At 43.7% G+C, this 241,377-nt stretch overlaps 8 protein-coding genes and 1 long non-coding RNA gene across 25 annotated transcripts; 5 read left to right on the top strand and 4 right to left on the bottom strand.

The window, feature by feature from the left end:
- The first annotated feature begins 311 nt into the window (after positions 1-311).
- Positions 312-3,024, top strand: XCR1 (X-C motif chemokine receptor 1). The gene has a single exon (XM_081164236.1). It carries the CDS (start codon positions 874-876, stop codon positions 1,909-1,911), a length of 1,038 nt encoding a protein of 345 aa, XP_081020362.1. The 5' UTR covers positions 312-873; the 3' UTR covers positions 1,912-3,024.
- A 7,224-nt stretch (positions 3,025-10,248) lies between these two features.
- Positions 10,249-81,892, top strand: FYCO1 (FYVE and coiled-coil domain autophagy adaptor 1). 4 transcript variants are annotated; one of them, XR_014000936.1, is made up of 19 exons: positions 10,249-10,343; positions 14,695-14,860; positions 15,893-15,999; positions 17,045-17,170; positions 30,974-31,080; positions 33,326-33,469; positions 35,801-35,894; positions 36,781-39,411; positions 40,578-40,670; positions 41,932-42,050; positions 45,824-45,991; positions 50,950-51,099; positions 51,760-51,959; positions 52,182-52,326; positions 75,867-75,962; positions 76,702-76,912; positions 77,459-77,568; positions 78,582-80,931; positions 80,963-81,892. XR_014000936.1 is itself a non-coding variant. In XM_081164325.1 (19 exons), the coding sequence occupies exons 3-19, from the start codon at positions 14,806-14,808 to the stop codon at positions 78,661-78,663; spliced, it is 4,638 nt and encodes a 1,545-aa protein (XP_081020451.1). In that variant the 5' UTR covers positions 10,289-10,343; positions 14,264-14,534; positions 14,695-14,805; the 3' UTR covers positions 78,664-81,892. The 4 variants fall into 4 exon arrangements, 3 of the variants coding, with proteins under 3 accessions (XP_081020452.1, XP_081020450.1, XP_081020451.1); XM_081164325.1 differs by adding an exon at positions 14,264-14,534 and having other exon boundaries at positions 10,289-10,343; positions 78,582-81,892; XM_081164326.1 differs by having other exon boundaries at positions 52,209-52,326; positions 78,582-81,892.
- Positions 61,117-68,277, bottom strand: CXCR6 (C-X-C motif chemokine receptor 6). Of its 6 annotated transcripts, none has more exons than XM_081164810.1 (4): positions 67,988-68,277; positions 66,891-67,030; positions 65,500-65,583; positions 61,117-63,010 (listed from the first exon to the last, which is right to left on the bottom strand). In XM_081164810.1, the coding sequence occupies exon 4, from the start codon at positions 62,987-62,989 to the stop codon at positions 61,946-61,948; it is 1,044 nt and encodes a 347-aa protein (XP_081020936.1). In that variant the 5' UTR covers positions 62,990-63,010; positions 65,500-65,583; positions 66,891-67,030; positions 67,988-68,277; the 3' UTR covers positions 61,117-61,945. The 6 variants fall into 6 exon arrangements, with proteins under 6 accessions (XP_081020936.1, XP_081020934.1, XP_081020937.1 ...); XM_081164808.1 differs by having other exon boundaries at positions 66,971-67,030; XM_081164811.1 differs by lacking the exons at positions 66,891-67,030; positions 67,988-68,277 and adding an exon at positions 66,190-66,868.
- Positions 79,262-84,869, bottom strand: LOC308570293. Its single transcript, XR_014001089.1, has 2 exons — positions 84,765-84,869; positions 79,262-82,530 (listed from the first exon to the last, which is right to left on the bottom strand). It is a non-coding gene; the product is annotated as an uncharacterized lncRNA (long non-coding RNA).
- A 155-nt stretch (positions 84,870-85,024) lies between these two features.
- LZTFL1 (leucine zipper transcription factor like 1) lies at positions 85,025-94,293 on the top strand. Its single transcript, XM_081164908.1, has 10 exons — positions 85,025-85,164; positions 86,652-86,776; positions 87,110-87,304; positions 87,667-87,727; positions 88,643-88,711; positions 89,359-89,424; positions 89,525-89,602; positions 90,891-91,064; positions 92,047-92,150; positions 93,233-94,293. The coding sequence occupies exons 1-10, from the start codon at positions 85,162-85,164 to the stop codon at positions 93,249-93,251; spliced, it is 894 nt and encodes a 297-aa protein (XP_081021034.1). The 5' UTR covers positions 85,025-85,161; the 3' UTR covers positions 93,252-94,293.
- Positions 94,294-97,303: 3,010 nt separating this feature from the next.
- Positions 97,304-128,733, top strand: SLC6A20 (solute carrier family 6 member 20). Of its 6 annotated transcripts, none has more exons than XM_081164612.1 (11): positions 97,304-99,830; positions 114,329-114,469; positions 116,240-116,331; positions 118,495-118,722; positions 119,391-119,501; positions 120,984-121,225; positions 121,806-121,968; positions 123,646-123,850; positions 124,276-124,435; positions 124,677-124,842; positions 127,055-128,733. In XM_081164612.1, the coding sequence occupies exons 1-11, from the start codon at positions 99,731-99,733 to the stop codon at positions 127,181-127,183; spliced, it is 1,737 nt and encodes a 578-aa protein (XP_081020738.1). In that variant the 5' UTR covers positions 97,304-99,730; the 3' UTR covers positions 127,184-128,733. The 6 variants fall into 6 exon arrangements, with proteins under 6 accessions (XP_081020738.1, XP_081020740.1, XP_081020737.1 ...); XM_081164614.1 differs by lacking the exon at positions 97,304-99,830 and adding an exon at positions 102,806-103,197; XM_081164611.1 differs by lacking the exon at positions 97,304-99,830 and adding an exon at positions 105,101-105,932.
- On the bottom strand, positions 128,598-134,245 carry SNRPD1 (small nuclear ribonucleoprotein D1 polypeptide). 2 transcript variants are annotated; one of them, XM_081165031.1, is made up of 4 exons: positions 133,829-134,245; positions 131,016-131,092; positions 129,505-129,696; positions 128,598-128,768 (listed from the first exon to the last, which is right to left on the bottom strand). In XM_081165031.1, the coding sequence occupies exons 1-4, from the start codon at positions 133,840-133,842 to the stop codon at positions 128,692-128,694; spliced, it is 360 nt and encodes a 119-aa protein (XP_081021157.1). In that variant the 5' UTR covers positions 133,843-134,245; the 3' UTR covers positions 128,598-128,691. The 2 variants fall into 2 exon arrangements, with proteins under 2 accessions (XP_081021157.1, XP_081021158.1); XM_081165032.1 differs by lacking the exon at positions 133,829-134,245 and adding an exon at positions 133,596-133,642.
- A 3,513-nt stretch (positions 134,246-137,758) lies between these two features.
- SACM1L (SAC1 like phosphatidylinositide phosphatase) lies at positions 137,759-170,140 on the top strand. The gene is made up of 20 exons (XM_081164630.1): positions 137,759-137,987; positions 144,891-144,988; positions 146,523-146,597; positions 147,490-147,617; positions 148,160-148,309; positions 149,444-149,503; positions 151,411-151,444; positions 152,754-152,855; positions 154,816-154,901; positions 155,269-155,355; positions 156,621-156,689; positions 156,770-156,849; positions 158,262-158,360; positions 160,284-160,422; positions 160,955-161,024; positions 161,122-161,194; positions 162,489-162,582; positions 163,116-163,208; positions 166,360-166,417; positions 168,087-170,140. The coding sequence occupies exons 1-20, from the start codon at positions 137,950-137,952 to the stop codon at positions 168,221-168,223; spliced, it is 1,770 nt and encodes a 589-aa protein (XP_081020756.1). The 5' UTR covers positions 137,759-137,949; the 3' UTR covers positions 168,224-170,140.
- A 1,156-nt stretch (positions 170,141-171,296) lies between these two features.
- LIMD1 (LIM domain containing 1) lies at positions 171,297-224,231 on the bottom strand. Of its 3 annotated transcripts, XM_081164572.1 has the most exons (10): positions 223,852-224,224; positions 222,978-223,134; positions 221,302-222,799; positions 195,452-195,553; positions 181,043-181,110; positions 178,846-178,908; positions 177,745-177,875; positions 176,633-176,684; positions 174,676-174,744; positions 171,297-173,291 (listed from the first exon to the last, which is right to left on the bottom strand). In XM_081164572.1, exons 3-10 carry the CDS (start codon positions 222,776-222,778, stop codon positions 173,151-173,153), a joined length of 2,103 nt encoding a protein of 700 aa, XP_081020698.1. In that variant the 5' UTR covers positions 222,779-222,799; positions 222,978-223,134; positions 223,852-224,224; the 3' UTR covers positions 171,297-173,150. The 3 variants fall into 3 exon arrangements, with proteins under 3 accessions (XP_081020698.1, XP_081020699.1, XP_081020700.1); XM_081164573.1 differs by lacking the exon at positions 222,978-223,134 and having other exon boundaries at positions 223,852-224,223; XM_081164574.1 differs by lacking the exon at positions 171,297-173,291 and having other exon boundaries at positions 174,642-174,744; positions 221,302-223,134; positions 223,852-224,231.
- Between the last annotated feature and the right edge of the window lie 17,146 nt (positions 224,232-241,377).

Raw genomic sequence — 241,377 nt, 5'->3', positions numbered from 1 at the left:
ACATCTCCCGCACAATGCAATCTTTATAATAAATTTGTCAGCAAATTATAACCTTGTTTCATGTGTTTCTTTTATACTTAATAGTGAGGATTTTCATTGGAATTTCTTCCCGCTAAATAGTGCCATTCGTCACTCTGAGAGATACTATTGACAAAAACTCAGCCACCCTTGCACTTACTACTGGGTTAATGTCAGACATATAGAATCTGATATTTTCATGGTGCTGTGATGTTAGACTACCCAAAAAAAGGGAAAGCATGCTTGCCCAATATTATTCATCTTCTTATTGAGGAATCCCTGCTAAGCTCCCAAAGAGTCCCAAATTTCCCTGAAATGCAATTTTTAAAGCATTGCTTTGAAATACTATGAAAAACATAAAGTATATACAGTGGTACCTTAGAACTCAAATGGCTTGACTCCCGAACAAATCGGCTCCCGAATGCTGCAAACCCGGATGTAAGTGTTCTGGTTTGTGGATGTTTTTCGGAAGCCGAGTGTCCGACGCGGCTTCCGATTGAATGCAGGAAGCTTCAGCCAATCAGAAGCTGTGCCTTGGTTTTCGAATGGTTTTGGGAGTCGAACAGACTCCAAGAATGGATTAAGTTCGAGAACCAAGGTACCACTGTACTACAATAATAAATACAAACTATTTACCACCACCACCATCCAGACTAATTTAAAAGAAGGTATATTTAGTACAGCTAACTTGGTACAATAGCAGAACCGATTAAATTTCACTTCCTGTTTTGAAGTTTGTATATTTGTTTCTGGTGTCCTGGTTTCTTTTTCAGTTTTCCACTGACCGCAGTGAAAGTTCCTTTCTTGGAGGGGTTTTTATCCACAGCTTCAGAAGTGGACAAGCCCATCCAGAAGATGGAACCGATGGACTATATGCTTGAGGCAACCCCAGATTATGATCCAGCAAATTATCCTTCAGTCGAGTCTAATGTGTGCGAGATGGGGTCTGTTTCCACAATTACGAATATGTTTACCAGCATCCTGTATTCTCTCATTTTTCTCTTCAGCCTGCTAGGAAATAGCCTTGTCTTGTGCGTCGTAATGAAATACGAAAGCCTCACCTCCTTAACAAACCTCTTCATCGTGAACCTTTGCATCACTGACTTGACTTTCTCTTGCACGCTCCCCTTCTGGATTGTGTACAATTATTATGGATGGATTTTTGGCAATTTCCTCTGCAAAGCTGTGACTGCCATTTTCTCTATTAGCTACTATGGTGGTGTCATCTTCCTGACCATAATGACCGTCCTCCGGTACCTGGCTGTGATGGATCCCTTGTCATCACTGAGAACTCAGACGAAAAGGTGCGGAAAACTGTTGAGTTTGGCCATTTGGGTGTGCAGCGTGTTAGTTGTGGTTCCTGAGATTATTTTTACCCGCGTAATACCTCACAATGGCGTACAGTACTGCGACTACGAAGGGGAATCTATTTGGAAGCTGGTGGAATTGGGCCAGCAATCTGCCTTCTTCCTATTTTCCTTCGCGATCATTGCATTTTGTTACATAAGGATGCTGAAGATCCTGCTTCGACAGCGGTCTCAAAGGAGGCACCGGACCGTAAGGCTCATATTTGCTATAGTGCTGGTCTTTTTCCTGAGCTGGGCACCTTATAATGTGCTTGGTTCTGTGTACGTTTTGTCCTTTCAGCAGTACATTGTCCTACCCTGCGAACAGTACAGGCAAGTTTTCTTTGCTTTCGACATCAGCCGCAAAATAGCCTATGGCCACTGCTGCCTCAACCCGGTGCTCTACGTCTTCGTCGGAGTGAAATTCAGAAGGCACCTGAAACTCCTGTACAAGCATTATTCCCCTTGCCACAGCAGGATCCCACCTTCCAGCCCCAGAGCTCATTCTTTTCACATGAACCCCTACGAGGATGCATCAATGTACTGAAGAAAAGGCCGCCTGAAAAAGGAAGAGTCTAATTGACCCAGCCAGCCTAACAAATAGATGAATGGCCACAACAACAATTGTCAATTTGCAACATCTTCTTCCTCTCCAGAGGAGGGAAGATAATATCATGCTTGGAATTGCTTCTGTTTTGCCAATAACATATATTGGGGATCAGTCTTTTCTCTGTCTTTACCTCTGCTAAAAATTTCAGAACTATAAATAAGAATCTGTATCCATACAGGATAAATCAATCGTCTTTTTGTTTTCAAATAGTCAAATATTACTCTAATCCCTGAAATGTTTAAATGATCCAGGTATTGTTGTGTGATAAATCAAAACTTGAGATATTAGTAGCAAGGTGTTTCCAGACAAGGGGTGTGTGTGTTAATATTGTAAATATGTCGCTAAGATATTGAATGGGTGTTGCAGCAACATGTCTTGCTATTTTTTAACTAATCGGGGGGTTTTCTCAGAAAGGCTAAATCCAGGTGAAATAGTGGTGGGCAGGAGATGCAGGTTGCCATTTTGATGCCAAGGAACCTGCAAAAACTTGCATACACAAGGAGCTCCCATCCCACAATAAACAGCCATATGCAATTGCATATTTGACCCAACATAGCTACAAACACATGGAAACTCCCAGACATGAATTCAAATCTTGCATGCAGAAATTAGGAGGAGCAGAGTTTTGTCTATGTGCTGTTATATGTGGACAAATTTGAAGAAGGGGGGTGGGTGCTATAGTTCAGTGGTAGACGCAGATGTTTTACATGCAAAAGGTTTGATGTTCAGTCCCTGGCTTTTTCAGGCAGGGCTGGTAAGAAGACCACTGTCTGGAGAAGTGATTTCTGTTAATGCAGACAATACTGAGCTAAAGAGAAAGACCGAATGTCCGACTCAGTATAAGGCATTTTTTTGTTTTCCAAATGCAGGCTGAAGTTTTCATTCAGAGTTAGGATAAGGGTAAGGGTTTGACCATTAAGAAAACCAACTACTAATTTGCAGCACTGTGGTTGAAATATGTCCCTCTTTGAGTTCACTTGAAATGGTGGCAAACCCTTCCACAATATAACCTCTTAAAACTTGTTTAGTTCTACAGTGATACAGCATATATAGAGTATATATTTAAAAGATCTGTACTTTTGCATTATGAATGTCTGATAATTGTAGAAAGCTGTTCAGTTCCGATTTAAGGCATTTTAACCTTCACAGTTTCCATGATGAAAAGGATTTAAAATGCATACTCCATAAGTACAATGAACAAGTAAGCAAAAATAGCATTATTTTAAAAATTGCATTGTTTTGGTTTTTTTGCTATTCCTAATAAAGTGTTTTTGAAAACTAAAGATGTGGTTTTTGAGCAGCATTTTATGCTTGGACATGGGCTCTGGTCATAGCTACTGCCAGTCAACATGTCCCCAAATAGATTCAGGTAGGTTGCTGTGTTGGTCTGATGCAGTCGAAATAAATAAAAATAAAAATTGTCCAGTAGCACCTTATAGACCAGCTAAGTTTGTTCTGGTATAAGCTTTCGTGTGCATATGAAGAAGTGTGCATGCACACAAAAGCTTATGCCAGAACAAACTTAGTTGGTCTACAAGGTGTTACTGGACAATTTTTAATTTTTTTAATTTTTATGTCCCCAAATAGTGCTTCAGGTTAAGAACTTTTATGTCCAAGAAATAGTGCTTCAGGTTAAGAACTTTTATGTCCAAGAAATAGTGCTTCAGGTTAAGAACTTTGCTTCAGGATGAGAACAGAAATCATACTTCAGCGGCACGACAGCAGCAGGAGGCCCCATCAGCTAAAGTGGTGCTTCAGGTTAAGCATAGTTTCAGGTTAAGTACGGACCTCCGGAACGAATTAAGTACTTAACCCGATGTACCACTGTATGTTAATAAAAACACCTTAAGCCTAGTTCAGTAGCAAACTTTCAGCCACTGCAGGTGTTTCCTCTCAGATGTTGCATGCATGGCCAGATGTCCCAGCTCGCTACTGTGTTCTGTACCACCTGCAGCCTCCAAGGTAACCTTAAGGGCAGCCCAACACACAATGAATAACAGTAGTCAAACCTGGAGGTTATCAGTGCATTGGTTACAGTGGCCAAGTCATTTCTTTCCAGGAATGAACATACCTGGTGTTCCAGCTCCTTCATGTCATGCACAGACACCCTTGACAGAGATGTAGCTAGGTGTAAGTAACTAGCTCTGAGAAACAGAGCTGTCATCAGCTTCTTTATGACATCTCCCCCTAAATCTCCTCATTATCTCCAACAGTGCCTTCATATAGATGCTAAATTGCATAGGACAAAACAGTATCCTATGGCAGTATCCTATACAGTGGTAACTCTGGTTAATAACTTAATTCGTTCTGGAGGTCCGTTCTTAACCTGAAACTGTTCTTAACCTGAGGTACCACTTTAGCTAATGGGGCCTCCTGCTGCTGCCATGCCACCGCTGCGCGATTTCTGTTCTCATCCTGAAGCAAAGTTCTTAATCCGAGGCACTATTTCTGGGTTAGCGGAGTCTGTAACCTGAAGCGTCTGTAACCTGAGGTACCACTGTACTGTATAATTGCTGAGGTACAGTCACCCAATGCTACTCTCTGAAATCTGCCCTGCAGACACAAGTTGAAACAGTCTTTCAGTGCCCAGTCTCCACAACTCCCAGTCCATAGATCTGATCCAGGAGGGTACCAATGGTATCAAAAGCCACTGTGAAATTGAGCAAGAGAATCAGGACCATACTCCCTGCTTACATTTCCAATAAAGGTAATTCATAAGGCAGCCAAGACCAATTCCATCCCAAAACCAGACCCAAATGGGTCTGGTGTGGAGAACAGTTTTTGTCCACTGGACCAGATCACAGACTCTCCAAGTGTTCCTATTTTCTAGGGATGGTCCCTGATTTAGAGAAGCCATCCTGGTTTCTGACTTGATCCTGGAATGTCCCACTTTTCCTTAGGGTGTCCCTATTTTCATTGGGAAAACGTTGGAGGGTATGGAGTTATCCGCCCCTCCCCCCCAAGCCAACTGAAGGCAATCCTGTATAGGGAAGCTTTTTTAAAAAAAGGTTAGTTTTTTATTACGTTTTTATACATGTTGGAAGCTGTCTGGAGTGGCTGGGGCAACCCAGTAAGATGTGTGTGGCATAAATAGTAAAATTATCTTTATGGAATGGGATGTCCCTATTTTCATCGGAGAAATGTTGGAGGGTATGAGATCAGTATCGCTGCAGGCCAACTTTGACAGGTGGGCAGGACCACCCATCTGCCAATCATCTGCCATCATGATGATAGCAGGTGACTGATACATGAGCAGTCCTGCCCAGCTGTCAAAGGTAACACCCCACCCCCAGTGGGGAAAGTGGTCTACTTTGCTAGTGCATTTCCTACAGCAGCAGTACATGAAAAGAGTGTTATACAGTGGTACCTCGGGTTAAGTACTTAATTCGTTCCGGAGGTCCGTACTTAACCTGAAACTGTTCTTAACCTGAAGCACCACTTTAGCTAATGGGGCCTCCTGCTGCTGCCGCGCCACCAGAGCACAATTTCTGTTCTCATCCTGAAGCAAAGTTCTTAACCGGAAGCACTATTTCTGGGTTAGCGGAGTCTGTAACCTGAAGCGTATGTAACCTGAAGCGTATGTAACCTGAGGTACCACTGTACAAGTTTCCTCCTTAAGTTCTGGATACATGTTTTAAATGCAGGAAAATACTAGTAAATGACCTGAGGATTGCTTTTGCTAGTTGAAAAGCAAAGCAAAAGTCTGTGACTGCTTACCACAAGATGTTAAGATGGTCAAGGACATCCAGCATGTGTGGTGAGGGACCACAGTACATCTTATCAACTTGATACCGTATGGTTTCTGTTCCTAGTTTTCATAAACATTTTTCTTGAGAATCCACAGCCTCCCACAACCCAACTGGATTTTAATGCTTATCACTTCTTTCCAAGCATGTACTGTAGCAATGATACGAGAGAGATCTGTGACTGTTGGCTGAAATTTGCAAAACAAAACTATTCAAACTTTTAAAAGAACGAAGGTGGGTGCTAAAAATATACACCTCAAATGTCAAAAGCCATATGTACAGTGGTGCCTCGCAAGACGAAATTAATTCATTCCGCAAGTTTTTTCTTCTTGCGAGTTTTTCGTCTTGCGAAGCACAGTTTCCCATAGGAATGCATTGAAAATCAATCAATGCGTTCCTATGGAAACCGCCTTCAGACCAGGTCCGGGGACAGTCTGTCCCCCGACCTCTTCTGAAGGCTGGGGGGGGGGGACAATGGCTTTTCTTCCCACCCCCAGAATTTTAAAAAACCCCGGGACAGTGGAGGACTTCTCCGCTGTCCGGGGCGATCTTAAAATGCTGGCGGGCGGAATTTTAAAATCGCCCCGGGACAGCGGAGGGCTTCTCCGCTGTCCGGGGCGATTTAAAAGCCTCTGGGAAGGCAGGCAGGGGGGACAAAGACTTTCGCCCCCAGCCAGCCTTCAGAAGAGGTCCTGGACCTCTTCTGAAGGCGGGCGGGGGGCGAAAGTCTTTGCTCCCCCCCCCGCCTGCCTTCAAAAGCCCTCCGGGACAGCGGAGAAACGCAGCGCGTTTCTCCGCTCTCCCGGGAAGGCAGACAGGGGGGAGCAAAGACTTTTGCCCCCCGCCGGCCTTCAGAAGAGGTCCAGGACCTCTTCTGAAGGCCGGCGGGGGGCAAAAGTCTTTGCTCCCCCCCGCCTGCCTTCAAAAGCCTTCCAGGATAGCGGGAAGCGCTTCCCTGCTATCCCGGACTGCTTTTAAAATGCTGGCGGTGGGGAGCAAAGCCTTTCGGCCCCCGCCGGCCTTCCTGGACCTCTTCTGAAGGCCGGAGGGGAGGGGAGGCTTTGCTCCCCACCGCCAGCATTTAAAAGAGGTCCCCGGAGATTTCCCTATGGGCTTTCTTCTTGCGAAGCAAGCCCATAGGGAAATTCGTCTTGCGAAGCAACTCGCAAATGGAAAACCCTTTCGTCTTGCGGGTTTTCCGTCTTGCGAGGTACCACTGTATATCTGAAGCTTCTTCAGCCTTCACTGAAAGCTTTGCAATGAAAGTAACCTTGGAAAAGGGCAAGGCTGTCCTATTAACTTGAGTAACAAACTCTGAAGGTGTCGGGAGGGACTTATCCTGGCCAAACAGCAGTGACAATAGCATCAAGTTTACCTGAAACTGCCATGACTGAAAGGGAGAAAAGAAAAGGAGAAGTCAAAAGAAAAGAAGAACTGGGCAGCCCACACCCAAACTGGACAACGCAAAGTGAGAATAAGTCACAGGAAGTGTTAGACAGGTTTTATTTTGTCTTGATGTGTTGTAAACAAAAACTGCCCTTTTCCCTTATGGGGTATCCAAGAGCCCATATAGAGTCCTTACATAGGTTCCCTATTGGTAGGAGAAGATAACAGAGGCCAACCAGAGAATAATGAGAAGCAAAGCAGCTAGTAAGCTTGATGTTTATTGATCTGTTGCAACAGGGTGCTCCCCTCACACGCAGGAGAGAGGAGGAAGCCAGAACAATGGCACGCAAGGCCTTATAAAGACTTTTGAAATTCCTATCCTGTAGATCAAGACCACCCCCAGAAACATCATACATACATCACAGAAGGGGTGTGACCTAAGACCACCCCTCAGATACATCATATCTACATCACAGAAAAGGCGGTCTTAAAACAGAAATTTGAATGTTGTTTTTCTCCTGTCGTTGTTTATCTCCTGTCTGGCAGGTTACTTGATTGGATTGCCTGGGGAGCCTGGCCAGTCTTTTGTAATGATAAATACTTAGTTCCTGGGCCAGGTCACAGGCTCACACCTTATTCATATCTTAAATGTGCCCTTAAGACAGGATTTGTGAGGAAAGAGACAATGGGGAGGTTTCCCACTTTGACCTTGCAGAGAAAACATTTGCTCAGTTTGGGAATCAAAAATGGTTCCAGGTTGGTCTTCCTGTGCTGATCTGTGTACGTGCTTGGTTAGTACATTTATGAACATTTCCATATATCTAAGACCTCAAAATTCCTATCACAGATGCATGGTTAAAAGAGAACAATCAAGACATGGAACTTGATGCGTTACTGGCCTATACTGAACTACATGTATGTTCCTCAGTCAGAGATGAATGAAATAAACTCTTTGTTGAGTCATAGAAAAAACAAACATCTCCCAAAGTTTTACCTGCAGATTACAATTTTACGTAACAACGCATAACACAAGCCAGTGTGTGCACGTTAGCCTGTCAAAACAGGAGACCCAAGTTCAAATCCCCAGTCGGCCACAATGTTCACCTTGGCCTTAGGCCAACCTGAGTTGTTGTGAGAATAAAACCAAGGGAAGGAAAGGTGGAATATAAATGTAACAATGTTCCTTTCGCATTCATGGACCATTTTCCCGCTCTTATCCAGCTCCTGTTTATTTCCAGTTTATTATCACTATCTTTAAAAATACCAAGCTTTTATCATTCTTTTTCTTTCAACATTTCCCCTGGTCATTCTCCCTCAGAGATTGAAGACCTTCCATGATCCGTCCCCCACTCCTTTCACTTATTTACTTTCTCCTTTTCCCACCCCAGGCTCTCCATTTCCCAGAGTGGCTGCCCAATGCAGCCCTAGTCCTTAATGGAACTAACGTTAGTGTTATGTACTGCGTTGAATAGGATCCAGAATGCAAAAGTCTGATTGGTCCTAGAACAATAGGATTCAGAATGCAGCAATCTGATTGGTCCTAGAACAATAGGACCCAGAATGCAGCAGTCTGATTGGTCCACAGGAGCCATCCAATCCAGCTCCAGGTGGAAGTGAATCTGCAACCTGATTGGCCTACAGGAGAATCCTGGAATTAGCCAATCATATGGGGCCTTTGTGTAAATAATGTATATAAAGCAGACATTCTGGGGGAAACTCCATTCCTCCTCACCACTATGAGCTGAATAAAGAGCATGAAATCCACTCTCGACTCTGAGTATATTTCAGTTAGTTAATGTTAATTAACATTAATTAGTTAATGGGGTAACTGTGCCCCTAAAGGACCATATGAGCAGCCTGGGAGTCATTTTGGACTCACAGCTGTCCAAGCCTACCCAGATGCTTGCAAAGTCTAGATAATTTTAATCTGTTTTAGTATTTTAACTTCTGTGTTTTAAAGTAAGACACTGGATTGTCTCCATTTTATCGTTTCATATTGTAAACCCCTTTGAGGTGTGTGCGGGTTTTTTTTTTAATATAAAAAAATCAAGCGGCATATAAATATTGCAAAATAAATGAAAACAAAAACATTTTCAGTGGAGCCTTTGGCACAACCCCTCAGTCCCCCAAAGCCCCAAGCTCAGACTACAACCCCATAGGCTAGGGCTTAGCAAACTTGGGTCTCCAGCTGTTTTGGGGGTCTTTTTGGATTACAGTTCCCATCATCCCTGACCAACGCTCCTACTAGCTTGGGTTGATGGGAGTTGTAGTCCAAAAGCAGCCCTACGCCATCGTAACTGGAGCAAAGCCCTGCTGTACTCAGAAGGAGACTTGCTACTGAATAGAAACGTTTAAGGCTGCACTGGCAAGCCTGTACTACTACAACAAACAAATCCTTCCGTTGCCTTCCACACAGTCTCGAAAACTCTTGTCTGTGAGGGAAGGGCGGAGGGATATTAAACATCAGCAAATGCATTCACAAAATTTAATTTGCCATTCTTTTATTGATGGAATTCCCCCCCCCCTTCCAATTTTTTGCTATAAGCATCCTGGCAGCTGTTGTTGCATAAAGGAATACTTTCCTTTGGTTGCCAGGTATATATAAAAATATATAAAAGGTTGTCAGAATATATAAATCTGGCAAGACTCATAGCATTCATAAGAGGACAATGGTACCAAAAATTATTAAAAGAATAGGAATGTGCTTAAGAGTATATGAAAAAACATTGTTCTGGAGTAAGCATATTGGTATGTAATGAATGATGCTTTGCAGGGTTAAAGAAAAAGAAAAATGATGTAAAAAGTATAAAGATAGAGGTAATCTACATTAGACACAACAAATTAGAAACAGTAAAATTTTTGAGGTCTTAAAACAAAGGATGATATGTGTATATGTATGTAATGACTAGATTAGAATGAAGATATGGTTTTATTTGTAGATGTATGCTTTTTCTGCTTTTTGTGTGTTTTTCTTTCTTTCTCATTTGTATAGTTTTATTTCGGACTCAGTGCTTGTAATTTTTGTTGCAAAAATTACATTGCATTGAAAATAAAAATTAAAAAAGATAAAAAAGATAAACATCAGCGAATGCGGTGTAAGGGTTAAATTAAAAAACAACAACAACAGGAGGGCAGCCGAGAGGCATCATGGGAGTTTGCAGGCCTCCGGGGAATCATGGGAGTTGTAGGAAAACGCCAAGGAGCGTCTCCCTATGTCATGGCCGCCTTACGTTCGAGGTAACGTACTTTGTTCTTTCTGACAGGGTCGCGGTGCGTCTCTCCCCTTTCCCCGCTTTGCCCAGGCAGCCTTGGCTGCCCTTGTATTTCCGTCGTCTTGTCAGGAAAGCGGCTCTCAGGCCCACTAGGCTGGGCAAGAGTGTATATATTATTATTTTTTGTGGGGTGGTGAGGGTAACTTTAAAACCAAAAACTTTTTATTTTTTATTTCCACTTGTTGCTGCTGCTGCTCTTTTCCCAGCCTCCTCTCTTCTCCCCTAGCGAGAAAAGGATGTCACTTTGATAAACTGAAGTGAAAAGGGGAAAAAAATAATCCAATAATTTCACGCCATCTCTTTTTATTTGTTTTTTAATCTTAAAAGCAGCTGATCTGCCTTACTGCCTTTTCTTTCACTTCGAGTTCCTGGGGCGTGTGTGGAAATAATAAGGATCACAATCTTATTAGCGATGAAATCACTTCGATTGTGTTTTAACTCTCCCAAAGTGGGTCGGGGATGCGATGCCTTTTATTTATAACTCCCGTGGGAGAGTATCCTGTAGGTTGTGTAACAGGCGCAGCTGAGGGGGGTGGGAAAATAAAAATAAAGTGTTTTTCGTGTCTCGTTCAGATCTGTCATAGGAAACAGTAAACAAAGAGTGTGGGGCAGAGTGAGGTGCTTTTTTTGGTTTTTTTGGTTTGTTTTGTTTTTTTGGCAGGGCAAACGAGAAGATGCAAATGAAAAGCATTCTCTGGCAGCCTGCCCACCCTGCTCCCTAGGCGTATAAAATACTCAGAATCAGCTGCTCATCCCTTTCTGTTGTGGGCTAACAGGCCCAAACCACAACTGGGGCGATAACCAAAATGTCCAAAAAATAATAATTAGTGAGTAAGGCTTTCCACTTCTCCCGAACTGCCCCTCAGCGCAGGCTGGATGGTAATATATCAACAGTAGAGGAACGACAACAGCAAACAAAATGGGCTTCATAATAATAATAGTGATAGTTTTATTATTTATACCCTGCCCATCTGGCTGGGTTTCATGCTGATCCTGTGCACGTGCTTAACTCAGAAGTACGTCAAGAAGCTAAGTCGAGATTCGTCCATTGCAGGGGGCGGGGGTGGACTAGATGTCCCTCAGGATCCCCTTGCAACTCTGCGATTCCACGATTCTAAGCTTCACAGGGCCCAAATGGCAACGGTTCCCACAAGATTTCTCCCGTCGCTCACTGTCTCAGCAACCCCGATCTCATTTCCTTCCCAGCTGTTTGTGTCGCACGTTAATTTCGTGAAGACAGCCACTTCAGAAACAAAAGTTCTGCTTTCTTCCCCCGTGTATTTGATTATTGTTACACTTATCTTCTACCTTTTGTTCATGGAGTTTGGGCATATGATCCTCCCTTTATTCTTAACAATAACCCTGTGAGGAGGGTTAGGCTGAGAGACAGGGGCTATAAACCCAACCTGGTTAGCTTCGTAACTTGAGCTTCGTTCTGGTCCAGCTCCAGTGCTCTAACCATAACATCACACTGACTCTGTCTCGCTGTCATTCTGCTTCTTAGCAGCTGTATACTTTTAACTCCTAGTCACTGTATTATTTACTCTTTGGAGAAGTGCCAAAAAGTAGCAACTTGTTTATTTCCACTTAAATTTCTTCATTTCAAAGGGAGTTAACTTTGATTTTTGCAATTAATTTGTTAGAAAGGACTTGGGGGAAGCTGCTGGTGAGTCTAAAAATGTGTTCCACCTTGTTAGATTTTAAAAATGCTGACATGTAAACATTCAGCAGCCTACTAATCCTGCTGGCCTAGTTTCTGCCAGATGACAGGGTGTTGCTAGCCTCTGCCAAAACAGTGAAGTTATTGTATCACTCCATGTATACCATTCTTATGATTCACGTCTGAAATACAGGTATAATAATTCCCTTCTGGAATTGTATCACTTGTTTGCTATACAGTTTGTGTTCTTTTTTTAAAAAAATCAGAAATCCCCAGCTAACTGCCTTTTATATTTAGCTGAATTTTGCTACATACTGAAGATGCAAAAGTGACCTTATTCCTATCTATCTGAGCAGTGTATATAAGGTCTTGATGCTGGGTCAAGATGCTGGGTCAAGATGTTATCGCTCCTCTCGGTTTCAGGCTTTCCATTGTTACAGATGAAACATCCCATTTCCCAGGCTTCAAAAGTGAGCAGGGCTAATGGTGGTATAGAAGAGATGACCCAGTTGGGTGCATTTTTTAGGTTCAAGACAATTTCTCAGCAGAGGGGATGGAATAAAAATGTTGCTAATATGTCAAAGGTTTAACAGTCAGGAGTTTATTCTCTCCTTAAACTAAAAAAATGGTGCACCCTTCAGTAAAAATGAGTCAGATCCCCATCTAGAGATACCATAAAAACACATTTTGTTGGTGATTTTGGAGGAAGCCAAGAAGTGGTTGAGAATTTAACAGAGCTCTTTTTCCTGAGGAAAGTGATCACACCAAGATAAAGTACCAGAAGCATATCTTAAAATTACATTTCAGGCATGTTTCAACTAGTTACTATATTGTGGTTGAAATAGTGTGATGTGAAACTCTCTGAGGGCAGTGTTACCCCTCTGTATACAAGCAAGCTGTGAACCATGTGCCTTAAAGAAAGGGGTTTTGAGATTTATTTTGTTCATGAACTAGGCTGTGTTTTCATCTGCTACTTACACTGCCTGCTTATGATTTAGATTTTTTTAAAAAAATTACATTTTGCTTGATTGTCTTTAATTGCATTTAGGTTTATGACAACTTTGCTGGATGTAGGTTACTGTCACCACATTTTACAAGTGGGAGGCTAAAGCAGAGAACTCCCCAAGAAACTTCATAGGGGAAATGTCAGGCAGTCTCTATGCATCAATGAATACAGGTACCACGTTTATGCTGGGTGTTGCAAAATAAATAGATTGCCCTTTCCTCGCTCAGGGCTGCTGCCCTGAAGTAAGTGAGGGAAACAGTGGCCCCAAGTGACTTCCAGGCAGCAGCCCCAGGAGCGCACGTGAATCACTTTCTCTCTCCTTCCCATGTGCTCTCCTTTTTAAAGCGGGGTGCTCCCACATCTCCCCCACCATCTTAAGAGTAACTGTGATTCTGTAGTAAGAGTTGGGGGAGAGATGCATTTAAACCTTGCTTCTGGCAGATGGTGGTGTTTCTTCTATCTGCCACTTGTCTCAGGTCAGTTACACAGCACCTAGCTCCAGTGTTAGAAGCTGAGATATGGAAGCTAGGAGCTAAATGGCAGCTGAAACCGAGGTTACGGGTGCAACAAGAGACTGTCTAGGCACATTTTTTTATAACAAGAATACAAAGCTGAAAATGAATGAATGCAGCTAAAATATTATGTTCATTTTTCACATGGTCTAGTCCTTCCCCTGCCCACCCCCCTAATATTCTTAAGAGGGTCTCTTCTCCCGTCTTTAGCTGGAAGTGGGGAGGCAGAAAAGGGTCGTCCTTTCCTTCCACTCTTTAGTTTTACTCTGAAATCTTAGGTGCAGTACTGCGCCCAGAGCTCTGAAACTGCTTGCCTTAATGAAATTCCCTGTTGCAAAATGTGCCTAGAACAATGGGAGTTTCGAGCACTGCATATCTCTTATCAATGTGAACCGCCCTGAAATCTGAGGGTATAGGGTGGTACATAAATTTTAACAAAACAATCAATGGCCTCTGGCAGTATTTTTATTTTATTATTTATTAAACTTAGTGGTTGCTGGGATGGTGGTCTGTATCGTCTGAAACACATATTTACAGTTGTTGGCATTGATTTATAGTTTTAAACAAAAAGTGCAAAGTTCTAATTTTAATCTGGCAGCTCCTGATGTGGCTATAACATTGCATGACTTATCATACTTCTGACTACTACCACTGCTCACCACGTGAGCAGTCACCTGACTACTGTGGCCTTTTTGATTGTGTCGCAGGTGATGAACCTCACCTCTGGTGGATCACTGACTTTGGGAGTCCCCTGTAAAACCCAATTTTTCCATTATGAATGCAACCACTTTGAACACATCGAAGGCACATTCCAGGGAGTATGGGGTGGGACGCTGAAAACTACCATCGAATCTAAAAGTGAATGAGCTATGAGTTGTTTCTCTTTTGACGTTCACTTCTATGCAGTGGCTCAATTTAGATTTCCACTGAATGAACAGAGAAGGAAGGAAATTGTTCCACCGATAAGAAAAAATAAAGGTATTGTTGATGATTCTTATGAGGGCACTACCTTTATTAGACCAACAAAAATGTTAAAAACTATAGTGCAGTAATCATGATTTAAAAATCAGAAATACCATAATAGCTGCCTGTAGCAGAATTTGTAAATACGAAATCTTTCTCTTCCCTTCCCTTGCAGATGCTGCAAAGACAACTAATTGCTGCTAACCAAATGCCCACCAACCATACAAATTTTGCCCTCTTTGCATAGCTGGCTGAGGAGTCGCGTGGTGCACCTTTGCTTTCAGCAATGGCCAGAAGTGGTGAAGAAAGTCAGCTGCAGAGGATTATTCGGGATTTGCAGGGTAAAATGCTGTCTGGGTGTGATTGACTCATTTGTTGTATCGTGATGTGAATTTGTGCTTCTGTGGGAAAGAGAGAGACAGGAATGTTGTTGTGTTGGAAGAGAGGCTACAAGAAACAGAGGGCAAGAATTGTTGTTGTTGAATGAATTGATTTATAGACAGCTACGCAGCATAAAGCAATTGAAGTGGGGTAAATGATAAAAGCAGAATAAAACATAGAATCATGTGAAATTGCTTGCCATTCAAATTGGCTGTTTTCTCCAGGCTACCACAAATGCTCCATTTCTTCCACCCTGGTTTTTTTTTTTAAGTGTAGAGACAATTTGCACAGGGAGCTACTGCGCTCAGGTTTCAGCAGCCTGTGTGTGGTATCCAAAACGTTGCCATTTTTGTTAACTGCCTTGAGGCATGTGCAAAAGACAGGATATGCATCTCTGAAATAACAAATAACCCTGCCGATGATGTCTCAGGTGGCCCGTTTCAGACCTGCTGAAGGGAACATTTCAATGGGAACTTCTCACGCTCCCTGTTCAGCGTTATAGCCTTAAACCAGAGCATAGGGAAAGTTACTTCTTAAAATGTAGGTACAATGTGATCTAGGTGAAATCAGTGGCTGTGTTTGGACATCGTAAGTTATCACAAGGGGAATGAACCAGAATGAAACTTGGGTTTGTGTCCTCACTCACTTCTCCTGTCCCATGGCTGGAAGGAGTTTGGAAATGTCAATTTCTGCTTTTGGTTAGCTACAGCTTTGTTTGTCATCTGAACCAGGAGCTGTGGTTAAATACTTCTTTCTCCGAACCTTTATTAGGCAACTCTTGCAAATCTTGCCAAGTTCACATCAGTATTGCCCTGACCAATGTATTTTTTCCCTCCATTTGTGGCATTTTATGTTGCCTGAACTCTTGACCCTGTGTAAGACGCTGTATGAAACATAAAATATATTGATGAACATAAAAGAGATTATCGTTTCAGTTATTCACATTGTTCCTGTTTAAATTCACAAATGGTGCTTTGTGTTTTTCTCCAAAGATGCTGTTACAGAACTGAACAAAGAATTTACAGAAGGAGGAGAACCAATCACAGATGACTCTATCAGTTTGCACAAATTTTCCTACAAGCTAGAATACCTTTTGCAAGTAAGTAGTGTTAGCATTTACAAGCAGACTGTTTCCTGAGAGCTTTCCCTTAAAGTAGCTAAATGAAGAGGCTGATAACCAGAATACATATTAAGAGTTGTTAACCAGGGAACTGGCCAAGGAAAATCTACATATTAAAATGTGTTAAAAGGTCAAAGAGCATTATTATTATTATTATTATTATTATTATTATTATTATTATTGGAATATTGTGTAACTTGTCTTTGAAAGTGCACCCTTTTGCCTTAGAACCGTAACGGTACATGTTACTGTGTGTTCTAAATCTCATTCATTAAAACAGAATAATCAACAGGATTAAGTATGTAAAAACAATTCCCTGGGTTCTCTCGCATTCTGCAATGACCAACAAAACCCGCAACCCTCCAGAATGGGGCTATGCAAACTGGTGCAGACTCAATTTGTGTTGTCTTTCATTGAATTCTGTGACACAAATGAACATCTTACACTTGTTCAACTAAAACCAGTTCATGATGCTTGCCCACGATGTTCAAGTCAGGAGAATGACATGTAGTTTGGTCAGTGTGCTAATTTTACTAGTTGCTGAAATGGGATAACCATTTTTAGGTCAAACAGCTTTGTTGCACTGTCTGTTTCCATAGTACAGTGGTACCTCAGGTTACATACGCTTCAGGTTACAGACTCCGCTAACCCAGAAATAGTACCTCGGGTTAAGAACTTTGCTTCAGGATGAGAACAGGAATCATGCTCCGGTGGCACGGCGGCAGCAGGAGGCCCCATTAGTTAAAGTGGGGCTTCAGGTTAAGAACAGTTTCAGGTTACGAACAGACCTCTGGAATGAATAAAGTACTTAACCCGAGGTACCACTGTATTTATAAACAAAAGTTTCATATTGGCAGTGTTAGCCTATGTTAATTCATCCAGTGGCTTTTAGGTCTGTTCAGAAATCCCAGTGGTTATTGGTGGGAACACGCTTCACTTTTCTTTGAATGCTTACAAAGAGAGCAAGCGATGTTTTGGCAAATCATCCGTTTGAAGTTACCCTTTCCCCTTTTCTCTTCCAAAGTTTGACCAGAAAGAAAAGTCCAGCTTACTGGGCAATCGGAAAGACTACTGGGATTATTTCTGCGACTGTCTGGCAAAGGTTAAAGGAGCCAATGATGGAATACGCTTTGTGAAATCTATTTCAGAAGTAAGTGAGGTGCATGGATCTGTCATTGGGGCCATGCAGCATAACGTTCTGACAGGCCAGTCTAACTTGGATGGGTGATGCTGGAGCAGAAGCTGTAGATGCCAGTGGTCCTGCTATCTAGGCTCCCTAATATGAAGCCTTCCACCAATTCCTGAAGCTCCGTCCTTTTGCACAGGATATTTCAGTACTTGTGGTATGGTGCTCTAGGGCTACTACATCTCTCTTTTATATTTATATATATATAATTTTTATTGAATTTTTGAAAATATTTTATACATATAAAACAAAATGATCTCCAACATTAAGATACAGAGTTCTTTCAAACCCTTAGACCTCCTTCCCTCCCTCCATGGGTTCCATCTTTAAGATTAAATTTACTGCATCTTTTACCCTTACCTATCTATTAAGGTAAAGGTAAAGGGACCCCTGACCATTAGGTCCAGTCGTGGCCGACTCTGGGGTTGCAGCGCTCATCTTGCTTTATTGGCCGAGGGAGCCGGCGTACAGCTTCCGGGTCATGTGGCCAGCATGACTAAGCCGCTTCTGGCGAACCAGAGCAGCGCATGGAAATGCCGTTTACCTTCCCGCCGGAGCGGTACCTATTTATCTACTTGCACTTTGACGTGCTTTCAAACTGCTAGGTGGGCAAGAGCAGGAGCTCACCCCATCGCAGGGATTTGAACCGCCGACCTTCTGATCGGCAAGTCCTAGGCTCTGTGGTTTAACCCACAGAGCCACCCACATCCCTTCTGTCTATCTATTATATAACCATAATTACCATAAAATAAAATTCCACATTATAAGTGTCTTTACATCCCTGCCAAAGATTTTAACTGTTTACAGTGGTCTTTTAAATAAATTACAGATTTACTCCAGTCTTTCGAAAATACTTGATCTTCCTGGTTTCGAATCTCCCCAATACATCTTTCATAGCTGTTAATAAAATCATATGGGCTGACAACTTTTGAGTTGGGAAAATGACAAGGACTTATATCAACATATATATTTAAATGTAAATATGGTCTACGTTTTGATAGTGTGCAACAAATGTATCTTCACCCCTCTCCTCTTTAGATTCCTGACCTTCATTCAGACTGCAGGCCAGGAAGGGCCAAGTCACATGATAGATTCATTTTCCTCATGTGATCAGTCCTGACAGTGGTATCTCCCCCTTCCACATTTGTCCTTCTGAGCATGTGCCCAAAGATGTTAAGAAGTGCTCTAATGAGCAGATGATCACGTGGCAGCCAGCCCTTGTTGCTCACTTCTTGCAAGCTACAGAAACACAATGGGTTGTATGTCTTTCTTCCTCATATATTTTGATGGGCTGGATCCTGCTATTACACTCCCACCTGCACTGAACTTCCATCAGGTGCCAGGGTTTGTGGTTCCCCATCCCGACACATAATGAGCTTCCTTAAGTCAATAATAATGGTTGGAATTTTCCCGCCCTTTCAAACAGAATTAACACAAACTAAAGAGCATTTCTTTAGAAGTGTTCACTGTAGTCCTTGGTTCAAAAGTAAACGTCTCCAAATAATAAAGGGCAATTGGTTCTAGGGAAGCTTCAGGGTTTGCAAAAATGGAGGGGTGCAACTGACAGTCAACATACTGGGGGGGAGGTACTTAATATTTGTATAGTGCTATCTGTGTGCTTGGTGATCTACAAAATACCACAGGAGGAGTCCCTGCCCTAACAGTGTAACAGCTCAGTTATGTGCAAATTAACAAATAACCTCAGGTAAGGCCCTGGAAATCATTGTTTCAGTTTCAGGTGCTCAATTGTCCCCTTATTCTTATTGCCACCAATATAAATTTGGCCCCTATCAATGACGCCCATGAGATTTTCTCTCTCAGCAGATATTCAACATAAAATTAAGATGACCTTCCTCGTCGTTTGGCGAGCCAAGTCAGACATTTGCTGACAAGCTCTAGCATAGAAATTATAGAACATAAATAAACATTACACAGTGTAATGGGATGATTAGCTGCTTGTGCGTAAAATCGTGCTCCCTCAGAGTTTGTGCGGCTCCACAAACCTCTGTGTGTGACAGAGCTCCTCAAACATGTCTGCTCTTAGTCACTCGTAGAGTCTGACAGTGGCTGTCTGCGGAAGCGCTTCCAGCAAAGAAGCTCCTTAACGGAAACGCGTCTCCTGGACTCACGGCGTGACAGTTTCCGGCGAGGTGTGGGTCTCCCTATGGGAGACTCAGATACCTCCCCACTGTTCTCGCTGGAAGCGTCTCTGAGCCCTCCCTCCTGCTCGCATTCCCTCAGAGATCCACTCCTCCCCCTGCTGGTTCCTGCTTCAGCTGTTGAGTCTCTTTCTTCCTCCCTGAGCCCCTCCACCACCTGATGCTCCGATGGCAGTTCCCTGACATCCACCTCCCCTCCAGGGCCCCCCTCACCCCCTCCCATTTCCTCTCCTCTGGGAGGTGAAGGGTTAAAACCCCGAAAAGAATCTTCTTCATCTTCAGACGTCTCGAACAATTCCCTCCATCGATCGCCGTCCTGGCTCGCTGAATCCTCCTCCTCTTCGGAATCTGTGAACCCCTCCAACTCCTCTTCTTCGTCGGTGGTGGCAAAGTATTCCCTCCGGAACCTCGCTACAGGCTGAGGTTTACGTGGGAACCTCTGATGAAAAGTTTCTATTAAAACTTCGTCATTGACATCCTCTGCCCTAACCCAGGTGTTTTCCGACTCCGGTTCCCCTTCCCACATTACCAAATACTCTACTTGATCTCCCTTCCACCTGGAATCGAGGATCTCCGCTACATGGTAGCTGTGTTCCTTCTCCTCCATTGCTGGCCCCCTAGTGACCCTCCCTTCTCTGTCCCCTTTATACGGTGACAGCAACGACCTGTGGAAAACTGGGTGCAGCTTCATGTGGTTCGGTAACCGGAGTCTGAAAGCCACTGGGTTGACCTGCTGCATGACTTCAAATGGGCCCAGCCTTTTGGGTCTTAACTTCTTACAACCCCCTTTGAATGGCAACCCTTGGGTTGACAGCCACACCTGGTCCCCCACCCTAATGCTTTCACCTTCCCTTCTGTTTTTGTCTGCCTGCCTCTTATATTCCTCCTTAGCCCTGTTTAAGTTGAGTTGGAGCTGGCGATGGATCGCTTCCATTTCTTCAACGAACTGTTCTGCAGCTGGAACGCTCCAGTTCTTCCCTTCCCCCCCTGGGAAGGCTCTGGGATGGCACCCGTGATTAGCCAAAAAGGGGCTCATTCCCGTGGACACGTTCTCTGCATTGTTGTAGGCAAATTCTGCCAACGCCAGCTTCTCCACCCAATCATTCTCTCTGTCATTCACATAACACCTCAAATATTGCTGGAGAACACCATTAGCTCTTTCCGCCTGCCCGTTGGTTTCTGGATGACGGGCCGTTGAGAAATTAACCTCTACATGCAGTAAGCTCATGAGCTTCCTCCAGAACCTGGAAGTAAATTGTTTCCCTCCCTCCTGAGACCCCTGAGTTTGTCCTGGGCGTATTCATCATGCACCGTTCCCTCTACCAATTCCCTTTGCCCCACCAATGCCGCCCCACACACCCAGCGGTCCTCTGGAATGACATGGGTCTCTTCGGGTGCTCCCTCCCCCTCCAAATATTCAGGTTTGCGTGAGAGAGCGTCCGCCCTAACGTTCTCTGGGCCTGGCACGTAACAAATCTCAAAGTTAAACTTGGAGAACTCCTGGGCCCATCTCAACTGCCGTTGGTTGAGCACTCGCGCAGTTCTCCAATACTCTAGATTCTTATGGTCCGTGCACACTTGCACCTTATGTTGTGCACCAATTAGCAGGTGCCTCCATTTCCGGAAAGCCTCATGAATAGCAAGAAGTTCCCGGTCGTACACCGTGTAGTTCCTCTCGGATTTGTTCAGCTTTCGCGAAAAGAAGGCACACGGTCGCCACTCTGACTCCTCCTTCCCCGGCTGCAGAAGAAGCACCGCCCCTATGGCTCTGTCAGATGCGTCTGTCTCGACCCTCAGCTTCCTTTGTAAATCCACATGCAGAAGTTGTTCTTCTGAGGCGAAGGCCCTTTTCAGTTCCTCAAACGCTCGCTCCGCCTCCGCCGTCCATACAAACTTCTTTTTACTGCTGAGACAGTCCGTAATGGGCGCCGTCAGGTGGGCGAAGTTTCGGATGAACTTACGATAAAAGTTTCCAAACCCTAGGAACCTCTGCACATCCTTCTTGGTTTTGGGTGTTTTCCATTCCAGCACTGCCTGCACCTTGCCGGGATCCATGGCCAATCCCTTGTCTGACAGGCGGTACCCCAGGAATTCCACCTCCTTGGTATGAAACTGACACTTCTCCAGTTTCACCCACAGCCTGTTGGCTTGCAGCCTGCTCAACACTTCTCTGACGTCTCTCACATGTTGCTCCTCATTCTCCGAATACACCAATACATCATCTAGGAAGGCCACGCAATTCTTGTAGAGCAAAGGACCCAGTACGTGGTTCATAAAAGATTGAAAGCACGCTGAGCCTGCTTGTAATCCAAAAGGCATAACGAGATATTCAAATGCCCCCAAAGGGGTAAACATGGTGGTTTTCCATTCATCCCCTTTCCTTATACGTATCAAGTTGTACGCCCCCCTTAGATCCAGCTTTGTAAAAATCTTTCCCTTCCGCACCCTGGTCAAAATATCATCAATCCTGGGCATAGGGAAAGCCACTGGTTCTGTCACTGCATTTAACCGCCTGAAATCACATACAAGTCTCGGCTTGTCCGTGTGCTTTTTATCCACAAAAAACACTGGGCTACCCCCCGCTGCTTTGGACTCTCTGATGAAGCCTCTCTTCAGGTTCTTGTCAATGAACTCTCGCAACTCCTGCATTTCTCTGTCTGACATGGCATACAACTTGCCTACAGGAAGCTGTGCTCCAGGGAGTAAATTGATCTGGCAATCAAAGGGCCTATGCGGGGGTAGTTGGTCAGCTTCCTTCTCGCTGAACACGTCGCTGAGATCTGCATACTGTGGTGGTACCTTCACCTTCTCCATTACTTCCGTCCCTGCTAGGGTGGCGTGGGCCCCTGCTGAACCCTTTTCCCCTTTGCAGTGTTCTAAGCAATGTGCTGAACCAAAGGAAACCACTCTTTGATGCCAGCCCACCAGCGGATCATGTAGCGCTAGCCAGCTCATTCCCAAAATAATGGGAGCGCCTCCCAAGGTGGCCACATTAAACGCTATCAGTTCTGTGTGCCTTGCCACCCTCATTATCATTGGGACTGTCTGCAAGCTGACTCCTCCTCCCAACAACTCCCTGCCATCGATCGTGGTCACCTGCAGGGGGTTGCTTAAAGGGATCGTCTGTATCTGGTGTTCAGCAGCAAACTCCTTGCTCATAAAATTGCAGGAGCTGCCTGAGTCCAACAGCGCCTTTATTTTTAGGGGGTGTCCATTTTGCAGCTCTAGCGATACTTCAATCACTAGAGCAGGTTGAGGAGCGTCTGGCACGGGCACTTTCACTGCTCTTTGGCCTGGCTGCAGTGCCCCGACTGTGGCAACCAGGCGTTGGCTTTTACCTGCTCTGTTTCTCCCTGCTCTCCTCCCTCAACAGCTCCCACCATCCCTTGCCATTCCTTCCTCTGGGGGCAGACTCTGGCAAAGTGGCCTGGCTGTTGGCAGAGATCGCATTTCCGGGCGCCCTTTCCCTCCTTCTTAGCCCCCTCACTGGGTTTTGAAAATGCGCGCGCGCGCGCTGTTCCGATTTCCATCGGCTCTGCCGGCGGGAAAGCTGGCTCAGGAATGTCTGGAATGCGGAACTCCTTCCAACGTTCCCCTCTCCCTTCCCGCCTTTCCAAGGCTCTTGCCTCCTGACGCGCTCCTATGGTCAGCGCAGATTTGGTCAGCTGATCCATAGACACCGCCCTGGGGCTCCGGGACAGCTCGTCTTTCACAGCCGAAGAAAGACCTTCTTCAAATAGCATCTGAATGGGTGCCGCCGATAAATCCCAACCCAATCTGTGAACCAGCATGGTAAACTCAGTCCAGTACTCACGGACAGATCGGCTTCCCTGCTTGCAAGCCATTAGCTGTCTGCGCACCACCCCTTCCTCAATATCGCTGGAAAACATGATATCCATTGCACGAAAGAACTTCATCGTGTCCTTTAGGACGTCATTGTGCGTTGCCATTAGGGGTCGAACCCAGTCCCGCGCCCCTTTCTCAAGATGCCCAATTACGAAAGCAACTCGCGATTCCTCATCAGGGAACTCATCAAACTGCACATTAATGGCATATTGCATCTCTGTCCTAAAGGCATGGTAATCCTTGGGGTCCCCCCCAAACTTCTGCACCAATCCTGGTACCTTTCTGGGGAATTGAGTGGCTCTCCCCTTCTTGTCTGCATCCTGAGCCCTTCTCTCCTCAAGCCTCGCCGTCTGCAGCGCAAGTTGGACTTCCAACGCTCGGTATCTTTCTTCCAAGCTTGGACCAGCTCCAACCCCTGCTCCTCCGGTTCCGGCTGGGTCGCTCATGATGCTTTCTCCTGCACAGGCAGCGTACAGAGACTGTCAGACTGCTGTAATGGGATGATTAGCTGCTTGTGCGTAAAATCGTGCTCCCTCAGAGTTTGTGCGGCTCCACAAACCTCTGTGTGTGACAGAGCTCCTCAAACATGTCTGCTCTTAGTCACTCGTAGAGTCTGACAGTGGCTGTCTGCGGAAGCGCTTCCAGCAAAGAAGCTCCTTAACGGAAACGCGTCTCCTGGACTCACGGCGTGACAGTTTCCGGCGAGGTGTGGGTCTCCCTATGGGAGACTCAGATACCTCCCCACTGTTCTCGCTGGAAGCGTCTCTGAGCCCTCCCTCCTGCTCGCATTCCCTCAGAGATCCACTCCTCCCCCTGCTGGTTCCTGCTTCAGCTGTTGAGTCTCTTTCTTCCTCCCTGAGCCCCTCCACCACCTGATGCTCCGATGGCAGTTCCCTGACACACAGATTCCATCTGTCTTAGGAAAGGGGAACACCAGCAAATCTACTGCAAAGCATTTGAGATGGCAACACTTTGAATCTGGCCAGAGTAAAATGCCAGTGGCTACATATAGATCCTTAAAGTAAGCAGCAATTGAAAAGGAGCATCATAAGACAGTGGCGTAGCATGTGTGAGCCAAAAGGTGTTGTAAGGAAACATCCCAGAGGCTTTTATTTACTGGGGCTAATGCAGAATCAAATCCCATTTGAAGAAGGGAATAGGGTTTCGCAGTTCAGTGCAACAAGCTTTTTGAGGCAACAGACTTTGTCTACAGTGGCTATCCTCAGGTAAATACTTAGGCAGCCCTGCTACCATCTTAAAGATCTTAAGCCAAAGCTTTAAGACTGCTAACCAAGCTCTCAAAAGGGCACTGCCCTGCTTCTAATAATATAACTAGGTATATGTAAAGAAACACAAGAAAAAATAGCTTGGTTGCATTTTCAATTTGATGACACTCCCTTCTCAGCTCCTTTACGCAGCTGCTATCTGAGAACTGACAATGAATAGCTTCAGGAATATACTGACCCCCTTTGGTGTAAAAGAAACAATGTAGTAGAATGACTGACTGAAGCTTCCTAAGAAGCAAGGGTGTTATGATGGGCTGGATCCTGCTATTACACTCCCACCTGCACTGAACTTCCATCAGGTGCCAGGGTTTGCCAGAATACCACCCCCAAATAGTGGAAATTTTAATCTATTCTATAATTTAGTGGTTTAACACCCAACTACACTGCGAAAACTTCTTTTAAAATACCAAAATCTTTTATTGTCTAGCTGATCTTTGGACAATGGAGCTTGCAATAAAATGAAAACTTAAGACATTAGCTGCCTTATCCCGGGTCTGGAGTGGAAAGAATAATAGCAGCATTGGTATAAAGTAGAATACAAGCTTTCCTATTGCTTGGTTTTGGTCATTTAAGACATTTTCAAGTTCATTTAAGAACAGATTAAGAAGCCTTGCTTAACTCCCTTTGACATGAGGATATTCTGGGTGAGCTGTCCGTGATTGCAACATCTAATCTGTAAAAGACTTACTATGCAAACCGTCATGAGATAGAAAAGTCTTTTATCATCAGCAGGAATGTTGTCCAGGTTCTGCCATAGCTTAACCCGAGACGGAACTCGGAAGCTTCCTTTTGATCCATAAAGACAATAAAAAGGACCCCTGCATATTTTTCAGTGTGATGAGAAAACCCAAAATAATTATATTGAATTGAGCTGTTCTTTCTAGATGCCTCTTGAGAGTCAGCGAGTAGATTCTTGAACTCAAAAAAATGAGTTCATCGTACCTAGTATATGGTGTCCCGTAATAGATAACAAGATAATGGATGTAAAGTTTCCTGGATCATTGACTTGGCCATTTCTGAAGATGGGTACTATTGTTGCATTCTCCTAACTAGAAGAAATCATCCCAGAGCTTTGTTTGTAGCAAAAAGGGCAGCCAATAATGGTGATTTAGTTTAATAAGCTCCACAGGGCTACAATATATCCCTAGAGCCTTCCCAGTCGTAAGCTGATTTGCTTATAGAAATAACTTCTATTTATAGTAACAAGGTTCCACTTTGGTATGCCTGCAAGTACAGCATCAGATGCAAGTCCATCTGGGGCCATAAAGATGGGTCTAAAATGTCCCTCCCAGACCTGTGCCAAAATATCATGGTTTGGAGCTTGAGATCAAGAGCACAGAGCTTCTGAAACCAGCTGCCAAAAGTTTCTTGAAACATTCTTGAGATAAGCATTTAGAAGCAGTGACTCCGAGTAAAGTTAGCTGTGACAGTTTTGAGCAAAACAGCAATGCCTTATATTCTTCTTTGAGCTGAAAACAACTAGGGGGAGGATAACTTCATCTGGATGCCCTGTAGCAAATCTTAGTGCCCTTTTCACAAAGCAGCACTCTGCCTCGAACCATTGGGCACCATCAGAATGATTTAAACCAAAACTCCTACAGGAAGGGTTTAAATCTAGTATTCTAACTAGCTCCTGTATTAGCTCCTCATTTTCCACAATAACAACAGGATAGCAATTGCTTAGGAAGTAATATACTGTAATATAAATGATGTTAAAAGATATTACGAGGTCTTAAACGAGGTCTTCTGGCCTGGCTTCAGATTTGATGGAGGCCTTTGGCAAGGTATCTTCCACCCAGCAATGTTGATGTGTGTGGCCCTGCTTTTTCAATAACCTTTAAAGCCCCGTTGCTGAAGCCTAAGGCTGGACTGCTGCAGGTTTCTCTTTTCCTCCAAATTGCTCTCGGTCTTGCCCCCCAACAAAGTGCCCATTTGCAATGCAATGCTGGGCCCCAGAGAACCACTGGCAGAAGCATTTGGGGAGAAATAGAGGTGGCTGCTGTAGTTACTGGGCTTGACTCTTCTCAAGGACAGCTGACTGTCCTTATCTCCCCCCAGCAGGCTTACCTGGCAGTAGGTAGCAAGGACATTGCAATGAATGGGACATTACAGCAGTTTCGTTAACAGAGGTAAAGGTAAAGGGAGCCCTGACCATTAGGTCCAGTTGTGACTGATTCTGGGGTTGCGGCACTCATCTCGCTTTATTGGCTGAGGGAACAGAGGAGGACCCCCAAATTGTAGTTCAAGGGATAGTGATGTTACAGTTTAAATGAAGAACAAAAGATTATTAATCTATTCCAGGATTCTGCTGTCCAAAACATCTGGAGGGCACAAGGTTGGCAGTGGCTGCCCTTGGTAGAGCAAGCGTTCATGAATTTGCCTACTCTTTCTTTTTTCCTTATTGAAGGAGAATTATCTGCCTTGAACCATCCATTCAGTCTCCTGCAGTGCTTTACTTTCTCCATATTCTTATTGACAGCGTCCCACCTTCATTTAGGCAAGATTTTTTCCAAACTCAGTGCTTAGGCCTGTAGGTGGCATTATACACCCAACCCATATTAGTTAGTAGACTTCTATCCTGTTCTTCAGGCCTGAAGCCTACCAGAGCTAGGCTACTATTTTGTTTCAGCTTAAACCTTCCTCCATCTTTGCCTTTTGAGAAGGATAGCAAGAATAAGTGGCAAGTCTATGGAGAGTCACCCACAGCCGCTTGCTGTTAATTGATAGATTAGATTAGTTAAGAGGATGCTTCTAAAGGGGTTTGAGATATGTTTACTAAGTCTGCTAGTAAATCTTTGATTTCATGTATACAAACAGGAGTTGCAATGTCCAATAGATGAATATCATGGTGAAACCAAGTTGAGAAGGGTTAAACATAATGAGCTAGGGAAGCATAGTATTTAGAAGAATCTATTATTATTATTATTATTATTATTATTATTATTATTATTATTATTATTTATTAATTTCATTTCTATACTACTTTATATTTTTAAGGGGGAAAATCTCAGACTGGTTTACAACACATTCAAACATCAAATAAAACAATCCAGAATAGAACACTACTGAAGAAAGTCAAATATAAAATATACATTCAGAGCAACATAATTAACAGGAAACTAAAATTTTATCTTAAGATTTCAAAATAAAACATTACGAAGGAGGTCAACTACAGGATGCACATTTAATGCAGCAAAGTTTGTAAAATGCATGTTTCCAATACTTCAAAGATCGCCTCTCCCAAAATGAACCAACCCAAATTCTGTGATAATCATCTGAGGCCCTTCACTGTTTGCCTCCTCCGTGAGATGTCCAAAGGGCCACAGCACAAGAATGGGCCTTTTCTGTGGTGGCTCCCGCTGCACTAGTTGGACTCTTTGTGCTAGCTCCTGCTCCCATGGCTGTTTAGTTGAATCTGGCCCAATAGCTCTTGAAAACCACCCCCAGCTTCACTAGAATCTCCCACTTCAATGGCAAAGGGAGAACTGCATGGAAATTGGTGTGGGATATGACTAATGTTTCCCCTGACCTTCTTGAGTAAAATCCAGAGGTGTTTAGACATGATCCATGTGGAGAATGGCGAAGTGTGAAAGTACTATGATTTCTACAGATAACATTTTCATCCATCTTCTCCAAGAATGAAGTTGCAGGGGGAGGTGAGAGAGAACCTTTTCAATATTCTGGGAAGGCTGAAGGCCGAATTTTCATTTGAGACCCCAGTGCTTTCTCTTCTCAGTTAGGTTTTGACAATGTTGATGTGGCCTAGACTTCAGGCAATCTCCCCACTTGCTTGCAAAAAAAATAAGGACCTAGTGTAAGGTTCGTGATTGTCTAACAACTCCAGCCCTATCAATGTAAGACTAGAGATTACCGTATTTTTCGCACCATAGGACGCACTTTTTCCCTCCTAAAAAGCAAGGGAAAATGTGTGTGCGTCCTATGGAGCGAATGCAGGGGGGAGGCAGGCGGGAAAAGCCCTCAAGAGCCGCACGCAAGCTTCGTGCGCTCTTGCGGGCTTTTCTCTAGGAGGGAGAAGGGACTGACTGGCTGCAGCAGTCCCTTCTCCCTCCTGGGGGAAAAGCCCCCAAGAGCGGCACCCTCTTTAAAGGCTCCGCGGCTCCTGCGGGCTTTTCTACGAGGTGGGGGAATCCCCCCACCTCCCAGAAAAGCCAGGAGAAGCCGCACAGCCCCTTTAAAGAGCGGGCGGCTTCTGCGGGAGTTGGGGGAAGCTGCAGCAGATTCCCTCCTCCCGGGCTCCCTTTGAAGCGGCAATGTGGGAGGGGAGCAGCTTACACTCGTGTAAGCATCTCCTCTCCCACTTTCCTGCTTCAAAGCAACCACGGAGGAGGGAAAGAGGGGACCCATGGATCCTCTTCGCTGCTCGAGGCTGCAGCAGATTCCCTCCTCCCGGGCTCCCTTTGAAGCAGCAATGTGGGAGGGGGGCAGTTTACACTCGTGTAAGCAGCTCCTCTCCCACTTTCCTCCTTCAAAGCAACCACGGAGGAGGGAAGGAAGGGGACCATGGATCCCCCGCTGCTGGAGGCTTCAGCGGATTCCCTCCTCCGTGATTGCTTTGAAGCAGCAATGTGGGAGGGGGGCAGTTTACACTCGTGTAAGCAGCTCCTCTCCCACTTTCCTCCTTCAAAGCAACCACGGAGGAGGGAAGGAAGGGGACCATGGATCCCCCGCTGCTGGAGGCTTCAGCGGATTCCCTCCTCCGTGATTGCTTTGAAGCAACAAAGTGGGAGGGGAGCAGCTTACACTCGTGTAAGCAGCTCCTCTCCCACTTTCCTCCTTCAAAGCAACTACGGAGGAGGGAAAGAGGGGACCCATGGATCCTCTTCGCTGCTCGAGGCTGCAGCAGATTCCCTCCTCCCGGGCTCCCTTTGAAGCAGCAAAGTGGGAGGGGAGCAGCTTACACTCGTGTAAGCAGCTCCTCTCCCACTTTCCTCCTTCAAAGCAACTACGGAGGAGGGAAAGAGGGGACCCATGGATCCTCTTCGCTGCTCAAGGCTGCAGCAGATTCCCTCCTCCCGGGCTCCCTTTGAAGCAGCAAAGTGGGAGGGGAGCAGCTTACACTCGTATAAGCAGCTCCTCTCCCACTTTCCTCCTTCAAAGCAACTACGGAGGAGGGAAGGAAGGGGACCATGGATCCTCTGCTGCTCAGGCTGCAGCGGATTCCTCCTCCTTGATTGCTGGGAGTTTCTCTGGGCAGGAATTCCCTCAGCTTAAGTGGGGTGGGGGAAGTGTGGCAGGTAGGGGGGGTACTGAGAGACACATGTCTCTCAGATGAAAATTGGGAGTGGGCATTGTGTGAAGTGGCTGTGGATCTCCTGCCGCAGAACTGTAGGACTGTATAGAGTTGGGAGGGCCACCCAAGGGTCATCTAGCCCAGCCCCCTCACAATGTAGGAATCACAGCTAAAGAACGCCAGGCAGATGGTCCCCCAACCGCTGCTTAAAAGCCTCCAGTGGTGGAGACCCCAAACACCTTCCGAGGTCATAGAATTGCAGGGTTGGAAGGGAACCCCAGGAGTCATCTAGTCCAGCCCCAGTGGACAGCAGGCACAATCCATCCCGTTGCACAAGACTAAAGATGCTGTGCAAGGCTAAAGAAGAAGCCAAGGCAGTGAGCGGGATGGATCGCGCTTGCTGCCTTGTCTTCTTTAGCTGCACTGGAGAGGTTTAGCTCCTGGCTGGAGAGGTTGCGCGGCTATGGATCCCGTGCACTGTCTTGGCTTCTTTGCTCTTTGGGGCTGGGGGGGGGGGAAACCCGGGCTTCCCCCGCAGCCCCGAGAAGCTCTGGGAGAAGTGGACAGGCTGCATGCAGCCTGTCCGTTGCTCTTTGGGGCTGGGGGGGGGATAATATTTTTTTCCTTGATTTCCCCCTCTAAAAACTAGGTGCGTCCTGTGGTCCGGTGCGTCCAATAGAGCGAAAAATACGGTACTTTGCTGACTTCTGGTTTTTAATGCTAAACACTTGCTGGGTAGAATGTGGCCCCGGCCTGGTGTAACACTCTCTCACAAGAGACCAGGGCCCTGCAAGTTTAGACATCCTTCCGCAGGGCCTGCAAGACGGAGCTGTTCCACCAGGCCTTTGGTCAGGGTTCAGCCTGACTCATTTTCTCTTTGTAGAAGAACAAGTGCAAAGGAGGTTTCCCAGCCCACTCACAGGTCCTTATAATATCAGTGGAAACAGTTGGTCCTGGCGAATATTAACCACTTGCAATTTTAACCTGAGGATTGTCATTTGTCCAGTTTTAACTTTAACTTTAATTTATTTGAATTAATTTTGGGATGCATTTTTAATTGATTGATTGCTTGTTTTTATGCATATTGTATTATGTATATGATGTTAGCTGCTCTGAGCTGGGCTCCTGCCGGGGAGGGTGGGGTACAAATGAATTTTTATTTTTATTACTGATCATTATGTCCTAATTATCACTTTTTTTCTGTGATTGTCTTTTCCACCCCCAGCTGAGAACATCCCTTGGTAAGGGCAGGGCATTTCTCCGTTACTCCTTAGTACACCAAAGGCTTGCAGACACTTTGCAGCAGTGTTTTATGAATACCAAAGTAACAAGGTAAATGTTGCTGTTGTTTTGTTCAACATTTATAGGATGTCTACCAAATGGTACAGTGGTTTTATAACAACTGTCTCTGTTAGTAGCTTTGCATTCTGCTAAGAAAACCGAGAAGGTGAAAAGAGGAAATGGGAATTGCAACGGTGGGAATGGGAAGTGGTGAACCATTAACAGGAACCACCAAGTGTGTGGTTTTAATTGGCCGGTGGCCAGGGACTTTTGAGAAAATCATTTGGTTATGCGTTTTATTGTAGCAGTGATTACAAATGTGAGATGACTTATTCCTCTGAATGCCTGATTTAGAAAAGGACATAAAGTCTTTTTAAGATGCTACAAACTTTGGAGGCTGTGGCGATCACACAGGGTCCCTGGACGCTTAACGGTCTATTGATCCCTGTGCCACCACTGTGCTCACTTCCCCGCTGCCACCAACCCGTTACTCTCGGGTACACACTGAGTCCAGACAGTTGTTAAAAGTGAACCAAATAAACAAGTTTATTTTATAAACATTAACAAGTTTATGGTTTCTCAGATAATATTCCTGTCAGTATCTTAACTTTAGTTTCTTTACCGGCCTATACCTTCCTAATACCTTCTGACTGATTATCTCAACTGTTTGACTGACTCCTCTTATCAAATTCTCTCACTCTCTCACATCAGACTAGCCAACCCACAGACTTAACCTCTCTGTCTCTTCTAACTCCAGACTGTCTTCTCAACCACCCTAACTCTTAACGCTAACTCCTCCCCTTGGGTTCCCATTGGTTTGTCATTTTACAATTAGTTAACCCTTTCCTTATGAACCCAGCATGATGTCACACACCTAGGAGGGCAAACACCACAGAGACCAACACCTATTACGTCAGGTGCACAATGAAGCCATCGCGAACTAGATGAAATTGTCTCTAACATAACACAAGCCCTTCTGGATCTGACCCCCTATCTAGTCCAGGGTTCATGACAAATAGGCATTGATAGCTTAGACCTTCATGAATTTGTCTACCCCCCACCCTTTAGAGCTATTTAAGCTGCTGGCCATCATCACAACTTGCAAAAGTAAACAAACCTCATGACACAATCCATTATAGAACTGTCTCCTGCTTTAAAAAAATCTGAGCCTCACTCAACTGATTAATTTATTTTATTTGCATACAGAACAATATTTTCACACTAAAAGGGGTGTTCCTTTTTTGGTGATGTATTGCAGCAAGTGGGCACCACCTTATACGCGACATTAAGACCATTTAACAATTTGTTTGTTTGTTTTTTAACGTGCTTCCCAGTTTAAATTGCTGACTCTAACTAGCCAGTTAATTGACTGAGAGTTGTTAGTTGTTTTCGTATCGCACAGACTGGGGCATCTTTTTTGGTGTGAGCGTGTCGTTGGGGAGGTATTTCTTAATGGGTGGGGGGAGTAAAATTTGCATCTAGTTTTAAAGAGCTGATCTTGGACACATTCATTGTTACTTTGCAACAGTGAAATGTCCTTTAAAACATCTCTTGCGGTTACATTTTTATAGCCCCTAGTAACTAAAGATGTCAATCCTGAAAAGAATATTGATATGTCTCAAATATTGTTGCGGGATGCAAGGGGAAAAGACTGTCTCTGCGTACCCTAAATGTCAGCCAGGGGAATGAAGTAAACAGAATGTGTGAAATATGTGGGGTGTGCTGCATACAGTCTAAATGTCTTCCATTAAGCCTGTGATGGGTCCTGGCTTGGTTGATCTCCTGCCAGCTTCCAGTGTGCAGGAGGGTGACTCGCTGGTGGGAGCCAATAGAAAGCCCCAAAACACAACATTCCAAGGATGGGGTGGGGTTGAGCCAGGCCAGGATCTGTTGGTCCTGAGGCAGTCTCATTGCTGTTGTGCGATCCAGGACCGATCATACTGCCCCTGCCCCTTCTGCCATGAGTGCAAGGGTTATGGATGCAGTCGTGACCCCTCTGCTCCACAGAGTGGAGGGAGAAGTTAGGACTTCACCTGAAGTCTCCTCCATCCTTTTCACTGGGACTTCGTTTCAACTCGTTTTGTAGAATTGTATGCTGTGGACTCATGCAAGGATTCCCTGTGGAGCAGCTCTTTCATTTGTGGTAGAAGAGCTGCGATGAAAATGGAACCACGCAGCATTTTGGGGAAATACATACCGTAATCAACAATGCAGTAGTCCTGATATTCACTTGCAACTTGTTGACAATTATCGATATGAGCTTTTTGCTTACTTACTGCAATCCTTGTTTCTTTAGTGACTGGTACTATGCAAGAAGTCCCTTCCTGAATTCAAAAATGAGTTCTGATATTGTTGGTCACCTCTACGAACTCACAGAGGTTCAGTTTGATCTGGTGTCTAGAGGCTATGACTTAGACTCAGCATGGCCCACGTTTGCCAGGTAATACAAACCAGCTGTTAATTTCTATAATTTGTACGCTTTTGTCAGGGGACTGCCATCGGAACAGGGAAGGGAGGCAGGGGGTCATTGGGATACAGGGAACCTCCGAAAATCTTGCGAAGCAGTTCCTCTTCCTGCGGTGGGGAAAGCCACCCCTCCAGTGGGGAAGAGGGGAAGGGACCAGAGGATGCTGCTGGGAGCCCCAGCGCCACCCCCTCATCAGTCTGAGGGTGGGGAAAGCCACACCTCTGGGGTAAAGGAGGGGAAAGGGCTAGAGGATGCTGCGGGGAGCCTCAGCACCGCTCCTGGCCAAGTTGGCCAGGAGGGAAACACGCCTCTTCCGTCTTCCTCCTTGCGCAGAGGGGTGAAACGCAAAGAAGTAAGGAAACGGCTGGGGGTGACTAAGTTCTTATGTTGGGGGAGGACCCAGAAGGGACCACTCCCGGATTCTGCTAGAGATTGAGGCAGACATGAACTTTGTGGTTCTGCACTGTAAATAGTTTTGCACCAAAATAAAACCTGTAAAAGACAGGTCAGAGTCCTGCCTGGTTACTCACGAGCAACCACCATTGCCATCTGACAGCTTTAATAAAACATTTTGGGACTTTAGAATATATTAAAACTTCAGTATTTGAATCGTGGGTCAGATGAAACTTACTGTGGGTATTATACTGATCACCCTGCCGCTCCATCAATGTTCTATGAAGTCCTTCTGACGTGTCATGTCAGATGAGACCACCAAATGGCCAGCAGAAAATAGATTTGCTTCTAGACCTAATGACTAAATTAGCAACGACACTCTTTTTAATCATGGTTATGAATTTATATGACTTGGTGTGTCGCATCCAGCTCTTACAGCGAGATAGCATCTTCTGCTCATGTCCTCTGACTTTCGACAATTGAATAAGAGGTGCATTAATTCTGAGGGGCTTGCTGGGCAGCGAATAAATTCCTCTTAATGGAAATAAAGGTCACAACACATTTCCCCCATCATTTCCCCCCTTTTATTAATAAATAGCGAATCTGTTCAAGCTTCATTATGCTGATGTTAATTTATTTTATCCAGTGGAAGAGATAACATGTCCCTCTTTGTTGCCATTTGCAGTGTATGGTCATAGTTCATAAGCATTGCTGATAGCTCTGTGTACATGGGGTATAATTGATGTACTATCAATTGTATTGTCCTGCAGGTTGGAACAGCATCATCACCATCATTGTTATTAACATTTAAGAAGTGCAAAAACAAGAATAAAATAATCGAAAAAAGAGCAGATCCAACTTAACCCCACTAAAAGAAAAACGGGAGATTAATATGCAAAAGCCTGGAAGACCAAGAATGTTTTTGCATGGTTCCCCAAGGCAGATAATGATGACTCTAGGCATGCCACCCTGGGAAAGCATTCCATAAATGGGGAGACACCACTGGAAAAGCCCTGGCTGCTGAATTGTGCAGCAGCTGCAGTTTCCAAGATGTCTTCAAAGCAGCCCCACATACAACACATTGCATCTTATTTATCTATATCAGGGATGGGAACCTCTGGTCTGCAGGTTGAATGTGACTCTCGAGGACACTCAGTTCAGCCCTTGGAGCTATCTCCAGGCCACAGTAATCACTGGCCCTGCTCTCTTCCCTCCTCAAGTGCTTTTGCCTGCCTGGGCTGTGTCCTTGAGCTGCAGTAATGCTTTTTGCTTTCCTGGATGGCAGAGTGTGTGCGCAGAAACTGCTGACTTTCACTTGGCCAGAATGTAGCCGTTGCCCTGCCTACCTTTTCCTACATTTCCACCCACCATTGGCATGGGGCCTCCAAATAGTCGATCACAAAGGAATCTGCACCTTTGGGATGAACCCTTATCAATATCTACCCTCAGTTTCTATGCCCCTATACACCAAGGACTTCAATTTAAAACCTCACCACAAAAATAGAATAAATTATCATGTAAACTCTGATTTCCCCAGCAGTTTGGAACCAGCAGCACAAATGCAAATTATTACCCTGCTTCTGAAGAGCATTCAGGGTCAGCTTTTGTAGAATTTGAGGGTCAGTTCCTCTCTGTTCCATTATTGTATGTACAAATTTGCTGCTTTGATGGTGTAGTCGAGGAAGTTCTCTTGTTTTGTTGGAACAGAGGGGAAGAAGGTCCATGTATAGTGCTGCTAGGCAGAAAGCAGCACCTCACATTGTAACGGGGGGTAATAATGCCAAGCCAGAGCAAACGGAGGGATGTGCTTTTAGTAGATAATTTCAGGGCGGAAGCTGTTCAAAATATGTGCATGGTGGCGGTGGTGGTTTCTTACTTTCTAAAATAATTAAAACCCTCTTCCATTTGCAGGAGAACATTGCCTTCATTTGGCTCCTCAGCTTACCAGTGGAGGCCTCCAAGCCGCACTTCAAGCATGAGTAGTTTGGTGAGCAGCTATTTGCAGGTAATTATATTGACAAATGACTACATGTGCAACTGTGGCGATCACACAGGGTCCCCGAACGTTTGATGGTCTATTGATCCCTGTGCCACCACTGTGATTGCCTTTTCGCTGCCACCAACCCATTTCTCTTAGGTACACACGGAGTCCAGACAGTTGTTAACATTAACAAATAATCAAATTTATTTTTATAGGCATGAACAAGTTTATGGTTTCAGTTATTTTTTCTTGTCAGTTACTTAAATCTTAGTTCCTTTAATGTCCTATACATCCCTAAAAACTTCAAACTGATTATCCCAACTAACTATCTGACTCCACCTAACAATTCCTTTCACTCCCACACAACACAACACAATTCAACTAACCCACAGACTTATCCTCCCTCTTCCTTCTCCAACTCCCCAACTCTCAACTAACTTCCACACAACACCGACTCTAACTCTAACTCCTCCTATCAGTTTCTCTCTCCCCAATCACATCAAACTCATTTAACCCTTTCCTTATGACCCACCTAGGAGGCAAACGCCACAGCAACATTTCCTTATAAGAGCAGCAATAGTGCTACTGTTAGTCTTCCTTATGTGTAATGACCCCTTACCATTAGACTGAACATACGAAGGGGAAATTACGGTAGAATCCACTTGATGTTATTTTTCTAATTGGTCACCTGAGAGGAACTGACTCTGTGTTCCTCATTTAGCTGCATGCCATTGTAAGTTGATGCAAATAATAGCCCTACTGTTCTGGTTTAATTGTATATTGTGATGATTTCCTAGCCAGAGGCTTCTTCATACTAATCTGAGGTGGATTCCAAATGCTGAATATACAATATATACCAAAGAGGCATCTCTTCTTCTAACTAAAACCATTTTTCTTCTGATTTTCTTAGACCCAAGAGATTCCCTCCAGCCCCAATGGGAATAGCTTTTTAACTGCTGAGCCTCTTGAGGGCCTTGATGAGCTACACGTGGAGCTGGACCAGGCAGAACTGCGGCAGAAAGAACTGCAGGATCGGATCCAGCATCTAGAAAAGGAAAACCAGGAGCTCAAAGCGGCCATCAGCTTTGAGAAGCAGCAAGCGCAAACAGAAAGAGAGAAGAGCAGGAATATCAGCGAGGAGAACTCCAGGCTAAGGAAAATGCTGGGGGAGGTGGAGAAACAGCGTGAGATCTCCCACTGCACTCAGGACACCATTCAGGACCTCCAGAAGTGCCTGCAGACATTAGAACTGAATGCAGTTGAGAAGCAAAAAGAATACTGTGCAAGGCTGGAGGAACTGGAGTCTGGGAAAAAGGATTCTGACTCAAAGCTTCTTCTCTCGAACCAAGAGCTGGAAGCTGCAAGGGCTTTGGTGTCCACGAAGGATGTCCGTATCAGTGAGCTTCTGGCCAAATTGCAGTCAGGAGAGCAGAAGAATGAAGAACTTGTCGTCAAAGCCAATGCTCTAATGAATGAAAAGGCACAACAAGCCACCAGTCAGTTTGAGTCTGCACTGAAGATTGAGGATTTGCTGAAGAAGCTTAATGAAGCAGAAGAGGCAAAGGCCAATGCTGAGGAGTTAAATAATAAACACCTTTCTCTGCTTAAGATCGCAGAAGAGCAACTCCAGTTAAAGGAGGAGGCACAGAAAGAGTTTGAATCAAAACTGACGAACCTCACTGTCAACTGCAAGGAAGAATCTGAAAAACTTTGTGGTGATCTGGAAACTATGGCAACTAAAATGGCAGACCTTCAGAAGGCATTAACAGCAAAGGGCCATGAGGTGGCTGATCTTCAAATCCAGTTGAAAGGTTTGTTGGAGTCCATAAAATCCTTGGAAAAAAGCCTTGAAGAGGAAAAGAAAGAGAAGACAAAACTTGAGAGTTTGGTCACGCTTACAAAAACAACAATGGAAGAAGAAGTAAAAAACACGATGGAGCAACTTGGACTTAGGGAAATTCAGCTTTCGAAACTAAGTCAAACAGTGAAGAGCTTAGAAGAGCAAAAGAGAGAACTTATTTCTGAAAGAGAGCATCTCAGAAAGACAATAGAAAGAATGGAGGAACAGGCCACAGAGCAAAGCTCCTCACTGAGAATGATCTCTGAAGGAAACGAGAAGCTCAAGTCTCAGAATGCAAAGCTGCAGCAAACCAATCAGAAGCTAGAAGCGAAGCAAAGAGAGTTGGATGCTTCTCAATCTTCTCTGGAGGCTGAGGCTGCCAGACTGAGAGCCTCCGAGAAACAGCTCCAAAGCCAGATTGAAGATTCTGTGGTGTCCGTGGATGAAAAGGAGAAGAAACTCCGGGGACAGAACAAGCTGCTGGATGAAAACCTGCAGAATGCCACAAGGCAAAACCAAGTTCTGGGAGAAAAGCTGGATGCCCTGCAGGCTGATTACCAAGAACTGAAAAAAAGTGAAGAAGCTGCCAAAGAGTCCTTAACTGCGCTGCAGACAGAGCTCCAGAACACCAAAGAGCATGGCCTGCAGGTGGAAAAGAGCCTGTCCTCCTCAAGGGAATATGAAGGGTCTCTGAAGTTGCAGCTCAAAGAGAAAGAGGAAGCATTACAAGACTTGGAGAGCCAGTGCAAGGAGCTACAAGGACAGTCGGAGAGGTGCAGGAAAAAGATGGAAGCCCTGGAGGCAGAAAAGGCAAAAGCAGAAAAAACCTGCCTCCATCAGACAAAGGTGATTGAGTCCCTTGTTTCTGAGAAGGCTTCTGTGGAGAATGCCCAGTTGGAACAGGCATCTTGTCAGGAGAGAGAAGCCAAAGAACTGGCTTCAAGACTGGCCCTTTCGGAGGAACAGTTGCGTCTCAACCAGGCAGAGGTGTTGAGACTTCAGGAGGAAATGGTGGACCTTCAAGCCAAGCTTCGACAGGCAGCAGCAGAGCAGCAGAAGCTGCAAGAAGAGTTGGATGTTGGAAGGGCTGTTCTGAGCGAGCAAAAGACCCTGGCCCAGCAACTGAAAGAGCAAGGCGAAGTCCTCAACAGAAAGCATGTGAAGGAAATGCTTCAGTGTCGCCAGCGAGAGGAAGTGCTGCAAAAGAAGTGGGACCAGGAAGCCCAGCAGAAGGTGGAGCTGGAGGAGAACGTGCTGAGCCTCACAGAGGAGCTGTCCAAGGCCAAGCAGTATTTGGAAGCAGTTAATGCAGAAAACGTGGAGATCAAAGACCTCCTCCACAGGACCAACACGGACATGGCTGAGCTTGGCATTCAGATCTGCAGTCTGACATCTGAAAAGGCAGAAGCAGAAGAGAAACTGTCCCAGCTCATGGAGGAACTCAGAACTGCCAAGGATAAAGCCACCAGAGAACGTGAGGAGCTTCAGCTTGATCTCTCAAGACTCACTCAGGAGAAACAGGAATTGGAAAGCAAACTGGAAGAGTCTAGGGTTTGCAACGCCGCTCTCCCTAGCCTGCAAACTCAGCTGGAGATGGCAGAGAAGCATCACCAGAAGCTGCAAGAGACCAGCAAAGAGGAGCTGTCTGCAGTCAAGTTTCAACTGAGCACAGAAATCATAAACCACCAAACAAAACTTAAGGTAAATTAACGTAAACAAGTCCTCATTGCTAAAATAAGACCCTGCACACACTTTCCTGAGAAGGCATCCTGTTGATTTCAGAAGCACTTCTGATTAGACCTGTGTAATGGTTGTATTGGGACACAGGTGGTGCTGTAGGTTAAACCACAGAGCCTAGCACTTGCTGATCAGAAGGTCGGCGGTTCGAATCCCCATGACAGGGTGAGCTCCCGTTGCTTAGTCCCTGCTCCTGCCCACCTAGCAGTTGGAAAGCATGTCAAAGTGCAAGTAGATAAATAGGTACCGCTCCAGCGGCAAGGTAAACCGTGTTTCTGTGCGCTGCTCTCGTTCTCCAGAAGCGGCTTAGTCATGCTGGCCACATGACCCGGAAGCTGTACACTGGCTCCCTCGGCCAATAAAAGCAAGATGAGCGCCGCAACCCCAGAGTAGGCCACGACTGGACCTAATGATCAGGGGTCCCTTTACCTTTAATGGTTGTATTATAGTGTCATGGTTATGAGAATCCTCATCAAATGAAGAATTAAAAGCACTGAAAACTTGCAATCCAGATTTGTCGCTGCCACCGCCCAGGCTCTGTGGAATGGTAGAGTTACTGCTGCATCTGTAGCCTGGCCACTCACAGCAGTTCAATTTGGGGTGGTAGGCAGATTGGGCCCAATCCCTGTGCCAGTTCCAGCCTGGCACAGCAACTGGGCCTGAGGTATGTTGAAAAGTGGTGAGGGGAAATTCTTCTCTCACCAGGTATCCCTGCATATTGGCCCCACCACCTCCACTCCTGGTGTCTGCACATTTAGCATGAAGGCCTGGAAAGGACTTCACAGCATGTTTTGGCTGAATCTGTCTAAACGCCTCCCCCATTATCAACCCTTGTCTTCTCAGCGTTCCTGATCACGACCTGGGTATCAAAGCATATTCAGCGGCGCATCCTTAGAAGCTCAGTTTGACACCCCCTCTGAAACACACACACACACACACACACACACACACACACACACACACACATTCTTTTGAATGTTTAAAAAGGGTGATCATTAGCCTCGGATTTATTAAAGCATGTGGCTTTAAGAAGGGGAGGAACCGTGTAACTCTTTGTTTTGACAAACAGATAACTTCTCTTTAAAAATAATAATAATCAACGCTGATGTGTGTTTTATGGGTCCTGCCAGGCTCTCAGTGAAGACTGCGAAAAATTAAAGCAGGAAGTTGAAGAGCAAAGCCAGCAAGCACATGTTGCAAAGGAAGCACTCAAAGAACTGCAGGTTGGTCCATGATCTGATTGAAATAAGACACTCACTGAAGCAACTCTCTCTCTCTCTCTCTGAGGCTGACAGTGTGCTTCAATGGTGAATATGCGCTGACACTTAACAGACAGGAACCTGAATACAGCAAAAGTGGGTGAGGTGAAACTATGGCCAAGATACAGAGATGCAAGCCAGCATGTTCTGTGCTTGCATACATATTTTTTAAAAACAAATAATATGCCCTTGAACCCTGTTTTCAAGCTGCATAGAACTTGGCATATGATCTCCTTATGCATATAGATCACCCTGTAACATCATTGGGCTCCGATCTGGTGGAACACTCTGCCACAAGAGACTAGGGCCCTGCGGGACTTGACATCTTTCCGCAGGGCCTGCAAGACAGAGCTGTTCCGCCAAGCCTTTGGGCACAGCCTGACTCCCTCCTTTGGCAATCCTCACAGAACTCTACCCAATGGTTGCCATCAATTTGATTTGAAGTAATTTTTTTTTGAATGAAATGTTTTTAAAATGTTGTCTTATTTTATTGTTGTTAGCTGCCCTGAGCCCGGCTTCGGCTGGGGAGGGCAGAATATAAATTATTATTATTATTATTATTATTATTATTATTATTATTATTATTATTATTATTATTATTTATCACCCTGCCATCACCCCAGGGTCCAGCTGATTTCCTTTTGCCCTCTGGCTGAAACAGGAGCCCAAACACTGGAAAATAAGAGACTGCAGCACGAATATAGCCATCTGGATTTTAGCTTTCCAAACAACCCATTGAGTTTTAGTTTGTGTTTTAATTGTGTTTTGACTCTTTTTGTACACTTGATTGCAGCTAAAAGGGCAAAAAGCAACGTTTTTACAAGTGTTTTTTTAAGAATTGTTACAGTTTTTATCGTTTTATATTGTGTTGAATGTATTTTTAAAATTGCTTTATCAGTTCATAAAACTATAACAATTCTTTTAAAAAAAACTTGTAAAAACATGTTGCTCTGTCATGGGGTGTCCATTAGTTTGCTTTCTACTAATAGCTCTTGGATCTCAGCATCTCTACTTCCACTGTTGGTGATTACTGAGATGTGGTTACTTAGATATCACCAAAGCCTTAGAGAGCTTTGGTGATAACAAAAGGTTAACACTTTGAATATACCCTGCAACCACATCCGTGCAGATCTCAGTTAGCAAATTTATTAAAGATTTTGAATGGAATCTGAAAAGCCTTCTATACATCTCTTTGTTATTTACCTTTTTAAAATCATCTTCCTAGGCTGTGAAAAGAGATCTGTGCACGGAATTGGACCTGGCCATGGATCAGGTGACAGAGTACAAAGCAGCCCAGCAAAAAAGAGACGAGGAGGTGACACAGCTTAAAGAAGACCTAAAAAGGTAGAAACTTTGTTTATCCTGTTGTTTTTTATATAAAAAGTTTTAAATCGTGCAAAGAGAGCTGATGTAGCGTAGTGACCAATTAGAGGCTAAGCTACAAATCAGAAAGTTCTCCGTTAAATCTTTTTGCCCTGAATTCGCTCAGTGGCCTTAGGCAAGCTGCTATTGCTTAACCTCAACCTCACCATCATCGGTATGGGAGGATATTACCGTATTTTTCTGTGTATAACACGCCCCCCTGTATCACACGATCCCTATTTTGGGGGGCTACAATTTTAGAAAGTGGGGGGAGACGGCCAAGAGTTGTTGAGCTTTTTTGGGGGAGGATTGCCCCCAAAGTTGTTGAGTTTTTTGGGAGGAATGCCCAAAGTTTTTGAGGTATTTGCGGGGGGGGGGGGGTGCCAAAAAACACTCACCCGGCTGATAAACGCTACCAAACGTGCAGAAGAAGCAACAGAGCAGCTGCCGGCGAACTGAAAGCAGCCGGCATTCGCACGCCCAACTGCCGCAGCGCTAGCCAATCCACAGCAGCAATCTCAGCAGACTCCATTCTCCCACCCAATCACAGCTGACAAGCTATGACTCATGCCTGCAACCATTCGCCAGCACCAGAAAAATCACTATCCGTGTAAAAGACTACCCACCCCCAATTTTTATCCTTCTTTTACAGTTAAAAAAACCTTGTCATTTTTTTAATATATAGATTTTTATTAGGGTTTTTTTTTTAACATATCGTTCTCAACAGTAATTAAACATACTTTTACATCTTATTCAAATTTTTGACTTCCATCAATCCTGTCTGAAAACTTTCCAATCTAATCTCTTAGTATGCATTTCTTATCTTCCCTATTACATTTCAAACCCATAACCAATATCTCTATCTTTTTCTACTTTGTAACACTTCATGTATTTCTCCTTACAAAACTTCTTGTAGTCCTACCAGCGTAATTTGTTGAATACAGTTGCTCTTCAAATAATTTATATACTTCTTCCAATCTTCTGTAAATCTCTGGTCCCTCAGGTTTCGAATCCTTCCTGTCATTTTGTCTAATTCTGCATAGTGCATTAATTTCGTCTGCCATTCTTCTTTCGTCGGAATTTCTTCTTGTTTCCATTTCTGGGCTAACAATACTCTTGCTGCAGTTGTTACATATAAAAACAATTTAACATCTTGCCTATTAATGTCCTGACCTATAACACCAAGTAAAAATGCTTCTGGTTTTTTAAAAAAATGTATATTTCAACATCTTTTTCATCTCATTATATATCATTTCCCAGAAGTTCTTTACTTTTTTACATTCCCACCACATATGATAAAATATTCCTTCTTTTTCTTTACATTTCCAACATTTATTATTTGTCTTATACATTTTAGCTAATTTCACTGGTGTAATATAAAATCTAAGGGACGTGGGTGGTGCTGTGGGTTAAACCACAGAGCCTAGGACTTGCCAATCAGAAGGTCGGTGGTTCAGATCCCCGCGACAGGGTGAGCTCCAGTTGCTCGGTCCCTGCTCCTGCCAACCTAGTAGTTCGAAAGCAAGTCCAAGTGCAAATAGATAAATAGGTACCGCTCCAGCGGGAAGGTAAACACCGTTTCCGTACACTGCTCTGGTTTGCCAGAAGCGGCTTAGTCATGGTGGCCACATGACCCGGAAGCTGTACGCCAGCTCCCTTGGCCAATAAAGCGAGAGGTGCGCCGCAACCCCAGAGTCAGCCACTTCTGGACCTAACGGTCAGGGGTCCCTTTGCCTTTAATATACCATCTATACATTGTCTAATACAGTGTTTCCCAACCTTTTTTGGGCAAAGGCACACTTGTTTCATGAAAAAAATCTCGAGGCACACCACCATTACAGCCCCGTGACGTCAGCGTGCAGTGTCACGCTGGGAGGGACATGAATTGCTAGCAAATTACATAATCACCTCCTTGAGGGCTGGCTCATCTTCTCCGAAGGCAGAACCCCATTAATTAACAGCACAGACTCACACCATAGCCAAGACGAGGGGGGAAAACCTCAGTCATGCACAGTCATGCACATGTGGGGGCTAAATGAGGACGAAGACCGGGCAGAGAACAGGGTTCAAATCACGCCACCTGGCCAGGACAATCCCTGGGTGCTCCCTTGGGCCACTCGCCTGACCCACCTCGCAGGGCTGTTGTTGCGAGGATAACACGGGGAGAACCACGCGCGCCCCCGGGAGCTCCTTGGAGGAGAAAGCGGGCGATGAATGCAATGCACGAAATATATGAGAGGCGACCAGGTTTTGCAGGTGAGGGGCCCCCGCCAGCCTCCGCTTCCAACACCCGGCGCAACGACGCCGAAGTTTCCCCCCGGGCTCGGCTCGGGGAGCAGCGCTGCTCCCCCCCGGCTCCCCTTCGCCCTCCCGGCTCTCTCTGCCTCCCACTGGGGACCCCCCTCACCTGCCAAGTCCGGAGCGCCGGTGGAAGTTGCATGCATGCATGCAGGGCGCCGCGTTGCCATTGCATTGCACTGCACTCCATGCAACGCCTGCACGCATGCATTGCCTTGCACGCCCGCCAAGGGGTCTCCCCGCGGTCCGATGCGTCCCCTCCGGCGCGGATGCAGCATTGCAAAAATAAAAAAACCCCGACGCAGCCCTACCTGGGGGGCAGCCTCCGCCGCTCCGCCTCCGCGGGAATCCCCGGGCTCCATCCTGCCGCCCGATCTCCGCGGGGGCGCAGGCAGGCTGCGCGGGGGCTGCGCGGAAGAGCCCCTGCCCGCCCGGCCGCCGCCGCTGCGCTCATTCCATGGCCGGGAGAAGAGCGCTTCAAACAAAACGCCCGGCCCGCCAGGCCACGCTGGGAAACGTAGTTCGCGCACCCCCGGAGCCCAAGGGCGAGGGGACTACGGATCCCGGCAGCCCCCGCGCCGGGGACGGAGGGGGAGAGGCCGGGTGCAGGGATGGAGGGACGGGTGGGCGAGCGAGTGAGTGAGTGAGTGGCAGCCGCCAAGCCTTGGCCGAGAGCCAGGAAGGGCCTCCCCGGAGGAGGAGGAGGAGGAGGAGGAGGGAGGCGCAGAGCGGGAGGGAGGGAGGGAACCCCAGGGGTCATCTAGTGACGGCGCCCCAATTGAAAATTTGACTTTTTTTAAAAAAAATCTTTCGAATTTTTTAATTTTTCCCGCGGCACACCAGGCAACATCTCGCGGCACACTAGTGTGCCGCGGAACAGTGGTTGGGAAACACTGGTCTAATACACAGAAAAGTACGGAAATACCGGTTTATCTTTCAGCATGGGTGGGCAACCTCCGACCCATGGGCCTAATTTGGTCCACCAGACATTTCCATTTGGCCCACCAGGCCATTTTGGTCAAGCCACGCTCACCTGCCCTACACCTGATGTCATAGCACTTTGAGGTCCACCTAGGAGCTGATTGTCAGGACTCTGCAGGGCTCTCCACAAGCACCAACAAACAGCTGGCTCCTGGTGTTTGAGGAGACCCCAGCACAGCAACAGCTGAGATTTGCAGCACAAAGAATAAGACTCCAGATCTAAAAAGTCTAATATATGGAAATTAACCCCCCCCCCAGATGAAAAACAAGCTCTCTCCTCCACGGCTAGCATTATTATTATTTTGAAAACCTGCCATGGTTCTAATGATTCATTATATGCTCTTGAGAATGAAGGGAAACTAGAAACAATGTTGTGATATAGCTGTGCTGTGTGGGAAAGACATTAATCATAGTACTAATTGAGGTATGACTGAGGTCAGGAATGGTTAAAGATTATAGATATATATATATTTAAGGGCTCAAATGGAAGTCAACAAAGCAAATGAGCAAATTCAAGACTACTGCGAGAAACTCAGCAAGACGAGAGCAGACCAAGAAAGCAAAGAAAGGAAATTACTGGCTGAACTCGATGACCTAACAAGAACAAAGCAGTTCCTTGAAGAACGGTTAATTGAACTTCTCAGGTTGGTAGCTTTATTGTTAAATATTTCTAACCTGGATGGAAAAATCTTGTCTTTTGATCCCTGGCACGTTCTGCAGCAGAACTAAAGAAAAAATTACAGTGTAAGCCTAAACAAGCAAAATCAGAAGTAACTCCTACTGAGCTCAGTTGGGTTTACTTCTTAGCAAATGGTGTTCAGGATATTAGGATAATCATGATTATGGTCTTTTGTGGAATGCTGGAAGTGACAGACTTTCCAAACCCTTAAAAGGTAAAGGGACCCCTGACCATTAGGTCCAGTCATGGCCGACTCTGGGGTTGCAGCGCTCATCTCGCTTTATTGGCCGAGGGAGCCGGCATACAGCTTCCATGTGGCCAGCATTACTCAGCTGCTTCTGGCGAACCAGAGGAGCTCACAGAAATGCCGTTTACCTTCCTGCCGGAGCGGTACCTATTTATCTACTTGCACTTTGCCGTGCTTTCGAACTGCTAGGTTGGCAGGAGCAGGGACCGAGCAACGGGAGCTCACCCCGTCACGGGGATTCGAACCGCTGACCTTCTGATCAGCAAGTCCTAGGCTCTGTGGTTTAACCCACAGCACCACCCACGTCCCTATCCAAACCCTTACCCAAGTGTAATACTTCAACCACAGCTCCAAGGAAGTAAGACGTTATTTAGGAACGGTCTTTGCCTCCTTGGGCCTGCAGTGGTTCAAACTTTTGACCTTCTCCATAACTCACTATGAAGGCCCACTTGTTGGATCACAGCAGTTCCTGGCAGGGCAAGAAATGCTGTTACTGAGTAATGCCTTGCAGCCCTAAGGCTGTTAAAGATATGGATATGATACCGTTCTACCTTTAGAAAAGCCAGAGTTGTTACTTGAGCCCTAGGTGCTCAGGAGACATGATGGCAGCAGCGCTGGTAGGAAGTATTTTCTGACAGGAAATATTATCAAGATACTGCAGGTTGCACCCTCACTGAGGGTTGGCACCACCATGTGGTTGAAGGCAGCAGTTAAGGGGTCCAAAAACCCTTCAGGCAATTTGCTTTCTGTTAGCAGAGAGAATCTGTGTGTGTCCCCTTGGCTATTGCTGTTGCAGTGTCTGATTTCCCCTTCCTTGGCTTGTCATAATTGAAACTTGAGTTCCAGTGGAGGGAGGGACTTCAAAAAAAACATTGAAAGCAGCAATTTTGCATTTAAACCACAAGGTGGCGCTCATGTCCCAACCTGTGGTCACCTGTTGCTTGAAATCTCTTTCACATGTAAGATTTTTTTGATTTAGTATTTTTTGACATAGAATTTTAAAAACCAAAGCTCCATGTGGTTCCAGTGTAAGCGTAGAATATTGTGCAGCAGGGGCTTACTCCACTCTTCTCAAATGCTAGTGGATTATTTGCATGGAGCTCCTCATTCACATCAATGCGCTGTGGAGTTTTAGATCAACCAGTGTCTCTGATCCAGTGATCTTCTGCAGGCGATGGAAGCTCCCACGCTTCCAATGCCCCCATTCACTCCGGTGGAAGGGGGGAAATACATATGCTCATTTCTTCGTCATTTCGCCATTAATATCAAAGGTGAAACTAACTCAGGAAATCAACATAAATTGCCTACCTTCATGCAAGCTACTATTCAGTTTCCTGCCAAAATCCAGTGAAGATCAGCTCTCCAAAGCTGCTGTTTCCATTTCAGGGCAAGCTTCCCTTAGCAACAATCGGTTCTCCCCTCGAAATGCGAACAGCAGCTTCAGAGAGGGGTTGTCGCAGGGAAGGATAGTTAAATGTCCCCCTCCACTCCCCATGGTCCTGAGGCTGCTCAAGCTTCTCTATGCCTGCACGAAAACAGTGCAAGTTAATTGCATTTGTGCAATCCTTAATAAGTAAGGAAAAAGGGACGCAGGTGGAGCTGTGGTCTAAACCACTGAGCCTCTTGGGCTTGCCGATCCAAAGGCCGGCAGTTCGAATCTGCGCAATGGAGTGAGCTCCTGTTGCTCTGTCCCAGCTCCTGCCAACCTAGCAGTTCAAAAGCACGCCAGTGCAAGTAGATGAATAGGTACCGCTGCAGCAGGAAGGTAAACGGCATTTCCATACGCTCTGGTTTCCATCATGGCGTCCTGTTGTGCTAGAAGTGGTTTAGTCATGTTGGCCACATGACCTGGAAAGCTGTCTGTGGACAAACACTGGCTCCCTCAGCCTGAAAGCGAGATGAGCGCCGCAACCCCATGGTCGCCTTTGACTGGACTTAAATGTCCAGGGGTCCTTTACCTTTACCTTTTTAAATATGTAACTAATCTTCTTAAGACTAAGGCTTCTCTGAAGCTCATTTTTGTTGTTGTTATTTAAGGGGAAAATATGAGTAAAAAATTGGACAAAAGGTAGCTCATCTATGTACAGTGGTACCTCCAGTTGTGGATGGGATCTGTTCTGGAGCTCTGATCGGATTCCGAGGTTTTTGCAACTGGAGGTGCCTCTTCTGCACATGCGCACAGTGTGGTAGAGCGCTTCTGCACATGCGTGCGAGGTGAAACCCGGAAAAATACTTCTGGGTTTGCCACATGCGTATCCCGAAGTATACGTACGCATAAGTAGAGGTACCACTGTATTGTGAAGTGATACCTAGTGTTACATCTATGGCTCAAGTACTAATTCAGCAGGAACCGCATGACCTCTGGCTCTTTGCAGCCTCTGCAAAAAATCTAGCAGTGACCATAGAAAAATAGCAGTCTGGGCCATGGAAAATGCAAGCTGGAGAACCAAGCCCTAGTGAATGAGCCGCAGATCTGATCCAGCCAAAGGGCTGGATCCAAAGCTCCCACAGACAACCCACAGGCCATTTTGACAGGCGGTCGTGGCCCGCCCTCTGTCAATCACCCAGCATCACCACGACATCTGGTGACTCAGTTTCAAAGGAAAGGATCAGGAGCACACTCTGAAGTGTACTCCTGATTTGTCCTTTACTTCAAAAAGGGACCCCTTTTTAAATTTGGCACTGCTGCAGCTTGAAGTTCCCAGCCCGTGACATCACCCAGGAAAGATGGGGCTGGTTTGGAGGGGTCCAGCTTCTAAGGACCATGGGCCCACCACTGCCCTAGTGTTTCCTGGAAAAAAAATGTGGGTTTCTGATTCTAATGGTGGAACATAGCTAAGGCCACCTGCTCCTAAATCTTTGCGCTGGCCAATTTGCTTGTATCACTAGCTCAACACAGCTCCAGCACGAATATGACCCCAGGGTTTGTGGTGAGGCCAATAGTGCACCCCATCTGAGAAACTTTACTCATTTGTGTTCTCAGTTACTTTGCTGATGGCATTTAGAAGAACTACTTGCAAACTGAACCATCTTTGTTTCTGTTTCCTGTGCAACTGTGGTAGATTCTATGCAATGTAATGTTCTCTCGGCAGTGGCATCACACCTTGCTTCTTAATGATACATCTTCACCACATATTTTGCAATTACTTCAGCACTTGTTAAGTCCTGTGGCTTGTGGGTCACACTTGACATTTTAAACCACAGAGAAATACACTCCCCCCAACAATATCTAGCACAGAAGGCCTAAATAGATTTGAGCAATGCATGTTTAATAAGTCTCCCTTTCATACATGTGTGTAGTTTTTGCTCATCTTTACAGGTTTACCCTCCCTAATTTATTCCCACTTTCCTGGAAGTAAGTCCCATTGAAACTAGTGCGACTTGATTCTGAGTAAACATGCACGCGGTTGCACTTTAGTTGTCGTTGTCTGAAGGTCTGAAATGGTATAAAGGTCTGAAATGGTATAAAGATGGGAGATTTCAACCTTTTTGACATTTGTAATCATTAAAAGGTAAAGGTACCCCTGCCCGTACGGGCCAGTCGTGTCCGACTCTAGGGTTGTGCGCCCATCTCACTTAAGAGGCCGAGGGCCAGCGCTGTCCGCAGACACTTCTGGGTCACGTGGCCAGCGTGACAAGCTGCATCTGGCGAGCCAGCGCAACACACGGAAATGCCGTTTACCTTCCTGCTAGTAAGCGGTCCCTATTTATCTCCTTGCACCTGGGGGTGCTTTCGAACTGCTAGGTTGGCAGGCGCTGGGACCGAACGACGGGAGCGCACCCCGCCGCGGGGATTCGAACCGCCGACCTGCCGATTGGCAAGTCCTAGGCGCTGAGGTTTTACCCCTTTGTAATCATTACTTGATCATAATTATGAGTCTATTTCACATGTTATCGGTATGTGTTACTAACATGCCCTGTCTTCCTACTAAAACTGTAACGTTTAAAACCATCTCACTGTAGGAACCATAATGGTCCTGGCTCTCTAGTGCTGTGGTTCATCTGTTTAAAACAAAAAAAACCACTTTAAGATAACTGATTCTCACCTCACCCCAACACCATTTCACAAACTGTTTCTGACACTCTTCTCAGTTTCCAAAACTGTTTGCCATGTGCCATAGGAGGCTCTTCTTGGAGGAAAAACAAACCTTAACCTCCCTTCAGCTTCACAGCTCCTAGCCAGAGTTTTTATTAAGTAAACTTACAAACAGAGGTTCACAAATGTTGGCTTGATCTGCTAACCAGGCGATTATTTGTGGCTGCCAGTGCTACCCTCCCTCCTCCTTTCAGTTCTCTGGCAGACTTTCAGATTTTCTGCATGATAAAATGCAATAGATAACATATTATTATTTAGATCTTATAAAAGTGAAAGATTGAAGCATAGCCAGCCACAGTAGAGGGAAATGGTCTTGAGAGGCTATGTTTTGTTTATGTGCACACATATGGGCTGTCTTCCTTTCGTACCCACCCACATGGTCTTGCTCAATGTCATAAATGGAATGCTTGCAAAAAGACAAGCATGGCGTCCAACTAGAATTTTAGCTAAGAATCCATTGTATTTAAATGATATTTGCCTTAATAGGGGAGATTTGTTTTTCCTGTGATGGGCTGGCATTGAATTTTTAAAACCTAAAACTCACAGATGATGAATTGTTCTTTATGTACACCTTTGAAAGAGACAAGGATGCCCTCTGGCAGAAGTCAGATGCTTTGGAATTCCAGCAGAAACTCACTGCAGCACAAAGATGGCTTGGTGATGCGGAAGTAAGCTGTTGCCTAGACTGCAAGAAAGAATTTGGCTGGATGAATCGCCGCCACCATTGCAGGTCAGTTTGTAGGGGTGACTTGATAAACACTTGTGAGCAACTGTATTTGGCCGGATGACAAGTAATCAACAAGATGTTATACTGCAGTTTTTCAGGCCACGTTTCTAAATAGTGCCATTGTAAATAGTGTCGCTTGGAATTACAGCAAATTCTACCTTAAGTGGCATTCATAATGCATTTGTGGTTTCTGCTTGAAAAGACTGTGGGACAAAAGCATTGTTTGTGTGGATATGGAGATCTTTCCAGACTCGACCTCATCTCAATCTGGGAAAAAATGACAATCCAAATTATCACTGGTCTGCTCCCCATTAATCTCTCTGCAATGTTATATAAAGGAATTACTTTATAAAGGATTGTTGGTTTGGGGAATGGGTTGATATAGTTGGCCTTTCAGGTGTATATTTAACTCAGCATCCAATTACGTTACACTCAGAGTAGACCCATCAAAATGAATGGGCCTAAATTAGTCATGTCTGTTAATTTCAATGGATTTACTCAATGTTGGATAAAACCCAGTGTTCTTCCATTGACTTCAAAGGGAATCCAGATTGGCAATATTATGAAGAAGGTCGCTTTCTGCATGTTGGATATTGTATCCCTTAAATGCCTTCATTTTGACATGAAGAACTCTTTTCTCTTTTAAAATCCCATTATTTTTAGAATGTGTGGGCGCATTTTTTGCTACTACTGCTGCAACAACTATGCCATGTCAGAGCATACTGGCAAGAAGGAGCGCTGTTGCCGGGCTTGCTTTAAAAAGGCAAGTGCCATCTCAGTTGATTTTGGATCAAACACAAGCCAGGAAGAACCACCATCAAGCCTGCTAGCCTCACCACTGTCCCTGGTCCATAGAGTTATGGGTGAGTCCTTCCTGTGTATAAATGGGATTAAAGTTCTTGGAAAAGAATCTCCTGTGGACTTCAGCTCATATTCTATCCTTGTGTCTGCTTTGGTACAGATGGCAGTATTTGATGTCCCTTCAAGTCCCATAAGTCTATAATGAACACTGAGAAGTTATGTTGCCTTACTTTATATGCAGCATAATAACACTTTCTTCTTTTGTGTCCTTTGTTGTGGTACAGTTACAAATGAAGCCTCTAAACCCACAGATGACGCCGTGTTTGATATAATCACCGACGAGGAAGTGGGCCAGATAAAGGAAGACAACTTGGTTCACAATGAAAGCCAAACTGAAGAAGAATCTTTGGACCACGGTATAACTGATCTGTAAGTAAACATAATTTATACACATATGTACACACACACACACACACACAGAGAGAGAGAGAGAGAGAGAGAGAGAGAGAGAGAGAGAGAGAGAGAGAATCTGTTGCAAAGTAGAATAGGCTTGTAAAGGGCAGTGGCGCAGCATGAGTTTCTAGTGCCCAGGGCAAGTATCCTTGGCACCGCTCATCCGATAGGCTGGAATGAAGGGGCAATAGCTCAACCCATGCAGAGGGCGCCATAGCAATCAGCCGTCACCCAAATCCTCTCCTCAGTCTGCCCATGCGAACATGGGGAGATTTTCTGTGTGAGGGGGAGGGTGCACTTTTTTATTTATTATTACTACTACTATTTTTTTCTTTGAAATTTTGTGCCCCTAAGAGTTTTGCACCCCCCAGTAACTGCCCCTGCCCATGCTATGCCACTGGTAAAGAGCCCTCCGTTGTCCATGGGAGAGTGTAGCTGGGGAAGGAAGGTTAACTCTTGCCTCCCCAGCTGCACTCTTGAGGAAGATCACCCAGCCAATTTTGTTTGGAAGAAAGTGAAAACACACTTGTTCAAGTCTAACCACTGGCAAGGAGGAGTGTGCCTTTGGTGTCCACAGCAGTGTCCACAGTTTGCAAACATGCCCATGGGCCCGGTCAAGGTTAGCAATCCCAGTTTTAAAGGTTTCCCTCCCCACAGTCAGGCTTATAAACTAGACCAGAGCTCATCAAGGGGTGGGGAGGCTTATGGGGGTGGCTGGGGGGGTAGTATTTGGAGGCAGGAATTGGCATGTGTAATCAAGTCCCATTCCTTCTGCCAAGGTAACGTCTAGTTTCACCCTACGTAAGGAAAATTAAACGTGTAGCCCACAGAAGTATGAACTAGTATGGCTCATTGATTCCTTCAGCGTTTATAATCCTATGAACCAGGGTTGGGAAGCCAGTGGCTCTCCAGATGTTGGGCCCATCAGCTCTGCCAGCATGGCTAGTGGTCATGGATGATGGGAGTCATAGTCCCTGCTGTAAACACTGTTAATAATTCCTGTCTGCCTTGCTCATATCAGAACTGTATCAAAGTGCCCAGCAATGCAGTGTTTGTTCGTTTCCACAATGTGAAGCAGCCAGCTCAATGTCAGGCAGGAAGCTTGCATGAGAATGCCACAGACACTTCTGGTTAAGAGTGACAAGGATTCAGGTTTGCCGTTTCATTTGTCGGCGCACATTTCCTGCCCAAAGTGTCTGCCTCACACAAACTTCCCTTCCCTTTTTTGCTTGCTCACACCAAAAGAGCAAAGTTTTGATGCCAGTGGCAAAACTGCTGACTTAATGAGTTTTGTGAGCAAAACAACCTTTTATCATACATGGTGGGGGATGTAAAATTGTTTTTAAAAAATTGGAACGAGGTATATGAGGAACTGAAAAAACTATTTAAGATTTCATTTATCAAAAAGCCAGAGGCTTTTCTGTTAGGCCTAATATCTAATGACATCCCCAGAGATAAGAAAAATGTATTCCTTTACGCAACAGCAGCGGCCAGAATATTGATCGCGAAGAATTGGAAGGGGGAGAAAATACCATCATTGTCAGAATGGCAAAGCTAGCTCTGTGAGTTTGTGGAAATGGCAAAATTGATGGCAATCATTAGAGGCCATTCAAAACAGAGAATAATTAAAGAATGGGATGGAGTGAAGGAATACATGAAAAAATACGGTTCCGGAACTGGAATATTAATAGATAATGTGTAAAACATGCAGGGGTAAGCAAGGAAATAATAAAAGAATCAATGGAATAATTATTAAGCTACAACAACACAACAAGATAGAAGAAGTTAAAAGAAATATTGAGATCACAAATGGGTGAAGGGGAGTGGGGGTTATAGGGGAATTTATAAAAATTTCTAATATAATATTTCTAATTGTGTTGCATTTATATATAGCAAAGGGAAGTCTATAGCAATTAGGTATATTTTAATCTAGTCAAATATGTAATAGGCTTATGTTCCAAAATGAATTTGGATTTTGAATTTGATGTTTAATTCTTTTTTGGTTTTGGAATAAAGTTAAAAAAGAGAGAGTTTTGTGAGTAAAACAAAAGCAAAAAAGGAAAACTGGGCAGAGAAACCAAAAGAAGGGTAAATCTCAGACTGATGGCTGGAAAATTAGTGGGTCTACTGTTCACTGAAGGTAACCTTCACTTCCCTGCAACTATTTGAGGCCCCTGAAAAAAAACAACATATGGAAGGCTAGGAGATGCCTCCCAGTGTTTGGTGGAGTTCAAGGAGCTGTGGGGGAAGAAGGGGACAGGAAGTTTTCCTCCCTTTAACTCACAGTTCCTCAAAACAGTAGACCTAGGGACTACCAGTGGGCCTCAAGCCACTTTCCTGCTTGTTGCCTCATGTGTTGGCTGTCCTTCCCTGCCCCATAGCTATGCTGTAGCCTTTTGGTTAGACTGATGCCAACCCTAGCAACTCCTTCTAGGCTGCGTCAAGGTGCCCCGGAAACAGAGGAGTTTGTGGGCGGGGGAGAGGCCTCTCTGCTCTGAGGGAAAAGGGCCAGAGAAGGTGCTGAAGGAGATTAGGAAGAGAGATTATAGCCTAATATTCTGAGGTGGTGATGATTAACTGGGCATAGAAAGGAAGGGGATTAGAGAGAAAAGCTATTTTAGGAGGAAGAGGTGAATGGAAAATGTCAGGGAACTGCCATCGGAGCATCAGGCGGTGGAGGGTCTCAGGGAGGAAGAAAGAGACTCAACAGCTGAGGCAGGAACCAGCAGGGGGAGGAGTGGATCTCTGAGGGAATGCGAGCAGGAGGGAGGGCTCAGAGACGCTTCCAGCGAGAACAGTGGGGAGGTATCTGAGTCTCCCATAGGGAGACCCACACCTCGCCGGAAACTGTCACGCCGTGAGTCCAGGAGACGCGTTTCCGTTAAGGAGCTTCTTTGCTGGAAACGCTTCCGCAGACAGCCACTGTCAGACTCTACGAGTGACTAAGAGCAGACATGTTTGTGGAGCTCTGTCACACACAGAGGTTTGTGGAGTCGCACAAACTCTGAGGGAGCACGATTTTACGCACAAGCAGCTAATCATCCCATTACAGCAGTCTGACAGTCTCTGTACGCTGCCTGTGCAGGAGAAAGCATCATGAGCGAACCAGCCGGAACCGGAGGAGCAGGAGTTGGCGCTGGTCCAAGCTTGGAAGAAAGGTACCGAGCGTTGGAAGTCCAACTTGCGCTGCAGACGGCGAGGCTTGAGGAGAGAAGGGCTCAGGATGCAGACAAGAAGGGGAGAGCCACTCAGTTCCCCAGAAAGGTACCAGGATTGGTGCAGAAGTTTGGGGGGGACCCCAAGGATTACCATGCCTTTAGGACAGAGATGCAATATGCCATTAATGTGCAGTTCGATGAGTTCCCTGATGAGGAATCGCGAGTTGCTTTCGTAATTGGGCATCTTGAGAAAGGGGCGCGGGACTGGGTTCGACCCCTAATGGCAACGCACAATGACGTCCTAAAGGACACGATGAAGTTCTTTAGAGCAATGGATATCATGTTTTCCAGCGATATTGAGGAAGGGGTGGTGCGCAGACAGCTAATGGCTTGCAAGCAGGGAAGCCGATCTGTCCGTGAGTACTGGACTGAGTTTACCATGCTGGTTCACAGATTGGGTTGGGATTTATCGGCGGCACCCATTCAGATGCTATTTGAAGAAGGTCTTTCTTTGGCTGTGAAAGACGAGCTGTCCCGGAGCCCCAGGGCGGTGTCTATGGATCAGCTGACCAAATCTGCGCTGACCATAGGAGCGCGTCAGGAGGCAAGAGCCTTGGAGAGGCGGGAAGGGAGAGGGGAACGTTGGAAGGAGTTCCGCATTCCAGACATTCCTGAGCCAGCTTTCCCGCCGGCAGAGCCGATGGAAATCGGAACAGCGCGCGCGCGCGCATTTTCAAAACCCAGTGAGGGGGTTAAGAAGGAGGGAAAAGGCGCCCGGAAATGCTATCTCTGCCAACAGCCAGGCCACTTTGCCAGAGTCTGCCCCCAGAGGAAGGAATGGCAAGGGATGGTGGGAGCTGTTGAGGGAGGAGAGCAGGGAGAAACGGAGCAGGTAAAAGCCAACGCCTGGTTGCCACAGTCGGGGCACTGCAGCCAGGCCAAAGAGCAGTGAAAGTGCCCGTGCCAGAAGCTCCTCAACCTGCTCTAGTTATTGATGTGTCGCTAGAGCTGCAAAATGGACACCCCCTAAAAATAAAGGCGCTGTTGGACTCAGGCAGCTCCTGCAATTTTATGAGCAAGGAGTTTGCTGCTGAACACCAGATACAGACGATCCCTTTAAGCAACCCCCTGCAGGTGACCACGATCGATGGCAGGGAGTTGTTGGGAGGAGGAGTCAGCTTGCAGACCGTCCCAATGATAATGAGGGTGGCAAGGCACACAGAACTGATAGCGTTTAATGTGGCCACCTTGGGAGGCGCTCCCATTATTTTGGGAATGAGCTGGCTAGCGCTACATGATCCGCTGGTGGGCTGGCATCAAAGAGTGGTTTCCTTTGGTTCAGCACATTGCTTAGAACACTGCAAAGGGGAAAAGGGTTCAGCAGGGGCCCAAGCCACCCTAGCAGGGACAGAAGTAATGGAGAAGGTGAAGGTACCACCACAGTATGCAGATCTCAGCGACGTGTTCAGCGAGAAGGAAGCTGATCAACTACCCCCTCATAGGCCCTTTGATTGCCAGATCAATCTACTCCCTGGAGCACAGCTTCCTGTGGGCAAGTTGTATGCCATGTCAGACAGAGAAATGCAGGAGTTGCGAGAATTTATTGACAAGAACCTGAAGAGGGGCTTCATCAGAGAGTCCAAAGCAGCGGGGGGTAGCCCAGTGTTTTTTGTGGATAAAAAGCACACGGACAAGCCGAGACTTGTATGTGATTTTAGGAGGTTAAATGCAGTGACTGAACCAGTGACTTTCCCTATGCCCAGGATTGATGATATTTTGACCAGGGTGAGGAAGGGAAAGATTTTTACAAAGCTGGATCTAAGGGGGGCGTACAACCTGATACGTATAAGGAAAGGGGATGAATGGAAAACCACCATGTTTACCCCTTTGGGGGCATTTGAATATCTCGTTATGCCTTTTGGATTACAAGCAGGCTCAGCGTGCTTTCAATCTTTTATGAACCACGTACTGGGTCCTTTGCTCTACAAGAATTGCGTTGCCTTCCTAGATGATGTGTTGGTGTATTCGGAGAATGAGGAGCAACATGTGAGAGACGTCAGAGAAGTGTTGAGCAGGCTGCAAGCCAACAGGCTGTGGGTGAAACTGGAGAAGTGTCAGTTTCATACCAAGGAGGTGGAATTCCTGGGGTACCGCCTGTCAGACAAGGGATTGGCCATGGATCCCGGTAAGGTGCAGGCAGTGCTGGACTGGAAAACACCCAAAACCAAGAAGGATGTGCAGAGGTTCCTAGGGTTTGGAAACTTTTATCGTAAGTTCATCCGAAACTTCGCCCACCTGACGGCGCCCATTACGGACTGTCTCAGCAGTAAAAAGAAGTTTGTATGGACGGCGGAGGCGGAGCGAGCGTTTGAGGAACTGAAGAGGGCCTTCGCCTCGGAAGAACAACTTCTGCATGTGGACTTACAAAAGAAGCTGAGGGTCGAAACAGACGCATCTGACAGAGCCATAGGGGCGGTGCTTCTTCTGCAGTCGGGGAAGGAGGAGTCAGAGTGGCGACCGTGTGCCTTCTTTTCGCGAAAGCTGAACAAATCCGAGAGGAACTACACGGTGTACGACCGGGAACTTCTTGCTATTCATGAGGCTTTCCGGAAATGGAGGCACCTGCTAATTGGTGCACAACATAAGGTGCAAGTGTGCACGGACCATAAGAATCTAGAGTATTGGAGAACTGCGCGAGTGCTCAACCAACGGCAGTTGAGATGGGCCCAGGAGTTCTCCAAATTTAACTTTGAGATTTGTTACGTGCCAGGCCCAGAGAACGTTAGGGCGGACGCTCTCTCACGCAAACCTGAATATTTGGAGGGGGAGGGAGCACCTGAAGAGACCCATGTCATTCCAGAGGACCGCTGGGTGTGTGGGGCGGCATTGGTGGGGCAAAGGGAGTTGGTAGAGGGCACGGTGCATGATGAATACGCCCAGGACAAACTCAGGGGTCTCAGGAGGGAGGGAGACAAACCCGGGGGTTTTGAGGAGAGAAACGGGGCATTGTACTACAAGGGAGCGTTATATATACCCGAAGGGGAATTGAGGGAGAAGGTACTCAAGCAACTGCACGATAGCCCCACAGCAGGGCATTTTGGGCAACACAAAACCATGTGGCTGGTTACCAGGGAATTTTGGTGGCCCAAGGTCAGGGAAGATGTGCGGGAGTATGTGAGAGGGTGTGAACAATGCCAACGAGCCAAGGGGGAGAGGCGGGCACCGGCAGGTTTATTAGAACCACTACCCACACCTGAAAGACCGTGGGAAGCAGTGGCCATAGATTTTATGACTGATCTGCCAAGGTCTAGAGGGAAAACAGCCATCATGGTTGTGGTAGACCTGTTAACTAAAATGGCCCACTTTATAGCCTGCTCACATGCGGTCACAGCAGAAGAAACAGCCAAATTGTTTGTAGAAAATGTGTTTAGGTTGCATGGCGCCCCCTTGAGGGTGGTTTCAGACCGAGGGAAACAATTTACTTCCAGGTTCTGGAGGAAGCTCATGAGCTTACTGCATGTTGAGGTTAATTTCTCAACGGCCCGTCATCCAGAAACCAACGGGCAGGCGGAAAGAGCTAATGGTGTCCTCCAGCAATATTTGAGGTGTTATGTGAATGACAGAGAGAATGATTGGGTGGAGAAGCTGGCGTTGGCAGAATTTGCCTACAACAATGCAGAGAACGTGTCCACGGGGATGAGCCCCTTTTTGGCTAATCACGGGTGCCATCCCAGAGCCTTCCCAGGGGGGGAAGGGGAGAACTGGAGCGTTCCAGCTGCAGAACAGTTCGTTGAAGAAATGGAAGCGATCCATCGCCAGCTCCAACTCAACTTAAACAGGGCTAAGGAGGAATATAAGAGGCAGGCAGACAAAAACAGAAGGGAAGGTGAAAGCATCAGGGTGGGGGACCAGGTGTGGCTGTCAACCCAAGGGTTGCCATTCAAAGGGGGTTGTAAGAAGTTAAGACCCAAAAGGCTGGGACCATTTGAAGTCATGCAGCAGGTCAACCCAGTGGCTTTCAGACTCCGGTTACCGAACCACATGAAGCTGCACCCAGTTTTCCACAGGTCATTGCTGTCACCGTATAAAGGGGACAGTGAAGGGAGGGTCACTAGGGGACCAGCAATGGAGGAGAAGGAACACAGCTACCATGTAGCGGAGATCCTCGATTCCAGGTGGAAGGGAGATCAAGTTGAGTATTTGGTAATGTGGGAAGGGGAACCGGAGTCGGAAAACACCTGGGTTAGGGCAGAGGATGTCAATGACGAATTTTTAATAGAAACTTTTCATCAGAGGTTCCCACGCAAACCTCAGCCTGTAGCGAGGTTCCGAAGGAAGTACTTTGCCACCACCGACGAGGAAGAGGAGTTGGAGGGGTTCACAGATTCCGAAGAGGAGGAGGATTCAGCGAGCCAGGACGGCGATCGATGGAGGGAATTGTTCGAGACGTCTGAAGATGAAGAAGATTCTTTTCGGGGTTTTAACCCTTCACCTCCCAGGGAAGAGGAAATGGGAGGGGGTGAGGGGGGCCCTGGAGGGGAGGTGGATGTCAGGGAACTGCCATCGGAGCATCAGGCGGTGGAGGGTCTCAGGGAGGAAGAAAGAGACTCAACAGCTGAGGCAGGAACCAGCAGGGGGAGGAGTGGATCTCTGAGGGAATGCGAGCAGGAGGGAGGGCTCAGAGACGCTTCCAGCGAGAACAGTGGGGAGGTATCTGAGTCTCCCATAGGGAGACCCACACCTCGCCGGAAACTGTCACGCCGTGAGTCCAGGAGACGCGTTTCCGTTAAGGAGCTTCTTTGCTGGAAACGCTTCCGCAGACAGCCACTGTCAGACTCTACGAGTGACTAAGAGCAGACATGTTTGTGGAGCTCTGTCACACACAGAGGTTTGTGGAGTCGCACAAACTCTGAGGGAGCACGATTTTACGCACAAGCAGCTAATCATCCCATTACAGAAAAGGACCTGGGAGGAAGGTTGAAAGAAGTTGTCAGTTGGAGAGGAGGGTGGGGTAAGATACAGGTGAATTGTGGAAGGGGAATGGAAGAAGAAATTGCAGGAGATGGGTAAAAATACCGTAATTTTTGCTCTATAAGACTCACTTTTTCCCTCCTAAAAAGTAAGGGGAAATGTGTGTGCGTCTTATGGAGCGAATGCAGGCTGCGCAGCTATCCCAGAAGCCAGAACAGCAAGAGGGATCACTGCTTTCGCTGTGCAGCGATCCCTCTTGCTGTTCTGGCTTCTGAGATTCAGAATATTTATTTTCTTTTTTTTCTCCTCCAAAAACTAGGTGCGTCTTATGGTCTGGTGCATCTTATAGAGCGAAAAGTACGGTGCTTTCAGAGTTCTGTGGGGAGTGGGAAAGGGGAAATACAGTATAAACAGCCTTCTACACTTAAAACCTCTGGATGACCAAGTTGCGCCTAAAATTGGGGGAGAGGGGGGTTATGTCACAGTGCCTCCAGAGCAAGTGTTTGTTCTTAGTTTGAGAAAGCTGAGCTATGGAACTCCTTGACACAAGAAAAGACAAGAGATACAAACACTGTGTATGTTTTTTGTTCTTGTGTATGTTTTTTGTTCTCCATGAACATCTATCTTTATTTCTTTATTTCTTTATTTATATAAAAAAGATTCATATGGTGAGCCAAAGCAAGTAAAAGCATGGTTTGCAAGTTCTTGCATGCCAACCACCTGAAAAGTGTGTCCGCCATTCATGCTTTTCCAAACTGCTTTCATGACCAGCTTTGAATTGCAAACTATCATGATTTAACGTTCATAAAGTACCCAATGTTTTCTAAGCGCTGTACAGAGGTTAAAAGATAGTCCCGGCCCACTGGCTCACAATCTAATAAGCATGATGCAAAAGGGGGGTGGGGGTGGAGAGAGGCAGAGAGGGCAGAGTAAATGAAGCCTTTACCAGGGACAAGATGGCCATCTCCTTGCCAGTATGTTCTTCCTGGGAAGCAGAGGGGTCAGCTTCCCACTGGCACTTCCTTAAAATAAGGGCAAATGCTAACCTAAACACCCATTCAGCATCTCTTCCATAGCTGCTGTATACCTTAACGCAATTGAGTCTTTTTTCTTTTTTCTTTTGGAAAAGTTTTTATTATTAAAATAATTAAGCATTAATACACACATATTGCGAATATACAAGCATACAAACATACATTATCTGTGGAACTGAGTGTAGGTATGTTGGAACATTTTTAAGGATTGTATGAAATGTAACGCAATTGAGTCTTTTCTCGTAAGATGCCTCTAGCATAAGAATCAGGGTGGCAATTACATTCTGCAAAGTTTGCTTGTAGGGAAGCTTTCACCAACTTTACAAACAGGATAGCTATGTTGAGGAGATTCTACCTGTTGCTTTTGCTCGTGCGAATGCCCAGGGCGACTAAAACTGAAGCTCCACAAAAGAGATGCTCTTCAAGATCCTCTTACAATGCATACATGCTTGTTTCCTCTGCGTTCTGTGTGGCGGTGCAGGATTTTGAGCAATCATCATCCGTAGTTTGGCATGGCTTCCTGGTTTGTTCATGTTTAGCACATCCAAGCTTTTTAAGGATTTTTACCAGGTTCCTCCTAAACTTCAAACCGATAAAGAAATAGAGAACAGGGTTGAGGCAACTGTGGAAATAAGCAATGGCTTCCGTTACGATCAAAGCATATTCAAACCGGAATCCATTGTCCATCATGACGCTCTTGTCCGCAGCACGTATGAGTTTCAAGATGTTATAGGGCGTCTGTGTAAAAATGAACACCACGACGATGGCAAATATTATTTTTAAGGATTTCTGCTTGCGGAAGCCCTTCGCGTAGAGTAAAGTTTTTGTGATGATTGAGTAGCAAAGAACCATGACCAGCATAGGGCAGAAGTATCCAAGAGTCATTTGAATTGCTTCGGTGAGCATCTGCAAAGAATTTGAAGGGTAGTCTGCAATGCATACCTTTTTGCTATACTCCTTCTGCGTGCTAAATAAAAACTGTGGCAAAGCAAATAGCAATGAAAGCACCCAAACCAAAATGCAAACCGTTTTACCCCAGACGATTCTTTTGGCTTGGCTGATGTGTGCTTTGGTGGCTTGGACGATAGCAAAATACCTGTCAATGGTTAAGCAGGTGAGCGTTAGCATGGAACCGTACAGATTCAAGGTGTAGAGGCCTCGGATGATTTGACACGGCAAAGTGTAAAAGATCCACTCCTTAGCAGCAGAATAAGCCCAGAATGGCAAGGTGCAAAGAAAGCACAAGTCAGCTACAGCCAAGCTCACCAGAAATACATCCGTCAACACCTTTACCTTTTCATAGAAGATGAAAATGATAAGAACCAAAGTGTTCCCTGAGATTCCAAAGATACAGGCAGATGAATACATGCAGACCAGGAAGACACTGCTAAACGCTGTAAACGTCTTGTGTGCGCTTTCATCGTTCTGAAATGTGGTGTTGGGGTAGTCAGCAAAATAATCATCATCAGTAGCCATGTAGCCTGCTTTCTCAAATACCTGTAAAACATACACATTTCAAAATTGTCTCAGTAGGTGGATTGTAATGTCTCTCTACATTGCTGCAAAACTCTTAAATTTAACTTGCTCTGTGATGAAACCACATAATCATTGACAAGGGACACAATATAAGCCCTGATTATGTACTGCATATACCCCCATCTACGGTTGTGTTTGCCTTATCTACCACTGAGTGGGGAGGAAGCCCATGTAAGCTAACTTTTGAGACGTAAGATGTAGATCGGTAGATTCAAGCCAGTTTTGCTTGGGCTGAGTTTCGAACTCTTGGAAGTGTTTGTACAGTGGTACCTTGGTTCTCAAACTTAATCCGTTCTGAAAGTCCATTCCAAAACCAAAGCGTTCCAAAACCAAGACACGCTTTCCCATAGAAAGTAATGCAAAATGGATTAATCTGTTCCAGACTTTTAAAAACAACCCTTAAAACAACAATTTAAAATAAATTTTACTATCTAACGAGACCATGGATCCTTAAAGTAAAAGCAATAAACTGCAGTCACACAATCAATCAATAGCTGAACTGGGTTCCACAGAGTCACAAAAACAAAAAAGAGAGTTGCAAAAACACAAAATAAATAGCAAGAACAGACAGACCTCAGCCTAACACTCAAAATGGAAGTGTGGTACTCAAATCGGAAGTGTAACACTCAAAACAGAGCACATTTGGCTTCCAAAAAAAGTTTGCAAACTGGAACACTTACTTCCAGGTTTGCAGTGTTTGGGTTCCTAGTTGTTTGAGTAGCAAGGTATTTGAGAACCAAGGTACCACTGTATTGCACACAGTCTATTGAAGACCGTCATTAGCAACAACAGTAAGATTCAGGTAGACAGCTTGTTTTCCACACTCTGGTTATCTTGAGGTAGCAGCCCCTGAGCTGCTTTAAACCTCTGTTTGTAATATACTTGTTCAAGGGCTAAATTCAAAATTTTAAATTAATTTAAGAAGGCCGCAAGACCTGGCAAGGTAGGGGGTTTTAAAAAAATCTTTTCCATCCCAAGAAAAGTGATCATGTAAACCAGGAGTGGGGAACCTCTGGTCTGTGGACATCATTGATGAGCAGGGATCAAAGCCTTTTGCAGAAACACTGTTTGAAGCAACTCATTCTTTTTATTCGAGCAGGCAGGTTGTGGCATCAGTGGTATTGTGGGCGGGGGGGAGAGCAGTCTCACCCACCCACCCTGCTGTCACCAACACAGAAATGTGAGCTGCTTCAAACAATACTTTTGCAAAGGACGGGAAGGCAGCCCCCATGCTTCCATTTCTGTCTCCAAGGCTGCTTTAAAGTGTTTTGCAAAAGCACTGTTTGAAGCAGAAGCCACTTTTCTCATTTAAAGGTGAAAAGGTCTGTTTCAAAGAGCACTTTTGCAAATGGCTTTAAAGCAGTCCCCACACTGCCATTTCAGTCTGAAACAGGAGCACAGGGACTATCTTAAAGCCTTTGCCAGCCTCCCCACACTCCCCTTTTAAACCTCTGAGATTAGGAGTTTACAGAGAGAGCAGGAGGCAAACTTGCAAAGTTGCACAAAGGATTTTGACAGGTGGGCAGGGATTAATGAACATCATTCTGCACTAAAAACTTTTTAAGACCCAGCCATAATTATACAGCAATGAAACCCACATCCAAGCAAGACTGTATAAAGTATGCATATTTGTAAAGGTAAAGGTGAAGGGACCCGTAACCATTAGGTCCAGTCGTGGCCGACTCTGGGGTTGTGGCGCTCATCTCGCTTTATTGGCCAAGGGAGCTGGCGTACAGCTTCCGGGTCATGTGGCCAGCATGATTAAGCCACTTCTGGCGAACCAGAGCAGCGCATAGAAACGCCATTTACCTTCCTGCCGGAGCAGTACCTATTTATCTACTTGCACTTTGACGTGCTTTCGAACTGCTAGGTTGGCAGGAGCTGGGACCAAGCAACGGGAGCTCACCGCAATGCGGGGATTCAAACCGCCGACCTTCTGATCGACAAGCCCTAGGCTCTGTAGTTTAACCCACAGCGCCACCCGTGTCCCTAAGCACATTTGTACATACTGCTTATTTTTCAAAATGTACTGCCAGCAGCCTCAGGGAGAAATCACTGATATGCAAGGAACAGAAATTCTGCCTTTTGTGAGCTGGAACTCCATGCATCCCATTTCCCTGTTGTTTAGATTTTGTCAGTCATAGCCAGTATCCTTTTAAAATCTCTTTGAAGTCATAAAGGCTAGAAACCTAATTTTTTAAAAAAAAAAACATGCAGAGCTTCTTAGGATGCTGAATTCTGCACATGATTCCATATTATGATCTTGCACAGCCCTGGTACAAAATTGCAGAACATACACTGCACTGATAATAAAATTCTTGGGGCAGCATGCTTAATCTACTGGGGATCAAGTATTGGACTGGACCAAGGTACATTACTTGGCTTCAAATCCCCACTCAGCCCCAAAGCTCACTGGTGTTCTTGGACCACTCAGTATCTTTCAGCCTTACCTAACTCACAGGGTTGTGAAGATAAAATTCAGAGGGGGGGAAACAACATATGCCACCTTGAGTTCCGTGGAGGAGAGGCAGGCTCTAAATGGAATAAGTAAATAAAAATTAATTGAGTCAAGCTGTAGGCCACTTAAGTTACATGGAGTCTTTGCCCCTTCCCCTTCATTTTTATCACAATTGTCCCTGCACTTTTAGCTGCTCTTTGACTCCCCAACACCTTACTCTAGCTACTGTTCTCCGTATGATGTCAGACAGGCTCACTATCACAAGGGAGTTTGGAACTGGGTTGCCAGAATCCCCTCCTGCCAAGCAGGAGTGGCAAGTCAATAAGTAAACTAGCCATCCCCACCATTTGAATGGAACTATTTAATTCAGGAACAGGCATTCTGTGGTCTTCCAGACATGGCTGGACTGCAACTCCCATTATCCCTTGACCACTGGCTGGGGCTGATGAGAGTTGAAGTCCATCAACACCTAGAGGGCCACAAGTTCCACCTTCCTGATTTAACTGGTAGTGTGTCAGGAACGAGCTGGCAGTAAATCACACTATGCAAGTTGGAGCTAACTCCTTATTAGCAAGGACAAGATCTGAACAAACTTGGCGGAGTCTCAGGCCTGATGAGAACAGCAGCTCATCCCTGGAAGGTCTTGCCCCATGGATCTGTTGCCCAGATGGAAAGTCCCTACCTCCTCACAGCTGTCTTAAGTTCCCTCCTCTTCAGGGTTTCCCCCCAAGCAATCAGAGCCTGTGCCAACTTCTCTGCCCTTTTCTTGCCTCATCTGGTTCTGGGAGTCCAGTAAGGAGGACAGCTTGTCGCAGCAAGAAGGGCTCTTCAGCAGCCCAACTCATCTCTCCCTCTTGACCTCCCTGCTTCTCTGCTTCAGCTTCTGCCTCTGATTCTGGACTTCTCTCTGCCACAGACTCTCCCAGCTCACTAAGCCCTGTCACCTCTCCAGCTTCTGACACCACCTCCTCCCAGTCTTCTCCCTCTGACCACTCATTGTCGCCCCACCACCAATCCCCAGGCTCTGAGTCTTCTTCCCTTGGGGGGTTCCCCAGCTGGTTCCTCCCACCGTTCTTCTGCCTCCAACCGGTCTGTGACACAGTGCCCCAGATAATTATTCTAATTTGCATTTGTTGGTGAGGCATTTGGGATACCAGTGAGTAAATGATAAACAAATACATTTCAATGTTAGCTTCTCTTTACTTGCATGTCACTTTCTTGAAGTTGATAGTATAGATGACAGGCAATAAATTACCGGAGATAGGATCTCATTGCAAGACTAGGCTTTAGAGTTTCATTTCTTTCATAGCACAGTGCTTTTCAAACGGCTTTTCAAACGCTAGTAATCGCAAAACCACAACGTTATCTGTGACTAAATAATACCAGGAAGTATACTCATGAAAAGGCAGCTGTAGCCATCAATCCCATGTCAGTATTGAGTGAAAGGAGCTAAAGAGCCGTACTTCACAATCCGGGTGTACTTCACAAGCTGTGTTTTCACGATAACAAAGTTGACCTGGACCCTGAAAGAAACAGCATTTCCCAAATCGAGCTAGAATATGACTCATCAACAGAAAAGAATGTTCATATTAAAAGAGTAAAACTAGCAATCTAATGGAGCAGAGCCAAACAATCCCACGGAAAGAATTTTGTGGGGCTTGGGGGAAACAGTGGCAATTTTGTGTTGTTTTGTGCAGTCATGGTTCCTCCTGATTGTGTCACATGGCTAATAGGAAGCTGCCTATACCAGGTCAGACTATCTTCTGTCCAAAAAGTAGCTCTCCAGAGTATGGATGTAAGAACACATCATTTCCCATTCCACTCTGTATTTGCTGCATGCAACACTGTTTCCATTTTGCTGCAGTTCATCTTTTGCCAAAAACAACATTATTTGTCTCGCTGTTCATTGTGGCAAAAGGACATAACTTATATAATTTGCACAAAGCCGTTACATTATTCCACCCCATTCATTTCAATGCAAAGGAAACATAAGAAGAGTCTTCTGGATCCAGTATCCTGTTCTCACAGTGGCCAACTACATGCCTGTGGGAAACCTTCAAGCAGGATTCAAGCCCAAGCGCCACTCTCGCCTCCTGTGGTTTCCAGCAGATGCAAAGGAGGTGGAAATGTCACATATCGTTGGCAGGCTGAAAACAATGACAGTGAATGTGCCAACAATATCTGGAATTGTTTGTGCCTATCTCTGGTAGATGGGAAAACTCGAATAATAATATATGCCCCCAGAAGATGGTTCAAGTGCCCTATTGTCTTAACCTGACTCTGTTTAAGTATATAAGATAAACATATTTTTTTTACAGCAAAACCTCTTGGTAAAGAAAATTAACCTATTTCTAACTTGAAAGCTACTTAGGTTAGCTTTCAAGGGGCTTACTAGAGGAACCAACTGGGCCCCGCCACAACCTAATGTTTACAAAGATGGGATAGCTTTCCGTCTGAGGCAAGAGGAGATAACTACATACCTTGCAGCAGTCGGTGCAAGAGATGCGACTCAGATTCAGAAGTCAGCTCGAGGTAGTGGTGGTTATGCGTATTTATTAGAGCTGCTGCCTCTGGAGTTTCCTTTCAGTGATTTCTTCGTTTTATACATCAAGCAAAACCACAAAGCGGGGTAGAAGAGAGAGAGTTGCCTATGCCTCCAGGCTAGGGGTGAAAATAAAGCTAATATGTAGATATATATCCCAAAATATGTGCAACCAGGGCTGACCAGTGCATGGTCAGTTGATGTTACTTTGGCACCTGAGGCAAAATAAAAATAAAAATCACACTGCCTGCCTGGCAGTAAAAATAAAATAATAAATAACTAAGCATCTGCTGCCCTTTCATGATGCCCATGACCTGCCTGAGGTGGCTGCCTCCCTCTGTCTTTTTATTGCAGTCAGTGAGCTGTATTCAGAAAGAAACCCTTTGCAAATATATAAAAAATAATGCAAAATAATACCATACAAAATAGAGAACTGTAGCAATAAAATTACTAGTGCTGTAGAATGTCAGACGTAGAGGATAAAATTATGAGTTTGCTCAAATTAGCCCCCGGCAAATTTTACATGAAGCAGCGCAATATTTCGCCATCCTGAAAGTGTCAACTGCGTCAGGTTTTCAGCACTTGCTTAGAACTTCCTCACACTGGCTTTTCCTGAAGTGTGAGCCTAGCTACTGAATAGTTTATTTGAATTTTGATTTTTGATTTATTGTTTGTGGTTCATCATATTTTAATGTACGCTGCCAAGGTATTCTCATATACCGTATTTTTCGTTGTATAGGACGCACCGGACCATAGGAGGGGGAGAACGGGGGGGGGGAATCTCCCCCTCTCTGCTCAGCGTCCCTTCAGCGAAGCGGCAGGAGAAACGGAGCCCCTTCCATTTCTCCTCCTGCTTCGCTGAAGGGGCGCTGCGCAGAGAGGGGAAACTGTGCAGTGCCTCTCCAGCGAAGCGTTGCCTGGAGAGCAAGAGGCATGTGTGTGTACTGACCCCTCTCACTCTCCAGGAGTTCCCGCTGTGCTCCGAAGGCTTGCGGATAGCCGCCTGAAGCCAACGGAGTGCAGCCTTTGAAGTCTCTGCAGAGCAGCGGGGTGAAGGCACCCTGCTGCCCTGCGGAGGCTTTGCGCAGCCATCCCCAAGCTAGAACAGTGAGACGGAGCGCTGCACAGCGCTCCGCCTCTCTGTTCTGGCTTCAGGGATGCCCATTGAAGCCTCCACAGGGCAGCGGGGTGCCCTCACCCCACTGCCCTGCGGAGGCTTTGCGCAGCTAACCCCAAGCTAGAACAGTGAGACGGAGCACTGTGCGGCGCTCCTTCTCCATGTTCTGGCTTTGGGCTTAGCTGCGCAGCCTGCATTCACTCTATAGGACACACACACATTTCCCCTTAATTTTTGGAGGGGAAAAAGTGCGTCCTATAGAGCGAAAAATACGGTAAATAAAAGAATGAATAAAGGTACAGCTGAATGAATAAAGGGACATGGGTGGCGCTGTGGGTTAAACCACAGAGCCTAGGACTTGCCGATGAGAAGGTCAGTGGTTTGAATCCCCGCAACGACGGGGTGAGCTCCCGTTGCTCGGTCCCTGCTCCTGCCAACCTAGCAGTTCAAAAGCATGCCAGTGCAAGTAGATAAATAGGTACCACTCCAGCGGGAAGGTAAACAGCGTTTCCGTGCGCTGCTCTGGTTCGCCAGAACCGGCTTAGTCATGCTGGCCACATGACCCGGAAGCTGGACGCCAGCTCCCTTGGCCAGTAAAGCGAGATGAGCGCTGCAATCCCAGAGTCGGTCACGACTGGACCTAATGGTCAGGGGTCCTTTTACCTTTAATTCTCTCTCCATTCAGTAGAGATTACAGCCATGCCATTTAGCATTCAGGTACAAGTGTGTAAGGGCCCTTTCAGAAGAGCTATCCATCTGTAAACTGCATTTACTCATGAACGCATGAAAGAGGCAGTCATTGTTTTATGATGACAGCATGTAGGAGCTGAGGCAAGATCCCTGTAATGTATGCTCAGTACTTATTATTTATTTTATTCCAAGGATTTACAGTCTATACCGCTTCTCAGCAGAAAAAGATCACAGAGTTGTTTATGGTACATATGTGGCTGAAACAATATATATTGTAGGAAAACTGTAGCTGTACATGATAGATAGAGAGACTGATAAGAGAGATAACTTATCACATCCTTTTCAATGGAATGGAAAACTGAACTAAATGATGCACATGGTTGGATGAACAAGATATCCTGTGGACTTGCTTATAAACGGGGTTTTTGTGGGGTGGTGGTGGATGAATTTATAAGATCAAAGCCTGTGAGAGAACCTAAACAGAGTTGGGAAAGCACCACAGGAAAATTGAAATGTTTAACGCTTTATTCCCAGGCAGGTTTTCCTGTTTAAATCTCCACCTGGCAGGGTTACTATTTGTCCCACAGGTTTTTCTCAGCAGAGCAAATAGCAGGGTTTTTTTTTTTGAGATGGGTGGGGATAAGATTGGGAAAATAACATTGGTTAAACACCCTGTCCCACACCACTTACCATTCGTTCCCTGGTCCTTTAGGGATCCTCCACCCTGCTTTGATCTAAATAATAATAATCTACGATCTGTTTATGACTCTCCAGACACCACAAAAATATAACTGCATGTAGCTTGCTTTCAAAATGCTGGCGTGTTTTAGGGATTTGTTTTGGCACAAGTTAAGGTATTGCTGGTTATGTTTTCATTGGTCTTTTGAAAAGGATTCCAGTGTGTCCTGCTCCTCAAAATGACTAGATCAGGCTTTAAAGGACTTTCAGCTAACTCTTGAAGCATTCGTTGAGGTGTTTGCTCCTGATGAACCATCTTTCTGCTCAAAAGGCGCTGAGATCAGCCTGGTGCAAGTTGTTAAAATCACTTTTGTCCCTCTTGATTTTGTCTTCTCCTTATTTTAGGGGCAAGGCTGCATGCTTACACTACCCAGTCGTCTTTGTCCATGCAGTACGAGAGCTGTTGTAGTGTAATGGCTAGCAGTGCAGTCTTATACACACTTTCTTTGATTCTTTCTGATGGAAAAAGTGGTAGAGGCAACTCCCCAAAGGTAAAGGTAAAGGGACCCCTGACCATTAGGTCCAGTCGTGACCAACTCTGGGGTTGCGGCGCTCATCTCGATTTACTGGCCGAGGGAGCCAGCGTACAGCTTCCGGGTCATGTGGCCAGCATGACTAAGCTGCTTCTGGCAAACCAGAGCAATGCACGGAAACGCCGTTTACCTTCCCGTCAGAGCGGTACCTATTTATCTACTTGCACTTTGACGTGCTTTCAAACTGCTAGGTTGGCAGGAGCAGGGACCGAGCAACGGGAGCTCACCCCGTCATGGGGATTCGAACCACCGACCTTCTGATTGGCAAGTCCTAGGCTCTGTGGTTTAACCCACAGTGCCACCCACGTCCCACAACTCCCCATTTACGTACGTCAAATTGATACCTGATTGTGCCGAACCTGGGAGTGAATTTTAAAATTGCAAAAATGGCCCTAGTAGAGCCCAGAAAGGGGAAAAAAAATGTGGGAAAACAACGCCTAACAATCCCATGAACCTTTGCAAGTGCAATCCCAGCCCTTGCACTGACCATTGAGGCCTATGGAGAGTTGACGTTTGAGCAAGGAGGTTTAGAGGGTGGAGCAGACCCCCCCCCCCAAGTGCCCCTATTTTCCAGGGACGGTCCTGGATTTACAGAAACTGTCCTGGTTTCTGATTTGATTCCGGAAAGCCCCACTTTTACTTAGGGGGTCCCTATTTTCATGTTGGAGGGTGTGGAGTTATGCGACTCCTGAGCCAAGGAGATAAGTAACTATACAACCTTTAAAAGGCATCTGAGAGCAGCCCTGTACAGTGATGCCTTGCAAGATGAAATTAATTCGTTCCGCAAGTTTTTTCTTCTTGCGAGTTTTTCGTCTTGCGAAGCACGGTTTCCCATAGGAATGCATTGAAAATCAATTAATGCTTCCTATGGAAACCGCTGGCCAGGCTGGCGGTGCGGAGAAGGGCTTTTCTCCCCACCGCCAGCCTTCGGAGGAGCCTTCCGAAGGCTGGCGCGGGGAGAAGGGCTTTCCGCCCCACCGCCAGCCTTCGGAGGAGGTCCGAGGACAGTGGGGAAGAAGTGCTGCGCTTCCCCGCTGTCCCGGAGATTTCCCTATGGGCTTTCGTCTTGCGAAGGAAGCCCATAGGGAAATTCGTTTTGCGAAGCGCCTCCAAAACGGAAAACCCTTTCGTCTAGCGGGTTTTCCGTCTTGCGAGGCGTTCGTCTTGCGGGGCACCACTGTATAGGGAAAGTTTTTTGCAATGTTTTTTAATGTTTTTATATATGTTGGAAGCCACCCAGAGTGACTGGGGCAACCCAGTCAGATGGGCAGGATATTAATAATAGAATTATTATGATGATTATTATGGAATAGGGCTTCCCTATTTATCGGAGAAATGTGGGAGGGTATGTGGAGTTTGGCATCTGGTAACTGCTGCTGTTTTTTTTAAGGGGTTTTCAGGGGTTTCCAGATATTTATAGGGTGTTTGCAGGCTTTTCCAATGGTTTTTCAAATATATGTGATTTCCCTCACACATGCAGTGCCTCGGAACATAACCCCCACATAAATTGGGAGTTGCCTGTGTATTAAAGACATGATGAAGAAATGCATAAAACCTATTTTTGTATGGAGCAGCATTCAGTTATTCCAAGCTATTTGAACTCTAAAGTTATACAGCCCAGACAAAGGTTTGCTACCTCAAACAGAATTAGGCCTAAGATAAACCATAGTGCTGACCTACTTTTCTGCAGTGAAACATATCACATTTGATCTGTTTCCTTTGACACGGCTGGTTTTTTAAATGTAAAAGCCACAAAAAACCCACAGACTAAGATGATTGTTATCTGTTCTTCTAAATTGTTTAAGTCTTGCTTTTTTTAGCTAAGGTGTGCAAAATGACTAAAAAGTGTTCAGATACCTTGAAGGCCTTACTAGTAAAAAAAGGGGGGGTAAAGGACCCCTGAACAGTTAAGCCCAGTCAAAGGCAACTATGGGGTTGCGGCGCTCATCTCGCTTTCAGACCAAGGGAGCCAGTGTTTGTCCACAGACAGTTTTCCAGGTCATATGGCCAGCATGACTAAACTGCTGCTGGCACAATGGAACACTGTGACAGAAACCAGAGTGCACGGAAACGCCGTTTACCTTCCCGTCGCAGCCGTACCTATTTATCTACTTGCACTGGCATGCTTTCGAATTGCTAGGTTGGCAGGAGCTGGGACAGAGCAACGGGAGCTCAACCAGTCATGGGGATTCGAACCGCCAACCTTCTGATTAGCAAGCCCAAGAGGCTCAGTGGTTTAGACCACAGCACCACCCGCATCCCTGCCTTACTCATTCCCCAAAGATTTGTCAGTATCAAGCACAGTATGAGTACATCATGCAGATTATCTGATTAAGGCAGACAGAGGGAAATATTGCCAAAAATTGACTCATGTCAGCTGTCATGTACTGACATGCCAGCTACATGTGAAAAATGTGAGTGCACTGCAAACTAGCTGTCAAACATTGACTGCTACTGCATTCTTTACAGATAGCAAATGCTGATGGTAAAGGTAAAGGGACCCCTGACCATTAGTTCCAGTCGTGGCCGACTCTGGGGTTGCGGCACTCATCTCGCTTTATTGGTCGAGGGAGCTGGCGTACAGCTTCCGGGTCATGTGGCCAGCATGACTAAGCCGCTTCTGGCGAACCAGAGCAGCGTGCGGAAACGCCGTTTACCTTCCCGCCGGAGCGGTACCGATTTATCTACTTGCACTTTGATGCTGATGCTCAATATCAAATACTCACTGCATCTTTGCACATCCAGAAACTATATAGAACAGTATTTCCCAAAGGGTGTAAATCAGCGCTCAAGCATGAGGGCAGAAAACCTTAACCCTTTATCCCATGTGAGGGTCCCAATCCAGATTAGGTAGCCCCTGTGCTGGCAATCTGCATGTAAAAATCATCTCCCATTCAATGGGAGCTTTTTCCTGTACAAACTGCTAGCACGGGGTGTGTGATCCAGATTAGGACCACAGCGAAGTCATTAAAGCCCCCAAATGCCCACATGTATGTGTTTGCTCATAGAGGTCTTCTCCTCCCTGCCAGGATCCGCTCCCTCTGCCAAAATTAGGCTTGAAGAAAGCATTTTATTGTAGTTTGTAGAATAGGTTGCAGTGTGGGCTTCATTTGTAAATGGAACCAGTTAATCTATGTGAAGCTGTTCTGACAGCTATATAAAGTGCCATGCAACAAAATACATTGACTGTCTTGAAGGACGTCTGTTTTTCATTAGAACCGGAAAGCCTAGTTTATTCAATATTTTAATGAAGATTATTTTGTGTACAGGTGGACTGTGTGGGTTCTGCAGCCTTGTGAGGGCATATGTCGCAGCAAACAAATGGTGATGAGGAGATAGTCATCCCCAAACATTCAGGAACACACAAGGGAGATGTGGTTGGGAGCCAGAATTGGTTTCACATTGTATAAACTGCCTCAGAGGAACCAGCCATCTAAGAGCAAGAAATGTGTGAAAATCAGTGTGCAAACTAAGGCACCTTAGTAATCCACTGCCATCTAGTGATGCTACAGCTAATCTGCTTTTTAAGTCAAATGGGTTAAAATCTATTGAAGTGGATTGTTTCATGCAATGTTCCCCCCCCCCCCGAAATGGATTTATTTCACAAATGTTCTTATGAATATTCAATATAATAGTGATCAAACACAATAGTTTGGTTACTGCAGACACGAACCAACACAAATTACCACCACACTGTAAGTGCCTGTGGCCTCTTTGCTATAAAAAGTTTTTATGGGATATCAGAAAAACTCAAGTTGTCCAATGCAAGGAGTACAGTATTCCTGGGACTAACAAGTCATGTTCCTTCCTTTTAGTAACACAGCCAATATAGATCAACTGTGCGTTGCAAAAAAAGAATTTTGTCTTAGCACTTCATGGTTTTTTGTCTATGAGAGTATGTTTTATGCAGTGTTAATTAAGGAGTTTGCATTATTTAGTGAAATTTTATCAGGGTGCTTCCACACTGTGTGTGTGTGTGGGAGAGGGGTGGAGTGGGGATGGATTGCAGCATCAGTTTTTCCAGTGTGGACAGGCAAAGCCCTATTAAGATGTCTCTGGCTTCCTGTGCCTTTAAACTGAACGCTTCCTTTTTGCAAATTCAGACCATTATTGTATTCTGTTGATCCAGGCTGCAGCAATGACTGGTGAATAAACTGCTCTTTGTCCATTAAATAATCAGTTTCTCTTTCCCCCTGGGGGGGGGGGAGGTTTTACTGCTTATTTCCTTTCATTAGGATTTCCCCAGAGAAACTAGTCAGCCCTGTAGTCTAGCTAACAAAGATACTTTGGTTTGATCCACTGTCTTTATGGATGCAATCCTATACATGTGGGAGTAAACTACACTGGATTCAGTGGACCTACTTTTCAGTAGACATGTATAGTAGGATTGTACTGTAGAGTTCTAGCCATCCTTTCTACCAGATGGGGTCTAGGTCAGTTTAAGAAAGTCATAAAATTCAATTGTGAAAGCCGGATATATTTTGGAGCTATGCAATTTCCTCCTTAGAGAGGCCCAACTTGGCTCAGCTGTTGATATATTCTGCTATTGCCATTTTCTTGGTTTTTTTAGGTTTGTCATTTGATACATTTTTAATTCAACTTGGTTTTGTGCTTTGAAAATATTTATTGTAATCTACTGCATATTTGAGTCTGGGCATAAATATTTTAAATAAACATTAAAGATTGCTCTGTACTATTTTGAAGAATGTTTAATGATCTCATTTATCCCTTTGCCTCAGAAACAGCACCTATAATTCCTCAACTTTTGATGAGACTGACGACTTGCAAATGGCCCAGGATGCAGAGATATGCTTGCTGAAGTCAGGAGAACTGATGTAAGCAAAATCCATTGTTTAGTCTTTAATTATTATTATTTTAATCAGCAATGCAGTCCTATACATTCTGCTCAAATGTAAGCCACACTGAGTTTGTGTCACAGATTATGGCTGCATGGAGTCCCCTCTTTCCTTTCTATTTCTTTCTCTTTTTCAAGAAAAAGCCAACGGAGAGATGAATTGGATATAATATGAGGTAAAAAATAATAATTGAGGTGAAAAAATCTGAAACTCTAAAGGGAGTTCCCTTATTGCTGTCGCTCAGGTGGTAGTTTTTTGTTTTTTTTTAATTAATCTAAAAAAAGAGCCTTAGCCCCATACCTGAACCACACAGAAGCACAAAGTTTCCCTGTTTGGGAGCAGGGCTCACAGACTCTGCAAGTTTCTGAAGTTTCTGTGGAGGTATAGATCCCATGAATTGGATATCCCATCAATTAATTTCAGTGGGTCTGCTCTGAGTAAGCTGAATGCAACCCAGTATTTGTAACTGCACAGAGACCATGAAGAACAACTATGTTTTCCTTTCACATCATGTGGGACTCGCTGAGAAAACATGAAGGAAACACGCAATGGGCTCCCTTAGATTTGTATATTGTAAAAGTGGCATTGAGTTTGAGATTCACAGTGCACAAATGTTTCTGCAGTAAAGAATGTACAAAAGGGACATGTACATTCAGAGCCCATGTGTCATGTGCATCATCAGACACAGTTCTGTCATGTGTTCTTTTGTTTTCTTCAGGCTAAGGCTGCCTCTAACCGTGGAGGAAATTCTAAAGTTTGGAGAAGCTAACAGAGAACTGTTCATTAAGTCAAATACTTACAGCATTATTCCCATCACTGTGGAGGAAAGTGGCCTTACAATAAGTTGGGTATTTTCATCAGACCCCAAAAGCATATCGTTCAGCGTGGTGTACCAAGAATCAGAAGATGCTCCTCTGGATCAATGTAAAGTAAGGCAACTTCTTCATAGGGGTGATGTCAAATGTGAAATTGCTAACAAAACTTCTAACAAAAATATGTAACTTGCCCCTCAGATCAGCTTTCATACCTAAAACGTAGCCAATGTAACACTAATTTTTACAATGGGAACTGGGGGAGGGGGACAGTCCTGGAAGTTACAAGCTGGTTAGCTTAACTTCTGTCCCAGAAAAAACTGGTGGGAAGTATTGTTAAATGCAAAATAACCAAGCATATAGAAAAACACGCCTTGCTGGAACATGAGACAGGTCTTATGAACCTGTTAGGAGTTCTTTGATAGTGTTAACAGACAGAGGTGAAGCAACTGGCATAGCGTACATGGACTTTCAAAAAGCTTTTTAACTTGTTCATAAACCATCTAGAGTTAGACTTCCTTTATCAAGTTGCTGCGAAATATACACATAATCTGTTAATTATTAATTTAATTGACACAAACCATGCCTTTTAAAGAGATCTTTATTCATTTGACCATGGCAAAGTTCCTGTAGACAAATTTTGTGCCGGTGTATCTCTTGCAGGTTCTTATTCCCATGATCCGGTGCAACTCCCATAAGGAAACCATCAGAGGGCAGGTGAAAGTCAGAAATACTGGTATCTACATCCTCATATTCGACAACACTTTCTCTAGGTAGGTGCAGCTGGAGTATGTGAAGTGGAATGAGCAGTCGTTTGTCTCCTGTAGCATTTTGTGTGTTCCGTTTCTGAAGGGGATGCAAAAGGCACGCTCCTTATTCTCTCTGAAGCCTTGTGGTTCAAATTCAGCACCGAATGCAATCCCCACACCTTTCAGTAGGAATTGGATCACGGCACTCCTGAGTGGAACCAATCTCAGTGGCGCCTGCATTCAGCACCGGATTTTAAACAGTGCCAAATGCATGTCCAACTGCAAAGGGACAATCAGGAGTGCACTCATGGCATCATGATATGACATCAGGTGAGTGACTGCAGGGTGGGGGGGGGCAGCCAAAAACTGCCAAAGGGGCCAAATTGGGCAGCCTGCCTTCTTCTTTATTTCACAAATAGAGCCCGATTTAAACTTGACTTTCCACACTTAGCACATGTATGTACAGTGGTGCCCCACAAGACAAATGCCTCGCAAGATGGAAAACTCGCTAGACGAAAGAGTTTTCCGTTTGGAGGTGCTTCGCAAAACGAATTTCCTATGGGCTTGCTTCGCAAGACGACAATGTCTTGCGAGTTCCTGCGGGGGTTTTTCCCTCCCCCCCCCCTTTTCTAAGCCGCTAAGCTGCTTATCAGCTGATCCGATCAGCAAATAAGCCGCTAAAAGCCGCTAATAGCACTAATCCGCTAATCCTTCAATGGGCTTGCTTCGCAAGACGAAAAAACCGCTAGACGAAGAGAATCACAGAACGGATTCTTTTCGTCTTGCGAGGCACCACTGTACTGTCCTTGCAAGCACACCCTATCTTCCATCTGCATTAGTTGACAGAGCATAATAGAAAGCAACCTGGTATTCTTCTACTGCTCCCTCCCACCGCTCCTCCCAAAATTCATTGCTTCCTCTCACTGGATGCCTCGTCAAGTTTGAGCATGCTCATAGGTATACGTTTTCTTCATCTGCATACACATGCACACAGTTTAGGCTCAGCTAATGTTTCGGCTGTTGCTTTTTCCCAACAGGTTTATCTCAAAAAACGTCTTTTACCACTTATCTGTTCAGCGCCCAGTGATCTACGATGGAAGTGATTCTCCAGATCCTTGAATGTAATATTTATATACTGTATGTTTTCAATTTATATTTTTAAGAGACACTATTATTTATATACACATAAGCACTAAAATATGTGTTGGGAGCCCCCATACGAGTCATGCAATAATTCTGAAACCACGATTACATGTAAGTGTAGATAAAAAGGAACGTAACTTTCAATAATGATTCTGGGCTGGAGGTGCTTGTTCAAAAGCCATTTTGTTTATTTAAACAACCTAAGCTATGCAACGCTGCATTTGATGCAAAATTGTTCATAATCTGGATACGCAATGTAAAAAGGGCTAAGAAACAGGACATCTTCTTTTGATTTATTCAGGGCCAACCAAGATGTGATGTTTCTTATATAGTTTGGTTCCCTATTGCATTTTCTTTACTTTAACCAATAGGTAGTGGTGAGAGCAAGGGAGACAGATCAGGACCATGGAATGGGGGAGGGTAAGGTTTAACCCTTCGTTTTCGCTGTGGTCCCAATAAGAATCTCCACACACACATATGTGCTAACTATTTTCATAATGAGAAGAAAACCTACGCTGGAAGCGTATATATATAACTATTTTTATATGTCGCTGCTTCTGCATCTCATTTAAAAAAAAAAAATGCTGCAAAAGGAAAGAAATTCAAATTCAATTCTGCAAAATTGTAGTATCTTTTAACATGGGCAGATTTACTCCAGTCAACCTTTCTATGCAGGAAGAAAGTGATTAGACAGATTTTGTTGCTGTTTGATCACATACTACACATAGCAGGAAAATGACTCTAGATGACGTGCCTACTTAACTTGTTTGCAGTCTTCATAAAAGTCTGCTTACATTAATCTGTGCCTTAATGAGGAAATTCACCTGCTTGATCTTGGTCCTTTGTGGTAAAGGTAATTTTATAACTTCATTGGTCCTTGAAGCCTAAATGTGTCGTGTGGAAGTGACCTACATTGATTTCAGTGAGAGAAACTATTTCCCACTGATGCATGTAGCAGAAGCCAGCTTTGGAATTAGTAAAAGGAAACCCTTACTTTTAAATCGCAGCATATTCACAAGGAGTTTCCTTTCCTAAATTCATTTTACCATTTCATAATTTAGTAAAAAACCTATCCAGTAATAGTGCATCATATGGCCATGAGAATCATATCTGCAGAATATTTCCTTAAAGCACTTGTTTTTATAAATTGACACAATTTTTAGTTTCTATTTTTTAAGTGAAGAATAAAAACAAGTCTCAACATGACTACCTCCCATACTGACAGAACTTTGTGTAATACTACCAAGAGACAACAAACACTACCTTAGCCTAATTATAAAACTATGAATGCTTAAAATCAACAAACTCAAAAGTTGCACCAGCGTTTTATTTTGCCACTGCTGGCCAAATACACTGATGAAAATTATTAGGGCTGGCGTATATGACAGCAATAGACAGAGGAATATGAACCATACGGATACAAGATGTATAGTAATAATTTCACTTAACTGCAAGAGTAGAAGGAAGTGTGGGGTGGATGCTTTAAGATATGACACTACATATAAAATTGGTCAGACATGGAAATCACTGAAATAACAGCCAGTTAATTATTTCAACTATTCTTGCATCAGGAGCAATTCAAATAGGAACTGCTGATACAAAAGACAAAAAATGCCTGAGTTTGAATCCTAGATAAATCTACTGAAAAAGTAAGTTCTATTGATTTAATGGTGCTTATTCCCAGGATTGCAGTTTACAAATATTTTGTGTCTGAAAATAAGTGAGAATAACTTGAGAACTTTAAAAATTGCTTTATTTCATAGATATTTTCAGGGAAACACAAAATGCTTTCCTTCTATTTTTGTAAGAAGCAAGCTACTCCCCACCCCATTTCCCCCCAAAGTAACTTTTTTGGAAACTTTTTCTGGCAAGAATTATCATAGGAATGAAGGCATTCCTGCCATAGATAATCAGTATTGATGAATTTATTATTGCCCACAGTAGATTTTGAGAAATTTGGACACTTCCTTCTGAACACTATTAAACTGCAGTGCCAAGGTCAATGTTTTTATGACAATAGGGGAACTATGGATATGTAATGAAATTTGTGAAAAAACTAAGTAGAGGGAGGTACCTTATTAAGGAATTATTTGTATGATCTAGATAAGACCTTCTACGTTACAACAGCCAGGATATTTAGGACAGAGCCCTACTTGAGATTGCCTAACACGTCTGTTAGTATCTCTTCCCCATGCTGAAACTTTAAGAAAGTGTGCAATATGTGCTGTAGGAAAGACTTGCGCTGTTTTACTCTCTAGATTCCTTCAATTAAGAGAGCAACCAATTAAAAAAAAAGGTTTTTGCATCTGTAAATGTTTTGGCATCCTGTCTAGTCCTTTAAAAAAAAGGAATGAAATAAGACTAAGTTACTTGCAGTTGCTTCCAACTGAAATCAGTGGAACTTAAGTCATTACTAACTTTTCACACTGTTTTCAATTAGACATATGTGCAACTAATTTAGATTGAATCCAACTCAATGATTCATGGTGGGGAAAGGAGAAAGGAGCTAAATTGTCCGGGGATGAAAGTTACTATAGCACAGTTATAGTAGCTTGGCTCCATCCATAATATGTTTTAGCCGAGTACATATCACATTGCCAGCTATTCTCCTGCTTCACATCTTTACAGTACTTGTTCTGTCAGTTAAGGCTGTGTGATACAGGAATAGCGGCTTAGTTAAATTGTATGGCAACATTATGCAAATACTTGTGCAGATTTGGGTGGTGAGCTATATCAGTGCCACAGAGAAGCAGTGGTGGTGTTCATTATACAACTCCCCTCCTCCATGTATATTGCAGGTATAGTTTCATACAGATCTGTGCGATGCCTGACACGGTTGAGATGAAATTGTAGAAGGAAATGAAAAAGTAGAAGCAATATGGTATATATTGTGCATTTGCCATTTCATTATTGAATGGTGTTATTATTTAAGGGCTAGGGGTGTATTGTTTTGAATTGAGAAGCATTGCGAATTTAATGTTATAAGTTGAAATGCTGTTTGCCATGGACTGTGCAATATAAAATGGATTTTGAACTGAAATCCACTTAATATTTTAGCTCTGGTTTTCCATTCTATTTTGCTGTGGTTTGGGGATAGAATGCTTTTTTAATGTTCTTTGTATTTTAAATTAATATGAAAGGGATACTGTCAAATGCTATATTTCAGATTTATGACTTTGAATATACATAATTGTTTGAAGAACAAGACATCTGTTATTTGTATTTACTTTATAGCTTTGGTTTCCAGTTACTATGTTTTTCAACTGAGGGTTGAATCCAGAGAACTTTTACCCTACAGAGGACCTTTCTCCCTCTGAGAAACTTGATTCCTTCAAGAAAAGAAACGTCTCTCGATTCAACCCCAAGAATATTTGTTTCGTGGGGCTCACTGAAAGCTCATCAGCATAAATGAGAACACATACTTACTGCATTTCATTTCAGATTGTTCCTCATACCAATACTAGTCTTTACACATTTCTCTCACCCATTGCAAGCTCAATTATGTCTCCCCAACCCTTAACATTGCACTTACACACATGCACGAATGCATCCAATAGGAGCTTTGATGTGGTAGCACAAACCAAACATGAGATGATGTCATGTCCAAGCTTCTATAAGGTCAGAAAGAACTGTCAGCTCAGAGTATTGGAAGCCTCATTAGAGGTGAAGCCTATTATTGTCCCAAGGCCCCTGACAGCGGGATCACCTTTGGATCACGAGCAGAGAGGCCCATCCAGATGCTGCTGCCGCCTCCAGAGTTTTGGCAGAAGGGAATGAAGTCGTTCACAGTTCTATTTAAACTTTCCGAAATAAAACTTTACAGTTCATCTCACCATCTCTAGGCTGAGCATAGGCAAAATACACAAAACAGAAAGTAAATTATGTAGCTGCACTACCATACGTAAAGGTTATCCCCGAAAACCATAGCCCAAACAATTCACAATAAATCACTTTGTGAAGGTAAAGATGCTGAAAATGGAAACTACACAATAGTTCAGTTCATCATCCCGGGCAAACATTGTGGCTGATGAATAACTGGTTGTTATTTATGAATATCCATCATAAACCTTAGCAATCCATTTTCCATTTTTATTTATTAGTGGCAGTGCTCATTTACTGTATTGCAGTATTGCTAATAACAAACCACATTTCAGCTATTCACAAGTCTCGTTAGGTATGGTCCTGGAAATAAAGTTTTAATACTATGCCCGCTTACCAAGGAGTAAGCCACACTGAACAGAATGGAACTTCTGAGTAAACATGCAGAGGATTGTACACCAAACATTGTATCTCTTTAGAAATGTATTTGCTTGCATAGTAGGATCTACCACACTAACAAGGTTTGCAGAGGCAGGTTTACCTGCACAAAGAACAAAACAGAATTTAGCTGGGGTTTGGTTTGGTTTTCAAAAATTTTGTCCATTTGTGTTTCTCTACTTATTAATGAAGATTGGTTTATTAACCTGAAAGCTGCTATGTGCAAATAAGAGAGAGGGGGAGAGAGAGGCTCCGTAAAGAAAGCAAAATTGACCAGCGACAGCATTCAATTGGATATTTTGTTTTGTAATTGAAATCAGTGTGGTTTTATTTATTTATTTATTTATTTATTTATTTATTTATTTTTAAATTGTACCTGCAAAAATATATTGTGCACTGGAATGACACCAAACCTCAACTGATCTAACACAGGCCAAACCTACCCCCCCCCCAATGTCTGTACATTTTATATCTGTACATGTGTATGGATGCAGATGGTTTTTGTACTAGAATGTTTCTTGATGCCTTTTATGCTCAGGAACTAAATAAAATATCTCTTGTCATTTAAAGTGAATGACATTTTACAAAATTAGTAATCAGTTATATGTAGGGTTGCAGGATCTCCTGAGTCACAGGCCAATATTCTGAAAATTCAGGACAGAGATCTGGCAGTCCTAGCAATATCACCAACAGGGAAATTTGCAATGCTAATGAATCTGGTTATCTCACGAGACTGTAGTTTTAAAATGAAATAGAATTTTATCAAGGTGATTTTTTTTAATGGTTCAAATGTTTGCTGTATGACCTATTTATTGAATATTTACATACTGCAATAATGTGTGCATACTGCACGTACTGCAATAATGTGTGCATATTGTATTTATATTATACCATTACATACCTATGCAACCTTGAAAACTGGAACAGATCTGCTGCCCACCTCTTTCCCTGGTTTGCTCCTTGTGATGGCATAATAAATAGGGCAGTATGATTTGTGAGGGTATGTTTATCTTTCCAAGTGTTTGGTTTTTGTAACCCTGTTTTGTAACATAATTCAATTAAGGAACCTAAAGGCAAGGGGCAAAAAGCTTTCCCCTCTCCCAAATACATACAGCGGCAGCTGAATTTTACTCCAGTGTCCTCCAGATGAAGGGTCGAATAATAATAATAATAATAATAATAATAATAATAATAATAATAATAATAATAATAATAATAATAATAATTTATTTATTTATACCCCGCCCTCCCCAGCCAAGGCCGGGCTTAGGGCGGCTAACAACCAATCATAGAATCATAGAATCATAGAGTTGGAAGAGACCACAAAGGCCATCGAGTCCAACCCCCTGCCAAGCAGGAAACACCATCAGAGCACTCCTGACATATGGTTGTCAAGCCTCTGTTTAAAGACCTCCAAAGGAGGAGACTCCACCACACTCCTTCGCAGCAAATTCCACTGTCGAACAGCTCTTACTGTCAGGAAGTTCTTCCTAATGTTTAGGTGGAATCTTCTTTCTTGTAGTTTGGATCCATTGCTCCGTGTCCGCTTCTCTGGAGCAGCAGAAAACCACCTTTCTCCCTCCTCTATGTGACATCCTTTTATATATTTGAACATGGCTATCATATCACCCCTTAACCACCTCTTCTCCAGGCTAAAATCAAGTTGAATGAATACAACTTAAAATCAAGTTGAATGAATACAACTTAAAAACAAGATTTAAAAAATTAATAATTTTAATAATTTAATAATTCCTTCAATAATACAAATTTAATAAATAATAACAGTATTTACGCAGAGAGAGAATAAACGACATGCTTACACTAAATAAAACCTGAATTAGATCATGCATCTCTCTTGTTTTTATTTTTTTAAAGGGGGTGCTACTGCCGCCCAGAAATAAAAGTCACGTTAAAACCCCGGATTTCTCCCCCGCCCTATGGGAGAAATAAGCAAGGAGGCAGCTCAGTCTCCGACATTAGAGCCGTCATTCGAACGTCCCGCGCTGCCTTCCAACTGCTCCGCCCCCGCCGGACGTTCAAATCCTAACGGCCGTTCCGCGCGCCTCAACTTCCGGCATCGCGACGGTTTCCTCCCCCCTCCTCTTCCGCCAACGGCATTCCGAAGGAGGGAGTCGCGAGCCTCCTGGCTCCGTCGCTATGGCAACCGCCGCGCTGTAAACCGCCGCCGCTTTGCCTCAGGGCCGCCGCCGGTTCGACATGGTGAGCAACCGGCGCGCTACCTCAGCCTCGCCCCGCTTCTTCTTTTGCCCCCTCACGCAACGCCTAGCTACCCTCAAGCTTCCCGAGAAGGGAGAGACGAGGCAGTGGCGTCTCCCGCCCCCCCCCAAGTGTGGCGCCTCCTTCGTCTGAGAGAGGCCTAACCAGCCTGGGCTTTTCCTCGCTCCTCACCCCCAACGCACCCACCCACCCGGGTTTAGAAACTGGGGGTCCCTCCTGCCTGAGGGAGCCCGAGCCTCCCTCCGTGATTCGCGGTCCCCAAAACCACGCCGGCCCTTGATCCTTCAGCCGCCGCCTCCTCACCCCGCCCCCTTTCGTGTAGGACGGAGGGACTTAAAACATAATTTGGGACCTGTATTTTTATGCTCGTTTGTTGTGACCCATCCACATACACAACCCCGCGTCCGCCTTCTCCCAATAGTTCGTTGCCACAAATAGAGCTCCTCTTGCCTACTGTATAGGGAAGCCTTTTAATGTGCACTGTTTTCTGATGTTTTTATATACATCATACATTTATATACATCATTTTATATATGGGGGTGTTATTGGATTATTGTTCTTATTTTGATTTTATATATTGTGATCTTTTCTGTGAACCGCCCTGAGACCTCTGGGTATAGGGCGGTATATTAAATAAACAAACAAACAAACGAACATTGGGAGCCGCTCAGAGTGGCTGGGGCAACCCAGTCAGATGGGCAGGGTATCAATAAAATAACAACAACAACCACCTTGCAGGACGGATAGGGGAGGAATGTATTTCTGCACAGCTTTTAAGTGGGAGAGAGGCCCACTGAGTTGAGCTTGCTTTAGCATGTAATTTTTTTATTAAAGCTTTTCATAGTACACTGCGATATAGAAAACTAATGTAAATAAAAAACAGAAATAGCTCCCAAAAAATACAAATAGAATAAATAATATACGGAGTCCTCTCACCATGGAAAACCCAACATTTCCTTGCCTCCAACCCAGGGTCCTCCATCAACCATCTACCACCCATGAGGGCGTACTTTCAAATAAATGTACATAAGAGATTGTAGGGTCATGAGGGTGAGAATTGGGGACCAAGACCAAATGACTTATTGCTATGTGTTTTGGGTGTTTCCTTGGTTGGTTGGTTGGTTGGTTGGTTTGGTTGTATCTATCTCTACCCCTGAACCTCTGTAGTGCAATGGGTCAGTGTGTCTAGCTCTTAACCGGAAGATTGGTGGTTCATACCCACCACCACTATGGAATGACTGTGGGCAGGATTCCTATGTTGTAGGGGATTAGACTTGGTGACCCTCAGGATCCCATCCAACCCCATTATTCTATTACTATTCTTGTTTCTTTCTCAACAATATATGGGACCTTCTGCTGTCACCTGTACAATAGCTCAGGCTCTGAGTTTTAATCAATTCATTAGCAGGAAATCCAAATACGATACTTTATTGATATGAGCTTCATTGCTGTTTTTATTCTCGCTGCAGGCAGAGCTGGGTCTGAATGAGCAACACCAGAATGAAGTTATCAACTACATGCGATTTGCACGCTCCAAGCGTGGCCAGCGTCTTAAGACAGTAGATTCTTGTTTTCAGGACCTGAAGGAAAGCAGGTACCATGAGGATGGAATACCTGTAATACAAATGTAAACACAAATGAAACCAATATTAGGTGTCATTCCTTAACAAACTATGGGAAGTGACATATTCCAGATGTCAGGCAGCCATGTTTGCTTGCTGATGCTTATGTAGAAAGCAGGATCGTCCCACTTTTGGGACGATGGGCATAATTTGGAAGTGCTCAGTCTAGTGATGAGCTATAGCATTTGACCAGATTGCCAGTCATCTTACTAGAAAAATAAATAGTCATTGTAATACTGCTGAAGCTTTGGGTTGTTAGCACGGTTGTTGTTTTTTAATTCTGTTTTGTGGGCTTTTCTGTTTAGGCTGGTGGAAGACACATATACTATTGATGAAGTGACAGATATACTGGATGGCTTGCAGACTGTGGTACACAGTGAGGTGGAGTCAGAACTTATTAACACAGCCTATACCAATGTATTACTTCTTCGCCAGATTTTTTTCCAAGCAGAGAAGTGGTATCTTAAACTGCAGACTGACATTTCTGAGCTGGAAAATAGGTAAAATGCTATAAAGAGAATTTTGTATCCACTTAAAGTGTATCCTTACTAATAAGGTCTTTCCCACCACAGTAGTTTCATAAATGGCAGATTATAGCATAATACTCTTCATGCAGAAGTATCAGTGAATTCATCGGAGGTTACTGCCTGGTAAGTTTGCAGCCTTAGTCTCAAAATGATTGGGTTTTTTTAAGAAGTGATTGTTTTGTCTTCATTAAAAAAAGGTTCTGTCTTGGCATAGTTTTTACATGTAAGACTTCAGGGCTAATTCTTTCATTTTCTAACTTTCTTTATGAATTATAGAATATAACTTGGTGTTCAGTAGAATTGCTTAACTAAAATATTTTCTATTCTTTTTCAAGAGACTTACTAGAGCAAGTTGCAGAGTTTGAAAAGTCAGAATTTACATCTTCAAATAAGAAGGTATGTGTCTATTTCTAAAACTCACCAGATGAGGCTGTGAGGGTTTTGTGTGTGGTTCTTGTTTAAGTGGAAAGGTAACAGTAAAGAAAGTTCTTGCAACTAGTGAGCACCCCTGCTGAACACAACATGTGAGACCTTTGCCCTGAGTAAGGGAAGGAAGATTTTCTCATGCCGTGCTGTTCTTGGAGCAAGCATCAGCTCTGAGAGAGTTCAGTACTGCTTTTGCCTGCTCCAAAGCTTGATGTCCTGTGGAGGTCACTGTCAGTCAGCTCTTCAGGGTGCAGAGAGTGGACAGGCTGACTCAGTTACCCAGCAAGCTACGGAGAAAGCAGTGACAGCCCAGTTGTGGATGGGATGGAGAGGAAGGGGTTCTTTTCATGACTGGAAGACCAGCTGAGGCAATGTCAGCCCAAGATAGCAGACTTTTTAGGAGTGTAGGAATCCCCTTTTTGATCGCTACACCCCTCTTCTCTGATTACTCTAGCATGCACAGAGAATATGATTAAGGGCTCAGTGACAACCACAATTTTTAAAAGACATTTGAAGGCAACTATGTGATTTTTAAAAGACATCTGAAGGCAGCCCTGTTCAGGGAAGGTTTTAGTGTTTGGTGCTGTATTGTGTTTTAACTATTTTTGTTGGGAGTCGCCTAGAGTGACAGGGGCAACCCAGTCAGATGAGCCGTATATAAAGATGTTATGGACTACAATGCCCATCATCCCTAAACATTGGCTGCACTGGGTGGGGCTGGTGGGAGTTGTAGTTCAAAACATCTGGAGGGCACCATATTTGCTACAAAATGATTTGTCTTCTGGCCAAAGTATGGAAAGGCTGGAGCAGTAATTGCTATTATAATGCTTGTTAGAAAGAAAATGTTTAATTGAGTACTCTGTAACATTTTTGTGCCTACTGTAGCCTAATCCAGAGTTGGTGAAGCCTAAACTTACTCCATTGCATGAAGGAGCATCAGAATTATTGAACAAGGTAAAACTTGGTTTTTGTGATATTTATGGTGGTTCATTGTTGGTTCAACTGAACCTGTTTTATATTATTTCAAACTGTTTAGAAGTTACTGAAGTCCCCATAGCCTCTTCTTTGCTTCATAAGGTGTATGTGTCAGTGGAGTGAAATGGTGTGTGTAATCAAAAGAAACGTGAGGGAGGGGACAGGAAAATATCTTTAAAGGCGAAGCTTCTGTCAGAAAAGAGCTTGAAGCTATGTCTTCAGAAATGGAAGCTGAGAACTAGAGGGTGTGCATAGAGCAATCAAGATTAATGCATTTCTACCCCAAATTAAAGTGAGAACATTTCCCTGCCACCACCAGCCTTTAATGATTCCTTTAGATTCAGTTACTTTCATTGTTCCTCATTCTGTGTTGCCTCAACAGCTGCCTGGGGAAACAGGAATGTTAATTAGTTGTGGATCCCACTTTTCATGCTAGTTTAATTTTCTGTACAGCTTCTATTTTTCAAATAAAGCAGGAACAAAGTACAGTATACCAAAACCTAGTAATTTTCTTGGTCTCACATAGGCATACATTTTTTTTTCTAGTCTGAAAAACACTTCTGTGTGCTAGGCATGATGTATTTAGGGTTTGGTCAAGAGCAAGCTAATTTTTTAATTGTTCACAGGAAATAGCAAGACTCCAAGAGGAAAATGAAAAATTGAAGACTAGATTAAAGACCATAGAAGGGCATGTAAGTTTGCTTGAGATGTTGGTATATGTGTATCAAAAGAGTAGTAATTCGATTACTTTTCTAAAAAAAATTTCTGAATGTTGTTTTCAATCTTTTCCAGGCTACAAGTGCACTGGATGAAAAATCAAAGTTAGAAAAGGCTCTACGTGAGCTACAAATTGCCCAGGGAGATCAAAAGGTTTTCACATCATTTCTATTGAATATTGCTGTTTTGATAAAATTACTCCATGTAGATTATTTTAGTAAATTTTCAGAGATATTCTTGTTAATCTTATTTATCCAGATGCGATCATATGTAATGCTGTTTTAAAACCAAATTTGAAGAATTATACAAATAAAACAAGTTTGGCATTGCAAAATAAGAATTTCTCTTTGAGTAAGGTAAAATCCTAAATTTGAGGCAGGCTTTAAATTTTCTTTCATACACCTTTTTCATTGTTATAATTCACATTTCTTGTTTTGTTTTGCTTTCTAATATGGTTTGTGGTATGTATTTGATTTCTCATTTCTAAGCATTTCAGCACTTTGCTGCAGGGTTTACACTTATACTAAACTATGGTGCATCTGCTATTGTCAATTTAAAAGTGTTTTCATCAATTCTCTAATTCTGAAAATCCTTTCTATGTTTACTCAAAAGTACCCATTGATTTCAGACAGGCTTTATGTAAGTTTTCAGTACGTTCAGAAAAATTATATGCATGCTTACTTGGAAGAACATTGCTGCCTCCTTCCCAAAGTCCAGTGTCTCGTTTACCTGGTTATGGGAAGGCAACACAAGAGCTGGGTGGGGGTGTCAAATTTTGGTCTCACCCCCTCGACCCCACGCAACAGGGCAGCGTGTGACTTACGGGTTCTATGTCATACCACTTGGTATGAAAAGTTGGGCCACCCTGAGCTATGTTATTAAAATAAACAGAGTACTCATAGTGTCCAGGCACTCTTTTAAGTCACCCTGGCAAGAAGGGACTTGTTTTTAGGCAACATTGTACATATTAAGTATACCATTATTTTCTGCATTGCTTTCCAGAATTAAGATTGTACTATGCTTACTATGTCAGCTCCACTTCAGAGTTCTATCTTTGATTTTTAAGTAATGACATAAAGTTACTGCTTTTATCATCCACCTGCTGTTCTGGAAAAAACGAGGCTGAGTTGATGTCTGAACTAGAATGCCTCCAGCTGATCATTAGAAGAACTCTATAATTAAGAAATAGTGCCATGAATTTTTTTTTTTCTCCTCCCTTCTGTTCCCTTTTTCTTTTGTGTTCAAGGGCAGTTACTTTCATACATTTGTAAGATGCTTTGGGAACCTTTTTGCTTAATAATTGAAATAGAGAAATAAGCTCATTGTATATATTTTTATCATTTGAAACTTTAGATTTTTAGAGAGAACAATTGTTTACTCTTGTAACCAATGGTCATGCATTTATTTAATTAAATCATGAATATATTTTTTCTTTTTTCAGTTTAACCCAACTCAGGATATTAGTGAGTTAGAAAATACTATGGCTGATCTGAAGTGCAAACTTGAAAAGACTTTGCAAGACAGTACTGCAAGCCAAAAATCATTGGAAGAGAATTTGGTAACAACAAAGCATGACCTTCTTAAGGTTCAGGACCAGTTGGCTATGGCTGAAAAGGTTAGTTTTTATTCTGTTGAATAGTTATAGTCATTACCACCTTCCTTAACGCCTGTAACATAAGGCATTGATAAAAGTGCACAAGCTTTTTCTGAAGCAGAATATTGTTATGGCACATATACACAGGGGCAGTAACTCAGATCCAGTGTTTCTGTGCATGCAGTTGACACATGAGGGTCCACACATGTTTTTCCCCAGCACCATATTAATTGGTGTTCTGCTGCTTGCCATCAACACCTGTGGGCACAGCTTGACAGAAAATACCTCAAATGTGAGTTTTTCAACCCTCTTCCCCCAGTTTTCCTGCAAGGTTAAACTGCAGTTTGCTTGCTCTTTTTTAAAATACATATTTTTGTGCAATTCTGATTTACAGAATTGTAAAAGATCTGTAGATCTTTAAATAAAAACAAACTAGGACTACTTAGTGCTCTGAGTGTACAGTGTGCTTGTACAACATCTGAGAGCAAGAGGCGGCAGGGTGCCTTCCTGCTGCAAAGGAAACACTGGCTGTTTTGTTTTTCAATCTCTCTGAGAGCTCCATGCAGCAGGAAGACTGTTGGAGCGGTTTGAAAATACAGCGAAAGGAGGCTCAGGGTTGATTGGATTCCTTTCCCCACCCCTCAGCAACACAATCAGATCCTGGATGCTTTATGCTGAAGCTGAATATCAATTGGAGAAGTCTGGGAAAGAGGAATTATATTAGTTTACAGATGTTTGGCACACGTGTACATGCTCCACTCAGAGCATTGAGCAATCCCAAACATTTATTTTTGTTTTTGTAGGTTGCTCATGTAAGGAGCAACAAGAAGTAGAGGCAATAGAGGTCACCTACTAAAATGTCACTACCCATGTGACATACCACTCAGCCAGCCAAACAAATGCTTTAAGGGGTTTTTAAGTGAGAGTTGTTAAATACATAAACAGTGTCTATTTCACGTTTAAAAATAACAAAGTAAATATATTGGTAATTTCAAATTAACAGGAACTGGAAAAGAAGTTCCAACAAACAACTGCCTACCGCAATATGAAAGAGATTCTCTCCAAGAAGAATGAACAGATAAAGGAATTACGAAAGAAGCTTTCAAAGTAAGCAGTGCTCTTTCATTTGTCCTCTCAGCGTGTGGTTTGTATGGTAATGTTTGCTTTTGCAAAACTTTTAAGAGCTACATACTTCCATTATCTGAAAACAGGTTGGGGCCCAGTGAGCTTGCTTCTGATGCACTTGAACACTTGGGACTAGCTCAGTAAAAAATTATTCCTTTTTCTTTAAAATGCTGACCTTCACGCCATAGTACAAATGACATCAGAAACCCCAACATTTTCAAAACCTGTTTGCCAGTCAACACAAATCACTGCTGTGTCTGAAACACAAGGGAAAAGCTGCCTTGGACATTCAGATCTAGCTGCAAAGTTCTTTGGATCGCAGCCTGAGATCCTGATGTTCTTTCTACAACTTAGGCAGTGAACCCATAAACATGCATACCACAAGAGGTGGTCCTTACTGAAGTGCTGCAGAAAGGAGACGAGTAGCTCCTTCTGTTGACAAGATACAATGGTGGCAGATTACACTTCAAAAATTTGGTAAGAATACACCAGTAGACAGTGGAGGTGGACACTCGCCTGACGTCTGGTCACCTGTATTGCTGCTGCGTACTGAAACAGGGTTATGTGAGGGCAGCATGGTGCCAGTGTGTTCCTATCTCACTGTCATGTTCCCTTTCATTTCCCTGGTATGTAGCAGCAGTGAGGCAACCAAAGGTCAGATGGCTTCTGCCTCCCCACCCCACTATCCACTGCTGCAATACACTTTTCATCTTCCTCCAAATGTGGATATAGAGAGAGCTAAGTAACCCTAGTGTATATCTTGTCACTTAGATATTTAGAGTGTCCATCTGTTTCCGTACTGTTTCACTGAAATTGCACTGCAGAACTGGAATGGAATGGCTCAAATGGAGCTTTCAAATTCATAGGGTTTTGAGCTGCTTGGATAAGGTTTATAAATTCTAGGGTTATGTATTAAGATGGTTAATTATCAGATTATTTTGTAATTCAAAATAAATTAGATTATTGGCAACATCTTATGTGATTATTTAATCATTACCTTCCTATCTTGCCTGTTTATTTTAAAAAAATATTTTAATCTGTTTTCTTATTTCCTTTTCTTTTAGATATGAACCAGATGATTAAGGTCTGAAGAGCATTTGCTGTGTTAAACTGCCACAAAAAGAAAATGCATAGGATTTTAAAAATATGAAATCTATTTTCCCCAATATGTTGGGATTTATGCTTTCTAAGGAGTTTATTGTTTTCTTTTTCTAAAAAAAATGTTTATTGATAGGAAGCCGTAATAGAATTGAGAGCAAAGAAAAGGCATAGTCTTTATTTCTGTACTTCATGTCTTTGGAATAGCTATCTTGTGGATTGCCTGGAAAACTACAAACATGGAGGTGTTAATTCTTGTGAAGTAGAAAGATTTATTTTAAACAAAATCAAAAGTTCAAATTCCAGTTCTTTTCATACCTATAAGGTACAGACCCAAAGAGTTAAATTCCTGTAATTTACATGCTTCTCAAACATGGCCTTTCTTTTACAATTGTACTAGGAGCAGTGATTCTCTAAGTAACTTGTTAATTCATACCTGCTATTTATTTTAAAAATTATTAGCTCAATAGTTTCAAAAGAGCTTCTGCACTAAAGGGAGAAAAACAATCTGTTTGTTATGTGTAGGAAGTGGAAAAGCTGGTGCTCAAATGTTAACTAACTAGTAAAAATATATTTTTTGTCTTACACATCTAATTGAAATTACACTGTCTTAAATTTCGTTATTATATCACAGATGTAAGGAATCCCATCTCCAATACACCTTCCATTCATTTCTCTGATGGTTTGCACAGAAACTCTGGACACTCCACACTGAAATCAATAGGTTATATGCAGCAAACAGCCTTTCTGGAATCTGTCCCAGGAAATACATATCACATTCTAGAGGTAAATGTTCAATAGTAGAACAGAAAGTAGAGTTTTTCCCCAAATCTGCTAAGTTGGCAACAGACTAGATGAAACTATTGTTACTTTTGGGAGTGACAGGTCAACCAGTCTTCATCATGCAAGTATTCCAACCTTTTGGGTTCTGTGTATTTGCCAACCATATATTGCTATATATTTTGTCTTCGTTATATATGTTATTAAATTCCTAATTTAATTAAATTCCTAATTAAGGCTAATGAAATTTCTTGCCTCCCAAATCCTGTTTGGTTGTTTTTCAGCAAATACAGAAGGACAAGTTAGGCATTTTTGTATGTAATCTCACAGCAATTTACATCTCTTGACCTTATTCTCTCTTCTAAAAAGCAAACAACCAGTGGATATCTTGAGTGAGATCCCATACTGTAGTGACTTATATGGAAATTCTGCTCATATAAATCAAACACAGCTATGCATATTTGCATAGTTCACCTTTTATGAAATTCAGAATATTTTGGTCAAGGCTGTATAGCGGAAGTAGAGCAACTTTTTCAGCCTGAGAGCTGAATTCCAGCATACACAACCTTCCGGAGGCCACATGGTGGCTCAGAGGCAAAAATGGATGGCTCAATGGATGTGGCTTGCCTTTATACAGTAGGTGACATTATTATTTACCCCATCCCTTTTTTGCTTCATCTTTGGGTAGGAAAACAAAATATAATGCAAGAGAAGGAATGTGAACTAATAATTTGACAGAGGAACTCTCTGACCAAACTCTTTCATAGTAACAGGCTTTGCAGCATCATTATGTGGATTATTCTTTATGGGCATGGTAAATCTTGGTTCTTTTATTTGCTTCAGCGCACTATAATATAAATAAACATTTCATTATAGAGTATCAATGACTGCTGAATAATTACAGCAAAACTAAGTGCATTTTTTTTAAATACCAAGTTTTCTTTCACCAAAGTACAGCCTGTGCTAAAGAGCTGCAGACACAATATCCAGTATTACTGGACTAGCACAATAATCTTAAATTGCAGTGGTTGTTTTTTCTATTATGAAATGTAGTTTTAAATCTTGATTATTCGCATCCCCTCTCTATACATTAAGTTAACAAATCAACATTCTATTTAATTGATAGGAGGGGCTGAAAAGAATTTTCTAGAGTGTTTCCTAAGAATTTTGTTTAGCAAGTAACAACCAGAGGGAGAAATAGATGAAGGATATAATGGAAGAGGCAAGGATGAAAGCAAAGTATTTGAGGGGAGGGAGGAACTCTGTATCTAACAAAGTGTCCATCTAGTTCAGGGGTCTGCAACCTTTAAGACGAAAAGAGCCACTTGGACCCGTTTCCGAAAAAACAACAACTGGGAGCCGCAAAAACATTGCAACATTTAAAACAAATATAACACTGCATATATTGTTTCTTGCCTTAATGCTATATATACAGGATCGTGCAGTCAGCTGTCAATCCCAAGAAAAAAGGACAAATTAATAGCTAATTAAAATATTTAATTTACAACCAGGTAACCAGGTTAATGGGACTTTTGCTCCTGAACCTCAGTGCTCAGTGTCTGCACATCAGGGCTGTAAGACGTCACCTTCATTTTCACACAGGCTTGCAAGCTGTCATCTGTGAGGCGTGATCGGTGTTTGTTTTTAATATAGTTCATGTTGGAGAAGACCTGCTCACATACATATGTGGAAGAGACCACAAGGGCAATCGAGTCCAACCCCCTGCCAAGCAGGAAACACCATCAGAGCACTCCTGAGATATGGTTGTCAAGCCTCTGCTTAAAGACCTCCAAAGAAGGAGACTCCACCACACTCCTTGGCAGCAATTCACCAAACTTTCACCAAACTTTCCCCTGCTTAAGTTTAAAAAGGGGCTTCAAGCAACTAAAAAGGGGCTTCAGGCAACTAACTCCACGTGGAATTCCACGCGACCGCGACTGCATAATCAATGCCACAAAATGCCAAAGAAAATTAACCAGGGCCCCAGTGAACCATAAATCATAATCAGTGCCTGATGTAAATAATAATTAATAATGAGGGCCCAATGTCATCCTCGTCATTATAAAAATAATCCCTCTCTTCGCGCCGCCCAGCCTCCCAAGAAAAAAACCCCACTTCAAACGGTCACAAAGCACAAATTCCACGTGACCGCAACTTGCTATGCTCAATAATCAATGCCCCAAAATGCCATAGAAAATTAATCAGGGCCCCAGTGTACCATAAATCATAATCAGTGCCTGATGTAAATAATAATTAATAATGAGGCATTCGTCATTTTAAAAATACCTTTTTTGACACTTTTTATTATTTCTTTGTTTGACCCCTCAGAATTACTCCTCCTCATAGAAATAAACATTAAATTAACAAGTTACCTTTTTTTGAGTGTGTGTTCTTCACTCCCCTTCAAAACAGTGACCAGTGTATATGCCCCCTTTCAATGCAGCCTGCTTACAAAGGCGGGACGACAAAGACCAGCAATAAGCTGTTGCATAACGTTCTCCAAGGAAACTGTTAGCTATTCACCAAACTTTCACCTGCTTAAGTTTAAAAAGGGGCTTCAGGCAACTAAAAAGGCGCTTCAGGCAACTAACTCCCACGTGGAATTGCCTATAGTAAGATGGCGGCCGCCTCAGAAGACCACATGGGCAGATAAGATGGCTGCTGCGACGATCCGGTTACCCAGCAACAGCACAGCTGATTCCGACGCTTTTGAAAGCAGCCGACAAAGCAAGCGTTGGAGCGCCGAAGGCACCTCACCCCCACAAGGAGAATGCTGCGCATGTGACCAAATAGCGAGGACTTACTTTGCTAGAGACAAGCCCCGACGCTACCACAAGCCTCCCTCTCTTCGCGCCGCCCAGCCTCCCAAGAAAAAAAACCCACCTCAAACAGTCACAAAGCACAAATTCCACGCGACCGCGACTTGATCCGCCCACAACCTGATCCGCCAGGCGTGCCGAGTCCTCCCCAGGAAAGGTAAAATGGGGCAATGAGCTTGCGTAGCGCGCTGGGCTCCCAGCAGCGAATCGATTTGGATAGGCAGCAAGAAATCCAAACAGAGAGGTTTTCGGCGCGATCAAGGCGCCCCCAGTAGATAAGGGAGTGATCCAATCATAAGCGGCTTTTTGCGTGTCTCCGCCCAGAAAATGCGCCTCCTCCCCTCGCCTCCTCTCCTCGCCTCCGCCCCGGAGCCGCAGCAAAGGCTTTAAAGAGCCGCATGCGGCTCTGGAGCCGCAGGTTGCCGACCCCCGATCTAGTTTAACCTCTTGGTTCTAGGATCAGCCTTTCTCAACCTTGAGTCCCCAGATGTTGAACTACAACTCCCATTATCCCTAGCTAGCAAGGCCAGAGCTCAGGGATGATGGGAGTTGTAGTCCAACCACATCTGGGGACCCAAGGTTGAGAAACACTGCCTCCAGAAAGCCCACAAGCAAAACACACACACACACACACACACACACACACACACACACACACACACTACCCTTCAACTGCTGACATTCACAAGTCATTTACCTATCGGGGATAACAGACGATAGACCTATTTTGTATGTGCTGGGTCTGAAGATTCCTCTGTCAGAGAAAGCAACCCTTTGGCTCTAGCCCCATGAAACCTTTAAAGGCTTTTCTAACAATGTGACAGGTTCTAGTGGCAGAGCCTATAACTTACATAGTGTGTATTTTAACATATACTTTACCAATACTTTACCATAGTGTGTATTTGTGTCTTTCATACCTGCTGCTTCAAGACTGCAAAGAAGCTCCTAAATACTTTCGGATTTAAATTACCCCAAAAAATCCTCAAAAACATAAAATTGAATGATTCCTTCTCTCATAGGCCAGCATATAATAGCATTAACCCCACTCTCATTTTTAATAAAATAGATTTTGTTCCCTGGCTGTACCTCAAAATCTGAATTGGATGCATTTACAGTAACAGGAGGTTGCGAAAAAATAACTTTTTCTTTCAATGTGCTTTTGTGCTTATGAAATGAAGCATGTTTTCTGTCAGTCAAAATTTAAGCTGTTTCACATTGCCATGACAGAATAAAAAGCTTGCATAGCAGGGAAGCGGCTGAATTCAGTAGCTGGTCACTAATTGACTTGGAAGTGGTTCAAAATGGTGATACTTTAACTGTTCAGTATGTTTCATATGTTTTGGCGGCATTTGTCTAAAAAATAGTGTAAACCAGTATACTTAAAAACATACCCATTTTCTTTGATGTGTCATGAAGAAAAAACAAGGGTCATACAGTCCTTACTGAAATAGCTCTCATGACATTTGGGTGCAAATGGTAGATTGTTGGATGTGGGGTATAATTTAGACGGGAGGAAATAGCCCTAACACAGCAGCCTCAATCCAAATCACAAACACACTATGTGGCTGCTCAGATTTCCCAATATCTTGTCTCATCTTACCTTCAAAAGAACTACTAACAGCAAATAAGCATAACAGAACAAGCAACTATATTTTGTTGCTTGTTTTAAGGCAGGCTCCTTTCTGTGTTCCCGGTTTAAGTCATGAGGACCTCTGGTTTGGGACTAATGCACTTTACATGACTAACAATACAATCCCTAATCATATCTACTCAAGAGGAAAGTCCTACTCGCAGGTCAGTGGGGTTAGGATTGCAGCCTTAGTCTAAGGGCACTTCTATATGTGGGCTTCATTTGTAAATGGGTCCGAATTTACTGTATAACCTACTTGACATTCCCCAGATTAAATGCGGTGAGCAGCAGGAAATAGCAGCTAACATTCTGATATCAGTAATATTGTGTAGATGCTGGGGGGAGGGACATTATCCCTGCATGCATAAACAGTACTAAACATCCATCTGGAAGTACCCCTAATCTGATGTTGCAGCAATGATACTTGGAGCTACCTTTTAGACTCTTACATAAAAACACTGAGAATTTTTGTTAATTTAACGCCACAGTCTAAATTAAAATATAAAATACTGTGAAAGTGGGTCAAAGACTGAATGATTTCAGTAAGTCTTTCCCTATGATCTTCATTACTGCGCTTAGTGCACATTTATCATGCCATAAATTGGTTATTGGGACGTGGGTGGCGCTGTGGGTAAAACCTCAGCGCCTAGGACTTGCCGATCGCATGGTCGGCGGTTCGAATCCCCGCAGCGGGGTGAGCTCCCGTCGTTCGGTCCCAGCTCCTGCCCACCTAGCAGTTCGAAAGCACCCTTAAGTGCAAGTAGATAAATAGGTACCACTTTATAGCGGGAAGGTAAACGGCGTTTCCGTGTGCTGCGCTGGTGCCGGTTCGCCAGAGCAGCTTCGTCACGCTGGCCACATGACCCGGAAGTGTCTGCAGACAGCGCTGGCTCCCGGCCTCTAGAGTGAGATGAGCGCACAACCCTAGAGTCTGTCAAGACTGGCCCGTACGGGCAGGGGTACCTTTACCTTTACCTTTAAATTGGTTATTAGGAAGGTGACCCAAGCTATTTTACATGTATGAATACATAGGTGTTTAATAAAGTGGCCACTCTGGAGCCCTTGTCGTTAAATAATTTGTATGCACCATATCTTGTTTATTTTATGCTATCAGATCTCTTCAGCTCACTCATTCTTTCCATGATACTCCTCCCAAACTCATCATATAATTAAGACTGCAATCCTCTACAGCCTTCCCTGGACATGCCCAAAATAGTGCTGTTAATCTATATTACATGGTGATATTCGCAGCCAAGGAAAATGTTTCATTCAAATTATTATCCGGTGCTTTATCTGATGTTCCATTCAAGCAGAAATCTGGCTATGAGCAAGCAGGTTTGCACTCTACTTATCTTTCAGATTGCCCATCATTTATTAACTTGTCATAAGAAGCTGATGTTTGACAGAATTGCCATTACGTATTTTTACAAGGTAGGTCAATCACTGATCAGTTAGGTACCAAGAGGAGTCAACAACAAGGCTTCCTACTCCTCCTCTGGGGTGTATGCGTCCCAGTTAGACTTACAGGAAATGCCCTACATATATGCATCTCCCACTCCTGTGGCATCACTGACTTTCTTCCAGTCGCATCATGGAATCATAGGGCTCTTCCTACACTGCAATTCACAGGTTTCTTGTAAACAATCGGGAGGTATATAAATTTTGTTAAAATGAATACATTCCCATTGGGTTCACAGAGTTTTCTGCATTAATAGCACACAGGCCTATCAATGAACCTCATATGAGTTATAGAATCCCCTCTTCCACTGCCAGAGTCAGGGGACTTTCCCCCTAGGTGCAGGGGGGGGGGGCGGAGCGAAAAATGTGAATGTTGCCTTCATATAGTAGGCTAGTTTCTAAACACTCAAACCCCACTCTTATTTGGAGTGTTAGGGGAGGGGTAATACCTCTGGTGGGGGACATGTTCTTCTGGAGTAGTTTGTCCATCTTTGGTCCCCATCCTGAACTCTGTTCTCTCCTGGGCTTCTAGAACAGTGTTTCCCAACTGGTGTTCCGCGGCACACTAGTGTGCTGCGAGATGTTGCCTGGTGTGCCGTGGGAGTCTAACGGTTCTCAGCACCCTTAACAAAATACAGTTCCCAGGATTCCTTGGGGGGGGTAAGTCGCCGCTCTTTAAAGTGGTAGGAGATACCGCTTGAAATGTGAAGGGCTGTTGTAAGAGAGGGAGAGCCGCAGCTGGCGCGGAAGGTGTTAAGGGGAGTCGGAGGCTCCTCCTCCTCACGGGAGTTCAAGTGTCGCTCTTTCTCCAGCTGTACCATTCGTCCTGGAGGCGGGGGGAGGAGGAGGAGGGGAGGAACCATTAAGCCTTCCCTGACGGAGAGCCATCGCGAGCTTCCAGCGAGTGGCAGCAGCAGCAGCAAGCGCCCGCCTCGTCTCTAGAGGAGGAGGAGCTGCAGTTGCCGCCGCCTTTTGCACGTAAGAACGGGTGCATAAGCGTGCGGGAAGGAGGCACGTGCAAAAGGTGGAGGGATGGGGCGCCTGGGTGAAGCGAAGGCCTGGTCGTGGAGGCGGCGGGGCGAAATCCTCCCTCGTAGCCGCCGGAAGGCCGCCCCTCCGACTCGCGTCTTGAGCAGCCTCCCTCCCTCCCTTGAGACTGAAAGCCGGGCAAATCCCAGCAATGGGAAGCGCGGCGGGGGAGGCCTGGCTGGGCGCGCATTCGCACAACTGAGGTGACCCGGGTTACGACATGCGCGTCAAGGTGGTCCAGGGGAGTGCGTGCCTCCGTCTCTCCGGGGCAGGCTTCCAGATGACCGACAACGTCAGCCCCGCCCCACGCCCCTTCTCCAGCCCTGCTCTAAGCATACAGTCAGACAGCAACCAGGTCTGCTCCTCTGCCCTTGCTTTCCATCTTTGGGTAGGCCAGGCATCCAGATAGCCAAGGCTGAAACCTCCAATCTGTCCCCTGCTTTCACAACTGTGCCCGCTGACTCCAATTTCCTGAAAAGGCCAATGCACTAGGATAACACAGGACTACGCTGCTGGACTGTAACTCCTTCCTACTCAGCTAAACAGGTATTAGCAAAGCAGAGCTAATTTGCACTGCTGGCAATAAGTGGTGCACCCTCAGCTGCATAGCCCAGTGTTTCCCATCCTTTTTAAAAGTTGCATGTGGGATTGTGGCATTGTGCAAAATGCATGAATAAAACTTTCATGGAAATGGGCAGTGACACAAATCCGTAGTCTTTATATATCTTTTATATATACTTTATATATACTTTATACATAGTCAATATAGGCACAGAGTTAATTTTTTAAACATTTTCTAATGGTGGTGTGCCTCGAGATTTTTTTCATGAAACAAGTGTGCCTTTGCCCAAAAAAGGTTGGGAAACACTGTTCTAGAAGCTGACAGCATGACAGTGCCACACCCAGAAAACGGCCTTGACTGACTGGCTAAACCAGGTGAAGGTAGCCCATGGGTCTCAAGCCCTTGGTGAGTTAGGGACTCACTGGTGAGTTAGGGACAGGCTCCAGCAGATTGAGCAGATGAGACTAGTAGTGGGTCCAATGGTCAATAAGGCAGTTTCTGTACGTACTGTGGAAGGAAGTGAGGGACAGATGGGGCTCATCCACCTGGCAAGGTAGACCATCTAGGGGAAGGAAAACTTTGATCCTAAACCTCCACTGCCTTGTGGGATATCTTTGGGAGAATAAAAGGCTAAGGAACGAACCCTACACAACTCTGGAGTGGAGTCCTTAAGACGGGTGCATGGCACTTTCTGTGTCTCCTTCCAGCAACTCCTGCAGCCAAGCTGGTGCCAAGCATACTGTTCTGCTTTCCTTCAGACCACATCAGCGAGGCTGAAAGAAGGGGTCTTGTCTGGGCAGCCCAGGATTCCCATGATGTCATGAACTGGCAGGACGACAGGGAAGAGGAAGAAGATCCCGGTGAGGGGTGTAGCTGGGACTGGGACACACCAGGGCAAGCAGGGGACAGGGAAGGAAGTATTCACTGGGTGATGGAGGATGGCGAGGGAATAGGGGTCAGTACACAGGAATCAGTGCTCACTGGAAGGACAAATCCTGAAGCTGAGACTCCAATACTTTGGCCACCTCATGAGAAGAGAAGACTCCCTGGAAGAGACCCTGATGTTGGGAAAGATGGAGGGCACAAGGAGAAGGGGACGACACAGGACGAGATGGTTGGACAGTGTTCTCGAAGCTACCAGCATGAGTTTGACCAAACTGTGGGAGGCAGTGGAAGACAGAAGTGCCTGGCGTGCTCTGGTCCATGGGGTCATGAAGAGTCGGACATGACTAAACAACAACAACACAAGAACCAGAGCAGCAGGACCCATCACCAGAGCCAGAGGGACCCCTATCTCCACAAACACAGGTATAGGGAGCAGTGAGAGGGACATTCCAGGAGACTGAGGCAACCAAGAGCCCATAGCCCAGCTCCCTGGCTTACAAGGTGAGGCTCACTACATCTGGGAGGAGGTGTGTGATTGCTCTGCTGGATTAAGTTTGGGACAGGTGAGGGTCACAGGCCTCATCAAGCCCAGATGCTGCAATCAGCAAGCAAAGTGTAAAAGGGAAGCAGAGCTGAGGTGCTGTGTCTGCTCTAACACCCATGTTGGTGGACCTCGACTTGGATGCACCTGGACCTCTATAGGACTGGACTTTGGATGTGTGGATTGACCCCTGGTCTTTGGACTTTGACATACAGACTTGTGACCAGGTAGGCCAGGGTTTCAGGACACACACACACTGCCCAGGCTTGTGCCCCAAAGAGGTCACTTGCTGCTAACACAGCAGTTTGACCTCCAGAGGCTATATTATTTCTGATCCTGATACCAGACTTGTACGTGATTTCTACTGTGAGTGAGACTCTCTTGTGAGCCTCTTTGAGAGCCTCTCGGGGCCAAAAAACAGAATATAAACCAAATAAGTAAATTTTGTGAGTTTTTTTGGGGGGGGGCGGCAGCAGTTAGGCTGTAGGCCGAGACCTTTCCTGTATCCCGGAAATGTTAAAATCTAAGCAAGGGTTCAAATTCCTATAATAGCCAGGCTAGCTTCCTGGTGAGGTAATGGCTTAATTATGGGTTGTTAACAAAGGCAGTGATTCTGTGCCAGAGGACAAAAAGGTGGGCCATCCTTTCTCAGCTGTTTGGAGGTCAGAGTCGAGAGTTGGGTTATGTGAACTAGAAGTTGGAACTTGGCAAGGCTGCAGGCCGGGCATCTGGAAGACAGAGCCATGCCTGATTTATGTTGGAATCCACGGCTGTGGCAATGGGAGAAGCAAGACCCTCTTGGGGTGATTTCTTTATTCTGCTTCAGGATAATATATCCGATATTTACTTTACCAGACTATGAGCAATTCCAGACTGTCGCTATTTTCCAGTGGGACTCAACCGCATACTGACAAGTTCAGTTTGTACAATTAAAGTTGATTTGGAGTCCTTGTGCAGCAAACAAGCTCCTCTCGCCTTGCTCACCCCTCCCCCAATTAACTTTTTGCAATAAGAAAGTGAGGGGGGAATGCACTGAGAGTGTGGGACAACATTTGCTGGATCTTCTAACCTCCCTGCAAGCATATTGGAATGAATGCTCAATGAACTGGGGATGTCTTCTAAGCTCCTTGCAAACTTTGTGCTAACTAATCAGGATTAATCCTCAATAAACAGGCTGCCTATAAGCAGCAAGACTAGAGTAGACTTCCCACTCCCTGCCATTCATGTGCATTTGTGATGATTTGTGCTTATGGTTATGTGATTCTGCTCTCAGTATAGTTTGCACCTGCAAAAGAAGACATGAACAAGCCTGCTGCATGTGGTGTGGTGGTGTGTAGTGGTTAGAGTGTTGGACTAAGACAGTGCTTCTCAAACTTAGGTCTCCAGATGGGCTAAAACTCCCATCATCCCTAGCTATCGGGACAAGTGGTTGTATTCCAACAACAGCTGAAGACCCAAGTTTGAGAAACACTGGACTGGGACCTGTTACTAGGACCTAGGTGCTGGGAGACCAGGGTTCAAAGCCAAGAGGGCATGTAAATGTTAACGATAATAGGCCACAAATCTGCCTCAAAACGTTCATGATACGTACTCCACCGAGCATACATCATTGTCCCAGAGCATTCACCACAGTGATAGATGGGATATAAATTACCCATCTGGCTGGGTTTCCCCAGCCCCTCTGGGTGGCTTCCAACAAAGATTAAAAATACATTAAAATATCACACATTAAAAACAGGGCTGCCTTCAGATGTCTTCTAAATGTCAGGTTTGTTTCCTTGACATCTGATGGGAGGGCGTTCCACAGGGCGGGCACCACTACCAAGAAGGCCCTCTGTCTGGTTTCCTGTAGCTTTGCTTCTCAGAGTGAGGGAACCGCCAGAAGGCCCTCGGAGGCTGAACGATGGGGGTAGAGACGCTCCTTCAGGTGTACTGGGCCGAGGCTGTTTAAAGGTCAACACCAACACTTTGAATTGTGTTCGGAAAGGAAAATATCCTTTCTTTAAACTCCTCTGTAAACATTGGTCGTGCCCACATTAAAAACTTCAGCATCTTCCCCCCCCCCCCGCAAAGAATCATGGTACCTGTAGTTTACCCTTCACAGAGATTTACATGGCATCCACCTCAGTAACTCAGAGAACCAAGTTGATTCAGAAACAGCTTGTCCTCCTTCTAACAATGTGAACAATGTGATGTGTGAAAAATATTTCTGTGATTTACCCCATCTAGCCTACTGTGTTTTCCATTTTATAATCCTTTTCCTGAGCAAAAGCCCTGCGTGGTTGTTTTCGATATGTGAGGAGAACCTTTCCCCCTGCCCCACCCCAGGCATCTGTGAGGTAATTTGCAAATTAAATGGAATGTTTTGAAGGCAGCAAGCGCCGTAACCCAAACCCATACTGTGTGGTATGTTTCCCCCTACAAATAATTAAACACAAGATGTTGACAGGTGCAAATAGTTCCCAAAGCCCCGTGGGCCTGTCACAGTGTAATCCTGTGCAACCCCAAATGTTTTTTGACATTAAGACCAGCATGGGGCGAAACCAAACAACCGCATTTCAGATCTTTCCCAGAAATGCTGAGTTGAAAACCAAACAATTATTTGCTGGTTTTTACAGCTTGCTTTCTGCCTCCCTATTTACCTAACTGGCATTCCCACTTCACAAAGTGCCTGTTAATAAGATTAGCAATTAAAAAGCTTGGCTGGCAATTGGCAAGCATGTTCTCCTCGGAGTTGGTTGGAGCCGCTTGCGTGTGTCCCCAGCAGGGCTTGAGGAGCACCTGAAGGAGGGAAGGCGAAGGCACGCTCCGCCGTACGCAACCCAGCACCACAGAGCAGAAATGGAGAAAGCCCGGCCGTTATGGGACAACCCCTTGCAGTTTGTCTTTGCCTGCATTTCTTACGCAGTAGGACTGGGGAACGTATGGCGCTTTCCCTATTTATGCCAGATGCACGGAGGAGGTAAGCGTGACTTCCTGGAGTTTACTCTGAGCATAGAATCGGCATTCAAGCACCTTGACTTGCAAAGCCGAATTGTCTTTTTCAGAATAGTGTTGGATGCTGGATAGGATTCCTCAGGTTGAGAAAGAAATAAGATGTTATGTTTTAAGGTGGGTCAAGAGCAATAGCCAAAGGTCTCAGCATCCTCTGATGTTCACTGGCTCTCCTTTCCACATGCTCTTTCCTTCCTCAGTTGAGTTCCAGAGTAGGACTTAAAACTGTAAGTCGGTAGTCAAGGTTTTGTTCCTTTAAACTTTAACCTGGTGCCTGAGGTATATTCTCGTTACGCTGTCAGTTCTGACAGAGTCTCTTGTCCTAACTGAGGTGAGCTGAACACCTGCATGCTCCTAAAGCCATGGGTGGTTTTTACGTGCCAGTGGATGCATGTCATTGCATGGGTTCCTAGTGTGGCACATGCGCCCAGAGAGGCCTTCCTTGGCATCTATGGAGTCCTGTACCTATCAACTACTCACCACAGAAATTAGGATTGACAGAAACCCATCAATATACAGTGGTATCTCGGGTTACAGACACTTCAGGTTACAGATGCTTCAGGTTACAGACTCCACTAACCCAGAAATAGTACCTTGGGTTAAGAACTTTGCTTCAGGATGAGAACAGAAATCGCGCAGCGGTAGCATGGCAGCAGCGGGAGGCCCCATTAGCTAAAGTGGTACCTCAGGTTAAGAACAGCTTCAGGTTAAGAACCCGAGGTACCACTGTAATAGCCTAGTTTCATCACAGGAGTGGCAATTTGAGGGGTTGCACCTAGGAGCCCCCTTCTCCCCTGACAATTAGACTTGGAATAAAGTTCTCTTACCATCCCAGCTATCCTCTCCCAGAAGATCTCTCTCTGTGTCTCCCTCTCACACACACAACCTGGGGCGGGGTGGGAAGCAAAATATACAGTTTTTCAAGACCAGTTGCAGGCAGGGGGAGAACCTAGAGTGCGGTTGCAATTTGTGCCCAGTACCCAGTTTATCTGGTCTGCATATGCCCCAAAAAGTTGGCAGTCCCTGACATAGGGAACAAGAAGACACATTGCAGCAGAGTCCCATTATTCATGACGAACAAGGGATGGAAGCCAATCGCTCGTTCTATACATGAGTAGAGAATGGCCTATGAAACTTCTCAGGGGCGTTCTCATGCCCCTTCTCTGCAGGCCTTTCTGATAATAATAATAATAATAATAATAATAATAATAATAATAATAATAAATAAATAAATAAATAAATAAATAATTATTATTTATACCCCACCCATCTGGCTGGGCTTCCCCAGCCACTCTGGGCGGCTTCCAAAAGAATATTAAAATACTGTAATACATCAAACATTAAAAGCTTCCCATTCTGCAATGCTTCCTTCCCTTGCAGGCCACCAAATTGGGTCCTGAAGGTTATGAAGGAGAAGGGGCATCGCTGGGCTGTACTGTCTTAGGTTGTGGACGGATGCAGGACTTTTACATAGGATAGAATAGCAACCAGTCATACTAACATGGGGAGAACTGCTGAGGGCCAAACCATGTATGATGATGGTATGAGAGAACTATGATCAGAGCTGACTTTTCTTTTCTTTTTTTTACTTCAAAGTGGGGAGCGGACGACGACCTATTTTCAGTTCAAGGGCAGCATTTCCTTCTGGGCCATCAGAGGCAAAAATGGGCCAAACAATGAAGGCGAATTTTGCCTTTGTACGGTAGGGTAGTTCTGCACACACTAAGATGCCCCTCTCTCTGCCCAATGGTATATTCCAGCCAGGCAAAAGCACTTAATGAGGATGCAAAGCAGGACCAACCGAGAGGGGGCATGGCCTGGGGAAGAGTCCTGAGGGGTACATTGGCCTGGAGGACCACCTTTGTGCTCCCCTCCCCCCCGTGTGAGATTCCCCATCACTGCTTTAAGACATCCATTGGGGTCTCCATTTTGATCAAAGCTGTGACCCCACAGGAGGAATAGTTAACCTTTTCACTTGACATTGCTGCTCTGAACTGCCCAATAAGAGCAACAAGCACCTGTGTTGGTTTCTTCTGTTGGAGTGTGTTGAGGGGAAAACAGCATGAAAGTCCACTCCCCCACTGTCACTGATCCAAGCAAAAACAATGGGCTGTGTCAAGATCATGACTCTCAAGCATGATTTCGCCCTGAGAATCACTTGCTCCTGTCTGTATCCTGAGTTTTTATTCTTTTGTCATTGTTGAATTTCAGTGAATATGGCTGTATGCTGGGAACCTTTAATATATATTTGATTTGATCCCAGAATGTCCCACTTTTCCTTAGTATGTCCCTAGTTTGAGCAGAGAAATGTTGGAAGGAATGGAGTTATGTGACCCCCGAGCCAAGGAGAAAAGTAACTATACAACCTTTAGAAGACATCTGAAGGCAGACCTGTATAGGGAAGTTTTTAAATGTTTTATTATGTTTGTATATATGTTGGAAGCCACCCAGATGGGCAGGGTATAAATAGTAAAATTATTATTATTATTATTATTATTATTATTATTATTATTATTATTAATGAATAGGGTGTCCCTATTTTCATTGGAGAAATGTTGGAGGGTATGTGATGACAAGGAGAGCAATGCATCTTCCATCTGCATTCAGGGACAACATTCCCACTAGTATAAAGGTAAAGAGACCCCTAACCGTTATGTCCAGTCGTGACCAACTCTGGGGTTGCGGCGCTCATCTCGCTTTATTGGCCGAGGGAACCGGCGTACAGCTTCCAGGTCATGTGGCCAGCATGACTAAGCCGCTTCTGGCGAACCAGAGCAGCACACAGAAACACTGTTTACTTTCCCACCGGAGCGGTACCTATTTATCTACTTGCACTTGGACGTGCTTTTGAACTGCTAGGTTGGCAGGAGCAGGGACCGAGCAACGGGAGCTCACCGCATCGCGGGGATTCGAACTGCTGACCTTCTGATCGGCAAGTCCTAGGCTCTGTGGTTTAACCCACAGTGCTACCCGCATCTCTCCCACTAGTATAGATTGCCCTTAAAAAGTGTCTGTTGGTGGACTGTGACATCTTGTGTCAGCTTTGAGTGATTGCTTCATCCACTCTTGTGATCTGGATTGCATCAAGTTATAACATCCCACCAGGAGGCTTTGTTTTCCACGGATGCTGGGGGTGAGCTATATCTTTGCTGGGCCAACACAGCCGTCCTGTCCAGCCCAGTACTCAAAGCACACCAGATCACAGCCCTGACCTGCTGAAGCAAAGCTTGAAAGGCATCCAACTTGTACTCTGCAAGGAAGAAAAAATACCAAACATGTTGTTGGAGATGCGATGCATCCCGCTGTGTGCAAGTCCAAGGGACGAGGGGAGAATTCAGTTCACTTTGGATTTTAATGCCAACCTACATGATTTGCATTTAAACTGTGCATTTCAAAAATTGTATGTGTTCGTGAAAACAACATAGCAAATCATTACATTGAAGGCAGCCCTGCAACACCAGACTGAGGTGTCATAACAGCCATTTGTTCTGTACGTTGCCTTACAAAGTCAGGGAATGGCAATAGTGGAGCAGATCCAGGTGCTCTTGGAGGAAACTGATTTTCTAGATGCCTTTCTATCAGGGTTTAGGCCAAGTTTTGGACCAGAAACTACTGTATAAAGGCCTCTTTCAGGAGATGGACAAGGAAAATGTGTCCCTTAATTCTCTGCAACCTCTCAGTGACTTTTGATACAATCAAACATGGTATCCTTCTGAAGCAGCTGTCCGAGTGACAGGTGGGTGGCACCACTTTGCGGTGGTTCCTGTCCTACTTGGACAGTCCTTCCCAGAGGGTGATGCTTGGGGAGTACTTTTCAGCCCCATGAAGCCTTCAATGCGGAGTTCCTCAGGTCTCAATTTTAACCCCTATGCTATTTAACATCTACACGAAACCACTGAGGTCCAGTATACCTGAAGGAGCGTCTCCATCTCCATTGTTCAGCCCAGACACTGAGATCCAGCACCGAGGGCCTTCTTGCAGTTCCCTCACTGCAAGAAGTGAGGTTACAGAGAACCAGACAGAGGGCCTTCTCGGTAGTGGCACCCTCCCACCAGATGTTAAAGAGAAAAACAACTAGCAGACTTTTAGAAGACATCTGAAGGCAGCCCTGTTTAGGGAAGCTTTTAATGTTTAATAGACTATTGTATTTTAATATTCTGTTGGAAGCCACCCAGAGTGACTGGGCGGGGTATAAATAATAAATTATTATTATTATTCCAGAGTTTTGGAGTATGTTGTCAGCAATATGCTGGTGACACACAACTTGACTTCTCCTTTACATCTGCAGGTGAGGCAGTGGAAGTGCTGGACCATTGTCTTGCCTCAGTAATGGACTGGATGAGAGCCAACAAACTGAAGCTCAATCCAGATAAGACTGGAGCACTGTTAGTGGGCAGTTCCCTAGACCAGATGGCTGGGAGGTGGCCTGCTCTTGATGGGGTTACATTCCCTCTGAAGGAGCAGGTTCGTAGCTTGGGGGTCTTCCTGGATCCTTTGCTGTCACTCAAGGCTCAGGTGGCCTCAGTAGCCCGGAGTGCCTTCCATCAGCTTCGGCTGGTGGCCCAGCTACGCCCCTATCTGGACAGGGATAGCCTAACCTCTGTCATCTATGCCCTGGTAACCTCAAGGTTAGATTACTGCAACAGGTGATATGTGGGGCTGCCTCTGAAGACGGTTCGGAAACTTCAGCTAGTGCAGAATTCAGCGGCCAGGTTGCTCATTAGGGCAAGATGGTTTGAACATATTACACCGATTCTGGCCCAACTGCACTGGCTACCAATTAATTCTGGAGCCCAATTCCAAGTGCTAGTTTTTACACATCCAGTCATACCTTGGGTTAAAATTGCTTCAGGTTGAGCGTTTTTGAGTTGCGCTCCACGGCAACCCGGAAGAAACAGAACATGTAACTTGTGGGTTTCACCGCTCCCGCATGCGCAGACACTCAAAATGACATCACATGCATGCGCAGAAGCGGCGAGTCGTCACACACACAGATGCGGGTTGCATTCTCTTCAGGATGCGAACAGGGCTCCGGAACGGATCCCATTCGCATCCAGAGGTACCACTGTAAAGCCTTAAATGACTCTGGGCTAAAAGGACCCACTGATGGGGTTGTGTCTCACTGATAGAGCATCTGCCTTGATACAAAACATCCCAGGTCTAATCCCTAGGATCACCAAGTAGAATAATAGAATTGTAGTTGGAAGGTACCCCGAGGGTCATCTAGTCCAGCCCCCTGCAATGCAGGGATCTCAACTAAAGCTTCCATGACAGATGGCCACCCAACCTCTGATTAAAAACCTCCAAGGAAGGGGAGTCCGCCACCTTCTGAGGAGCACCATTCCACTATCAAACAGCTCTTACTGTCAGAAAGTTCTTCCTGATGTTTAGTTGGAATCTCCTTTCTTGTAATTTGAAGCTGTTGGTCCTAGACTCTGGAGCAGGAGAAACAAGCTTGTTCCATCTTCTATTTGACAGCCCTCCAGATATTTGAAGATGGCTATCATAACTCCAGGGTGCTGTGGGTTAAACCACAGAGCCTAGGACTTGCTGATCAGAAGGTCGGTGGTTCGAAGGTCAGTGGCTCCCATTGCTCGGTCCCTGCTCCTGCCAACCTAGCAGTTCGAAAGCATGTCAAAGTGCAAGTAGATAAATAGGTACTACTCCGGCGGGAAGGTAAACAGTGTTTCCGTGCGCTGCTCTGGTTTGCCAGAAGCGGCTTAGTCATGCTGGCCACATGACCCACTTTAGCCGGCTCCCTCGGCCAATAAAGCGAGATGAGCACTGCAACCCCAGAGTTGGCCACAACTGGACCTAATGGTCAGGGGTCCCTTTACCTTCATCATAACTCCCAGGTAGGGTTGGAAGAAGCCTCTGCCTGAAACCCTGAAGAGCCATTGCCAATCGGGGTTGACCAGTGTTTCCCAAACTTGGGTCTCCAGCTCCTTTTGGACTACAACTCCCATCATCCCTATCTAGCCAGACCAGTGGTCAGGGATGATGGGAATTGTAGTCCAAAAGCAGCTGGAGATCCAAGTTTGGGGAACACTGGTGTAGACTGAACTAGATGGTCTGAAACAGCTTCTGGTCTTTCCTACCTGAAAGCTTTCCTGACTGAGGCAAACAGCAGCTTCGGCTTCAATTTGCATTAGGAAAGCAGTATGGTGCGAAGGTTAACCTCCTCTCCTAGCTCTGTAATCCAAGTCCAGATGGGGAGAGGGTCCATGATTTCTTTTTAACAAGAGAGGCTGAGCGTAACCCGTCACTGATCTCCAAAGTTTTGAAGCTAATAACCCTCTCCAAATTCTTAGTTCGTTCTTTTAGGCTCCTGCAGTTATAAAAGGGCACTGCTACAATGCCAAGGCTCTTAGACGCTTGAGAATTCCCCTTGCAAGGAAGACGTTACCTAAGTTTCAAACAAAGGGGCTGTTAAGAAAAAGGCACAAGCAGTGCAAATATTAATTCCCTGAAATAAAACGGATTATGGCTGAGCATTCACCTCACTTTCTCCGCCAGCTACTATGCAGATTGCATTCATTTCTACTGCTCAAGAGTCCCCCCGCTTCAAGGAATGTTAATGCTGGAGATTAAACACCAAATAATAGATATTTACAGAAATACTTTGGCCTGCTCTGAAAAGAAAACCGGGGAAACCTTTTTATACAACCTCCCACCCAGCAAAAACAACCACAACCCTGTTTTTAATTTGGTCAGACATGGCGGCTCCAAGTCAAACACAGAAAGCTTGGACTTTTCTGAGAGGTTATGCTGCATGTTAGCTATGCTGTGGGAGTGCTGTTCAAAATGGCATCTCTGCGGTGAGTTTTCCACGTAAAATGTAGGAAAGCATACACCTGGTGAGTTTGCCCATCACTTCAGGCAAACCCACCTCATATATACTTTCCAGAACAATACAAGAAGCGAAACACTGATGTTAATTGACGGAGTAAATTTTATGGGAAAATAGTTTTGGAAAACAGTTACAATGCAGATATGGAAACACGGCCAGGGGGATTTGAGGAAGTTCACCTAACAATGTTAACAAAAGTGGAATTATTATAATCAGGATAAATGTTTGTTGGTTTGTTATAAATTTGGAAAATAAAAAAAAATTGAAGAAGAAAAAACAAGAAGCAAAACACTGCTGGTCTTCCAAATTCACACCTCTCTGAATTTTGCAATGCAGTTTTCCAGCCCAGTAATGTGTACAAAGCTGGATATTCTAGGGTGAAGCATGCATATACATGAAACTACGGCTGAAAATAACATACAATAATGCATTATATTGGAGGGAAATTGCTTTGCAAAAAAAAGTTCTACAGTATTTTGGGCTAAATTGCGTACGAATGTGAGCCTATCAGGATAAATTTGCACTGAAGTGCTGGTGAATTTACATCACAAACTGATGTGGGAAATCTGGTTAAATGAATTTAGGACTGAAAACTGAAAATGACAGGTTGGCCCATCCCTACAAGTCAGATCCATTGATTTAAAGGAGAAACTTCCTTTGGAAGTTTTAGTTGACTTCTAAATGCCACCGTACTCTTGATCTTTTTTCTCTTCCCTTGGTTAAATTTTAATGCTTTTTAAAGCAATTAGTTATCCTTTAACAGTCACTAGTCTGGACTGTGTGAAAGACTTTCCATAATCACATCTGGAGTACAAATTTGTTTACAGGAAATGATTCTGGCATTGGCGACCAAAACAGGCTGTGGGAGATATCATCATCGTCTAAAATTTCCGAGGCGCTGTTCAAAATAATAATACCTTTAATAAACAAGCCTTATCCATAGACTTATAATCTAACAGACATAGTACAAAAAAAAATGGGATGAGAAAAGAAAAAGCAATTCAGGCACCAACTCTTACATAAACTTACACAACTTTGGCTACAGTCATTTTCCAGGGAATAAGTCCCATGAAACTCATTAGGGTTTCCATGTATCAGATTGCACTTTAATGTTATAATTGCATGGGATCTGAAATATAGTAGGAATTGGAATTTTGTTCATTTGGAGTGTGTATACCCTCACACGTTATGTTACTAATGCAGCAGTGGTTTGGATGAAATCACTTCTTTGTGTTTCCTCCCAATTATGATCAGTATTCCTGTATTCCTCTCTAGATAGTGTGGTAAGACCCTTTGTCTGGGTTTTAAACCAGAAAGCAGTTTATTCTGGAGGTGGTAAAAGCATAAGGGAGCTTCTTTTTTTACATGTGGCAGGAATGCGAAAGTGTACAAAACAATTGGTGCGATATATTAGACCTGACTGGTTGTATCGCAAGTACCACTAATTAAAATATTTGTGAGCACATTCCGAAACTCATTTGTTTAATAAATATAATCTTTTGTTCCTCTTGCAGGTGGATTTCTAATCCCCTACCTGATCATGTTAATTGTGGAAGGCATGCCCCTATTGTACCTGGAGTTGGCAGTGGGACAGCACATGCGACAAGGGAGCATTGGGGCATGGAAAGCGATAAGTCCTTACCTTTGTGGGGTTGGTGCGTTGTTGTTTTTTAAATCTATGCAACTATTTTTCCTATCCCCCTGTCAAATTATTATTGCTTATTTGATGCGCTACAAAGACGACCTCTTCATGACATGCACACAACTTGTCAGATCTTTTTAAAGAATATTGAGAGACCTCCTAACAACAAAGAGACACGGTAAAGGGACGGTATCCGCAATATACAAAATACTACTCCAAAATCCCACGAACCCCTAGACGCAATCAAAAAACAATGGGAGGATGACATAGGCTATGAGATTAACCCCACTCAACGGACCAGAATGTGGTCTATGTGAGATTTGACCAGCTCCGGCCCATCTGGAACTGGTACAGGCTCGTCTTATCTTGAGCCCAAGCAGAGTAGTCCAGCAGCAAAAGGATAAGCAGGTAAATGTGCTACATTGCTAAAGTTTATTTACACTCTATGCTGAGAACATACAAACATCCATCCTGCCTCTGTGAGAGCAGAGAAGCAACTCCCTCTTGACACAAAGAAAGCCGAGAGAACACTGAAAAACAGGAAACCAGTGTACGTCACATCCAGTCTCCCATTCCCGTGGGAACCTAACAGTAACTCTGACTGTGGAATGTAAACAAGTGTCTTGTGACAAGCATTTTTCTGCACAGTGAGGGAAATAGAAACCAACAGTCTAACCCCCCCCTTTAAATCCGTATCAACGAAAAGAAAAGAACTCACTCTGAAACTCACCAACAGGTGGTACCTAGCACCAAGAAAACTAGCGCTAATACACCCAGGAACCTCACCAAAATGCTGGAGAGGGTGCACCGCCACAGGCACATACCTCCACATGTGGTGGGAGTGTCCCAAAATCCAACTATTCTGGACAACAGCCATACGAGAAATATGTAAAATAACTAAGCAAGCATTAGAAATCACCCCGGAATTGGCCCTACTAAACATATTCCAAGACAATAATGCCCATTTACACCACAAATAACTCATAACCCACCTACTTTCAGCAGCCAGAAACATCATAACCAAACCAAGGTGTCAAAAGCTCTACTCTCCACTATTATAGTCCTACCTCAAGTAAACTTAATACCCTCCAAGTGTCCCTATTTTCCAGGGACAGTCCCAGAATTACAGACGCTGTCCCAGTTTCTTACTAGCTCCCAAAATGTCCCAGTTTTTCTATTTCCTCCTCTCCATGTCTTGGAGTATGTAGGTGCAAATAGGGTCCTGATAAGACTGAAAATAAAATACCTGCACCAAATGAAGGAAATGGTGAAGCTGTCATATGAAGCTCTCCCTGTGATTTTGAAGGAAAACATCACCAATCCACTTCAAATTCTTTAAATGCAATGCTTCAGCAGTCAGCCATTTCTTAGGAAATGCACATGGAGTGTTTATTCCTTTATTGTAAATGGAGCCTGACACAGTCTACTGAGAAGTAAGTCCCACTGTATTCAATGGAGCTTACTCCCAGGCAACTGGGTCAAGGCTTTGCAGCCTCACACTGCAATCCTAAGCATTTTTACTCAGAACTAAGTCCCACTGAGTTCAATAGGATTTGAACTCTGCTATGTTCCTGAGCATTCTTCCTGATATAGAATAGGATGTCCCTATTTTCATCAGACAAATATTGGAGAGTAAAATTTAAACCTAGACTTGGTTATGTGAGGACATAGTGTGATATGTGTGGACCTTCCTTAAGTTAATTAGTTGGTTCTGATGGGGGAAGATATAGCTGCAAAACTGATGCCCATTTCCATAGCTCTCTTGTTTTCCTTTTATTTTTAGGAATTGCCAGTGTCATCGTTTCATTTTTCCTCTCTATGTACTACAATGTTATAAATGCCTGGGCATTCTGGTACCTCTTCCATTCATTTCAGGTGGGTAAGAAAATGCTTTCAGCAGTAGAGTGCCGCACACAGTGGTTTCCCTCCCCTCCAGAATTGCAAAAATTCAGCCAATCTGTCTGGCAGCTGTCATTGCAGAAACCTTCTCTAGTAAAATGTTGACTGAAAACGAATATTGTTGCAGGGCAGAATATTGATGCATCTTCTTCCTTTCTAATTGGGAGCAATCATGGAATTAAAGTGTTCTCAGGTTATTTATCCTGGAATCGCACATTGGATTTTGCTCGTATGATAAGGAGCACATTTTATGATGTTCCTGAGGCAGTCTAGTTGTGCAGGGTCACTGAACTTGGAAATTTCATGGTACAATAATGTACAACAGCAATCTCCAAGCCAGCAGTCGATTTGCTTTTGACATTGGTGCTTCAATCACCCGGGCAGCAGAGGCATTTATTGACACCTAAAAGACATCTGAGTTGATGTTATACTTTTACAATTTGCTCTGTGTACCAGAAATGCATAGCAATAATACAATGGTACCTTGGTTCCCAGACTTAATCCGTTCCAGAAGCCTTTTCCAAAACCAAAGCGTTCCAAAACCAAGGCATCCTTTCCCATAGAAAGTAATGCAAAATGGATTAATCCATTCCAGACTTTTTTTAAAAAACAAACAAACCTAAAACAGCAATTTAACATGAATTTTACTATCTAACGAAACCATTGACCCATAAAATGAAAGCAATAATCAATGGACTGTGCTATAAAATAAATAAGACAGTATTGTAGATGGTAAAAATTAATATATATTTTTCTTACGTGCATTTCTGCAGTCACACAATCAATCAATCAGTAGCTGAACTGGGTTCCACACAGTCACAAAAACAAGTCACAAAAACGAAGTCAGAAGCCACAATCACAAGTCAGTCTCATAAAATGAAGAATAAGTCACAGGCAAAAAAGCCACACAAACAAAAATGCAAAAAATAGCAAAAACAAAAGCTCCAATTATCACCTGTGTGTTGTGTGGGTGCTAGGGACTCCACAGCCGACAGACTCAACAGAAAGCCTCTTATTAGCAGTGGGGGACTAAATTTACAAATGGAACACACTCAACAGGAAGCGGAACATGTTCAGCTTCCAAGGCAAAGTTCACAAACCAGAACACCTACTTCCGGGTTTGCAGCGTTCTGTTTCCAAGCTGTTCATAAACTAAGCTGTTCTAAAACCAAGGTACCACTGTATAGGAAATAGGAATACCGTACATTGCCAGTCAGCCCAGAGTTTATTTTTTCTTGAAGTTCTTTTTTCTCTTCCATTGTGAGGTTTTTTCCTCAATAATTTAGTTTTTTGGTAGTTTATTTTCAGCCCCATTATTTCCCCATATTTTCTAATTAAATCTACAGCAGCTGGTAAACTTTGCTTCGGGTCTTGGGTTGTTACAATCAAATCATCAGCAAATGCTCTAACTTTATAGACTTTCTCCCCAATATGTTTTCATACTTTCTGATGTTGTGAAGGAGTGCTTCTATCGCTAATATAAATAACAAGGGTGACAGAGTTTAACCCCAGAGTTTAAAGTAAAGGAGGTGGTTATTTTTGGAAGATGTGGTTTCGTGTGAATGTAAGAATCAGAAAGAGCTGAAGATTTCAAAGAGCTGATTAGACCACTGTCTAATTGAACTAGCTGCAGGTTAGTTTGCTTTCCATTTCATTAAAAAGGCTATTTTTCCTGAAAAACTAACATTTTCCTGCACCATCAGAAGTTGATCTAGTTTCAAATGGCATCTTACTCATGTTATATCGGTACTTCAAACACTATTAGAACATATTATAAAACATGTTGCTCATCCTGTCTTTCATAATTAGATTGGAAAACTGCACTACAGGAAGTTTGCTCAATGAGAGAGAGATTTCTGGTTTAATGCTTCGCTCCCCACAATAACCTCATATTGCTGTGGAGCATTGCACACAGTTTTATGCCACCTTAACCCACAGACAGGGAAACTGTTGCCCTTCAGAAGTTGTTGGACTACAGTTCCCATAATCCCTGATTGCTGGCCATGCAGCCTGGGAACTTTAGTCCAGCACCACCTTGAGGGCCATGGCTTTCCCATCGGTGACCTGACCTTTTCACGATCTGACTCATGGTACTTGGGGAATTCAACGTGCAAAATAATGTCTGCTTCACATCCAAAGGATCCTTTGCCGTGGGCAAACTGTCCACTCAATCTTAACCACACGGATTACGTGGAAGAGTGCGAGAAGGCAACACCCACGCAGTATTTTTGGTACCGAAAAACCCTCAACATCTCTCCGTCCATCGAGGAGAGTGGGAATATCCAGTGGGAGCAGGCATCCTGTCTGGTCCTGGCTTGGCTAGTGGTCTATCTGTGTATTCTAAGAGGAACAGAACACACAGGCAAGGTAAGATGATTATCGCTGCTATTCTTGAAGAAATAAGCTTTAGTGAGTAAAAAGTGACGGAAGGGAAGCATCTCTAAAAAACTTTTCAAACTAGCTTGGGGTTTAATTCCCCTCAGATGAAAAAACATTGCTTTTCAACTGGTGAGACATGACTCTGCATGAGTATAAAGGTAAAGGGCCCCCGATCATTAGGTCCAGTCGTGGCCGACTCTGGGGTTGCAGCACTCATCTCGCTTTATTGGCTGAGGGAGCCGGCGTACAGCTTCCTGGTCATGTGGCCAGTATGACTAAGCCGCTTCTGGCGAACCAGAGCAGCGCACAGAAACGCTGTTTACCTTCCCGCCGGAGCGGTACCTATTTATCTACTTGCACTTTGATGTGCTTTCGAACTGCTAGGTTGGCAGGAGCTGGGACCGAGCAACGGGAGCTTACCCCGTTGCGGGGATTCGAACCACCGACCTTCTGATCGGCAAGTCCTAGGCTCTGTGGTTTAACCCACAGAGCCACCCACATCCCACCTGTATGAGTATACGGGGCAACTATTTGTGTACAGTACATGGATACACAGATTGTGCACTTGTCGAATGTAACGTGAGCACCCCTGAAGTGTAAAGCTTAAGTGTGTCACACAGCTCTACTAAATGAAGCATTTCGTTGTTCATTTGCAGGTTGTTTATGTGACGGCTACTCTGCCCTATGTCGTCCTCATCATATACTTTATCAGAGGCTTAACTCTCCATGGAGCTGCGAATGGGCTGACCTACATGTTTACACCCAAGGTACCTATGCCTTAAATGGCTATAGACAAATGCTTATACAAACTGAAGCAGGTTCTTCACAAATGTGTATTTTTACCATGGAAGTTTAGGCCTACAAAGAGCCCAAATACAACAGTGTACATGTGAATATGATCTACAACAGGGTTTCTCAAACTTGGGTCTCCAGCTGTTTTTGGACTACAGTGCCCATCATCCCAAGCTAGCAGGACCAGTGGTCAGGGATGATGGGAATTGTAGTCCAAAAACAGCTGGAGACCCAAGTTTGGATCAACTCTGATCTATACGGAACACTAGATACAGGCAACTCCACTTTTATCTATATTGTATTGTATTGTGTTATTATAATAATTAATTATGTTACTCCAGATACATGAGATCAGCTATTTGACATCCATTGGAGATTAACTTTGTGTTACACTTTGAAATATAATTCTCATGGAAGATAATGTGCACAGGGAATCTTATGCAGCTGGTAGCACGACACATAACCACTCCTTGGTGTAAGTCAGAGGTTGTTGGCATGAAAATTAGAATCAGAGTAACATTAATTACGAAAGATTATACAGCAGGGAGATCCAATGTCGTGGCTTCCAGATGTTTTGGGACTAAAACTGCTCCAGTCCTACCTCTCTGATGAGAGCTAAAGTCCTACATCACCTGGAAAACGTAACATTGGCTATATGACAACTGATTTGTATTAAATATTATTGATTGGTAATGGCAGAAGCAAAAAGGTCCTCAGGAAGGTTTACAGATCTGGACTGTTTACTGCCCACCATGCTCAGATATCTGGGACCAGCCTAATTATACTGGCCTTATGGCTGCAATCTTAACCTTACTTTGCAGTAAGGGATTTTTTCCCCTTTTTCACGCTCAGAAACCATCTCTGCTGTTCTGCTTAAAAGCAATTTCAAATGGCATTGTTTGTTTCAGCACTATTTTTTATAATTATGAAACAGAAATAGGAAAAGGTGTGAAAATGAAGAGGGAGAAAGATTAGCACCAATTAATGCTGCTGGGACAAATTTAAGCAACCATTCCCATTCAGTTTGTTGCATTGTAAGCTTGTATTTCATTAGATTCCTTCCCCATTTTCTTCTGTACATTGGCGGTAATAGTTCTCTTCTTACTTCTGACGGAGTTAAACACATTTTGGCAACTGATTTTCCTTGGCCCATTTGCAGCAAACATTTTCAATTGGACTTTTGAGATGCGGTGTTCCGTATTTTGTTAATGGTTGCTCGGCTATGTGTCTTGGCTGGAAACACTGAGAAAATGGAAGTCTGATTCACCAGAGGTGTTGCCTGATCATAACACATAATACATAAAAGTAACAGGATATAACTGGATAGGATGGAATCTTTCTCCATTCCACAACCATTAAGACGGGTGTCATAATGTTCCACCTTGCAGGCATGTTAGTAAGATGAATAAAAGTCTAAAAATGCTACACAGTTCATCTTCTTGGTTTATGACTTGCAGCTAGAGCAACTAGCAAATCCCAAAACCTGGATTAATGCAGCTACTCAGATCTTTTTCTCCCTTGGACTTGGTTTTGGCAGCTTGATAGCATTTGCCAGCTACAATGATCCAAAAAACAACTGTGAACGACACGCCATCATCGTTTCATTGATAAACAGCGCCACCTCGATATTTGCCAGTATTGTGACTTTCTCAATTTATGGCTTTAAGGCAACTTTCAACTATGAAAAGTGCATGAGCAAGTAAGTGTGGCATCTAATTCAATTACCTTATTTTCTTTGTACCTGAAAATGCATTGTAGTCGACACGTTTTTTGTTTTTTTTTTACTCCAGGATTTTCTTTTTAACTGCTACTAGACATGACTGGCATTCATCTGAAATCTTTTTTCTGAATGTGTTCATCCCATATGATTTTTGAGTTTTGTCTGACTGGGGGTGATGGGAGAGCCCTCGGATAGTTCAGGATCCCATGCAGAAGATCTTTCAGTTACACTGTTTAGTAAATGTTATAATAATGGTGCTAACAGAAACAATTGCCTGCTTAGACACTACTCAATTGATAATTGCTTTACAATTTATTGGTCTCAGTTCAAATCTGGCCCCAATGTCTTTAAAATGAATTTAGGAAGTATCTGGTTTCAACTAGTATCACATTTCCTTCAAATTTTGTGTTAAAATGCACTCTCTCTCTTTTTATTCTTTTTTTAAAAATGCTATTTTCCCCATCTTCCAGAAATTACAATTTGAAAATATTAATGTGTTGTTGTTGTTCAAAATATTGTTGCTTTATTTAAAATAATTGTATTTCATTCTATTATGCAGGGTGATATTGATGCTGACAAATTTTTTCGACCTGGAAGAAGGATCATTAACAATGGAAAATCTTGAAGATATGAAGAATTTCTTAGCATCCACTCACCCCAGTGAATATGCAGAACTGTTGCCGCAGATTAAGAACTGCAGTTTGGAAGCAGAATTAGACACAGTGAGCTGCAACTTTTAAAAAAATAGTTTGACTCAGCACATATTTTGAGAACCGAGGGACACAATGAAAGAACCTTGTGGTCAGTGCTTGAATGGTGCAGTGGTTAGTGTGGAACCAGGTGTGGCGTTTGTATGGAGCCCCTGGTTGTCTCACAGACTATTGACCTGTACACCACTAATCTGCTGCCACCAACCAGATCCTCCCCGGTAAATCACTTAGTCTCAGTCAGGTTCTCAAGTTAACAAAGAAGAGTGTAGTTTATTGCAGACACAAACTTTAACTGCATTCCAAACGTTGTTACTCTTTACCTTCTTAGTCTTATTTTATCCTGTCTCTATCACTTCTACCTCCCCTCACACAAGAACCAACTGCACTAACTGTCTCTCTATTTCTAACTGCCTGCCAACTGCTTTTCCAAACCAACCAACCCACTAAAACCAACCAACTACCCACACCCAAACCTCGGCTAAGCCCTTTTATAAACAAGTAGGCTCCGCCTCTGGCTTTCCTATTGGTCTACATTTTAGCCCTCTCTCCCCTCTGTACACACATTTTCAAATGCCACACCAGGTCTGGGCAGGAGTCTGGAGTTAAAGTCTTCACTTAGGCAAAATGTTCATTGGGTGGCCTGTCACTTCTCAGGGTAGCCTACTTCACAAGGTGGAACATACATGCCACCTTGAGGCGTTTGGAGGAAAGGAAAGATGCAAATGTAACAAATAAAAACGAATACCTAGGAAATCTAGGTATGCCTTCTTTCATTCTGTGGAAGAAAGGCAGTACCTAAATATTTTACACACGCGCGCACACACACACACAGAGCGAGAGAGAGAGCGCCTCTGGTGAAAATTGTTTATGGGATGCATCATTTAATTTTGCTGCCCGTTGAAGCGATAGCTTAAAAATCTGCCTATAGATTCTTCCACATATGGCAACCTGGGACCTTAGCTGCAGCAAATGTTCCTACAGCTGCCATTGCAAGTGCTGACCGCAGAAGTGCCAAGCCATTTTTGTTTAGCAACAACCTACACAGCTATTTTGCTTACATGTCATAATGTTCAAAGGCCTGTTGAATGACTATGCAAGGGATTCCCATTATCAGGACTTATTATCAGGACCATTATCAGCACATGTAACAGGACTGGATAGGAGTTATCCAACACTTAGTGGCAACTCAGTTCCATAGAAATCAGTGGTTAACAAGGTATGTGTTGTATGCCTAAGTAGTTAGGTTCGACTGGTTGCAGTTGGGGCTAACTTGCCACCAAATTTGCACTGCAATGTGTCGTTGTCAGAGTTGCACATATGGAAGCAAGCTGATGTTCTGCATTTAGGGCTTTAGAGCGAATGACAAGCCTGGGAGTTGGAAGCTATTGAATCAAAATAAGTGTGGTGATATGACACAAAATCTCCCCGGCTGGGATGGATAGCTGGATCTCTCTCAATGCGATACCCATACGTCTACTCCTGTGCCTATTACCCGCATGGCCAGAGCTTTGGAAATCTTGATTTGCAATGAACTTGTGTACAAGCCATTGATGGGAATGATGGAAAGCAGTGGTTGACACAGCAAGGAATTGCATGCATGGCACTCCCTTGTGTGCGCCATTTCTGTTTTCTGCATGGCAATGCATTCCCCGCAATTCTGGTTATTTTCTATTTTTCTCTCTCCAACAGGCTGTTCAGGGTACCGGACTGGCATTCATAGTGTATTCTGAAGCAATAAAGAACATGGAAGTCCCGCAGCTGTACTCAGTGCTGTATTTCTTCATGCTGCTGATGTTGGGAATAGGCAGCATGCTGGGGAACACAGCAGCCATTCTTACTCCTTTGACTGACAGCAAGTTCATTACCTCCCATGTGCCTAGAGAGACGATATCAGGTGATTACCACTCAAGTGCACCCAATGGACTTCAAGGGAGTCAACCAAGGTGAAGGAAAGGTAAATCTGCAGTTGCAAAAGAACAGTGTTCCTTTGCAGCTATGGCTTTACCTTTGGCACCTTTCCTTGTTGTGTTTTCAGAAGGGATTGGGAGTGCCCAAGTACAGTACTGTATATCAGAATCCCTTCAAAAGCAGCGAAAGATGCTAAAATTCATACTGTACACAGCTTGAATCTGAAGACTAGCATGTGCTGACTCAGTAGTAGAAATGGCTACTTGGTCCCAATGTAAAATTAGGCCTATGAACAAGTGACTTTCCACTACTGTGATGCAGTAAAGTCAGCCTAAAATTAGTTGACCTCAAAAGCACAAATCCATGCCTTATTTAATTTACAGCCTAAACTCAAACTACTTTTTCCCCCAGGAGGTATATGCATCATCAACTTTTTAGTTGGCCTAGCATTCACCCTGGAAGCTGGCAACTACTGGTTTGATATCTTCAATGACTATGCAGCTACTCTCTCCTTGCTACTTATAGTACTGGTGGAAACCATGGCTGTCTGTTACATATATGGACTCAGAAGGTAAGACCTTGGGAACTTCCTATCACATTTTATTGCCATAACTTATCCAGTAGACTCGGCAGCTGTTATCTCAAACCTGTGCAAAACTTTCCGCACACCAGAACCATATTCCTTCTACATTATTTCAACAATCTTCACCACAGAACTTGGTTTTCCTTGGCAGTTACAATTTCGATCCAAAACAATGTGTCGTTAAAAAACGAACTAACCAATTAAGTGTGTGCTTTTCTTTCTTTGACAGATTTTCTAAAGACCTTTCTGTGATGAGCGGACATAAACCAAGTTGGTACTGGAAGATTATGTGGGCTTTCGTTAGTCCTGTGTTGATTGTAAGCCTCTTTATATTTTACATCACAGACTACATCAGAACAGGGACATTGCAATACCAAGCCTGGGACGCAACAGAGGTATTTTACTCATTGCAATTATTTTCTTACCCACTCGTAGCTAGAAGTACAGGTAGAAGGTGGGAGGAAGGCACTTATAATTGGTGACTTAAAAAAAAAAACAACTACTGCATTTAACTATGTTTAGGGTATACTGTATTTTTCGCCCTATAAGACGCACTTTTTCCCCTCCAAAAATGAAGGGGAAATGTGGGTGCGTCTTATGGGGCGAATGCAGGCTTTCGCTGAAGCCTGGAGAGCGAGAGCGGTAGGTGCGCACCGACTCCTCTCGCTCTCCAGGCTTCGCGGACCTCTCGGCAAGCAGCGGGAACGTTCCCGCTGCTTGGGGAGAGTTGCCGGCATCCCGAAGCCTGCGCACGCTGATCTCAGCGCGTGCAGGCTTCGCGGATCTCTCCTCAAGCAGCGGGAACGGTCCCGCTGCTTGGGGAGAGTTGCAGGCATCCCGAAGCCTGCGCGCGCTGATCCCAGCGCGTGCAGGCTTCGCGGATCTCTCCTCAAGCAGCGGGAACGGTCCCGCTGCTTGGGGAGAGTTGCAGGCATCCCGAAGCCTGCGCGCGCTGATCCCAGCGCGTGCAGGCTTCGTGGATCTCTCCTCAAGCAGCGGGAACGGTCCCGCTGCTTGGGGAGAGTTGCAGACATCCCGAAGCCTGCGCGCGCTGATCCCAGCGCGTGCAGGCTTCGTGGATCTCTCCTCAAGCAGCGGGAACGGTCCCGCTGCTTGGGGAGAGTTGCAGGCATCCCGAAGCCTGCGAGCGCTGATCTCAGCGGGTCCAGGCTTCGCGGATCTCTCCTCAAGCAGCGGGAGCCACCGCTGGGCTCCCACGGCTTGCAGAGAGCTGCCTGTTTGGGGGCTGGGGTCGGGGGAAGCTCGGGCTGCCCCAGCCCCGCGCCTGGGGGGAAATAATTTTTTTCCCTTTATTTCCCCCCCAAAAAACTAGGTGCGTCTTATGGGGCGGTGCGTCCTATAGGGCGAAAAATACGGTAAATTTCATGGCAAGTGTTAAATAATCAGAATTCCAAAATGGTTTCTTACGGTATTAACAAGGTTAGGAAACTACCCTTTATAATAGGTCTCAATAGTCTTTAGTCGTGTTAAGTTTTAATCACTCTATTAGACCTAGAGTATGAGTATGAGACACATGCTGAATACTTGTCAAGTTAAATAATCACAATCTTCCACAGAAAGCACTATTCTAGCTATCTTTAGACCATACTGCAGCTGTTTTCATGTCCTCTTGCAGAAAAGATATATTAGCAGCCAGGGTTCTGGAATGGCTTACACCACAGCCACTTTGAGGAGCATTGATAAAAACAGGCCCAGTAAGCTTCAAAGCAGCTTAGCATGTAGAATAAAATACAACTTGAAGATTCCCCCCCTGCTGAAACAATTCACAGCATACATATGTTCAGGTTCAATGATTACAATTCAAATATCCATCTGAAGTTTTACAAAACGAGCAAAGCTATAATTTGACAGAGCTGGTTTGCATGTCATTGGCTTAATCATGAACATAAGATCCTGACTTTCCTTCCTCCCATGTGATCCAAACAAGCCATGCTATGGCTTGTCAAGTTAACGAAACCTGGATCAGGGTTCATTTCTTTCAATGAAAAGTCAGTACTGGTTAGGAAGAAATAACAAGCCATACTTGTTGTCTGAGCTGTCTCTGGGAGGGGGAAGGAGAGAAGACGAAATATGACCTGCACAGCGTGGGCAAGAAGACATGTTCAGGACCGAACCATAGTTTAAGACAAACTAGGTTTGTCATGAGATATGAACCAAATCAAGGTTTTGAAGTTAATATTGAATTTGTTGCAACATCTCTACAGAAATGTAATTTTAAAGTTTTAGTTTAAAAAAATCAGAACACAGCTGTTGATACAAAATGTATCATACAGATGCATTAGCTGTTGGCATGTTGCATTTTAGAGAACAGTGGTCATTATCAAGTTGTTTTTTTCAAATGCAGTGGTCAGATGAAACTTTACATGCCCTCTGCTCACTGAAAGGCCTTGCGGTACATAGCCCTGTAGCAGTCTGAATTTCAGTTTTAAGTATTTCTGCTAGGAAGCATCAAAGATGAGGTGCTCACTTTGAAAGCAATGCAGGGTGCTCTGAAAAAAGTGCCTCCCACCAATTCTAAATTAGCACCGTAGTACACATCTGCATTAATAGACTTTTGTTTTACATCTGGTCCTCTCTCTCTTGCAGGGTCAGCTGGTTACAAAAGATTATCCAAGTGGCGCCCTAGCAGTTATTGGGCTGCTTGTCGCAGCCTCCATTTTGTGCATACCACTGGGAGCATTAGTAACTTTTATAATGAAAAGAACAAATCCTTAATTCTGGACTTATGGGAACTTCATCAACAGCTGCAACTTTTGCAAACCACCTTGAAGACTACAACAGCAATAACCTGCAACCATTAACAGCCATGCAGAATTTTACTACTGTCTTACCAATGAATGGTCAAGAGAACTGTCCTATAGCAGATGGAAGATTTAAGATTGTCTCTGAGGGGTACGAACGCAACACGGTGGCTTACAAACACCTTGGACTGTGCACAGTATATATTGGTCAATTCACTATGCCTTCTTCTGAACAATCTTCACTTTAGTAGAAGTGTATTCCTACTCCATCTGAAGTACAGGAAGAAAGGCTTGCACTGCAAGAAAGCTGCAACGTGCACAAATAATCTTTCCATGTATAATGCAGTGTGACCATGTTATTTGTATTATTCATGGGATCTATATTTTAGTAGGTGCTTAAAGGCTTCTTTAGAAGCGATATAAGCTCAGTAATCAGCTAGCAATGTTTATATGCAATGTAAAGAGCAGTTTCCAAGATGTATCACTCAAATGAATTTCCCCACTTTTCTAGAGATGCCTTAAAGGAGAGTGGGGTTGGGCTGTTAAAAGTAAGGAAGAGCTACGCTGGAGCTGTTTCATGAGCTGGGGAACTCAAGACTGGACATTTTAGTTATATCAAGGTAATGTGCGCATTAATGTTCTCAGTAGCACATAGTGCCACATTATTCAATATTTTTAACATTACCTTCAACCATAGGATAAACATGAGTCCAGACAAGCCACAAGAGATTTAAAAAGTCAGGTGTTCTTTTTACTGGATTTCCTTTCCTGAACCATGATCAAGTGTTGACAAAGTTTTAATCTCTAAAAGAGTAAAAGCTGAACATTTTTTAAAAAGAAAGTGGATGTTCTGAGGCTTCTAACAAACGCTTGTAGGTTACGCATAGATCATCTATATATCAGCAAGGCTGAAAAAGTACTTCGAATTCAAAAAGCTATTGGTGTGAAATTTAGAAGTTCCCAGAAGTTATAGGTTTTTCCATTAGTAACGCAGTTTCACTTTCTATGCCAAACTCCTTTCAATTAAATTCACCAATGTATGTAAATGCTGATTTAATACTTAACAGCCTACATCCATTCTTCCAGGCAAAAACTTAAAAGAAATATACTCAAATATTAGTTGCAACTGAAGGTGTATGGAATTTCAAGCAACGTTGAAAACACAAAAAATGCAAGGTCTTTTGTTATAACAGAATATGTGGCGGGAATAAGGACTACACCACAATGAGCACATTCCATATCTTTATGGGAATTTTGAATAAATTTTAGTATATACCAATTTAAGGAAGTTAAAGTTTGGATTGAACAGTACTAGAGGTTACAAAGGCATGTATAATCAAAATTCCAGTAAGATTGAAGTATATAACTTGACCTTAACTGACACAACATTTCCCACATTTGTTTATTAAAAATGGACAATGAAACAAAACCTGTACAAAAAATATCCAAAGTTGCCCGACATTTTTAGTGGCTATAAAGAAATTATCGTCTTGGACCTCCTCTCCCCCTGCCACGTGCTCTGCCTCTCCCACGTCCTCTGCCACGTCCTCTCCCTGCAACTGAACACAAAGACAAAAAACTTCCTTCAAAAACTTGGAATCGCAGTATATAAAGGTCACGCCAGATTTTGGACTCAAAACTTCTATCATTTAAACATTTTGTTTTAACTTTTTATTGAAGTAATCTTAGTAATTTGGTTGCAAAATGGTATACAGCTACCGTTCTGTTTCCCACTTTGGATAACAAATCAATTCATTAAAGAAGTCAAAAAGATGTGTTACGTGTTGTGAGCGCCATTACAAGTAGGCAGGTTACTGCTGCAGTTTTTGTCAAAGCCCAAATAAATACGTTAAGCGGGAATAAAGCCTGTAAATTCCACATCTCCTTTTGGGGAGAAGGATAGATTCCAGGACAGATTAGTTCGTCCAGTAGATTTCACTGTTTAAAGAGCAACAGAATTAAGAATTTTGCCTACAGGAAACTGGTGGCTTCTGAGTGTAACATGAACAACTCTATTGTTCAACATGAAAATTTTCATATCCCTCCCTACCAAATAATTTTAAACCTGGCAATATGAAACGGGTAACATCTGGATTTGTTGGTGCCACAAAAGATCAGGGTTAGATCCAGTCATATGCTTGTCTAACAAGGCTTTCCTGGCTCCCTCCTGCACAACAAGCCACTGCCGCCCCCCCAAGCCCCTCATGAGAATTCATATTGCAATTAAGGGCAAACTGAAGTGCTCATGTATAGACAGCAAATACATTCTTGGTGGTTTGAAATCAAATCACTAACCTGCTTCCCTTTTCTTGGATTTGACTTTTGGTTCAACATCCACCAGCAAGGTATCCAGAGGCAAACTATCTGGCAGAATGAAATACCTAATATTGTTGCCTCGAATACTTAACGTCTCCAGCTGGACAGGTTCTCTGTTCTTCAGAGTCATCTTTACAGCTTTAAGATGTGTATTCATACTGACATCCACTCCTGAAACATAAAGAACAGGAAGCTTCCTCTACACTGTTTTCAAAGTGACTTATATTAATAATTATAGAGTTTCTAAATGGAGAGTAGTATAAGGTACTGGAATACATTTGCCATGCCATCTAAAAGACATCACCGTATTTTTCGCTCTATAGGACGCACCCGACCTTGTTTTAGAGGGGGAGAACAAGAAAAAAAATTCCCCCCCTCTCTGCGCAGCGCCCCTCCACTGAAGCGGCAGGAGAAACAGAGCCCCTTCCATTTATCCTCCCGCTTAGCTGAAGGGGCGCTGCGCCTTAGCTGAAGGGGCACCTACCCTTCAGCGAAAGGAACCTGAAGCCTCCGGAGCGCAGCGGGAGCTCCTACCGTGCTCCGGAGGCTTCAGGCGGCTATCTTTGAAGCCTGGAGAGTGAGAGGAGTCAGTGCGCACAGACCCCTCTCGCTCTCCAGGCTTCAGCGAAAGCAACGCGAAGCCTCCGGAGCGCGGCAGGAGTGCCCACACTGCGCTTCGGAGGCTTCGCGTTGCTATCGCTGAAGCCAAGGAGCCCGCATTTGCTCCATAAGACGCAAACACATTTCCCCTTAATTTTTGGAGGGGGAAATGTGCGTCTTATAGAGCGAAAAATACGGTAAGTGCTTTACAGTGGGAAAGCAAAATGAATGTCCTACATGTGTAGTCATCATAGCACAGCTGTAGAAAAATTGCTACTCAAAACCAGAAGAAAAATACAATTCATAAAAAGCTATTATATTTAAATCATTTTATCTGCATTGCCTACACCACTGGACACTTTTAGTATTCAGTCAGTGCAGAGGTAGTTCACTATTACCTCTGCCTACTGCAACAGTACTTAGATATAACTAACACATACACTCATAGTTCAAAGCATTATCCCTCTCCCTTATTCTGGTGATGATATAAATGAAGATGTCAGTACATACAGACAGATTCCACCTAGGCAAGTTACAAGTCATTAAACAACCACCTCTCATCCCCAATCACTTAGCTCTATTTAACACCAGCTATGCAAGCATTATAGCCGAGCAAAAATGCATACTCTGAGAGCCAGTGTGATATATTTTCAATGCACTGGATTTCAATAAGGAAAAACCTCCCCTCTGCTGTGCTATGAAACTCAGTGGAGTAGCCTTCATTAACCTAACCTGATTCACAGATTTTGGGGAACAAGATGGGATGGTGCACCTAAGCATATTGGAATTTCTTGAGAAAGGTGGACTAATCAAACATTTAAATGAAAGACTAGAACTGCCTAATGTTTCACAAAAGGAATCGAACATTCAAGATATCCCAAATCCCATACCTGTGATAGTTCCATGTACTTGGGTCCCGTTCTTCAGTTCTATGGTTACAGTTTCATGACTAAGTTTCATTAGAAACCTGCAATGCATAAACGAAACAATAACATTTCCAACTCAATGCGCTGGTACTAAGTGCTAAAATTATAGAGACCTTTGTCTGCTATGTTTAAAAAATGCACAATTATTTCTGGACCACCCCACCAGCCAATGGATAACTTAACATGCAAGCAGCTCCTCATATTAGTCCCAATGAGACTTATCTGTGGAAATTAGGGATTCTCCAGTCCGTCAAGTTTGGTTAAGTTGATATGGTTTAAAAAAAGGAGAGGCAGCTGTGGAAGTTTATGAGAGCACAGAGTATCTAAACTCCCATATCCAGTGCTGACTCCATGGTACCTCAACGGTCAGGGCAATGCACTGCACACCTGTCCCTGGTTTACTTTTGTTTTCCTACTAGTAATGCAGAGGCTGCAGTGGCACTCACTCCCCCTTGCTCTCAAGGAGTCCTTCCCCTGAACCACTTCATCCAGAATGTCTTGCCCTGAAAAAGGACTCACCACTTCCTTGGAGAGAAAGCTGCAACAGAAAAATTTTAAGTAAAGAGGGGTGTGCCATTAAGAGGAGGGGCAGAAGCAGGTGCTCTGAAAACCCCTGCAACTAGTGCAATTTTCCCTGGGTCCTCACCCTCTCCTATGGACAGCCTGGCCCACCCCCCACAAGTCCATCAACTGGCCTTTCTCCAAAGGTCCCCTCATAAAGAACCTAGATGACAAGTTACAAGCGCGATGGCCTTTTTTGCAGTGCCCCCACCTATAGAATATTCTCCCTGGAAAGGCTTACTTCGGCTCCTATCAGCACCAGGCAGGGATTTATTATTCTCCCAGGCCTTTAAAAATACCTATTTTGTTATCAGCAGTATTTTATTACAGTCTCTGCAAAACTACAGCAACCTGGCCAGTTTTGGCTTATCATTAGCAGGTTCTTGTTATGCTAACTAGATCAGTTGCTGGAGATTGATTTGTGCCTGTCCACAATTGATTTTATTCTTGTGCCACTGCTGGCTGGATGTGATTAACTTACAATTTTCTTCTTCCTCCTCCTTTCCAGTTTACTAAACAGAGAATCCTAAAATCACAGAATTGGAAGGGACTCTGAGGGTCACCTAGTCCAACCCCCCGTGAAGCAGGAATCTCAACACATGGGGATTCCCGCTTCCCACCTGAAACCATGCAAGATCCTGCTTAGTTTTGCAAAAGTGCTAGCCGTTTTACTGCTGCCCAGAGAACAGTTTCTATTAGGCAACTCGTTGATTATTATTATTTACTAAATTTGTACAGTGCCCTTCATCCATATGTCTCATGGAGGTCCGTAACCTAAAACTACAAAGGGGGAAGGAAGCGCTGCAAATTATCATTTATTCATTTGGGGCTAGGGATCCCACCTTTCAACCCCACCTCCAGACCCTCCAATTGCCCCTATTTTCCAGCAACAGTCCTGGATTTACAGTAGCCATTCTGGTTTCTGATTTGATCCCGGAATGTCCCAGTTTTCCTTAGGATGCCCCTATTTTGATCGGAGGAATGTTAGAGGCTATGGAGTTATGCGACTCCTGTAACTAAATAACCTTTAGAATACATTTGAGGACAACCTTGTATAGGGAAGTTTTAAAATGTCTAATGTTTTATTATGGTTTCCCACCCCCCACACATTTTGGAAGCCGCCCAGAACAGCTGGGGCAAATCAGTCAGATGGGCAGGATATAAGTAATAAAATTATTATTTCTCTTATTATTATGGAACAGAATGTCCCTATTTTCATGGGATAAATATTGAAGGGCATGGAGTTGTGCATCCCCCAAGCCAAGGAAATAAGTAGCTATACAACCTTCAGAAGACATCCCTGTATAGGCAAGGTGTTATTTTTTTTTTAATGGAAGCTTCCCAGAGCGGCTGGGGCAACTGCAAGTCAGAATATTACAGTGGATGCTCGGGTTGCGAACGTGTTCCATGCAAGATGCATGTTTGCAACCCGCAGCGGCGCGTCTGCGCAAGCGTGGGTTGCGATTCAGTCCTTCTGCACATGCACAAAGCACAATTTAGCACTACTGCATATGCGCAACCTCCAAAACCTGGAAGTAACCCGTTCCAGTACTTCTGGGTTTTGGAGCATACGTAACCTGAAAAAACGCGATCTGAAGTGTCTGTAACCAAGGTATGACCGTATTACCATGACTATTATTATTACGGAATAGGACGTCCCAGATTGGTATTTGAACTGGAACGTATTTGAAATTTGTAATACTTTGGAACGCAGAAACAAAGAAAATAATCAAACCGTTAATTCCAGCACGTGGGGGGGGCACCTAAATTGTTTAATTTGCCATCTCAGTGATTGGTATTATTAATTGTATTATGATTTGGCATTGTTATGATGAGGCTATTATTGGGTTGTTGTAATTGAAAACTAAAAAAAAAAAATTAAAAAAGGAATAGGACATCCCTATGTTTATCGGGTTAGTGTTGGAGGCTAAGCACCTCACCCCTAATAAACAACCAAAGCAAGCAACACCCCACCGTCCACACCTGCTATATGACAAAGGCCAGAGGCGGGAAAAAGGCAGAGTGGCGGGGGAGGGGGGCCGTTGCGTGAGGTGATGCTGCGGGGGGGGGGGTGTAGCAGCAGCAGCAGAGGGGGGCGCAAGGGCTCCTGGGAGGAGACGCCGGCCGCGCGAGCTCCGACGCCCAGGCCCGAGCCGCGTCTGCCCAACGTCTTTTTCCCGCCCCTTCCCTCCCCGGCCACGCGCTCGCCCTTTTACCTCACGAGCTTCATGGCGGCGAAGGCGTCGGGCGCGAACCTGAGGCCGCAGCTTCCCCCGGGGCGAGGGCGAAAAGGAGAGGGGGGGACGGAAGAGAACCGAGCGCGGCGGAGGAGGAGCAGCCGCAGGCAGGCAGCCGAAAACTAGGCCGCTCCCGACGCTGCCGAAGAGAAACCCCGAGTGGCGTTTCCCTCAGGAGCGCGCTGTGAATGGCCGGAAGCTCCGCCCCTTGCTCTGTTCTAGGCCCCGGAAGTGGAAAGCACGTGGGCGGGAAGGGGAAAGGTTGTCGGGGAGCGAGCGCCACCTTCAGGCTCGGAGGAGTCGTCGCGAGTGGAAGGAAAGGATGCGGAGGAGGAATTTAAAGAAAAAGAAGAGGGTGTCAGAGTAGCCTCCTGCCATCACGACTAGGGCAAGTTTTGAACCTCACCGGTTTGTCCCCCCGCATGACGGATGCGTTATTAAATAAAGGAGTAAACAATCACTTGAATAAACTTGGTACTGAACCTTCAGCAATCTTCAGATTCGACTTATTGATTTTTTTTAAAAAACCACCTAATTTTCCAAAGAAACACAAGGCAGCTAATAAATGAACAGCAAAATGAGTTAAAGCAAACGAACCACCTGTCCAAATTAAACTCACACGCACAATCAAAATACTAACTAAAAACAAACTGCATTTCCAAACAGCCATCAACATAAAACAAAGTCTTTAAAAAGTATTATTTCTAATGAACATTGTAGATGATATATCATTATTACTGGTAGTACAGTGGTACCTCGGGTTAAGTACTTAATCCGTTCCGGAGATCCGTTCTTAACCTGAAACTGTTCTTAACCTGAAGCACCACTTTAGCTAATGGGGCCTCCTGCTGGAGCACAATTTCTTTTCTCATCCTGAAGCAAAGTTCTTAACCTGAAGCACTATTTCTGGGTTAGCGGAGTCTGTAACCTGAAACGTATGTAACCTGAAGTGTATGTAACCCAAGGTACCGCTGTAGTAGTAGTAGTAGTACCCCATCCATCTCTGGTTGATCTCCTTCAGTTCAACCAGTTGAATTTGCTTACTACTCTCCTTCTAAGGAGTGAAAGCTGACATAATAGGTCCACAGTGAGGGCAACAAACTGTTCAGCTGTGGGAGCTAACCCATCAAATAGATGTCAACAGAACTCTTATTACAGTACAGGGAAAGAAAGTTACCTATAACAGGAATGGCTTTCATTTTGTCCACTGTAACTTTGTGGCGGTAGTCAGTGGCATGCAAAGTGCACACACTGCACGTCTTCTGACGATTCCCTGCATGGGAATTTCACTGATGGGTTTGCACTAATAAACATGCACGCCATACACACATAAGCAGAAATACAAGACGCTCATGTCACTTGCAGCATCTGCTCACTGTTGGTCCCAAACATTCATCAAGGGTAACCTGTGTAAGGTGAGTACAACTTGATGCTATTTTGAGGCTCCTTGGCCACCTATGCCCAAAGCTCCCTTTTCAGGATCCTGCAGTCTCTCCTGGGACAACATGGGCTCCTCCTGTGGTTGTCACTGTTGCTGCTGCTCACCATTCTCATAGTCCCTGTACTGTGTGTACAAAGGTGCAACAAGGTGGGAGGGGTGGTTCATTGTCTATAAATTGCTGTCAAAGCAAGCCCTATTGGCATTTTCACTTTGCACACAGTGCACTTCTGCTAAGAGGAACACCCTTTTGCAAAAAAACACACACACCATTGCAGCAACCTCTAGCAAACATTGCGCAAAGAAAACTGCAATGGCTGTTGTGCAAACAGGTCCTGGCTAAAAAGCCCTTGAGCTTTGTGAGGGTTGGTTTTCCATCTGTATGGAGGTAGTACCATGGCCTCTGAGCCAGTGACCTGCCCCCAGCCTCCTGTCTGCCCTAGTTAAACCAGCTCAGCTTCAAGTGGTTTCCACTTGGATCTTCTCTGCAGTATACTCTGCACAAAACTCTGTCTGTGTTTCTCCATCTATATCTGAACTGTGTATCTTAGGACCTCTTATGAGCTACTGCTTATTAACAGTGAACTCCAGGCATTCTGCAAGCATTTGATCAAGGGCACCCACAAAGCTATGGGTGCTGTGAGAGATTTTTGTGGGGAGTGTCCAGAAAATCTTCAGGCCTTTGGGTGTGCTCTGCATGGGACATCCACAAAGACAGGACTCCTTTGGGGCAAACATAGAGATTGATGTGCATTCCTGAAAATAACCCAGACGATACTGCCAGCTTCCACACTCTTCTCCGGGTGCCGTCTTTGGAGTGCAGGTCTGAGGTCTTGAGGTTCCTGCTAAGAACATACATCTCCTGCAAAGCCACATTCACTTACTACTGTTAAGCCCTAAAAGATTTTGCAGATTTTGTCTCAAAATCCAAGAGTTATAGACGAAACAAGACACAAAGAAAACTCATTTTACCCCACAGTTCTGCACCAATCCACAGAGTGCTACTTAAAGATCTGGGTCTTTGCTGACTTCTTCAGTGTCTAAGTGCACGCCCAGGCTCCTTCTCCTGCCCGGCTGTTGTAAGGGTGGCACAGCAGGAAATCTCAGGTGTGCAGCCAACATGAGGCAGTAGAAGCTGAAAACTGCTGGAATTTTTATTGTCGTCGTCCCCCAACGCCAAGCCTCCAACAGTGGAAGAACTACCCCTATACATTGGTGCCTCGGGTTAAGTACTTAATTCGTTCCGGAGGTCCGTTCTTAACCTGAAACTGTTCTTAACCTGAAGCACCACTTTAGCTAATGGGGCCTCCTACTGCCGCTGCGCCGCTGGAGCACGATTTCTGTTCTTATCCTGAAGCAAAGTTCATAACCTGAAGCACTATTTCTGGGTTAGCGGAGTCTGTAACCTGAAGCGTATGTAACCTGAAGCATATGTAACCCGAGGTACCATTGTATAAAGACAGGTGGTACTCATAAACTAATAGTGCAATGTAGTAGTTAATACAGTGGTCATAGTTTTGAGAAAATTCTCACATTGCAATTTGCAAAACCTGCACTTTGGGCAAAAGTTAATAGCTTTATTTTGGATCGGAATTTTGGTATGTCACACAGTACAATAAAAAATCATGGGAGTATGGAGAGTGCATATGAACTTAACAGTGCTTAATCTTTTACCATCGTTAATATTGTTTTATGGATTACAAATGCAGTATTGCTTTGCTAATCATATGACTTTTGCTTTAATTGTGATGTTTCAGCTTAATTTTTGTTGTTGCTTTGTTAACAGTGTTTATAGATTGCAGTTGTTTGACTGATTCTTTGTTAATTACTCTATGCTGTATTTCTGATGTTCTATTATGTTATATAAGTGCTATAATGACGCTGTTATTTATTCTTTGTAAGTCGCTTTGGGATTCATTTGAATGAAAAGCGGCATAGAAAGATCAAATCAAACAAAAACAAATGCACCAGGAGTTTCGGGACTGCAGAAAGCGACAGTGGATCTGCAGCCAACTGAATCAGAAACTGTTGAGAATTTTGCAATCCCACTGCTCAAAACTCTAACCTGAATTAAATAAGCAGTAGGAGGAAAAAATACGGCCGAGCCAGCCAGGAGTCGAACCTAGAATCTTCTGATCCGTAGTCAGACGCGTTATCCATTGCGCCACTGGCCCCGCTGCTGGATAACGCTTCTCTGCCTATATTCTAAATTCATCCGCCGCAGAATCTTACTCCTCTCTCAATTGGATGGGTGGGGGGATAGCCAGCCAATCAAAACCCTCCCAGGCGCCTTCGCTTCGGCCAGTAGCCAGCGAAAGCTTTTTTTTTTTATGCGGAGGCGGAGCCCAAGCGAATCTCGCGGCCAATCCGGGCTCGGGCTGCGTTCGGCGTCGCCCGAAGCTCGCGCCTTAGCAGCGTCACAATTCCGAGCTCCTGCCCGCCCTCTCCCCCTCCCTCTCCGCGAGCGTAAGGCCGGCGTGGCCTTGAGCGGCGGCCTCCTCCAATCAGCCGACGCCTTCGCCGAAATGCTTTCCGAGTAGCTTTGTCCCGAGCGGCGCTCCGTCCCGAAAGGCCCAGGCGCGTCAGGTGAGAGGTGAGGCGAGAGTCCTGGACGCGGAGCAGCCGGGCGGCACTTCAGAGGCGAGCGGCTGAGGGGGCAGCCATGGCGGCGGCGGCAGGAGCCTACGAGAACTTGAAGCTGTGAGTGGACGGCGGGCGGGCGGGCGGGAGGGAGGGAGGGAGAGGGCGGGGAAAAAACCCTCCCTGCAGTGCAGACCACCCCGTCCCAATGGCAAGACCCGCAGTGGCCACCACCCGCCGGCCTCTCCTCGCCGTCCTCCTCCTCCTCCTCCCCTTCCGTGGCCATTTTCCGAGCTTCCCTCCTCGGCTGCCCCTCTTTCCGACGACGCCCCCTCCGCCCCAGATTGCCCCCCCCCCAGCTTTGCACAAGCAAAACAGTTCCTTCCACTCGCCTCATCTTCCCTGTCGCTTCATTTCCCCGCCAAAAATTTCTTCTGACGCGACCAGACTAGCTTGGGTTATTTTTCTATTTCCGACCCCTCTTACCCCATGTTGCTTAAATAACAGCAGCAGCAGCAGTTTTATTGTTCGTACCCCGCCCCTCCGACTGGGTCGCCCCAGCCACACTGGGCAGCTTCCAACACACACACAGAAATACACACACACACACACACACAGTATATTAGTAAAGCATTGCACATCACATCATTGCGCATCTTCTAAAGGTTATATAGTTGCTCATCTCATTGAGGGCGTTTCCACAGGGTCACATTGCCTTTCCTACATTTTTCTTCTCAGTGGGTATTCCCCCCCCCCCACAACACCAACATTTATTCCTTTTTTTCTGGTGCGGTTTTTCCTCCAGAGAGTTCATAGAACCGTAGAGTTGGAAGGGACTGTGTGAGGGTCATCAATCCCTTGCAATTTAGGATCCCCCCCCCCATTTTACAACGCTGACATTGAGTCTCATGCTCCACTCCACTGAACTATCCTCAGCCTATAGGTTGGTGCAAGGTCTTTCTTGTCCACTTTTTATGCTCGCTAAGAACTCTGTGAAGAGGTAAGGCTGAGGAGAAGGTGTTTGGCCCAAGGTCACCCAGAGAGTTTCATGGCTGACACGACTAAACAACAACAACAAACATCCCAGGCCTCTAATCTGTCCCTCAGATCGCTAATCACACACCTGCTCTTCTCACCCTGGGTCCTGCACCTGAATAATATGTACTCTGATTAACAACTAGGCTGCAACATCTTGGGGACTAACTACTTCCCGGTGGAAATGAGTTGCTTACTGTATTTTATTTTATTTTTTGCCTATTCTGCCTGTTTCTCCAAGGAGAAGCGAGGTGGGTAAGACAGTAAAGGGGGGGGAATGAATAGTAAAGCAAACATAATTCCTTACAAATATGGAGGCTCTTCCATGTAAAAATTTACATTGTGTAAGTAATAGTAATTTCAGGGTTTTGTTGTCTTTCCTCTTGTTGCAATGCATACCGTTCCTGTAAATTCTTACATAGAAGCAGCTTCTTGGTTTACCTGAACTTCCTCTCCACTTTCACTTTGCATGTCCATTCTTTGTTTTCTCCTGTCAGTTTCTTTGCAAATGTGATTCTGCCTTTACTGTGTCTCCTGAAAAGTAGAATAACTTCTGCCAGTCTTTCTAGTAATTGCATTATTCATAATGAAGTTAAAAAGGGGCTCAGTTGCATTCTTTCTAACACTATAGCCTGCAGGAACAAGATAACCGATGTCTGAAGTGAAGGTTAGCCTAGCAAAATGAGAAATGCCAGGGAAGGGAACATATGGTTCTGGGCGGAAGATGACTCAGGGCACTCCAGGGAGATTCTTTTGTAAACATCTTTAGTGTTGGTTAAAAGAGATCTAGCATCCTCATCTTAAAATGTACCTTCATGGAAAGAAGACCTATGAAATTAGTGGAATTTTCTTCTAAATATGCACAGTTAGAAGGTTAGAGTTTAAATTATCAGGTATACCGATGCTGTTGCATTTAATTTCTGCAGTCTTGTGTGTGTTTAATAATTAAGTGCCTAATCACTATGGGGATCGTTCAAAATCAAACTCTGTTCCTGGGTCGTCATTTGTATTACTTAGGTGGTTGTGTTTTCAAATAGGCCTTTCAAGTACTTTGGGGGTTGCAAAATTTCCTGCAACTTCCACTGGGATTAGAAGAGGATTTAAAGTCACTTTTTCTGTTGACATTTAATTCTTGTGTAACCTGATATATGTTTCAATTGTGACATTATCTGATCAAGTGGTAGGTGCATGCAGGCCTCTTCTTGCATGTGTCCTCAGTTTAATTTCAACAAGCTAATTCAATTGTTCCTTGGCTATCCTGCTTTTCCTTTAGATCAGGGATGCGAAATCTGGTGCCCTCAACCCCTGTCATCCCAGACCAATGACATATGGAGGACACCAGCTTCCCCGTCCCTGATTTTAGAGTGCCAGCAAAGTGTAGAAAGATTGTTTCATTGTTGCAGTACCCCTGACCAGCTACAGGTTCCTCAGGAATGATATTTACTGTTTTTATTTTCTCAAGCCATGTTTGCATTCTGCTGTGAAATATTTCAAGAGAGCATGTAGATTAATCAATTGATGGGCTGCTTTGTGGAGCAAAAATGAGGATGAGAGCATGCAAAAATATATGCAGGTGCCCACCTAGCTGCTATTTAACAATGGAGCTTATAACAAAGACAGCTCAATAGGACACATTAATAAAACCAAACAGCAGCGATCTACTTACTTATTAAAAATATTTAAACTGTATACTGTTTAATAACTAAAGTCTTGTATTTAAATAGTAGGCATGCAAATAAAGAGAAACAGAAACAGAATTAACTGTTGGAAAACCAGTAATATGAAAATTTGAAAGTACTGCAGTCAGTTATTATGTTATGTACATATGGATGAATGTCAGTGATAAAGGTATTGATATGGAATTTTTATCTTATGACCTTCACTTTTTGAACGATATTCAAGAGATTTTACCTTTGACTCTTAGTTGGAACCCCAAGGACACCCCAAACAATTGCAGGTTTTGTGTTTGAAATGCGAGCAGGTCAATTATAGAAGATGAAAGTTCACTTTTAAATGTAGTTCTCATGAAGTGTAGACAGTGTCTTCTCAAGTAGGTGTCTACCCAGATCCTGCATGCCTTGGAACAGGGAGCTGTCACTTTTGCCTTTGCCATTCAGTAATGTAGGCTGACATATAGAAAAAGGCATTCTTTTGATCACGTTATATTTGACAGGCAGCATCTCAGCTTTAATAAAATCAGATGAATAGCGAGCGAGAACATGCAGAAATGACTTTTTTCTCTTTAAAGAAAGCTGTTGCTGCTTTGCTTAAAAAAAGGTTAGTTATGTTAATAGGGATACTTAGAAGGGTTATGCAATTGAAAATTATTTGATTGGGACATGAGGCAACTTGAAGCACAGAGCAGTGTAAGTAGAACTGAAATGTAACGTTTTATACAATTTGCAGAATCACCTCTGTTCAGGGTGCTGCATAAATGTTAGTGTAATGTGGCCTGTCTGCCCTCATTCTCGTTTTAGTTTGAGGATAATGTCAAGATGGATGGGTGATGCACTGCTCAGCACGGTATGTGTGCCTTTTTTGAATTCTTCTCTCAACAATCTGTGGTTGCTGGCATTGAGTAGCTTCCTGTATTAGAATAATATTAAGCATTCATGATGGAAATATGTACATTACTGAAATCAAGGTTGGAGCAGTGAAACTGTATAAAAGAATTCTGAAATGATAGTGGATGCTGAATGCAATGCTAACTTTATATGCCATTAGAGCATCAAATACTAAGTGCATAATGTCTTTCCCCCTAATTGGAAAAAGAGTAAGGTGCTTTTGCAGAGAAGACTTACATCTGCAAATCCCAAATGAGTATTAAGCATTCAGTAAGGTCTATCTCTGAATTGTCTACCCATTCTGTGAGATGGTTGCAAGTGAGAAAATAATACATGGATTTTGTGATTTGAAATGCGTCCAGATATGTTTGGCAGCCTATGAAACTAAACCATAAAACTAAACAAGACCTCATTGCAAGATCTTTATCTCAAATATAAACTAGCTCATCTAGGTAACTCAAGATTGAATAACTTTGAGTTTTCATTTTTAAAGAACATGTTTGCCCCTGTTGTTATATTGCTAAAAGAAACAAATGTTGATTTTTGTTTTAAAGCAAGCCTTTGTTGGTATCTTGTTAATTTTATTTATTTAACTTTCTAGTTGTTGCTGGATAACTTTGGAGATAGATTCATTTAGACAGATAGAGTGGAAAGGCAGAAAAGGGCCATAACCTGGAAATTTTGGTGAAGTTTGAAGGAAGAGGAGAACTAGGCATGAAGTACATGAAGGCGCAAAGAAATACCAAGTCAAGGTTGCACTAGGGAGACAGGATATCCTCTTTTGCTGCTACATTTTTATAAACATTGGTTGGTATTGCAAAACTGTGATAAGTGCAAACTTTGAAGGATGGCTATAGTTCTATTCTCGTATTGTTTCAGAAGTTGAACATTTGGCTTTAAATGCAAGCTGAATCAAATTTATAGCAGTAGCATTCAAGGGCAATGAGAAACAAGGCCTCTCCATTCCCTCATTGCCTTTGTTAATAAAATAAAGAAATGCACAGCTTTGGAATCAAAGCACCATGATCGTACAGGCAACAATAAGAAAATACTATGGAATAGTTGGGGAATTCAGTTGTCTCGTGTGCCATCTAGATTGACAACAACTGTAGATTGATATGCAAAGGAAGTTACAAAGGTGGACCAATTTGATCTTATTTTGTTTTCCAGGCAGATGCTATAATGAGCCATGCCAGGAGTTAAACTCCTGTGGCAAGTTAATGAACCCAGAGAGTGATTGCAGTACAATTGATTGAGAAAATAACTATAAAGATTTTAAAGAGAGTTTGTAAATGCCCTGTGCTGTGCTACTTGATCATTAGTTAGGAGGGTTATTTGGTTTTGGAGTTTGGGTGATCAGGCTGGGAGAGAGAGCAGTGAGCCAAACTTTAGGATTCCTGGGAATGTGACGTTCTCTTCTAAGTAAGGAGTCATGAGACTCTCTGTTGCTCTATTATATTTTTGGCGAGGATAAGAGAGATGGAGTATAAAGCATTTTGTATGTCAAAGTCCCTGAGAAATTCCATATTAATCCATCCAATCATATTGTGTTGCAGTCAAAGAACAAAGCAGATGGAACATGCATTTGCTCATACACAATCATTTTATTTGATGATGCCAGCATTAAACGATGTGCATTTCTGAATTGGTTGGCATGGCTAAGCATAGGATAAGATGCTCCTATGCCTAATAATCACCATAAGCAGCACTTGTCTTTTCAGTTGCAACAGTTCCAGTGCTAGACTGTAAGCGAGGTATGTGTGCAGGAATTAGCCCTAAGCTGTACAGCACCTATAGAAATAGGATCTGAACATGAAACAGTCTTAATACTCAAAGTAGTTGAGGAGGCTTCAGTCTTTAGACCCACCAGCCAGTTTCAGATTTTAGTTTATCCTCCTTTAGTGCTTTTTAAATGTGAGATGCTCTGCAGGTTTTTCTCATTCTTCTTTGTACTGTACTGTATCTCTATTTGATAGCCTGTCTAAAGTTCTAGCAATATCTGTTACCTTAGACTAAGGAATGGAAAAAGGCAGTAGGAGGGGGAGGTTAGCATTTCTGAGCTTCCAAGATTTCTATCTGGGATGAAAAACCTTGCTGCTGTGAAAACAGTGTGTGGAATCAGGTGGCTGAAACATCAAGCAGGCAGGAGCCCCACCCATTTTCCAGCTGATAAGCATGGAAATGGCTTACCTACTTTAGTCGCCCTCCCTGTAGATCCTCCCTGTTGTCAGTCCTTAGTTTTGAGTGCCTTGTAATTGGCCTCTGCCAGCATAATGGATGACTGCATCCGAGGCTTGCGCTCCCTTTCTCTCCTCTCACCCTGTTTTGCCAATCTCACTGCTTAACAGTGCATAGATATCTTGTCCCTTCTCCTAAATCAGCTGCTCAGAGGCAGCTTCCCCCCACTTCTTATCTTGCATTGCTCTGTTTGAAGCTGTCAAGTTGTTTTGCTAATAAAAAATATGGGCTCCCATATGCTTTCCTGGCTGAAAATGAAAGTGAATTGGTTGCTCTTTCCTTTTGCTGGATAGCTAGCTGCCATTTGCTGTGAATATGGAAATGTGATTCCATTGTTTGATCTCGCATCGTTTGCATGTCATGCGTGTCTGTGCCTAATAATGTAATTTAGTTAGGTTATTAGCACGTGCCATTCTGAGCAGAAAGTCTTTTTTCTTTTAAAGAAAGCGTTAGAAAGCAAATACACTTAAAGTAGATTTTTTTATTCTTGGTGTCTTGCTCTGAAGTGATATTTAAACTACAGACTTCTTAAATCATATTTCTCATCCACAGTGGTTATCTCCATTTAGTTGAGTGTTTTGTGGTATGTCCTGTAATTTGTATGTTCTGCCCAGTGCCCAGAATACATGGGGAAAGTGGGGAGGTATAGGAAAAATCAAGAGAAGCACAATGAAGCATTGGGAGATGGACTGGAAGGTGCAGAGATAATTCAGTTACATCAAAAATGGAATGTTACACATGTGAGAGATCTTCCTCTTTCAGGAAGAGTGCTTCTTCCTTTCAAATTTAAGTTTTGTTTTCAAAGTTTCCTCAAAGTAGTAAGATTTGAGGTTTGACTATATTGATGCTAAACATAGGGCATTGCCTTATATGAACTCAGACTATTGGTCCAACCAGCTCGGTAGTACATTTATGAAACACTCTCATGGTTTCAAACAGAGTCTTTCCCAGCCATACCTAGAGATATTGGAGTTTGAACCTGGCACTTTTTGCATTCAAAGAAGAATGCACTACAGCTCTTTCCCAAACCTGAGCTTTTTACTTCCTGTCTTTGTTTACTGTCTTGCATATTGGGTATATAGCTTTTCTTCCTATGGGTGATCGTGATAAGAATTCCAGCAAGCCCTAGTATTTTAAAGTGATGTTGCTTGTCTGGTGGTGATCTTGCACATTTCTTGCATTTTAGGCACATAACGCCAGAAAGGTTTTATGTGGAAGCTTGTGATGATGGAGCCAATGACGTGCTTTCCATTGACAGAGTCTCCACAGAGGTCACTCTTACAGGTATTTTTCATCATCACTTTGGAAATGCTGTAGTTTAGCCTTAAATTGTTTTACTTTAAGCTACACAGTAAATTAGCCAGCAACCTGAAAACCATCACAAATCTGGCTCATAAACCCATCAGTTATCCTTCCTCCTTCGTAATACTGTATCTGTTTATATATTTGTTGACTGATCAAATTTATTTTCATTTACCTGTACATTCTGAAAATTTAGTGTGTATTTGTGAAAAGTATTATGTGTATTCAAGTTTCTCAAGCTTATATTCAAGCAATGAGCTTTGGAATAGAAACTTTAAGGAAATTCTGTTTATTGTGTAGCAGTATATGAATCCAGTTGGCTTTAGCTGTACAAACACCACACTTCCTGGTTGCAATACGTCTCTAGTAGAAGAAACAATTCAATACTGAATCAATATTTGGTGAAGGAAGGAAAGAAGCAGTGATGACTCAGAACTTTTCTGTGTTTTTCCTGTACGTATCAAATGGTGGCAGGGATGCTCCATGGTGGAATAAGCTTAAAACCTGCTAGGTGAATTTTGCTTCCTGTCAGCTCTTGTGGAACATCTTTATTTATTTGTTTATTCAGAAAGGTGATTTACAGTATCTGATATAATCAGTTAAAAGCATATACAACATTACAATAGTAACAACGGCAAAAAAGACCAACAAAACAATGAACAGAAACAATAGAATCCTACCACTCCACACAGCCACTAAAAAGGGAGGTGGGACCTAAGAACAACCAAATCTACTCCAACAATTAAAAGTAATTTCAAAAAGCTTTGGTACATTACATTGATTTCTGTCATATAACTGTTGTGGCTTCCGCCAAAGAATTTTAGGAATTGCAGTTTGATGAGGAGGTAACAATTTAGTTAGAGGTTCCCAGACCCACTGCTGAACTAGTAATTCCCTGGGACTGACTGTTTAATTAAACAGTCAATAAATATAGTTAAACCTCTTAAACTATAAAGTGTAGGTGGTTCTAACATTCTACCCCCCAACCGGCTATCTGCATCCTTTAAAAGCAGTGGCATTGCTGCATATTTTTGATTTCCTACTTTCTGTTGATGGTAACAAATAATTCTCCCCCACCCCCACCATTTTCCTGGTTGTGTTTTGGTTCTTATGACTCTGTAGCCCCCAGTGTTGATGGTAATTCTTCTAAAATAAATGCACCTTTCCATACTCACAAATCCTCTCCTGAGACTTTTACCTGCAGAGACAGGTAAATGTATTGAAGTCAGGAACTGCTAAATACAGCACTGATTTTGAGGCTTCAGTAAATCAAGTCTGTATTGGCGGGGGGTTGTGGAAAGAATCTCATCTAATGTGTGAATGATTCCAAATTCATCTAATAATTAGTGTTAGTTCCATGTGTTTAAATTTTCAAGTTTTTAGTTTTGATCTTAGTAATGTTAAACTATTTATTATGCACACAGGGTCATTCAAATCTTACTGGATTGTGTTTGGCTGCATGTGATAGATCTAATACTGGTATACTGAGACAGCGTATCCTGTTTTTCCTTTGCAGTTAAGAAAGATATTCCGCCTTCAGCAGTTACCAGGCAAATATATGGCATTTTGGGGACAATCCGTCTAGTGGCAGGTATGATAATTTCAGTTATGAAGAAGTATTATTTATGATGTCACACATATATTTTGAGATCTTATAATAAGAGCCTAGTGCACATTCAGAATTGTTATGTGGTACATGGGTGGCACTGTGGGTTAAACCACAGAGCCTAGGGTGAGCTCCCTTTGCTCGGTCCCAGCTCCCGCCAACCTAGCAGTCCGAAAGCACGTCAAAGTGCAAGTAGATAAATAAATACCGCTCCGGCGGGAAGGTAAATGGCGTTTCCGTGCGCTGCTCTGGTTCGCCAGAAGCAGCTGAGTCATGCTGGTCACGTGACCCGGAGGCTGTACGCCGGCTCCCTCGGCCAATAAAGCAAGATGAGCGCCACAACCCCAGAGTCGGCCACGACTGGACCTAATGGTCAGGGGTCCCTTTACCACTCTGCTGTAATGTCATCATTTCAGGCTGCATGTGTGGCAATGCATATTTTGATGTTCCCTCTTTGTGTTTTAAGTCTTGCTTATAAAAGCAGCACATTAAGTTGAGGGCTCAGCCACAGTTCCACCCCACTCCCCATGATGGTTTCTGAAGTGAAAGAGCATTCAAATTTGTGATTGGCTATTTGACAGTTTTTGGGAATGGCGATTTGTGATGAGTACATGCAGCCGGAATATCGTTTAAAAACCACAGCGTCCATGAATCTCCTGAAAACTGGTACATGGAGCAGTACAACAGAAACATGCTTCATCATGTTTTGTGGTGGAAGAGAATTCCAGCTCTCAAGATTGTAGTGGTGATGACAAACATTGTAAACTATTTGAAGCAAGGCATGAAGTTCAGTGTCCCTGCTTCCTTTTTGCTAGAACTGCCTTATATTAGTAGAAGACAAATCAGTATTGCTAACCAGAGTCCTTCTGTTTTACAGGCACGTATCTTATTGTAATAACAAAAAAGAGAAAAGTAGGTGAATTTTTCAATCATGTTGTTTGGAAAGCAATAGACTTTGACATCCTCTCTTACAAAAAGACCATGCTACATTTAACTGATATTCAGGTAGGAATATATTTGGTAACAGAAACACCTTTCAGCTACTTTGAAATATGTTTGAGATGAAATGAGCATAGATCTCTTTGTTAAAAAATATGACTTGTTCAAGCATTATTTGTATGAATTAAAAAAAGGCTGGGGTCCAAAGGGACACTTTTTCTCAGAGGATACCTTCTCATTGCAGCATGTTCCTTTCACTGTAGAGCTGCTTCTGAAGGTCAACACATCCTCCAGAACAAAATTTAGTGCAGTTAAGAGGGTAAAATTGATGCATTCCCATTCCTTCTTGCTTGCACGCAGAGCTGCTGTTAGAAGCACACAGTGTTCTTTTACTCCTGACCATAAGTTCTTAACTCCTCATAAACAGCTGTGCATTGGTATGGTGGAATTGGGTTATATTTTAGCAACAGAATGCTTTATCTTGAAAAGAAGAACCTTGAAACATTTTCTCTGTGAGCTCTCTGTCGGATATTGTAGGAAACTTGTAATAACCAGGAGGGGAAATTAGAGACCGTGTGGCAAATAATAATGCTTTCTCTCTTTAACAGTTACAGGACAATAAAGTCTTTTTATCAATGATTAGCCATGTATTGAGTGTGGACGGATTTTATTTCTCTACGACATACGACTTAACGCACACTTTACAACGGTTGGCTAATACCAGCCCGGAGTTCCAAGAAATGAGCTTGCTAGAAAGGGTAAGAAAGGATACAGTTTATTGCCAACTAAATAAATACACACACACACACACACACACACACACACACACACACACACACACACAGTACCTGAATGATAGCGTGTTTATTTAAACTGTAAATAGAGACTGTCAGGACACGGGTGGCACTGTGGTCTAAACCAGAGTCTCTTGGGCTTGCCAATCAGAAGGTCGGCAGTTCGAATCCCCATGATGGGGTGAGCTCCCGTTACTCAGTCCCAGATCCTGCCAGCCTAGCAGTTCGAAAGCATTCCAGTGCAAGTAGATAAATAGGTACCACTGTGACAGGAAGGTAAACAGCATTTCTGTGCGCTATGATTTCCGTCACGGTTTTGTGTTGCGCCAGAAGCGGTTTAGTTATGCTGGCCACATGACCTGGAAGGCTGTCTGTGGACAAACGCCTGCTCCCTCGGCCTGAGAGCGAGATGAGTGCCACAACCCCATAGTCGCCTTTGACTAGACTTAACCTGCCAGGGGTGCTTTACCTTTTCTATATTTATTTAAACTGTAAAAGTTGCAATGTATTATTATGTAATATCCTGTTTGCAACAAAAGCCATTTGATCTTAAATTTAGATTGATAGTTTGGGGATTTATTCTGCGAACCACTGATCTACCACCTGATTTGTTTTACAGTGGTGCCCCGCAAGACGAATGCCTCGCAAGACGGAAAACCCGCTAGACGAAAGGGTTTTCCGTTTTTCGATGCGCTTCGCAAGACGAATTTCCCTATGGGCTTGCTTCGCAAGACGAAAATGTCTTGCGAGTCTTGCAATTTTTTTCGCTCCCCCCCCCTTTTCTAAGCCACTAAGCCGCTAATAGCCTTTTAGCCGCTAAGCCTTTAATAGCCGCTAAACCGCTAATAGCACTAATCCGCTAATAGGGTTGCTTTGCAAGACGAAAAAACCGCTAGATGAAGAGACTCGCGGAACGGATTATTTTCGTCTTGCGAGGCACCACTGTACTCTTTTTGGGGAAGAGAGGCATGTGTTTCTTTAATTGTTAGGTGGTAGGGGGAAGGGATTGGCTTACTGCCACATTTCAGGAAAGCATTGTCTGAAAGCAAAGAAGACCCTTGGTGTTTAAAATTTACCCTATGATTCAACTCCTTGCAGGCTGATCCTCGGTTTGTATGGAATGGGCACCTCCTTAGAGAATTCGCTGCTCAGCCTGAGGTAATGTATATGCATTTTGTTAAGCATAATCTCCATAATGTTGAAGACAGGGGAAACACAGCTATAAAAGCTGGCCTGCTTTTGGGTTCATGTGACCAGAACAGCTGGTGATAAAATGCGAAGTCTTTTATGGCTGTAGCAAACTATATAGTAATAAGTGTTACAGAAACCAATAGCCTTTATTTTAAAATGGAGCAAAAACACTAGTGCTTTTGCTAGTTGAAAAAGACCTTAATAAAGTGGGGGTTCCTAGGCATCTTTCCCAACCAAAGGTGTTGGGAACTTAAATTTGTCAGCCACCCTCCTATTAAGACGTGTGTAGAGCAAATTCACTCATTCAACGTCTTGCACAGCTCGATAAGAAGAGTCCTCAATTATGCATGCAGGATACAGTTTTTCCTTGCCAAGACGTGGTATTAATTCCTCGCAGGTCAGCTAACCACCCTAATTCCTTTCAGCAGTGAACAGGCAAGGTGCAAATAGAGTGTTTGCCAATGGATCTGGATGAGGTGGCTCCCAGAATGCTGCCTTTACAAGAGATACTACAAATCTCCCTTGAGATGTCACAGCAGCTGCCGAGAGCCAAACAATTCATTAAGACTGTCAGCTTAACAAAATAGCAGCTTGTGAAACTGTTAGTGATGAAAACAATCTCTTTCTAGCCTGCAGCTTTGGAGGGGAAAAAAACCTCACCTATTCTGTGCTCTTTATGTTCATACAAATGCTTACTTCTGCAATTAGCTGCCTTATGGTACGATCCAACAATTAACGCTCTGAACCAACGGCATTTAGCCATGGAGCAGATATCATTGTTTACCAATGACTAAGAGGGTGGGCTAAGAGGCGCAAAGTCCCAGGTTGAGGTTTTGCCTGAGCCATAAGTTTGGTAGGTAATAGGAAACATTTTCTTAAACCAAGAGCTAGTGTAGCTTTGTAGCTAAGAACCTGAGCAGAGAATTGGGGAAACTCTTAGTTTAAATTTCACTTCAGAGAGAAGAAAATGCAAGCATCAAAGCCACTCGTTTTATTTATTATTCCATTTATATCCCACTTTTCCTCCAAAGTGCTCAAGGTGGAGTACATATAGTCATACCTTGGTAGTCGAACAGAATCCATTCTGGAAGTCCGTTCGACTTCCAAAATGTTCGGAAACCAAAGTGTGGCTTCTTATTGGCTGCAGGAGCTTCCTGCAGCCAATCAGAAGCCATGGAAGCCCCATCGGACGTTTGGGTTCCAAAGAACGTTTGCAAACTGGAACAATTATTTGGGATTGCAGCATTCGGGAGCCAAAACATCTGAGTACAAAGGCGTTCAGGATCCAAGGTACGACTGTAGTTACAACAACTAATGTGTTTTTCAAACAGTTTCATGCTACAAATCCCAAATCTTATAAGTTCCTGAAAACAGGTTCCTTTAAGGAATGCTTATTTTTAGACTTTGAACAAGACTCTTCCCTTGTACATCCCTCTTCTGTGTAGGTATAAGTTTATTTCTCTTGCATGTGAGAAGGGGTTACTTTGCTTTGCCCTTCCACATTTTGTCTGCCAAATCTCAACTTTGGTAGGAATGTGTCAGGTGGCCTTCTTGTTTCCATGCATATGCAATAAGGAGTAAGTTTCATCTACCTTGCAAGGTGGTTGAAAGGATACTGAAACAATGCATATGCGAGGCTCAAAATTCTAAAGCATGATATAATTAAGGTATATTATTGATCCGTGTGCTACAAGCAGGTGGCATTAAGCACATACAGTGTGAGTACAGGACATTTTACGGTAAATAAATGTTGTAAATGCTGTATTGTTAGTTTGTGTAAGTTCTGTATTTCTTGACATTCAAATGTCCAGTGCTTGGGCAAGTCTTCAAATACTCAAATATGGTGGTTCAACCGTGAAATGTTTGTTTTACAGATCCATAGGTTTGCCACTCCAGTGATGCATGGATGTATCTTTTCATGATTCTGTCACAATTCGGTTAATATTTAGAGCCTTGGCAGAGTGCTGCTTCCACACTCATTCTACAAAATGAGGTACCTGAGCAACTTGAAGGTGGAAATGCCAAAGCTTTTTAGCATATACAATTTTGAATACCTCCTCTAAAACTTCCAACTTCATCCTAAAAGCTACCCCCTCCAAAAACAACATCATCCAGGCACTGCAGGGACTGGGAGAAAAGGAGCTGGCTGAGTAATACTATTTACTGTTTCTTGGCTAGAACATAAACAAATTGTGCTGTTCAGTTCCAATGTAAGAAGGGGTCATGATTTGTGTTTAAGATATTAGCCGGTGAGACCAAAATGCTGACGTGTGGAGTGCTCCTGTTCAGTGTTGAGCCAGGCCTTCTTCCATAAAACTCCATTGATTTTCATTTCTAACCCCCACTCTAGCTTTCACTTGGCTTCCCCTCCTCTCCCCCCAACAATTGACCAGCATTACATGGCCATTCAGTAGTGTCTGTTGGGTGGGTTGGTTGGTTTTTTGGAATGGGGTGGGATGCCTCTTAGGGTTTTTCTGCAGATTTTCTGAACTTTTCAAGTATTGTGGGATCCCCCAAGCATGGTTGCACCACCTGCTTCTGTGTGCATTGTGGTATTTTGGCTACATAATATGCCCTTGGAGTTCACTTTAGTTAGTGTGTGGGTGTATGCGCAGTGCAGTAAGTACTATTTATCAGGTTTGGTTTGAAGTCCCAACAAAATGGCTTCTTCATAAAAATGTTTATACAGATCTCTTTTTCCCTACCAGTTGGAAATTGAGGGGAAATGCAAATTTCTCTTCCCCTCTATTCCTAACAAAAGCACCAAAAAAACCCCAGTATTTTTAATCATGCCTGCACTCATAGATATTAAGTTGCTTGCTCTTAATTTCAGTGTTAAGAAGTTTGAAATAGAGAAAATGTGTTCTCCATGGATTGTATCCAACATTGACTCTTAGCTGATGATAAGGCTCCCATCAGTGGAAAGGGGAGATAAGCAATTTTTAGTGATTCACTAAATCTGCTCTGGAGAGTCCCACAATCCTCTAGAACAGATCTGGAAGTTCAGAGAAGAGAGAATACCTGAACATTGCCTCTCTCCTCGTTCAGCTGATGAAAGCTTTACTGTCAAGGAAGTAATGGTGTGTGTTCCAGCTCTGTGTCCGTATTCCTGTATTCGAGCCATTCTGAGAAAGGTTAGTGATATCGCTCCCTTATCGGATTTACTGTTGTTGTCAGTGTGCACATGTGTATTCCTTAACACATCTCCTACAATCAGTTATTATCATGCACTCTTGTTCCATTAATGGAAAATATTTTGACTGGATTCTTATTTCTCGAAGAAGTTGTTTCAGAGCAGGCGTGCGCTACTATGTAAGAGGTAAGACACGTGCACCACGAATGGTTGTTAGTAGTGCTACCTCGGTGATGGGAAGGTGTATATTAATGATGCATAAGGCCAGAAATGACTCACTGAGTGGCAACGGACCGCTCTACTAGTTCCCTGGCAAGTGAGTCCCAGAAGGGGGAGGGGCAAGGAGGTTGGTAGGGGTCAAATGTTCCAGCAGAGCCAATCCAGTGCTTCTGCTAGTGCACCGACCTCCCTGCTTCTTTTCCCCTTCTGGTAAGCAACAGTGACCCACCTGCTGAAAAGTCAGCATAGTGACTCCTTCCCACTTCTGTGTAAGTTGCCTTGAGTGGGACAGGCCCCCAAAGGCAGTCTTGTTAACAGGATGAAACTGTTGTTGTGTTTTACCACATACTATGCAGATTTAGTTTGGAAAAGTTCTCCAAGTGCCTCTACTATCTCCACACGTTGATGCAGATTCAAGTTGCTTGTGTATAAAAGTACCGTATTTTTCGCCCTATAGGACGCACTTTCCCCCCTCCAAAAATGAAGGGGAAGTGTGTGTGCGTCCTATGGGGCGAATGCAGGCTTTCGCTGAAGCCTGGAGAGCGAGGGGGGTTGGTGCGCACCGACCCCTCTCGCTCTCCAGGCTTCAGGAAGCTATCCGCTAGCCGTGGGAGACGCAGCACTCCCACGGCTAGTGGAGAGCTTGCCAGCACCCAGAAGCACCGACTTCGCGCAGCTCTCCCACGGCTTGCGGATAGCAGCCTATTCTGGGGGCTGGGGTCGGGGGAAGCTCGGGCTTCCCCCGTCCCAGCCCCGCACCTGGGGGGGAAATAATTTTTTTTTTCTTTATTTCCCCCCAAAAAACTAGGTGCATCCTATGGGCCGGTGCGTCCTATGGGGCGAAAAATATGGTATATTTCTTTGGAGGAAGGAAAATGCACATATAAAAATAAACAAATCAGCAAATATGTGTGTGTGTACACACACACACACACACAATCTGTAGGCAAATACCCATTTACACTGGGGGTACGTTCCAAGGCACAGTCCGTTTAAGTAAAAATGCATATATTGGGAACACCATTGAAAAAGCCTGCATTTTGTTGAGGGATCTCAGTAATCCTAAAATATGGATTTAATATTGTGTGAAAATGTTTTATTTTCTATTTTTTGTGTGTGGTTTATTCTTTTGTACTTACGCAATGATAATGTTTAATTGTGAAAATTAATTAAAAAATGTTTTTTTAAAAAAGCCTGCAAACACCCTCTAAAAAACACCCTTGAAAAACCCTTTGAAAAACAAAAAATCCCCCACAGTCTCTCCCTCCAAACCTCCTTGTTCAAAGACAACTCTCTACAGGCCTCTAAGGTTGGTGCAAAGGCTTATGGGGTTGCTATTTTTGTGCCGTTTTGCCCCTTTTCATTGCCAGTTTGTGGTGATGTGCGTGTGTGCCTTGAACACACAGAAATGGGGAGTTTGTCTGTATAGTTGCTGTTTGGGGAAGGAAGAAAGGGGTGGTTCATTCTCTCTCTGTCCCTCCATGCCAAGTGCAACTCAATGCAGCGTCCTCCCCACAACTACCTTGGAATAGCACCGCTCACAATTCTGCAATTGCTGCTATTTAACAAACTGTTTTTGTGAAACAAAAAGCCCCAGTGGATACAGAGAGCTAACTGCATGTTTTTTTCCTTGGATTACGATTATCATCTCAAAGTCGATTCATTGGTGGCGAAGTATCTTCCACTACTCGTCCTTTATTCTTGGAGAGCTGCTGTACCCAGTAACAGAAACACACTGTCTATGCAGCATTTTATGAATGCACAAAAATGCAACATAAATAATCCTCTGCAGGACACAATGTCCTATTGGAAGTTCTTGGTTTCATTGTACTTGAAGTATGCAGAAATGATGAAATGGAAGGATGTGGATAATAAGGCTTTGAGCTATAGGCAGTCAGGTATAACTCTGAATTGCTTAATCTTGCAGGTATTGATTCCGAAGGGCATGCAGCAAACTTTGTAGAAACGGAACAGATAGTACATTACAATGGGAGCAAAGCATCTTTTGTTCAGGTACGTTTATTTCTCAACAGTCCATCAGAAAGGAATCAAGATGAACAATACAATTAAGGGAACATAGTCAAATGATAATTTAAAAGGAGCACAGGAGGCAGCTTGAAAAATTTAACCAAAAGCCTGGGGGGACAGATAACATTTTGATCTGGTGTAGAAAGCCCAGTAAGTTTGAGGCCCTATATTTTGGTTTTCATAACTAGTCTTTGCCTCTACCCTCTTAATGCAAGTCTGCTCAAAGATGTGATGCAGAGATTATTTGGGAGGTTGTGTTGATAACATAGCATTGTATACAAGTTGTACAAGTGACAATAAAGTATTTCAATTCAATTGTATGCTTCAGTTTTCTGTTCTATTTGTTTTCCAGACACGTGGATCAATTCCTTTTTTCTGGTCGCAGAGACCAAACCTCAAATATAAACCAAAGCCACAGATCAGCAAAACAATAAATCATGTATGTTTTATTTATTTTTTCCTGTCCATCTGCAGCGAGGGTTTAATATTAATATGGTGCTAATGGCTGTGTGCATTTGCAAAAATCCCTAAGGTGGTTGCTGCTCTTCCGCAGAGTGTTTTTCCCCTAAGGTGTTCCTCAATATGGTTTGAAGGTTTGCTCTTGAAGCAGCAGTCCTCTCATCTTCAAAGACAGACTTCAGTCCTTAATTTTCCCTGAACCTCTCTATACTCTACTGAAGAGGTTTTTTTTAATCCAAGAAAGCTTGGGGCCAGTCCGTAGGTCAAGAACAGGATGGCTGGCGTTGCCTCACAAGGTTCTTTGGTTGGGAATGCCTGAACCTTGATGCATGCCAATTAGCAGGCAAGGGTGCCTGGTAAGACCAAGACCAAACACTTGACTGGACCATTTAATGTGGACTCAAGAACTTCACCTGCTTAACTGTTTGCTCATTGAAAGGCTAACAATCTTTTGTAAGCAGCAAGTAGTTTCTGGTTTCTGGGAAATGCTCCAAAAGTGATCTATAGGGCTGGTTTGAAATCCATATTGGTTTCATAATTTTTAATCTGGCAATATATTGCAAATCATCATGTGTGTGTGCGTATCCTATGCAAAAATCACAGTGTGGGAAAAACCATGAAGCCAGCTAATGCCTCCACATAGCTCCATCCTTATTTTAGATATTGTGATATATCAGTGTATCATGATGTTTAGCTGCTGATGTATCACAGTGTTGAAAACCAGATAGTGCCCAGTCCTAGTGATCTGTTCCAACAAAGAGCCGTTGGAATGTTCTTTTGTGTAAAAGCACATTAGTTAGTGTCTTAAACTGTCAATAGAGCTAGGAGTTCAAAATCAAAAGATTTCCCCTATTGTCTTTCTGCCCCAGCCCCCTGGGCCGACAGTCTTCTGTTTGGCTCAAGGTGTTACACAGCAACATCGAGAGAGGCAGAGCAGGTATATGCAGAACTGTGGAGGGGGGTGGATAAAAAGCTGTAGGCAGGCAGAGATGGTTGATGAGTTTTCTGGCTAATTTCAGAATATAACAACAATGAATGCATGATCTAACATCTGTAGTAGTCATGAACGTGTTGCCATTTGCTTTTAACTCTGCACAGCTGGAGCTGCATATTGAACCTTTTTAATATTCCCTTGCTATGTTCACTGAATATTGAGCAAGCCCCCCCCTTTTTTTTTACAAATTCTCAAAAACATGACGCTTTGGCCAGTACTTTGAATAAAGAGTGTACCATGTTCTTTTTCAGATGGATGGCTTCCAAAGACACTTTGACAGTCAGATTATTAGCTATGGAAAGCAAATAATTGTTAACCTGGTAAGATTTGAATTTAATTGTACATTTGAATTCAGGAAAATGTTATCGCTGCTGCGTGTGACCTTTTTCTTCCTTTGCAGGTTAACCAGAAGGGCTCAGAAAAGCCGCTTGAGCAAACGTTTTCAAAAATGGTAAACAGCTTGGGAAATGGAATGGTCAGGTACATGCTAAACGAAACAGTATTTGCATCAGTATCAGAAAAACTGTCTGGTTTAGACATAAAATTGTACCTGCATGTGAAGATGTCAAGTTCTGTGTGAATTCAATGATAACATGCTTTCTGTAGTTGCACAGATTTTATTTAGGACTTTAAATGAAACCGCACGGCTTACTACTGTCCCTCTTTTTAATTTGTCTATCACCCATTCTTCACCACAGGTCCCAGGGCAGGTTACAATAGTTTAAAAGCAGAAATTAAAAAACAATTGGGACAGATCGGTCACAGGAATCGTGTGGGCCCCAGAAGCACACCTCTCTGTTGTCAAAGGACAGGATAAAGAGATGTGTTTGCGCTCGCGTGCACACACACACACACACACACACACACACATGTGCTAGGGCAAAACTTGCTCCAGAAAGTTTGAATCCCCTTTCTGGACCACGACAAATAAAGACAAATAAACCTGTGCAGATTCTAAGCATGCCCATATTAAGACCACCATCGGAGTTCAGAGATGAGAGATGGAGAAATGGAAGTAGAATGGTTGTTACAAGAGTTCATGGTTGGCTGGGTGGAGAGATCCATGAAGATGGTAGGTAGCTGGCTGGCCTGGGATGGAGGAAGATCCCCTCCAAGCAAACTGTCAAATATAAGGGTGGTCATGTCATACAGTCCGGAAGCTGTACGCCGGCTCCCTCAGCCAATAAAGCGAGACGCGCACCTCAACCCCAGAGTTGGCCACGACTGGACCTAATGGTCAGGGGTCCCTTTACCTTTATGTCATACGGTAGGAGAGGCAAGATGCAAGAGTGCCATTGTGTGGCTTTTGATTTGGAAATGTTTATTTGGGAGGGGAAATTAAGGTTTATAAGCCTGTTGCTGGAGAAGACTGCAGGCAAAAGTGTGTTTGTTTGTTTGAATTGGAAAGAAAAATGCAAACTGAACACCTCCCACCCCACAACCTAAAAAGCGTAAGTTCACTGGGCAGTTTGCAGTAAAAAAAAACAAAACACCACCAACAAAAGCCTTTAACTCTGGAAAAAAACACATTACACTTTCATGTGAAGCTGGCAAGAGTTATCTTTCAACAACAAACCCTTTTAGGTGGGCAGAGCATGCTTTTTAAATACTTTTGTACAGTTCCGAGCCCCACTTTTCTCCCCTGCTAACAGAGACCTTTGTCCATCCCAAAGACAAAATCCTGTTTCATAGTTAATATTATGCTTGGTACCTTTTGAGAAAATGCTTTATCAGGGGAACCTCATGCTGCTTAATAATGCAAGTTTTTATTTTTCTGACTTTTTATCTGCTGCAGCCTCTCTCCTTCCATTCCCCCACCCTGTCCGCTGCCCCGATCCCAATTCAGATACTGGTGAATAGCTTCCTAACTCTCACGTGCTTTCTCTGCCCAGATACGTAGCATTTGATTTCCACAAAGAATGCAGTCATATGAGGTGGGATCGGCTCCAGATTTTAATGGATCAACTAGCTGAACAGCAAGATGAATTGAGGTAATATAAATGACTAAACAACAACAACAACAGTCATGTCATATGCAACTGCGCTGTGCAGGCATTTAGTTGTGGTTAGTGGACGTTACATAATAATTTGATTTGTACACAGCAGACACTGAAAGTAAACTGCTGCCTTAGTCACAAAGAAATTTGCATGGTTGTAGTGATTCTTAAGGAAGATTATATCAACAATCAGTGATCTGGGCTGAAATTAACTGCATTGATTTAATAGAAACTTAACTTCCTTTTGGATTTACCTAAACTAGATCCTCTGAACTTATGTGGCTTCTTTTTTCATTTCTACACAACGGTATAAGGATCTTGATAATACGGCATCATTATAGTTGGCCATTTTTTAAATATAAAGCTGGTGTTCCCTGCAAAGATGTGTTACATTTAAAATCTTAAACCAGAGACAACTGCGCTTGGTTACAAAGTTAGCACATTTTGATTTCTGAGAATGGATAAATCTCCAAAGGCTAACCAGCAGAAATCTCAGAATTGAATTCCATGTCCTAACAAGATTAAAACATCTCTACGGAACAGGAAGCCCTTTGATTTCCTGGGACGTGTTGATTATTAACAGAACACTTCCTTTTAAAACACTGCTCTTTGAATAAGAATTTAGTATGGATGTTCAAGATCAGTCATAATAAATAATACACATAGCTTTTAGTAGGACATCTTATAAATTTCAATAGAAGGAAAAGGATGAAACGTTAATCCAGATTCTGTAATGAGAACCTTGTTTTCTCATGAGAATCAGAAAATGCATTTTCCAGATGCGTTGTGGGCAACAGCCAACTATTGCCTTGCCCTAGTTTGTCTCTCCTCTAAAACAGTCTCTGAGTATTCGTGAACCAGGCCAAGAGCATGTGATCTTTTTACTTTAATTTGCAGACATTTATGCTGTAATGCAAGCAGCTTTTGGGTCTCTCCTTGATTTTGAACATGGCCTGCCGTGTGGCCTGGAGGCTGCTTTCAAGAAACAAGTCCAGAATCACTTGGGCACGTAGAACAGCTTTCCTTCTCTGGGGATCCTGGCAGTAATTTCAGACATCTGGTCTTGAAAGATATTAAAAAGCACATCTTGGCAGGTTTTGTAGTAAGAGAAATGAAAAGTAGAATGATTAAATAGTTAGATGATTGCAACCTTTGTGATCTAAGCAAAACTTGTTCATGGCGCAGTTAACCAGCAGCGATACTTCAGAGTCTGTGGGAAAACTCTAGAGTTAAGGAGATTGTTTTAGGATTATTTTCTTTAAAAAAATAATATTCTGGAAAACCATCATAAATACAGTGGTACCTCAGGTTAAGTACTTAATTGGTTCCGGAAGTCCGTTCTTAACTTGAAGCATTCTTAACCTGAAGCGGACTTTCCCATTGAAAGTAATGGAAAGTGGATTGATCCATTCCAGATGATGAAAAACACCCCCTAAACCAGCAATTTAACACAAATTTTACTGTCTAACTAGACCATTGAGCCATAAAATGAAGACTTTAAAAGAATTTTTCGATTTCAATTTAAATAAGGAGACTGAATTAAAGATCATTTGGGATGCCAGCAAAGCTGTCCTTAGAGGATTTTTTTATACAGTGGTACCTCAGGTTAAGTACTTAATTCGTTCTGGAGGTCCGTTCATAACCTAAAACTGTTCTTAACCTGAAGCACCACTTTAGCTAATGGGGCCTCCTCCTGCTGCTGTGCCGCCGGAGCACAATTTTTGTTCTCATCCTGAAGCAAAGTTTTTAACCTGAAGCACTATTTCTTGGTTAGCGGAGTCTGTAACCTGAAGCGTATGTAACCCGAGGTACCACTGTATTTTTCTTTGCTGATTCCACATCTGTAGTAGCGTTTCAACAAAAAATGTAAAAGTGGCATTTTGTGAATTCTTAGGCAAGCTCCCTTGTGTATTTCAGCTACTTTCTGGTTGATTCTGATGGGAAGGTGGTGATGCAGCAAGAAGGGACATTCCGCAGTAATTGTATGGACTGCCTGGACCGGACGAATGTGATTCAAAGCCTTCTGGCACGGCGCTCTCTCCAAGCACAACTTCAGGTGATGATTGCCTCCTAGTCTCTCTGTTTCCCTTTAAAAGCTGTGTGTAAAGGGATGTTGCTGGCCTTCTAGAAATTTGATAAAATATTCTATATTTGCATGGTGCAAATGTCTACATAGATGCATAGCTCCCTTTTCAAGTTTATAGGTTTCTGGAACGTGCTTTTTCTGGCACATTGAAATGGTCCAGTTTTCATAGTTTTCTGATTTCTTTCCGCAGGGCCTATAAGACAGAGTTGTTCTGCCTGGCCTTTGGCTTGTAGTCAATTTGATTCCCTCCCCCTCTTTCTTTTTCCCTTTCTCCTCCTGTGATGAGGCTGCATTTTAGTGTTTCAATGTTTTAATGTTGTATTTTAATCTTGTTTTTAAGTTGTCTTCATTCAACTTGTTTTTATTACTGCTTGTTAGCAGCCCTGAGCCTGGCCTTGGCTGGGGAGGGTGGGGTATAAATAAAATTTATTTATTTATTATTATTATTATTATTATTATTATTATTATTATTATACAGTAACGGTTTCTGTTATCGTTGTAGAGATTAGGCGTTTTGCATGTCGGGCAGAGAATTGAAGAACAAGCAGAATTTGAGAAGCTTTATAAAAACGGTAGGTTTTGGTTTTCGTTACCAAGTCGACCTTACTTTTATGAGCATCTTATTTGGAGTCTCTTTTTAAAGAAAAATAAAATGTTCTCTGTTCATAGCATGGGCCGATAATGCGAATGCATGTGCCAAACAATACGCCGGAACGGGTGCCTTAAAGACAGACTACACAAGGCAAGTTTGAACCAATCTTTCTTGGGAGAAAATGTATTGTAACTTCACTAAGAGCAGTTACCTGTTGTTCAGACACACTGAACTGGCTTCCATAGTTGCTGCGTATTACATAGAATCATACAGTGGGAAGGGACCCTGAGGCTTATCTAGAAATAATTTGAAAAAATTGTATCTCGTTCAACCAAGCTATTGGGATTCTCAAAGCAGTGTGCAGCAGTTAATCACTAAAATAAAAGCAGAATAAAACTATAAAATAGCGTAAAGCAAGCAAAGCAAATATGCTGTGTAGAAAATGCTACCTCTGTTACTTAGTGCTTCTATTTTATTTATCTAGACCAGGGCGGTGCAACATTTCATACCAAAAGGGCCACAAGAGTTTTTTAACATGGAACCCACGGGCTGCACACTGCCTTGTCCTGTGGGGTTAGAGAGTGAGCCCAAAATTTGGCACATAACCTCTGGCAGGGTCCTAGAGCCCTCCCACCTTCTTCCCAAAGCTAGCAAGGCACTAATTACCGGTAGACTTTGGGAAGGAGGTGGACTCTAGGACCCTATCAGAGCCCCCAAGCCTCCTTCCCAAATCCCAGTGACTCTCTTTCCCAGTTTTGGGAAGGCAGCATGAGCTGCGGGGCAGGAGGGGGAGTTGTCAAATGCTACTGAGGGCCACCCAAAAGGCCTTGGGGGCTGCATGTTGGACCGCCCTAATTTAGGCTTATAATGTGAATGGCTGTAACTTTCCACATTTTTACTGCTCTTGGCAACTTCCCTTGCTACAATCTTAAATGAAAATAGTATCTTTGTCGTATGCTGTTTATACAGCCAGCTGTTCCACAGCTAAATTCCTCCATCAGTTTCATATTTTCTCAGGCTAAATACAACCTTGATAAGAATCGTTTGCCCAGATTCTGAATAAATGAGAATAAAACAGCGCTGTAGAGACCATGCTAGTATCTGGACTATTTGTGCAAATGTGTGAAAGGGAGGAACTCTCTGAAGGGTTTATTTTTGAAATCACGAGGCCTTACTGTGGATCCCTTGGTAACTCTTTGTGGTGGTGGGGAGGGGAAAATTAGGTTGAAGTGGAGAAAGTGCTTTGGTTATAAAAGAAAGGCTAGAGGATTTGAGGCCTACCTTTTCAATTTGGGGGTAGACACCCCCCCCTCCCTGGTGCTCCTACCACTACCAATATTAGACCAGTTCCTTATAAGCAACAGATTTCAATTTTCCCTGTTGAAAATGTCTGCTTTTATTATATTTTTCTGTAATACTGAAAGTCGTCTTCTTTTTTTAATAGAACTGGGAAGAGAACTCAGTGGGGCCTCCTGATGGATGGTTGGAACTCACTCATTCGCTACTACAAAAACAACTTTTCTGATGGATTTAGACAGGTAAGAACTTCCTAGCATTTGGCTTTTCCAGTTGCTCTTTATTTAGCTTGAAAAGTGTGCTGTGCGTTGAAAGGAACGAAAAGCACCGTGGTCACTGCCCCAGGGCTTATGCGGCATGTAGCACAAGGCAGTTAATTCTGGAGAAGCGGGAGATTCCAGGGTGGTGCAGTTGTAAAAACTGCAGTGAGGACTTGGCTACTGTCATGTTGAAAAGGATTCCAAAAAGTGGAAGGAGGGAGGCAACGAAGGAGAGGGACATGACATTTGACAAGCCAGCAAATGGCAAGCGGATCCCGGCATTCGGAAAAGCATAGGTGTAATGTATAGAACTGGGAGAGGAGACCTTTCATCAGAGGCACCTTGAAGTCACTGGAAAGATGGCCTGCAAGTGGGGAAGGAAAGGAGCAGAGAAGTTGCAACTTTTTAGATGACCAATGGGCAGTGTACAGTAACTGGAGGGTGGGTTTTGGCAGTGCTGAGTGGGTTAATATGGGACTTGATTCTCAACCGTTTAACTCTGGATTGCTTTGCAGGACGCTATAGATCTATTTCTTGGAAACTATTCGGTGGATGAAGTAGATTCTCTCAGTCCTCTTCATGTGCAGAAAGACTGGAAATTTTTGGCTGTAAGGGTTTTTCCATTTTTGTGAGCTTATCTTTATATAACACTATTTAAACTTAGTTGAATCAGGCTAAGATTAACAATGTGTTGTGGTTGCATGTATTTTACATTTTACTTACTGGAACTGAAGCCCTGGTTTGGCTTTTGCAAAGAGTAGAGCAACTTTCATGGCTTACATTTGGGGCTAATGAAAAAAAACTGTGTGTCCAGTATTGGACTTGTATCCCTCTGTTCCTGGGCTCTCAGGCAGACTTGGGAGATAGTTACTTGCTGTCCAGAGGATAGCATCTCACCTAATGTGCTCTCCTCCCCTTGCATAACTATGGGGAAGATTTTTACCGAGTTTATTTTCTTCGAAACAGAATCTTTGCTTTCCATATACCCCAAATCCTGGTTGAAAAACAAACAGCGGTTAATTGCTAAACAAATGATGTTGGCTTGTTTGGCAGGAACCCACTGTTGGTTTTAAACAAGGATTTCTGGTTTGCATGCAATGCTGGTGTTCTTTGAAGCTGAAAGTTAACTGGGCAGAAATCTGCCTCCTGGCTGGCTGGGAGTGCGCAAGCCCAGAACTTGTCCACACAGCACTAGACCAAGGCTTAGTTCACGCACAAAACTGTCCAGCAGGGATCTGAGCTCTGATTTCATGCATGTAAAACCTAGCTATGACACCATCCTACAATATACAGTGGCTGAGATATAGAACTGATCCTGTTCTCTGCAGCTAAGCAGAATAGGATGGCGTGCTAGGCTCTTGGCACAAGAGGTGCCTTTCCCCTGTTGTTTTGGTGCTGCTCCCTGTACCGTAAACTGAGGCAGTAACTGCCTGTGCTGTTTCAGCAACACTCCAAATAAGCCTCAGAGATGTAAAGTGTACTGGGGGGGGGGCATGAGCTACCGGTGACCCTCTTTGAACCTCCAGACTCTCCCCTGCCACTTGGGCAGTTTTCTGATGGCCCAGCAGTGGAATTGCAGGTGTGGCTTTTAACAAAGATGGGACTGAGAGCCCAGCTCTTCCTTGGCTGGCTTCCCGCAGGCGGCGTTTCACAGCTGTCACAGTACTTGTGTGAGCATCGGGGAGCTAGCTGTTGTTTTCTGCTCGTGATCAATAAGGAGGCTAAAAATAGAAGCGCTGTTAGCAAAACTTCAGGTGCGCTTGGAACTGTGGGCAAGTATCAGCAGCTGTTCTCTGTAGAGATTTCTGCACGGAGAAGCAAGCAAAGGGGGGTTTTGCGTGTGTGAATTTCACAATAGCTGCTGTTAACGCTGCAGAATGTGTGGCAGGCAGAACAGAGATCAGCTTTCAGCAGGCTGGTGCCCTCCACATGTTTTGGACGACAATTCCCAATTCCCAATTCTCAGCCAGCTGTGCTTGCAGAGAGATGTCATCTAAAACATCTGGAGGATGCTAGGTTAGCAAGGGCTGGTCTGCACACACGTCTCCTAAACACACACCTCTTTACCCGTCTGTGATGCCTGAGATGTGCGCTTTCCTGACCCACACGATTTCTGTTACTGTAATTAGCGGTGTTCGAAATTCACCAGGCACATTTTGCATTTTGCACCTGGCTATCAGCCACTTGCAACCAAATGGAGATAAGAGAGGAAGGCGATTGATCATCTGTAGCCTCTGCCATCTTGGCGAACCCTAGTTCTGTGACCTCTCCGTAGCCACCTGGGAATCCAGGCAAATGGAGGCAGGAGGGTGCTCTGCTTTAGTTTTTGCTGTCATGGGCTAAAGACAGACATCTTCCTACACAGTTACAGGCACCAGTGGGATGTGGGTGGAGCTGTGGTCTAAACCACTGAGCCTCTTGGGCTTGCTGATCAGAAGGTCGGCGGTTTGAACCCCCGCGACAGGGTGAGCTCCCGTTGCTCTGTCCCAGCTCCTGCCAACCTAGCACTTCGAAAGCATGCCAGTGCAAGCAGATAAATAGGTACCCCTGTGGCGGCAAGGTAAACGGCGTTTCCATGCGCTCTGGTTTCTGTCACGGTGTTCCTTTGCGCCAGAAGCAGTTTAGTCATGCTGGCCACATGATCTGACGCTGGCTCCTTTGGCCTGAAGCGAGATGAGCACCACACCCCATAGTTGCCTTTGACTGGACTTAACTGTCCAGGGGTCCTTTACCTTTACAGGCAAACTGCAATACTGAAACTTTTCTATACATCTGAAGAGCAGGGGGAAGTCAAACGCACTGTTTTTTGTTTCTTATACGTGCTACCTTTCTTTAGAAGTTGATATGGCGTATGCAGGGTTCCTAGGCAGTCATTCATTTCTGCATAGTGTGAGAGGAAGCATGCAAGCCTAAGGCTCATCACAATCCTGCCAGGCATAGAAAGGTGGGGTGTGGGAAGTAATGCCTGTGTGGCCACGCTATGGAATCATAGAATTGTAGAGTGTCAGAGACCACAAGAGGCATCTAGTCCACTCCCTCCAATGCGAGGAATCGTTTTCCCAATGTGGGGCTCAAACCCATCACCCCAAGATCCTGCTCCACCAACAGAGTTGTTCTTTGGTGCTTGGAATATGGGTTGTGAGCTCAGCAGGTAATGCAAGAAACAGTGGGAGTGAGATGGACTCTGGTGAAAATAGCACAGGGAGGAAATGAGCAGGAATCAGAAGGGCTGGCAGAACTTTAGAGGGCAAAAATCCTGTTCCTCGCCCAACTTCACTAAGTTTTCATAGAGCCAAATACAACCAAGCTGTTCTGGAACCAGTGCCTGCACCTGTTCCTGCAACTCATGCAAACTTTGCAGAAATGAACGTTCTCTGTTTTCTGTAGCACATGTTTAATGTCCAAAAGTCCCATACAATATCCTTTGTGCTGCACAACAGGGTTTAATACATTGCAGCAAGTTAGATGCGGTGACTAGCTTTTCCTACAACAAAGGAGGATTCCTCCTGTATTTTGAAGGCTGCCAAATTATGGCGTAAGGTTTTGTTGGCTGAAGCTGATTGCATCAGACGAAACAACCCTGAGAGTTATGCCACAATAAATTTGTTGGTGTATGAAACATTTCTGTTTCTGATCAGATTGGCATGTTAAGATTACTGATGTGCTAGCACCATACTCTCTACTTTGTGTATAACTGAGCTGTGAAACACTATTATGTATTGCCTTTTAATTCTGTTTTCCCCCCATTTTCTTTCTCAGTTGCCTATTATTATGGTGGTGGCTTTCTCGATGTGCATTATCTGTTTGCTTATGGCTGGTAAGTAGTCATCTGACCTGTGCGTGAAATTCACAGCAATAGTGTACATAAGTCAATGGCAGTAGCTTCTTGGAAGTTAACGAGAGGTTTTTATAGGAGCTCTTTCTGCAATTGGGTATCATCAGAGCTAGACACGGGCAGTTTGTGGGTGAGAATGTACACGCATCGTAGCAAACAAGTCACAAAATCTGATGGCTAGCCTCATGTTTATGAGTTCAGTGTACTCCAGGAAAAAACCCCTTGAAGCAGCATAGGATCTTTGGACCTTGGTACCAGCAGGCTGCCCAAGCTGGTCCTCTGCTCCAAAGCAGAATCTTCCACACCGAGATTGCCTATAGTTTCAATCCTCATTTGCTGAAAATGTAGAGCAAGAACAAAGGGACATCATACGTACACGCGGGAAAAACTTTTGTGGCCAAGAATTCATATTGTTCAAGTATTAGGAGCTGAATTTCAACTATAGCCGAGCCGATTTTAACCTCTGTATTTGCAATGACTTAGTAAAAATGATTAGGTGGCCAAATAACCAGAGCCCCATTACCTTTTCAGATACGTATTATCAGAGCTATGTCCTAGGTCAAAATCATGTTTCCTAAAGAAAGTTAATACAGTGGTGCATCGCAAGACGAAAAGAATCCGTTCTGTGATTCTCTTCGTCTAGCGGTTTTTTCGTCTTGCGAAGCAAGCCCATTGACGGATTAGCGGTATTAACGGCTTATCTGCTGATCGGATCAGCTGATAAGCGGCTTAGCGGCTTAGAAAAAGGGGGGAGGGGAAAAAAACCAGCAGGAACTCGCAAGACATTGTCATCTTGCGAAGCAAGCCCATAGGAAATTCGTTTTGCGAAGCACCTCCAAAACAGAAAACTCTTTCGTCTAGCGAGTTTTCCGTCTTGCAAGGCATTCGTCTTGCGGGGCACCACTGTATTTCTTTAAAATAGAAGGGAGGAATTGCAGTGATGATGCATTATAATGATATATAATAGCTTACGGGCCACTTAACGGCATCCCCCGCTGAATCAAATATTCTCCCTCATAAGCTACAGGGACTGGAGCATTTCAGGTGCGTCCAAATGACAAACACCTTTAATATGCCTGATGTCATCAGTCAGTGGGAAATTCAAACCATGGCTGCTGCAAAGTGCCTAATGGTGCCTGCAAAAGAATGGGAGTGCCCTTAGCGTGCACCCGACTCTTCCTTTGCAGCTGCGGGCTGAAATTAAGAGCACCTGGTGCCAGGTGATTGCTAGGTAGGTGGACCCCACTTGCCTGTCTGAAATGGCCCACGGAGGGTTGGCTGCTTTTGCATGCAGCCCCCCATTTCCTCAGCCTTGATGCTGTGGGAAACTCCACTTGCATTCCAGTGTTTTGTTTTGCTGTGCCATGTGCTCTCTTTCACAATACATTTTCTGCAAAGGCCCATACCACCTGCTGTATATTTTCCTAATACTCTCCGTCACCCTTCAGGTTCCCAAATGTCACCTTCATACATATGAAAATATTCTCACCACTTCTGCTAATAAATACGTTGGCGGCGTGTGGGGAAGAACACTCAGATTTGTAGATCTGAAATTGCACTTCAGAATTCTAGCAGGCTTCTCTTTCTGGTCGCTAATATAGTTTCTTAATAGTCCTTGTACGTAGCTGAAAGCATTTTATTGTGTCCACAGGTGACACCTGGACAGAGACCCTGGCCTACGTGGTTTTCTGGGGAAGCGCAAGCTTTGGAACTCTTGCTATCATCCTTTACAACGGCAAGGATTTTGTAGATGCGCCCAGGCTGGTTCAGAAGGAGAAGATGGACTGAATTTGTGTGTGTGGAAAACAGCTTGGTAGGGATGGCTCCTCCACCAGTACCTGGAGCCTCTACTGACCTGCTTTCCACACAAGCTCGTGGTCTTTTTTTCTTTTTAGCTTTCATCTTTGCAGGGTGAAAAATTGAATCGAACTACTTGGTGGAGGGGATTCGCCGTTTTGATTCTATAGTCACAATGATCTTAGGAGTATTGCATTTACTGGAGAGCTTGCGCACATAACCGTTAGGAGGATTAAGAGATGAAAGCCAGTTTGCACCGTCGTCCCACAGGGTGTTAACTGGATTCACAAAAAGGGTGTGCCAAGCTTCACAACCCATGAATGTAGTATTGTAAAATCTTTTGAGATGTCTCAGCCTTCTTTTTAAAAAAAGATGCTGTTCTCCTGATGTTACTTAGCAATCTAGCCACTACTAGGGTACAACCAGGTTACAATATCTGATACTAGTAAAAAGCCTTGCTTATTAACAATATCAACAATTGCTGCTTAATTAAACTTCTGTTGAGTGCCCTTGTAGCCAGGAGGAAAGTCGATGTATCAAGCGCAGGGTTGTATGTATTTTTGTGTGTCTCCCCCAATATATTTTTCTCCTCGTGCTCCCTTATCTAAAGGCGAGTCTCTCCTGCCATTTCTGGGACTGCTGATGCAATATTCTGTTTAAATCATTGTCGGGAGGATTCACTCTGTTTGGAACATGTCCTGTGCTGCTTTAATGACTACAGTCCTTAGAAGACTTAGATGACAAACTTCAGTGTGATTAAAGATTGTTTTGTCTCTTAAGAAGATGTAAATGGAATCAAAGAATGTAAAGCTACTTATCTGAACCCTCTTACGCTAAAGGTCCAAAGTATTTGCTTCTTTCCGAAGAGTCTCAAACGCAGAAGGTATTTCTTATTAATCTGGCAAACCACCTGCTGCTTTATGCTGCCTTGGTTTTAGGAGGGGTAATCTGTGGAAGACAATATACATTTGATGCATTTGGGGGGAGGGGAGGGGAAGTTAATTCCATATTTGCACTTGGGATCAACATCAGCTTGCTTTTTGTGCATGCCGTAATTATATTTCTCTACAATTGTAACTTTCTCTGGAAACTACTAAGCTCTAAGAATAGCCTTGTGCTGGTTATCAATAAATGTGTGTCTCAACTTTAGTGCTTCCAAGCTTTATATTAAAAACTAGATGATCTAAATCCAAGGACCAATTTTAAACTACTCTGTCAACCATTTTCTAATTACTTGCGTTCAGAACCGGACACGGATCAGCTTCAGGTACTGTGAATTGTTTAATTATACTTCCTGTAATTACAGCTGTATAGTCGAGATTGCAATTATGAATTTAAGTATTAGGCGGACATGTAGACAACTAGGGGTTAATACAATTGGTCATTCCAAGCTAAAACACAACTTGCTGTGCAGTTTTTTCATTGTATGACAATTGAACATACTGTACCGTATGGAAACAGCAACTGTTCATTTTAACCTTTGAATGTTTGAGGGTCTCTGAGTTTGTTTCAATATTATTCTCACAGTCCTTGTAATAACATAAACAGTTTTTGTTTGTAGAGGAAGGAACAGTCAGCAGAGTTTGAAAACTAAAATCCAAGTCATCCACTTCAATGCGTGGAAAATATAAAAAAGGTCTTGCATCAAATGTTTGATTTAATGTTCATTAGCAGATCATTTTTTAAGTGACTCCTGCTTTTGTCCTTCTGATGCACTTCCCATTAAGAACTTGTTGCAACAAAGAAGAAAGTTTGGGCAGCTAGCATTGTTAGAAAAGAACTAAATTTCTGTAGGCTTGAGGTTTGGAAGGATGTCTGTTTTCCATTGCTTTGCAAAGAGGTTGCATTTCTAAGTCCACACAGTGTACTCAAACAATAATAAAACTTCCATCTTTTCTAAATACTGAATTCTGTCTCTGAATCCTGATTGATTAATGGACAAAATGTGTATTGGGACTGTGGTTAAAGGCAGAATGAAGATGAATAGCTACAGACTAGCCATATTCTGCTAGACATCATTGGATTATATTACGTAATTCGCCATCTTTGGGGGGGGAAAGAACTGTTGTGAAAATACTCATGGACTCTTAGTTATTTTTAATGCTCTGCATGACCTCCAACTTACCCCATTTCCACATGCAGCCATTTTAAGCATTTTAATGTGTGCTGCAAAATACCCAATATGTTTAGCTAATCATGTATGGAGGACTTTAGCTGAAGGACTGAAATAAAAACAACAGTAGATCATGTGCATTTAGGATGTAAGTTGAAATGTGAAGGAAATAAAACAAAAGCACATACCTTTTAAATCATTTTTAAAGTTGAAATACAAAGAGCACCTCATCTGCTGCACCGTGTCGAAGAAGCTCATGTTGCATGGATTTATGAAATATCTGAAAATGAAAGTATGAACTGCTTGTGTTCCCCCTGAAATCACAATAACCCCTTTCTTCCTTGTGGGTTCTACTTTGCTAATTTAGGATGCAATATAAAACTACACCATGCAGCTGTGTCTATAGGACTCCAATGTGAGGATTGAGAATGGAAGTCAGAGAGTTAAGGTCATGGCTGAGCATACAGATGGATAAGATGGCAAGCAGCTGAAGGTGGAAATAAGAGCGTCCCATCACAACTGTAATGAACATTTTCCATGACATGGCCTGCTACACCGAGTTGGCATCCAAACACCATCTGGGCAGATCTGTTGGCTTCTCAGATACAACAGCTGGTGTGTTGAAAGTAATAAAGGAACCAGACCCACCTGCTTTCATGATGCCCGGTTGCTTTTGCTACAGGAAATCACTCTATTTTTAACACAACAGTGACTGTGCAACCTAAGGGAGAGAATTCAAGATCTGTGATCCGCAAGTTTGCATATGGCGCTGCTCAATCAGGTGCTACAGCTTAACCAGAAAACCAAGTATGTAAAAAAGCACCAGGTCTTACCAGCCTCGTTAAAAGAGGGCAAAGCTCGGAGGAAAATCAGCTATAACCACAATTATAAGTTCACAGTGGGAAAAAATATTTACAAAGGCCTCTCAAAAGTTGAGCACACATCAAAGCACTGATGCAGAATTAGTTTATTGGCACTCAGTAAGCTTGGCTAGCATTAGGGTGATCAACTCCTTGACTTCTGGGGCAAACATTTTAAAATTAACATTAATTAAATTAACATCCGCTTCAGTTTATCCCAAGAATTAGTAACTAAAGTGTACACACACACACACATATTCCAAAGCCCATGTCAAATGTATTAAACACATACTTTAATTGTAAAAGTTAAGATTTAAGGCACAGGAGTTCCAAGACAAATACAGGTGTTAATCTATTCTTCCTAAACAGTATAGAAGACCCTAGTCTTGAAAATAATCTCTGATTATTTGGCAGCCTGGTCAGGCAGTGGCCGGTAGAACAGACCCTAAAGCTCTACCCAGGCTCAAATTGTTCCAAGTGCTCAAAATTAGTGAGGCTATTAAAGAGCAGCAAGCTGTGCTAACCTTAAATTTGTGCTCTTGAGTCACTGTGACTATTTATTTCACAGCAATGCCAGTGGCGTAGTAAACTGAAGTGCAGGCCCTCTTTGTGACAGCCTCTGCAGCCAACCTCTTCCAAGACGATAGAACAATAACGAGTATTTGACCAATGCAGACATTATGGCTTCAATACCAAGCCAGTATTTTCTACATCCCCTGATACCTTGTTTACTATCCAGCCTGATGGAAGAGTTACAGTGAACTCTTGGCTCCCTATTTTGTGACATTTTAGTTGGCCACAACAACGGAGATATGGGGTTTTTCAAAACAGGAGTGGCAGTTTTACCCTTCACTTTGCATGCTGACGTTATCTGCCTCTCTCTTCGGCTTGCCTTGTTCGACGGGTTTTTCCTCACAGAAAAGCTTATTTATCTGACATGCGGAGGATTAGCAAATAGCAGCATCCGGGGAGATGATCTCAACGTCACCATCCCTGTTGTGAAGTTAAGCGGTAATGTTTTGTCCCTACTCCACAACAACACTTGCTGGTGGCTGAGCTGTGGGAACAGGTAGAAAGTAGAGCTGGGTTTCTAAAACGAATGGTGAGAGCAGATCAGCCCCTCCAACCTGCATGCAATAGGATAGGACAATAGGATGTTGTTGCTGTTTAGTCGTTTAGTCGTGTCCGACTCTTCGTGACCCCATGGACCAGAGCACGCCAGGCACTCCTGTCTTCCACTGCCTCCCGCAGTTTGGTCAAACTCATGCTGGTAGCTTCAAGAACACTGTCCAACCATCTCGTCCTCTGTCGTGCCCTTCTCCTTGTGCCCTCCATCCTTCCCAACATCAGGGTCTTTTCCAGGATAACCTCCTGGAAAATAGGATAACTTCCACCAATGTAAGGAAAGGCAGGTAATTACGTCTCGGTCACCACAAATTAAAAACATCACGAGAGTCTGTTCAGTATGTAGACTTGCTGGAGGGCTGGACGTTGTGTTTCCCTGATTGACTATCAGAACAAGAAGCCACAAGATGAGACGTGCAGGTGTATTGTCACTTATTTCTGGCACTTTCTTGTGTCCTTTAAAGGGTATTTGTTGTGATTTTACTTGCTAAAGATTCCTCTCAAATGACTCGAGAAGAAAACAGTCTCTCCCGCCGCTTTCTCCCAGCAAAAAAAAAGGGGGGGGGAGGGGAGAAGCACACAAGGAGCCACAAATCACTCCAGCTAATACTGTAAGTTTTTGTCCGGAACGAATACAAATCCTTTGTTGTGTGCAATTGCCACACACGCAATGCACAAGGCCAAAAAGAAAGAAAAAAAAGAGAGCCTCTTCCTTCATCTTCTCGCTGCAAATCGCCCGCTGAGGTAGATACGCACCTCAAAAACGACAGCCGTGAAAACCTTTCCCTTGGCAGGCTTCTGGGAAGTTTGGCAGAACTGGCTAGAAATGGTGTACGTAGGCATCCGCATGAGTTGTTGTGCCTTTCTCTATATGTTTAAGGTGGCACGAATGGCAGAGCAGGTGGTCATCTAGGGGGTAACACCGATGTCCGTCTTCGTCGTTGAGTTCCATGCCGCAGTCCTACGTGAGAAACGAAAGGGACAGAACTGCTATTCAGGACATGCACCAGCCATAAAACGGGACCTTTCCAAGGTTTATGATCGGCAGCCCCAGCCCAGAGTGTCAGTATAGATTAATAGTCAATTCCTAGCTGTCAGTTGAGGAAAACTTGATTCTGTCCCCGTGAAACAAAACAGAATGAGGATTTAAAACAGTTCGCTCCAAGTGAGCTTCCGCGCAACTACCCTATGCTGAAACAGGTGTGTGTTTTTAATTCTAAACTCCGCAAGGATGCCTAGGCTAGAGAACCTCTCAGGAGGTTATGAACATGCGAGTTTTGGACTTTACACGTGGATAAAATTACAGAAGGTTGCATCCTAAATTAGTCCTGTTCAGATTAGGCCCATTGAAATTCATGGACCAACTTAAGTCTGAGTAAAATGGAGCGATGTACTAGGGGGTACATCTTAAATCTTCGTGTTATTCTAACAATTGGCATGGCTTGGGGTTAGACATGGGTTTCTGTGGCCTATTGAAAGGCATGTCAAACTGACTACTGAAGACAATCTCTTGTTTTTATGACACCGGCAGCGTTATGCCTTGACTTGAGCTAGTCAAGCTAAAACGAACAGAGCCTCTTGGGGGGTTTAATCAAGGGCCTGACATCCACATTAACCCCATACGAAGCAAAAAAATATTCACTGTGGAAATACGTAAGAATTGCCCGTTGTACATCCTATTCATGGGAGAAGGATCACTTCCTTATTTACTGGTGTCCCATCTGGAAATGAATTACAAACTAGTGCTTTTGAGTTATTTCAGATCAAGGGTGTCCAATTTGGTCGCTCTCCAGATTATGTTGCGCTACAACTCCCATCAAACCAATGGTCAGTGCAGGATATCCTCTAGCAGTTAAGAAACAACTGTCTTAAAACTACATATACCGTATTTTTCGCTCTATTGGACGCAGTTTTTCCCCTCCAAAAATTGAGGGGAAATGTGTGTGCGTCCTATGGAGCGAATGCAGGCTTGTGCCATAGCTGCACGCAACCCCTCTGGCAGAGAGAGGCTGCACGGGGCTATGGCTTCTTTAGCCCTGCGCAGTGTCTCCCGGCAAGGAGAGGCTGCACGGGGCTAAAGGGGAAGCCAAAACAGCGAGCGGGATCCATCCCGCTCGCTGCCTTGCCTTCTTCCATAGCTGCGCGCAACCCCTCTGGCAGGGAGAGGTTGTGTGCAGCCTGTACGCTGCTCTTTGGGGCTGGGGGGGAAAATATTTTTTTCCTTGATTTCCCCCCCCTAAAAACTGGGTGCGCCCTATGGTCCGGTGCGCCCTATGGTGTGAAAAATACGGTACTTGCTACTTGTATTTACTTTATATTGTGTCTGTAATGAACATCAGGCCTACCTCACAGCAGTAACATTCCACATGGTAATCCTTGTGCATTGACACAACACGTATAGTCTCATCGGATCCCTGGGAACATTAAAGCACAAAACAAAGACAAAAGGTTTTTTTAAAAAATAAAATAAAAAAGGAGAGATGGGCTGAAATAAACTAATCTGGAATTTGCTCTGGGCCACGTGAAACTTTCTTAGGGCAAAGTGAAGGATGAAGCAAATGCAAACCTGGCAGCCTCCCCAAGTGAGACAAACCAAATGTCTACACGCTAAAAAGACGAATCCTGATCCCACTGATTTAAGCAAAGACAAAATTTTACAGGAGATACCCCACAGCATTTAAACATTCTCAAGTGTTATTGCTTGGAACAGCGATCCCAAGCATAGCTCACATATTTTTGGTCAGCAAATAGCAAAAAGGGGGAGGAGAGTCGTGCATTCAAAGTTCTGCGCAAAGGAACACCCATGTAAAATAGTTTTTTTCTGTGACATAAGACTCTGAACATACATTTGATTGCTGTGCATAACTTGTTCTGGTTTGGAGGAAGATTTTTCTTTCCAAATTGGAGGCATGAGGATTTTGGATGCAATCCAAGATGTGTTAGGGGAACCTAAGTCTCACTAAAATCAGCACAGCTTTCTGGATGATCCTTAGCATGTTTACTCAGAAGCAAGTCCCACTGAGTTAAAATGTGCCTTACTCTCTAGCAAGTGTCCTTAGGATTGCGGTTACACGATTGTAACTCAGCTCTGCAGTTCCACTTATTTAAGTGGGGGTTAGGTGCCACAAACTTTTGTTGGATTGTATCCTTAGGATCCAAACCAGTAGAAGTTAAGATTTAGATAAATTCCATCAAAACCAATGGAAACCATTAACTATGGCAAAGTCCCCTTCCCAGAGGAATGGCACCTTAAAGACTTGTCTACAGAGATCCATCTATAAAACCTCATGCCTCAAGGAATCCGTTAAGTTTTTCAAGTGCCACAGCAGCCTTTGTCAAATCTATGACTCCAGTTAGGAGCACTTCACAACTATCTTTCACAAGACTGGGGGCCTTGCTAATATTCCACTCGCAGAGATTTGTTTATTTAAAAGCATTTCTAAAGCACTTCGGGTTCTTCTTGTTTTTTTAGTGGCACACGGTCTGTGCAATATAAAAACCCAACACCCCCTTTTTTTAAAAAAGCAATCTAAAACTAATGAAAACAGTAAAAAAGCAAATAAAACAGATTTAGGGGGTTCATATCCCTAAAAATGGGTCCGATCCTATGGGTCAAGGAAAGCCCAAAGAAAAAGGTAAGTATTCAAAAGATGTCTGAAGCAACAGATGGTTGCTGTGTCACATATGGCAGAGGGGAGGGCATTCCACAGAGCAGGGAGAAGGGGGAAAAATGCTAGTTTCCAGGTCACCACCCTAGGTTATTCTGCAGGGGGCAGTGCCATAAGTAGAAGTTCTTCAGATGATCTAAGTGATCTAAGGGCAGGTGGTCTAGCCATGCTTCAACTCAGAGCTTAGAATAAGACTACTGCAAATAACTGGGGGGCTGTAGCATTACTGAGAAAGGTAAAGGGACCCCTGACCATTAGGTCCAGTCGTGACCGACTCTGGGGTTGCGGCGCTCATCTTGCTTTATTGGCGGAGGGAGCTGGCATTTGTCCGCAGACAGCTTCCGGGTCATGTGGCCAGCATGACAAAGCCGCTTCTGGTGAACCAGAGCAGCGCACGGAAATGCCGTTTACCTTCCCGCCGGAGCGGTACCTATTTATCTACTTGCACTTTGACGTGCTTTCGAACTGCTAGGTGGGCAGAAGCAGGGACCGAGCAACGGGAGCTCACCCCGTCGCGGGGATTCAAACCACCGACCTTCTGATCGGCAAGCCCTAGGCTCTGTGGTTTAACCCACAGTGCCACCCGCGTCCCATTACTGAGAAAAGGTAGAAGCAAAAAATATAAATCACTTACCTCGCTTGGCAGAATAGGAAGACCACAGGCAGCACATTTTGGCGCCAAAACCCTTTATAAAAAACAAAAAAAGGCAAGTTACAAACATGAAAGAGAACCCAGATTTGAATCATTAAAAAATATTGTTTCAAGGGCATTGAACACTTTGCACATTCTCCAAAGCACACTGGGGTCCCAACCTCGCGTTTTCCCATTTCTAGTGAAAATGGGAGCGTGGGAAAAGGCTGGTGCAGAGGGACTCCTAGAGCAGAAGGGGGCAAAAGGGAGGTTGGAATCTCCTGGGAATCTCTTGAGCGATTTGCTGCAGTAGATTGGCAAGGATTTCCCGACTCCAAATTGTTTTGAGAACAGCAAGCTACTTGTTGCACCTAAATTAGGCTGCGCAAATGAAGAAAACTAGCCAGGTGTGGCCTTTTGTGGGAAACGACTAGGAGCAGATTTGGTTTTCAAACCCAATTCCTGGACCCTGTTCTTTAATTCTAACTGCGTGTCATTTGCACCTGACTGGTTGCTGGATCTAGGGATTCTAGCAGATCTGAGAATCCTGAAATCTGCTCATCTCTGTCCTAAGGGCAGAAGATGATGAGAATATAGGTAAAGGTAAAGGGACCCCTGACCATTAGGTCCAGTTGTGACCGACTCTGGGGTTGCGGCGCTCATCTCGCTTTATTGACCGAGAGAGCTGGCGTCCAGCTTCCGGGTCATGCGGCCAGCATGACTAAGCCACTTCTGGTGAACCAGAGCAGCGCACGGAAACGCCGTTTACCTTCCCGCCGGAGCAGTACCTATTTATCTACTTGCACTTTGAGGTGCTTTCAAACTGCTAGGTTGGCAGGAGCTGGGACCGAGCAACAGGAGCTCACCCCGTTGCAGGGATTTGAACCGCCAACCTTCTGATTGGCAAGTCCCAGGCTCTGTGGTTTAACCCACAGCGCCACCCGCGTCCCGATGAGAATATAGGTTGCTAGAATTTTTACATTACTTGATGCACCTTCATGATCAGCAAGCAATACTGCCTTCCTGTGAATACACATATTTACTTGCAAGCAAATCACACTGATTTCAGCAGCTCTCGCTTACAGCCACGTCTGTTTAGATCCCCTCCCCCTTACTTGTGGTAATCTCGGACACAGTAGATTTTGTTCTCGCTGTCTACCGTGAAAGGCACTCCATCCAGACATTCATTGCAGATCACACAGCGAAAGCAGCCAGGATGGTACGACTTCCCCAGAGCTTGCAAAATCTGCAATAAGAAACAGGAAAATGCTTCTGAACGAGCATTCAGGTTTTTAAAAAAATGCAATACAGAAGCAATTGCAAAGGAGTGTAAGGAATATATAACGATTACAACAACATAAGGATGCTTGTAAATTGTTCCCTTAATGGTGCTCTGCTTCACAGCAACCATGCCACCACATCAGGAATCCTGTAATTAATTTGAGCAATTTTGGTAGGAAATTACTGGCAAGAGGCAGAAATGACAGAGCAAATTTCTGTCGTCGTAATTCCGGTGGAATTTGAAGCAAGCGAAACAGCACCCAGTCTGAAAAGACAGGGAGCAGGCAGCAAGAGTGAATTCAATCAAGACACAGGAAAAGAGAATAGAATTCCCAAACAGCTATTGTGAGAAAACTCAGGTAAGATTTAAAATGTCTTTATTTTTATGCCCCAAAGGGCTGCTCTTGATTACAGCAACCAGCTGTTTGCTGATTCAAGTTAGGATGGAAGTTGCATGTGGCACCTGGGTTTAGCTTGTTTTTGCTGGCATACAAGTTTATGCAGAACCATTTAGTTAAGCGATTGACTAAAACCCGCCTGATTCCTTGACTAGGGTTTAGTTAATCAGCCGACAACCCTAGTTTGCATTCCAAAAGCCCTCCCCATTGTTAGAGAGGCTACAGTGGAAGCATTAAGAGTCATGTGCAATCACAAGAGATTACAGAAAAAAATGAAATCAGCACTCTCCCACATATTTTGTTTTACAGGATGTGAGCATCTGCATACCTTAAAAAATGCACACACAAAAATTATAAACAAGACAAAAAGCACACAATTGGATTTAGTTTGCTTTCCTCATTTTCCTTATTCCTCATACAATAAGAAGTGGATGGCATACAGCAGCGACATTCTTATATTTTCCATTTGGGATGTCATTCTAAAATTACGGGGACTTTCCCTCTATAGCGTGTTTTCCACACACAAAGGTCACTTACCATGTCCATGATCAAATGGCCACATATGAAACACCTGTCAGCTGATTGCTGGAAGCCTGAATACTGTAGTGGGAAAAGAAAGTATGCTTAAACCTTTTGAGTAAAAGCATGAGCAACATTTTCCTACTTTCTTAACTGGAATAAGGCAAGCTGACCAGGGTGCATAGCCACTATAATGTCTCTGGGCACATGATTCCCCCCCCCCCAAAAAAACAGCTTTTATTACTTTCTTTAAAAGCTTCCTTCCTTCAATTAAAAAAAAAAACATATTCCCAAATGCTAGTGCAACGAAGAGACAATGAGAACAAAGTCCCCAGTTTTAAACTCATTTTAGCAACAAAGACATTAGGCAATCCGCAGGCCTTTGACCTCAGACACTCATTTGCCTCAGTAGGTTGGATTAAGTATTGCTGAAATAACATATGTGAACACTAGGGCTGGCTTGTAAACCACTCGTCAGCTTAATAACACGGTGTATAAACAACCCTTGTGGACAAGCTCATACGTACGAGGCTCCTTTATATCTCAGACATAATCTCATAATTATATATTATGTAGCCAATATATGACTGTCCAATTACTGCCACTCAGTAATTGCCCAATCATTAGTAGTAAAAGCAACATGAATAAACAGCACGCTATGTTAAGTATAACTAGTTTAATTCACACTGAAATGGGAATTGGTGAAAGGATTTGACTGTAAGATTCCATTGAAGCCAAGAGCAAGAACTGGTCTCTGGGCTCCTTAATGGGTTGTTGTTGTTCTCAGGTAGCTCTGATGTTTTAACCTTAGAACACATGAGAGTGATCAAATGTCAAGTTTGTTATCTCAAAAGGGTGGTTGCTGAAGACTTTCTTCCCAGACTCAGTTACAGATGGGTAGCCGTGTTGGTCTGCCATAGTCCAAATAAAAAAATTCCTTCCTGTAGCACCTTAAAGACCAACTAAGTTAGTTCTTGGTATAAGCTTTCGTGTGCATGCTACAGGAAGGAATTTTTTTATTCCCAGACTCAGTGAGAGTGAGGATGCAAATGAAGCTCTCCAGGAAAACAGCTCCAGGCAAAATGGATGCTGAAAGGAGAGACAGACCTCTGTTTGGAATATTTCGTAATTTATAAGATGCTGAGCCTATGCTTTGGACTGGCATATGTCTTACGGAACTGTTTGGATGCAACATTAGATGTTTTGGTTTTGATTTGGAGAAAGTTTGGCAAGTGAAGTTTTAATTAAACATATGAGCTTCCATTGCTCAGTCCCAGCTCCTGCCAACTTAGCAGTTCAAAAGCACGTCAAAGTGCAAGTAGATCAATAGGTACCGCTCTGGCGGGAAGGTAAACGGCGTTTCTGTGCGTTGCTCTGGTTTGCCAGAAGCGGCTTAGTCATGCTGGCCACATGACCCAGAAACTGTACACTGGCTCCCTCGGCCAATAAAGCGAGATGAGCACCGCAACCCCAGAGTCGGCCATGACTGGACCTAACGGTCAGGGGTCCCTTTAACTTTACGGGCCTTAACAATGTTTCATTTCCAAAAAGGAGTTGGTTTTCATGCATCCAGTTGCTTTTAACTGTGCAATATTAATATCTGCAATACACCTAGATTTACAAATCATTTATTTATTTTCCAGCTAAGATAGGTGCACATGAGGACCGTGTGAACAAAAATCTAGAATCCATACTTGAATCTTGCACCTGCATTTCAGTTCGTAAGGACAAGTAAGGGAAAAGTACAAATCAAAATGCTGCAATTCTTTTTGGGGTGGGGTGGGGGGTGGGGAGTCATCAGCACTGATTGCCTCATTTAAGATCCTCTCTGCTTTCACTAAGGTGCTTAATCAGACACAACAGATAAGAAGAGGTGTTAATTCATGCCTTACTCATCAGATGTCAAGGAAATAAACAACTATCTGACAATTAGAATACATCTGAAGGCAGCCCTGTTTAGGGAAGTTTTTAATGTTTGATGTTTCATTATGTTTTTAATATTCTGTTAGGAGCCGCCAGAGTGGCTGGGGAAACCCAGCCAGATGGGCGCAGTATCAATAATAAATTATTATTATTATTAAAAATCCATCACTCTAGCAACTTGTCAGACACATAACCTGACCCATTGCCAGTGGGTTCTCCACCCTGCAATCCTCAACCTCATTTAGCATTCCCTCCACGAGCAACAACATGCAAGAGCCTGCAGCTTACTCACCAGGAAGTCTTCTTCACAAAACACTTTCCCATTAACAAAATAAAAGGCTTTTCCTCTCAGCTTCCGACCTGCAAGGAAAAAAAGGGAGAGGGGGGAAATATGATCAAAGACCAATAAATAAAACATCTGAATGCCGCCAATGGAAGCCAGAAAGAAAGATGCAGTTTCGATGCAACTAAACACTAGGACAGATGCCGTAATCCTGCCCTGTGCTTTTTTGTGCATCCACAGTTCCTTATTGCAGAACTGTAGCATGAAGAAGCAAAGGCTATATACCATTCAGGGCTTTTTAATTTATAGCGTAAGTCCAAGCTAGGACCTGTGCCGTCATTATACTGCACAGGTGCACACGGGAAGTATTTGCTCTGATAGCTCAGTTGCTAAGACCGTGGTACTGATAACGCCAAGGTTGCAGGTTCAATCCCCATATGGGGCAGCTGAATATTCCTGCAGTGCAGAGGGTTGGACTAAATGAACCTCGGGGTCCCTTCCAACTCTACAATTCTATGATCCTACTTTAAAGGTAAAGGGACCCCTGACCATTAGGTCCAGCGGTGGCCGACTCTGGGATTGCGGCGCTCATCTCACTTTACTGGCCAAGGGGGCTGGCGTACAGCTTCTGGGTCATGTGGCCAGCATGACTAAGCCGCTTCTGGCGAACCAGAGCAGCGCACGGAAACGCCGTTTACCTTCCCGCCAGAGCGGTACCTATTTATGTACTTGAACTTTGACATGCTTTCGAACTGCTGGGTTGGCAGGAGCAGGGACCGAGCAACGGGAGCTCACCCCGTTGCGGGGATTCGAACCGCTGACCTTCTGATCGGCAAGTCCTAGGCTCTGTGGTTTAACCCACAGCACCACCTATGGCGGGTCCCTATGATCCTACTTTAGAGCACCATTTAACCTGGTGCTGGCTTTCGACTCTAACCTGTAACATGAGCCCCACGCTTCTGTCCATCTTATTCTTCCTTCCCACCCTCAACTTTCTCCTCATCTTAGAAGATGTGAAAAGCTCGTTAAAAAAATAAAATAAATTGGGAGCGTCACTATTCTTGCAATCCATTTTAGCAAGGGCCGTGACCAATTATGTCGGTCACAATTTGCCAATTAAAGAGAATGCATTAAAGGATACAGAGGTGTTGATAGCAGGAGATAAACATTTCACTATACCGAGCTCATCGCATTAACACCAGATGGCGCCTCTCTTCAAGGCAGGAAAAAATAGATGTTCAGTCTTTGTGGGATAAAACGATTCTGTAAATGTCCACCTTACCAATTTTAAATATTCCCAGTGCAAGACCCAAATTGTACAGGTTGTATCTGGTGTTAGTACTCCGCTGATAGTAAGCCTTCTGAATAAGGAAGGAGTTTGGAAGCGATGGATCTGAATATATATAAGCAGAGGATGCAACAGGTGGAACCCTCCAAAGATCCTTTGTCCCAGGGACAAAGGGTGGTCTACACTGGGCACAGCTGTCCCTCTGCCCATCACTGCTGGTCACTGCCAAGCCTCGTCCCACAGAAGGAAGCTGGCATGACTCTCTCAGCGCAGAGCTCCAGGGCACAATGCTTTGGACCCGAGCTGGATCCACTGCTGTCACGTGTACCTTCTTCCCCATTGGACACACTCAGAGGGGTTACCGTGCTGGTCAGGGGCAGGGTTAGGATTGCTGCCCAAGGTAGGTACCAAACCAGGTAGGTAACATCCTGCTTGGGGAATGTGCTCCCCAGAGAACTCGCCTCAACACCTCACTATCATTTCAGTACTGGGCAAAATTATTATTTTTTTAAAAAATATCTTCCTAAGCTTTTATACACTGCCATCTTTTCGAGCTGCATGGTTTGAAGCTGTTGTGTGTGTGTTTTTATTGCTTCAATTCTTTATCACAAGTTGTTTTTGTGTGGTTTTGTTTTGCAACATTTGTAATTTTTAAAAAATCCTTTCGTAAGAAACCCTAGGAATGCTGACTGACCAATGAAGGAAAGGATGCATGCTTGTTTGTTTATATAAGTATTTATATACCCCGTCCCCTTGCAAAACACTGGAGCACTGGACAACAACATGAAAACATTTAAAAGCAAGCCAAAACGATCATCAAAACGACTGGCTACTCCTACTCCAGAGTCATTTTAAATATCTGTATATGCCTGTCAGCATATATATATTTCAAGAGAGGCTTGAAAGTCAAAAGCCAGGATGCCTGCTGAATCTCTGCTGGAGGATTGTTCCACAGCAATGAATGCCCCACTTCTGGTTGAAGCCAATATGGCCTCTGAAATATGGGGGATAACTAACAGTGCTCTTCCAGAATATCTCCGTTATTGGGATATTTGAAATAAATAAATCACTGAGCAATCAGAAGCAAACTGGACCTGCACATAGCTATTTTATCACTTTACATATTATTTGGTTTTATAATTGATTCCGGAGCTCACCTCTCATGAAACTATAGCTCAAATTATTCCCTGATAATGTGTATGGATCATATTCTGCTAAGGCCCATGTGTTCTGGGCACTGAATTCCATATTTACAGAGAACTTCTCCATCCCTCTACACAGCGAAAAGGTTAACATATGAAACAACCCTCCTGTTACTGATAATAAGGAAAAGCAGGGCTACAGTTATATCGCTTGGGGAAGACGTTTTACTGGAACTTTACAAGATGTCCCTGAAAACTCTGGGTCTAAATCTCAAGGACTAGCCTGCGAGTCACAAAAGAAAATGTGCCTCAGGAACCCAAGCCAGTTGGGTCTCAATTCAATGGTTTAAAAAGCTCAAGCGATTATCAAAACAAGCAGCTGTCTGAAGGCTTTTTGGCTTTTTACAGCCAATACTTTTCAAAAGGGCAGGGAAAGAACGTGAAGGGAGGACTTTGCAACCCCATGAAATACTCCCACTTCAGATTATTTTTCTGGGCGATGAAAGCTCTCACTAGGAAAAAACAGGACGTATCTTGGATAGCTACCACTTATGTGACAGACACAAGTCACTTAACAGAAATTCTGCATTGTGCCTGTCTTTTAACTTGGCAGCAACGATGTGGCTATGACAGAACGATGCAATTTGCACTGTTTATTATGTTCTGTTACCGCTTAACAGAATATCAAATCTCGTACGAAAGGTGCCTACAGTTTTATAAGGGCCAAATCCCAAGAATCTTTTGCTTCACTGTGCTGTCTTCGCATAAATATGTCTGAATGTAAAAATTAAAAAATTGAAGTGCAGACGACTGGAGCCAACGCAGCTGCCAGATTAACAGTTAAAAATAAAATTAAAAAGTCAGTGCAAGCCTTCTCAGAATATGCACCACTAAGTTAAACAGAGCTTACTCCCAAGTAAGTGGTTATAGGATTTCAGCCTAAAGCAATGTGATGTGTGGAGCGGCAGTATTCTAAAATAAGGCTCTTTTCATTTTTATGAAGCTGTGATATTCTGAAATATAAGACGTTCTCTTACTTGAGAGACATAATACGGTTCTCAAGAGACAGAGGTTGTGCTTTATTGCATCAGACCACCTGCACACCTCTTTGAAGACATGCACTGAGGGTAAATTCTGCTTACTATGATGTCCTCTCATAGAAATGTCAGACAGCTTAATTTATGGGCTTCTCCAGAGACAGCTAATTTCTACTACATAGAGGCTGGGTCCTGAACTCTTGGTTTCTAGCAATACTTCAAATCCACTGTCTGCTATACTCATCCATTTCACTGCCAGCCAAAGTTCATGAACGAAATAACCACGTTGGTATTTCTACTGTCCTTTTTTACTGACTGTAATTACAGGACACGTTTTCCCTTTGCAGTTTGTAATTAAAGATTTGATGCCTGTCGCTTGTGCGTGGCTGATCCATTTAAGCAACAGTTCTCATTCCCTCATACTTAAGACTTAACAGTAGCATGTTTTTATCTTCTAGATGCCCCCTCTCTTTATTATCCAGTGGACAGCAGGGCCCATATAATCAAAATGAATTTTGGACTTTGGACCTCTGTAATATAAAATTCAGATTACCAAAAAGAACCTAACTCCACTGAACACTGTGGTACTCAGTTTCATTTACGTCAAAGGAGATGTTTTATTCGGTCTGAACATGCTCCTGAACCCACATCAGGCAAATAGCAAATGAGTCGCCAGCCTCCCTGTGGTCAGCATCAATCCCTTGGACTTTTGACCGTTTCCTATTTTTGTACTGGTTCTGCCCATGCTTATTACCCTAGTTCAAAAAGAAACCAAAACAAGCCCAAGCCAACGAGGCAGACAAGAGAACATGTCTCTCATCAGCATTTGAGTTAGATCTCTGAAGATTTTAACATAACTAGCTAGGTACTCAATACATTTTCCAAAAAAACCACAACCATAGAGCAGGGATTTGGGAAAAGTTTGAAGTTCATGGAAACTGTGAAAATAGTATTTTAAATATTAATTCTCAGGGCAATCATCCCAACTGTATTCCAGGTGATGGTCCATGGAATGATAAGAGTTTTATGGTGAATCTAGCTTTGGCTTTGGGTCTCGACATCGAGGGGGGGGGGAGTGAAGGGGCTTTTCATTAATTAAAAGCATTTACATCCACTTTTCCACAGAAGTATATGGGGGGTTGTTCAGTGAAAGAAAACCAGGTCCGTTGTTTATCTCACATTCTCCAACGTTTTCCTGGAAACTCTCCTGAACCTAGGTATAAGCATTACATCAGAAGCCAAGTATAATGCTCTAATGTCAACAAAGATACATCAATACAACCATGTTAAACTGTTTAAAGATGAAAATGAATAAGAACTATGTTACAAAAAAACTCCAACCCTCCTCTGATGAAGGTACTATCCCTTTCCCCAACAATCATTCTCACCTCTGTTATTAAGGACAGAACACCAAAAGAACAAAATTCTATCATTTCTATTTGCTGGCATAACTCACCCCTTTCCAAGATGTGAAAAACTTCAGGCTCCAATTGTGGGTTTTATGATTTACCTAACATCTGGAACATCAGTTCCCCTGCATGTCAAACGTCTTTTTCGTTTTTAAGCCTTTTACCTCTCCTAATTTCTTTCAGGCATTTAAAGTACTTCCTCTGCATTTTTTATATTTTTATTTTTTGGCTCTCATCGTTCCTATCATGACCTCATGGTTCAAGACAGCTCAAAATATGCTCAAGACAGCTCAAACATATGACACGAAAATGTCAGGTCTATGTGGCTTATACGACATCGCTGGGAAGAGTCTGCATTCCAAACAAATGTGTGAAACTAGACAACAAGTATCAAAGGGTCTCTGGCATGTGAAACGATACACTACATGGTTTTCTTTTTTTTTTTTTTTATAAGATTTTTATTGGTTTTACGAAATTTTAAAAAACAAACAAACACTTAAGAAAACAAACATACACGTATAATTTCATAACATATTTTCATAAACCTCTTTTCTGGGACTTCCCCATACCCCCCCTTTCTGCATCCCAATGTCCGTAATTTTATAGCAACTCCCAATTGTTACTTTCCAACCTCCGTCATCTTAGTCCTCTCTATATTCTAACCTTATGTCACTGTATCCCTTTGTTCCTAAGAACCAAAACACTCTAACATTCATTAAGTTTATAATAGTCCTTAAGGTAACTTTTGAATTTTCTCCATTCTTCTTCCGCCGTCTCTTTTCCTTGGTCACGGATTCTGCCTGTCATCTCGGCCAATGTCATATAGTCCATCACTTTCATCTGCCATTCTTCCAGAGTGGGTAGATCTTGTGTCTTCCAATGCTTTGCGATGAGTATTCTTGCTGCTGTTGTAGCGTACATGAAAAAAGCTCTATCCTTCTTTGACACCAATTGGCCGACAATGCCCAAGAGAAAGGCCTCTGGTTTTTTAGAAAAAGTACATTTAAGTACCTTTTTCATTTCATTATAGATCATTTCCCAGAAAGCCTTAATCTTCGGGCATGTCCACCAAAGGTGGTAGAAGGTACCTTCAGTCTCTTTGCATTTCCAACATTTGTTATCGGGCAGATGATAAATTTTTGCCAGCTTGACTGGGGTCATGTACCACCTGTATACCATTTTCATAATGTTTTCCTTTAAGGCATTACATGCCGTAAATTTGATACCGGTGTTCCATAACCATTCCCAGTCATCTGACATGATGTTGTGACCAACATCCTGTGCCCACTTAATCATAGCTGATTTGACTGTTTCCTCCTGTGTATTCCATTTCAGCAACAAGTTATACATTCTAGATAAATTCTTAGTACTAGGTTCTAACAATTCAGTTTCTAGTTTTGATTTTTCCATCTGGAAGCCGATTTTCCTGTCCTGTTTGAAAAATTCCACTATTTGATGGTATTGAAACCAATTTTGTACCTTATGCTTCAGTTTCTCATAACTTTGCAATTTCAACTTATCTCCATCATATTCCAAAATTTCCCAATATTTCGGCCATCCGACCTCCATATTGAGTTTCTTCACTGCCTTGGCCTCCACTGGTGAGACCCATCTAGGGGTTTTGTTTTCCAACAGATCTTTGTATCTTATCCAAACATTAAACAATGCTTTTCTAACAATGTGATTCTTAAAGGCACTATTAACTTTGTCATACCATAGATATGCATGCCAACCAAAAGCATTGTTAAAACCTTCCAGATCTAAGATGTCTGTGTTTTCGAGGAGCATCCATTCTTTCAGCCAGCAAAATGCTGCTGCCTCATAATACAATTTCAAGTCCGGCAGGGCAAAACCCCCTCTTTCTTTAGCATCTGTCAATATTTTAAATTTAATTCTGGGCTTTTTGCCCTGCCAGACAAACTTCGAAATATCTTTCTGCCACCTCTTAAAACATTCCATCTTATCCAGAATCTGCAAGGTCTGGAACAAAAATAACATTCTAGGCAATACATTCATTTTAATCACAGCAATTCGGCCTAACATTGACAATTTCAAATTTGACCATATTTCTAGATCTTTTTTGATTTCCGACCAACATTTTTCGTAGTTATCTTTATACAAATTCACATTTTTAGATGTCAAATAAACCCCTAGGTATTTCACCTTCTTGACCAGTGTCAACCCTGTCTCCTCTTGAAACTTCTCCTTTTCTGTCTCTGTTAAATTTTTTCCTAAGACTTTGGTTTTTTGTTTATTCAGCTTAAATCCAGCTACCTGGCCAAACTGTTGTATTATTTCTAAAACCTTTTTCGTACTAGTGTTTGGCTCTTGCAAAGTCAATACTAGGTCATCTGCAAACGCTCTTAGCTTGTAATGTTTAGCTCCGACCTGCACTCCCTTAACCTGCTGGTCTTCCCTTATCATATTCAGCAACACCTCCAGAACTGAGATAAAAAGTAATGGGGAAATTGGACACCCCTGTCGTGTTCCTTTTTCTATCTTAAGTTCCTCTGTCACTACATTATTTACAATCAATTTAGCTTTTTGTTCAGAGTATATTGCAGCCATACCATGCTCAAAACCTTGACCTACCCCCATCCCATGGAGATTCTTTATCATAAAGCTCCAAGAAATATTGTCAAAGGCTTTCTCCGCGTCCACAAAGATCAATACTGCTTTAGTGTTTATGTTCACCTCTAGCTTTTCCAAAATGTCTATCACATTCCTTACATTGTCTGCTAGGTGTCTTTTAGGGAGAAAGCCTGCTTGGTCCCTATGAATCTTCTCCATCAACACTTTTTTAAATCTTTTTGCCAAAATGTCTGCAAAAATTTTGTAATCCACATTAAGTAGTGATATTGGGCGGTAGTTCTTCAGTTGAGTCTTTTCAGTCTCTGTCTTTGGTATGAGTGAAATATATGCTTCTTTCCACGATTCAGGTGTCTTTTTTCCCTCAAGGATCTCATTACAGACTTCTTTTAGTGGTTGAATCAGCCATTCCTTCAGCGATTTGTAGTATCTTGAAGTCAATCCATCTGGTCCTGGAGATTTACCCAGTTGCATATTCTGAATGGCAGCCTCTATCTCTTGTTCTGTTATTCTCTGGTTCAAATCCATCTTATTTTGATGAGAGATTTTTTGTAATCCATATTTATCAAGGAATTTATCTATATCTTCTTCATTTTGCGGGCCTTGAGTATAAAGTTTTTTAAAATAACTCAGGAAGCAATTTCTAATTTCATTAGGTTTAGATATATTCTTTCCATCCACTTCTAGGCTTGTAACTGTATTTAGTTTCTGCCTTTTCTTCAGTTGCCAGGCCAGAAGTTTGCCACATTTATTTGCTGATTCAAATGTCTTTTGCTTCATCTGCTTTATCTTCCATTCAATCTCCAGGTTCATCAATTCCATGTATTGTGATTGATATAACTTGATCTCTCTTAAAATCTCCTGGGACTTTGGTTTTACTCTTAATTTTTTCTCTCCTTCTTTTATCCTTTCCAAAATCTTTTCTTTTTTCTCATTTTGTTTTTTCCTCTTTATTGAGTTTTGTTGAATCAAGAAGCCTCGCATCACCGCTTTGCTTGCGTCCCAGATCACTCTTTTCTCGACGTCAGCCCTCAAATTTATTTCAAAATAGTCTTTTAAGGTTTTTTGGGCCTTCATAAGTATCTCCTTGTCTCGAAAGAGGGCGTCATTCATTCTCCATCTAAATTGACCAGTTGTTGTAAGTTTCATTTCCATCTTCACGGCGTTATGGTCGGAGCAAGTTTTTGGGCAGATTTCTACCTTCTTAATCTTTGGGGCCATGCCACTAGTAATCCAAATTTGATCAATTCTGGTCCAGGTCAACATTGCTTGGGAGAAAAAGGTTCCCTCTCTCTCCAGAGGGTTCCTTGTTCTCCATATATCTATCAAGTCCATGTTTTCAGTCATTTCAAAGAAAGTCTTAGGAAGTCTCCCTTCCTTACTGATTGTTAGTCTTTGTGCCTTATCCATATTAGTGGAGACCACGCCATTCATGTCTCCCATAATTATCATATTGTAGTCCAGATAGTCCGTCAAGGTTTCATGAAGTCTCTTAAAGAAGTCAGATTTGCCTTCATTTGGTGCATAAATTCCAACAACTAAGAGTTTTTCTCCTTGTACTTGTATCTCCACTGCCAAATATCTCCCTTGTTCATCTTTAAATATCATTTTTGGAGCCCATTTTTCTTTCACATATATTACAACTCCTCTTTTCTTCACTTTGTCTGATGAAACAAATTCTTGTCCTAGCCTTTTATTTGTAAGTAGTCTCCTGTGGGCTCTAGTTATATGAGTTTCTTGTAGACATATCAAATCCAGCTGTTCTCTATTCAATATATGAAATACTTGTCTTCTCTTCAAAGGCCCATTGAGCCCATTACAATTCCAACTAAGGAATTGCAGAGCCATCTTGTTATTTTCTTAAGGCTCCTCCAACAGCTCCAAGTTGTTGCTCTTCTTCTGATGGTGGTGGTTTTTGTCCAATCGAGAGATTCAGGATATCTAGTGCTCTCCTCTGTTCTGCCAGTACGTCCACAGTCCCCTTCTGCAAGTCCTCCTGATTTCTTGCCAAAAATTTGTCTTTATCTTGAATTGTCTTTATTTTCACCTTTTTTGCCTTGTAGTCAAATGACAGTCCTTGTGGAAATTCCCACCTAAAGCGGATGGAATTTTTCTTTAACAAAAGAGCCAGGTCCTTGTAGAAGTTTCTTAAATCCAAAATGTATTTTGGGATGTCTTTAAAGATCTGTACAGTTGAGTTGCCAATTTGCAGGGCCTTTTCAAAATGTAGTCCTAATATTTTGTCTCTTTCCTCCTTGGATCTAAATGTAATCAGGCAGTCTCTCGGGGTCTTTCTGTCCTGTTTTTTACCCAGTCTAAAAGCTGTTGTAATTTTAAATTCGTCTTCCTCCAGATCCCAGCAGTCCACAAACTCCCGTGTCAGGTATTCCGCAAGATTGTCTCTCTCGTTCTCCGGGATCGATCTTAATTTCAAATTTCTCTCTTTTCTCTGTAACTCCCACAAGGCCAAAGTTGCGTCATGCTCATAAACCTTCTTGGCAATCGGCTCTAATTTCTCTTGCGTCTCTCCAGCAACAGCTTTGGCATCTTCGGCAATTTGACGTGTAGTAGCGTTTTCCTCCACCAATTTATTTATAGATTCTGTGTTCTGGTTTAGTCTTGCTGATATTTCTGTTAATTTTTGTGTATTTTCTGAAGTCTGTTTTGTCAAAGACTCCAGAGTTTGATTTATCTTGAGCAGAGCGTCTGTCACAGCTTCCATAGAGGCAGCTGCTCCTTTTTCTTGTTCTGTTGTTCCTGCTGGTCCTGGAGTTGCAGCTGAAATTGAGCCTCTTTTCTTTGTCTGTTGCTGTTGCAGCTGTTGTTGTTGTTGCCTAATTTTGGCTCTTGTGACAATCTCTTCTTGTGCGCCACTCATGTCAAGGTCACTTCCCACGGGAGCTGTTTCCTGTTGGAAAATTCCACTGTCCTAGGCCGTGCCGAGCTTTACTTTACCCTCTAGGGGGAGCAAATCAAAATGGCCATAAAATAAAGTGTCCAAGTACAAGAACAAAGGAGAATGTCCAAAGATATAAAAAAGAGAGATTAACACATTCAAAGTCAATGTTGCTAAAAGCTTATAGCTGCAAATTGCCACAGTTTCCCAGTTTATGCTGTTTCTCCTTGTAATATACTGTAGCCAGTCACTATGTGAACTTTGTATCACAGTATCACTTTGCAGGCAAAAGTCAGTTCAGTGACCTATTGTTCTGAGAAGGCAGACCGTTTCGTACTTTCAATAGATGAGACAGCAGAGGATTTTTACTTCAGGTAAATCATGCAGTTTTTAAAGTCTCATTCACCTCCCCTCTGCCCTGCTAGCTAGAGGGGAGATCTAAAGTCTCAGTGTCCGGTTTGATTAATTAAAGAGCGGGTTTCAGCAGATGCAAGTTTAAAGTTCCGTTGCTTTCACTTTCATGCAGTCGGGGGGAGGCAGACTTCCTTGATTTAGTCCCCCGCTTTTAGCTCAATTTTCAAGGTTTAAAGGGTCCCAATTGTTTTTCAAATCCTACTCACGGGAATTCCGTCCAGATTTTCTTTCAGGAAGAAATCGGCGCTCTCCGCTTATGGCGACGCGGCTTCACTTCGCAGGCTGGGTAGCGACTCTCAGCACCGCGCTCACTCCCGATGTCGATCCGTAGCCTTTAAAAAGGCTCTTTCACGGTACCGGGGGGCGCAAAGGTGCCCACCGAGTCTCCTTGTTCTCAGGCTTCAGCGCCTGAGATTTTAGGGGTCCCCCGCTCGCCGTAGCGGGTAAGACCCGAACTTGCGAAGCAGTCCTTCTCCGGAGCTCGGAGGCAGGACCGCCATTAAGCGCTGGCACCGACCGGAAGTCCCTACACTACATGGTTTTCAGTGCTTATTTCTGTGACGCAGTAAAGTGTGCCTGTCTTATGAATTATGGCCTGTATCCAGAAGAGCGATTTTACTGATTCTTCAGCAAGCCACATGTCCAAGCTGCTGATCTGCAAAAACTGCTTCTGCAGCCACATGCAAAAAGGGATGTGACCTCATTTCTCTTGTGCAAAGGGTTTGCGTCAGAGGAAAGCCGACGAGGCGTCGTGTGTTACAGCCAGTCTCATGAGCAATTCCTGAAGCAAACCCAAGTACTGGAGTCCTCAGCCATAGCTCTTGCCTCCTAAACCAGCCCTCAAGTTATAAAAGCCTGTCCAAGAGAGAATACAAAACTACTTCCTGTATACAGGATGGCGACACAAGTTTATGTGGCAACTGAGTTAGCTGCATTCTGTAGAATGCAATCTTCTGTAGAAAACATATGAAGTAGGAAGGACAGGTGTCCTTCACAATAAACCCATGTAAATATGCCTGAGAGCTCCAATTTGATTTTTGACTTCTTGGGCATTTTAAGGTCGCAGATCTATCATTTGCATTTTTACTGAGGGCAACAGCCTTGTAATGGCTAGCAAAATATGGCAGAGTCCCATTCACATAGAGAGGGTTAACTCTGACATTCATCTGATACGGAATAATACTAATTATATATGCAGTGCATTTATCCTCAATGCCAAAATACAAATCCCCATATAAATACCAAACCTAAGCATACTTTTTTTGCAAGCAAGTGCGACTGAAATAAATGGGGTTTACTTCCAAGGGTACAACCTATTTATAGTGTAGAATTTAGAACATTTGTAGCTCTGGGCAGCTAAGCCCGCTTATTTAAATATTTTTAATCAAGATGAGGACATGGGAGCAGTTTAGGTTTAAAAGGGAATCTATGGTATCAGATAACGTCATTCATGCCAACGTGCTCCACTGTCATGCAGAAAGTTCTTCCTGATGTTTAGTCAGAATCTCCTTTCTTGTAACTTGGATCCACTGGGCAAGTCGTCTGGCCTGGGACATGGCAGTTTCCCAAAGGAGAAGGTCACTAAGCAGACAAGCCCCTTGGAAAGACAGCTTGTCCACCAGTAGTGGTGTTCATAGGAACATGGGAAGCTGATATGGAGTCATATCCATCTAGCTTAGTACTGTCTACACCAGGTGTGACCTTTGAGCTCTCCAAATGTTGCTGAACTACAATTCCCATTAGCCCCAAAGGACCTGGCCAACAGTTAGGGATTATGGGATTTGTAGTTCAGCAACCTATGGCAGGCCAAAGGTTCTCCACATCTGGTCTATACTGCCTAGCAGCTCTCCAAGGTTTGAGGGAGGGGTCTCTCCTAGCCGTAGCTGGAGACGCCAGGATGTCAGGGACCAGGCAGAGGAGGAATGGTGGAGACCGCCTCCCCAGCCTGACCCTTCCAGAGAAGAAGACGACAGTTCAGAATTACAACAGGGGTTTGAGGGAGATCACAGCTCAGAGGCAGATGAGGGGGAAAGCTGGGAAATAATGGGAGAGGAGGAAGAAGAAGCACCAGAGGGCGGACAGCTGATGGACACAGTGTCTTTAGAAAGCATTCCAGACCCCCCTCTCCCAGCACCTGGCGAGCATTGAAAGTAGGAGAGCAAAGAGCTCAAAGGCAGAAGGCATTTCTCAGCACCCGTAGTGATGACACATGAAGGAGAGGGAGATGGTGGAGACTCACTCAGGACAACACCATTATTCCAAGAGGTTGCATTCCCAAGCCTCTCTCTGTGAATATTGAATAAAAAGCAGTTGGTACTTTTCCTTGTCTTATCTGTTCCTGGGGACCTGCCATGGGGGTTGGATCCACTGCTGCCTGACACAGGGATTGAACCTGAAGCTTCTGGTTTGCAAATCTGATTCTCTACCTCTGAGCTACATCCTTCCCCTCCAAAATGCCAGCCATGAGGTGTATTCTTTGGCACACATTCGGTTTGCATGAGGTGTCAAGTTCAACACACCCAGCCGACTCCCCACATCTCACACTGGAACCCTTTGCAAGTTTCAGAGGTTCTCCAGTAGACAAGTTGCTATGAAAAGGTTCCCTGAAAGTAGAAGTCTGAAAAGCCTGTGTGCTAAGCCTTCAAAACCGGTGTAAGATGACAAGAGCTTGTGTTTCAACTATTATTGAAGAGATGCTTATATAAGCCTGCAAGGCACGAGTAAATTTAGAGATTTATATAAAACGCATTCCCGGAAAGAGTGAAGCATTTATCGTAACTACGAGTACAAGAAAGAATGGAACCCCTATTTTGGGAAGTGAGGTACAAGGTCCTAAGTATATATACTAAAGAGCCAGGTGGCCTTGACTGCCACTGAATACACACTAATATAAACAGGTATGACTAAAATAGTTGTCTCAATGGAAAGAGACAGAGACCATGAGAGTGGAACGCTCTCTATTTCCAGCAGAACCATAAACCTATTATTATAGGACTCCAAACACTTACTAACTCCCTGTAAAACCGTTACTCTTCCATCTATGAAATGGGAGGCAGGGGAAGAGAAAATCTAACCACCAATCTAACATCAGAGAAGCTTATTTCCCAATTCCTGATTGGAGTCCCATCTACCAGTATGAGAAGGAGGTTGTTCACCTGATTTTTCAGCCCACTGGCTGAGTATTTTCCTCAGTCCAGCTGCTGAAGATGGTCAACAATGTATTGGGCTCTGGCCCCAAAACTGGGGAGAATATGACTGAAGAAGTTGGCTGTCATAATCAAAAAGAAGAGACAAAGATGTGGGAAGACTGGATAGATATTCCAGGAGTTCACCATGCAATTAAAAATCCCTTCCTAATTAAAAGGAGGCAGAGATTGTGCCAGGAATGCAAAAGTGCTGAGGGCCTAGGTCTCCCCACTCCTGCGTATCTGCAGAAGTGCACATGTGGAAGAAAAAAATGATGAAGAGTTAAGGCAGCATTTTAGGAGCCTCTGCTAAGTTTTGGAGATCAGCAGATACCTGACTTTGCTGACCTCTGACCTCAGGTTTGTGCTCATTTTTTTCACCGCAAGGCACACGTTTTCTGCAAATCTTGTCTCGCCTGTAAACAGAGAAGCTTTTCCTTGATATAACAGATACTTACTACATGCCCCACAGGTAAAGCATCCGTCGTGGTAGAGATTCCCCATTGCCTGGCAAGCTTGGTTTGCGCCATATACACCTTTGTTGCACTTCACGCAGGTTCCTAAAGAAGACACAAACACACCAAGGCAGGTCAGATGAAGACTCCACAACACTTAAGTAGCAATCCAAGCATGGGAGAAATAGAGTACACCCACGAGAGGCAGGTGTATATTATGGTTTGGTTTAGAAACCAAGCTGGTGGAAAAACATAGTTCCAAACATAAAAAGCATAAGGGTGTTCAATGTACTAGTTTATTTATAAAGGCAGATAGCTGGGAACAAGCAAACATACTTTTAGGAGGTAAAATTGTTTCACTTATCTGAAGCACATTCTGTTCATTTATATAATCTGTTTACCCTAGTAGTGCTCACAGATTTATTTTTTAAAATTACTGTCTTAGGTAGTTTGATGTGAACAAGTAGAAAGTTGCACCCTTTTTTTTTCTTTTTGCCAATTGCCAAAAGAACAAAGTGGCTCAACTATAAGGGGATTTTTCTTCCTTCAAAATCACATGTTTATCCTCATTTCAAGGCCACATTAGGAAGCGTTTCATATACCCTGTGGGTATAGGATGGTATATAAATTCAATAAAAATAGATAGATAGACGGGTAGATAGATGACAGACTGACAGATAGTTTCTGTATTCTGGTTTTTGCTTTCAGAAATACATATGGTATGTTCTTACCCATTTCCATCTGGAACAGTGTTTTCCCAAACTTGGGTCTCCAGCTGTTTTTGGACTACAAATCCCATCATCCCTAGCTAGCAAGACCAGTGGTCAGGGATGATGGGAATTGTAGTCAGAAAAACAGCTGGAAACCCAAGTATGGGAAACACTGACCTGGAAGCTCCAAAACAAATAGAACCAGAAGGGCATATTTTGAAAAACCATGGCATTCTAGGGCTTTAATTTTAATGTAGCTTGATCACAGACCTCAAAATTCAGAAGTTACTAGTTTCAAAAGGCCCTGTCAAATTGCTCTTCTGGTCAAAGCTAACTGCTCTGACATCAGACTGGTAGGCCCAAATCGACAGACTAGGGCGTCTGTGACATCAAAACACTAAGTCAGCAGGAGTAAGGCGGAGAGAATATAGTCAAAGGCAGAAATGGCTCTTCTACGGAGTTTCCAATTAACAGTACTGGTTGAGATGCTTGTGTACCTACGGGCAAAACAACGTAAGCAGTTAAGATGCTTTGTAGAGGTTTGCTTTGTCAGCAGTGTGGAGAGGTGAAGCAGTTGTGGGAACAGCTTTCAAATCTCTTTTGCAAAAACCGTGGGAATCCGTGGTGTTGCACAATAATAATAAGAAAGAACCCTATGTTAATTTGCTACTCTTGATCAAAGATCCTCTGCAGGTGCCGTGTGATTTTTTAAAAAAGGTTTGCATTCAACACCTTTTTTTTTTAACACCCTACAAAACTTGCCTCCTCAGTTTATAATGAATATTCTACAGCTAAAAGGTGTAGAGGAAGGAGGGGTTGTGAAAGTATGGTCTTTGAATTAAGTCTGTGAAAGGTGCTACAATCCTTTCCCCTCTTAATAGCACCAGCAGTATTTTGCCCTGAATAAAAGTACTGTCTTTTGCTTCTAAGGCTATGTACGTATTTATAGTCGTCATCATCATTCATCACTTCCATGCAAGCATCACAAGGTAATGTTCAGTAAAAAATAGCTAAAAACAGTTCAAGACAACACAAAAACCAGCAGATATGTTGAACAAACCAAATCAAAATGGCGGAGACCCATTCATCCAACTGGGAAATAGGACTTCAACTGTTTCCACAAAGCACAAATGATGGGCGCCTGTCATATCTCAACAGGAATGCTATTTTACATATATAAAGAATAGTTATGACATTACGATCTTTGTGATAGGATCTGGCCTTCTTAAAACAATAACAGATGGGTATTTGAATTTTCTTGTCTCATGGAGAAAACAGCAGCAAATAGCCTCAGCCCAGTATACCTGAAGAAGCGTCTCCACCTCCATCATTCAGCTCCAAGGGCCTTCTGGTGGTTCCCTCCCTGAAAGAAGGGAGGTTACAGGGAACCAGGCAGAGGGCCTTCTCGGTAGTAGCGACTGCCCTGTGGAACGCCCTCCCATCAGATGTGAAGGAAATAAACAACTATCTGACTTTTAGAAGACATCTGAAGGCAGCCCTGTTTAGGGAAGCTTTTAATATTTGACGAATTGTTGTATTTTAATATTTTGCTGGAAACTGCCCAGAGTGGCTGAGGAAACCCAGCCAGATGGGCGGAGTATAAATAAATTATTATTATTATTATTATTATTATTATTATTATTATTATTATTATTATTATTATTATTATTATTGGAATAGGGGATGGGGTTAAGCACTCTTCTCCCTTCAACAGATTCCCCCAATCCCTCTTCCCACACCGGCAGCTAGTATTAAACCTTTAAGGCACATACAGACCCAACCAACGATTTATTTGTGTTGCATCTGCTTGCTCACTCAGATGTTTATCTGGGCAAGCATTTGGCAAAGATCATTTTAGCAGAATACTTAAGAACGTGCACTTTAAAATGTTTAACATGCCTTCTTAATTTTTTAGACTTAACTGCTTGAGCCTAGCAACGAAATGTTAAGTAGTCCTATTAGTCTCTGTGTGCTGGTGGCTGCTCCCACCTAATCTCATGGAATTCTATTTAGGAAATTAAAAAAATTTAATACAGTGGTACCTTGGTTCCTGAACTTAATTTGTTCCGGGAGTCCGTTCGACTCTCGAAACTTTCGAAAACCAAGGCGCGGCTTCCGATTGGCTGCAGGAGCTTCTTGCACTCAAGCGGAAGCCGTGTCAGACGTTCGGGTTCCGAAAAACATCCGCAAACCGGAACACTCACTTCCAGGTTTAGGGTGTTCGGGAGTCGATTTGTTCATCAACTAAGCCATTCGGCAACCAAGATATGACTGTATAGGCAGCAACAAAGAGCACACATAATGGCACAACAAGGTCACTAAAGGAAGGAAGAAACTCACGGATTATGATGGTTAGTGGGCGGAGGAGCAGATGCGTGGAGTTGTCCTAACAACAGCAATATTGCTAGAGTTACCTGGATGGGGCTTGGCATATTTTTTAAAAAAACCTGTGAAGTGTGGATATGAGGAACAGGTTTTTGGAAACATGTGCATCATTACAGGACACACTCATCAGAGAGCAAGGATTGGCTGTGGTTTCCAATGAGTGTGTTGCTATGTAATATATGAAAAACTCAAGATTTTTATCATGCACATGTTGATTCATCAAAACAATAGAACAAAATAAGAGCTGCTTCCAAGGTTTTTTAAATTTTTTATTGCAAGTACTTTTCCAAATGCATAATGACTTATCGGAAGGCAAATGTGGGTATCAAAGAAAACCTAGGGACTCCTCTGTTTACTCATCTGTTTCTCACAAGTGACTTGGGAGAACATCCCAAGACTTGAAATCATAATCTGGGGAGTGGCAATAAGATTCCTCTAGAGAGACAGCTAATTTAAATCGTGATTTACTTCTCTCCAGCACTGGATATTTCTCAATAAATCAGCTACTGGGAAGAGTACCAAGTCCACAGCTCTTCCCTTTCCCAGACTATTTCTTGAAATGAAGTTTCAATATGACTCAGTATCCCATGCCAGATTGGTTTCCTGCAGTAATTTCCAGATCGAAGAACAGATGTTTTCTGCTGGTGGCAATGCAGAGAATTAGGGTGGGCCCGATTCTCAGGGCCGTTTACTAAAAGGACACAGGCCCGGCATTCATATGATGTGTTGAGCTGAACGGCAAGAGCCTTTTGCATCTTGTGACTGCAGAAGATGTTGTCACAAGACAGCGCATTCGCTTTATTTTCCTTCCACCCAAAAATGGACATACACCAAATTCCACTCTTCTGCTAAGTGCCTGCACACTGCTTTCACTTTACCATTGCAGTTGTTTTTCTCCTTCTTGTGTGTTACACTGGAAACAGACTTAATGGAACCAGTAATAAGTTCTTTGTTTGATAAGGATTCTGGAGGTAAATACAGTGGTACCTCGGGTTAAGAACTTAATTCGTTCTGGAGGTCCGTTCTTAACCTGAAACTGTTCTTAACCTGAAGCACCACTTTAGCAAATGGGGCCTCCTGCTGCCGCTGTGCCGCCGGAGCACAATTTCTGTTCTCATCCTGAAGCAAAGTTCTTAACCCGAGGTACTATTTCTGGGTTAGCGGAGTCTGTAACCTGAAGCGTCTGTACCCTGAAGCATCTGTGACACGAGGTACCACTGCAAGTCCATTAAGGAAGAAAAGAAATATGCCAAATCCCACTGGGCTGTCATCATGGCTCCCTTTGAGCGTTCAGGATTTCCACTGTGCCAGATTTATCATCAATCCGTTCCTAAGAAGTACCAAAATCTGGGGCACTTTGCAGTAGTACAGTGGTGCCCTGCAAGACGAATGCCTCGCAAGACGGAAAACTCGCTAGACAAAAGAGTTTTCCGTTTTGGAGGTGCTTTGCAAAACAAATCTCCTATGGGCTTGCTTTGCAAGATGAAAATGTCTTGCGAGTTCCTGCGGTTTTTTCCCCCTCCCCCCTTTTCTAAGCCGCTAAACTGCTTATCCGCTTATCTGCTAAGCCGCTTATCCGCTTATCTGCTAAGCCGATAAGCCGCTAAAAGCCGCTAAAAGCGCTAATCCGCTAATCCGTCAATGGGCTTGCTTCGCAAGACGAAAAAACCGCTAGATGAAGAGACTCACAGAACGGATTCTTTTCGTCTTGCGAGGCACCACTGTATATTTAGTTGCATATTGTGCATGAACAAGTACAATTACTTTCTAGTCACGTTTGCAGGTTACATTCCAGAAGCAGCACGTATATGCAAAAATTGCATATAGCCAAAATTACCTTTCTTTTTACCTGGCAGCTAGGGGAAAGCCCCTGTGTTTCTGCTGCCTCCCCTCCTCTCCATATGCGAGCAATCAAGAATCAGAGGAGAAAGGAGGCAGGCAGGCAGGCAGAGTCATAGGTAGAAGACTGGGATGCAGTTGCAGCCAAGAGTGTATACCTGAATTATTGCAAGTTAAATGTGCATGTGATGCAACTCGACTTTGCTTGTTACGAGGGTTTTCAAATTAAACAGTTAAGTGGCAGACAGAAAGCAGCTGTGTATTCTGTCGTACACTAAAGTCCACCCCCCAATTTCTCCAATAGAGTGTAGGGGGAAAACCAGCCATCTCACCATTGTTTACATCAGCTAAGTGAAAGAAAGCCAACCAAGATTTGAGGAGGAAGCCGTGCCGTGCAATCTCAGGATTAGTAGCGTGCAGGAAATCTGCTCTTGTGAAATACGCAGATCAATCATGAAACTTGGAATATGGCCTGAAAGAACCACTTCAAGCTGACAGCAACCTTTATTTTTTATGTATCGTAAGAGTCAAATTATTATACCTTTTACAGTAGGCAATATATCATCCTTTGCAACCAAACAGGAAAGAAAAACAGCATCTCTGTGTAGAAGAGGCCTTAATTCTACTAGCGCTCCTAAACTCTACTAGCACTCCTTAATTATACTATAGCATTCTCCTATATACTCTATTCTTTCCCATTTTTATATGCTTCTTCTCAGAATCTAAGCTTTATGATGAGCAACCTGACTTTCTCTATTCTCTTGCTTGCATTTCTATGTCCATTGCAGCTTCCTGCCATCAGAATACCCTCTCACCCAACACCTGATTTTCCTACAATCAAGCGTGTCCTTTGACATGTGTTTACTTTGACTTTTCTTCAAATTTGACTCTTCTTCCATCTTCTCTTTCCTTTACTTCTCCATGTGCCTTGTCCTTGATTAGACTGTAAGCCTACAGGCAGGACTAGTTTATTTTTGGATGCTTACAGCATCAAGTATGATTAGGCACTTCATAAAACAACATGAACACCAGCTTCTGAGTAAAGATGCTTGAGGAATTTAATTTATGTGCACTTTGAAGCAACGGCCTAATCCATACCTCCCAGACTAATATGCTGATTGGAATGTAATTATTTTTCAGATTTTGTATGCATCAGAAATTTGTGATACAGTTCTCGGTGAGTACCAAAATGCATTTTAAAATGTGCATTTCAGGACAAAAATACATCTTTAAATACAAATATCTGAAAGCCTTTTTAAAAATGCAGATAAATGTGGAAATAAAATTAATATATGCAAAATTGTCATGGACTGGAAATAAGCTGATCTATCCATCTCTAGTTTTGTCCCACCACAGCGACAAAGTGAAAGTGCATGCCATATTTTGCAAGTCCATTAGATGCATACAGCTTTGTCCAAACACCGTGTGCCTGTTTTATCTGAAAACAAATTTATTCTGATGACAGAAATAAGGCTCGCTAGGGTTGTGAATAGCACTACCAGTGAGGGAGGGACGCAGGTGGTGCTGTGGTCTAAACCACTGAGCCTCTTGGGCTTGCCAATCAGAAGGTTGGCGGTTCGAATCCCTGCGATGGGGTGAGCTCCTGTTGCTCGGTCCCAGCACCTGCCTACCTAGCAGTTCGAAAGCACGTCAAAGTGCAAGTAGATAAATAGGTACCGCTCCGGCGGGAAGGTAAACGGTGTTTCCATGCGCTGCTCTGGTTTCGCCAGAAGCAGCTTAGTCATGCTGGCCACATGACCCGGAAAAACTGTCTGCGGACAAACGCAGTCTCCCTCGGCCTGTAAAGCAAGATGAGCGCCACGACCCCAGAGTTGTCTGCGACTGGACTTAACTGTCACGGGTCCTTTACCTTCTACCGGGGGGGGGGGGACTATCTGCTAATTTTATCAAAACAATGCAATATAATGGAGTCATTAAAACTGGTGTCGCAAGATTATGAGGTCAACCACCAAACAGGGAATTTTACCCAAAAAGGTTACAGTGATTTTTCTTAAATGCAGATGTAGTGCTGATGGCCTCAGAGGACTCAGGGGATATCGTGAACTTCAAAAACAAAACCCACACCATTTCCCAGAGAAAATACCTTAGACTGAAAACCCCCATCTGCACTATTTACTAGATGGCTCAGTTGGTTAGAGTACGATGCAGATGACACCATGGTTGCAGGCGTATTCCTGCCTTGTAGGGGCCTAGACTAGATGACCCTCAGGGTCCCTATCCAACTCTACAATTCTATATAACTGATTCCATGATTTAAAGCAGTATCACACCGTTTTAAACTGCCACAGCTTTCCCTCAAAGCATGCTAGGAAGTGTACTTTGTTTAAGGATGTTGAGAGATCCCCATTTCCCTCACAGAGCTACTTCCCCTCTGGAAATTGTAGCCCTGTGAAGGGGAATATGAGGCTCCTAACAACCCTCGGCTTTTTCAGACCCATCATCCAGGAAGCCAAACAAGCAAATGGCTGTGCCCACCCTGCTCTTCAAAAGGACAGCGAAAAGGGGCATGTCAGGTTTTGAGACAATGTCTTGGGCTTGTGCCTAACCTTTGTTGTTGTTTAGTCGTTTAGTCGTGTCCGACTCTTCTTGACCCCATGGACTAGAGCACGCCAGGCACTCCTGTCTTCCACTGCCTCCCGCAGTTTGGTCAAACTCATGCTGGTAGCTTCGAGAACACTGTCCAACCATCTCGTCCTCTGCCATCCCCTTCTCCTTGTGCCCTCAATCTTTCCCAACATTAGGGTCTTTTCCAGGGAGTCTTCTCATGAGGTGGCCAAAGTACTGGAGCCTCAACTTCACGATCTGTCCTTCCAGTGAGAACTCAGGGATGATTTCCTTCAGAATGGAGAGATTTGATCTTCTTGCAGTCCATGGGACTCTCAAGAGTCTCCTCCAGCACCACAAATCAAAAGCATCAATTATTCGGTGATCAGCCTTCTTTATGGTCCAGCTCTCACTTCCATACATCACTACTGGGAAAACCATAGCTTTTACTATACGGACCTTTGTTGGCAAGATGATGTCTCTGCTTTTTAAGATGCTGTCTAGGTTTGTCATTGCTTTTCTCCCAAGAAGCAGGCATCTTTTAATTTCGTGACTGCTGCCTAACCTTAGAGCTCTGCTTTGAACTCCCAAAGCATGTAATCTGCAAACTGATCTATCCTTAAACTGTGTAGTGATGAAAGTCACTGGGAATACTTGAGCTGGGAGGTTGAATAGCCTGTATTCACATGTGGGAGCCGGGGCAGGTATTGGTTGGCATGTCCACCAGCTGCATGTAGGCCCTTACTCTACTTGTCTTAAGTGATAACACAAATGACTTTAATCGTAGCCAATGACATCATGCCAATTTAAATTCCTGCAAAACATAGATATTTTTTCCAACATGGTCAGCAATAATAGACATGCTCTCCCCTTCCCACCTACTGTCTGCTGTCTTGTCTCTCTGGCCAATTCTCCAGCTGTGGCCCATCCTAATAGAGGAATCTTCAGCACAGATGATGCCTTGACTACTGCAATGCTGCCTCATACATTAAGCATGTGAGAGGGAACATACCTTCCTCGCTGCCTCACATAGTCAGAGCATCTCTGCAAAAGTGACTGAGCACCAAAAGAATGTTGGCATGGTATATTAATTCAGCAGCAAATCTTTTTCTTCTTAACCACCAAGCTGTTTCCATTCACACAACTCAAAAAATAACCCCAGAACCTCTGCTCCTATGTCAGAGTTATTTAAACCTGAGAAGTAGGTGAGGCTATTTAAACATGAGCAGCAGCATGAGTAGCAATGATGTATTCTCTATTAGACTGCATAATGACTTCAAGCCGGCTTTTTTTTTTTTTTATAAAATTTTTTATTGCGCTTCTTTCCATAGGTAAACAAATTTGTTTGGACAACAATATACAAGAAACATTTTCCATATATATAAAGAAAAGCATAGAAAAAAGAAAAGATCATTATAAAATTTTTTCAACATCTTTTTGGACCTCCTCGCATCCTCTCAGCATTGCGTTCATCATTCTAACCAATTCAGCAATTTATTATCTTATTTCCCAACTTATTATACCTTTGTATTTATTATGTTACCAATTTCAAAAATTTGTAATTTAATTTTAACACTGTTAATAAACATAATATTTTGTTTCTAGTTTGTCTCATTTTTTCCATCAATACTTACTTTATCATTTACTTAAAATAAATTGCAGAAGCATAATGTTTCTTAATCGTGCACAATCTTAACACTCAAACAACTTATAATGTTTTTGCAAATAGTCCTTAAATTTTTTCCAGTCCTCCTCCATTGTTTCCTCGCTCAGATCTCGAATTCTGCCGGTCATTTCTGCCAACTCCATGTAGTCCATCAGCTGCGTCTGCCAGTCCTCCAGTGTGGGTAAATCTGGTGTCTTCCAGAACTTTGCGATAAGAATCCTGGCTGCTGTGGTTGCATACATAAATAAGGTTCTGTCCTTCTTTGGCACCTTCCGTTCCACCATACCCAGAAGAAAGGCCTCTGGTTTCTTAGAAAAGGTATATCTGAATACCTTTTTCAACTCATTATGTATCATTTCCCAAAAGGCCTTTACTTTCGGGCAGGTCCACCAGAGGTGAAAGAATGTCCCTTCTGCCTCCTTACATTTCCAACACTTATTATCAGAAAGATGGTATATTTTAGCCAACTTGACTGGGGTTATGTACCACCGGTATACCATTTTCATAATATTCTCTTTCAAGGCACTACATGCCGTGAATTTCATACCGGTGTTCCATAACCTTTCCCAGTCCTCAGACATAATGTTGTGTCCTACATCCTGTGCCCATTTTATCATGGCAGATTTAACTGTCTCATCCTGTGTGTTCCATTTAAGCAGCAAGTCATACATCCTCGAAAGTACCTTAGTCTTTGGTTCTAGTAACTCCGTCTCCAGTTTCGATTTCTCCAACTGGAAACCCACTTTTTTGTCCATTTTGAATACCTCTTGAATTTGAGCATAATGTAACCAATCTCGCACCTTACCTTTTAATTTGTCCTGGCTTTGGAGCTTCCAATTGTCTCCAACTCTTTCAATCAGTTCCCAATATTTTGGCCAATAGGCCTCCATATTGGGCTTTTTTTTAGAAATCTTGGCTTCCACAGGTGATAACCACCTCGGGGTCTTGTTTTCTAATAAATCCTTATACTTCATCCAGACGGCAAAAATTGATTTTCTGACAATATGGTTTTTGAACAATTTATGAACCTTCGCCTTGTCATACCACAAGTATGCATGCCAACCATACACATTATCAAACCCCTCCAGATCTAGGACATCGGTGTTTTCCAACAGGAACCAATCCTTCAACCAGCAGAAGGCTGCAGCTTCATAATACAACCTTAAGTCCGGCAGGGCAAACCCCCCTCTTTCTTTTGAGTCGGTTAGTATTTTAAATTTTATTCGGGGCTTTTTGCCCTGCCAGACAAACTTAGAAATATCCTTCTGCCATTTTCCAAAACATTCCATTCTGTCCACGACCTGAAGGGTTTGAAATAAGAATAGCATTTTTGGCAAAACACACATCTTTATAGCTGCGATTCGGCCTGACAAGGTAAGTTTCAATCTTGACCAGATATCCAGGTCTTTTTTAATTTCCAACCAACATTTTTCATAGTTATCTTTAAAAAGGTTTAAATTTTTGGTGGACAAGTATACCCCCAGGTATTTCACTTTTTTAACCACACTTAGCTCTGTCTCTTTCTGATACCCCTCTATCTCTGTAGGTGTCAAATTTTTGACCAAAACCTTAGTTTTTTGTTTGTTTAACTTGAATCCCGCCACCCGACCAAACTCCAAAATAAGTTCCAAAACTCTTTTTGTGCTAGATACTGGCTCCTGTACTGTCAAGACTAGGTCATCTGCAAAGGCTTTCAGTTTGTATTGTTTCGCTCCGACCTCTATACCTTGCACCAACTGGTCCTCCCTAATCATATTCAGCAATACCTCCAGAACAGAAATAAATAGCAGAGGGGATAAAGGGCACCCCTGTCGTGTCCCTTTTTCAATTAGAAGTTCATCCGACACCACATTGTTCACTATCAACTTGGCTTTTTGCTCTGAATAAATTGCTTCTAGTCCATTTTCAAACCCCCGTCCCACTCCCATCCCCTTCAAGTTTTTCTTCATAAACATCCAAAAAATGTTGTCAAATGCTTTCTCCGCATCAATAAAGATTAAAGCAGCCCTTGTGTTTCTAATTCGCAACAGCTCCAATATATCAATAATGTTCCTGGTGTTATCAGACATGTGTCTACCAGGGAGAAAGCCTGCTTGGTCCTTGTGAATTACTTCGTTTAAAACGTTTTTAAGTCTACTTGCTAAAATGTCTGCAAATATTTTGTAATCCACATTCAGGAGTGAGATGGGACGGTAGTTCTTAAGCTGAGTCTTTTCCTTCTCTGACTTGGGAATCAATGTGATGAATGCTTCTTTCCACGTTTCCGGTGCCCTTCTCCCCTCCATAATCTGGTTGCAAACCTCCAGCAACGGTTGTATCAAACAATCCTTCAGAGTCTTATAATATTTGGAGGTGAGACCATCTGGGCCTGGAGATTTGCCAAGTTGCATATTTTGGATGGCACCTTCAATTTCCTGTTGAGTTATTTTACTGTTGAGAATTGATCTTTTATCTTGACTTATTTTAGATAGTCCATTTGTCCTCAAGAATTGGTCTATTTCCGATTCTTTCTGAGGCCCCTGTGCGTAAAGTTCCTTGAAGTATCTGTGGAAGCACTTTCTTATTTCTTCTGGTTTCTGAACTATTTTTCCTTGAATCTCCAGGTTTGTGACTGTGTTTAACTTTTGTCTTTTTTTCAATTGCCAAGCTAACAACTTTCCGCATTTATTTGCTGATTCAAACGATCTCTGCTTCATTTGTTTAATTTTCCACTCAATCTCTTGATTAATCAATTTCGAATATTGTGCTTGATGGAATTTAATCTCTCTTAGCACCTCTTTTGACTTCGGATTAGTTCTCAGCTTTTTCTCTCCTTCACTTATTTTCTCTAGAATTTTTTCCTTTTTTCCATTCCAAAATTTTTTCTTTATTGTATTCTGTTGTATCAGAAACCCTCTCATTACAGCTTTGCTTGCGTCCCAGATTATTCTTTTCTCCACCGTAGTGTTCAAATTTATTTCAAAGTAGTCCTTTAGCGTTTTTTGGGCCTTCTTAACAATCTCTTGATCTCTTAGCAAGGTGTCATTCATTCTCCATCTGAAGGATCCAGTTGGGGAAAGTCTCAATTCCATTTTTAAGGCATTATGGTCGGAGCAGGTTTTTGGGCAGATTTCCACTTTTCTCGTTTTCGGGGCCAGTCCTCTAGATATCCAAATTTGGTCGATTCGTGTCCATGACAAGTGGGCCTCAGAAAAGAAGGTTCCTTCTTTACCCAAGGGGTTCCTTGTCCTCCAAATGTCAATCAAATCCAAATTGTCTGTCATTTCAAAAAAGGTTTTAGGGAGTCTGCCGTCTGTTGTTAAATTTTGATTTTGGGATTTGTCCATATTTGTAGACACCACCCCATTCATATCTCCCATCACGATAATATTAGAATAGTCCAAATAGTCCATCATTGTCTCATGCAGCTTCTTATAAAATTCTGATTTTCCATCATTTGGCGCATAAACTCCTAATATCAAAATCTTTTCCCCTTGTGTTTGGATTTCAATTGCGAGAATTCTTCCATGATCATCTTTAAATAAGAATTTTGGTGATAGGTTCTCCTTTGCATAAATTACAACACCTCTTTTTTTGACTTTGTCTGATGAGATAAATTCTTGGCCAAGTCTTTTATTAATTAATACTTTCCTGTGGAGCCTAGTCACATGTGTTTCTTGAAGGCATATTACATCCAATTGTTCTTTTTTCAAAATATGGAATATCCTCCTTCTTTTTTCCGGAGAATTCCCGCCATTTATGTTCCAGCTAAGTAGCTGCAGAGACATCCTGTTCTATTTTAAACGTTCTTAAGATGGGGTGCCTTCCTTTTGCTCAGATCCCGAGGGTGCAGGCGTTGGCCCGCTTTCAGGCAATATTGGTGCTGGTACAGCTGGAAGCCAATCCACTCCTTTTTGGAGATCTTCTCCGTGGTCGTGAAGGAACTTTTGGTTATCTTCAGGTGTTCTAATTTTAACCTTCCTTTCTTTGTAGGTGAAGGATAGTCCTTGTGGAAACTCCCACCTATAGGGGATTGCGTTGTATCTCAGCAATTTTGCTAGTTCTGAATAGGTGGCTCTAAGCTCCAACAGCTGTCTCGGAATATCTCTATAGATTTCCACCCTTTTGTCTTGAATTTCAATTGCTTTTTTGAAATGAAGACCTAGGATCTTATCCCTCTCTTCCTTTGATCTTAAAATTATCAAACAGTCTCTAGATCTATCTTTCTTTACCACTCTTCCCAGTCTATATGCCGAGACAATCTTAAAATCTGTGTCTTCCTTTAAACCCCAGAACTTCGAAAATTCTTGTGTTAAGTATCCAATCAAATCTCCTTGCTCTAGTTCCGGGATACCTCTCAATTTGATGTTATTCTCGCGATTTTTCAATTCCACCATTGACAGATAAACTTGTTGTTCACCCACCTGTTTGTGCAGGGGCTTAACTTCTCCTTTTATTTCTTCCACTTCTTTTTGTAGAGCTCCCACTTTCTGGATTGCTTCTCCAGCCAATTCCAGATTTTCCGCTGTTGCTCCTTGCAAATTCTCTATGGCTTGTGTGTGCTGGGAAACTTGATCAGTCAATTTTTGAATCGAGGAAGTTGCTTTATCTATCTTCAAAGACTGATCATCCACCTTCTGGTTTAAACTTGATAGTTGCTCCAATATTTGTTTAAGTAGTGTATCTGACCCACCTGCTGCCATATCTTCCTCAGTGGACTTCTCAGTTGTTTCCCCTTGTTCCCTTTGGGTCACCAGTACAGCTGGAACCGACGACCGGCGTCCTTGGGTCAGTGTTGTTTGTACAAATTGTGTTGGTTTTCTTTCCTTTTCTTTCTCCTTGGCCTCTTTAGATTCCTTAGCTTTAGATGCTCTTGTTCTCCCTGCACCACTCATTACACATCTGTCAGTGTTCAAGGTCAAATTGTCTATTGTTCCATGGGAAAGACAAGTTCAATTATAAACAACCGGTAAAGTGGAATTCAAAACAAAAGTCAGTTCCCAGGATTTTATAATCCGAAAGCCCTGTAGGGGGAGTGCCACCAAGTTTCAAAAACAAAGAAGGAAGTAGTCCGCCATTAAAGTTCCAAATTTTTTTTTTTTGACTCAGTAAGTTCAATATCCAACAGTCCCTTCAAAGATTCAAAATTCCCCAGAGCACCTTTTAAAGTTCAACAAAGTTTCACAGGGGGTGCTTGCAACAATATCACATCCAGACTTTCCTGCTCAAATGTATCAATTATACTCCAACAAAGTTTTTACAAAGTTTGCAACTGTTTCCGCAGTTTAGCACAGTCTCTCTCTCCGGCAGCCCGACGATCTGGCTCTTTAAAGATCACCCCAAAGGGAGGGGGAGATAGGAGGAGACCCCCCGTTACTCGTTCTTATAATCAAAGTCCCTTTCCACCTTCAGTTCAGCAGAAAAAAGAGCAGATTTAATAGCACGAAAAAGTTAAAGCTTCCCAAAGTCCCGTTTCGAACGCTTCCGCTTTTTAAATGCTTTGCTTTGATCTTGTCAGCAATGTCGGAAGACGGACTTCCCTTTTTTCGTCTCCCGCTTTCAGCCAATTTTACGAAATTCTTTGCCAAATTTTAGTCCCCTTTACTCACGGGTATGTTACTTGCAGTTTGGTGTTGATTTTAGGAAGAAGGATCAGCGCTCATCTGTAACAGCCGCGCGGCTTCACTTCCGCGGAAAGAGCGATGAACTCACAGCACCGCTACCCCTCCTTCACTCCGGGTCTCCTTACGGGGTCCCTTCTGTGTTTTCGGAGCAGCTTCTGGTGCCCGCCGAGTCCCACGGCCACGGGCTCACTCTACCCGTGGTTTATCTTGATGGGTCGTCGCTATGCCGCAGCGAACGACCCTTTTCCGCGGAGCCCCTCTTCAGAGCTCGAAGAGGACCGCCATTACAGTTTCGCGCCGCCCCCGGAAGTCCGGCTTCAAGCCGGCTTCTAAAGCAGTTATCTAGCATAAACGCCCTGCTTTCAACTATTCTGTGCCTAACCTCAATCCTTTTTCATTTCACACCTGTTCTGTTGAACAAAACACAATAGGCTTAATTGCAATTATGGTTAAAATTACTTTTGATACAAGTTGGCAATTTATAAATTGTTGTCCCACCATGCAAATCAAGTTTGTGGGCCCTCTTTTTAATTAACCCCCATCATATATAGGCAGGAGAATAATCCTTTGTAATGCAGAGGTTTTTTTAAAAAAATTAAAGACTGAACCTATTCGTTTCTGAAGGGCAACCATTTCTAAAATGACTAAATGGGTTAAAGCATAGTCATCATGAGCCACACAGTGAGCTCACAAATTCAGAATGCAACGAAGCACAACTTTTTTCATACAACACCAGACCTCTTCATCTTGTCAAGGCGTCACTGCAAACGTTTCTCTACATTCATGCCTTTGGTCAGGAACTCACAATGGGCTCTTTTCAAATAACGCTTGCATGGATTTCTCATCATCCACAGACCACACCTCATCCTCGTGAGGAATGCACACTTCCCAACCTATCTACACCAAAAATAAACTGAAAACCGCTAGTAGAGGGTCGCAGCAACACAAGGCCTCAGAGTTTGTGCTGACCACAGTTGAGCTGCCAACAGCAGGAGCAATGTTTTTTTAAAAAATAAAAACAAGTTCAATGAAATCCTGCTCTTGAGCATGTTTAAATTTGAGACTTGCTCAGAGCAGTATCTGATGCTCAGAAACAGCTAACAAGTTGTGTTCAATTGCTCACCTCTATCATCAACACTGTCTATCCTCCCTCCTTCCAAACTGAAGTATGAACAATGCAAGGGCATTTAATTGTTGAGCCCATTCATTTTGAGAGGACATCCTTATTTTGCATGCTATTACAGTGGTACCTTGGGTTACAGATGCTTCAGGTTACAGACTCCGCTAACCCAGAAATAGTACCTCGGGTTAAGAACTTTGCTTCAGGATGAGAACAGAAATCGTGCTCCGGCAGCACGGCGGCAGCAGGAGGCCCCATTAGCTAAAGTGTTACCTCAGGTTAAGAACAGTTTCAGTTTAAGAACAGACCTGCAGAACGAATTAAGTTCTTAACCCGAGGTGCCACTGTATAAGGAAGCACATTACATAGCGTAATCATGTGTAGTTCTCCAGTCTGCTGAAGAACCTGCAGTCTAGTATGTACTCGGAAGGACCACATAAACCTTTCTGCACTTTTATTTCATATGGTCCTTTTTCCTGTTTTGTGTAATTTTCATTTAATTCTCTCCCTTAGAATAGAATCATAGAGTTGGAATAGACCACAAGGGCCATCGAGTCCAACCCCCTGCCAAGCAGGAAACACCATCAGAGCACTCCTGACATATGGTTGTCAAGCTCACAGTGAGCTCACCTTCTTAGATCATATCTGTTCCAAATATTTTCTGTATTACAAAATTACAATTATTAAAAAGAAACTCCTGTCCATCATACATCCAATGCCCTACTCACATGCCCATCTGTGAAAACAGCCAGACTGGCAGGATTAGGGAGAGGGGATTTTTGGGGATGACTCTATATTTGTGGGATGTTTTGCCCCATCAGTGAAAGCCTTTAAGAACGTCTGCATTCTTTGCTACTAGCCAAGAGAAGGAACAACAACAAAAGAATAAATTGCAGACGAAAATGATGGAGTATGCAGAGATGGCAAAACTGACAGGGAAGATCTGAAACCAGGAAGATCAAGTATTTTAAAAAGACTGGAGAAAATTCTTAATTTATTTTAAAGACCACTGTAAACAGTTAAAATCATTGGCAGGGATGTAATGACACTTGTAATGTGGAATTAACTACGGTAACTATGGACATACAACAGATGGACAATGGTAAAAGATACAGTAAATTTAATCTTAAATATGGAACCCATGGAGGGAGGGGAGGAGGGCCGAAGGTTCAAAAGAACCTTTTATTTTAATGTTTGAAATGGTTAAGTTAAAATGTATAAAATTGTGAAAAACCAATAATAAATAATAATAAATAAAGAACTTCTGTATTCTCCTAAGCAGGATGCTTGCTCAGATTGTTGAACTTATGAAGTGGTTGTAGCTACAATTATTGATCAGCTCTTAGTGCTCTTGCCGGCCTTGATGTGCTTTTAGTGTTAGTGCTGGTTCTTAAACTAAGTTTTAGTAATATGGCCATATTGCTTTTTGAAGATTATCATTATTTATACTGGATGCCGATCAATGGAAGCTGTCGTGAGGTGGTTTTTCTCTTAAATAACTTAAATACTTTTAATAGTAATATGAACAATAGTGTCGCAGTCAAGCTGAATAAAGGAAACAAGCTATTTCTTAAAACAAGGGCAACCCCTGACCAAAGAAACCCAGCAGAGAATGATTTGGTGCAAGGGTTATGTGCATGCACACAGCTTCTAAAAACTAGGAATCTTTGTGTCCTCCACTTACTGCTGACAGTTCACATGTGTGTGCAAAAATATTGTGTGTCCGTATGAGTCTCTTCTTGCATCAAGGTTATAGTCCTCTGTAATGCATCATAACAACAGCAGCTGGAAGCAAGACATGCACATCTGTACTAGTATTCTGTGCAACCCGCAATACTTGTTTACATGGTAAGAACACAACCTCTGCATCTGAATGGACGGGCAGTTCATACATTCAGACTCTTCAGAGCCCTGGTAGAATGGCCACAATGTCTGAAGAGGAAAACAGAAGCAACTCATAATTTTCACTTTGGTTTTCTAGTTGTAGGGCAATTTGTCCCTGCACAAAGATGCCTCTGTTCGCCTTTAGCATCATGTGGAAAGTAAATGCCTGACTTGCATCTTAGCTTCTGAACAAGGAATCTTTGGAGCACAGCAGGACTGAAAACATGCCTTGTGAAAATATGCCTCGGCTCTTATCAGACTTGGTTTCTTCATCATAAATCACAAGAAAAGTTGTCACCGGGGAAAAACCCCACCTCATGAGGCCCACGCGTCAGAAGCTTAGGAGCTGTCAGTAATGGAAACTCGATCCTCGGAAATGATTCAAAATGCCAACAGTCCCAGCCACAACGCTAACAAAATCAACAACTTTATTTCAGCTTCCTGGCTTTCTGAAGTGCTCAAGAAAACTTGCAAAAAGAACAGTTTCTCATCATTTAAAAAATAATAATAAATTAAGCGAACTCTAGTCATTCTGAGTTACTAACAAGGTTGAAATGTCTGCTTGGGTGTGTCTGACTATCATGGTAGCTTCCTCATTAAACTCTTGCTAATGTAAGATTTTTCCCTATTGGACTTCAACTCGCATCATCCCTGACCGTTGGTTATTACGCTGACTGGGAGTCCAAACACATCTGGAGGCTCCACAGGTCATCAACGAGTTAAAGTGAAGCAAATTGTTGGTTTCTACTTTATTGTATGTACACAAAATGCAGAAATGCATATTATATGCTCTCAGATTTAAGCCACAAGTACAGTGGTGCCTCGCAAGACGAAAAGAATCTGTTCTGTGATTCTCTTCGTCTAGCGGTTTTTTTCGTCTTGCGAAGCAAGCCCATTGAAGGATTAGCGGATTAGCGCTATTAGAGGCTTTTAGCGGCTTATCTGCTGATCGGATCAGCTGATAAGCGGCTTAGCGGCTTAGAAAAAGGGGGGGGGAGGAAAAAAAACCCAGCAGGAACTCGCAGGACATTTTCGTCTTGCGAAGCAAGCCCATAGGAGATTCGTTTTGCGAAGCACCTCCAAAACGGAAAACTCTTTCGTCTAGCGAGTTTTCCGTCTTGCGAGGCATTCTTCTTGTGGGGCACCACTGTAAAAGCATACTCTACATGCTGTAATATTCTGTGTAAACCAGGCATGTCCAAAGTCCGTGGGGGGGGGGGCTAATCCGGCCCGCTAGTTGATTTAATCCAGCCCCCGTGGCAGTATATGTCCTGGGGTAAAATCCTTTAAAAAGCTCAGCAACTTTGGTCGGCCCTCACGCATGTTCACTTCATGAAATCAGGCCCTCTTTGAAAAAAGTTGGGGCATCCCTGGTTTAAACACCGGTAAGATTGGCTAAGAATAGACAGGGCCAGTGTTCGGAATTAGCCAGGTGCAGGCACATTTTGTGATTGGCGCGGGTCCAACTGCAACCACATGGCAATCTCTGGATACCAATTGTGGAAGGCAAAATGTCACCTAAGGAAGGATCTGAAATATATATTTTTTTGAAGCTTGAATTAGTTTTATTCTGGGTTGGGATTTTTTAATGCTTTAATGTGTTGCAAACTGCTTTGAATTTTATTCTTCAAAATAGGAATTGGTACAGAAATGCCAACAAATAAAAAAAATTTTTTTTTTAAATCCCAATGGGGGAGAACAGCACCTAGACATTCCATTGGAGCCAGTGTTAGGAACTCAGATATATAAGCTAGGTGCCAAATGGCTGGTTAAACCAGGGTTACAGTTGCCAAAACAGAATGCCTTGTTGCCATTTTTGAGCCAGACGGCACGAAAGTTGTATTTTTCAATACAACTTTTGGGTTCCTGAAACTCATTCTGATTGTGCAGATAAAATATCACAGAGAGAATTCTACAGGCAGTGAGTGTGCTAGAGCAGGGGTCAGCAACCTTTTTCAGCAGGGGGCCGGTCCACTGTCCCTCAGACCTTGTGGGGGGCTGGACTATACAGTGGTGCCCCGCAAGACGAATGCCTCGCAAGACGGAAAACACGCTAGACGGAAGGGTTTTCCATTTTTGAGCTGCTTCGCAAGACGATTTTCCCTATGGGCTTGCTTCGCAAGACGAAAACGTCTTGCGAGTGTTCCGATTTTTTTTCGCTCCCCCCCTTTTCTAAGCCGCTAAGCCACTAATAGCCTTTTAGCCGCTAAGCCTTTAATAGCCGCTAAGCCTTTAATAGCCGCTAAACCGCTAATAGCGCTAAGCCGCTAATAGGGTTGCTTCGCAAGACGAAAAAACCGCTAGACAAAGAGACTCACGGAACGGATTAATTTCGTCTTGCGAGGCACCACTGTATTTTTATTGGGGGGGGGGGGATGAACAAATTCCTATGCCCCACAAATAACACAGAGGTGCATTTTAAATAAAAGGACACATTCTACTCATGTTAAAACACACTGATTCCCAGACCGTCCATAGGCCGGATTGAGAAGGCGATTGGGCCTTCTCAGTCCAGCCCCTCACAAGGTCTGAGGGAGAGTGGACCGGCCCACTGCTGAAAAAGTTTGCTGACCCCTGCTCCAAGTGCTGAGCCAACTAGTTCCACAAATGCTCTCTTACAAGCCTTCTTGCAGGACTTTTATGAAGATGACAACAAAGCAGCCCATATCACACAAGAACAATCCGTGGTTCTTTCTTCTAATCCAGTCATCAAAAACCTTAACTTCATTTGGCGTTTCCATCCTTTTGCCCTACCACACAGGGTTCAGCATGCATGTGGCATGCTAAACGCTGTGGCAAGCATGTGTGTGTTGCAGCTGAACTGGCAGGTAGTTTTAGCATGCTAGACCTCAAAAGAAATTGTCTGCATCTCAAATACTCTTTGGATTAGACTGCCTGTGTGTTTACACAGAAATGTACCTTAAACTTTGGTTTTTCACAACATTGTGGGAAGTAAATGTTGACTGGGGAGCAGGAGCTTTCCACACCCCATTCTCTTCCTATCTTTAGTTCCAAATAAAAACTGCCTAAGAGTTAAAAAGGGACAATGGCAAGATGTAAACCTACTGTTTTCGAATGTGTTGCCTTTTGAAACTAACATACTAATAAAAGCTAAAATGCGGCAGCTAGACTGGTGACTGGGAGTGGCTGCCGAGAACATATAACACTGGTCTTGAAAGACCTACATTGGCTCCCTGTACGTTTTAGAGCACAATTCAATGTGTTGGTGCTGACCTTTCAAGCCCTAAACAGCCTCGGCCCAGTATACCTGAAGGAGCATCTCCACCCCCATCGTTCTGCCTGGACATTGAGGTCCAGCACCGAGGGCCTTCTGGTGGTTCCCTCTCTGCAAGAGAGAGGAACCAGGGAACCAGGCAGAGGGCCTTCTCGGTAGTGGTGCCTGTACCTGTGGAACGCCCTCCCATCAGTTGTCAAGGAAATAAACAACTATCTGACTTTTAGAAGACATCTGAAGGCAGCCCTGTTTAGGGAAGTTTTTAATGTTTGATGTTTTATCGTGTTTTTAATGTTCTGTTGACAGCTGCCCAGAGTAGCTGGGGAAACCCAGCCAGATGGGCGGGGTATAAATAATCAGCGGCGTAGCTAGCCACTCGAGTGCCCGGTTGCGGTGTGCGCATCCTGCAACCAGGGGCGGGGCGAGGCACGCTGCATGGAGCCTCTCTGCTACCTCCCCCTCAACTGTAGGGTGGCTGAGGGAGAGTCGGTGGGCAGACGCAACCCGAACACTGCTGTTTCAGGCAGCACGGAGCCTGCAGGCGCCCAACCCACCACATCACTCCCAGGAGAGTGCTGACCCCCGTGGTGTGTTGCCCAGTGCCAGCCTTGTTTAGTTACATTTTTTGGTTGAATTAAAAAGTTTTATGATCCCAATTTTTTAAATTATTTTTAAAAACTTACATTTTTGTCATTTTGTCACACACACACACACCCCGGGTTGACAGCCAGGGCGGACCACACCCCCCGCGCCCCCTTCCTCTGCCACTGTAAATAAATTGTTATTATTAATATTAATAATAATAAATCACTTCAGCTACGACTTTCAAACCACTCATGTTTCCATTTCCTGATTTTCACAAACTAGGATGCAATTGCTGCACACAGACTTGCACTTGTAGAATGAGTAGACTAGGCTTGCTCTGAAAATTCCCACATGCGCAACATACGCCAAAGTTCTGGATAACTCAATGCTCCTATCGTGTTCAAAACCAATTCCGCCACTTACACTTAAATAACTATCAGGAGATTAAAGGGGTGGGGACACAATATTCTACAGCGATGAATTTCTCGGTGTATTCCATGCAAATATATGTCATCAGGAAGCAATTCCTACGTTACATTTTCTTCATGGGTGTGCCTTTAGAATCACTAGACCAGAAAAGTACACATTGGGTTGGATCCAGACCCCGCCCCCAGCAGTAGCATCCCCTTAGTGGAGTTCTGCTCAGGAAAGCACGAGAAGGGCAGAGCAGAAAGGCCCTTTTTGCCACTCCCACCTGCAGCCTCCAGCACTGCCTTTGAGGCTGCTCCAACTCTCAAAAGCACATTTTTAGGGGGCACAGGGGTGCGGGAAATGAGCACACATTGACTACTCCGCCACTGCCATTCCTTCTCTGGATCAAAAGACTTCTGTGGATGCAAAGAGTCCTGCCATTCATGTCTGGAACCTAGCCACAGAAAATATTCTTCCAGAAATTAAATGTATGTGGATTCCCCACCCCACACCAGGGAAGGAAAAGAGAGCGAGTGCGATCAAGATATTGCATTCTTTGCAGCTCCCGAAAAAAACAAAGACAAAGAGGATTTCAATTCCAAAAGAATGTTTCCCATGCTCTTTCCTTTGGCAGAATCGTTCTGAAAATAGCCCTATAGAGCAAAGCCTTATGTTGGAAGAGGCCTGGAGTCAACTGTATACATTTTCTAATATTTCGTCAGTGACACTGCCCCCTACATCCTTCTCAGGCTTTTCCTGAGGTGGTGGGGGTCTATTATTGGATTCCAAGGGGACTTGAAGTAGCCTCAGCTTTCCTCTTTCCCACAAGTACGTTAATTAAAATAATCTTACACACCCACTGTCTAGACCTTCTGTTGCCAAAATTACTATTGTGTTTCATTACGTGCTTTCAAGGACATCAAAGTAGACCGCTCGCAATGCTATTTAGCGAAGGGCAAAAGCCAAAACTCACTCCCCGAGTTTAGACGCGCTATATTGGTACACGTCTACTTCTCCAGAGCACATTTATACACTGTCATTCAGCCTGACTGGTTTCCGCACAACGTGTAGCTTCACTCCTCAGAAAAGCAAAATCCAAGCTCGCATGACCACTTCTTGACGCCAGGTGATTCTTATTCTGTGCAGATTGCATCATGCCCATGATTAGAAAGAAGACTGTCTGAAACAACTGCATCTTGTGCTCAGGACAATTTTTCAGCTTGCTGCTCCCCCCGCAAAACAACCAAACCTCAGCACAGATGAGCAACTGCATGCACAAGTAAAATCCAAAAGCAACTGTGTGAATTGGGGCCTAGCCTACCATTAACGTGGCTGTCCTCTTTCAGGCTTTCAGGTTAAGACAGAAAGTTCTAGGAAATAACTAATATTAAATCACAGTCCTTGCCTAATCTGGTATGCCCTAGTTTCAATTTTACCTAGACATGAGCTAAACTGTGCAACCCCACAAACTTCCTAATTACAAATTAGCATCTTCCTGAGATAAAGAAATTTTTTTAGTGTTAAGACAAAATTGTTGTTAAGTCCATCACCAAAAGAAAGCTGGCGTAGCATAGTGGTTATGAACATTAACCTATGAGCAGGGAAATCCTCCTAAATTTAAATCTCAAGCTCACTGATTGGCTTCTCTATCTATCATGTGGCGTTAACAACACAGGTCTACAGCTGGAGACCACAGGGAAAGACTTCTACTCTCATGTAAACTGCTAGAGACATCCAGCTTGCCACAGAATGCTGGAGAGGATGACAAACCTTGGGCCGACCCAAGGAGGCCATCCTTATGTTCTCAAGAAAATGATTTCCTGAAAATTCCTGACAATTGTAGGGCAGGAATTACATGCTTTCAGAAACCGAAGTTGTTGGATCACATCTCCCATCATCTGTGACCACTGGCCATGGTAGCTGGGCCTGATAGGGCCTGTAGTCCAACATCTGGAGGACAACATGTTGGCTACCCTGGCCCAGTAGTGTGGAGGGCACAGGGTGCAAAAATTGTTAGGGGCACAAAATTTCAACACCCAGTGCTGCCTCAATACAGCTGTGCACTTCCATTGCTGGGCTCCACTGAAAATGGCTTCTCCATGCAAAGCAGTCAAAGACCTCTGCAGATAACAGAATAACTCCTCTTTTCTTACCTCTGCGGCTGCAATCTACTGGCTGACATGAACACCGTTAGGCAGTTGAATGTGCACCCTCCCACCCACCCCTCCGCATGGTCCCCGGGTGCTGGCAGCCCTCGCTATGCCACTGCCCTGGCCTACCATATCCCTGTTAAGTGACAGCAACCGTAAGGCTAGGGGGGGAAATGTAAGTAGCATGTGACGTTCTCTTATCTGCTCACTCTTGGAAGCGTTTTAAATATAAGAATCAAGTAGGATAGAAGAGTGATGGATTCACTGTACTGATGCTGTTACAATTGGGACACTTAGCCCTATGATCTACCACTGGAAAAGCAAAAGAGGCATGTGTAATTAGTGGCAAAATCATCTCCCGTTTTCAATAAAGCCAGCAGCAGATCTACCATTTGCGATCATACGGGCAACCTCTACTCATTAAGCTACAGGCCGGCTCTTCAGCTTCTCTAAAGGTCAGTGCCCCACCTGGCAAAGGAGTAAATGGAAAAACACATAAGCTACTACTGTCAGAATTGCATAATGAGCATACCATGATAACAGATTCAAAGCCTCGTCAAGAACGCGCCCTAATGAGAAAACACCAAATATGCTGAGCACCTGCTAGTAGAAAACCAAGAAGGATGACTAAGTAAGGTGAGCCAACGGTCCAATTACTTCTTTAACCTGTGGCAGCCTGGGCACTGAATCTAACTGGGCACACTCAGCTGGTTTAGTGGCAAGGGAGCAAGTAAGTCCTCTTGCATGTGAGAGGCTGCAGAAGAACAAGGCAAGGGACATGCAACGTATAAGTGCCCCATAGAATCCTTTTTGGCCCAGCTGGCTGCCCCATACACAAAGGCTTGGGTTCGTTCAAAAGGGCACCCTCTCTAGGGAGCATTCTCAGTTTACATGCTGACCCATTTCTACTGTTCTATATCACCCCACCTCTTCCAGAGAGTGGGGAGCATGAGAGGTAGCCACTTTCCTTGGTAACAGAGCGGCAGGGACGAGACTTGACTCCTCGCCCCATCAACCGTTCAGAGCAACCCACAAGTTAGTTGCCGACGAGGGACAATTTCCCAACAATTCTTCTTAAATCCTAGTACTTTGGGGTTCACCGGGTGATGAGCTTGGTTGCCTAAACAGAACACAGCTTAAAAGCAATACAGTATTGTACAAGATACAATCTTATGTGGCCTTGGTGCCATGATCCTTGATTCACTTCCATGGAACTAAAGGCCACTTACAACTGGCCAGTTTCTTACACACAGAATTTTTCCAGGTTGTCACCCAAACCGGCAACTGCTTTGGGCAAACCTAGTCAGCCTTTTCGGGGCAAGAACGAAACACTATTTAATCAATTTCCCCATCAGATTATTTTAAAGCCAGTGATTAAAATAATAATAGCTATAATCCGACACACAGCATAAATTAACTGCAGCCACTGAGACATTAAAATTGGTATATCAACTTGCTTCTAAAATACGCTTCCCATTCCCTTTTTCCCTAGCTTATCATTTTCTACTGAAGTTTTTACATTAAAATTGTAGCTTTCGGTAAACATAATTTGAAAAGTATTAGCTGCTCCCCGTGATTACTGACACTGAAAAGAACAACACAAGAAATATGCCTGCAGGTGCAAAATACTGTAGCATTTATCAATGAACGTATAAATAAAAATCCAATGCGCTGTTAAGTGTAAAAACACATATACCTACCAAAGTAGTCAGCCTTTGGACAAACATCCATCTCCTGCTCCAGGCGCTGGGTAAGAGCTTCTAATTTTAATTCAGCTGTGGATGGCCCCTGTTCCTGCTGAGGAAGGAGTGTCTGGCAGGGTAACTTTATTTTTGCCGAAGCGGTGGTTTCTTGGTGACCAGAGTCATGCCGCAGAGTGGCGGTGCCCTCTTTAAAAGGAGATTTCGGAACATCAGAAATCATTGGCCCATGAGATGTTGAGCAGATGGAATTCTGCTCGGGACTTATGCCAGACCCAGCACAATTGAGCCTGTGATTTTGACCGTGGACTACAAAATGACCTGTCGGTTTCGGATGAGTGTTAGTTTGCTGATAATCTACACTTGGAGGTAGGGGAGCAGGAAGGAGGCCGGAAGCTGAAGGCTGAGTACTGTCACTATGCCTCGACTGAATATTGCCATTGCTTTTGTTTGGAGTACCAGAAGCCCACAATTCCATGCCACAGTTTGGGTTAAAATCATCAGATCGATTGGAAGGGCGTCCAGAGAATGACGGAGACCTCTGCTGCGAATATTCCGCAGGCAACTCATCACCAAACCCAGCGGAAGAGGACAACGGGGTACAGGCCTTAGAGAAAGACGATGATCTCGGGCAACCTGGATTCGGCTCATAGCTTTGGCTAAGCCCCGGGCCTTCGCCACTGCTTTCCTGACTTCCATACCCGCTTTCTGAAGACCTGTAGGAGTTTCGTGGCTGCTGGTATGAATGGAGATCTGCCTGAGGTTTCGTAGGACTTCTCTGCAACGACTCGTCATGATTAACGTTGGACCATAAATGGGGGCCCATGCTGGATTTCAGGCTGGGAAACTTGCCAGCATCTCTTCCCCAACTTTGAAGGCTTGCCCGGTTATCACTGTTATTGGGCTCCTCATGAGAAAGAGAACAAAAAGATGTCTTAGGATTACATGGGTTCAGCTGACCTGCTCTCTGATAACTATGTCCTCCAGAAACGTCTGAACCCTGGAGACTTTCACTGTATCCATAATCATCGCTGGACCTCTTGTCATCCTGGTATAACTTTGCTCGCTCTCCATCAGCATGCGCTTGGGGCTGGTTTGGGAAGGCAAGTTGATGGCCTGCACACACGGTTGACGGTGTAGCCAGAGGGGGCTTTGCTATATTTTCTCCTGAATGCAGTTTATTTGTTCCTGCAGTGCTTCTAGCCACAGGATGGCCTGGCAGCAGATGCTGAATCCCAAAACCAGCCCCGCCATTTGGAGCCCCCGAGGCCGAGTTCACCAATTCCTCTTGTTCTCGCTGTTTCTGAAGGTGAATTTTGGCCATTTTTGTAGCAAAAACCCTCCTCGTTTCTTCAAATTCTGGGTTGTTCCCAACCGCTTTGTCTACTCGAAAGAGCCCATCCTTGGAGGCTTCATACATATTGAGATCTTCTATAAATTTACTTGCCTCCAGACCCAGGTCATCGTATTTGTCCATTTTGTAAAGATTCACTTGTGCCTACAAACAAGCAGGATGGAAAAACCAAGCGATGGTATTTTAAGTGTTCAAGTCTGCTCAAGATTTCCACTCAGCAACCAATGGGGCTACTTAAGGCATCCAAAACATCCCATGTAAAACGTAATTAATATTTTTATGAGAAAAAGTAGAAAAACAACAATAAAGCAGGTCCCCAAACCTGTTCTTAAAACGTTTCCTCTTCCTCAGGTTATACAAGATAACTAAGTGCAGAGGGTATCCCCTCAAAAATGGCAAGATCCAATTCTTTGTGCTTTTAATCTGACAGAAATGTTTCTTCAGGCTTCCCCCACGTTTATTCACTTTGGTGGAAAATACTGAAATAATAAATAGAGGGAAAAGGGGTGTTTTAGCACAAATTTCACCAAAACTCACACATTCTCTCCCCTGCTACTGCCAAAGAAGATTACCTCTTGGGCTAACCTTGGGGGCAGACAAACTGTGGAACAGCAAGTGTTGTTTGGGGTCAGGTCAGGGTGGTGCAAGGAAGTTTCTAAACAGAGGATCTCTGTGGATGCTTTTAGTTGAGATTCCGGCATTGCAAGGGTTGGACTAGATGACCCTGGGGGTGGGGGGACCCCTTCCACCCTTGAGAGACTCTAGGGTACCCACGGGGTCGCCCTGCGTGGAGTAAACAGGAAAAGCCCTCCAACCAGAGGAAACAGGAGCAGCTTCGGGGAAGCCGCGCGCAGGTTCCTATCCACTGTGGAGGAAGGAAGGAAGGAAACGCGCGCTTTCCAGATTCCGGCCCCGCCAAAGCAGAGGGGAAACCTTCGCCACTCCGCCGCCGCCCACCCAACCCGACTCAAACTTGGGAAAGGAGACTTCTCTCCTCGCCACCCCGCCTTCCTCAAGAATGTCCCCCTCCTTCCCGCTCCCTCTGGGGAGAAAGAGGCCACTTGGAGCAGCGCGCGCGCAGACCTTTTGCGCGCAAACTTTTTACGCGCGGAAGTTCTGCTTGCTTGCTAGTTTGCGCGCAGGCAGCGGGCAGCGCCAACCCTTTGCTGCGCTGCTTCTCCGCCTGACTCACTCACCCGAGGGCGGACTCCGCCTGCTCTGTAGGGGGAGACGAGCTTCTCGCCTTCCTCCCCCCCCCCCCGACGAAAAGTTCTCGCGGCTGCGCTAGCGGGGAGGACGGCGCGCTGCTTGCTTCTCCTTCGCCAAGGGCCGTGGCGCCGCCGCCGCCGCTCGCCTTTGCTCTCCGCGCAACCGCGAGGTTTCCTTCCTCCCTTCCGAGGCGCCGCTCTTTTCGGGCCGCCGAGGCACTTCGGCCTCCTCCTCTTCCCTTTCTCGCTCGCTCGACAACCCCTCGCCTTCCCGTGCCAGGCTAGAGGAGGAGGCGGGAGGAGGAGGAGGAGGAGCCCAGGCCGGCGGGGAGGAGTTGCGAACAGGTCTTTGCAACGTGGTTGAAAGGGAAAGAGAGCGCGAGGGAGACCCGCGTTAGTCAGCGCCGGAGCGCGGCCAAAACCGCCCTGCTCTCCTCCCAGCGCTTGCAGCCTCGGGTGATTTACTCGCGGTTCTCAGTGCCCGTCCCGAAATATTATCAGCAGCCGCAGTAGTCTCTGCACGGGTGGCGCTCCTGCCTTCAAAACAACCCTGCGAGGTAGTCCGGGCTGAATGGCGGGTGGCTGGCTCGCTGTCAGTGGCCGCTGACACTTAACTCAGTGGTTCTCCAAGGGTGGCAAATCACCCTGGTGTGGCAGGAGGGGATGGCAAGTGTGGCAGGAAGATTCAAGGACAACCAAAGAAACGTTTAAACATGTCAGTGCAGTGTAAACATGTCTGGCGTCACTCCGAATATGGATAGGTATCTTTCCAAAATGAGAGCCGAGAGCACCAAGGGATAACTGTAGACAGTCACAGGACATTGCCAGGAGTTGTTCCTGTTTTCCAATGTATTTCTTAACAATAATAATAATTTAAAAATTGGTGTGGCGCAAGCAGATTTTTATTATATAAATTCAATAAATAAATATATAACGATCTGATTTACATCCTATGCCCTTTTAAAATGTGTTTTTTTGTGGGGGGGCCTGTTGGGTTGTTTTTATTTTTATTATGCATTTTGTGGTTTTATATCTTGATTTTATTCTGTGAACTGCCCTGAGACCCCCCAGGGTTTAGGACGGTATCTAAATTAAATAAATACATAAATAAATAATATTCCAAAAGTTTGGCCCAGAGAACAAAGTTTGAGAACCACTGCACTAACAAGGTGCTGCTTTTGAGCACATGCGAGCAATGTTTCCTTCCCTCATGTTTTCTATCCATAAACAACATTTTTATGGGTGCAGAATTAGTTGCACTGACTTCCAAATCCAAAAGGGCAGGGGGGGGGTTTCCCCCCAGCTGGAGCTCACTAGAGCTCAGCTCCTGCGCCTCTCAGGTGAGTGCCATTGCCTTTCTAAGAGAACAAGGGATAAGTCTGTCGTGAGCACCTCTTTTTCTAGAAAAATAGCCCTGCAAAAGGGTACAGTGGTGCCCCGCAAGACGAATGCCTTGCAAGACGGAAAACTCGCTAGACGAAAGAGTTTTCCGTTTTGGAGGTGCTTCGCAAAACGAATCTCCTATGGGCTTGCTTCGCAAGACAAAAATGTCTTGCAAGTTCCTGCGGGGGTTTTTTCCTCCCCCCCTTTTTCTAAGCCGCTAAGCCGCTTATCAGCTGATCCGATAAGCCGCTAATAGCGCTAATCCGCTAATCCGTCAATGGGCTTGCTTCGCAAGACGATAAAGCCGCTAGACGAAGAGAATCACAGAACGGATTCTTGGATTCTTTTCGTCTTGCGAGGCACCACTGTATAGGTGAATGTGAAGCTAAGGACCAAGACCAAGATGACAGTCCACCAAGGTCTTGTGTTGAGCATGCTGTTTTGTGGAAGTGAGTTGTGGGTAACCTGACACCCACCAGGAGCAACACATATTGTTCATGGAGTGTGAAGAGACATTAGTGTCTCTTTTGGAAGTGCCTGGGGCATATGCTGCCCAGAGACCATCCGAGTCATGCCCTCTGACCCAAGGTCAGAAATTATAATTCACACTGCTTCAGTTTATACTAATTAGTAAAGCTTTCATTCCTTAAAACACAAGCAGGGACCCTCGAGCCTATGGACCAAGTTAGGATTGGTACAGGCCCCAATTTGGCCTATGAGGCCATTTTTTCCAAACTGCTCACCTGCCCTACAGCTGATGTCATTGATATGTGACTTCAGGTGTGGGGTAGGTAGAGACATGGATGCAAAGGAACAAGTAGGAACCTCTTGATTGTTCCCTGCCCAAAATGGGAACTCCAGTACAGCTGCTCCCACCAGGGCTTGCTGTCAGCACAAATATATGTTTTTATTTATAATAAAAATATTATAATCCTCAGTTCAGTAAAAAGATCTCCCATGTGCTTTATGTAAACCCAGCAAAAATACAAACAATTTAATATTTTCCCTAAAAACTAGGTTAAAACAAAGCGCAAATCACAAATAAAACAGAATTTTCATTTGCCCAAACAAGACTTGAATATGCCAAACTAAGCTCTCAGTATGACAGCCCTGAATCTGTTTGTGTTTACCTATTATTTCTACAGTAACTGTAATTAGAAAAAACGTGCTATAGGTTTTTCTCAAAAGAAAGCTGTATGGCAGGTCATTAAGGCTGCAATTCTATAGTCACACATGAATTTGAGTCCCCTTAAAGTCAGTGGGACTTACTTCTGGGTAGACAGGTACAGGATTGTACTGAAATATCCACATTTTACATACTAGGGAACTGTGAGCGTTACTTGTGCAAAGCTGAGCAGAGATTTGAATGACTAGGTCACCTATGTTCTCGTTATTCTTTTGGCTGGTTCCCTTGTACTTTTATTTTTATGGACATGACATTTTGCCAAGTACAAAGCATCAGACAAAATGTTCTGAATGCATTCTGTCTATAGTAAGAAAGCCCTGTGTTTCCCTCACATTCTGTCGACATGCTTGATTCCCTAGTGGCTAGAGAACAGTTTCTCTCTCTGTCTCATGACATTAGAACTCATAGATATCCAATGAAACTGAATGTTGGAATATTCAGGATAGATAAAAGAAAGTACGGTACTTATTCAGGCAGTGTAGTCAAACTGTGGATGGCCACGAACCTGGATGACTTTAAAACAGGATTAGACAAATTTGTGGAGGAGGGGGTTATCAATACCTAACACGATTCAGAGCGGGCCCCTTCCTTTCCCCCATGACACCCTTTGATTCTCAGTTCAACCATCCAGTAAGGTTGGCTTGATCCTTGCTCTGCCTTGTTCCTGATGCAAATCTTCACTCATCCCTTCTTTGCTGGGGAAGGCACCATATTGTGGTTCGCCTCAGGTGCCAAAATGTACAGTGGTGCCCCGCAAGACAAATGCCTCGCAAGACGGAAAACCCGCTAGACGAAAGGGTTTTCAGTTTTTGAGCTGCTTCGCAAGACGATTTTCCCTATGGGCTTGCTTCGCAAGACGAAAACGTCTTGCGAGTTCCTGCGGGGGTTTTTTCCTCCCCCCCCCTTTTTCCCAAGCAGCTAAGCCGCTTATCAGCTGATCCTAAACCGCTTATCAGCTGATCCGCTAAGCCGCTTATCAGCTGATCCGCTAAGCCGCTAAGCTGCTTATCAGCTGATCCGCTAACCCTGCTAACCCGCTAATAGCGCTAATCCGCTAAGCCACTAATGGGCTTGCTTCGCAAGACGAAAAAACCGCAAGACGAAGAGACTCGCGGAACGGATTCTTTTCGTCTTGCGAGGCACCACTGTATTGGGCCAGTGCTGGGACCAACACTAAGAGTATATTGCATTGACAATGCCATATATTGCAATGGGCTGATTCCATGTGCATGTTCATTATGATTGATGCATCCTTTATCAAATTCTGCAGAAATGCAATCGCTCTTTAACAGATTTCTAACTGAGTCAGCTCATATGCCAATCATCAGATAACCAAGGAAAGGAAGGGATAAAAAATTAACAGCTCCAACCTAACCATGTCTACTCAGAAGTCCGATTGAATTCAGTGGAGCTTACTCCAAGGTAAATTGAGTTAGGGTTGCAGCCAGAGCTGTAATCCAAAACAAACGTGGTATATATGCATGTCTGAATTGATCCTGTCATGTCCAGATGATAAAACCGTGTTTTGAGAAATAAAGCAAGTATCTCCTTCAATATATAAGCAAATTATGAGTGTGCTCAGTGTGCAAACATGCTTGTTTATTTTTCCCATCTGTTATGTACTACTCAGCAGTATTTTGTTTCACAGAATAATTGCTGCCCTTAAATCAAACATTACTGATTTTATTAAGAAACTTGCCTGATTAATCAGACTGAGGCTTTGAACAAAGGAATTTCCCATGCACAGAATTGCTAATGGCAAATAATGGAGGGAAGGAAGAAAAAACCCAGCAACCACCTGGTTTAATCCTGCTCCAATTTGTCAAGAGAACAAAGCTGCCTGCAGGACTGTGCTTGAAAACCACGAGGACGTTTAGCGCCCTCTGTGAATCTGTCTCAGTGGAAAAAATGAAGCTGATGTCTGCACAACTAAAACGAAACCTCGCCAGACAAAAGATCCTGCTCAAATATATATGCAGGCTTTCCTTTCCTGATAAAGACAAATACAACAATTGTAAGCAACTCTGAAAAGTTATTGGGACAATTTCCATCACACACACACAAAACACTTTTGTGCACAGATGTAGCAGCATAGCATATGACAGAAGAAAACCGGCTTGTGAGGAACATGACAAAGCAGGGGTAGATGCCCTCTAGATTTTGGTAGATTACAGTTTCTGTTATCTGGTGTTGGTGGGAGTTCTGTCCCAACAACATATGGAAATCACCACGTTGGCTACCCATGATCTTAGGGAAGACAGGATAGGAAAGGGATACCCCATCTCATCTGACAACCCCACTACGATTCCAATCCAATCCAACAGGAAAGGCCAGGTAGCTCCAAACCTAGTTTATCCTTGCCAAACATGAGAGCATAAATAGGAACTAGCAGCTGTCAGAAGCAGAAAGATTCCGGATTTCGGTGGGTTGATGAATCAGGTTGCCATAAAGCTTCATATATGCTTTGTGAAGTTTTACCTGAAAGTACCAAAGGCATGCACAGGTATTGAGCAGTTTGCAAGGGCTGATCATCTTTAATAAGTTCTGATGGATTTTGACATTAAAAGACCTGGCGTTTTAATAAAGTGTGGTGCAGCGAACATAGGAGAAATGTCTGCTGTTATAAACCTCAACACATCCCTCCCTGCTTTACTGTTTTTAGCTTCAAGCATGCAATTTCTTCTAACACCTTGCCACCCCTACCCTTCAAGTCTGAGCAATTTGTTCCAAGAAATTGCAACAAAGAATTTATCTTGCACCTGCCTTGCCCTTCACCTGTCCAGCCTGCTCTTTTACCTCCAGCGTGCCCATTACCGCATCTCCGGCCCCAGGCTCTAATTCCTGTTTACTTGATACGATACCTGACTCCCAGCCCACGCACAGCCACAAGTCCTGCCTCTGGGTCAGTGTTAGAAACTGAGATATGAAAGCTAGGAACTAAATGGCACTTTAAACCTAAGTTATGGGTGCAGCAACGGAATGTCTAGGCACACTTTTGTTTATAACAATAAAACAAAGCTGAAAATGAATAAACTGCAGCTAAAATATTTTGTTCGTTTTTCACATGGTCCAGTCCTTCCCCTGCCCCCCACCCCCCATATATTCTTAAGTGGGTCTCTTCTCCAGTCTTCAGCTGGACGTGGGAAGGCAGAAAAAGGCCCTCTTTTCCTCCCACTCTGCAGTTTTAATCTGAAATCTTAGGTGCCCAGAGCTCAGAAACGGCTCACGCTAATGTACAGTGGTACCTCGGGTTACATACGCTTCAGGTTACACACTCCGCTAACTCAGAAATACTGCTTCAGGTTAAGAACTATGCTTCAGGATAAGAACAGAAATCGGGCTACGGCAGCACGGCAACAGCAGCAGGAGGCCCCATTAGCTAAAGTGGTGCTTCAGGTTAAGAACAGTTTCAGGTTAAGAACAGACCCCCGGAACGAATTAAGTACTTAACCAGAGGTACCAGTGTAATTCCTTGTCGTAAAATGCACCTAAAACATCGAGAGTTTTGAACACTGCTCTAGACTGAGTCCTCCCCCCAGCTTCTTGCTCACAAAACAGCAAACTCTGCCCTCAAACTACCTAAGAGAGAGAAGGGGTGCCACCCATTTGTCATCTGGTACAGCGCCCCCTTTTTCTTGGTTCTCTTAATGGTCCACCCTGCTAGACGATCCACTTGTTAGGATTATAGGCATTAGAAACCTGGCACCCACAAACCCGTAATAGTATTAACGAATGTTGCTAGTGTGCACAATGCTGCAACCATTGCAATTTCTTATTTATTGGCAGAACAAACATGGAATGTATGTTGCAGCCACAGTTAAGCCCATTATTTCAATCATCATCTTCGTTATTTTAATTTGTTGATGTATTTCTTTCTTTCTTTCATGACCTTGCCCCCCCCCCATGACATACAAATGACTTAAATAAATAAAAATAAAAATTATCAGGACTTCTACAGGTTTCGGGTGTGGCTCATGGTGGCCCCAAAGGCCCCATACCACACAAATTATTGGAAAATCTTCAGGGGCAGCAGGAAGCTGCTGACCCACCAACAGACTTCCTGTTGTGTGTGTTTACTTCATTGGGCAGAGAGATTATATTGCCAGGCACTCAAATACAAGAGTGGCTTAGCGATTTGCATTTGGCAATAAAAGGCTTCTATTGAGAAACTGGTTCTTCCACAAAAGCAGCAAGACTAATGCCACAGACTGAGCGATTTCTTCAAAGATGCACATAAAAAAACTAAGCAAGCAGTAGAGTAATTACACATTCTTTTTTTTTCTCTTCTTACTCCGAAACAACTAAGAATAAGGAAGGGAAAGCAAGCTTCTTCCATAAGCGGAATGCCTTCTCCTCCACCCCCACAACGCTCAGGAAACACTTTTCTTTCTTCCCTGCCACAAAACCCGAACAGAGGATCTTTACATTTCTGAGGAGAACAGGGGCATGTCATGGTTTAAAAATAGCCACCATCAGGGCACACAGAAAGGCAAATTAGATGAAAACGGAGATCCTGTCTCTTGAGCTTCCTTTTATAAAACAGCAGGAAGGACTGGGGGGCTGGGGGCTGGGACCATAGCTCAAGGGGAGAGGGGCTAACCCTTATGCTCCCAGTGCCGTTTTCCTGAGGTGAATTGCTGCTGCCGCCCCACAAATAGGTACCTGCTCAATTTCGTAACATACAGAGGTACACGACACAGGTGCTGGCTCAAACAAGGCAAATAGCAGCAGGCGATGGGAAGCGGTGGGTCGCATCCAACTAAGTTTTACTCAGAGTAGACTTATCAAAATCAGCAGGCCGAATGTCTGTTGATCCAGGTGGGTTTGAGTAAAACTTAGGGCTCATCCAGACTTCCTCCTGCCACTTTCCCTTGGGAAAACTTGCTGTTTACCGCTGAACCGGAGCAAACAATAACTGGGTTTTCTCCAGTTTGATGTTCACTCAATTTTGGCGCTAAATATCAGGTTTTCTGGGGGAAATGGTGGGCCATAGGCAAAACTGCATGGTAAAGGTAAAAAGGTAAAGGACCGCTGGATGGTTAAGTCCAGTCAAAGGTGACTATGGGGTTGCGGTGCTCATCTCGCTTTCAGGCCAAGGGAGCCGGCATTTGTCCACAGACAGCTTTCCGGGTCATGTGGCCAGCAGGACTAACCCGCTACTGGCACAACAGGACACCGTGACGGAAACCAGAGAGCATGGAAATGCTGTTTACCTTCTCGCCATAGCAGTACCTATTTATCTACTTGCACTGGTATGCTTTCGAGCTGCTAGGTTGGCAAGAACTGGGACAGAATGCGGGGATTCAAACCGCTGACTTTCAGATCGGCTAGCCAAAGAGGCTCAGTGGTTTAGACCACAGCACCACCCGTGTCCTAAAACTGCATGAACCTATGCCTAGAAAGTGCAGAACAAGCAGAAAGCAGCTTGGAACTATGCAGACGTGTGGAACACAGAACAAGCGGAAGTGTGGACAAGCAACCCAATTTATAACAGCAAAATGCCATGTGTGGAAAGGATAAAAACCCTTCTCTCCTAATCCTCTCCCTCATGACTATTTTTTCTAAATTACTTTTAAATCAACAGGGCCTCCAATTGTAATCCAGTGTCTTGTCTGGTCTGTCCTATAGATACACTAAGCATGTGCCACGCAAGTGTGTATTACAATATTTTTACTTTGATATTTAATTTTGGTTTTGCTTGTTTTGCTATGGTCTATTTATAAGGGAGTGGTTGCTGAAAGCAGAAAGCAAAAGACTAAGCCTTATGAGGAACGGTTGAAGGAGCTGGGTATGTTTAGCCTAGAAAAGAGGAGACTGAGAGGAGATATGATAGCTATCATCAAATATCTCAAGGTTGTCACATGAAAGAGGGAACAAGCTTGTTTTCTCCTGCTCTGGAGGGTAGGACTCGAACCAATGGCTTCAAGTTGCAAGAAAGGAGATACCGACTAAACTTCAAGAAGAACTTTCTGACAATAAGAGCTGTTTGACAGTGGAATGGTCTCACTCAGAAGGTTTTTAAGCAGAGGTTGGGTGGCCATCTGTCATGGATGCTTTAGCTGAGATTTCTGCATTGCAGGGGGCTGGACTAGATAACCCTTAGGGTCCCTTCCAACTCTACAATGCATTCAACAACTATGTGACTTTTAGTAGACACCTGAAGGCAGCCCTGTTTAGGGAAGTTTATTATTGTTGTTGTTGTTGTTGTTGTTGTTGTTGTTGTTGTTGTTATTATTATTATCTGTTGAGAGCCTCCCAGAGTGGCTGGGGAAACCCAGCCAGATGGGTGGGGTATAAATAATAAATTATTGTTATTATTCTGTGATGGGTCATATCCAATGGTGGCTTTGCCTTTATTGCACCCAGTTTCTCCCATAACCACATAGACCCTTCGTCTCACCTGAAAGGCTGCGGGGACTCCCTAGATAGAGGACAAAGAGCAGTGGTTGGAGAGAGGGATTAGGGAAAACCAGGTCCCCAGACTTTGTCTCTCCAGATCACCCTCTCCTGAGGCTGAGGGGAAGTGCTTTCTGCTAAGGCTAAGGCACCATGGATACAGCAACCCAACGGGCAAAACGAAAGCTGCAAGCTGCGTAGCACCTTGCAAAGAGCTTGGGCTCTTTGGAATGCTTAACTTTGTCAACTTTGAACTGTTAATGCTCGTCCTTGCTGTATCTCAAAATGATACTCTGCTCCCATTCAGAAGCAGGTTGTCAAAGCATGACAAGCTGTTGATCAAGGAAAACAAGCCTGAAGCTTCACGCTTCCTTTAGGTGCTGGCCGGTGTTGCATGTACAGACCGATATTCACCTGGTTAAAATTGAAGGTTTGAATCAGGATTTTTGGCACATTCCAGCCAAAGCAAAAGCAGCCTCAGGAAAGGCTGATCTCGAGTGATCTTTAACCCTTCCCTTCCTCAAGTTTCTCCCATCTAAAGCATCTCCGCTCGACTTTTGCTACATGTCTCTGCACGTAACATATAAATGCTTAGAGGAGGACTTTAGGTAAGCCCTTTTAAATTCCATTTAGATCAACAGGGAAGTTCTGCTTTTCATTAAGGGTCAAATTAAACATTGCATGAATCCTGCTTTTTAAATAGGGTGCTTAATGCTGCTATGTTTATTTTCAAGGAAATGTAACTGTGGGACCCCAATCCAGCATGCCCCCTGTTCTGGATAGGTTCCCTGTTGAATATCTCCCCATCCCCCCATTGCTGTTCATTCCTGCACATTTGCAGCCAGAGTTGTCAGTGGGAAACCTGAGTGAGATCGGTGCTGGATCAGGTCCCCACGGCTATTATTCCTTTAAAAGAAAAGTGTCATGCTTTTAAAGATATAATTGTGAATGTGTCCCCCATTGAACAAGATGGGACATCTTCTGTGTAAGCGTACATAGGACCAGGTTGTATGCCTGCCCCATTGAAATTAGCAGACCTCTTTAAATGTTTCTTTTTAGTTAGGTCATGCCTAGCATTAATTGGATTGCAAACTGCCTTGGCTTGCTGGAAGGGTCACGTTACACAATTTGCCCCACCTCGAAACAAAAAAGCAAAAAATAACCGCCACCCACGCCCACAAAAAAAAACAACCCTTGGCTTCTTGTAGAATCATTTCCTCTATTTTTGTTTGCTTTGAATCATTCTCCACTTTGCACATCTCCCCCTTCCACCTTCTCTCCATCTGACATATCATGCAGACAGAGCTTGAATGAGTAACCTTTGCAAAGTTGCATCACTTGTGTGGAGGAAACAGCCATCTTATTTTCTGTCTCTTGCTGCCCCCCCTGGCCTTTGTTAACAATGTAAAATACGTTTCCTTCCTGTTCACAAAGGATTAGATCAGCAATGGGTAAAACAATACGTGCACAGACAATACAGAAAACACTCCATCGCTTCACATTTGACCTAGAAGTCTGTTTTAGAGTTTTGCCAGTCTTCTGTCTTTTAGGATATCAAGAGGGATTCAAGCACTTACCGGATATTTAGGTTTGCACAATTAAAATGTATTGTCTCTTATTTTGAAATTATTAAAACTGTTGGTTGCTTTTTCTTGCCCAGGGCAACCCAAAATGTCTTACAAGCAAATGAAATTTTGCAGGCTTGGATTAAAGGTGCATATTGGGGACTGATCAGGTTGAATGCTAGAATAACGCATTATCATTGTGTGCACAATAGTTTCCAAAGTACAGTGGTACCTCGGAAATCGAACGGAATCCGTTCCAGAAGTCCATTCGACTTCCAAAATGTTCGGAAACCAAGGCACAGCTACCAATTGGCTGCAGGAAGCTCCTGCAGCCAATTGGAAGCCACGGAAGTCCCACTGGACGTTTGGGTTCCAAAGAACGTTTGCAAACTGGAACACTCACTCACAGGTTTGCGGTGTTTGGGAGCCAAAACGTTCAACTCGCAAAGTGTTCGGGATCCAAGGTACGACTGTATAGGAGGATAGATCCCTGCCATGAAGAGGTATCAATGCAAAACACCATATAGAAAAGAACCATGAAACCAGGTTCCAACATTAAGGCAAGCCAGACTTTTGCTTGTTCCTGGCAGCAATTCAGCAGGAGGAGTGGAGTGGGAACTTTTCAGCAGTGTGTACTAGTACGCTGCACATTCACATTAAGCCATCACCTGTTTTTAGCTATGGTTTAAAAAAGGGGTCAGGGATGCAGGCGGCGCTGTGGTCTAAACCACAGAGCCTAGGGCTTGCCGATCAGAAGGTCAGTGGTTTGAATCCCCGCGATGGGTTAAGCTCCCGTTGCTCGGTCCCTGCTCCTGCCAACCTAACAGTTCGAAAGCACATCAAAGCCTATAGAGCGAGATGAGTGCCGCAACCTCAGAGTCGTCCGCGACTGGACCTAATTGTCAGGGGTACCTTTATTTTTTAAAGCAGGGGTCAGCAAACCTTTTCTGCAGGGGGCCGGTCTACTGTCCCTCAGACCTTGGGGGGGGGCGGACTGTATTTTGGAAAAAAAATCCCCCCCACGACTCTCCCCTCCCTTCTCCACAGCACTGGACGAGCCCCAGTGGCTGCGTACCTGTGCCTTGCGAGTGGCAGGGGCTGGCAGCGGCAGTGGTAGCAGAGGGACAATGAGTGGCAAGAAAGGGCTGGCTCTGGACAGGGGCTGCTTAAAATGGCGTTCAGCCAACCACAGCTCAAGAAAGCCCAGCCCCCTTCCTCCTCTAGGCAGGGCGGGGAGAAGCCAGAAGGAGGGAGGGAGGGAGGAGGCGCCACCACTGCGGTGTGTGTGAGGGGAGGGAAATGGCGCAGCCCGAACAATCAGAATCCCCATGCCGATCCACGTGACGATTCCTGGACCGTCCGCGGGCAAGATACAGAAGGCAGTTGGGCCAGATCCGGCCCCCGAGCCTTAGTTTGCCTACCCATGGTTTAAAGATGGGAAGTAGACCACTCTTAGGCTTCATTCAAACAAAGAATTGGGACCACTGCTTGGGAGATTGCTCATATCCCCACTACAAAATGAGGGATGCAAAAAAAATTTTGTTTAAAGAAGTATAAAGTATACAATCCCACTTCCCACCTCAAGACGCAACAATCAGAAGCCCTATTAAAGGTAAAGGGACCCCTGACCGTTAGGTCCAGTCGCGGACGACTTTGGGCTTGCGGCGCTCATCTCCCTTTACTGGCTGAGGGAGCCGGAGTACAGCTTCCAGGTCATGTGGCCAGCATGACGAAGCCGCTTCTGGTGAACCAGAGCAGCGCACAGAAATGCCATTTACCTTCCTGCTGGAGCGGTAGCTATTTATCTACTTGCCCTGCGTGCTTTCGAACTGCTAGGTTGGCAGGAGCAGGGACCGAGCAACTGGAGCTTAACCCATCACGGGGATTCGAACCACCGACCTTCTGATCGGCAAGCCCTAGGCTCTGTGGTTTAGACCACAGCGCCACCGGCGTCCTATTACCTCCCTGCTATTTCTGGTCCTCCTCCTGTTTGTCTCACTCAAACATTTCCCCCCTGATTGCCGTGGTGACTTGCTGAAACTTAAATCCTCTTCTGATTAGTGCAAATAATATATCCGTTCATGTACAGTGCAAATCTACACTGTAGAAGAAGAAAAAAATGGGGGGAAATCCCAAAATAGCCTAAAGAAGGATTTAGTGGGTGGGTGGAATGGGCAATATTTTCATTCCAACCTTGTATGAACAAATGTGACCCTTTTCCCAGAGAGGAATTTGAAGAATTTATCTGGTTTCCTGAAGGCCAAGTGATTGCTCTGTCTTCATAGCTCCAGTTGCCATTGAGACAAAGTGAAATTGTACCTTGGCATACCAGAGCTCTCAACGTAAATGCATGGGATCGACTTGCAAACTCCACCCAAACAACCCCAAAACTTCACCCTGGCATGTAGTGTGGGGTTGCATCGTTTATGCTGTGGGTAAAGGATTTATTTATCTATAAAAAGCATTTATATACTGCCATCTCGTAAAACTTCAGGGTGTTGCACAGCTATACGCAGACAATAAAACATGAAAAACCATTGGGGGAAAAAGGAGTACTCATAAAATGCCTGGCTTCTCAAAAAGATGGTAAACAGCCATGAAGGACTCAAGAGACGCCTGAAAGCCAAGAGTGAGGGTGCCTGTCAAATCTCTGGTGAAAGCGTTTTCCATAGCATGGGATAAACTTTAAATGCTTAACTTCTGTTTGTTAAGGAGACAAGTCAGGAGATGAGGAAGGATTTTGTTAGCTTATTTATGATGCTTTCTGTTATGTTGCATGGATGTATATTCTGTATTTATTGACATGCGTAATTGTTCTTAATTTGTGTGTTGGGGTGGAATTGTTATATTTGTTGCTGTTCATATGACATGTTATGAGCGGCCTACAAATAAACATACAGTGGTACCTTGGTTCTTTTTTCTTCTTCTTTTTTGTACCATGGTTCTTGAACGCAATCCGTAATTCCGGCGCCCCGTAAACAATAGCCGACAGCCGCATCAGACGTTCGGCTTCTGAAAAACGTTCGAAAACCGGAACACCTATTTCTGGGTTTTGGGCATTGGGGAGCCGAAATGTTTGAGAACCAAGGCGTTTGAGAACCACTGTATATTGATGGTGGCTTTTTTAAAAGAATGGAATAAAAATCAAAGGGATGGTTTGCAAAACGAGACGTGAGACCCAATTAAAGCCACTGGGCTCTTTGCCATTTATTGCTGCTTATCAAGGCTGCGGAGGAGAGTATCTGACCTGCCCAAAAATCTACAGGAATGTGTGGAGAAACCTGTCCCAGGGACCCTCAATTTCTCTTTTCAAAACCATGGCTTTCCCCCTCCCAAAGAATCCCTGTGAACTGTAGTTTGTTACGGGTGCTGTGAAGTTGTTAGGAGGCCCCTATTCCCCTCACAGAGCTACAATTCCCAGAGTTCTCTGGTAAGAGGGATTGGTTGTTAAACCACTCTGGAAATTGCATAGGTCTCTGAGGGGAATAGGGGTCTTCTAAGACCTCTTAGCATCCTTCAACTACCGTTCCCAGGATCCTTTTGGGGAAGCCATGGCTGTTTAAAGTGGTATGATACTACATTAGAAGCATAGTGCAGATGGGGCCCAAGTTTAACCCCTTATGTGACACAGATCCAGTAATAATAATAATAATAATTTATTACTTATACCCTGCCCATCTGGCTGGGTTTCCCCAGCCACTCTGTTGCCATTGCTAAGTGCCTGGAATGGGAATAAAAAAAAATACTTCCAAAATGCACGCTGCCACTCTAAATGGTTGTGTCCCCCGCACCCCGGCCTTGAACACAGCTAAAGCCATAGCTAAATTAATAGATTTGATTGTGAATTTAGGGAACATGGCCAGCCAACACCAGTGGTTTAGCTCCTGGACAGGAGACAGTGCTGGAACCTAGGTCACGTGGGCAAAGTCTTCCTTACTATGGCAACACACCCTCCAACATTTCTCCAATGGAAATAGGGATGTCTTATTCAATCATAATAATAATACTGAACTCCTGGCCTACCTGGTGGCAAGTTCCCAGTCCAGGGTCAACCCACATGTCCAAAGTACAAACTGAAGCACAGTCCTGCAAAAATCCTGGAGCAGTCAAGCCAGTGCCAGATTACCAACTAGGCAGCAGCCTACAGGCCCCACGCCTTTTAGGAGTCCTGCAACAAAAGATCAAAATAACATTGATTTGACCTGGAAAGCAAATTACAAACAAGCTTTCTTAGTTCAATGGGGTGGGGCTGAGATTCTGACCGCTTAGGGGCCTCCACAGGGTTTAATCCGGCACTGATCCAAGCTGAGGTCTAACACCAACATGGGTGTTAGAGCAGACACAGCACCTCAGCTCTGCTTCCCTTTTACACCTTGCTTGCTGATTGCAGCATCTGGGCTTGATGAGGCCTGTCACCCTCACCTGTCCCAAACTTAATCCAGCAGAGGAATCACACACCTCCCAGATCTAGCGAGCCTCACCTGGTCAGCTAGGAAGCTGGGCTTGGCTGTGTGATAAGAATTTTGAAGTCTTAGATATATGGTAATGTTCATAAGTGTACCAACCAAGCACATACATAAATCAGCACAGGAAGACCGACCTGGAACCATTTTTGATTCCCAAACTGAGCAAATGTTTTCTCTGCAAGGTCAAAGTGGGAAACCTCCCCATTGTCTCTTTCCTCACAAATCCTGTCTTAAGGGCACATTTAAGATATGAATAGGGTGTGAGCCTGTGACATGGCCCAGGAACTAAGTATTTATCATTACAAAAGACTGGCCAGGCTCCCCAGGCAATCCAATCAAGTAACCTGCCAGACAGGAGATAAACAACGACAGGAGAAAAACAACATTCAAATTTCTGTTTTAAGACCGCCTTTTCTGTGATGTAGGTATGATGTATATGAGGGGTGGTCTTAGGTTACACCCCTTTTGTGATGTATGTATGATGTTTCTGGGGGTGGTCGTGATCTACAGGGTGGCAATTTCAAAAGTCTTTATAAGGCCTTGCGTGCCATTGTTCTGGCTTCCTCCTCTCTCCTGTGGGTGAGGGGAGCACCCTGTTGCAACAGATCAATAAACATCAAGCTTACTAGCTGCTTTGCTTCTCACTATTCTCTGGTTAGCCTCTGTTATTTCTCCTAACAATAGGGAACCTATGTAAGGACTCTATATGGGCTCTAGGATACCCCATAAGGGAAAAGGGCAATTTTTGTTTACAACAGCTGCCTCAGCCTCCTGGACTGCCCCTCTCGCTGCTCCCTATGCCTCAGAGCCCACTGTGTTTGTGGAGACAGGGGTTCCTCTGGCTCTGGTGATGGGTCCTGCTGCTCTGGTTCTTGTGAACTGACCCCCATCCCCTCGCCATTCTCCATCAACCAGTGAATACTTCCTTCCCTGTCCCCTGTCCCAGTCCCAGCTACACCCCTCACTGGGATCCTCTTCCTCCTCTTCTTCCTTCCCATCGGCCTGCCAATTCATGACAATAATGCGCTCCCAACCTATATAAAAACATAATAAAACATCAACAACAACAACAGCAACAGCAACAACTTCTTCATTATTTATACCCCGCCCATCTGGCTGGGTTTCGCCAGCCACTCTGGGCGGCTCCTAACAGAATTAATGATAATAATAATAAAAAGTGATGAAACATCAGACATTAAAAGCTCCCCTAAACACAGCTGCCTTCAGATCATAGCAGTCAACTTTTCCCTTTCTTAAGGGAAATTCCCTTATTCCAAATAGGATTCCTCGCAAGAAAAGGGAAAAGTTGACAGACAGCTATGCTTCAGATGTCTTCTAAAAGTCAGGTAGTTGTTTATTTCCTTGATATCTGATGGGAGGGCGTTCCACAGGGCGGGCACCACTACCAAGAAGGCCCCCTGCTTGGTTCCCTGTCACCCCACAACTCACAGGGAGGAAACTGCCAAAAGGCCCTCAGCGCTAGATCTCAGTGAACAATGGGGGCGGAGGCGCACCTTCAGGTATACCTGGCCAAGGCCTTTTAGGGCTTTAAAGGTTAGTACCAACACTTTGAATTGTGCTCAGAAACGTACTAGGAGTCAATGTAGGTCTTTCAGGACCGGTGTTATGTGGTCTTGGCCACTCTCAGTCACCAGTCTAGCCGCCACATTCTGGATTAATTGTAGTTTCTGGGTCACCTTCAAAAAATACCCTTCCATACCTTCCAACATTTCACCAATAAAAATAGGGACCCCCTAAGGAAAAGTGGGACATTCTGGGATCAAATTACGGTAGAAACCAGGATGGCTTCTGTAAATCCGGGATTGTCCTTGGAAAAGGGTCTGTGGTGTGGTTTATCCACTGCTTGAGTATCTACAATAGCAATTATTTCTAAATTGAAAGCTATGCATATAAAGCAGCACATGTGGATGTTATGCAAATATCTATCCTCTTTTTTATGATACATTCTCTCTCCCCCCCATCCGTATCTCTCTCTTTCTCCAGTGCATTAAGTGGCCACCTTAGACACTGACCAGATTACTATAGAAACTGTGCCAATTCTCTCACTCGTTAAACAGCTTTAAGGCCTTGTTCCCATGGCTCCAGTCACTGGGTGGATTACTCCTTGAGCAATTTCTAGACCAATTTTCACCTGTTTATTTGGGCATAAAAGGATTCTCTGCCACACTCCTCTGATTGCAAAGTAAACTCATTTGCAGCTGCAGCTCTGTCAATCTGTGCAGGCAGATTGCAATTTGGAGTTCAAATGAGGTAGAACCAGAGAAGTCTCAAACATTCATAGGAATAAATTAAACTCTAAGCACTTATCCAAACAACTGCTGTTTAATTTGGAATCATCATATTGAGGATTATTTTCATATGAGCCACATAAAAAGTCTACCTTGGAACAAGGCTTTTTTAATGCCTCAATTCTTAATTGTAGATGAGGAAAATTACATTTTTTTGCTTCTTGGAAGGGTAAGGTTCATTGCAAAATGTTCTCAATGACAATGCCCCC

The sequence above is a fragment of the Podarcis bocagei genome (genome assembly GCF_964188305.1).
Source record: "Podarcis bocagei genome assembly, chromosome: 12".
NCBI lineage: Eukaryota > Metazoa > Chordata > Lepidosauria > Squamata > Lacertidae > Podarcis > Podarcis bocagei.
This window is presented reverse-complemented; position numbering and strand designations above follow the sequence as displayed.

Excerpts from the sequence above, each read along its gene's own strand:
- XCR1 (XM_081164236.1), top strand. The coding sequence starts at position 874 with ATGGAACCGATGGACTATATGCTTGAGGCAACCCCAGATTATGATCCA.
- FYCO1 (XM_081164324.1), top strand. The coding sequence starts at position 14,806 with ATGGCCAGAAGTGGTGAAGAAAGTCAGCTGCAGAGGATTATTCGGGAT. Across the intron at positions 76,913-77,458 it reads CTCCTCTGGATCAATGTAAA|GTTCTTATTCCCATGATCCG; the intron begins GTAAGGCAACTT and ends TATCTCTTGCAG. Across the intron at positions 77,569-78,581 it reads TTCGACAACACTTTCTCTAG|GTTTATCTCAAAAAACGTCT; the intron begins GTAGGTGCAGCT and ends TTTTCCCAACAG.
- CXCR6 (XM_081164807.1), bottom strand. The coding sequence starts at position 67,075 with ATGAGTCATATTCTAGCTCGATTTGGGAAATGCTGTTTCTTTCAGGGT. Across the intron at positions 63,011-66,970 it reads AAGTACACCCGGATTGTGAA|GTATTTGAGAAAGCAGGCTA; the intron begins GTACGGCTCTTT and ends TATGTTTTACAG.
- LZTFL1 (XM_081164908.1), top strand. Across the intron at positions 86,777-87,109 it reads CAGGACCTGAAGGAAAGCAG|GCTGGTGGAAGACACATATA; the intron begins GTACCATGAGGA and ends TTTTCTGTTTAG. Across the intron at positions 88,712-89,358 it reads CATCAGAATTATTGAACAAG|GAAATAGCAAGACTCCAAGA; the intron begins GTAAAACTTGGT and ends AATTGTTCACAG.
- SLC6A20 (XM_081164610.1), top strand. The coding sequence starts at position 112,536 with ATGTTAATGCTGGAGATTAAACACCAAATAATAGATATTTACAGAAAT. Across the intron at positions 124,436-124,676 it reads TACATATATGGACTCAGAAG|ATTTTCTAAAGACCTTTCTG; the intron begins GTAAGACCTTGG and ends TTTCTTTGACAG. Across the intron at positions 124,843-127,054 it reads AAGCCTGGGACGCAACAGAG|GGTCAGCTGGTTACAAAAGA; the intron begins GTATTTTACTCA and ends TCTCTCTTGCAG.
- SNRPD1 (XM_081165031.1), bottom strand. Across the intron at positions 129,697-131,015 it reads AGTACATGGAACTATCACAG|GAGTGGATGTCAGTATGAAT; the intron begins GTATGGGATTTG and ends TTTATGTTTCAG. Across the intron at positions 128,769-129,504 it reads ATCCAAGAAAAGGGAAGCAG|TTGCAGGGAGAGGACGTGGC; the intron begins GTTAGTGATTTG and ends CTTTGTGTTCAG.
- SACM1L (XM_081164630.1), top strand. The coding sequence starts at position 137,950 with ATGGCGGCGGCGGCAGGAGCCTACGAGAACTTGAAGCT. Across the intron at positions 149,504-151,410 it reads AATTCGCTGCTCAGCCTGAG|ATCCATAGGTTTGCCACTCC; the intron begins GTAATGTATATG and ends TTTGTTTTACAG. Across the intron at positions 156,850-158,261 it reads TTGGGAAATGGAATGGTCAG|ATACGTAGCATTTGATTTCC; the intron begins GTACATGCTAAA and ends TTCTCTGCCCAG.
- LIMD1 (XM_081164572.1), bottom strand. The coding sequence starts at position 222,778 with ATGGACAAATACGATGACCTGGGTCTGGAGGCAAGTAAATTTATAGAA. Across the intron at positions 178,909-181,042 it reads TTTGTGAAGAAGACTTCCTG|TATTCAGGCTTCCAGCAATC; the intron begins GTGAGTAAGCTG and ends TTCCCACTACAG. Across the intron at positions 173,292-174,675 it reads TGGAATGTTACTGCTGTGAG|GACTGCGGCATGGAACTCAA; the intron begins GTAGGCCTGATG and ends TTTCTCACGTAG.